Source organism: Pholis gunnellus (genome assembly GCF_910591455.1).
Source record: "Pholis gunnellus genome assembly, chromosome: 15".
Classification (NCBI taxonomy): Eukaryota; Metazoa; Chordata; class Actinopteri; order Perciformes; family Pholidae; genus Pholis; species Pholis gunnellus.
Window position 1 is genome coordinate 5,055,143 of NC_136542.1, and position 228,136 is coordinate 5,283,278.

At 41.3% G+C, this 228,136-nt stretch overlaps 23 protein-coding genes across 32 annotated transcripts in view; 8 read left to right on the forward strand and 15 right to left on the reverse strand.

Moving 5' to 3' along the window:
• Positions 1 to 6,449, reverse strand: part of hivep2b (HIVEP zinc finger 2b) — a 12,635-nt gene extending 6,186 nt beyond the window's left edge. Inside the window, exons 1-2 of the mRNA XM_079174163.1 lie at positions 6,322 to 6,449; positions 3 to 3,973 (exon numbers count right to left, since the gene is read on the reverse strand). Coding sequence (XP_079030289.1) covers positions 3 to 3,869 — 3,867 coding nt within the window. The 5' untranslated portion in view covers positions 3,870 to 3,973; positions 6,322 to 6,449. The remainder of the gene's footprint in view (positions 1 to 2; positions 3,974 to 6,321) is intronic.
• Positions 6,450 to 11,289: 4,840 nt separating this feature from the next.
• On the reverse strand, positions 11,290 to 16,156 carry fuca2 (alpha-L-fucosidase 2). Its single transcript, XM_079175095.1, has 7 exons — positions 15,850 to 16,156; positions 15,014 to 15,201; positions 14,584 to 14,923; positions 14,283 to 14,493; positions 13,310 to 13,500; positions 13,093 to 13,201; positions 11,290 to 12,080 (listed from the first exon to the last, which is right to left on the reverse strand). Exons 1-7 carry the CDS (start codon positions 16,038 to 16,040, stop codon positions 11,943 to 11,945), a joined length of 1,368 nt encoding a protein of 455 aa, XP_079031221.1. The 5' UTR covers positions 16,041 to 16,156; the 3' UTR covers positions 11,290 to 11,942.
• A 211-nt stretch (positions 16,157 to 16,367) lies between these two features.
• On the forward strand, positions 16,368 to 19,374 carry LOC306707550 (putative deoxyribonuclease TATDN3). 2 transcript variants are annotated; one of them, XM_079175055.1, is made up of 10 exons: positions 16,368 to 16,446; positions 16,531 to 16,563; positions 16,644 to 16,717; positions 16,792 to 16,876; positions 17,514 to 17,576; positions 17,678 to 17,787; positions 18,217 to 18,272; positions 18,353 to 18,465; positions 18,760 to 18,840; positions 19,003 to 19,374. In XM_079175055.1, exons 1-10 carry the CDS (start codon positions 16,393 to 16,395, stop codon positions 19,144 to 19,146), a joined length of 813 nt encoding a protein of 270 aa, XP_079031181.1. In that variant the 5' UTR covers positions 16,368 to 16,392; the 3' UTR covers positions 19,147 to 19,374. The 2 variants fall into 2 exon arrangements, with proteins under 2 accessions (XP_079031181.1, XP_079031182.1); XM_079175056.1 differs by having other exon boundaries at positions 18,763 to 18,840.
• Positions 19,375 to 20,680: 1,306 nt separating this feature from the next.
• On the forward strand, positions 20,681 to 29,630 carry coq8ab (coenzyme Q8A-b). 2 transcript variants are annotated; one of them, XM_079175028.1, is made up of 15 exons: positions 20,681 to 20,911; positions 21,320 to 21,471; positions 22,441 to 22,749; positions 22,867 to 22,933; positions 24,041 to 24,118; positions 24,395 to 24,520; positions 26,006 to 26,091; positions 26,177 to 26,317; positions 26,404 to 26,485; positions 26,608 to 26,701; positions 27,400 to 27,541; positions 27,745 to 27,852; positions 27,967 to 28,032; positions 28,507 to 28,593; positions 29,049 to 29,630. In XM_079175028.1, exons 2-15 carry the CDS (start codon positions 21,337 to 21,339, stop codon positions 29,340 to 29,342), a joined length of 1,815 nt encoding a protein of 604 aa, XP_079031154.1. In that variant the 5' UTR covers positions 20,681 to 20,911; positions 21,320 to 21,336; the 3' UTR covers positions 29,343 to 29,630. The 2 variants fall into 2 exon arrangements, with proteins under 2 accessions (XP_079031154.1, XP_079031155.1); XM_079175029.1 differs by lacking the exon at positions 27,745 to 27,852.
• Positions 29,631 to 29,676: 46 nt separating this feature from the next.
• Positions 29,677 to 33,461, reverse strand: LOC306706899 (proton-coupled zinc antiporter SLC30A2-like; the record flags this gene model as incomplete). The annotated part of the gene is made up of 8 exons (XM_079174136.1): positions 29,677 to 30,160; positions 30,969 to 31,103; positions 31,190 to 31,295; positions 31,602 to 31,824; positions 31,937 to 32,090; positions 32,777 to 32,923; positions 33,086 to 33,294; positions 33,406 to 33,461. The coding sequence occupies 8 exons, from the start codon at positions 33,459 to 33,461 to the stop codon at positions 30,066 to 30,068; spliced, it is 1,125 nt and encodes a 374-aa protein (XP_079030262.1). The 3' UTR covers positions 29,677 to 30,065.
• A 199-nt stretch (positions 33,462 to 33,660) lies between these two features.
• On the reverse strand, positions 33,661 to 39,351 carry dnajc5gb (DnaJ (Hsp40) homolog, subfamily C, member 5 gamma b). 3 transcript variants are annotated; one of them, XM_079174986.1, is made up of 6 exons: positions 39,188 to 39,351; positions 38,083 to 38,212; positions 37,762 to 37,975; positions 37,485 to 37,638; positions 36,624 to 36,686; positions 33,661 to 35,858 (listed from the first exon to the last, which is right to left on the reverse strand). In XM_079174986.1, the coding sequence occupies exons 2-6, from the start codon at positions 38,193 to 38,195 to the stop codon at positions 35,806 to 35,808; spliced, it is 597 nt and encodes a 198-aa protein (XP_079031112.1). In that variant the 5' UTR covers positions 38,196 to 38,212; positions 39,188 to 39,351; the 3' UTR covers positions 33,661 to 35,805. The 3 variants fall into 3 exon arrangements, with proteins under 3 accessions (XP_079031112.1, XP_079031111.1, XP_079031113.1); XM_079174985.1 differs by having other exon boundaries at positions 36,624 to 36,689; XM_079174987.1 differs by lacking the exon at positions 36,624 to 36,686.
• Positions 39,352 to 40,061: 710 nt separating this feature from the next.
• On the reverse strand, positions 40,062 to 43,850 carry tp53i3 (tumor protein p53 inducible protein 3). 2 transcript variants are annotated; one of them, XM_079175077.1, is made up of 7 exons: positions 43,734 to 43,842; positions 42,902 to 42,976; positions 42,568 to 42,741; positions 42,209 to 42,476; positions 41,193 to 41,405; positions 40,654 to 40,850; positions 40,062 to 40,504 (listed from the first exon to the last, which is right to left on the reverse strand). In XM_079175077.1, the coding sequence occupies exons 2-7, from the start codon at positions 42,953 to 42,955 to the stop codon at positions 40,286 to 40,288; spliced, it is 1,125 nt and encodes a 374-aa protein (XP_079031203.1). In that variant the 5' UTR covers positions 42,956 to 42,976; positions 43,734 to 43,842; the 3' UTR covers positions 40,062 to 40,285. The 2 variants fall into 2 exon arrangements, with proteins under 2 accessions (XP_079031203.1, XP_079031204.1); XM_079175078.1 differs by having other exon boundaries at positions 40,288 to 40,449; positions 43,734 to 43,850.
• A 1,340-nt stretch (positions 43,851 to 45,190) lies between these two features.
• cenpo (centromere protein O) lies at positions 45,191 to 47,935 on the reverse strand. Its single transcript, XM_079174898.1, has 6 exons — positions 47,829 to 47,935; positions 47,496 to 47,647; positions 47,011 to 47,179; positions 46,624 to 46,895; positions 46,292 to 46,451; positions 45,191 to 46,088 (listed from the first exon to the last, which is right to left on the reverse strand). The coding sequence occupies exons 1-6, from the start codon at positions 47,848 to 47,850 to the stop codon at positions 45,979 to 45,981; spliced, it is 885 nt and encodes a 294-aa protein (XP_079031024.1). The 5' UTR covers positions 47,851 to 47,935; the 3' UTR covers positions 45,191 to 45,978.
• An 89-nt stretch (positions 47,936 to 48,024) lies between these two features.
• Positions 48,025 to 57,277, forward strand: slc5a6b (solute carrier family 5 member 6). Of its 2 annotated transcripts, XM_079174078.1 has the most exons (16): positions 48,025 to 48,241; positions 49,361 to 49,808; positions 49,903 to 49,968; positions 50,819 to 50,870; positions 50,964 to 51,031; positions 51,372 to 51,526; positions 52,149 to 52,289; positions 52,781 to 52,907; positions 53,260 to 53,348; positions 54,210 to 54,322; positions 54,413 to 54,483; positions 54,569 to 54,655; positions 54,842 to 54,996; positions 55,075 to 55,181; positions 55,286 to 55,407; positions 56,631 to 57,277. In XM_079174078.1, the coding sequence occupies exons 2-16, from the start codon at positions 49,461 to 49,463 to the stop codon at positions 56,757 to 56,759; spliced, it is 1,830 nt and encodes a 609-aa protein (XP_079030204.1). In that variant the 5' UTR covers positions 48,025 to 48,241; positions 49,361 to 49,460; the 3' UTR covers positions 56,760 to 57,277. The 2 variants fall into 2 exon arrangements, with proteins under 2 accessions (XP_079030204.1, XP_079030203.1); XM_079174077.1 differs by having other exon boundaries at positions 54,842 to 55,181.
• A 3,241-nt stretch (positions 57,278 to 60,518) lies between these two features.
• adgrf3a (adhesion G protein-coupled receptor F3a) lies at positions 60,519 to 67,586 on the forward strand. The gene is made up of 15 exons (XM_079175111.1): positions 60,519 to 60,643; positions 60,748 to 60,903; positions 60,992 to 61,098; positions 61,221 to 61,279; positions 61,371 to 61,495; positions 61,656 to 61,883; positions 62,970 to 63,197; positions 63,282 to 63,425; positions 63,720 to 63,831; positions 64,091 to 64,172; positions 64,356 to 64,535; positions 65,227 to 66,588; positions 66,673 to 66,714; positions 67,340 to 67,375; positions 67,458 to 67,586. The coding sequence occupies exons 1-15, from the start codon at positions 60,634 to 60,636 to the stop codon at positions 67,512 to 67,514; spliced, it is 2,928 nt and encodes a 975-aa protein (XP_079031237.1). The 5' UTR covers positions 60,519 to 60,633; the 3' UTR covers positions 67,515 to 67,586.
• A 308-nt stretch (positions 67,587 to 67,894) lies between these two features.
• ankrd66 (ankyrin repeat domain 66) lies at positions 67,895 to 69,715 on the reverse strand (the record flags this gene model as incomplete). The annotated part of the gene is made up of 3 exons (XM_079175113.1): positions 67,895 to 68,042; positions 68,234 to 68,462; positions 69,577 to 69,715. 3 exons carry the CDS (start codon positions 69,713 to 69,715, stop codon positions 67,904 to 67,906), a joined length of 507 nt encoding a protein of 168 aa, XP_079031239.1. The 3' UTR covers positions 67,895 to 67,903.
• An 868-nt stretch (positions 69,716 to 70,583) lies between these two features.
• On the reverse strand, positions 70,584 to 75,152 carry tdrd6b (tudor domain containing 6b; the record flags this gene model as incomplete). Its single annotated transcript, XM_079174661.1, has 1 exon — positions 70,584 to 75,152. One exon carries the CDS (start codon positions 75,150 to 75,152, stop codon positions 70,584 to 70,586), a length of 4,569 nt encoding a protein of 1,522 aa, XP_079030787.1.
• Positions 75,153 to 76,740: 1,588 nt separating this feature from the next.
• Positions 76,741 to 89,971, forward strand: smc6 (structural maintenance of chromosomes 6). The gene is made up of 27 exons (XM_079174979.1): positions 76,741 to 76,817; positions 78,420 to 78,550; positions 78,640 to 78,751; positions 79,247 to 79,352; positions 79,456 to 79,592; positions 80,517 to 80,578; positions 80,884 to 80,964; positions 81,085 to 81,186; positions 81,889 to 82,008; positions 82,101 to 82,196; positions 82,416 to 82,562; positions 82,640 to 82,728; positions 82,820 to 82,990; positions 83,093 to 83,271; positions 83,773 to 83,974; positions 84,055 to 84,169; positions 84,249 to 84,409; positions 85,657 to 85,792; positions 85,948 to 86,028; positions 86,122 to 86,292; positions 86,515 to 86,652; positions 86,858 to 87,003; positions 87,424 to 87,549; positions 87,652 to 87,757; positions 88,204 to 88,356; positions 88,450 to 88,547; positions 89,159 to 89,971. The coding sequence occupies exons 2-27, from the start codon at positions 78,434 to 78,436 to the stop codon at positions 89,244 to 89,246; spliced, it is 3,240 nt and encodes a 1,079-aa protein (XP_079031105.1). The 5' UTR covers positions 76,741 to 76,817; positions 78,420 to 78,433; the 3' UTR covers positions 89,247 to 89,971.
• A 1,823-nt stretch (positions 89,972 to 91,794) lies between these two features.
• Positions 91,795 to 93,883, reverse strand: vsnl1b (visinin-like 1b; the record flags this gene model as incomplete). Of its 2 annotated transcripts, XM_079175329.1 has the most annotated exons (3): positions 91,795 to 91,992; positions 93,358 to 93,573; positions 93,722 to 93,883. In XM_079175329.1, 3 exons carry the CDS (start codon positions 93,881 to 93,883, stop codon positions 91,795 to 91,797), a joined length of 576 nt encoding a protein of 191 aa, XP_079031455.1. The 2 variants fall into 2 exon arrangements, with proteins under 2 accessions (XP_079031455.1, XP_079031456.1); XM_079175330.1 differs by lacking the exon at positions 93,358 to 93,573.
• A 5,748-nt stretch (positions 93,884 to 99,631) lies between these two features.
• On the reverse strand, positions 99,632 to 101,943 carry LOC306707634 (sex comb on midleg-like protein 4; the record flags this gene model as incomplete). Its single annotated transcript, XM_079175160.1, has 7 exons — positions 99,632 to 99,757; positions 99,865 to 100,013; positions 100,111 to 100,335; positions 100,423 to 100,584; positions 100,772 to 100,972; positions 101,119 to 101,248; positions 101,713 to 101,943. The coding sequence occupies 7 exons, from the start codon at positions 101,941 to 101,943 to the stop codon at positions 99,632 to 99,634; spliced, it is 1,224 nt and encodes a 407-aa protein (XP_079031286.1).
• Positions 101,944 to 104,326: 2,383 nt separating this feature from the next.
• Positions 104,327 to 111,566, forward strand: afg1la (AFG1 like ATPase a; the record flags this gene model as incomplete). The annotated part of the gene is made up of 13 exons (XM_079174969.1): positions 104,327 to 104,456; positions 104,632 to 104,837; positions 105,370 to 105,421; positions 105,502 to 105,603; positions 106,758 to 106,888; positions 107,005 to 107,104; positions 107,634 to 107,692; positions 107,776 to 107,858; positions 107,955 to 108,025; positions 108,140 to 108,240; positions 109,380 to 109,520; positions 109,596 to 109,706; positions 110,531 to 111,566. 13 exons carry the CDS (start codon positions 104,327 to 104,329, stop codon positions 110,666 to 110,668), a joined length of 1,425 nt encoding a protein of 474 aa, XP_079031095.1. The 3' UTR covers positions 110,669 to 111,566.
• A 1,659-nt stretch (positions 111,567 to 113,225) lies between these two features.
• foxo3a (forkhead box O3A) lies at positions 113,226 to 121,704 on the forward strand (the record flags this gene model as incomplete). The annotated part of the gene is made up of 2 exons (XM_079174967.1): positions 113,226 to 113,786; positions 120,391 to 121,704. 2 exons carry the CDS (start codon positions 113,226 to 113,228, stop codon positions 121,702 to 121,704), a joined length of 1,875 nt encoding a protein of 624 aa, XP_079031093.1.
• Positions 121,705 to 123,671: 1,967 nt separating this feature from the next.
• Positions 123,672 to 130,506, reverse strand: zbtb24 (zinc finger and BTB domain containing 24). Its single transcript, XM_079174238.1, has 7 exons — positions 130,439 to 130,506; positions 127,552 to 128,405; positions 127,207 to 127,374; positions 126,807 to 126,890; positions 126,631 to 126,714; positions 126,461 to 126,542; positions 123,672 to 126,018 (listed from the first exon to the last, which is right to left on the reverse strand). Exons 2-7 carry the CDS (start codon positions 128,375 to 128,377, stop codon positions 125,214 to 125,216), a joined length of 2,049 nt encoding a protein of 682 aa, XP_079030364.1. The 5' UTR covers positions 128,378 to 128,405; positions 130,439 to 130,506; the 3' UTR covers positions 123,672 to 125,213.
• On the forward strand, positions 130,468 to 132,791 carry ddo (D-aspartate oxidase; the record flags this gene model as incomplete). Its single annotated transcript, XM_079174239.1, has 4 exons — positions 130,468 to 130,639; positions 130,849 to 130,957; positions 131,039 to 131,215; positions 131,385 to 132,791. The coding sequence occupies 4 exons, from the start codon at positions 130,468 to 130,470 to the stop codon at positions 131,941 to 131,943; spliced, it is 1,017 nt and encodes a 338-aa protein (XP_079030365.1). The 3' UTR covers positions 131,944 to 132,791.
• A 370-nt stretch (positions 132,792 to 133,161) lies between these two features.
• On the reverse strand, positions 133,162 to 171,796 carry sash1b (SAM and SH3 domain containing 1b; the record flags this gene model as incomplete). Its single annotated transcript, XM_079174662.1, has 18 exons — positions 133,162 to 134,327; positions 135,658 to 135,792; positions 136,186 to 136,345; positions 136,778 to 136,984; positions 137,078 to 137,247; positions 137,557 to 137,689; positions 137,796 to 137,936; positions 138,035 to 138,109; positions 138,608 to 139,008; positions 139,529 to 139,661; positions 140,889 to 140,990; positions 141,298 to 141,410; positions 141,585 to 141,671; positions 142,043 to 142,083; positions 143,823 to 143,872; positions 144,331 to 144,381; positions 144,688 to 144,816; positions 171,320 to 171,796. 18 exons carry the CDS (start codon positions 171,794 to 171,796, stop codon positions 133,474 to 133,476), a joined length of 3,459 nt encoding a protein of 1,152 aa, XP_079030788.1. The 3' UTR covers positions 133,162 to 133,473.
• A 1,416-nt stretch (positions 171,797 to 173,212) lies between these two features.
• stxbp5b (syntaxin binding protein 5b (tomosyn)) lies at positions 173,213 to 201,291 on the reverse strand. Of its 3 annotated transcripts, XM_079175081.1 has the most exons (29): positions 200,821 to 201,291; positions 199,422 to 199,519; positions 195,544 to 195,625; positions 194,540 to 194,640; positions 193,322 to 193,456; positions 191,427 to 191,490; positions 190,778 to 190,861; positions 189,781 to 189,904; positions 189,482 to 189,560; positions 188,090 to 188,244; positions 187,903 to 187,975; positions 187,514 to 187,661; positions 187,288 to 187,355; positions 187,122 to 187,162; positions 185,491 to 185,711; positions 185,057 to 185,241; positions 184,610 to 184,735; positions 184,213 to 184,364; positions 182,931 to 182,993; positions 182,777 to 182,833; positions 182,620 to 182,667; positions 181,056 to 181,106; positions 180,694 to 180,825; positions 179,653 to 179,892; positions 178,479 to 178,836; positions 178,224 to 178,389; positions 177,160 to 177,271; positions 176,722 to 176,942; positions 173,213 to 176,628 (listed from the first exon to the last, which is right to left on the reverse strand). In XM_079175081.1, exons 1-29 carry the CDS (start codon positions 200,962 to 200,964, stop codon positions 176,587 to 176,589), a joined length of 3,570 nt encoding a protein of 1,189 aa, XP_079031207.1. In that variant the 5' UTR covers positions 200,965 to 201,291; the 3' UTR covers positions 173,213 to 176,586. The 3 variants fall into 3 exon arrangements, with proteins under 3 accessions (XP_079031207.1, XP_079031208.1, XP_079031209.1); XM_079175082.1 differs by lacking the exon at positions 180,694 to 180,825; XM_079175083.1 differs by lacking the exon at positions 195,544 to 195,625 and having other exon boundaries at positions 199,176 to 199,519; positions 200,821 to 200,844.
• A 3,934-nt stretch (positions 201,292 to 205,225) lies between these two features.
• rab32b (RAB32b, member RAS oncogene family) lies at positions 205,226 to 208,542 on the reverse strand. The gene is made up of 3 exons (XM_079174753.1): positions 208,303 to 208,542; positions 207,217 to 207,494; positions 205,226 to 206,895 (listed from the first exon to the last, which is right to left on the reverse strand). Exons 1-3 carry the CDS (start codon positions 208,514 to 208,516, stop codon positions 206,731 to 206,733), a joined length of 657 nt encoding a protein of 218 aa, XP_079030879.1. The 5' UTR covers positions 208,517 to 208,542; the 3' UTR covers positions 205,226 to 206,730.
• A 1,773-nt stretch (positions 208,543 to 210,315) lies between these two features.
• On the reverse strand, positions 210,316 to 227,789 carry grm1b (glutamate receptor, metabotropic 1b; the record flags this gene model as incomplete). Its single annotated transcript, XM_079174752.1, has 8 exons — positions 210,316 to 211,159; positions 211,881 to 212,808; positions 214,060 to 214,186; positions 214,740 to 214,908; positions 215,967 to 216,213; positions 219,784 to 220,019; positions 224,948 to 225,197; positions 227,090 to 227,789. 8 exons carry the CDS (start codon positions 227,787 to 227,789, stop codon positions 210,316 to 210,318), a joined length of 3,501 nt encoding a protein of 1,166 aa, XP_079030878.1.
• Between the last annotated feature and the right edge of the window lie 347 nt (positions 227,790 to 228,136).

Below are 228,136 nucleotides of genomic sequence, written 5' to 3' on the forward strand. Positions count from 1 at the left end.
ACCTGTTCCATGGTCTGCCTCCACAGGATGAGGGATGACACCAGCTTCCCCGTGCCAGGCTGACACATGGCTGCCACGGTGTATATAACCTTGCCTCCCCTCTGTTTGGACCGCAGCAGAGCCAGAGCAGCGCTGGTACTCAGCTCAAGAGGGTTCGGGTTGTGGGAACTCACACACCAGGTGGTGTACACGGAGGAGAACGGGGCATTGCTGTGAGAGCAGCTCGGCTTGGTGTAGTTAAGATAACACCAGCTCACTCCTGTCGTCGTGCGAAGACTTGGAAACTGAGATAGAAGTCTTGAATTCTCTGTGTCTGAGATCAGGCCGTCTTGACTGGTGACCAGCTGTGCCACCATGTCCATCTGCACTCGTTTCTCCATGCCAACTTCTTTCACTTCGCTGACTGATATCATGGAGTGGGGAGGCGAGCTGCTTTCTGGGGAGCTACTTTCCATGGCTGACTCAACGCCGTGTTCAGAGGCCTCTGTCACTTTCTGTTGAAGTGTGATAAATTTACTCATACGCGAGTCATCCTGAGCATGAGGTGTGGATGCGCCCTGCATCTCTGACCTGTGCCCCTTCTCTTCGCTCAAATTACATTTTCCCAACTCCACAGCACTCAGCTCCTCTACTATCTGCCCAAACATTCTCTCCTCTTTCACGCGTTTTTGCTGCTTGACCTCCATGAAAAGGTCCAGGCTGCTGGCAGGGGGCAGCATCCGTTTGTTGGTGCCACCACTGGAGGCGTTAGTGGTTGAGATAGTTCTGGAGGTCAGGGAGAGCGGGATGCCTGTCTTGAGCTTGGCCGAAGACAAATCAAGGGCTTCTACGCTGAGGGTGTGCGTCGAAGGTGGTCTGGTATAAGCTAATACGTTATGAGAATCAAGATTTCTTGACAAACGGGAAATCTGATTCTGAGAGGAGGACGTAGTGGAGCTAACGCTGTCATACTGATTGTCAAAAATCTGTGATACTGAAGTGTATGTGATACTGCCGTAGGATGGCACATGAGTCTGTATTCTTACGGGAACTAAAAGGCTCGGATGTGACAGCTGGGGGAACGTATTCCCCGTGGAGAATATTGGCAAAGTCTGCGGCAGAACAGCAACTGCTGTGAATGGAGGGGAGGTGCTGCTGAGGTGCTGCGGAAACACTTGTGTTACCTCAGTGTCCATATTCAGGGACTCCTGCCGCACCAAGTTTCCCCTCCTTCTCTCCCTCACAGCCGAGAGGCTGATGTCCACCGGTCTAACTTTGGATGTTGGAGAAAGGCTGCCATAGTCAAATGATACGCTGCGTACCTCTGGGAACTCCTTGCGCAAGTTACACGGCGCCTGCTCCGAGGAGGAGCGTCTCATTTCATGTTGTTGACGCTGGCTGAGCACAGAGAGGGAGTGCCCACTCCCTGGCACTGCTAGGAGCTCTAGCGGTTTGCCAAATTCATCCTGCCTGGCTGGAGAGACTGACTTCAAACTCTCCTCCCTGTCAAAGGAGAAGGCGGAGCAATAAGATAAGTTGCTGTCTTGGCTCGGGCTGCGGGAGAGACTAGTGCAGGCAGACTCGAAACTAGATTCACCAGAGGAATGCTCGATATCAGCTAAGCGTAGCCTTTTCTTCTTTGGAGGGAGCTTTTCTGGAGGGAATTGTGCTAAAGTTTCACTCCTTTGAGGCCACTGAAACTCCTCCACGTGCTTCTCTGGCTCCTTCACCTGCACCTCAGGAGCCTTTTCTGGACTGTCAGGCTCTACTGTGACCCTGATTTCTGGGACTTGTATGTTGGGCTGCCGCACAAGTTTGGGGCCCAGTTGAAATGATTGCCGTAGCCTGCTATCACTCCTTTCCAACTCGTATGATTCACTCGCCTCCATAGCTTGAAACACAGAAATACTATCCTGTCTCTGCCCATGATACTTGTAGGATTCTGACTGTTCAGTGTGGGGCCTGTTTATCGAGTTTGTGTGCTGGATAACAGAAATTACATTCCCTAAAGTTTTCCTAGCGGACATTTCAGGGCTCACTGATATGTCCATGTCACACCTGTCCATCTGCGTTAGCATACTTAAAGAATGTCCTTTTCCTAATGCCATAAGGCCCACGGCAGCTTGTTTTGAATCATAGTCCTGACTTGAGTCAAACATTTCTTCACACTGTTCCTGAAGGCCCTCATATTGACCTGGCAAGTCTTCCTCCTCCCTCTTCTCTTTCCGACGCTTCCGCGTTGCCAGCTCCATTGCGTGTCTCTGATGGCTCATATTAGATGCCACGGAGGGGTAATTTTCCATCTCCAATCCTGAGGGTGAAATGCCACTCTCGCTCATCTTTCCGTGGCCGTCTGCGTCTGCGTGGCCGTCGTGTGCGGAGTGTTCGAAAGCAGCTTGCCGCCTGAGCCTCCTCATGCCCCCGGTGCTTGTTCTCTCATCAAAAGAGTGGCTGCCCCTGAGGGCTTGAGGCATAGTCAGACACACTGCCGAGGATGTTGGCATTGAGTTGCTTCTTATCAGAGTCCCTACATCAGAGTCGGCGTCCAACTGCGGTTCTTTTACCTCCTCCCTCGAGAATGATTTTGTGTTTATTTTGATTGGCTCAACGGTGTCTTTTTCTTGGGTGAAAACACGGGAAACGCCTTTCTCCGAGCGTCTCCCCGTGTATTCATTTGAGTCGGTGCTACAAGCCACAAAAGCTGCCGTCTGTTTAGGGCTTGGCCTGTAACACTTCCCAAACATGATTTCTTGATAGGACTTAGCGTTAGTGTTGGGAGGACCGGTCTGGTGCTCGGTACTCTCGGAGCGCGAGAAGTAGCCGGAGTCCGTGCTGCCCTTGCTGGACTGACTCGGGAGGGACAGATTGTGGTCCGAGTCGCTGCTTCTTTTTTCAGACAGCCGAAGTGCAAGCCTCTGTTTGATCGTGCAAGATTGAATTGCACGGCTAGCCTCGGCAGCAGCTGGAGGTGCATTGATTTCTTGGGGCTGGGATGAACCATCCTGAGCCGGGATCGACGTGGCTCCCTTCTTCTGAGCAATGAGATTTAGTACTTTTACAGCAGTGTTATCTGATCCGTCCACTGGAGAGTCCAGCAGCAGCAGCGGGTCGTTAAGAGTGTCCTCATCCGTGTCCGTGCTTTGCTCAGCATCAGAGAATAACTCTCCTTCCCCTTCAAAAGACCCCTGGTCTGTGTTGGCATTGTAAGAACCAAGTTCTGAGAGTGGCATTGTTCCAGCTTTGATCGAGTGCGCGTGGGACTTTCTGTGTTTGTATAAATTACTCTTCGTTTTGAAGGAGAATCCGCACGGGACACACGGGTAGGGCCGCTCTCCGGTGTGTGAGCGAATATGTTTCTTAAGCACGCTGGGTTTGGCACATGCCCTTCCGCAGTAATCACAAACATACTTCCCAGGCTTTTGTGGTTTCTGCTCCACCTTAGACGCAGCTTCTGACAGCTGATCCATCCCTGAATGGGAACACTGTTGTTGGACTTCAGGTGAACTGGTGGACTTCCTGTGAGACACGGGTCCAGGGGACTCTGCAGAAACCAAGTGACCTACAGTTTTCTGTCTGCCAATGGGAAACGGTTTCGTGGGCTGTACTGGACACGAAGACACCTCATGGTCCTGATGGCTTGTGGACTGAGTTTGGGAGTGCTGATCTTCTAATTGCAGTGATTTCCCCGAGTCAGACATTTCTTTGAAACCACATGTGTCTCGGCTCTGACCTTCTTGCAGTTGTTGGTGCCACCCTTTGCCTTCCAATTCGACCGATGGACTCCTCCTAGTCTGTGCTGCCTCTGAGGTGCATTCTTTCTGTGCAGCAACATTTCTGTCCTGACCCTCAGTGGAGCTTTTCACCCCTGCAGTAGTTTCAAGCGACTCCATAAATCCAATGTCACTTTCTTTGGGATCGATTTACAAGGACACTACCTGTTATGTAACCGTAGTGATATTAACATACATGTGAACTGATTGCGGGGAAGGGTCACCTGGAAGAAATCAGACAGAAACTACAATTAGACAAATATGTATGACAAACAATCACCTAAACTAGGAAAACATACAGATGCACAAGAGGGTAATCTAGTTATAAAACTTCTCCTTGAGAGGGAGAGCGAAGCTGTTTCCCAAAAGTCCTTCAAATAAAATTGAAGTATAAAATTCATAACGAGCTCCTTCACAGCAGGAATGGAAAAAACCTTATTTTCTCTTTAACAGCCTCTAAAAAGCCAAAGGTACCTCGTGTCAACCGTGACAGAGGCCCATGTGAAAGTGTTGGTATTTAAGGCAAATGCTTTTACTGTAAGTGTGCCATAAATGGTTGTGTATGTTTATTGTGTGCGTGTGCATGTGCGTGTGTGTGTGTGTGTGTGTGTGTGAGAGAGAGTGAGAGCTGAATAGGAATCAAATCCTTCATCACAGCATCCCCTTTCAACAAAAATCAACGTACTTTCCTTTAATGTGAATTGTCACTTTTATTAATATATTTTGCAAAACAACAGGTAAATATCCACAATATATCACCACATACTTTATTCTATATCATAGATTTTTACTTTTCAATTTCACTTGGTGGTAGGCAAATGGTAGGCTTTTGCAAATGCCAAAAAAGTGAAAATGATCTACAAAAGGGAAAATTGTAAAACTCTGCAGAAGATGGGGGAATGTCAGAAAAGAAAGTATGATGGTGTGTGTGTGTCGATGCATGCCAGCACACACAAGTGACAGACAGTCACTGTAGATCATGGTCAATGAGCTGCACCCCTTTCGATGTGATATCTACATAAAATACAATGCTTAAGTCTTTATTCCACTGCCAGAATCACAGAATAACACCTTCAGGGCTCTTGTCTCTGGTGGGATTCAAACCCTTTAACTTGTCTGTCTCTCTAGTGTCATCATAGTTTACACACTGAGCTGCACGGGACGACGTGTCGTCCTGTACATAAACACGCCGGACTCCAAGAAGAAACCTCATCCTCCCCCGCGGTGAAAGTGAATTGCTTTTGTCGCTATACTTTCGCTTCATGCCATGGGGATGGGTCTCTCAGGACACGTCATTTCCATCTTCTCAGTATCAAATGCTGTGTCCTCCCTAACGAGGTTATGTAAGATTATCTGGTTCAAACCCTCCGAGTTCCCCTTAATTAGGACATCCTCCGACTCTCACTCTCTTTCTCTCACTCCCTCTCTTTCTTTGTTAGCGCACCACACTCTCCTCAGGCATTAACCAGAGGATACGAATCCAAGGTGACTCAAGAGATGCTTGAAAACAGCTGTAATCTGTAATAATCTCCCCTTTGTTGTTTTTTTGTTGTTGTGCAAAAGCCCATTGCCTAAGCTCTGCTTTCGGACAGATTTGAGGGTTTCTTCCAGAGCAGGATAGAGGAAGGATAATGAAGGATGGCGAGCGCCGCCTCAGATTGGAACGATCCATGTTTTAACGGGGAGGTTTACGGAGGTGAACTAAGTGGGGTGCCTGGGGGTAAATAAATTCAGAGGCCCGGTAGGGAGCTCCCCTTCAAGGTCGGACTGACCTCATTGCTTAGTTTTCCATCCTCGGTGTGAGCTCCGAGTGGAGGGAAGGGGAATATAGGTGCAGAGTGACAGCGAGATAAGACCCTCAGAAACAATGCATACCTTTAGACTAAGCACGATGGAGAGGGACCAGAGCCGACATATTCAGAGCCGCATTGACAAATCTCTCAACAGATTCATACTTTTCTTATTTGGATATAAATGCTGTACCAGCAGACATTTCACTGCAAATTTCTCTCGCAATCCCAGCAACAAGCACTAACCTATACGAAAATATATGACACAGCAGCAATGACGTGCAACAACAGCAGGCAGGTGGGAGGCAGTAGGTGTGTTTCGGGACGACTGTGGGCTGACTGTGGTACAGTATGCCCGCATGGATGGAGAAATGACTTCATGGTGAGATTTATTTGAACAGCAGACATTCGTAGGGCACATCCCTTACTGCTTTCCACACACGAGAGAGAGGACAATGAGAAAACAAATGCTGGCTATGGAGAGCACCACTATGCCGCTGCATTACATCATAAAGAGGCTAAGTTGGCCATTAAAGGGAACAGGCGTGAAGCCTCACGCTGACAACAAATCCATAAATATCATACGGAGATGACTTCAGAGGCGCTGGATGGTAAAACCCTCTGTGGTGCTCTGACAGCAACGTAGCACATAGCATGCAGAATCAATCAGCAGCTCTCACTGTGATCAGAATGACATAAAGCACACGGTCTGATGGGGGGAAAAAATCCTCGGCTCATACGGCAGCTGACATTCAGATATCAAATATAATCCTCATACAAACCTGACATTTGAATAGTCCCCTGTCCCATATCGACAGTCACATGTGACATTCCTCACGCTGCATAGTCCGTTTCTCCATTCTCCTCATGTCGGGGGGAACAATACTGAAATAAATTAGCAAGGTAAAGTCCCATCAGTCATGAAGCTGCTGGCTGACTGGGTGTACATTAGAAGATCTATTGATGCGAGCTAGTCACCAGAGAAAATACCCAACCGTGACGTGCGGACCCAGGCACAAAAATAGCAAAGGGGCCCTGGGAGGGATTACACAACAGCCCACGTTTAAGGACGCTTTTCCTCTCTCTCGCTCTCTCTCACTCTGTTTCAAAGCACAGCGGGAGCTGCCTCACTCTACACACAAAGTGGGGAGTCAGATATTATGATGCAAAGAGCTAAACATCCCCTTTCTTAGATAGCAGGAGTCCATTCATCCCCAGATTCAGTCGTTTATTTTAGCCCGATATTGTGTGATCTGGATGAAGACAGGTTCATTCAGGTACACACAATATGATCTAAATCAGTTGGACAGAGTATGTGAATATATGCAGAGTAGTAGAGCAAAAGTGACAAGCGCTTTGAAAGACACTAATCACATGGTGCAGCCACTCTGAATGTACATTTCCTACAGCGTGATCCTATTCATGTTGTATATAGAGAGGAACTCAATGAAAAGACGGCGCGTGGCTGGCTGTAAGGATGCTGCAAAAATTCGACATGTTCTCCGAATCCTGAGACACCCACAGTCTGTTCAGAGCCAGTTCTCTCCCATCACGACAGGATTCGCTTTGTGAATGGAGAGAGTCGTGATGAGGGTGTCATTAACACGGCAAAAAAAACAAACTAGGACAATACTGCAGATTATGTGCAGCTGCAAACCTCATCCTGTGAATTAGATGCACGAGTTCAGCGTGACATGGAGCCATTACAGCCTCTGCATTAACTTCTGCTCAGTAAATACTTCCTCTTTACGTGACTTTACCCAAAATTCAATGCAAATGTAAAGATATTACTTTTTATAAGCGCAAAGCTCAAAAAACTATTTTTATTTTTTCTGTATTGTTTGGTCATATTTTATTTGCAACTGAAAACTCTCCACAATTTAATGCATGTTGTTAATGATAATTACATCATTAACATGTCAGTGAAGTTGTTTATTTTGTTTTCTTTTATAGTTTCTTACGTCTACATGTCATTTCTTTTATTACAGTAAAAAGCCTCCGATACTTCCAGATCAACAAGTTATTTCACACATTTCATGTGGACAGCAGTCAAAGGAAAAATGAGCCAGACAGGCAACTAACATATTTAGAATCATTAAAATACACATATTCAAATACTGTGTTTTGGTACAATTTACAAGGTATTTTTACTTTCTTTGAGTCTTTACATTTTGTGGTACTTTGTACGTGTATAAAGGAAAGGAAAGGAATTTCATAGCTAAAGTTCCAGTTACTTTTCAGATATTTTATATACAGTACAAACTGTATAATTAGCTAAATTACTATGTATATTAAAGCAAGACATTGTAATGTTTGGAGTCAAGTTGGTTTAACAATTTTGAAGTAAGAAGCAGGAGTCATCAAAGTCTGTGAACTAGCTCAGTAATGCAGTTATACAACAATGTGTTGGTATTAGAATTAGTACTTTTACTAAAGTCAAGGATGTGAGTACATCTTACACCACTGCTACTGTAGGTACATTTACTTAAATACTACTTTAGTGCAGTTTTGAGGGAATTTGCTTGTGTATTACATTTGCATTTTGTATTTCTTTGTACTTTATCTCCACGACATTTTCAGAGGGAAATATTGTAGTGTTTACTCCACTACAGGTATTTATTTGACTGCTACAGTTATTCTAGAGGTAAAGATTTTAATTACGAAACTTGATGTTAGATTAAACTACTACAGACTGCTATGACTTAAACAGTCTGCCTGAGCACCACCTGCAGCCAGAGGTAGAACACAGGACACACCACTGAATTTGTTTTGATTTTATGTGACGGCTGGAAACATGCCAAAATCTATTCCTATAATAATTTGTTCAGAAACTGCTCTGAATACAACAAACCGAGCCCCTGATTTGAATGGATTCATGATTGCTCCTCCTCAGTCATTTGCGGGAAACTTTATAATTTACACGACTATAAATACTTCACCCGCTTTGACCATCCTCCTCAGTTTCACTCTGTGCCATTGGGTGAGAACAACTGGGTGCTTCTATGAATAGGAGTCCTTGGCTTTGAGCTACGGCTAAGCCATATTTATCAGAGGTCTTTCTCTTAACATGGAGCTTACACTGCAGAACAAAGGCTTTAAACTCACGTAACGACTTATAGTTGAACTTCACCTCTAAGTTCGAAATCCTGCCCAAATGGCAAGCCTTTATTTTACTGCAAAAGTGAAAACTGTAATTTCTCAGTGCATGTCCTTTAGATACTCTCTGTGCGCTGAAAAAGCAGTGAATGCAGAGACTGTCTATTGACGGACACCGTATGGAATTGCAGAAAGCTATTATTAGCCTCTAACAAGCCGAAGATGAAGTTGAAGCTAACTAACTGCACTGCAGCTGAGATCCATTATGCTGTATTCGGTATCTGGAGGAGCGGCACTAAAATGGCTGATACTCAATGTGCAGTGAAGGTCAAGTCGCCCATCTCTATAAATATAATGGTCTGTCCCCCAGGATGTTCCACACTGCTTTGGCATTTCCACCATCTAAAGCTCCACCGCGGCTCTGCTGACCGCCTCAAATCTGCCACAAATTTGCGTGTGATTGAATGCCACACAGGCACCCGACTACTAGCAGGCCTCTAATGATATTAGTGGTGAAACCGATGGGAGGAGGGGTGAGACGGAGGGGACAACACACACACACACACACACACAGAGGGAGAGGGGGGTGTTTATGAATGGAAGGAATGAGGTTTTCCTCTGCTGGCTGTAGTGGCTGTCATGTGGCTGACTGCGATATAATTTACAGGGGACACTGAACACTGCAGGTTGAACAAAGCGCTGATACAAACACCCATAACTATTAGACAAACCCTGAATCCTGCAGGTCTACAATTCTCACTTGAAGCCTCATTAATTCATTCCAAAAGAAGAATGTCACTTTTGATCAGTCGGCCATCGCTTAATTCATCCGCCAGCTCTCTCAAACCAGGCGCACTTTATGCCATTATCACAGCAGTACCTGGAAAAAAAAAATAAAAATTCTTGACATGATTGTGTGTTTCCATGGCAACCATGCCAACGTCTGTAGCACTTTTCCCGGTTCCTGTCTACATATATAATTACCACCACACATTACGGCAGCGAGACTGCAGAGAAAATGAGCACACGGGCTTCAAGCACACAGTGCGTCATTATGTGATCATACAGGTTATAAATTCTTGTGCTGATGGGTATTAAAATAGAGATACTTGCAGTTTTAATTGGAGTAAAATCAAATATAAAGTAAAGGCAAATCTTATCTGGGTCTTTTAATATAAAATGCCTTAATTTAGGTCATATGCATTCATCACAATATGACAAATACTTGCAAAATTGGATGTCACTGTGCACTCTGTTTAACTCCTACAATATGTAGCCTATTATACTAGCTGAAAGGATTAGTCAGTTATTGATTGATTGATTAATCATTTTTAAGCAAAAAAGCCAAAAATCAACTCGTTCCAGGTCTCAAATGGGAATATTCGCTGTTTTATTTTTAGCCTCCTAGAACAGTGAACTCAGTATTTTTGGGGTTTGGACCAATGCTCAGACAAAATGATTTCCATAGACAATTAATCAATTAATCAAACAATTAATAGTTTAAATAACATGCAAATTAATAGATTAGTCTTCTATTGAACTAAAGATATTTGAGTGTGGGGCAGTTTGAATAACTTGTAATGGTGCAATCTAGAAAATAGTCTACAGATTAATATTTAAGGGTAAATAATAATTAGCTGCAGCCCTAAATTAGAAAAAAATATTAATCTTGTTAGTTTTACTTTGTTAGTGTATTTGTATTATTTCACCAAATGCTTTAATTTGGGCAACATAACACAAAACTATGTCATGATGTGATCAAATCCTCACGATACAATTCAACTTTAAGTCCATACATTGTATTGACCTTCACATGGCAGAGCTTCATGTTACATGTCAATGATATTTTAGCTTAAAGCTTAAATTGTCTGCTCATCTTCATTCCACAAACATGAACAAGGGATGCATTTGTGAGCTTAAAAATGAGTGGAGCTCGCCAATTTTCACTAAAATGTGGCAGCTCTACTGCGTGTATACAGTCCGCTGTACATTTGTCCTCACATGATTTGCATCCTCACGTCTTTCTGTTGTTGTTGTTTCGGGGATCAGCTGTCATGCGGGGTCCCAGGCTGGCTGGGGGATAGCCTACCGAAGGGGGGGGGGGAAATGCACGGACGTGAGAACCCCTTACAAACCCCCCATCTGCACGTCATGGAACATTTGCAGAACAGGGACCTCCCACCTCAAAGGCGTGCAACAGAGAGCAGACACAACAGTGAGACCTGCCTGCACCGGACGCACCATCTTAGGTGACCAAATACACCTCTTTGTATCGCGGATCGGCGGCGGCAGGAGGCACATAATTACGGCTTTAAAACCCAGTATGGAAGCAGCTGGGAGCGGAGGCTTACCAGTCACTGTGCAGCGCGCAGATCACCTCATTCCACAGACATTTGTTCTGATGCATGACAGGGAGTCTTGTTTTCCTGGGTCGTCCGTGCACAGCAGGGGAGAAGAGATCCGTTTTGCGCCGTCAGCGTTCTCAAAAATGTCACGCAAGGCCGGGGTGTTATTGCAGATGTGGGCAGCAAGGGGGCGCTAACGGGGAATACGTTGTAGTCATCCAGGAGTGAGACGGTCAAGCTGATACAATCAAAAGATATCTTAAAATATATAAACACATACATGTAAATATTAGATTATTTAAAAAAATGGTGCTTGAAGGCTTCATTTATTTTATCCTCACATGTAAAACAGACTGCATGACAATCACATACAAATATTTAGGCTTAAAATAATCCCAAAGTGCAGAACAATTGTTGAATGATGCATATACTATTGGTCAATGTAAAATTACTTATATGTCCCCAAGCTACTAATACATTTCCCAATAAAAGTAGCAACACCACAGTGTAAAAAAAAAACTGCTACAAGTAAAAGTTTGTAATCAATAAACTGAATCTGCAAAGTAACTAATTAGAATTCATGAATAATGAATCATTTGAAGTACAGAGTACAATATTGGCTTCCAACATGTAGTGGAGTAGAAGCATGAAGTGGCATAAAATTGAAATACTGAAGTAAAGTACCTCAAAATTATACTTAAGTACAGTACTTGAGCAAATGTACTTTATTACATCCCACCATTGGAGCTAGAACAAAATAATTTTATCATAAAAGTTAACCAGATCAAAACCAGTGATCATGTGTTAATGTTAAGTATTTCAAAAAGACCATTTTTATATGTGCGACTCAGTACAGTACATTTTATTTACGGTGTTCAGTGTTTAAACAATACAGTACAACGTTGAGTTCTTCTCTCGGCCTGCAGCTCCGTCAGTTCCTCTTGAGTGGATCTGGTTTCCCTTTAAGTGGCACCTGTCAGCTTCAGTGTCCAGGCCCACTGGCAAGGCATCTGGTTGATGGACAGCTGGGGGAGGAGAACCCGCAGCCCGCTGGGCTTAACAGGCTCCCACTTCAGAGACCCATGGCCGACAAGCACCACCTTTTTTTTTTGGAACAAAAGAAACACATGAACAACGTTGACAGAACGAGAGGAATAGAGAGAGTTGCTCTGTGAACATGTCAACCTCATTTCCCAGGATGCAGTGTGGTTATTGGACATTCCAGCAGCGTTAGACCACTATATTGAGCCTTTAATTAAATACGGGATCCTTTAATATGATGGAGGTTCTTCACTGACCACAGCGACACTACAGTCTGGAAAACCAGCTATACAATTGTTTGTTTCTTTTCCGATTTTGTGTAGCAAGTGCTGCTATTTCTGTATTTTATTTAATAGAAAACTGAACTATTTTGGTTTTTACGCAGACTCAACTGGTAGACAGTTTTCACTAGTACCTGTTATTTCATTACTTATTTTTGAATCAATTAATTGAGAAAATAATAATAGATAAATTGTTAATGGAAATGAGAATTATTTGTAGCCTTATGTGCTACAATAATTCTTTATCTAAACCGGTATACCCGGAGCCTCTGTACCACTGAACAGTACAGTGAGTTATAGTTATAGCATTAAGCGGCTGCTAACTCTGCATAGAGAACGTCGTTATTGTGAGGTAGGCTGGAGAGCTCTACTGTCCTAAACATACATAATATATGGCATTAAAATAGTCACCTCTAACGGATATTATTGACTATCAGCAAAAAGAAGTGTGCTATTGGTGACTCCAGTTTAAAACACACAAGTGGCTGCCTTCAAATACCAATTAAATCAAAGTCTAATCTTAGCTGATACTAAAGAAACAACACAGAACATGAACAAATATTTTTTAATAAGGATCCCTTAAATATGGCTTTTTAAAGAATTAACCAAGTAACACACTGAACCGGGAAATCTTGCAGCTAATAAATAAACTGATTGGTAAACAGTGTATGTAATGGAGGTTAATAGATGACCTCAAACATATCTTTGGCATTTCTGTGCTGCAATTTGTTGTTCCTCAGCAGTCGTGACATTGTAACAATAATTACTCTCGTCAAAGCTCTCGTCTTACCTGAGTCTGTCCTTGAGTAACCACAGGTTCATTCAGAATCACAGATCCATTGTTGGGCCACTCCAGCAAAAGAGCAAAGATGCTCTTTTGCTGTGGTCTGAAGGTGTACCTGTAATTACATACATATAATTATCAATAATAGTACAGGCCTCTGTATGAGCTTAGAAAACATCATCAACAGTATTTCACTAAAGTTATCTAGTCCAGAGAAACCCACCAGACAGTCGGAGTGACGGCGTCCTTCTGAACCCGCCATGCTGTTGTGTTGTAGATCGACTCCCCGTTGACCTTCAGCCACTGACCCATCTGCCTCAGACGCTCCTCAAAGATGGGAGCGATCCTTCCGTCGTGTGTCGGGCCGATGTTCATCAGCAGGTTTCCCCCACAGGACACCGTCTCCACCAATGACTGAAACACCGGGTTGGATTTTTATAAATTAGAATTTTACTGCACAAAGCTTCTTTAAAAGCTAGAGGACGCTGAATCCTCTCAATCCTAATTCCATAGTCAATTTTGAATTAAAATCATTTAGGTTACAGCTTCTTCAATGTAAATATCTGTTCATTTTCTTTGTTGTGTAATATAGTAAACTGAATATCTTTGGATTTTGGACATTCTTGTCATTGATCATAATAAGAAAAATTGTAAAACAAAAACAAAAACAATCAACATACTCATAGTTTTTAAAGGGACAGTGTGTAGGATTTGGTGGCATCTAGTAGTGAGGTTACAGATTGCAAACAACTGAATACCTTTCCGCTCACTCCTCCCTTTCCAAGATTGCGGTAACGTGAGCTGTTGAGTGCAAATCCGTGGCAACACCGTACTGTAATACTTACCACGTCTTTAGGAGCAACAGAAGTCTGATGGCGGCTGGCGGTACTACGGTTTTGCACTCTACGGCTCATATTACCACAGTTTGAAGAGTGTATCAGAACTACGGTGGCCTTCAGGTAACACAAAAAAATGAAAGGTTCTCTCTCGAGCCAGTGTCTGGTTTGTCCATTCTGGACTGCTGTAGAAACGTGGAGTCTTAGTTTCAGGTGATTATACACTAATTCAAAACTTAATTATAAATATTATGTTCCATTTCAACTAATAGAATCCCCAAAATGTTACACACTGGCCCTTTAAGCTAAATCCTCAATAATAATCAATCTTTACGTAATAAAACTGTATTCAACTCTCACCGCTACAAGCTGCTGGGTGGTGAGGTAATCACTGAGAGGAGCGTTGCGTCTGTAACCCCAGGACTTTGTGTCGATGGTCATGCAGTTTTCCCACTTGTGTTTGAGCAGGTGTCCTGGCTGGTAGCGATCCGCGCAGGTGTAATACCCGCCGTGTTTGCAGATGGAGCCATAGCCCCAGCGATCATTCGTCACCACCGTGTCTCGCACGGGACTGTGAAGAACATACAAGTTAATATCCTGCTGGCTGTGTAAAAGATGAAATCTGATAAAACATACACTCACTGTATGAACTCATAACTACCTGTCATTATAGAGCCAGGCTAAGAACCCTGTGCTGTTCCAGTACTTGTCAGGTGCATCTCCGTCCCCATCAGACCACAGCACCTCCGGTTTGTACTTGACAATGAGCTCATAAAGCTCAGGCAGAGTTTTAGTGGTTGGAAAGTAGTTTGTCTTGAAGCCATTGGCAGCGTCCTGTTCAAAGAGCGGATTAAACCACTCAAAGAGAGAGTGATACAGCCCTAAATGCAGGTCACTGTTAGCACGGAGGGCACTCGCCACCTCCTCTACCAGATCTCTCTTCGGTCCAACATCCACTGCGTTCCAGTTCCAGGAGTTCTTTGAGCCCCAGAGTGTGAAACCTGAAAATATAAAGCGCTCTGAAATGATCTGACCATAAAATAACTTAAACTAGAAAAGAATAAAGGCAGGATGTCGATCCCGTCCTGTACCTTCATGGTGTTTTGTTGTCAGGACAATGTACTTGGCCCCCGATGAGGCAAAGATGTCCGTCCACTCTTTGGCATCAAAGAACTCAGCAGTGAACAGCGGCGCAAAGTCCTGATACTTGAAGTCTGGAGGATAATTCTTCTTCATGAAGTCAACATACGGCTTTGCTTTTTGAGCCTGCCAGTAGTTCCTGGAACAGGAAACAGACACAAAACAGACTGAAGGAAGACGAGCCACTTAATGAAGTTGAGCAATGTGTTTTCTTCAATGTAATGCATGTCACGAGGAGGCCCTCTGTGACATTAGTCACCGCAGTGGTCGGGATCATCAGCCCTCAACACCCGGGAGTTTTGTTAAAAAAGTTCTGCAGCCAAATTCACAATTACAAAACATTTATAGATCAAGAGCCAAGTTGATAATCATAGTTTATGATGAATAAGCATCCAGCTATAATAGAGTAAATGATGCTGGTTAATCACCCCGAGGGCATTTGAAGTTGAAACTAATAAACAACTAGGAACTGCTAGCTGGTAACAATAAGTGGTAATAGGAGCTGGTAAATGGTAAGAATAGAAGCTGGTAACTGATGACAATCTGAGAGGGTTGTCAAAAACCTTTAGCTGAAACTGGTCTCGCTGGTTACCAGCTACCAGCTCATGCAGGATTTTCCAGTTAGGATGAATTTTACAGATCAGAAAATGAATTACTATTCCCAAATCTGTGATCGTGTTATATGATTATCTGGATATCAGCAGCAGTTCCCTAAACTTCCCCTTTTCTGTCAAATTGAAACCATAACATGAAAAATGTTAAATGCAAGAAAACCAACAAAGCTCACCAGAACCACTCGCTGCCGAAGCTCGGGACAGAGAAGACCCCCCAGTGTATGAAGATGCCAAACTTGGCCTGGTCGTACCACTCTGGCAGCGGTCTGGAGTCGATAGATTCCCAGTTCGGTTCGTATTTTGTTGTTCCGCCGGTGCCGATAAACAGCATTGATAACAGGAAAGAAACTGTTAAACTTCCCATTTCAGGTAAAAAAAAAATCACAACAATCTCGAGAACCGTGTGTGTGCATGAACAAGCTCAAGGATAATGTTTAAAAAGATCACATGATAAGTCTAAAGTGCATAACAGGAACAAGCTGAACATCAGGTGCTGGTAATGTGGAATACTTCTTGATGACAGTGGGGATGCTTGATTTGTTCACCGACGTCGGTACACCGAGGAGGTTCAACCGTTCAACCAATCAGACGGAATGGAACGCCTCTTCCCCGGGCAGAGCTGCGTTCTACATCGCGCGCTCCTTCGAGTTTGTACGCATGCGCGTTCCGCCTCACTTTGCGGAAGTAGGTTAATGTTTTGAACAAACACGTTACCCATGCATGGCTACGTTGACTGCCACTGTCATATCTCTGCGGGGGATTTTGACAAGGTACGCTCGCACTTTAAAAGGACACGAGAGGATTTTTATATATGACATATCTTCTAAAGTGTTTGTTTCTCTTTTCGTTGTCAGGACATAGAGGAGGTGGTTGAGAATTCAAAAAAGGTGAGCACGTGTCCGCTGAGAAGCATATATTGTCCACAATAGTTATTGTGATTTTAACATTTGCTTCTATTGTTTCCAAGGCTGGGTTGTTGGCTCTGTTAGCCGTGGCCGAGCATGCTGGGGAATTTGACAAGATTATTGAGTTGTCACAAAGGTAGGTATTGGAGTGACATGGTTTTAATTTCACATGTCTCTTTGTGTTCTGACGTTTTCACTTTATTGTTCTAGGTTTCCAGGTTTCATTTTTCCCTGCCTCGGAGTCCATCCTGTTCAAGAGGTTTCCCCGGGGCAGCAGAGGGGGGCTTCTCTCCAGGTGGGCTCGAGTTTAAAGGGTCAGCTCACCCAAATGATTACAAAGAAAACATATTTCCTCACTCACCTAATAGTACGGACACACAATGAAGGTCCTTTTTTTTTTTTTTTTACCCTAACTTAAAAACGACAGTATAGATATGACAGGAAACGAGGGGAAAGACCTGCAACACAGGTCAGATGTGAACAGGTTCTTTATCTGAATAGAGGGTCTATTAGTTTTATTGTAAGCCCCAAATCATGATTTGAGGCTTTATAAATGACAGTGGTTTGAATATAATTGTATTCACAGCATTGAAATACAGCAACACCTCCTTCCAGAATCCTCATTATTCTCTTTCTTTAGGAAGTTATAGTAAGTAGCTCCAATGAAAACTGCTCCAGAGCCACATTGTTCCTGGAAAGACGTGTTGCTGCTGCTGACATTTTGCTAAACGTCATTTTCAATGTGCAGCGCAAACACAAGTCCAATCACACCCACAGTGTTGGGATGGTAGCAGTAATCTCAGTGACAGATATCTAAAAAACCTGAACAATTCCACAAGGGGTCAGTGAGAAAATATGTTTTTTAGTCATTTGGGTGAATTTCAGTAGTTGTCACGTTATAGTGAAGGAATAAAGGATGTTTTTCTCTGCAGGATCTAGATGCAGCTCTACCCATAATAGAGAAATACAAAGACCACCTTGTGGCCATTGGGGAGGTAATAATCAGAATCTCTGGTGTGACTTAATTGAACAGCTGTTTGCTGTCCCGGCTTTCTTTTGTGTTAACCATTAACTCTTTTTCCATCTGTTGCTTTAGGTTGGTTTGGATTTTACACCCAGATATGTCAGCGGTGAGACTGATAAAGACAGCCAGAGGCAGGTCCTCATTCGTCAGGCACAGATAGCCAAGGAACTGGATCTCCCTCTGTGAGTCTTACTGTAGAAGATGTACAATTTTAATTTCAGTTCAACAAGTTAGTGTCTGTCAACATTATATCCGGTGAAAAGGCAAAAGCAATAAAAATAAAAAGGCGCCCGTACACTGATTAGATGCTCTCACAAAAACATTTATGAGTATCATTACGTCTTCATCAGGTACTTCATGTCATAACGTCGTCTAATCAGTGCCGTGTTTCCTGACAATATTTTCATTTAAGAAATCCACTCGCACACAATCCTTGACTTAAAGAATTCATTTAATACATATGAACAAACAACTATTAGTGGCGTTCCCTGAATTTGATCAAATGTGCAGAGGTTTTTCATCAAAAGACTTTTTAAAGACCTATGCAGTAACATAAAATACATAATATGTCCTCTAACAAACATAATATTTGTATGTTTATTTAATTCTAGGAATGTTCATTCACGGTCTGCAGGAAGACCCACCATCCAGCTCCTGAAGGAGCACGGTAAACATTAACGTTTAGACTCTCTTGTGTTTACTTGAGTGGTTTAGAAGTTAACTGCAGTTCCTCTAAAATGTCGCTAGGTGTCGAAAAAGCCCTGCTTCATGCTTTTGATGGGAAGCCATCTGTCGCCATGGAGGGAGTGAAGGCTGGATATTTCTTCTCTATCCCACCATCCATCATACGCAGTGATCAGGTACAACAGAGCACCTGGTCTGGTTACATGTACTCTGTATCACAACCTGTTCCAACAAGCATTCTGTTTACTGACTCATACATATTCTTATTTGTAATTTCTGTGTAAATAAGCACATTTAATGTGAAATTTGACACTGTTGCAAATTGAATGAATGTCTTTGTCGTTTGTGTATATGAGCAGCTAAACTACGTACACGGTCTCATCAGGCGGCACTGACACGTTGGCTTGTTTGACTTTATCACATTGAATGTTAATGATTGATGATGGTTATTTTGTGTGTTTTCCACCAAGAAGCAGAAACTCGTGAAACAGTTGCCGTTAGAGAACATCTGCCTAGAAACAGATTCACCTGCTCTTGGTCCAGAAAAACAGGTCAAATGTTTTTTTTTACTCATTTCAGATATTTGCAATATTAAGCTTTTTATTTTATATACATATTTGCAATCAAACTACATTCTCCTTAATCATTAAAATATAATAAGTTTTATTCACACACATATGTCTTATTGTTCTTGTTCTGTGTCCTGAATGCAGGTGAGAAATGAGCCAAAAAACATCTGTGTCTCTGCCGAGTACATCAGTAAGATCAAAGGAGTGTCGCTGCAGGAGGTGATGGAGGTGACGACACAGAACGCTCTCCGACTTTTCCCAAAGATAAAGTCTGCCATCAGACCCTGACAGAGCCTTAAAAGTTTATTTCATCAGTATTTTAATGTGGTAGTCTGATTGTCCTGATTGTTCACCTTCATGTGAACTATATAACCTTACTTGAGTGCTGAAAGCTATTTATTTATCTCCATTTATTCTCCAATAAAGGAAGATAAGGTAACAATTTAACACACATGTTGGATATTTTTCATGTGTGTGATACATTTGAAACATGCATATTTCATAAACATGTTACAAAAACAACAGCTGACATCCGTCCTCATTTAAACATTCATATCATTGTAAAGTGAATAATCATGATATGCCACTTGTGTTATTTTTTATATTTCCTATCAACAGATGTAAACAGAGCAGTGATATCATTAAGTTAATCATTTCACTGGTCACTTGTGCTATTTACGTGAATGTTGCTGCACATTCTCTATAGTTAAAAGGTGATTCGTCATTGATTTAACATCAGCTGCTGTAGCTAAACTCTAATGAATGGATCAGTGGCAGTTCACAGCTGGATGGGGTATTGTTGCCTTCAAGTGCTCCTCATAAAATCTCACCTTTGAGCTCAGAGTTTCACCCTACTGTTCGGTGCTTAAGATGTGTTTCACTGCTGCTAAAACTCATTTTAATTTGTTTTATGGAAAGTGTTAATCCCATAGAATCTTCTTAGAGCTGAGTTAGGGTAATTTCCAATCTGACAATAGTTAAAAACTGGGTTCTTTTTATATACTTATTTAATTAGCATCACTGGAGGGAGCTTGAGAGCCAATATTTTTGTTGACAACTGTTTTTATAATTGTTGTGCATTTATTATTAAATAACTTGAAACTTTAGAAGTCCATCAAACACATTGACACAGCGCCACGTATCAACTTCTGGCAAGTATTGTCTTAAATATCTGTATCAGCTCTCAAAAGACAAAGTAGAAGCAGTAAGTCGTGCTTAATATAATAATATACTTAATTATTTATTATACGTCTTTAACTCTCGCAATACTTGAATTCTACTGCATTTCCACAATAACATGTATGAGCTAGTTTAACTTTGTTCCCAGATTATATTTATTGCAAAATTAAATTCAAACCATAAACAGTTTCATATTTAAACAATTGAACATAATTATTTAAAATTAAATAAAGTTAACATATTTAAATTCGTTTTAATTAATTTGTATTAGGTTTCACAAAGAACTGCACATGTGTAATTTACTGGCATAAATGCAAGGTACTTAAAGCTATTGCTGTCCATATGACTTGTATTTCTACAATTATAAATCATAAATATTTTTAGCATTAAACTTCTATTATTTTTTAAAGAAATGTATAGTTTTGGTTAATCTACTTCTATTTTCTTCTTTTTTTTCTATTTTTACATAAACGCGGATTATAATTTTAACTAAAGTGAACTGGTATGTGTCCACTGAAAAATAAAAAATAAGGTTATTTGCTCGTGAACGCAGCATGTGTGCAGTTCACGCACTGCCCTTTGCGCAACGTCAGCCAACACACACTTCCTGAGGCGTTAACGACAGTTTGCGGAACCAGTGCGCAGGTCTGTTCATACCCGGATCGAGCGCCTGAACTTTGCCTCATTGGCCAGTTTGTTTGTTGAACTTCGTCTCGAGGGAAACGTGCGTGTCCTTCAGCGTGTCGCGAGCCTTGCTGCGTTGAGTTGAGGTGTTCTCGAGAAGTCGTGACAAGTCAAATCAAGGTGAACGGCGGCTCGTGCTGCAGTGGTACGATGCTCACTGCTTGCTCGTGGAGCTAAGAGGGATCTGTTGGTGAGTTAAGTTCCTTCTTTGTCACTTTTACTCATTTTAAAAGTCTGAGTAAAAGTAAAATTTCCGAATTTATCATTTTTAAAGTTGTTGTGTAAATTAAATGTCTCCTCTTTGTCACTTTTATTCTTTTTTTCAGTGTGGAAATCATTTAAATCATTGTTTAATGTATCCTATTTGTTTCTAAAAACCTTCCAGTGTGCATGTTTTTTGTCTTTCTGCTCTCTTATCACACACAACCAAGTTAATATTGCACTTTTATCAGTGTTTGATTAGGGTGTTTTTTCAAGCATGCTGTGGATTTGGAGTCATTCTACAAGTAACCTGATGATCAGACTCTAATGAACTCCTCAACTCACCTCACAGCCTAGAAGCAACCTGTTGCAGAGACTCTGTTATTCCCGTCTTCAGGTCTGAACATCAGCGCCATGACGGGTGACATGGTGGTCTGGAGGGGTCTGACCTGGATGAAGCAGGCGGCCTGCAGAGCCTCACCAGGGGGCCTGCACGGCACCGGGTACCAGAGGCTGGTAAACTTCCATCATGCTGCCGGATCAGCGAGGGTGAGAAAGTCAGCTGTGATTTGTCCGTCATGCAGCCGCAAAGCCGGATAGAGTTTCACAAACATGCAACCCAGATACCTCCCTGAGTCAGTTCCTGCCATTATCACCTCATCAACACCAACAATAGTGAGCAGGGCTGTGAGGCGGACCGTGCTGGAGTAGAAGACAGTCGAGAGGATTTATAAAGTCCGTTCTATAGCCAAAAAAACATCATACAATTGTGCAGTTTATACTTAGCTTGGCAGTAAAGCTTCCAAAACAACATTGGGACTCGTGGTTCTCCACCTTTTTTGACTTTGACCTCTTAAAATGTAGCGTCTACTTGTGACCCCTCGTCCAACTAGTGCTAGTGATTTTACCATTTAAACTTTTCTCATTAGTTTTATTTGAATGATTAATAAAGGCATGAAGGGGTAAACTGTCCCATATTTCACCAAAGAGTGAAAAGGAGAAAAATGTTGTCATTATTTTTCAGAACAATTCTTTTGTCTTATTTTATTTCCCAATTCAACACCTTGTAACTCCTGAATTTACAATGAAATGCAGCTAAAAATCAGGAAACTGTTACTTCCATATTTTACTGATTGCCGCCCTTTGAATGAATTCCTAACCTTCCTCAAATTTCAATCGTGTCCAAAAATCTGTGTCGTGTTGTCATGGCCGGATTAAACTGGAAGAGTTCAAGTTGTCGGCTACTTTATTTCCTCCAGAATCCAAAAAGTACTCTCGACCTGAGATTAGTGGATCAACACTAACGGATTAATCAGCAACAATTTTTATAATCTAGTGACCTTTTTAAGGAACACTTCAACGTTAACGGCATCATTTTTGTCACTTTTACACTTTTGTTTTTGTACAGAGTATAACCATTTCCTCATCTAACTCTGGGAAAGTGAATAAACCTATTTCCCAAAATGTTGAACTGGTTCCTTTAACACCTACTCGTATGAATCATGTTTTCCCGTCCAGGAGACATTCAACAAACCACGAGAAGTCTGCGTCCTCAGAGCCTCGGCAGCACAGCGGCACAGATATTCCACTGTTGGGGCTTGTTTCAGTGCGTGTTTCACAGGAAGCGTCAACGCCAGACAGGCGACATGCGGTGGACGACCCGGCACTAAGCACATGAGGTACCACGGGTACTGGTCCCGCCAGCTGTTCTCTGGCCATACAAGGTTGTTTAACCAGGACAACTCCACAGTGGGCCATCTGACGCCAGAGGACGGTGATAAAGCAGGAAACGCCAAGAAAACCGACATCAAGCAACATAAGCAAGTGGTATCCACTCTTAACACTTTTATATATCAGTGGTTGAATGATGTTGACATGTAGGCCTTTTTCTGGGTTTTATTTGTCTTTTGTCCTTTTGAGTTTAGTGCTTTTCTTGTATTTCAGCTCAGCGACAGAGCCAGAGAGAGGAAGGTGCCCGTCACACGGATAGGAAGGCTGATGAATTTTGGAGGTATGTGTGTTTTATTGGCATTCTGGTAGATGTTTTTTGAAAGAAAAGTGACATTAATATCATTGTAGTCCTCAGAGAAGAAACTCTAGTGAATGTAAATAAGTAGAACTTCTGCCAATAAACCCTTCAGCAACGCGTAAACGTGCGTGGAAAAAAAAAACATTTGTTGGAGCCCTTCTCTCTCTCTCTTTACTCGTCTCGCTCTGTTTCTTTACTAACTTAATGTTGACCTCACTTTGAAATCAATAGCTTGAGGAAATGTTTCGGGGACGTGCCAGAGTCCTGACTGAGAATCCAGCTGGTGTAAAACGTGTTGTCATCTAAAGAGCGTCACACTTAGTCGTTTAGCTTCCGTTGTTTATTCCTCTTCTGTCACGGACGTAAATGGCCCCTGAACTCTCAAAGGCTCCGAGTGTGGCCCTGAGAAATCTAACCCACCTCCGGTTACTGATTGCTGTTATCAGATGCAGAGGAGGGCGTTGGTAACGGTAACACTGGGCATTTATAACAATCAAAGTTTGTGAATCATGTTGTAGTAGAGCTGAGCCCCAACTAAAAGCGCCCCTAACATTTATAGATGTATTATGTTAAGATAAAAAGAATATTGAATTATGTTACTATTCTAAGTCATTGTACCCCAAAATAAATCTCAAAAGAACCCCGAAGCACTTAAAAATGTATGCAACTCAACTGTATTCTACTTCACTTCTGTGTACTTCAAAGGAAAACATTGTACTGTAGTACTACATATTCCTGGCAGAGGGGGGCCCCCAAATCCCTAAATCCCCCTCTGAAAAACGCACCCAAGTCACCGTTAGTCACTGTCAGACACATCGGTGGAATACGCTTAGTGGAGGTCATTTTCAAATAGCGCGGTTATAAAGAGGAGCATGGATTTAAGTAGCAGACAATACGTTTCATTAGTGTTCTATGTTAGTATCAAGGCTTACTCGCGGAGGGCGTACCCTCGGTCACACTGGTGAAATACACTCTGGTTCGATTGTGCTTAAAGTTGGATTATGCGCTTGTGTTGAATACAGGTCAGTGAACAACAACAGAGTTGGTTTATTAGTCACCTTTTATTTAGATGTTCTTTTCTTTTTGCAGGTCTGGCGGTTGGACTCGGCATTGGGGCGATGGCTGAAGTGGCCAAGAAGAGTTTAAAACCCAAACAAGGAGGGAAAGGTAATGAGAGGACTAGAAAGGCCACCGTGGTCACTCTTCTTGTCGAGGCTGTAGACGTTACTCTAAAGTAACTGTCTACGTTTTATCTTTCATAACATTTTAAAAAAGGGACAGAAGTAACTTCAAATTTGAGATAATGAACAATATATTTTATGTGAAGTTCCTGTGATAATAGATAATGGTGTATATAACCGTTACTATTAGATTGAAGTAGATGAATTTCAAAAATATAAGAAGTAACAATCTTATTTGAAGATTTTTTTTTTTTTTTTTAAGGTGATAAAAAATCCGTTCTGGACACGAGTGCCTTCCTCTCTGAAGCCAACGCTCAAAGAATTGTCCGGACACTTTGCAAAGTCCGAGGTGCTGCTCTCAAAATTGGACAGATGCTCAGCATTCAAGGTGAGGAGTCATCGAAAATGTCTCGTATTCAGAAAGTGATCTTCGCTGACTCGTTCCAAACCGATGTCACACACTGCTACAGTATGTTGTTCACAGTGAATGTGTGTCAGTGTGCCTGTAAAGGTTCAGCTTTCACCAAACACAGACAGCAAACGGGTGCTGCAGCTTCCCCAACAAGACTTCGTCATGTTTCTGACAACAAACCGAATCCCTTTACCGAGAGGGAAATGTCATCACCTAAAATAAGCACCGGGGCGAGCTGGACACAATAAGTACCATTCCAGCCGAGCTATTGTCGGCTTACCGAGGCTCAACTGACACTTTATACAGCTGGATTCATACAGAGTCATCGTGCGCTCTAGTTTGTTCTCTCGTGTATTATCATTACAGTCGAGTCACCTCTGGTGGAAAGAAACTTCAGTTGGTACAGTTTTAGGTACTTGTACTTTACTTCAATATTTCCATTTTCTGCTACTTTTTCCTTGTACTCCACTACATTTCAGAGGCAACTATTGTTCTTCTTACTCTACTAAATGTATTTGTAAAGTTGAAGGTGCACTATGCACAGTGTCTGTTGGCGTTTGTTTACAAACCATTCAAAGTTGGCCCTCCTCCCATAGAGGCAATACCATGACATGTTTTATGACCTACTATATTATGACTTCTATATGACCTATTATCCTATTTATTTTTTTATGACTTTTGTTTAAATACTACACGATAAAATGATATTGCATACTTAGATGTTCATTTATTAGAATTAGAAATAAGACTTTAATGAATGTTTTATGACCTACTAAACTATGACATTTTTACACAACTCGTGATTTTTTTTTTTTTTTTTATGACTTATTCCGGCGAGTCCACTTGGTCTCAAGGATGAACTGATTAGAATTTGGTGATCACTGTGACTTAACTAAATGTATTTTTGGCTATAACTCAAAAAATCATATACCAATTTTCACAAATGTCATAATAGGATAAAGTGATGACTTTTTGGACCGATAAGGCTGTAACCTACCTGAAATAAGTTAGTTTTTTCCCCCAAAAAAATAAGAACCTTTTATCGGTGCGTGCTGCTGCTTTATCTCTTTAGTAATAGGCTGTCAGTCATTTTCAGTATTAAGTAACAATTATTGATTAATCGTTTGAATAGGAAATTGTGACATATTACAGTCAGTTTTATTTCTAGGTGTTCAAATAATTTACACTTTAAGAGCTTCTCGTCCATGTTGATATTGTGCCGATTATGTGATGTAATTGATCAGAACAGCTACCAAACTTTCCATTATTCGAACTAATGCTCTTATATTTTCACTTGCACCGTACAAAATGACCAAGACACTTCCAGCTACAGAACATTTTTCTGTTTTTGAAAGATTTTCAGGGATTTACCTTTTCAGAAAAAACAGATGCTGATCACTGTTGACTGTAATAACACAAGAGCTTGCATAATGGTTAGTTTTCACTCTGTTCGTCTCTCAGATGACGCCTTCATTAACCCTCAGCTGGCCAAAATCTTCGAGCGTGTTCGACAGAGTGCGGACTTCATGCCCCCTAAACAGATGATGGTACAGTTCGGAGAGCCGTAATAAACAACACAAACTCACTAAACTCAAATTCATAGATGAGACGGGTTTTATCTTCTCTCTGCAGAAAGCCATCGGCAGTGACCTCGGCCCCAACTGGAGAGACAAGCTGGAGTACTTTGAGGAGAAGCCGTTTGCGGCGGCGTCCATCGGTCAGGTGCATTTAGCGAGATTGAAGGACGGCCGAGAGGTCGCCATGAAGATTCAGGTGAGAGGAGCGTTAAAACACAGAAGCAAACTATTACAAAATGCAGCAAAAAGAAAGAAATCGCACAATGAAATCTGCTCTCTCAGTACCCTGGAGTCGCCAAGAGTATCAACAGTGACGTGAATAATATCATGACTGCTCTGAGTTTGAGCAACGTGCTGCCTAAAGGTAACATTGTTGGAGAGCTTTTTATCATATTCATGATAACGGCTGCTATTGTCTGGTGTTGCTAACCTCGTCAACATACACTCCCACATCAGGCGCTTTCTAACATTTGCCCTCCTTCACAGGTCTGTTTCCTGAGCACCTCATTGAGGTCATGAGCCGGGAGCTGGCGCTGGAGTGTGATTACATAAGAGAGGCCAAATGTGCCAAAAAATTCCAGTACGTTGTTCACACTTGTTCTTTGTGCACACACTGACTTTGGGAATTCAGTTCATAGTGTATTCGTTTACAACCGTAAACGAGTCCTTAGAACCGTTTTTTGCCTTTGAACCCGTAAATATGAAGCAACGCTTTTCTGTGAGCAGTTCAATCAAAATCGTTTTATCCTCTCGGATTGCTTAAAGAATAACTCTGCATTACTTTACCAAAGTGGGCAATTGGTTTATCTCATGACACCATGTAGGGGTCCTGTGCTGTTTATAGCTGGTGACAGCTGGTCAGTATTTTAATTAAAATGTCCAATCAGGCTCTAATCAAGAAACACTGCATTAAAGGTTTGACGTTCTTGGAAATGTGCTTAATTGCATTATTGTGAAGACTTGGATGAGAACATTGGCTACATTCTGTTGTCTGTCTGAAAGAATATGACACTAGCGTTCAGTTAGCTTAGCATACAGACTTTAAACAGAGCCAGGCTAACTTTTCCCCCCAGTTTCCTGTCTTTATGCTAAGCTAACCAGCTGCTGGCATTTACTTCATATTTCTCCTACAAACATTAGCGTGATATCGTACTTCTCATCTAACATTTGAAGGAGAGAAAGCGAATAAGCGTATTTTCCCCAAATATTCATTTTAAGAGCAGAGTCGATGACGGCGATGTATTTCTTATTGCTGTGTTGCTGCCGTTTGTGTGTCAGAGAGCTGCTGAAGGATCACCCGTACTTCTACGTGCCTGATGTGATTGACGAGCTGAGCGGCCCGCACGTCCTCACCACAACGCTGGTGCCCGGTTTCCCTCTGGACAAGGCCAGCGACCTCTCCCAGGAGCTCAGGAATGAGGTACGAATCCAGACCTGTGCACTAGCCAATACGTCGACCACTTTGGAAGGGTTCAAGGTGATGTGCCGTATGCAGAGACCTTTTTTTTTAAAACCCCGGAGTCATGTCGGCACAATATTTGAGCGTCCTAACACGCGCTGCATGCGTTCATAATAATGCTGTACTGTATACATGGAGCACTATTTTCTTTCTGCTTCTGCTAGATTTGTAAGCAAATCTTGAAGTTGTGCCTGAGAGAGCTTTTTGAGTTCAGATACATGCAGACTGATCCAAACTGGTCCAACTTCTTCTTTGATCCCCAAGCTCACAAGGTCCGTTTTGTCTCAATCCCCTCATTTCATTTGCTCACTGTTAGTCCGTTTGGCGTTTCCCCCCCCCCCCCCCCCTTCTTCACTGAAGTCTGTTTTTCTGTTTCATGTTTCCAGGTTGCACTGTTGGATTTTGGAGCTACACGGGGATTTGATAAGAGTTTCACTGACCCCTACATCGAGGTAAGAAGTTGTAGAAATGTGTAAAGTTTCTTGTTTTATTATGACTCATCACTCATAATGACTACATACCAAATTGGTTTTTTTTTTTAAAGAAGGTTTTCTATTTAGAAATAAGGAGTTTTATTTCATGTTTGTAATAAGATGTGGTGAAAGTATAATTTATCCATCATATAATGTTATGACAAATGTTTCTCATAAAAATAAGATCATTTGATATGTAGTAATGGCAAGAAAATATGACATAACATGAAAAAATATCTTGGTAAAACATGAAAGGGAATTTGTTTTGATTAGAAACTTCTCACCTTATGTCTAAAAACGTATATGAAATATATATCAATATATTTTTGTCATGGTGTCAGCAATACTGTTGGCTTAAAATGACTTAAAGCCGGAATCGAGAGGCATAACATGTTTTATTTTCCTGCAGGCATTAGATTTTAATCAGTTTTTCACTTTAATTTCTCAAATCAGATTATTAATGCAGCTGCTAATAACGACAGAGAAGTCGTCCTCCAGAGATCCAGAGACATGAAGTTCCTCACAGGATACGAGTCAAAGGTAATAAAGACAAACCTCTTCACTATGAACCACAGCGTTGTGTAATCACAACATGCATACAATACTATGACATCCTTAATGGCTTTTTTTGATATACTATAAAATCGTATAGAATATTTAAAGAAATTTGACACACTATGACTTTTTATTACATTTTTCATGAACATACCCTGATCTTGTTTATTTATTTTTTACAACATACTATGTCATTTTTATCATATTTTGTACTATGATATAAAATGTCATGGTATAGTGTATATAATTGACTTTTATACTATTTTTATTGCTAAACTTGCTACACTAACATTCTTCGTCATTTTCTTCAACATACCATACTATTCAAATACATTATTTGACGGAATTACATTTTAGAGATGCTGGCAGGAAGATTTTGTTACCTTAAGTTTGGAAAGTGACTAAGTGTATAATGTAGAACTTTTGCTTCCTAAACTAAGGTGATGGAGAATGCCCACGTGGATGCGGTGATGATCCTCGGAGAGGCTTTCTCTTCCGAGCAGCCCTTTGACTTTGGAGCTCAGAGCACCACAGAGCGTATCCACGGCCTCATCCCTGTGATGCTGAGGGAGCGACTAACGCCGCCCCCCGAGGAGACGTACTCTCTCCACCGGAAGATGGGCGGTTCCTTCCTCATCTGCTCTAAACTCAAAGCTAGAATATCCTGCAAGAACATGTTCCGGGACACCTATGAGAACTACTGGAGAGATGGACGCCCTGCAGCTACAAACTAGCTTGAAGACTGGTTTTCCAAAACCATATTCCATCGCTCATTTGGACCAGAACTCTCATCCAGACTAACATGAACACTGCTTTTCTAAGTAATGTGTGAAGAATGTCTACATTTTGTTTGAATGAATTTGTGTACAAACTAATAATCTTGTCTGTATGGTTAGAAGAACATGATGTTGTAAAAGTTTAAATAAATAAAGTTTATAAAGAAAGCAATGAACGGCAAATGATTGAAATTATGATTTTATTTTACCAAAGGTGTAAGTTATTATCCAAAAATGTAAGACATAAGCAACAATTAATAAACAGAATATTATCAATACTGAATGTGTCTAGTTGAATGAAAATTAAAAAAAATTTTATACACTGCATTTATACAGGTGCAAAACATTAAAACAATCACTCCATGGTAGGTTTTCTGTGTAATAGTCATAAATATATCAGGGAAGGGTACTGTAGATAAAAATCCAACATTCAGCTACTTCATAAATAAACATTTATTGTGAGTGTAATGACTGCAAAAGTAGACTTTTCAAATGAATAAGCAAAACTCAAACCTTGTAAACAGCATTAAGACAAATGCAAAGTTTTATCAAAGATTCACAGCTCCAAGATTTTGAATATATTCAGAAGTGTAGCTGTGCACCTGGTAATTATCAGCCTCTTATTAAAAATTGTTGCAGAAATCAATGTAAACAGTCATGGTGCTGTCAGCAGTCTCCCTTCTAATGCTCCACTTGGATTGTTACGCTGGAGAAGCCAAACTCGGAGCGCAGAAGCTTTGTCGCCTTCATGAGGACGATCTGTGCATCAGCGTCTTCTCCTGAGGACACAAATACAGGAAACATTTTCTTGAAGTGGTTTACAATCTTCTTAAATATGAATCATATTACATTGACAGCTTGACTCATAGTATAACATTCCAGAAAAACACGATTAGTATGCATTAACAATATAAAAAGCTATAGTAGTCACACTACAGTATGCTATAAAAGTATTTGTGTAGTATGCCACAAAACTATCATGATTAAAATGCCATAGAGTAGGTCATACAAATGATAGTATAATAAAGTCATTGTATACAATAACATTCTATAGTGGATAGAAATGTCTAAAATGTCATAGTATAGTAGTATGTTACAAATTTGTATAAAAAATGTCATAGTATATAATGTGATAAAAAAATGCCACTAATTTAGGCCACGAAAAAGTCGTAGTCGTAAAAGATAATATAGTATAATATGCTATAAAAAGGTCATAGTATAGTTTGTTGAAAAATGTTACAATATAGTCTGTTGAAAATGATAAAAGTCATAGTATAGTATGTCAAAAAAAGTAGGAAAAAAAGTCAATGTAAGCCCAAAGACATTCATTAAAAGTGTAGTATGGCACAAAAAGTCAGAAGAAAGTCATAGTATATTATAACAAAAGAGAAGTCATGAAAAAGTCAAAGGATAGTATGTTGAAAATGTCATAGTATAGTATATAAAATGTTAAAAAATATAATAGTAAAGTGTCTTTCCCCCCATTTCTTCCATGTATATATTAGCAGACAATAGTCTATAAAACGTATTAAACTTCAGGAGCATCTACTTCCATCACCTACACTCAGACTGTATTGGTTTTACCTGTGGCCATGTGGACAGAAAGTAAAGAGTGAGTCATGTTGAGGCTCCACATGTGCAGACTGTGAACCGACACGACTCCTCTCACAGACAGCAGCAGCTCTCTCACAGTGCTGAAGTTAACGTGCCGAGGAGCGCCTGCAGAAAACAAAGACGACACCGGTGAAAATAAAATGTAGTCGATGAAACGACAACGTCACCACAGGCACGGAAGATGCGTTTACCCTCCATCAGGATTCTGAAAATGTCCTTTGTGACAGGAAGTGTTGTTCCAAGAACAACAACCGAGAACAGGAACGTGCAAATCGGATCTGCTACTTTATATTGCGGCTGTGGGGATATGTGGGGAATACACAAATGTTATTAAAACAAATAATAAACTATACAACTGAGCTTGAATGTACAAACTGTCTTGTCTGGGCCTCTGAGTTGTCACACATCTTGCACCCAGTTTCAGTAAATTAGAGGATACTGATATATATTTCTTGCCATTTTGTCTTCTTATAACGTACGTGTTTAAAGGATAATGCTAGTGTTATTGGATACATTTCTTCTTTTCAAGATATGTTATTAAAAAACCCCAAAGTGCCAATATGTTAAGTCTATCTGTCAATACTGTTTTGGGCCGACGCTGACCCAGAAGTGGATGATGGTGGCCGCCAGCAGGACTCCGACACTTTGCACCAGATCTCCCACTACGTGGATGAAGGCCGCCTTCACACTGGCGTTGCCGTGGCCGTGGCCGTGGCCGTGATGGTGGCCGCTCCCCGCGCGCCGCTTGTGCGTCTGCGGCCGGCTGGTGGGAAGTGCGTGACTGTGGCCGTGTGAGGCTCCAGACTGATGGAGGATCAGGACCATCCTAAATCAAACAAAGTCAGAACTATTTGTTAAGAAGAAGCGTCTGATCACCGCTGGCCAATGACGGTGGATGACGTGATGGAATGACACGACGGTGAGCCCCTCGTACTCACAGGACGTTGACCCCCACAGCACAACCTGAAGTTATGAGCATGATCTGACTGTCGATGTCGTAGTCTCCGTCAGAGACCCTCTGAATGGCCGATATGACGAGCACCGCTGTCACAGCCCAGATAGACATCACTGACAGCAACATGCCCAGAATCTCTATTTAACACAGAACATGTGTAAATGATATCAGGTTGTAGCACAAACACTGACCTCTGACAGTAAATTACACATTCAAAGAAAACCAGGGTGAAATAATCACATAGAAATACATATATTCATAATAAGTGTAAACAATTTAACAACTCAAACACTATAGATATATGTTTTAGGAAGCAGTTTATAAGATGGCAGACAGCAAAAAACATTCATATCAAACTGAAGGAGAGTATAAAAATATACAGTACTTGAGGATAGATTCAAAATGTTGACAATACATCAACAATTAAGTTTTTTTTTTAAGTTATTAGTATTTTTTAATAGTTCATCTCCCAATCTATATATTTACTGTAAAATAAAAATGTCAGCACTGAGGTTTAAATGCTGTTTCAATTCCTTCTCCACACCCCTGCTGGATATACTGACTGCTACATGTTTTTATGCCTTAAAATATAAAAATGCCGTATCTAAAAATACTTGAATCAGGTTATAAAATACCCTGTAACTGTGGAGTGTAAAGTCCCAGAAACAATTCAGTCGACATGATGTCAGTTTCCCTACCACTTGATGTACGAATATAAGATTCACATCTTTCTAAGAAAGAAAGCAGCTCAGGCAAGTCACCAAACTGTCAAAAACTATTCCTTTAAACGAATGATTCCAACAAAGTGGGTTTGGATCTCAACCTGCTCGATGCCACCCAAAGGTCATGGTGTGTGTTTGAGGCCGGGAGGAGATCCACAGAGAGAAGATGCTGATCACGATGCTGCCAAAGTCAGTCAGAAGATGTGCTGCATCCGTCATGATGGCCAGACTGTGAGCGGCGTATCCACCTGCAGAAAAGACAGAGATACGTATGTGAGTGTGTGTGTGTGAGTGTGTGTGAGTACTGAGAGGTGAGGATTGTGTACCAGGTTAGGAAACCCTAAGATTTTCCATTTGGCAGATTAAAATCAGATATGACGATGCGTATTCTTTTTTTCCTTCCATCTTACCAACCACCTCTCCGGTCATGAAGACGAGGCTGACGGCGCAGGCCACGTAAAGCTTCCTTCTGGCCAAACGTCTCTCGTCCCTCTCAGCCGCCGACATGGAGCCCGCCTCCTGGCACAGCCGGTCGGGCTGCCACAGGCCGTCCACGCTGGAGGCATCCTCACTAGACTCTGATGCAGAGTCTGAATATGTGTCCTCTGGAGAACTCGTCCTGAGAGAAGACAGCACTGTATAAAACATACACTTATAATAGATTCAAGTGATTAAATAAATGAAATCTGTGCCGACGCTGAGCTCATATGAGAATGTAAAAAGAACATACAATCTAAGAGGCTCCAAATGAGTCTCAATCAGATGTTTCTCTGTTGAGATCTCCATATCCTCAGGTGACTACACTTCAGGGTCTCCCCTTTTAGTTTTAATGTTAAAGTGAAGCTGGACAACTCGCCAGCTGCTGTAACACGCGTTATCTCTCAGAGGTGGAGCACAACAGGAGCCAATGGCAGGTGACTGAGCTCAGAGGTGCTGGTCACCAACGGCAAACTGTACAAACTACGAGACAACAGTCTGACACTTCCAGTATCACCAAAGTTTATTTTGATCAGACATTACTTTTACAGAAACAAACATTTCGGAAACATGGAAAAGTTGGAAGATTGGAAAAAAATACCTGGGAATGTTGAGATGATAAAACTAAATATATAATTTCTTTTTTTTTTTAAGTTTGATCAAAATAATTCAAACCTGAAGAAAAAAAAAAATAACTCATACTAAAATATATTCTGGCACTTTTGTGAAGTTTTCTCAAGTATACAAAACTGACTTTACATACATTTCTGGGTTTGCTTAAAATGTATATGAGCACATAGTCTAGTCGGACTGACTGTGAAAGTCACCTGAGAAAAACAAATCAAATTCTAAAAATAATGCACATAAACAATTTAGATTTGTACCAAATGTACAAACCGTACATTCCTACACGAGCAGAAATACAAAATATAATACAAACATGATAAAAGACAATTCAAGGCGTTCTCTTAATATACACTCAATTAGCCCTAAAACCTAGAATGGGTATATCAAAAATACACCTCTGAAATTACACAAACACACGATTCCTGCATTGAGCGTCATTTCACGGCACATACAGGCAATAAATCATCTCACGCACCACAGAGACCATCATTAAAAGTCGGCCTCGACTCCTCTGAAAACATTCATCCGCACGTAATATTTGGCAATGAATCAAATCAGCAAGTGGTTGGTTGGTTCCAGCTTCAAGTGCGGGAAAAGTGTTTTTCAGAAAAGTTTTATAAGAGCTTTCTCAGTACCGTAAGAAGTATTCACCCCGTGTGTTTGTTTCTTTGTACAGCGAACTGACCACCAGTACGACTATTATCTCCTAAAGATTTAGTTCAATATTTTGGGAGATACGCTTATTTTATACCACTCTCGTGTCTGTGCGTTGTGTACGTATGGAGCTGGAGCCAGGAGGCGATTAGCTTAGCTTAGCATAAAGACAGGAAACAGGAAGGAACAGCTAGCCCGACTCTGTGTAACGGTAACAAAGTCTGCCTATGAAAACCTCTGAACAAACAAACACACAAGTGACTGTGGTTTTGTGGAACTAATTCTTCACAAATAATAACGTATCCATCCGCCCAGGACTTCTTTGTCGGGCGTCTCAAACTAGATGAAAGAAAGTTTGCATTGGAGGTAGATTTTCGAACCAGGCTAGTTTCCCCCCCTGCTTCCAGTCTTTATGCTAAGCTAGGCTAATTACGCCCCGTGATGTCACGTTCATGTCATATCTGGGTTATTTGTAACTACCGCATTCTGACTTGTCAATGGTGCTCAAGTCAAACAAAGTCATAATTACTAAATTAAAAACTTCCAATTAGTGTTTAACAACATGAAAGTGCACAACTGATATGGACACTTATATTACAAAAGTATTTTGTTTAAACCCAAATTTAGGAATATGGTGCTATATTCTCAATTAATAGATATTTGAAGGACTCACACAGGGAACTCTGCAATCATACAACTGTCTTGAGTCCAATGATGTGAAGAGTCGCGAGCCGTTTCTCCCAAAATGTTGAATCGTTCCCGTAATGCCTGTCAGCATCACTCCTACAAATATCAATGCTCATGGAGCTATTTACAGGCTGCACAACAGACAAACGCACAACAGTGAACACAAGTGGAAGTCCAAACAAGTTTGGTTTCATCTCAATATACTTTCATCATCTCAATAAGCCCTTTGCCTCTACATTATGTATCTATGTACAGTGTGACTGAACACCGCGTAAGTCTCCGAGTGGTTGGCCTCTTAAAAACTGGGAACCAGCGTTTTATGTGGCTTTAAAAGAAATATTAAAACCCTTCTGACACAAGAGCCAAAATATTCTCAGACCGTCGTGGCAGCGATAGGATTTTAAACACGAACTTAAGATATTAAAGTGCACATTAAAAAAACCAATTATTCCAGAGCTTTGATCTGCGTGGCTTTGTCACTGCAGTCCACATACAACCCACTATTTAAACAATAAAAAGGAAAAATAAATACGAGATTGGATCAAATACAATTGGCACATGTAAAAATAAAATGACACAATCAAATCGCTTTTTTTTTCTCTGCATGTCAGCCACATTCAAACCCATAATTATACTCCTCATGTTTGGCTGATGACGACGTGGTTTCATCAGGACTCCACTCAGCTCACGAGGCGTCGCTGGTCGCATGAGGCTGAATCACGATCGGTGCATTCTCCCCTGGAGGTGTGAAGAAAAGGGAATTCTTTAAAGTGTCTCTACTTTCATTAATTTCCCCCCAAAAAACAGCTAAACAGAGCAGAGTGTATTACATATACATACACATATATATATATATATATATATATATATAACGGTGAAAAGAACCGAAGTTTGTAAAAATATTCTCAGATATCGTACATTAGTTTATAGATTATACAGCGTAGAGGAGAAGGAGAGTGGAGCAAATGTTAAAAAACTAAAATAAACAGCAGAATTGTTTTTCGGAGCTTCCATAAAGTCACTCGAGATCAGTGGTTCAAAGAAAAGACCGTTTGATTAGTTTAATGCTTGAATATTTATAATTATAATTACTCAGAGGCTCATAAACAACTGCCAAGTAGGGATGATAATAGAAATATACATTTCCCTTATCAGATAAATGATTGTGTGGCTACTCTGAAATGATCTTAACTCGCAGATTGAGATCCACTGCTCTTGATATTTAGCATTTTAATCCACAGTTTTCCTCCACTGCACTCAACATCGATAACATCATCAGCAGTGAGAAGTGTAAGCAAGCAAAGATATTAATAAGCAACAAGCGAAAGAAGAATAACAGCATCCTGCAGCACTTGCAGGGAGCAATGTTAGTGTGTTATGATAAACACACGGTCCACGCCCTCGATGGAGCCGAAACTCCCCCGAGAGGAAACTCAAACGCCGACTCATGTTCTGCCAGATTAGTGAAGCGGCACGGAGCAGCTGACGACAGGTGAACTTTACCTGAAGAGGTGCCGGCGCTCTCTGAAGGCTCAGAGCTCGGCTGAATAACTATTACATGGTCTCCTGCTGTGGAACAAAATGTGACACTGAGCAAACTCACCAACAGCTGAACGCAGGTTCTCTCTTATATTCAGTTAAAAAAAAGACCTTCATTGTTCTCTGTGAAGTTTGCCGTCAGTATAAATTTGAGAACAGACTTCGGTGCTAGTTGGTAGTACTAATACCTCTCGTCATTCACAGCGCCAGACTGTTTACATAAGCAACTGTTATTTTAAGACTGCTAATCTCCATTAGGCGTGTGTATGTTCACTATAAAGGCTCAAGCAAACACCCACCCAGAGAAATAAGAAAGTAAGTTTTTCCGGCAGCAATCTTACGATTTAAAACACTTTCTGCAACTTCCGCCTCATGCTTCCGCAAGTCTGTGCGAGTCCGAAGTGTTTTAAAATAGTACGATGTTGGAGGAAATGCATGTGTTTGGGAAGAAGTGAGCATCCACTTAGATAAACTGGAAAGGTTGTGTAACAGTTTGTAAACAGATGATATCGTTTTGAGCTTTTTAAGCCTGGCCTCCATCTATTTAATCGTAGATCTATTTCGTTTTCAGATTCTCTAATCATCGTAGAGTCTTGCGAGAAAAACGACGTGATTGACAAATTAACAAAAAAGTTGAAGTATTCCTTTAAAGGATCAGTTTGCTGGCATTCAGAGTAAACACTATACATGGAATATGTTTAATGTATGATCAGGTCACTGTGATGTTGCGTTCAGATTATTACTGTATCGTGTACCAGCAATGGCAAACCCAGTTTCTTATGTAAGCAGCTGGAAGATATCCATCAGAAGAGCAAAGTCCCTCACCTGCATCCTGCTCTCTGATCTCTGCCTCGAGGTCCTCGGGGTCCATGTAGGCGAAGTTGCCCTCTTCTTCTGAGGATTTGCACTTCCCACAGCAGAAACAGCAGCAGCAGAAACAGCAGCAGCAGGTGAAAAGACTGCAGCACACCACCAGGGCCTGAACACCAAAGAAAAGGGAATGAATACTAAACACACAATTACAAAAAGGAATACATGTTCATTCAGACAGTCGCTCAATTTTCACGCGTTAACACACTTTTCAAACCACGTTGCCTCTCACCTTGAACCAGCACTTGGACATGAGGAAGTAGTATTTGACACTTTCCTCCCCAAACTGCTCGGCCACGTAGAGTCCCATGGATCCATACTCGTCGTAGATCTTCCGTTTGTTCTCGTCACTGAGGATGGAGTTGGCGTTGTTGATCTCCTTGAATTTGTCGGCAGCTTCTGGGTTGTCTGGGTTCTTATCGGGGTGATGCCTCAACGCCAGTTTCCTGGAAACGAGTGAGTGAGGGTCAGAATATGCAGCCGCCTTTGGAGCTAATCCACAACTCAATAATATCATTTTATAAACTAAACTATTCAGTTATTGAACACGCACCTGTATGCCTTCTTTATCTCTTCTGAAGATGATCCTTTCTCCAGTCCCAGGATTTTGTACAGGCTGTCTCCTGCTGTTGACATTTTGCGCTGAAGTCTGTTTGGGTCCTCCATGTTTCAGGATTTGGCAGCTGAGAAATAAACACAAACACAATAGAAAGAGTTAAAATAGCGTATCATACATAATATTTATACATCAATATAGTAAGTATAAAACAGGTATTTCACCAAATGTAAAACTCATACCGGTACGAAACTGCATGGCTTACGGGAATGCAACAAAATACAGTTAATCTGGAGAGCATAATGCACAGACTTCATTACGGCAACATGTGTCAGCAAATCAACTTCTATATCTGCTCGTAAAGTCTTTAAATATACGAGGAAGTGGTTCAATTGCTTATAATGCTGGTGAGGAAACGAGGCCACCGTGGTTATGTGGACCTTCCTTCTACTTCCATGTAGAGATCTCTGATCTCTGAGGAGACTCTGGAAGGAAAGCACCCTGTATCGATGCAAAGACTCTTCTTCTTCTGCAGAAATGGAAGAAACTGTTGGAGTTATATGGACTTAAGTGGATAATAACTTTGGGGGAAATGACTGAATTGGGGACACTGGGCATGGATCAGATCCATGTTTACAACAACTATCAAACTATCATTTATTTTCACCATAGTGTGTCTCTTAATATGTGGAAGGTGTGCCTCATTTCTTCTTCTTTATCTTTTATGGGCCAGTCCTCTAACATTATGGTATGTATGTTTGCTTCTTGAGAAAGAAAATTAATTTTTGGTAAATAAAATAAATAAAGGAAAGCCTGCAATTCACTGTACTCACAGGTGGAAAAAAAACACAAATACTTCCATAGTATGAACAATCAACTAAAGTACCTTTAATGGCTCAAAACGTAAATAAACTACAACAAACGTGAAGCAAAGCGATCATGCTGGGAGACTTAATGATTAATGATATAACTATAGTTAACGTTAGTTACGTAAGGACTTAGTTACAGGACTTTACTTGTTAAACACTGCGGGGTAAAGTCACCACAAACTGCTAACTGACTTAGCTAACTTTAGCACGAGGAGGAAGTGTTTAAATCTCACCTCCAGGACGAATGAATGTCGTTGTTTTTGGTCGAATCATAGAGTCCGAAGTGTGTCCGTTTATTGTCCTGAAGTTTGATCCACGAAGTGAAGCTGGTACTCACGTCTCCTCAGAAAATCCCATTAGGAGAACTTTAGCAGCGAAGCAGGAAGCTCGAGACAGGAAGAAGTCTTATTGGTCCTATGACGTCTGTTTGATGCGCGCGCGGCTGCGTTCCAAATACGCAGGATGTAAATGTATTAATACATCATTTGTAAAAAGTGGTAGATCTATTATCACAATATATAAGTATATGATATTATTAACAGATTTTTGTGTGTGTGCTACTGAATGTATTACATAGGTGTAATTACTTTGCTACCAATGTTTACTCAAGTACTGTACTTTGCATTTTATGCTACTTTATACTTAATTTTGGAAACCATTATTGTACTTTTCACTCCACTATATTAATTTGACAACATTAGTAAAATAAATCATGATATAGAAAAATATCATGGTATAGCTACCCGCTTTAAAATTTAAAGATTCAAAGCTCAAAAGGTTCCTCTACTGGGGATTATTAAAGTAAACACTATTTTATAAAGATGGGAAATTATGACTTATGGGAAATTTGGAAGCGTTAAAATCTGTATGGAATTAAAATCTGTATAGAATATGTAAATTTTACGCATTCATTTTTATCACATGTTGTTTCTTGACATAGTACAACTGCAAATGCTTCAGCGGGCCTTCATTAAATAAGAAGATTTTAATATATTTGACAGAACTCTGCTTTTACCTCAGGTCTCTTTTAATGTTTTTTCTGTAATATTTTGTAAAATATGTTATATTATTATTTTGTATAATATATGTGAAGAGGCGAGTCAGTGTCAGTCTCTTTAATCTCCAGTATGAACACAATACTAATAAACATTTAGCAGTGGTTAGTCGTGACACTACAGAAGAACTATTGATGACTATTGGTGGATAAGGCATATATAAAATCATGATCAACATTTGTGTTAGACAAATTGTTTGCAACCAACACTGTGCTGTGCTGTAACATTTATGGACATAAATCAAATATTATACTTCAGAGCATGTTACATTTCTGTTCAAATTACTGCCGCTGTTAATCGCTGCGTTTCCTGATTCGGTGGAATCACATTAATGATAATCTTCCCCGTGTTCTTGTTGGCCTCCATGTGCCTGTGAGCTTCTGCGATGTCCTCCAGGTTGAATGTGCTGTCAATCACCGGCCTCAGGAAGGCGGGCTGGTCTGAGAAACACGGTAACACTCTGAGTGAGAAAGCCTTCACCAGGTCTGCTTTGTACTGTGAATAGAAAATACAAAGTGAGAATCAGACTCAGTTACACACATGCAAACACTGGAGGTGTGTCAGCACTTTTGACATGAGTCAGCATGTTCACAAGCAGAGAAGAAGAAGCACAGCTGGTGTGTCGTTTCTGCTTGAATTCTCACCTGAAGGCTGCGAGAGCGCAGGAGGCTGCAGAGCAAGTGGCCTCGCTTGGAGAGCAGTTTTCCCAGCAGGTCTCCCTCGACTGCCCGGCCTCCCATGGTGCCGTACAGCACCCACCGGCCGTCGGTGGCTAAAGAGCTCACATTTTGCTCCCAGTTACAGCCGCCGATGCAGTCCAGGATGACGTTTGCTCCCTTGCCTGTGAAATGATAGCAATTAGTGAACTGAATTGTGCAGGATTCAGATATTTAATCTGCAGTTCTGGCTTTGAGTTTAACCTTTGACCCACTTTTTTGGTCTTCTTTATTCTAATATTCTAATCAGTATGATGAACTCTGGCACTGTAGCGCTGCACCAAATATGTATTCATTCATAGTCCCCAACAAATGCATGATTTCTTCCTGTTTGAATAATGTTTATTTGCAACTTTTCTGAAAATAAAAATCCAGTTCAGTCCCCAGAGAGTAGGGAAGTGAGAATGAGATTAACTAACACCTTGTTCTAAATTGGACTGGACCATCTATACAGTGACACAATTCACCTCCTGTAAAGTCACGGACTCCCTGCGCGAAGCTCTCCTCTTTGTAGTTGAACCCCGCTGCAGCTCCCAGGCTCTCAGCCACCTTTAGTTTTTCGGGGCTTCCTGCAGTAACGACGGGCACGGCACCAAACAGACGAACCAGCTGAACAGCAGCTGTTCCCACGCCGCTGGCTCCAGCGTGAGCCAGAACTACTTCACCCTCCTTCACCTGAGCTGTGGCAGAGAAGACAGACGGCAACAACACACAAGAACAGAATGTATTATTTACCTCCTTGTTAATTATCGAGAGAGGGAACAGGTATGGTAAGGTTGTATCACATTAAGTTTAAACTAACAGAAAATAATACTTCACTATCTTCACATTTATTTGTTTGGATAAACATGTAATTTCAGGTATTTTTTGTGTTAGTTTTAACTTGCTGAGAGCAGCACATGATGAGTCTCGTTTCTTTCAGGAATGTCAACTTACAACTTAAATTATTTGAATTATTATGATGCAGTTTTAAACCCCATGAATGTATGTAAGGGGATTTATTAAGAAGATATAACAACATTACTAATATTTATTAATTTTAAGAGCAATTATCAAAACAAAAATAAAAAGTGCTCCATAGATGAAATAATTAAAAAGAAAAACACAAACAGAGACATTTAGACTAAAAAGAATACAAAAACTGAGATGGCATAATCTCCACTCGACTGTAAACTGTAAAACTATTATCCTCCATGTTGGAAGAACTGGTTTCAGGTATGCAACTTGGAATGAACTGCTAACTGCTCACAAACAGAGCTTGCATTTTAAAGAGATTTTAAAGCTTTATTATCTGGTGGTTTTTTTATGATTCTTGTAACATTTTATTCCATTTTATTGTTGTGTTGTTTCTGTTTTGATGATCGTGTTCTTGTGAATGTTTCTTGTTCTCAGGTGTCTCTTGGAAAAGAGATCGTAATCTTGACGAGACAGTCTTGATAAAATAAAAAAACAAAATAGCAAACATGGTTGTGTGTATGTGTACCTATGAAAACCAGCAGCTGGAAAGCAGTGAGCCAGGCCTCCGGGATCGCAGCAGCCTGCCAGAGAGTGAGATTGGGGGGGATGGGCATAAGAAGCTCCTCAGGCACGGAAACATATTCTGCATATCCTCCTCCAGAGAGCAGCGCCATGACCCGGTCATCTGGCTTCCAGCCTCCTTTCACCCCCGGACCCAGAGTATCCACAGTACCAGCGACCTCCAGGCCTATGATGTCACTCTCACCCGGGGGAGGCGGGTACAATCCTCGCCTCTGTGGAAAACAAAAACATTATTGCTGGAAAATAGATACGTTTAGGAGGGAGATTGTAATGCACTTGTGCTTTGTAACGTTTGTATTGTACCTGCAGTAGGTCCGCCCTGTTGAGGGCAGTTGCATGAACTTTAATTAGGACTTCTCCACCTTTAGGCTGAGGTCTAGAGACAGTTCGCAGCAGCAAATTCTCTGGTCCTCCCGGTACGTCAACACACACTGAACGCATCATCTTGGCAAAGCTAGAGCAACTCTTGTGCCAGGCCTGTAAAAGGAAAACAGAAAATACATAGAAAATGTTTAAATGCTACAATGTAGAGATGAAACAAATGCTTGCCCTTCTTGCGTAATGCTGGCTGCCAAATGAACGCAACCTATATCCACTTTATACAAGCTACTTTATTTCTGCTGTTTCGAACACTCACTGTCTGGTAGTTATTTCCACGTAAAACTCTTCCAGTGTGCAGGATGTGATGCATTTGTGGTCCGAGTAGTGGCAACTGTGATGTAATTGAAGAAATAAAAAAAGACATACATCAGCAACCCCATTTAAACAGACCGAGAGCACCAGATCTTACAGAAATTACAGTCTACCTTCATTTATAATGGCCCATAATGCATCAGTGTTTATGTGCTATTTTAATATCCCATGTCATGACTAATATAATGTTTATTCTGTGATTAATTTCAACTGTAAATACATTTCTGTAAAGCAGAGTTTTAAAGAAATATTAGAATGGATGCTATTAACATGACATCATAACATTAAGCATGATTATATATTAAGAAAACGTGCAGATGAATTATGGGCCATTTGGCTTTCCATACAGGTGCAGAGCAAAAACATGTAAACTAGCCCAGGAAGCATAACTGTGCACGTAGGGAACATTGGCGAGAATAAGAACAAAACTATTTAGGAGAAGCTGGAAAACGGAAGAAGAGGGAAGAGGAAGCAGTTTTAAAAGTACTGTAGTTCAGTAGTGATATGACGGAGGGTCAGTGAACGATTCCACTATTACATCATACAGTCATGGCCCGTTACGCAACGCGCCTGCGCTGTAAAATCAAAACTCTCAGCTGTCTTCTTCTTAATCTTAGATTAACGTGTCTACAGATGTACAACAGTGTGATTAGGTTGTATTACAGGTACGATAAGGAGCATATGCAGTAGTTTGTAGTTTAGGATAGTTGCCAATTTGACATGAAACCGATCTGCTACCTTTGAATTATGTTAAAGGATCAAAAACAGCAACTTACCTGACAACGATGTCAACAGTCCATCAACTTTGAGATGACTGGGTGAGTTTGGGGAAGTTTAGTTGTGCCATCATGCAGACTGGGCTTCAGTTTGGCGCGGGAGGGATCAAACCAGCAGAGGGGCAGGCTGTTCTGTCACATGACAGAGCATATTAAAGGGACACTGCACAGGGAAAGCGGGATTTCATATTGCTTTGTGCCACTAATATCCTTAAATGTGAGTGTTAAATACAAGTAAAATGAAGGGATTCATCCTCCATAAGAATAGGGCTGCAAGAACCAATAATTAACATTTCAGACTTCCAGTTATTTTCTCCTTTGGTTCTATTCAATGTCAGCAAATAGTACAACAAATATTATCATTAACAATAATAATAAATTCTATTTATATTGCACTTCAAAACAAATGTTACAAAGTGCTTCACAAGACAAATAAAAGCAATATAAAAGAAGCAAACCAATACAATAACTATTAAAGTAGAGCAGCGCATAAAAAGATCCACAGCAAATATAACAGTGAAATAAAGTGATAAAACAAAATATGTCCAAACATAAATGTATGCAAACACAAAAACATATATGCATACACAGACACATGCAAGTAACACATGTGCACATACAGACACATACTGTATATGGCATCCTACAAATTAATGTTTTATAAAAAGTGGATACAGGTGTTGATGATTGAATTACTACAGAAAGCGTAGAACATTTGAGGGCCCTGAAGGCAAAATGCCCTTTGAAACTTCCCAACTTAAACAAGTTTAAATGTCTTGTTTTGTTCAACCAGCAGTCCTAACCTAATGAGATTAACTTTACCGTCACAGAAGACAAAGAACACCAAGAAATATTCATATTTGAGAAGCTGGAACTAGTATTTACATAAAAACAGTTAAAATCAGTTCAGAGAATAATCATGTAATGAGATCAAATGAACTGAAAATGACAAATAAATTAATTTAAAATAAGAAAATATTTGAAATATGCAGATGTTGTGTATATCTTAACATGTGATATTAGTATTGCTAAAATCCTAAAAATGTCTTATGATTAAAAATATTTCAGCACTATAAAGTATAACTTAGACCCCAAACAATGAAAGATCATTTGAGAGTCGTAGCATTATTCAATAAAGTACTACAGCTGCATACAATTAGAGAAAGCATGTTCTTGAAATACTTTGAACAAAGTGAATCATTGTTATTGACCTGCAAGAAGACCCGTGACTGCACTCGTTCGGCATCTTGAAATTTAATCTCTTTAAGGACAGTACACAATGACCAACAATCCCCATTCACTTTCCTTCAACTATAATAGGCTATTAAATTACATACAATGAGACGGCCATAGCAGCAGACGCACCCGTATAACACGGCGCTCTGAGGATAGAAATCAGGTAAGAAAACGACAAACTCAGCTTTAATTTAAACAGAAAAAATGACTGAGTGGGCTCAAAAACACGTTTCTCCTTCTAGCCGTCTTGTAATGGATCAGTGCTTCAGAAGACCTAATGTGCTGCAGAGACATCTAAAAGTGCTGAACCAAAAGGAGGAAAGGGATCTCCAGCATAAACTGGACATGTTGGACCGACAGTACAGGTACACTCGCAAAATGCTTCAGCAGAGAAGAGACTCCCTGACGAACGAACAGAGACGAGTGGCGATGGTGATGTTGGTTCAGCCCAAAGCGACGGTCGACATCGCTATGAGAGAAATTAGAGAACACACATTTCAAACATCTGATGGCAGAAGATCGTACTCCAGCAAATCCCAGAATCACAACAGAGAACGTGAACTTGTGGAGCCGAGTCGGTCGATATCGGCACCGCCGCCGCCGTCGGTCAAACCCGCCGGCTCAGTGAGACGCAGACGCAACATCCAGAGCAGCGTGTCTCTCATGCAGATGAAAAACATCGCATCTATTGACTCAATATCGGAAAAGGAGCTGGCCAGGCAACAGCAGAAAGCCCGAGAGGAAATGGAGCGGCTGAGGCAGTGTCAGTGGGAGACGTTACACAAGAGGGTGGCAGTGTTTATTGAACAGCTCAGGGACAAAAGCAACATGGAAATACATGTGAAACCTCCATAGAGGAACCTCCACAGTTTGGAGTCTACTGACCTCGACATTTGCAACATCACGAAAGAAAAAAAGAGTTGAACTATCTGTGTTTTATTTAAATAATGAGAATGTAAATATTTTGTTCATTAAAATGTAGAAAAGCTTCATTATATTTCCTAATAAACTACACAATATTCCCCATCTTCCTCATGGTTATCAAAGCTTTGTGCACAGGAGTCTCCATGAGAAGGCTGCGGTGTTTCTTCCACTGTGGAGAATCAGGAAGCTCCTTGTCTGCAAAAAAAAAAACTGGAGATATTAGTTGCAGTCCTTTATTTCAACAGCGAAATCCTGCTTTTTTTCATTAAAACATGTGTAGCTCGAGAGGCCATGGGGCGTTGTTTGGCCCTCTACATGTACTACGGGTTGTATTGGTGCAGATCCACAGCGATCAGTTTGAGTTGGGAAACTTCTGCAGCATATAAAATAAATCCTACCGTCACATTTGAAGTGGACTCGTGTGGGAAGACACCTGGTGCGGTCAGTGTAGTCAAGTGAGCAGAGAACAAGCGTCTTCTCTTTCGGCACCGTGAACATCAGCACCAGTAATGAACACAACACGTTACTCTCCATCACTTCCACAGACTTATGGAGCTCCTGTAACACAAGCAGGAGGACAGGGTCAGCGTGTAGCTACTTTTCCTATGAGAGATTATCAAAGCCTTGAATGTTAAGTAAAGAAAGGCTTTTAGAGGCTGCTTTTTATTTATATATATATATATATATATATATATATATATATATATAAAAAAGAAAAGAAGTCTGGCACCTTAACAAGCTTCAACTGCTGCTTGCGACCAGCAAAGGCGTTGAGATGTTGGCTGAGGGGGTCCAGAAGAGTCCTGATGTCGGTCTGCATGCTGCTCTGCTCAGCCAGGTTGTTTAAAGGAATGAACGGGGGAACGTCGTGACGGCTGATCCTCACAGTCGGCTTCACGTCGATCTCCAGGTTGTAGGTTTCTAAGTAGACGCCCTCATAGGCTGTAGCCAGAGACACACACATCCCTTTACCTTGACGGGTCTTTGTGACGTTGTACCCACCTGAGCGACATCAAGAGATTGGATTAGGACATCGTGATGAATCTGAGACATATAAGAGACATGTATAATAACATCTCACTGTCAAATATTGAATAAATGGGTGAGTGACGAGTACCGATGACGTGATGAGCATGCAGGAGGTCTTTCAGTTGTGTATGTCTGGCCATCAGCCGCAGTAGCTTTGAGTTCTCAGAGTCTTCATCCATTCCCTCCTCTTCTTCTTCTTCTTCTTCTTCTTCATGTGTACACTGTTTGTCCATAGAGGCCCTCAGTTTCTTGAGACTCTGTAGCAGGACGGTGTAACAAAGCACCAACAAATCAGCCAACAAGAAAGCACAAGAAGAGCAGCGTTAATGAAGTTAGTGATGGAAGGGGCAACTTTTTTAAGTATTCCGATACTAAAACCACACAGTGAAAATACTCCACTCAGTCAAAGTCCTGCATTCAAAACCATACTTGAGTAGAAGTATTTACACACTATCAGTATCACTGGTGAGGATAACGTTAGAGCTGTTATAGACTGCATTGTTTTGGCTAGGTGTAACGTCATGTATACTGTTAGTGTAACAGCTGTAAACTCTTCCGTCAACATGGAGTCACCTTATGAGTCTCTATCTCGGCTCTCAGCTGGTCTCTCTGGGTCAGCAGCGCCTCAACTTTAGCCTTCAGCTCCTTCACGCGACTCGGCTGCTGAGGTTGAGTTTTACGGCTTCTTGCCTGAACTTCCAGCAGACTGAGATGACTCAAAACACCTGCGGGAGGAACACATACGCCTGTTGGATTAACTCTCAAAACGACAGATGTGAACGTTGTTGATATTAGCCTCATAGACTGTCGGGACTGTTAGCATTAAGCTAGTGGAGCATCACAACAAACTACTAGCTAACGTTCATTTACCAGATAGCTAGATAACGTTAGCTGTGTCCGGGTTACCTTTCGTAGAAGCTCCCTCCATGTTCCGCGAGTATTTATTTTGTGTCAAACAAAGTACGTTTAGCTGCTTTAGATGAAAACATCGACTCCAAATCGCGGATTTTCTTTTTTGAGTTTGGCGGCGGTCGCGTCATCATCCGTAGCCCTGCCCCTAGTTTCAACCCCGGAAGATAATTCAAAACAACCCTGTGATGACATGTGGCGTGGACTGAGAGAGATTAGCCAGCCGTTATTTTTGATTTACCGCTTTATGAACACCTGCAGAAGAGATTAAAACAAGATGAGATTTAAACGCAGAGCAAACAAGATAGACGGTTTTAACTAAAGTGGCGCTCTTGACGGTGTCAGTAAAAACAGCATGGTGCCGTTGACAGTTAGCCTCACCCGGATTACAACGGTGTTGGTGTGTAAAGGTGAGACTTCCTCATGTTATTTCGTTGGTCCAGTCGGCTGTTGTCAGGGATTTGAGGGTCACTGATTTTTATTTTCCTGCGTAGCACCATTAGTTAACTGATATGGCTAAAGTTACAGTAACAGTGTTTTCAAGTCAAGTAAAAGTCACTTTAGTCAATAGTCCAGCATTATTTTATTCAGGCAGTTCTTAACCGTTACTGTAGTGACCTTATTGTACTATGTGCTGCCTCCTATGGTTGGGTTTGAGTTGAACTGACAACTCAACATCAATTCATCATGAAGTAGTTTGACAGAAAACTATTCAGCAACTACTTGGATTTATCATTATCGTTTAACCTGCTGTTTATTTTCTCGCATTTAAAAATCAAGACCTCCTTGAGTCAGATGAGACGTCTTTAAATAGCTTGTTTTGTGCAACTAACCGTCCAAAACCCACATTTATATTTCTTTTATTATCTAATAATAAGACAAAGAAAGCAGCAAATATTTGGTGTTTTTATTTGAGAAATAACTGATAATAATATGATGTGACTATCACAAATAGTTTGCTCATTCAGTTTTGTATGTCTATTGATTATTCCGCTACTTGTTTCTAGTTATTTGTGTCCTAAAGAAAACATGCTGCACCTGGTTTTTGCGTTTGACCTTTAAAACCCTCAGAGGTCTGTTGCTGCTGTTCGTGTCTGTGGTGCAGTATTCACAAAGGCAGCAGATGGCAGAGTAGCAGTGCACCTCCTCTCTGAACATTCCCAAACCAGCAGGCAGTATTTGTGGAGCAGCACAAGCATGCAGGGGAAAGTTGACACACAGGTTGTGTGCCCTCGGCTTGTGTGTAGACCAGGAGCTTGTCTCATGTAACAATGTTGTTCTGCTACAAACAGTCCACTTTAGGTGACTGCAGTGATTTTCCATTCTGTCTAGCTCTGTGTGAAGGAACAGAAATCTGTAAACAGCTCAGTGGAATCCAGGACTCGAGGAGAGTATGTAGGTTTGCCCGTCAAGCAAAGTGATTTGTTTTAAAGATTATTGGATGCAGAAAGCTTCAACATGCCAGCAAAGATTACTCTCACTCTCACACAAATACATTTTATCAGTGTTTTTGATTTCCTTTCTTCAAGGCCCCTGCGCTCTCCTGACTGATGGGTGTGGACAGAGACTTTTGTCATCCGTCTGAAGGACAACCAAACCGTCTGCAGCCGAGACTCAAAGACAATCAACATGGACCCGTCCGACCAGAAGCACTTCACAGTCGTAGACTACGTGATCTTTGCGGCCTTGCTCGCTGCCTCTGTGGGCATCGGGCTGTACCATGCTCTTTCAGGCGGGCGTCAGCGCACCACACAGGAGTTCTTGATGGCGGACAGAAGCATGAGCTGTCTTCCCATTTCGCTCTCGCTCATTGCCTCATTCCAGTCTGCTGTGGCGATTATCGGCGTACCGGCAGAGGTCTACACTCACGGTACTCAGTACTGGTTCATCGGCTGTGCCTACGTTCTTGGCCTCCTCATTCCTGCCCACGTTTTCATTCCTGTGTTGTACAAACTGAGGCTCTCCAGTGTTTACCAGGTATGACAGAGCCGTTTTGTTGGATTCAAATGAGTGCATATTAATGGTGTGTATCCTTCATGACGTACACTTCTTATGTTGTTTTGTTTCACAGTATCTTGAATTGCGCTTCTGCAAAGCAGTGCGTATCTGTGGAACTTTGGCCTTCATCTTTCAGACGGTGGGTGCAACACTTCTCATAATAAAGTGGGGATGCACCAACGCCACTCTTTCCTCTCCGTTTAACATTACCAATAGTACAGATATACCGATCTGATAGTATCTCACTGCATTTTTCATTTTCATGTGAGGTAACATGTGGCCACAGTGCTAAAAGCTTAAGTTGGCAGCCAGCCGACGTTGACAATGAAACTGTATTTATTGTGCATCAGTCACGTCCAACCAATACCCACTCAGCGTAAAGGAATAGTTTGACATTTTGTCAAAAATATTTGCTTTCTTTACAAGAGTTTAATGAGGAAAATGAAACTCTCACGTTTGTTCTTATATGAAGCTGAAGCCTGCAGCCGGTTAGCGTCACTTAGCATAAAGACTGGAAACGGGCAAACAGCTAGTCTGGCTCTTGTCCAAAGGTAAGAAAATCTACTTACCTACATCTCTAAAGTTCCCTAATTAACACTTTTGTATATTGTTTTGTTTAATCTTTGCAAAAGCCAAAGTGTAAAAAATGACAAGTTGTGGTTTTACTGTGAACATGTGCCAGACTATTTCTTAGACAGGAGCGGTTCCCTTTAAACGAAGCCAGGCTAGCTGTTTCCCGATATTATGCTAAGCTAACTGGCTGCTGGCTTAATTTTTTGCGTACAGACATGAGAGTGTCAATATTCTCATCAAACTGCTGGCACGAAGGTGTATAAGCGTTTTTAGGTTGTTATTGATAAGATTGGTGCATCCCCATCAGAAAGCCTGAAAAATACAAGAGACACGTTTGTTTATCGCCTTGAACATCTTTATTTTTATTCACCTTTATGACGCGGATAGTCTCTGATTTTTCCTTTACTCTGCTACAGGTTATCTATATGGGAGTTTGTGTGTACACTCCTGCCTTTGCACTAAATGCAGGTTAGACAAGTTCATTTATTTTTTCTCTGACTCAGTAAATTTAAATAGATAAGATCTGTGGTTCATATATGTGTTGCGGGGTTTTTTTTTCAGTTACTGGATTTGAATTATGGGCGGCAGTGCTGGCTACTGGACTAGTGTGCACATTGTACACGACAATGGTGAGTTATCAAAGGTCATTGTTATACAGCTTAACTTGACATTTTGACATTTGAATGTTTCCAACTCTTCCTTTTGTGTTTTTGGTATCTTAAGAGGCCCAGTGTGGGGTGTCATGTCTCTTTTGACAGCTTCCCCCCAAAAAAAGAAAAAGCTTGCACAAAATTCTTTAGAATTGCAATTTGCTGTCAAAAATTGTTCGAAAAAAGGCCCATTAATTACTTGTATTCTACATTTTAGAGATATCATGCATTCATATAAAAGATTACGGAGACAATATCTAGCATTTGAATGAGGAATACATCAGATTAATTTCCCATGTGTCTTGTCTGCTCCTGACAGGGTGGTTTGAAGGCTGTCATCTGGACGGACGTCTTTCAGACTGTTGTGATGTTTGCAGGGCAGCTGGCTGTCATTGTGGTGGGCGTGCATCAGACTGGAGGAGTGTCTGAAGTCTGGAGGAAAGTCCAGGAGGGAAACCGCATCTCTGCTCTCGAGTGAGTCCACCCTGTGGTTTGCAGTATATGGGGTCAGATCAGTCTCAATAATTGGAAATGCACTCAGAAAGACTCACAAATGCAAACAGAAAGATTCACAAATGCGCACAGAACAATTCACAAATATATTCGATTTACAATTGCACGCAGAACGATTCACAAATACATTTCAATGTATGTATTTCTGTGTGGATTTGTATGTATTTGTTTGTGGATCGCACTGCATTTATTTGTGGATTGCACAAACCAAAAGTGCAACAAAAATAATTGCACCTCTTTACTGCATAAATAATCTGGCCTTCTCTGTTCTTTAGATGGTGATGTAGCAAATTACAGTCTAATTTTCAGTATTTATTTTTTAAATCATGTAAATTAACTGTAAATACTGAAATCTGAAAGATGGGATCACTGAATGCGTTTTGTGTCAAAGCAGTTTAATCCACACTGACTGCTTTTGTTCTCACTGTAGGAACATTTTTTAAAACCTGAACTGAAGCCTTAAGAAATGTGTGTAACAATGAACAGTAAAAAATAAACAGTTCGATCAATTGAGTTATGCTGGAATGATCTAAAGTATTAAAGTATTGTCTTCATACTGGGGTTTTTTTCCTCATGTGTTTAGCCTAAACCCAGATCCTACAGAGAGACACACCTTCTGGACTCTGGGGGTTGGCGGGGTCTTCCTCATGCTGTCCCTGTACGGAGTCAACCAGGCTCAGGTCCAAAGATATCTCAGCGCCCGCACAGAGAAAGAGGCTGTCAGGTTCGCTATAGCTTTTTCTTTTTTTTTTTACTTTGAGTGAAAATGCATTAAAGTGTGAGAAAAAAAAAAAGAATCTCTTTGAACACAAATCATCGTTAGGTCTCATGGGGTTGGCACTTACAGCTCAGTGCGTTGAACAACAGTACACATTATTAGTGTAAAGCATAGTATCTGATTTCGGACGCAGCCTGACGTTCCCGTCGGCGTGAGCTGCACTTTGTGTGTATACGTTGTATAACGTTGTATTTTAGCATACCAACACGTCCAACCAAGATGGTGAACATGTTAAACGTTTTATAAGCTAAACGTCAGCATTGTCATCGTGAGCGTAATAGCGTGCTTATGTTAGCATTGAGCGCAAAGCACCTCTGAGTCTAATTACAGCCTCATAGAGCCGCTATCTGTAATTTTAAGTGTGTTTAGTGAACAAAAGCAGACCTCAGAAACATCAAAGTTTCACTTGTACTACGTTTGTACCTTCCTGTCTGCAGGTCTTGCTACATGGCGTTTCCCTCCCTGCAGTTGTCTCTGGCTCTAGGCTGTGTGATGGGACTGGTCATGTTTGCACGTTACTGTGGAGAGGATCTCTCTCACAAGCTGCCCACTTCAAGGGATGCGGTGAGTTCCAGCGCGTTGTTTCCGCTTTTTAGTGTCGTTATCGACCAAATCATCTGCTTCGCATTTTGTGACTTTTCTTTTCTAGCTTTTTCTGCTTCATGGATCTGAAGAGATTATATGAGAAAGATGAAGTTCATGCAGAGTTCTGTAAAAACCCTCCAGGGCACATATATTTAACAGCAACATTAGCACAAGTATTTGCATACTGTATTGTAAGTCTTTCTAACACGTTAGGGTTGATTATGTAACTGATGTCATTGAGAACCTACCTTGTCAGATTTGAATTTCGTTAATGGTGACTAACAATGTTATGCAAACCAGGTTTCAAATATATTTTGTGGCTTTTCCACAGATGGTGCTATACTTTGTGATGGATATGCTGCAAGGTCTGCCTGGTCTACCTGGACTGTTTGTTGCCTGTTTGTTCAGTGCAGCTCTCAGGTACGGGACTTTCCACAGCGTCGGTCGATATTTTTTTTTTTTTTTTTTTTGACGCTTCTGAGTGAAATCAGCTGTCACACTTCTTGCGTGTTGTTATGGTCGTACAAGCAACATGTGAGCATCAAAGTCCGGTTATATCCCTTTCACCATAACCGGGGGAAGAGGCTGTGAGAAGTCCAATAACACATGCAAACTATTCAGGTGTCCCAGATGAAGTCATACGGGTCGGTGACACGGTTTGAATCGAGTTAATGTGTCTTGTTGCGCTTCATACATTTTATTTCAGCATCTTCAGTTACACCAAAAACCTCACCGATTTGACCAGTTATTGTTCTGTAATGAGCAATCACATTTGAGAACTTGATTGTTCTAATAAAATGCAATCATTAAGTCTATTTGTGTGTTCACCCATCTAAAACTGATGCAGGTCAATGCAACAGCTTCACAGACTTCATCCTCAAAAATGCTCATACAGTTAAATCGACGCCTCTCTGAAACGGTTTAAATAAAAACTGAACATCATAACTTTCATGAAGGGATGTATTGTTGCATTTTATGAATTATTTCAGCCATATAATAAACTGGCAACTGAGTGTGTAATCCACTCTAAATCTAATGCAGTTATTCACATCAAATGTTTCAGCGCTGGTTATCCTGAAAAATAAACTAAATTTGAATCTTATGAAAAGCTTTTATATAATTCTGTCTGTTCGCCTCCTGGATGTCTGTCACTATGGGTGTAAAAAAACCTTTTTAATGCAATTGCATTTATTAAGAGGGTGAATAATTAACATTACGTTTCTTGATGTATTCTAAAGATGGCAGTAATGGTATGTACGGTACATGTTTTCTCCTGTGCAGCACCATCTCTTCTGCTTTTAACTCTCTGGCCACTGTTACAATGGAAGACCTCGTCAAACCACATGTCCCCGCCATGACCGAGGCAAGAGCGACCCTGCTGTCCAAAGTCTTAGGTTAGCTCTTCGAAGTTCATCAGCGCACGACTCAGAGCTGCGTAATAACGTTTGTTCTAAACATTTTCAACTTGTGTCTCCGCTCTTAAGCGATGTGCTACGGGCTGCTGTGTCTGGCCATGGCCTATCTCACTCACCTGATGGACGATTCTGTTCTACAGGCAAGCTCACAAGTTGTGTGATCAAATAACAGCAATAACGATTCTCGCTGAATGTGCACTGACTGTGATTGTGATTGAACTCCAGGTGGCTTTGAAAATCTTCGGGATGGTTGGCGGTCCTGTTCTGGGTCTGTTTTGTCTCGGGATGTTCTTCCCGTGGGCCAACTCCACTGTAAGTTACAATACACAGTGTAACTGCTCTGCTTATTGTGGTGAAAATGATCGAGAATTAAAGTTGTGTGCAAAAGCTGCTTACCCTCCTAGCAGGATGTTGTGATTGAGACGGTTATTTTGACGATGTAAACTTGGTTAAGTTACTTACTGTATCTTGTGTTAAGTGTTTTGCTGTTGTTACCAGGGAGCGTTGGCAGGTCTGGGAGCCGGTCTGGCTATGTCTTTCTGGGTCGGCATCGGGAGCCTGGTCGCCCGTAGCTCCGGCACGAGGCCGCTGCCGCCCGGCTGCAACATGACGTCTGCCATTCACACTGCTGCACTCGGCAATTTCACTCTGAGGTACACAGACAGCACGGTGTTTTTTGTTGTTTTTACTGTGGTCGTTTCACAAGTTAATCATCTCTCTCTGTCCTTCAGCCAACCGTCTGGACTGAACAGATTTTATTCGATGTCCTACATGTGGTACAGCGCTTTCAGCTGCTTCACAGTCATTCTAACCGGCCTGGTCATCAGCTTCCTCACAGGTGAGCCAATTCTTACTGTACACGCATGCTCTCGATATTTGACAGTAAATTTGAGTTTAGATTGAGTTTAATATTTTAAAATGTATGTATGTTTTTCAATTTAGGCCCTATGAAAGAAGAAGATGTGACACCAGGCACAATCTATCCCTTGTTTGGGAAACTGCTGTGTTTTCTACCTGAACGCCTCAAAAAGAAGCTCTGCTGCTTGACTCCTCTGGGACAGACGGTCAGTAAAATGATGAATACCCGTCAGATGAAATTAAACTAAATACTGACTGCATGTTAGTGGTAATGTTGAGTTATGTTCCTCATCATTAAGAAGTTAGCATCGTCCACTATTGCAACAAAACAGCATAAAGAGAAATCCACTTTGGTCCTTACAAAAATAAATGAATGTTTCTCAGACCATGTTTTTCTAATAACTCTGGTGATCCTCTGACATTTCGTCTTGCACCATCATGAGGTTGACATTTATGGTTTTGAGGGAAATGTCTTTTTAACGTTTGGATGATTTGCTGTAACATTTCCAGCAGATACTCAAAGGATGATTTGTAATAAATTTAGTGATCCATTAATTACAATCTTATGCAGCACACCATAGTGACATTTGACCGCTGCATTTAACGGCAGCATTTTAGAGCAGTGAGCTGCTGTAAACCTCCCTGAGAGCAACTAGGGGTTCAGTGGCCCAAACCAACGTCCCCCTCCCTAATTCTTAAACCCTGAACCCTCAGGGACTTGACTTTCGTCAGTAAATGCTTGAGGGTGCCATAGCTTGAAATGATGACGTACGATGACGGGACAGTGCACATATCACGATACCTTGGCGACGCCAAAACATGTTGTTTACAATTGTGTTTTTTATTTGACGTTTTTTATTTGACGTTTTAAATTTGACGTCTGACTTGAACGTCTTCCAGGCTGTTTCTTTACGAGACGAGATGTAATTTTTAAAGAATCTATTGACTTGTTTTAGTTAAAACCGCTTCAATAAGCACAATTAAAAGAAATGGTTGATGAATAAACCAGGTGTGGAATATAACCTTAGCTTTCATTACTCTGATTTTATTGGGTTTTTTTATGTAGCATCTTAAATCCTCAATGTTACTGTGTAAATTTAATATGCCAGGCTGAACACGTGCTGTCCTCTTTACCCCTCCGCGCTTCCTCTGGTAACTCCGTGTTTAACGTCCTAACGCTATAAATTGTGGATAATTTCAGTCGGGCATAAAGGGCTCAAAATGTCTGCCAGAGCCCTCAAGCAGTATAGGATTTGACAGTGGGACAGCCCTAAACCCTCACGGACTTTGCGGGTCCAAATTGGGATCGGGAAAGTGTCTTATTCAAAGACACTTCAACATAGATCCTTGTCATGAGTAGTTAAGGTCAGCTGATTAATCTGCTCTGCTTTATTTACTGTTTTAGTGATCTTTTTAATTATTCTTTTAGCTGCCTCCACAACACAAAGAAGGCAATGGACTGGCCTTACCACAAGAGGACGGAACGTCACATGAAGAGACGGAGAAATTTCTTCCCGAGGTTCAAACAGCTCTTGTGGAGCACGAAACAACTGTGTGATATCACAGTTTAACGTTCGGCTGGAAAACGGTTCAAAAGTCTTCACACAAAGGTGCATGTATTTTTATTTCTTATTTTTGTTGCCTTTGCTTTGTGATGAAAGACAAAATGTGAATTTGCACTCAAATGCTGCAACAAAGTCAAAGCTAAACATCGTCCAGTCAACACAAGAGAAGACCGTGCGGCTGAGCCTGTCATAACTCTACAGATACAGTTTATATGTATTTTACAGTACACAGTATTTGTCAACATCAGATCATTGGTTCACTATCGGTCTGTTCCTTGTGTGTGTAAAAAAAAAGACCGTTTTATGAGAATGATTTGAAGTCTTGTGAACTTTAGAGCAAAAAAATAACCAAAATGTTTTATACCGGTATTGATTCTATACTTGACAAATGTTTAACACTACTGCAGCTGTATATGAATGATCCTGTGTGAGAAGATGGAGCCTCAATTATTAACAATGTATGATTGAACTTTTGTCTGTATTGCAGCTGAAATACTGAAAATGATTAAAGATTTTGTAGTTATCCCTTTGCATTGTTTTGCCCTTTTTATTTAGAATTTCTGCAAGTTTCAGTCCTAAATATTCAGCCATGACATTGGAATTTTTTAAGATACCACTCAACTACGCTTTCTGTGCACAACAAACTCTGGTGTCTGACAACACCGGCACTCCTCTCTCCAACTCACTCACATTTCCTACGTTGTCTTTCAGCTTGTATATATATATATATATATATTATAAAACAAATTCATTCTTTGTAATTTTTAGACTTTACCTGTCTCACATATTGAATACATAGAGCTGTTCCTCATAAATAAACATTTGAATTAGTGTATTTAAAACAAATATCTCTTTTGTGAGCTCCGAGTCCTGCCTCACAAAGCTTCTCTATACTCTGCTTATATCAGAGTTGTAAACACAAGGGTTGTATAATAATTCTAGCAGGTCTGTAACCCAATATAAGTTCTATAAATGGCTGTAATTGCATGCCATTGTACATCTTTGTGTTTGTTTTTCCCTCTGCTGCATGAGGTTTTGCATGTGCCATCATTTTCTGTTAGATGTCAGCTGCACCTACAAACATACAGTTTATGAAACATTTAGAAATATCACAACAATGGATTCCAATAAATAAAAAAGAGAATATAAAAATTATCTTTATAGCTGTTTTTGGATAAACTCAATTTGCAGCATACTGCAAACATGCAGGACCCAGACCTTCATCCCTTCTACAACAGAGCCTCGTTGCCGGTTTGATGATGTTTGAGTGTATGAAGAGAAACGCTGGCTGCAAGTTCTACTCGACGTCTACAATGAGTAGAATTACCGCCTTACGGTTGTATGCCTCCGCCAACCAGTCAAGTTACAGTTTACACCCATGTCTGTCCATACTATCATCACTTCATCATGAGACATTTGTGTGAAATTGTCAAACTTGGCAAATTCATTCTTGAGCGTGCTGTGAGGTCACAGTGACTGTTGACCACCAAACTCATCCTTGAGTGCAAGCGGACGTTCGTGCCAAATTTGAAGAAATTGAGCAAAAGGTATGCATTTACCAACAGACATGGTCGCACTGTGGTAAAGCAACGGCCGGGCCGGTTTCAAGGCTCCCAGCCTCGGCTACGTCAGCAGCAAATATCCAAACAGGCATTTTTATGGAAGAAAATTCACATATTGAGAATCTTAACGGTTACTTTCTTGCATTAAAACATATGAAAACTTGATATGAAGTAGCAGCTTTAAGCCTTGCTCAAAACATCTCACAAGACCGACAGCCAGTCTCAGGCACCCAGAAGCAATGCATTGTGGGGAAGTTGAGAATGTGCAGTTAAACTAACGTCTCATACATTCTTGAATTTCTTGCGTACACAAAATCCCCATACGATGCTGTGTGAACGTGCTGCATACTCAATAGTCATACTTAGTATGAATAGTATGTAAGTATGTGATACCGAACGCAGCCAATGCCTCTGAACATTATTATCGCCGACGCGGAGGCATTAAAACAAGTTTACAGCCATGCTAGCAGCTCCGAGGCTGTACAGCGGTGCTCTGAGCTAACATGCTCACAATGATAATGCGTACGTGCTGATGTTTATAATAATAATGCTGACAATGTTCATTAAAGTTTAGTGTGTTAGGATGCCAATATTTTACTGAAAAACAAAAAAGTCAACGTCATGGCGACAACAGAGGTTTTTGATATCTCGTGAGGGGAGCCACCCTTTTTGAAAGTCAAATTAGATTCACAGAACACCTTTTTTTTTTACTTTGCATCTCTGATCACAGTAGATTCTACAGTTAACTGTAAAAGGAATAAGCTTTCTCACTTCCTTGTACGCTGCATCAGCAACAGCTCCATCGGTGTGCTGCTGTCATTTGTGGGAACAGACGGGTTCAACAGACATCGTGAGACGCTGCTGTGATGGTTCACTGATACAAACTGAGGAAAACAGGTGAGCTAATCTTTCTATATTGATTATCTATCGTTAATATATACATCATATATTTCTACAAAGCACATGTACGAGCTGTTACAGTGAAACATACAACGCAGATACTGTTTCACTGTGTTTTTGTAACTTTTGATAATGTATTCTAAAAAAAGTTTGAAAGTGCCATGATTCCGTTTTTATTTATGTCAATTTCAGGTATTCAGTACAATTATTTCATTATTATCTGACAGGCCATTTAGTCTGATAGGATTATAACAGAATAGCAGAATAGCTGTTAATAAGAGTCGAGTAAACAACAAAAAATACTTATAAACCAGTTAATCCACTTTAAGAAATCCTTAATACAATCATTAAGGTGCACAAGGTGCACAGATTTATGTGAACATGTTCACAGTCAAAATCAATAGAACACATGTAGAAATAGAATAGAAACACTTAATTTGTTTCTAAATCCAAAGGATGGAGTGTGTCTGGAGTGTAAAGACCTTTAAGGCAGCTTTGTGATTTCGGGTTACATACGTAACACTTGTCTTTATTTAATTGTTGGGATTATTCCTCTGCAGAGACTTTGCAACAAAATTAAACACTGAGATACAGTCTCCATAGGCCTCCAATATTTTTGTTTTTGGAGAAGGATCTTAACTACAAACTAGAGTGACTTTAGAGAGAGAGAGCCAGTGTCCTGTAAGTCCAAGAAAATGTGTGCGATAAAATGGTGAAGAGTTTAATCTTCTCCTTCCGTCTAAAATAAATAGATGTGAAATGTTTAGCTGCAACTGTTTTAACTGTTTCCAGACACACTGATCTTCATGAGACAGAACAGGGAATAGAGATTCAATTTACAGGTATTTATTTAAAGAAAAGTAGAGAAGTGTGATACAAAGTGAACATACAGTACAGTAGGCCTATTGTACCATCAGTCATTCACCAGGCTTCTGTTTACAAAAGGCCAATACAAAAGACTTCTCCTGTTATTGATTATTTGCAGGAGCAGGATGTGGACCTTATTTGTCCTTTGTATCCTGGGACTAGACATCTGTCGGGTAAATCAGTAACATAAGAATACACATTAGATCTTAAAATTCAAAATTGCAACAATAAATTTCATTAAATATAATGATTTTCTTTTGACTTTTACAGACTAATGGAGAAGGTAAAATAATTTTTATTTGTATTTATTTAGTTTCATCCATGAGCTTTTTATTTTGGCATACCGTTGTTCTTAAACAGATAAGGTGCATAACAACTATTGCATTTATGTTGATGTCTGTCCGTTTTGCTTGTTTCAGACAATTCAACACAAATTTATTATTTCAAACTGATAGTCGAGGAAAGTGCAATCGCAAACGTAAGTCAGAAACTGACACCTTTTGTGAAGAGCACCAACCTGAAAGTGGATGACCTTAAGATGACAACAAGTAAACATTTTTCTATTTCGTAAAAATACGACATATTCTATATATAATTAGAAAAAAACAAATGAATCCCCAAGTTAAACTTTAATGCTTTTTTCCCTAATCAGTCTGTAAGAGCGTCCAGAAAGACACCGAGTGCCGCTGCCAGACAAACTTCAGATGGAGCGATAGAATTTGTCAGGGATCTAGTGTTGAGAAATGTTGCGGGGACAAGAAATGCACCTTCACCAAGAAGCCTGCTATGTGTGTTTCAAACAAAGCAGGTATTTGAATATATTCTCCTGTGTTTGCATGCGCATATGTGTGTGTATTTATTGTGTATCAAGCATGCATCTTTTTTTTTTGTCACAGTTGCTATAAATGGATCCATTACTTTAAATGGACAGGAGCATTACAAATGTCTGAAAGAAAAAGAATCTGAGGAATTTAAGCAGTGTAATAACAACATGTTACGAGAGGTAATGACTTATGAATGACCAGCACATTACTTAATGAAATACCTTTATCAGATCAGGAATAGTGTAAGTAATTGTGGTATTGTCATCTGTAAAAAGTATACTGATGAGTTGTTGCCTTACAGATGAAAAGAGTGTACAGCACTTTGGAAGGATTTGACATGTTAATAATTACCAAATACAGGTAGTTCCTCTTTTTTTCCAAATGAAAATAATTTCTGCTATTTTTCTGTTTTCAATATGTGACTGAGATCTATACTTTGTCTTCACCGAAGGGTTGGAAGCGTCATCGTATATTTTGAAATGACCTTGGCTGACAAAGTCGCACAACAACTTTTGATTGAAAAGTCAAAAAACCTGAGCAGCACTCTGTCAGGACCAATTAGTTTGGAGACTACAGGTAATAAATATCTAATGGAAGGTGGGATGCACTGTTAGGATTCTTTCTAAACCTGGATTGAATTCATTAATTTACTAGAAGGGCACTCAGAGAGACACACATCGTACCTTCCGGATGTAGCTTATCCTTGGATTCTATACTGACTCTTATTTTCCCGCAGGTGTTGTCCGTTTAACTATGCCGCCCAAAAGCCCTGTGTGTCACTACGAGAAGCCCAACCTCACATGCACAGTACAGGAGAACCTAAACACCCTTCCAGTGTGGCAGCTGAGGACAGCGGGGAGAGCGAGCGAAGTATTTGTTATATATAGTGGCACAGAGTCAGAGGTGACAACAACAACAATGGAGACCAGAGTCACACTAAAAAACATATCCGAGCTCTGGGAAGGTATATTACTGTATTACATGTTACATGTTCAGCCTGCCAGCTGACTTACAGTGAATATTTAAATGAGTAATCAGAGGTGGGAATTCACTCAATACATGTACTCAATACTTGAGCATGATTTTGAAGTACTTGTACTCAGTGTTGGGAACGTTGCTTTTGAAATGCAATAGGTTACAGATTACTAGTCATGTATATTGATTACTTCATCAAAGGGATGTAACTCATTACATTTAATAAACTTTCTAACAAATGTTTCAAACTGGCCAATAAAGTCCTAAAAACATAAGCCTAAACCAAGTATGGTATACCTCACAACAAAACTCATCACTGATTACTGAACAACTTTTAAGTTCTTCAATATAACTTGAATTAAGATTAGTACAGAGCAAAAATAATGAATGTTATATTCTACATATAAGCAACAATATTTTATTGAGATGCAACCCTTTTGTATTCACCAACATTTTGATAAGCAACTGTTATTTAATTCCATATTTGTTATAATAACTGATCACAAATAAAAGAATCATTACATGTAACTATCCGTAACACACACTTTATGTTTCAACTCCACTATATTTTGGAGGGATGTACAGTCAGCGGGTGAGTTGCATTGTGGGTAATATAGGCCCTACGTTTTGACAATGAAGAAGAACATGTGGGATAAAAAAGACGATATCTTTAGGTCTGCTGCCTTATTTGTTCAACAATGTTACAGATGTGCAATACTTTGATATTACATACAAACATATGATCAGCAAATATATAATGATGCATTTTCATAGATTAAACTACCCATCAGACTATAAAGTAGGTAAAATTAGCTCCACGTGGACCAGCATTAAATACTGCGTACACGTTACTGCATCAATAATAATAATAATTCAATATATAAATAACTTGAGTAACAGAGTATTTTTACATTGTGTTATTACTACTTTCACTCTCTTCATTCTTCCTTTCATTAGCTCTGTAATTAGCTAATTTTGCTCATTATCTGATGGATGTGTAAAATAATTTACTAACAAGTTTACCATATCAACAGATAACAAAGCGTGTTTGTCTTTTCTTTTTTTCTTTTCTTAGGAGAGTACACATGTGTCTATCATCAAGAGTCAGCCTCAATCAACATAACTCACAAAGCCAGCGCTGTACTGGACATAACGCTCCTGCCAAAAATTGACATCGCCATATCACCGCCATTTCCGCGCTGCACAAAAGCTTCTGATTTACTGAAAATAAGAGTAAAATGTGAGATAGAGAGCAACAATGAAAAGTATGATGTGACATGGGACGGTCAAAACGTCTATGCTGGTGAGTACGTTTTCTTTGACCATTCGTTTTAATGAATCCTTGTGCAAACTGAAAATACACGACATGCATTTGTGATCCTTGCAGGTCCTTTTGCAGCTGATGATGATAATACAGCCGACGTCATCGTTGGCTGTAACCTAACCTCGAATATACCACAACTAACGTGCACTTTTAAGAACAGGTGCAAGGATGAGAGAAATGCTTCAGCTTTGGTCAATATCATATATGGTATGTTTCAGTGTTTAAGTAAAATATTGTCAAAAAAACTATGGCTTTGTCCGACATCGCATCCATATTCCGATATATTCATATTTTGACATTTTGAATTGTATGCACTGTGTATTTCTTGTGTTTGTTACGTATCTTACTTGTTGTGAACGGTTCAACCAAAAAAGTGATCTGTGATCAAATATTCAGAATGTCCAGCTTTTTGCAGCGCTCCAACAGAACATCAGATTCACTTTGTTCTATGTATATGTAATACATGATAAAGCAAGCCTTAACTGTTCTTCTTCAAAACAGAAAATGAGCCATTCTGTGAAGCTGACGATGTTTGGACAGAGACCAAAGCTGGATTCTCTGCAGTGTTAAAATGCCAGAAAGCGACTGGACAAAGAGAAAAGAAATGCACAAAGTAAGGCTGCAACTCATTATTTTTTTTACTAGCAAATAATCTGCTGATTATTCTTTCTAAATAATACATTAATTGTTTGTGTACATAATGTGTGAAAAATGCCCATCACAATTGCTTGTTCTGTCCATAGCCAAAGATCCAGTTTACCATCACAGAAGACTGAGGAAATTAGCTAATATTCAATTTGAGGAGCTGAAACCAATGAATGTTTGTTGATGATTCATTTTATGTCGATTCACTAATAAATTGATCATTTCAGCTCTACAAAGCCAATGTTCGAGCCGACAGAGGTTTCAACGTGTGTGAAACAGGAAGTGAACGATGTGCTGCAAAAAGCAAATGTAAGCTTTCATAACAAAGATTTAAAAGCGATCTGATAGAAAAGGGACTCACACCAAACGTATTAGCAGAATATAAAGCAGCAAAGTAAAATAAGCTTATTGGAGATGAAATCTTTGCCGGTGGTTAATGTTTAAGTTTTGACACAAATATTCATCACACATAAATCATCGCTGTTGTTACAGATTGTTGACATTGGACTTGGCTTACTAGATGAAAATGCTGCAAAGGTGTTTCACCTCCTTAAGAATGTCACTGATAACTCCGAGACTATCAACACTTTCGCCGACATGAGTGCATCTATTGAAGTGCTCCACACTTTGAGTAAAAGGATAGACAGCATAAATGATGAATCCACAGCGGATGTAAGTATAACACAATCTTTGATTATCTTTATTGAATGTTATCATTGGGTTTCCGATACGGAGGCAAAAAAGAGAATTACTTAAATTTTTTTATTTAAAAAGTTGTCACCCTTAGAGATTTCATGAACCCCGTTTTTGGTGTTATTTATGGCTGGAATTCTTTCCAATGTTAGTGGCGATTTAATTGTGAGGAAGCCATCGGAAATGTTTCTGCATTTTGTTTTGTTCAAGTTCCTTCGTTAATTAAGCTGCACGCCCTTAATAACAAAGTGAAATGAAAAATGCATTTTCTAATCCTGCGTTTATTGAATTTCAGCTTTCAAAAACTTTATATTTCCAAAGAATGTAGTAGAATTTTGGGGGTGACATTTAACCTCTCAGTTTCGAATGACATGATGGGAAAAGGCAGATGATTGAAAGACTTCTTTGTTAGAACAACGTGAGAACAGTTTTCACCTGTTGCTCTTGAGCTGTTAAAGAAGTATTTGCTGTAGTTATTATTAAAGCTCACTGGCTTCTACCACCAACCAAATGTGTCATCAAATCAATCATTTCAAGGCAATATTCAGTATGAATTTAGCCCGACTTATTCTTTTTCATGATTAATACCACTAGGAGAAAGTGCTTTTTCTAACTTTGAGCAGACATGTTTTACTTCAACTGCCATTAAAACAAGCTCTTTTGTTTTCAGGACTTTCTGGGGTCATCCAGCAATATGCTGGAGAAGTCTCTTAACGAATCATGGACAACAAAGGCGAACGAAGGCAAAAGTTCATTGGCTGAGACATATCTGGATTCCATTGAGAACCTGATTAAGAAGACCAATTTAACCCATGGCTCTAAAAAAAATAATATAGAGGTAGCCGAATCCAATTGCCCACAGAGGTCAAAATGTCTCAGCAAGGTGTTCAATAACATCGTCGAACTTGTTAGCTCGGACCCTGGCAGTGTAAAGACAGCTGGGTTTAAAGAACTGGAGAACTATTTGCCTAACAACGATACAAAATTTGAGCCTAACAGCCCCATTGTGTCAGTAACTACAGTACCTACACACGACAACAAACGATTGGATAAGGTTAAGGTTAAGATTAAGGTTAAAATCCACTTCGAATTGATCAAGCCGAGGCCTCGCAACGTTGAGTTAAAGTGTGTCTCGTGGGACAACAGCACCAGGAGTTGGTCATCAGAAGGATGCGAATGGCAGCTCGCTTCCAATGAGGGTGTTTGCATTTGCACACATTTGTCTTCATTTGCCGTTCTAATGTCCAAATATCCAGTGATCATCAAAGGGCTCGATGAGGTGACTTTAGTCGGACTGTCTGTATCAGTCGTGTCACTCATTCTCACCCTCGCGATAGAACTGATCGTCTGGAGTGCGGTAGTTAAGACAAATACTTTATATGTACGCCATACTGCCCACGTAAACATTTGTCTGTGTTTGCTCATTGCGGATTGCTGTTTTTTGGCATCTTTTAAGCCAAGTGATGCCAACAGAGAAATGTGGTGTAGGATCTTCGTGTTGTTGAAGCATTTCTGTTACCTGTCCATGTTCTTTTGGATGTTGTGTCTGAGCAGCATGCTTCTTCATCAAGCAATTTTCCTGTTCCATAACATGAGCAAGAAAAAATACCTGAGGTTCTCATTAGTCCTGGGCTATGTGTGTCCTTTGCTGATTACTGTCATCACGTTTCTTTCCTATAATAACGGTGCTGAAGGCGTGTACTACTCCAGTGAAACCTGTTGGCTGCGTTACGCTGGACTTATGAAAGGGTCCATCCACACATTTGTGGTACCAGTCGGTGCAATCGCCTTCTTCAACGTGTTCTCCATGGTGGTGGTCATCATTAAGCTTTTGGATCACCCTAAGAATAAAGAAAAATGTGATGAAAATGAAAGAAAGGCTGCCGTAACTGTCATGAGGTCGGTTATTCTTCTGACTCCAATCTTCGGTGTGACTTGGATTTTTGGGTTTGCTGTAATGCTTCTTGACCTCACATCTGGACCCATCGCCACCATCGTTCACTACACCTTTACCCTGCTGAACACATTCCAGGTATGGTCAGAATGATCCTTAAGTAAACATCTGGACCCTTAAAAGTATTTCTTGCTCAGTAACCTTTTGTCATTTCATCTGCAGGGTTTGTTCATTTTGTTAACCACATGCCTGGCGGACAAACTGGTAAGGCAGTTTTACTTCTCAAAGGAAAACGCCAACCTAAATCAGACTGTTTCTTGCATTTCTGGATCAGCTCTGATGTTTGGTACTGTACCGTGTTACTTTGTTAGAAGGCCGGCAGCAAATATTTTGAATGTATAAATCTGTCGTTTACTGATCTAAAAATGTGATGAGAGTAAATTTAGCTCAGAAAGGCATTTAAAATGCTAGTAATCAAATACATTTGATTTATCGTTCAGTCCTACCTCTGGGTACGCACAGCATCACTGATGGTCTTTACGCTAAGCTCGGCTAATAGCTGGCTTCAGTTTCATATTTAACGGTCTTCTCATCTAATGCCTGTTGAGCAAGCAAATAAGCATATTTCCCTATATGTCAAACTGTTCCTTTGAAGATACATACTCCATGATTCTGTGACAAGGTTAAAAAGGTGTAAATTCCTTGGAAATTGTGGTGCGTCGACAAATATGTGGGAATAAATGTTAGCATAGTGGCTCTACACCGAAATCAGGGAGTGTATCCAAATTACCACACACTTCAGAGATTACACTTAATACGTTAAATGAGAAATGTTACAAACCACAGACAAGGTAGCACCATTAATAATGTTTTAATTCCACTTTGACAGACCCGTGATGCACTGCTGAAACGTCTAAAGAAAAAGGTAAGTGTTCTACAACTGGGTTCACTCTTATGTAAAATACCACAATGACTCATTTGACACATCCTTCTCCTCTGCTCTCCAGGCGCCGGCATCGACTACTGACAGCGTCACAAAGTTGGACTCAACTTGGACGAAGTGAGAATCGTCTCAAATATGTGCACTCTTACATCGAAACAAACTGCATTCATAAAACCACAGATGATAGCTTTGCATCTGCATTATCTCTACCGATGTGACTACTTTATTGTTGTTTACTTTGATTTATTACCTGTGATACAAGTTAAAGTCCACTGTACAATGTTGTAATGTTTAAGTAGATATTCGTGTTTTAAACAGGAAATATTTCCAGCCTGTATTCTTTGTTTTTTTGCTTTAAATTAATGTACATATTATTGCTCATGTGGTTTGAGCAATACTGTGTATTAGGTGTTTTTAATTAGTATGGAAGCCCTTAAAAGCCACAGTAACACTGTCAACTAAAAGGCTACCACTTTTGTACATACTTTATGGACTAAAGGTGAGTTAAGCCTACGTCTGAATGTTGCTCTTACAGATCGCTTTATCTTCATTTTTCTTTCCGTGTTCTGCCCACTCCTCATCTGTGTCATCCACTGAAATCCCTTTCTGGGCTGCCGTTTTGCGGTAGGCCTGGCATTCAATGTCTGCTCTGCAACATACAAAAACAGGGCAATTTACTGATTTAACTGTTAAAGTTACTGTTATTGGGTTGTAAGTTTGAAAGAAAAGCTTTGTATTTAGAAGAAAGATGTAATTAATTCATGACACATGTAAGAAAATCAGGAATGTATGATTTAGAGAATTAAATAAGAATTGGAAAACATGGGCTTCATTGTATACTTTTTAAGGAATAGAACACAGTCATGGTGTCCATATATTTCGGCGATCCGTGCTGGTTTGTCTCCACAGCAGTCCTCCTGGTCTATAGGGGCATGGAAGGAGTGCAGCAGCTGCAGCACAGCCAGCCGGCCGGACTCTGCAGCACTGTGGGCAGGAGTCCATCCGTGCTCCGTCCTCAGACACGGCCTGGCTCCATGCTCAATGAGGATCCTGACCGTTTCTGTATGTCCTGTAGAAAAGGCATCACAGTGATTTTAAGACCTGATGATGTTTTTAAATAATTTAAAAAATATATTATTTATTGTGGTAAAAGAAAGGAAATTCAATAAATAAGATGGAAGAAATAGGAGCAACAGAAGACAATAAATTCAGTGACGCAACAAAAAGGGCACTTCACATTAAGGCCGCAATCCATTAACTGCTAGTAAACAGAAGGGTATAAGGGTGAAACAATTTATCAATTAGTCGACAGAGAGAAATTTTCTTGGCAACAAATGTGATAACTAATGATAAGCCATTTATCAAGCAGAAATAACAAACATTCCCTGTTTCAAGTTTCTTCAGTGTGACTAATTGCTTCTTTTCTTTGTTTTACGTCATCGCAAATTGAATATAAAGACATTTGAGGATGAAATGTTGGACTTTTAACAAGATTTTCTGACATATTACAAAATGAACAGTAAATAATTGCTAAAGAAAATAATGTTAATGGTTAAAGCCCTTACATCCAAAACACAAATCCTGCTTATATTGATTGACGTGTTTTTAATATGACATAACTTTTATTAGAAAGAAAAATGTCAAAATAGAGGACTAATACCTAATAAATAGAAGCAAATATAAAACCACAAAATACACAATAAACTAAGATAAATCCAACAGCATTAACATTACATTTTCATCAAATTTAATTGACAGGTATCTAAAAAAACAGACTGATACCTAATAGCTACTCTATCAGTCTGGTCTCATCCAGCATGAATTATTTGTGTTTTCTGGTGCGTACTGTTACAAAAGGTTTCGTTCATTTAAACCTCGAGACACAAGAGTCAAACCTAACAAAAATATACTGATATATTGACTTTGCTTTAAAAATAAATACATTTGATGGAGAAACAGCCAACATTGCAATAAATGTAAGATAAAGTCCCCAAAGAAAGAAAAGAGGGAAATACAGTATAAGAGACTGTCCACTTTAAGAGCATCTTGGACATCCACTTCCGTTATCTTAAAAACAACAAAGCAGTATATGAATAGCGACAAGTGTAAAACTATGATATTTGACCTGCAGGTGTATCAGGGGAATTAAGGACACTGTCTATTTCCACTGATCCACTAACTACCTTGAGCTGCTGCCCAGTGAAGAGGTGTCTTGTAGCTCCAGTCAATGTCCCTCTCATTTGGATTGCATTCATTTCGCCTTAGAATCTCCTCAACTCGATCAAAATCCCCCGCTGCTGCTGCTTGGTGCAACTCTGTCATTTAGCTACTGTGGGTGCCTGGCAACAGTTGGAAACACAAAAGATGGCACCCGGTGCTAATCAGAGTCTGTAGACGGTAAATGCTGCCACCTGCTGTAGATGAAACCAAGGTCTGTATATTTTAGATATATGACACACTGAATAGATTGATGTGCAGTCGCTCCCCCAGAAATGTTTCATGGTGGTGAATATCAGGGATTATTTTATGCTGTTGTAGTGTCTTGTCTCCATTTGGGCTGGGGAGGGGCTCCAGTATCATAATAGATGCCCAAATTGGATCACTTTCATCAACACAAATAGAAATTGTGTGACTATAAGACTCAATATATGCTGAAGAGCTGAAGTCTGTTAATCCTTGGCCTTTTGAAAAGCTTTGCAGTGCCAATCCAACCTACTAAACAGCCTGATTCAAATGTGTATAATCAATTTTAAAAAAAGAAATCACTCATTTATATATTCATAGAAGCACTGTGTTTATTGGAAAATGCATCACAGGACAAGCTTCATTTCATATAGTTAGTAAAATAGCATTTCTAACAAGACAAATATGAACTTTCAGTGGACGAAAGTAAAGGCTGTTCTCTCGCAACTGGGTTTCCCCATGGGCATTCATCTTGGTCCAGAGCTGAAAAATATACACCAAGATAAGATCACATATTGATAACATAAAATCTACTTTCATGTCTTAATATCAATAATTCACCTTCATGACTTCACTTTCCCTTGCAGAGGTTGACACTCATCATCTTGGGTCATTAAAGATGAAAAGGCATGAAATAAATTAGTGAATATAACATTTAAAAACATAAGATATCTCAATCATCAACAAGAACTTTCTAAGGTTGAAAAGTGACACCAAGTTTAGTCTGCTAACCTGATCCCAAGCGTTCTTCCAAGGCATGGTCTGCGTCCAGTCCTTTCCAGTATTTCTCCATCAGTGTATTTACAACCGCTCCCTCGCACTCAATTTCCACTGCATATTGAGGAGCCGCAGCCTCTGAATGGCCATCCATGTTGAACACCGTCAGTTTTAGTGGTTTATCGACCAGAAGATTGTAGAAGTCGTCGTAAACGTCGTCATTCCAGGAGCCCTTGGACTCATCAAATCCATTCAAAGAGCACAAAAAGGCCTGAGGAGCCTTCTCCAGCAGACTCTGAGTCAGTGATCTCACATTCTCGACGTCAACATCAGCCTCGTTTCCAAAGTCGATAAACAAGACAGAGAAGGCATTGTCAACTCTGCGAATTACTTGAGCTCGATACCACTGTTTGTCACTGGAAAACTGAGCAAGGCATGGACTGCCAGGACCAAGAGTCTCAGTGAACATCATGTCCTGTTGCGTCTGTCCTGCTTCCTGAGCAAGACTTGACACTTTGCTGAGCTCCTCCGGGTTGGCGTACTGACACCAGAAGAAATGGGGATGCACAATACAAGAAGCATATACTTCCTCCTTTTTGTTTTTGGAGAAGTTTGGCTTCTTGTACGTACATGTATTCACGTTTCCTTTGGAAACATTAGGATGTGTCATGTTGGTCTCAGTTTGAATATCTTGGAGGAAGGTTTCCCCTTCAGGGGATTCTATGGAAACACGCTCGTTGGCAACTGCTTTCCAGTATTTCTGCATTGTCGCATTAACATTTGCTCCGTCACACTCAATTTCCACTGAATACTGGGGAACTGCAGCCTCTGAATGGTCATCCGTGTTGAACACTGTCAGTTTAAGTGGTTTATCAACAAGAAGATTATAGAAGTCATCGTAAACTTTGTCATTCCAGGAGCCCTTGGACTTATCAAATCCACTCAAAGAGCACAAAAAGGCCTGAGGAGCCTTCTCCAGCAGACCTTGAGGCAGTGATCTCACATTTTTCATGTCAATGTCAGACTCATTTCCATAGTCGATAAACAAGACGCTGAATGCATCACCAACTCTGGAAATTACTTGAGCTCGATACCACTGTTTGTCACTGGAAAACTGAGCAAGGCATGGACTGCCAGGACCAAGAGTCTCAGGGAACATCATGTCCTGTTGCGTCTGTCCTGCTTCCTGAGCAAGCGTTGACACTTTGCTGAGCTCCGCCGGGTTGGCGTACTGACACCAGAAGAAATGGGGTTGCACAATACAAGAAGCATATACCTCCTCCTTTTGGTTTTTGGATAACTTTGGCTTCCTGTACATACAAGTATTCACATTTCCTTTGCAAACATTAGGATGTGTCATGTCGGACTCAGTTTGAATATCTTGGAGGAAAGCTTTTTTTTCAGGGTGTTCTATTGAAACACGCTCGTTGGCAACTGGTTTCCAGTATTTCTGCATTGCTGCATTAACAATTGCTCCGTCACACTCAATTTCCACTGCATACTGGGGAACTGCAGCCTCTGAATGGTCATCCATTTTGAACATTGTCAGTTTTAGTGGTTTATCAACCAGAAGATTGTAGAAGTCATCGTAAACTTCGTCATTCCAGGAGCCCTTGGACTCATCAAATCCATTCAAAGAGCACAAAAAGGCCTGAGGAGCCTTCTCCAGCAGACTCTGTGGCAGTGATCTCACATTCTTGAAGTTAACGTCGCACTCATTTCCAAAGTCGATAAACAAGACACGGAAGGCATCGTCAACTCTGCGAATCACTTGAGCTCGATACCATTTATTGTCACTGGAGAATTGAGCAAGGCATGGACTGCCAGGAGCAAGAGTCTCAGGGAACATCATGTCCTGTTGGGTCTGTCCTGCTTCCTGAGCAAGACTCGACACCATGTTCAGGTCTTCAGTGTTGGCGTACTGACACCAGCAGTAATGTGGTCCAGCAATGCAGGATGCATATACCTCCTTGATCCCGTTATGAGAAATGTTTGGCCACTTGTACATGCAGATGTTCACATTTCCCTCTGGACAGGAAGAAGGGGAAAGTTGTGTTACTGAGTCACCTTGGCCACCTTCAATGTCTTTGTCCATAAGATCCGAAGTTGGTTCCCTTTCTTCATCTAAAGTCTTCTTTTCAAACTCTTGTGCAGAGGCATTAGTTATGGATTGTGAACTCCGCTCATCTCTCACGCATTGTCCATTGTTGTGCACTTTGTTGGGATCTGTCATCGTTGTCAATACGGATACATTCATGAGCTCATTTGGCGCACTGTCATGTTCTGAGCCGTTTGAGAGCTGCTGGTCAGTCTGCTGAATGAGACCAGTTGTCTCTTGTTGTGCCATCTTTGATATCATCTCTCTGACTTTCACATTTAAATTCAGAGCTCCAGCAAACAGTTCAACAATGAGCTTCCCTTTTTCCCCCTTTGCTACCACTGAAATGGTGAACATTTGGCCAACAGCACTCTCTGAAAACCACTCGTTGACTTCCTGTGGCACTTCTGTAGAGACTTCAAACAATCCAAGTGGAACAGCCTGCACAGGAACAGACCTGGCCACAATTGCTTCCGTGGGAAAGGGACAAATATCAGATTCATTTACTGACAGGGTATGACCATAGTCCACAAAGTGCACTTTAAGTTTTGGAGACATTTCTACCACTTGACCTCTGTACCACTCATTATCAGTGAACCTAGCAAAGCAAATGCTATCAAGTCCAAGTGGGTAATCTGTGCACGGTGGCTGGCTGATTAGTTGTTTAACAGTTTTCATCATTTTGTAAAACAAGTGTAAATTCCTGTCCAGTTGGCAGTAGAATCGATTGACATTCTCTGAATAGGTTATCCACACATCTTCTTTTCCATCAACCTCAATATTGTATGTGGAGTAATTGTATACATCTGATGGGACCTGTGGAGGAATTTGAAGGAGCGCTTTAGCCTGTGCACATTCCTGAGTCGGAAGATTGCATGCACCGTCAGATGGTGGTTCAATATGGACCACATTGAGCAGCAGACCTTCTTCATCAGATGTTACAGCCTTCACAGTGCATTTCAACCCAATGTTTGACGAAGCGCATAAATCCACATACTGCTGAAACTCTGCGTTATCAGTCCGAGTGATGGAAGTGGGATTAGTGGAATCAGAAGTGGGTAAACCATCGGTCCTACCATTGACTGCTTGGTTCTTTGTGCATGGCAAAGTTCCTTCTTGAAAACCATCAACATTTACAGTGACTTTGTTCTGTAAATCTATGCAACGTTGGTTTCCAAGTGAACTGAGAAATGACGAGGGAATGGGTTCATTCTGGACATTTGTATCTCGTTCTGTCTCGGAGATTGAAAAAGGTCCGACCTTCTCTGTAAAACAATTGTTTATGCATGCATCATCATCATCTGCATAGAGAATGACATGATAGACATCTTGAGGTATATTGTGGTGGTTAAACTTTGCCACAAACCTCTGGTTCAGGAGCAGTGATTTTAAGTAATCATTCTGGCCTGTACTCCAACCTGTGCCGTTATCTTTTACGCCTTCGAGAGAACAGGGATATGTGACAACTGGCATTCTCAGAAATTTTCCATGCAGAGGTCTGATGTCTCCAACTGGGACAAATTCAATTTTTCCTTCATCCACATGCAAGACTTCTATAGCACCATCGCTAGTCATCGTTTCTCTTAATAACGAGCGATGCCATCTGCCGTTTATCCCTCGAGCAGCACATGGATCCCCGCAGGTCAAAGGTTGTGTCTCTCCTAAATCAGAGTTCTCTTCATAGTGCTGCTGGATCTGTTCTGATAAAATCTTCAATGCCTTGGAAAAAATATAGAGTTTGCAAAAAATGTTACATGGATTAGTTACCTCTGTCACGTTGACAATTTCCAAAGTATCAGTTAACAGTTCTGGGCAAAAGTATCGGTCATGCTTCTCAAGTTTGCAATTAACATTCTGTTCCTGCGTTAGGCGTACGTCCTCAAGACATCTCTGCACAAGGCTTTTAAACTCATCTACTGGCATCTTCTTTGTAACTCCAATCTTACAGATGTGCTTGGAAACAATTGGTATGTCGAGGAGGATAGTCCTGTCTGGCATCAGCACGTGCTGAACCAGTCCCTTAAACTTCTTTCCAGGCAGCGACACCAAAAACTTTGTGGCTAATTCAGGCCAGTTATTCTCATTGGAGAGGACATTTGCAAGTATGCATGATTCAGTTTCAGGAGGAAGGAGAAAACAGTCACTCTGGCCCCATGCTAAAGCTTCACGTGTGGTGATATGGGGCTGTCCCTGGTCAATTAGAAAAACATTGCAAGTTTCACCTTGAATCGATCCAATCCGAGCTCTGTGCCATGTGTCACTGATGCAAACCAGACAGAGATCCCCTGGTTTTCCTTCTGATCCATACAACTTCATTTTAGGAATCTGAATTTCCTCTCTCATCTGCTCATAAACAGGCTTCCTTCCATCATCCATGTTAACCCATAATTCCACAAGACCACAATTGGGGTTTAAGTTTACCCTTGTGATGACAACAGGTACTTCTGACCCGGGCGTTGGAAGCCCGGGAATTGAACACATTGTGAAGTTCAGAGGTCAAATACACCTGCAAAACAGAAATAAATTAAATGTTTCAATGAGATTGATGATGCATCACATACAAACTACAAATGCATCCTGTAGAAAACACTTCATGAATCATGTGGACATAAGTCAAACACAGGAAACCTGCATCTGCAAAGAGGGACAGTGATCTCAAGCAGAGCCTCATCAACACTGACAGATTATGTGCAAACTGAACACTACAAGCGAAGGCTGGATCAACAGGTCTGAACCAAACAGTATGAGATTCACTAAATTAGCATTTGGTGCCATCCACTGTCCGTCTGCTGAACATGCCAACATTTTCTACAGGTAGCCAAAAATAATAATTAATCTAGGTGCAAGACGTCTCGTAAAACTCGCATGATTGAGCTTCCGATCAGATCCAAGTAGTCGCCTCATGTACAGCATCATCGCTTTGAAAGGTTAGTTTTCATGACCACATTATTAGTAAGAGTTGTAGACTGCATTTTCACCAGCAATTGCTGTATTAACAATTCAAGACATAAAATATTTAGATACATCAATATATTATTTTAAATGTAATTTAATATGCATTTTAATAATACCAGTTTGACAGCAGGTGGTGAAGTAATTAGCAATTGTGCTTATGTCGGTCACCATGATGATGGTAAATATCCTTGCTGGTTGATTCAGTGTAGTATCCCTTGACATTTTGTGCCAGTATAAAGTGGCTGTATTGTGATGAGTGAGCAAATAATTTAGTAGTTTGTTAAATATTTAGTTTTTAAATTCGAGAACGATTTCAACCAGTTTGACTCTTAACACTTAAGGGTTTTTTTTGCCAAAATTAAACTGTTGTGAAAGTAGAACAAATTATAACTTTAATTACTTTAATTTAAGTACTTTGATTAAAATCAGGAACTCTAATTGTCAGTGTTTAAAATCCGCTCTAATCATAAGAATCTATCGGTTCACTTAAATAATCCTAACAATAAGGCAGCACGTGTCTGTGAATCAACATTGGCTCTAATCGTTCAGTGCAGTTGCAAATCCAGCTCTTCGCGCAAAATCGCGAGTAATGAATGAAACACAATATCCCACAATCCACGCACACGAATCACGTCACGTTTTAAGGTGCGTTACAGGCCTTCATCTCCATCACAATAATGCGGCTCGGGTGAACCCACAGTTACTCATGCCAATTTGTTACATTATTAAACATGAGTCGATTGTCTCACCATGTTTGTTGCAGGTGACTCATCATCGATGGGATTCAGTGTCAAAAGGAGGTGGGGGCGGGAAAGCATGTGTTTTTAAAGGCTTCACATTTACATGGGAGATATTATAATGCCTCGAAATATACATGCAAGATATAAAGTAGACCGTGTTTAATAGTTAAAATGTGTTTATATGGGTTAAACGCCAACTCCTGCAAACCTATAGTCCAGGAACTATTTATTAGTAATTTAAAAAAAGATGTGAGATTGTAATTCTCGATGTAAACACAGGTAGCTCCGGACAGCCAATCACGCGGCTCGCCGTCGGTTCCGTGTTTGGAAGTGAAGCGACACCCTCAAGTGTCACTGCTGCAGTTCAGTTTAGAAACACACCGACCAGGAAGTATTAAAACACGATGTAACGTCTTCTCATGTTATTTCTGCAGGCTGCACGCACACAATGGTAGGCGACGTTTTGTGTTTTTTTTTAGAAAGCTTAAGTTTACATGAAGTATTTTAAATCAACCTGTTGCTGTCCCGTGGCTGTACTTTGGTGTGTAGGCTATTGTAAAAACGTGAATGCTGCTGAGTGGTGCGAAAACACAGCACACTAGATCACTTTATATACTAGATATATCTCTTAACTTAACGGACTAAGAATAGTGATTTGCAGCTATATTTTATCCATATACTACAGCCTTTGAATAAGGTTAATTACGGCCTAACAAGTCTTCATGTCAGTATGAATCAGTTAGAAAACATTTAAGAAACACAACACTTGCAGTAAATGTTTATCTGCAGAGCTGTGTTGCTCAATAACACCTGTTGCTGTTGAAACTGCTGGTTTCAGGCCGTTGCTTCCTGGCTTACAGACAAAAGGCTCACATCTCTTTTTTTCTGTTCGTCACTCTCTTTGAAACCAGTTTTATAAGCTATTCCGTATATCTTCAAATATTTCCCTGCAGTCGGTCTAATGTCACATTTTTACAATACTTAAAATAGTTTCAAAAGTACAACTTGCTTTCACAAAAGGAGGAACCTGAATAGCTTGTTCAGGGCATTGAGTGATGGATGTATAATTAATGCCCGATGGCACCAAATCTGTCATACGTAAGTAAGTAGAGTATTTGAAGTCTGCATCCTCAGGATATCCATTGCCAAACATGGAAACTTCAGGGCTTTTGTTGTCATTTTCCTTAGTTGAACACAAAACACATAAGACAGCACAAGCTTTAAACAAATGGTGGAAGAAGAAATTAGATTTTTTTGCTAGCAACACCACAGTGTACAAATCAAACGGCATTCAAAATCGTACTCAATTAAGAGGGTAATAAATATTAGCATCAAGTACTTATGATGCAAAATTGCTCATTCGGGCTGCACAATAAATCAAAATGTTATCAAAATCGCATTACTGCCTACTGCAATTTTCATCAGGAGGCACACTATTTGTTAAAGGTGATGTGCGTCAAAATACTGTTTTTATTAAATATTATCATGCTGCAGAGTTGTCCTGGCCTACACGTCATATTTTAGACTTTAGAAAACATCTTTGTTTGGTACAGATCCCCGCAAACAAATCACACCATAGTCATTCTAATATGTTTTTCAAACGAGGACAATGATTCCCTCTAATATCGCAAATCACATTAATGTGTAAGTGTTACTAATGTTTCAGCTAATTTCAGCTTCTTTATATCGGCCTACTGTTTGGATAGCTTAATCTCTTAACAATACACTACAATGTATTAGTTTATTAATATTTTCTGTAACGCTATAGCTGTCAAATACATGTAGGCAGTAAAAAGTACAATACTGTATTTCCATCTAAAATGTAGCGGAGTAAGTAACATGAAATGAAAATACTCAAGTAAACTACAAGTAACTTAAGATTGAATTTAAGTAAATGTACAACGCCACATAACTCAATCGTAGGGGGCAAAGATGTGTAATCAATCACAACTGGATCAATAAACTGAACTAACGTAATGCCAAAGTGAAACCTGTCTTTATCGTACAGAAATAATATCCGACATTGTTGTCTTCCTGTCAACTCTATTTCCAGTGACTTGTTTCAAAATGAGTAAGAGGAAAGGTAAAGGGATCAGTGACGTGACAGCTGTCAAGAGGCGCAGCGTGACGGCTGATCTGAAGCATCAGAGACCTTCCTCCAGCAGAGGCACCCCCTCCTCCACAGTGAGTGCCCCCCCCCCCCCCCCCCTCTCTGTGTTTACTATCACCAGCTCTGTAACGGGTTAAATGGTGTTTTCTGCATGTATCTCCAGGGAGATATCGGCCTCATTGAGAGCATCACTCTGAAGAACTTCATGTGTCACCATTGGCTCGGTCCGTTCCAGTTTGGGCCCAATGTGAATTTCATCGTCGGCAACAATGGAAGTAAGAACCGGATTTCTAAAAGTGGTGTCATCTGCTTGTTGTCTTTTGACTTGTGTGGTTAACACATCCCAACCCACCCGGGTGACGGATCCACAGTATGTACTCCCTTTAACACAAGGCAACTTCAAATATTGGTCAGATAAAACAGGACTGAATTTCATTTGAACAAAGAGGAGTGTTCTGAATCTGTAACTGTTGTGTATTCAGATGAGCATAAATATATAAAATATATATATATATATATATATATATATATATATATATATATATATATATATATATATATATATATATATATATATATATATATAAAACATGAATCCAGGTTGAAAAATACCAAAGTTACCCGTCGACATTTAGGGGAATATATCATTTAACCTAATTTGTTTGTTCAAAGCCGACCTCACTGAGGATATCTGTGGACAAGTGATTCCATTTATAGTATTATGCAGTGATTCAATCCCTTGTCTTTGTTGTTTCCAATCTAAATCTCAGGTGGAAAAAGTGCAATCCTGACTGCTCTGATTGTGGGCCTCGGGGGAAAGGCCACTGTCACAAACAGAGGGATGTCTCTGAAGGATTTTGTGAAAACCAGTGAGAAGTAAGTCAGACAGCAGAATGTTATTCCAGAGCACCCTTAACATGTTGATGTAAATACTGTAAATTGCTCCCAGAATACCACCACAGCATAATCTGCTCTCTAGCACTGCAGATATCACAGTAAAGCTGAGAAACAGAGGACTAGATGCTTTTAAACGGGACGTCTACGGCGACTGCATCTCCATCGAGCACCGGATCTCCAGCGATGGATGCCGCACCTGCAGACTGAAGAACAAGTCAGGTGACTTTTTCTGAGTTACAGATGAGGTCCAAGTCTTATTTAACCTTCGCTAAATGTCAGATAATCCCAGACGCACATGGGAGTGACTACAAAGCACTTCAAACAGGCCTTCACCCCTCCAACCTGTATACATTCGTTACTCTCCGTCAGGAATTCTCCTCTTTAAACTTGCATGCGTCGTGTGTTTTATAAGCATGACACTGTTTCACTGTTTTATGCCATCTGTCCAAGACGTATTTACATTCACACTTGGACTGATGTTTTCCATGAGTTGTAAATGTCACTGAGTTATTTTGTCAGTAAAAGGAAGTTGAACTGCGCTCGCCGCCGAACCATTTAGGAGAAGTTTTCATCCCGAGAAGTGTGTTTAACCAACCACATGATCTCTGTCGGGCAGATGCTGGTTGTATCGGGTGTGATCATGCGTCACACTTCCTTTTTGTTAAGAGTATATGTGCACAGCTGAAACTAACGATAATTTACCTTCTCGAATGATCTGCAGATTATTTTCTTGATAAATAGTTTTGTTTGTGAAATATCCAAAAACAGTAAAAAATGTCTGTTCAAGCTTCAGCTCAGCCGATGAACAGATTCAGTTTACTTTTATAAAATGACTGAGAAACACATTAAATCATCGCATTTAAGAAGCTGGAACCACTCATTGAAAAATTACTGAAACAATTATTTTTGTACGATTAATAGTAACAATGTTGTGCCACTGATTGTCGTGCGACTTACATTCAATTCAATTCCATTAACTTTATGGCATTAAGGTTACAAAAAAGCAATGTTGGCAAAGCATCAAAATACAAAGTAAACAATTATATTGATAAAAATACGAACACAACATGATTGTACATTCTCATCTCCTTCAGGACAACAGAGGTTTGAACCTCATTGATTGTCTTTTATCTTGTATTTCAGGACAACTTATCTCAAACAAGAAGGAGGAGCTGACCGCCATTTTGGACCACTTTAACATCCAGGTACTAACCCTGTGCAGCTCTTTGCGTTTTAAAACAGATATCGTTTTCTATTGTGAATTTCTATTTCTTATTTTCGAGTCTTGACATTTGCAGTGCTTGTTTTTAATTTATATTTTAAGTTAATATGTTTATTGTGACCATACTACAGAATCCATTGAATCTGAAAACCCACAAATATGCAAACAAATTTCAGATTTATTTTTTTTTATCTTCCATCAAATGCCCTCATTTTATCTTTATTTTATTTAACTGCCAAATAATGACCCTTGAAGGCTTCAGCAGCACATCTGTCTTGTGTGTTCCAGTTGGATAACCCCGTGTCCATTCTCAACCAAGAAATGAGTAAACAGTTCCTGCATTCAAAAAGTGAATCCGACAAGTATAAGGTGCAGGACCGCCATCGTTAATTATGAGCTTCTCATTTTAAGATCACATCTGTAACGATAGTTAACATGATCGTATAAAGTTTGAGATGAATGTTTTGGACCTTTTTTTTCCGTTTGTAGTTCTTCATGAAAGCAACTCTGCTGGAACAGATGAAGAGAGATTACATCCACATCAAGCACACCAAAACAGTCACGCGACAGCAGGTTGAGAGACAAGAGGAGGTACTGTATTTATGATTATTTAATATTTACTTGTATTGTATTTATTTTTATAGCTTAACACAGGGGAGCTTCATGTGCTACTCTCCGGATACTGATACCATATAGGTGCACCTGTTTAAAAAGCATTAGATTAGATAGATTTATTTTGAATATGTACCAAATAATAAGAATACAAAACAAGAATAACCAATATGATCAGCAGTAAACAATTCTACATAAACTAAATACATATTTGATGTTCAAAAAGTAGGCAGAACACTTAAGTTACATATACACATAAGTAATCATCTTAATATATAAAATAAAAAATAACATCAACAGTTAGCATTACAGTCCTGAGAGAGAGAAAGGCTCCTTCCTAATACATGTTTCAAAAGTATTTTTTTACTTTGTTTACTTTCTTCATCTAAACCGTTCCATAAATTCCACAACTTGATATACTCTTCCTAGTGGTGCGAAAACAATGTTTTCATCTTTTCTTTTCTCTTGGTTTTGACAATTTTATGTTGTGGGTCGATATTAATTCTCTTGTTCTTCTTCCCATAAAGCACTTTGTAACTTCTGTTTTGAAACGTGTTGTATAGGGGAAGTTTGCTTGCCTGCCGATAAGTTTGTCTATGAATAATTTAACGTGTACGGTGTATTCTTTTTTTCCCAAAGAAAACCTAATCATTTAAGATCTCGCACAATTGTTGTGTTCAGTCTCTCAAGGACCTGAAGCAAGAGTTTCTCCAGAAGAAGGAGAGGTATGAGAAGTGGCCGTCCTTTAGTGAGATGAAGGTGGTTTTGGAGAATCTGAAGAAAGCAATGGCATGGTGTTTGGTAAGAGTTTATCACTGTGTGATACAAATTAATTTGCGTTACATCTTTCTTTTATTATATATATATATTTCTCTTTTTCTTATCACTCTCAGGTCAGAGAGAAGGAGCAGCTTGTACAGCAGTTACAAGAGGACGTTGAAAAGGAAGCGAACAATCACAAACATCAGGAGAACCTTCAGCTCTGTCAGGTGAGTCATAAGTGTTCCCATTCTGTTGAATAAATACAAGTCTATTTAAAAACCCTATCTTCAAACTGTCACCACCATATAAACCAGCTGTCCTCACCCGCTGACGTGTTTACAGATGTCCTCCACTGGAAGAAAACCAACTTCCAACTTGGACATAATTGATTTTTAAATGTCATCTTTAAAGATATACGTCTGCTCTTTTTCTTATCTTTCACACAGTCTAAGGTCACACAAGTAGAGGAGATGCTTCAGTGCATCAAAAGCAGGGATGACAGCATGAGACAGGAACAGGAGTCTCTATCTGAAGACATCCTGAGGTTGAAAGAGCAAGTGAAGGTTGTCAGCAAAGCTCACAAGGAACAGGAGGTACGGATTGGGAAACACAATATATCAAATGTACAACATATATATTGGTTCAAGTGATATAATTTTTTTCCTCATAGCTTGTTTATTTCCGAGCTCTGAACAAACTCAAACAGTCAGAGAAGGAGCAAAACCTTCTTCAGGAAAGAATTAATAAGGCAAACACAAGGTAGGGGAGTAGAACGGTGAAAATGACATCTTTACTTTAATACAAATACATGCATTTAATTGAAATGTTATCCCTTCTCACTTTATTTTAGTGTAAGCTTTGACAATGATGGAGACACGGAATATACTAAACAGCAGAAGAAAATATCCAGCCTGAAGGAGCAGCTTGCAGAGCTTGAAACAAAGTGCTCAAAGCTGAATGAGGAGATCAAGAACAAACATCAGGCACTCTTCACAGGAAGGGAAGAGCGGGACAAGCTGAGGTACGAGACGTGATATTTTTTGCTCTGTGGTACAATTTGAGTGAGAGCCCAGTTGATTTTGCAGTCCAGTGAAATATTCCCCGGTCTGTTCACGTCGATTAGATTGGAGGAAAGAAACATCCAGGTTGTGTACGAGTCCAAACTGAGGAGGAGAAATCAGATCCTCGCCAGTCGATCGAACAAACTGAAGCGGTTTGGAGATCAGGTACCCGACCTGCTGGGTTCCATCGCTGAGGCGTACGCCACAGGGCGCTTTCTCAAGACGCCCGTTGGTCCAATAGGTGACTCTTTTTTTCTCCCTGTGTTCTGTTGGCTTGACTTATTTGGATAGTATTTATTTCGGAAGACACGCTTATTTCCTTTCTTGCTGAGAGTTGAAAAATAAATCAATACCACTCGCATATCTGTCTGTTAAATATGATGCAGGAACCAGTGGGCCGTTAGCTTAGCTTAGCATAAAGACTAGAAACGGGGGGGAAACAGCTAGCATGGCTCTCTGTTAACAAAATCCGCCTACCAGCACCTCTAAAAGTATTTATATTTATATATATATAATCATATTTACTTAACAGTCGATCTCCTCATCTAACTTCTGTCAAGTCAGCTAATAAAATATATATTTTATTAATTTGCTTTATTATCTGTAAAAGTATCATTCTGTCCTGCTGTCTCTTTAAGAGTTGGCATACAGAGGACTTACTCTCAGTTTCTACATTTCAAGTGAAGCAGTAAATTCAGTTAAATTGTACGTACTGTGGTTGACAGTCTGTGTTTGCTCTCAGGGGCGTGCATCAGTCTGAAGGATCCCATGTTGGCCGTTGCCGTGGAGTGCTGTCTGCGGAGCTTCATGAAAGCTTTCTGCTGTGACAACTACAAGGACGAGGCGGTCCTCCAGGAGCTGATGTGTCGCCACTATCCAAAGGGCAACAGGCCGCAGATCATCGTCAGCCCTTTCTCTGAAAAAGTTTACAACATTCATGGACGGTCAGCAGCAGCATTTCAGATTTGTTGAGTTTCATCTGGACACATTTTACATTTTGTTTTCCTTCTGTGCTGTTTTGTAGGAATGCACATCATCTAGAATATCTGTCTGTGCTGGACATAATCACAGCAACGAGCCCGGTCATCATCAACTGCCTGATTGATATGAGGGGGATAGAGTCGATTCTCATTATCAAAGTTAGTGTGTGCACTCATGCCTGTTAATGCCGATTGTTGCACAAAGTACCTGACCTGTGACCTTTGTGTTGGATCAAAGGAAAAAGACAAAGCGAGGAGGGTCATGCAGCAAGGCCGGCCTCCGAAAAACTGCCGTGAAGCCTTCACTGCTGAGGGAGATCAGGTGTTTTCAAACCGTTATTACACCTCCGACTTCAGCATGGCCAAGTATCTCGGCGGGGATCTCGAGACTGAAATAAGGTAAAAAAAGTGAAAGAAATGACAATAATATTTAATGCTAGTTTGAGGGAAGGAAAAGTCCAACCTGAAACACCAGTTGAAACCAGCTGCTGGCAGTGAACTGGATTTTAAGAACAGATTCTGGTAAACAGTCGTTCTTCATCCTGTCAAAACTAATACAGTGACGTCATTTACCCAAGGACTGCACTTGTACTACTTTGCTTGAGTTTTCATGCAACTTTACACTTCTATTGCACCACATCTCAGTGGCAAATGTTTAGCTTTTACTTTTGACTCCTTTACATTTGTCAGGTTGAGTTACTTTTCAGTCTTTCATCCCCTTCCTGTCCAATGAAAACCATGTACTGTATCTCCAGATGTTTCATTGAAGTATTTCTGATGAACTAAAGCATGAAGTGTTCCTTTATGTGTTTAGATTAAAATCAAATTCCCTACTTCTTAAACTAAATGAACTATTCATAAACCATCTTGGATCAGCTGGAAATACATCGTCACAAAGCTGAAAACAGGATTGTTTTTCTGAGCTGATGAAAGGGTGATTTTATTTTTAGAGATACGTGGTTCTCACAGGGCAGCGACGCTACAAATCTATGATGATCTTAAAGAATGTGATGCATTGCTGCAGATAAAAATGCCCAAAAGTATCTTAAACATCTTCAGCAGTGAAATGCAACAAACACATTAATGCAGCAGTAATAATAAACCCAAAATATCACATATAACAGTAAAACACTGACAGGGTACATTTTACTGTACCATTAGTGAGCTATTGAACTTTCCCTTTAATTTTGATTTAAGTTTTGTTTAAAGACCAGTTTGACATTTGAGGACATTTGAGGAATGTCAAAGTGGATGTCAAGGTCTTTCTTTTTTTTCCTGTGTTTTGTTGAGAGACAGCGAGATCCTCCTTGTGGCACTAGCACCCCAGTGGCAGGTCTGTGGCAGGTGTCACAACTGTGGCAGGCGAGCGGCACTGTTCGGCACCTGAGCGGCACTAGTTCGGCAGCTGCCGAGCTGAGTGGGCGGAGCCACATTTCCTGAGAACACCCATTGTTGTTACGAGAGCTCAGCTGCCATAAATCACTTTTATGATTTTAGTTGAGTCAAGGAGCCACCCGTTCTCTGTAAACATCCTCTGTTTTCAAACGTTCTCTGTTTTCATTCTGCCTCTTGTTTTCTCCAATGTGGTAAATTTACGACTGTGCGGAGTTGTGATGTGAGATAAAAATCAATGCTTCCTGTCACAGTATGTTGGCGTCAGACCTGGAGAATCACCAGGCTCAGCTGTCCAGGTTTCAGCTCCACGAGACCTCTGTGACCGAGGAGATCATCAGCATGGAGAACAATCTGAACCACACCATCATGACCCTGAAGAAGACTCTGGTCAGTGATGAGCACCAGAACCTGGTTTAATGTTCTCGTGGCTTGTTTTTGTTCTCTTCGTGAGAGAAAGATTGACTGTGGAGATGCTGTGCATGATTGATTTATGAATGTTAAATTAGAAGTAATTTCAGTTTTATTTTACATTTTCAATGCAGGTCTCTGTGAATCAAGTCAAGGCATCAATAACTGAGCTGGAGACTGCTGGCGAGGAGCACGTCGATGACATCAGCTCCTTGGTGATCATTTTGGTTTTATTTGCACCAACCCCTCTCAAAACAGACATACATCTTTCCACATGTAAATCTAATGTCTTAACATACATCTTGCAGGAAGAAGTCGCCCAAGAGAACCGACAGAAGATCGAGGCAGAACAGCAGACTGTTTACGAGGCGAAGACGGAGCTCGACAAGCATCAGAGAACAGCAGAGGACACCGAGTCCAAGTACTCTGCTGTTAGAGAACGGATTGATCAGCTTTCTGAGGACACGGAGGCGTTAAAGGTGCAGTAGGTCTTTGTTGTTTAGAGGCTAAAAATAGTTCGAGAAATCAAAAGATGCTGCAGACTCGTTCTCTGTAGTTTTGATGTTACTTCTGTCCTCTGATTTTAAATACATTTGAATTGTGGAGGCTCTTTATTTTTCTTCTTGAGGATCTAAGTGTGTCAAACTGTCCTCAAGAAGAGGTGATAGTGTAGTTGACTATTATTGTTTGTTGACCCAAAGGAGGAGCAGCTGAAGTTGGATGCTGAGTGTGCAAAACATGAACGAACCCTTAAGATTTTGGAAACCAAACTGAAGGCTCACGATGACAACATCCAAGCTATGAACATGGACCTCGCTGAAAGAGAAGAAGAGTTACAGGTAACAAGAGCTGCACTAAATTTGTTCAACACATTACATTTAGCTGTTTTCTTTACCTCATGCATGTATTGGAGGCTTTTTAGCTACAGTACGTTCTACAGATTAAGCCCAGTCTTAAGCTACACAGACAGCTAGCAGTTAGTAAACGGAAACCAAAGAGAGGATTTACTGCCTCCCAGAGTAATTCAGAGTCATCTGATGACAGGAATATGTGGCCAAAGCCACCGAGATCAGCCCCGAGCGGCAGCAGGTGACCGGCAGCACCAGGAGCATCGACACCGAAATCACTCGTCTGAAGAAGAAAATCAAGGTGTTCGAGAGCAACCATGGCGAGCAGGAGCAGGTGGTCAGGTGAGAACCCACAGGCTTTTTTATAAACAGTGGTGTTGCATCAAAGAGGTTTTAGCTTTAGACAAAAAGATATACTGGTGCATCAATGTGTGAGCAGTATTTTACTGTTGGTCAATGTTTAATTTCATATACTGTTCGTCACATTTTGAGTTCATCATATGATAAATATTAATTTGTAAAGTAACGAGCTAGAAATCGTTAGATAATTTACTATTTGTAGACTTTTTAGTTATTTTTAGTTGGATAAAGAGTTAGAGGAGCCTTCTAGCTTCCCAGAGATGTCTTCTACCACTGACACTTTTTTCTAATTTCTACTTCAATCCAATCTGCCCGTTGGCCATCACTAACTGGCCTCGTTTAACGCACACTGAAGTCTGGAATCAGACAAAATTAGGCTATGTCGTTTTCTGCCCTCATTAGGGAGTACGCTGAGGCCCTCGCTCTCTACAGAGAGAAAACCAACCAAGTGAGAGATCTGCGGAGGTTCATCGATCAACTGGATAACATCATGTCAGACAGGCAGAACAGATACAAGACAATGCGTAGGTAAATAACGATCTACTGAGTTTGAAAAACAATCCAGAAATACATGATTACGGTGTTTAACTGGCACTGGAAAGTCCTGATTATTTCTTCTTCTTCCTAAAGGTCACTCTCTGTCAGATGTAAGTTATACTTCAATAACTTTCTGATAAAGATGAACTGCTGTGGCTCTATGGTTTTTGATCACAACAATGAGACACTCTCAATCTTGGTACGTCAATTTTTATGTGTTTTTCTTGTTTTTCTTGTTATAAAAGGTTGTTCCTGTGTTTGTTTTACGGTCAATTTGTTTTTTTCAATAATGGAAATAGAATTAAATGGGCTCTTTAATCGCAGTAGAGTTATATAAAATCACATCATATGGAAGAAAAAAGTGTGTTCATCACTAAAGACTGGCGAAAAAACACTTGAAGGTAATGATTTAAAGTAAGATGGGGAATCCTGGTGACCATGCAGTGGAGACATCCCTGGTTCAGAGTGCACATATCATCCCTCGTCTCTCTTGCGTTATTTCCTGTCTCTACTCATAAGCGCCCCCTCAATGTCTTCAGCAAAAAGCTGGAACCTATAACATGCACGACTTCTTTTTTGTAACTTATGGGAAAAAATGTACACTCAATACAAGTACTACACAAACCTGTTCTGGCACACGTAAAGGTGAAGCCTCCGGGCAGAGAGGACGATGGTGTGAGCGACATGAGGTCGCTGTCTGGGGGTGAACGCTCCTTCTCCACCGTTTGCTTCATGCTGTCTCTGTGGGAGATCACCGAGTCGCCCTTCAGATGCCTCGATGAGTTCGACGTCTACATGGTGAGCGCACAGAATCATCAGAAACGCACACGTTTTGTATAAGACTATGCACCGACGTTTGGCTTTCACTCACTTTGATTAACTCTTTCGTAGGATATGCACAATCGCAGAATCTCTCTGGATCTCCTCCTGGAGCTGTCAGAGCGGCAGCACCTTCGACAGTTCATCTTCATCACTCCCCTCGCCACCAGGTGGCGCTCTTCTTAATAATTGCCTCGTGTTTACATGCTGTCCTTTCCATTAACTGAACCTTTTTCATTTTGCATAACTTTCACTTTGTTTCCCATATGGAGGCTTAAGTGTGCCATCAGATCAATTATAGATTTTTTTTTTATTGTGGCTCTTTGGAATAAATTGTAATATATAATTGGGATTATTTTTTCAGCATTTAAATAGAAATTGGAAAATATAAAAGTAATAAGGTAATTATGAACGTAGCAAGTTTTCAGGCCAATTTTCTGCCTTTAAATTGTTTATTTTCTTAATGCATTTTTAACTGATTTGCTACCTTTCTATCATTGTAAATTATTATTACATTTTTATATATATATATATATATTTATTTATTTTTTTGTATTAGTTTTTTCCCAATTGATTCAGTTGCATCATTTAAATAGAAAATGATTTAATGATTTAAATAATAATGTTTTAATCACATTGTGCCACCAGGCAGCTGCCATATTCTTCTGTGAACTTGGGCATTTCCTGTTGTACCTCTACGCTTTAACGAAGACTTTATTCACTGTGTGTCAATGATGTTTGATGACTAATGAAATGATAACCGTGGTTTGTTATCTTTCAGCAATCTGCCCAAAACCAGTCTCATCAAAATCCACCAGCTTCAGGATCCTGAAAGAGTTCGCAGTGAAACGATGGATGAAGATGTTTGAACTGAGCTCCAGTGACAGAAACATTCAAAGACATCGATGTATATTTCAGTATTGCTTTATGTGTTCAGCAGTTGTAAATGTAATTGGTTTGTTTGCTGTGATAAATTCTTGAATGTGTCGTGTCATTCCTGTTATGCAGCCTATAAAATCATTCACGAACGTTTGAGTATTTTATATTTTTATGGATTATAGCCCAAAAAAATGACATATACCGTAATCTTTAATGTTATAAATATTAGACACATTCTGAAGAAAACATGAAGTGATTCATGGGGACAGAAGTGTTGCTGCATAACAGGAATGACCCTTTTATGAAATCTAGTAATTGTGTTATTACAATATGTGTTGCCAATTATGTGTTATTGATTTGATATTTATTGTTTGTTCACTCTGAAGGCTCTGCTGCCACCAACTCTGACTGTGTTTGGGTGTAAAGACCAGTACTGCCTCTAGGGGCCGCTAGCAAGATTCTCACTCTTTCTGTTACTATTCTTAGTATTTATCATCCATTATATCCTTTTGGGCATCTCAATAACCTATGCATTTCATTTATGAGTGGAAGTTTACCTCAGGAGTCAGTGTTAATATTTATAATAAATTTGCTCCCGGAGTCGATCATATTTGGGCTCTGTGACATAAACGTGCACTCTCCAGTTCTCTGAAAACCACTCATGTAGCAGTTGTTTACTGTAAATCGTAGCCATTGTTCCAATAAAATGTTGAATTATCCAAACATCGGTCATACTTTTCATCCATATACCATTCACGCCTTCCATCCACATCGACACAGACATTGAACGCAGCGTGGTCCTTATTTTCCCATGAATTACACCTGCTAGACCTCGTCTTTTGAAAAAGCCTGGTGACGGTTTATTCATTTTAATCACTACAGAATTAATTTTGGGTGCAACACATGCCACATGTATAAAAGAAATACAGTCACTTGTATTATGATTGTTCCATATTTGATGTAAACATTTACCAGACAAAATAATCTTGACATAGTGACCGGACTGAAATGTATAAATAATATAGACTTTAATAATGTGAGGGTTGGTTTCCGTTATGTTAGAGATAGAACAGTGAACAGCTTCTGCAACCTCCACTGCTGTAAGTGGACTACAAGTCTAGAAATGTTGACGTAAAACTGTTGAAAGAGAATTCCTGCAATAACTTGAACTCACATCGTCATCCGGTTGCCGTCTCACACTGAAACACTCTTTCAAAAGCTTTATCAAGCGCCTCTCTCTTGAGGGTCCTGCATCTTTAATGATTGTTGCAAACGGAATAGAAGATGAGACCTTTCAATAAAAACTTTCAACTTACAAAAAAGTTGTATAAGTAGGAATGCAGTGTGTCCAGTAAACATATAAGAGGCTTTTTTTTTTCCTCCCCTTTTCTATTTTTTGCTGCATTGGAAGTGGAGCCCCTCTCACAGGGTCCCCGGCCCAGAGAGAGAGAGAGAGCTCCGAGCAACAAGGTCAAAAGCTGAGACTGTACTCGTTTTGCAGTGCTCTTCCTTTCTGTAAACATGTTGATATGTACTGAGTTAAGTTGTTTTAGTCTAAATCAAATAAGCAGCCTGAAAGAGAAGCCGATTTTGAATCTTTGTCGGGAATAATGCATGAGTACTGTGCCTAATGATGGCCTTAATTTTGGCCTTTCCTCTAAATTCAGCGACAGCAGTACAATAAAATAATAAAAAAGAAAGCTGCTCCATAAATGTAGTTCTGCTCATCCCAGAAGTCCCTGAAGCAAAACATAATACAATGTTAATGTGAAAGCTCTTCCTCAGAGATTAGCCCACAACTGCAATCCAAATATCTTTAAAAAAAAAAAAACTCATGTGTCACACATACACGTGTATCAACTGGAGGGAATCATGCTCCCACATTACTGGAGGTGAACTAATGGTCTGATGAGTCACACACTGTACATCCCATGCAACAATACTAAATGAAGTCCATAGGGTTTCTCTTTTATAACCACCTAAAGATGCAAAAGGTAAGAGATTATATTTTTCTGACAAGTAATATATGCATGCAAAGAACCTACTCTTCTTGGTTCCATCGTGTGAAAACGGACAGGAGCCTCTATTCTTCAAGAGCTCAACAAGTCTGGATAGTAGAGACAGTTACAATTATCATAGGAGTTATTGTTTTGTTACTATTATGTAAAGCGTACAGTCGTAGCAGCAGTGAACACTGGGGATCCTAAATACTGCAGGAACATAATTGAATGCAGTGCTCCACTGATTTACAAGCTAAGGTTGAATGAGAATGTATAGGGTTACTGTGCACAAATCACATTGGCATGTTTTGAAATAGAAATGTATATCTTATAGCTATATTCAAAATTATTCAGCATTTGACATTCTCATGCATACAACCACAAGAAGCGAGTCCATTGAAAAATCGTCCAAGCATTGTTGTTTGTTTGTTTTTGTTTTTCCTGTGGAAATGGCAGAGAACCTAATGAGACATTAAAACATGTGCTGCTGTCCAGAGTGTGTGGGTTACTGACGGGGAGAGGCGCGAGCAGGGAGGGCTCACTTCTGCATGTCACACTGCAGCAGGAGCACGATGGACGGGTCGCTCTTCGCAGCCTCTTTGAACTCGTCCAACGAGATCTGGTCGTCGTTGTTCTTATCCATTTTGCCGAAGATCTTGTCCACCCTCTGCTGTGGTGTCAAACCGTCCTCGTTCATCTTCATCATGATCACAGTGCCCACCATTTTGTAGATGGCCTGTGAGTGAGGGAGGCGCAGTGAGAAATTAGAGTGTAGAGTGTTGCTTATTATGTAATCCAGTGAAGCCTACATTTGTTCATCAGTGATTCCAAAACAAGGCCCACTTGTACCCTGGGGTGTACTTTTGCACTTCAAGCTCAACTAAATAACTAAAACTAACACATCGAATTTCTGATTTATTAAGAAAATATATTTTGATATATTTCACATATTTGTATTGGGAAAAATAGGATTACAAATTGTTAATAAATAAATATCTATTTATTACACTAGTAATAATAGCTTTAGCTGCCAACCTGAATCAGTTGTAACACATCAACACTGCGTGTTGCAACAGGTGCATGAACATTTGCAAATAAGAAGAAAAGTTGAAATAGTGAGCTAAAAGTAAACAGTTGAAATTGCTAAATGTAAAGGATAAATGGTTTAAATGTCCAGCTTTTGCCACTTAAAGTGGTGGTAGTATGACTGAGAACTGGACCAAACCATTTAAAGGTGCTAGATTCAAAATACAAAGCATTAATATGGCAGCAAACACCTATCTGCTATGCAGATTTGGATGATTAATGGCGTCCCGAGCAGAGAACAAAGTCACTCTACCTCTGTGTGTGTTGTAAGCAGAGCTTCTCTGGCCACGCGTGCTTTTCGTGCATGTTCATATTTGCGTGCCTGCCCCACTGGCTAGCTAATTGCCGCCTCTCCGCACTGCGCACAGACGGCGGTTACAGCTGAGAACGCTGAGACGACAAACGGCGTCATTGCTCAAGCGTACCGCCCACCACCCAGTCCTCCCTCAAGTAAACACCGTTAGATCTGTCAGCACTGTTGCTGTTGTTTGCACTGTTAGCTTCTAGCCGCCAGCTCAGCCGTCGCCATGTTGAAAGCCGCGTGGAGACAATAGCTGTGCTCTGTATTTTGAATTCAGCACCTTTAACATTGACAATTCAATTGTATAAAAAAACAATTGTGACATTAAACACTTGAATACAATTAATAGTGTTGAGTAACATCTAATCCACTCATAAAAACATATTTTGAACATGACGGATGGGGCCAATAAAGTGTATCTTTTGTATCTTGTTGAGTTTATCTAATAGGGTTGAAAAACACTGATGTAGAAGAGCACACCGCATTTATTACAGGAATTGTCAATATACTCCAATATCACTGCGACATATCAGTTTTACTATACTGATTGTGCTTCCAGACATAGTGCGGTGTAATTCAATACAACTGCATTTCTGTCGTTATGAAACTGCCTCTGCACTCAAAGCGTTGCAGGTGTGCAGGAGACAACAACAACAAAATAAACAGGGCCTGTCCCCTGATGAGCGAGGGCTTAATGACTCGATAATCCCTTACCTCGATTATCTCCAGCATCTCCACTCTGGTGATTTTGCCGTCGCCATCCAGGTCATACATGTTGAAGGCCCAGTTGAGTTTCTGCTCAAAGCTGCCACGGGATGTGATGGACAGAGCGCAGATGAACTCTCGGAAATCAATGGTCCCGTCTCCGTTTTTATCAAAGGTTCTGAAGGCGTGCTGTGCAAACTTTGATGCGTCGCCATAAGGGAAGAACTGCAAATGTGGGAGAGACGTGTGTTGAATAATTCAAGCAGGGCTTTAAAAAGACTTACTCGCAGTAGTTTGATGATGGGGAAACAGCCATGACATGATTACATGTTCAGACAGATGATAAAGGAGAGCAGCAGTGGTTCACACATACCTTGACATAGAGCTGCTGGAACTCATCCAGATTCAGCCTGCCAGTGGGGCAGTCTTTCAGGAAGCCTTTGTACCACTGCTTCAGCTCGTGTTCATTAAACTCTGTGTTCTTCACCAGATCCTCCATCACCTCGGGAGTCAGCTTGCTGTTCTGCTTTCCCATGGTTCCTGCGGTGCAAGAACACGTGAATAATGCATTTATTTATGCCTGAGCGATGACAGTAGAAACATCTCGAGCGCACATAGAAAACTACCTTTTTTTATTTCCACTTCAAACACAGGCACAGAGAGTAAATGTGTGTTTGTGTTTTGGGGGGTTTGGAGAAGGCAGCAAATATTTCCCTGGTGCTCTTGTTCTATTTCTGTCCCCCCCCCCCCCCCCCCCCCCCCCTCCAGCCTGCTTGTGCCGGTCTGTGTGGCCCGTGTAGCACTGACCTGGATCATCACTGTCAGAGCTGATCCAGTTCATTAAATGTTCGATCGCTCTGCTATCAAGTTTCCACTGCAAACGCTGTCCGATAACCCGACAATGACAACAAAGCCTGCGCTTGGTTGTAAGAGGGGCACTGTTGCAGCAAATCCAGAGACCTGAGGGAGGACAGCGTGCAGGAGAACTATAGGCCTGCTGTAATCTGGATCAGTGGGGAATGTATTGTATAATCCAGTGGTCTGTATATAATATAGTGTTTAAGCCAGCTGTGGGCAATCTGCAGACCAATCAGCCGGGATTATCCACACTGAAGGGCCTCATGACAACTTGAGCAACCACTCCAGAGCAGACCGTCAGAAGCCCCAGGTTCATTAAATATTGACTCATGATGTAAATGACATAAAGTGGCCAAGAATGCGTCAATTCCTAATACATAATTCACGAAATGAAACAGCAGAATTATATTTGCACATCGGAGGGCAGGCCTTTCGTGGGAGCCTCCACCACTTGAGACCAACATATGGTCCACATATCTCTGCAGCAGCAGCAGGCTGGACGGCCCCTCCACCAGACAGCACTGCATTGGCTGGGGCCTTCCACAACAAACAGCAGAAATGTGCGCTGAAGCCAAAATCAGTGCAAACCACAGCCTTTAATGCGCACCCGCTGCGTGTCACATAACCAACCCTGACGAGCACGATTGGTATTTATAGGAACCGATCTTGGGTTTAGCGTGTGTAATGGGCTACAGTGAATGACCTTGAGGACAAAGATTTTTTGTGGGAAGATGACAAAACGAAAATGTTTTACGGAGCGCAGAAAACCATCGAGTAACTGCGGCGTTGTAGGGAAACATGCGCCCCATATCGCACAGGCCACAGGTATGAATGACTTGTTCTGCCCAAACAGAGGCCAAACAGATGCTGTTTTATTTCACGCTTTGGGAAATTACATCTGAGTTAATGCTATTAAAGCTAACAGCATCCTGTGAGGGCAGAGAGGGAGACGCTGCTGCTGCATTCCGATAGAAACGACGCAGTGAGAGTATTTTCAGATTAGATCCCACCGTACTGCTCCTAATGACATATGTGCACGCGCATCGGGGCGAAAAACATGTGAACATGTCATAACCAAACAGACCTATTTTTAACACGCAAGATAGCTCCCTCGGTGCCACCGCAGAGCCGCATTAGAGACGCATAAAAGCCAATTAATTGCGCAAATCTTGATGTCCTTTTTTCCATAATTCGTCAAATGATCCCTCCCTATTTTATGTCTGATTGTTTCCAGGCAGTTCGCAGTGGCTTATATTTTAAGGGATGCGCAGGTGCCCGTGTTCCAGCCGCCTGTGCTCGATTCCATTCAACCAAACACAAGGAAAATATGAAACGCAATGCGTGAGACATTAACACAAATCATTCACCGTTTGCCGCATCTATAATCTGAACATCTAACACAAGACATGTACATCTGCAAGCAATCACTTCTTACCTTATTACAGCCTTGATTCTCTATAAGAATAAATCTGCTCTGGCTTCTGCAAAGTACAGAAACCCCCTTTCCGATGAAAACGTTTGCCCAAAAGGGAATTATGTTCAACACCGCTCGCCTCCTTAAATGACAAACACCCGCTAATGAAATGTCTTGATTTTCCCGACGTTATTCCAGATGAGGCGCAGCAGGGACCGATCCCACGCCAGTCTGTGGTTATGCGACTACAGGAGCGCGGCGTCACCCGTGTGCATCACAGCCTGATCATAAGTTCACTGTTGCTCTGCTGCTCGCTTTGGCTTCAGCTGGATCCTGTCACGTTATAACCGGATCCTTCATCGTGATGAGGATGAGCAGCCTGAAATTTCATCATCAGGAAATACATTTTTTTTTGGGGGGGGGGGGGGGTTTGGCCCCTGATCAAATAATCCATTGTAACGAATCAGAAATTGAACTCATTAAATTAGAGATTAATTAAACCTAAGGGTGAAATATTTTAGTCATATTGTCATTAATCGTGTATAATAATAATGATAGTGATGGAATTTAATTACTAAAAAAACAAAGCTGGATAACCAACCAGGGGCCCCTCCATGTTCCCATGTGTGCAGGGCCATGAGTCCAAGTCACCTACTGCTCATCCCTTAGATGATTTTGACATCACATCAAACGTCCAATTTGTCAATTTATCAATTTAAATTATTCATACCGGTAACAGCAGGCCTACAATGATCTGTACATTTAGGCTAATTTCCCAGCGTGAAGGTCTAAAAAGTCTAAAAAAGATGTATCCTAAATCAAATAGGTTTATTGCGTAGCCTGCTACTCACAGAGCTTCACATAAACTGGACTATCTCTTGGATGGAAGCAGTTGTCAGGCAACCAGCGGAAACTCCAGGAAGTCACTGCTCCAGGCTAAGAAATAGTCCAGTATACATAAACCCCCGGTAGAACAACAACTTGTCGTTTTTACATTTCAGTTTTACAGATTAAACAAACTAAATATAATATGTTTATTAGAGCTTTATAGAGGTGCTCCCAGAGCCAGGCTAGCAGTTTCCCCCTGTTTTCAGTCTGTATGCTAAGCTAACCTGCAGGTTTCTAACTCTAAACAAGGACATAGATAAGCTTTTTTTCTCAAAATATGGAACTATTACCATAACAGATTTATTATCTCTGTTGATGTTATATGTTGCATATTCCTAAACTATTTTTTAAATGTTAAACAGGAAACCTGGGGCCATGTAATATACAGAGATGGTCAATCATAGCAGCTAATGTTTGCCCTGTGGCTCCACATGAATAAAATCACACCATATTTTACTAGTAATTTAACTCCAAACCAGACGCCCCAAATATTTTCATGCAAAGGGCCTCTAATTAGATCTGCATTGGTCCACAGGCCTCTAAAGGTTTACTGTTAGCTGAGACTTTGACCAGAATTCTATATGATATAATGGGTGCTAATGATGCTAATATACAGTAAGTAAAACAGTACAGAAGTGAATCTGTTCCTGATTTATGAGGACCCTTTCAGAGGCTACTAAGGTCCCCTGGAGGACACCAGTTTGGGAGCCACAGATTTAGGTCACCTTTGTTAAACCGTGTCTGTTGAAGCGCAGATGAGGCTCCCAGCCAACATAATTCTCAGACGTGTGGACCCACATCCAAATTCCATTTGAATTTAGGTAAAAACAAGAGATAACCTCCATCACAGCTGCATCCTGTCGGGTCAGAATAGTGAGAGGAGAGCGGGGGAGGAAAAAAAAGTCTCACGCAAATCTCTGATTATATGATTTCTTAATTTAATGGTCACAGTACAGTATACACATATGATTTCCTTTACATCTCACAAACACAAAAGCAAACAGTTAAATACATAGATAACTTTAGCACCAGCATAGAGCACTGATCCGCTCAGCGTTCTCTAAACCTTTTATTCATAGTGATTTTCAAAATAAAACACCTCAGCTTGATCTCACTAGGCATGGCTTACATGTAATATCTTTACAGCAGCATTCACTTAAAAAGGTTAATTGATTAAAAAAGGATGCATACTGTACACCAAAAGTGGCATACATAAGCAATACTATATTATATACCCATTTACATGGCCGTTTAGGTTTAATCAGTGTAACATTTAAGTTTTTGTTGTGTTTTGACAGCTTCCTTATCAACACTGATGATTGATCAACATAGAAACATGTGCATTAAAAAAAGCGTTCTTATGAGTATACACGAAGAGCCTATGGAGATAATTGGCATGTAACAATCTTGCATATTGAAACATAAATATATCACATTCACAATGCTCTCATTTTTCTTTATATATACTACTAAGAGAGCTACTGTCTTTCTACTGTTTGTAGGCTATGCTTTGTTTAAGTTAAAGTGTTTTTTTTAATATTAAAATGATAATAAAAAAGAATCCAATGGGAACATTACTCTTTTGTTACACAGTAATGTGAAAAAGTTGTATCAAAATGATTTTCTCTCAATCAAAAAGCAAAGTAGTATTTAATGCACTGTTTCTCACAGTTATAGATATGTTGTCAGTGTGGTAAAAATGAGATCCTATTGTGTATATATATATGTATATAATATATATATATATATATACATATATATATATGTGTGTGTGTGTGTGTGAAGACAAACACTTTCTTACACTGGCCTTCTTTTACTGATTACAGTATGTTAACGTGTATGAAGGATCCGTTCCACAATGTCTTCTGAATCTGTTTTTAGTTTAAAATCTGTGCCAAAAGTAGAGTGAGTAAGTAAGAGAAGAGAGGGGTGAATATGTCATTATCACTAACATGACATCATGGAATTCTTCAGCAAAATGTACCAAGAGGGTCCGGCCGTGGACGTCACGTCTGGAGAACCCAGGTCTGCGAGTCAATGGGAAGAGAGGAGGGTCTCCGGTATTTCGTTTAGTGGTATATGTCCCTCCTTTATCCAACCAGATTTGAACATTCAGAGTTTCTCTGCTCAAGACTTTAAAGCAGCTCAATTATTATTGTTATTTAATAATAATAATGCATCAGTGAATGTAAAAAAGAGAATTAACCCCTGAATCTGCAGCTCCTCTCGGCTTTACAGAGCTCTACAGCGGGTCATTTCTTGGCTGTCTGGTCACACTTTTATTATTTTGGGTGATTCCCACTAATCTCATGGCATCATTTTCCAGAACAGAAGGCAGCTGTTTTTTGAGAACGCTCTAAAGACCAGTACAGTACCTGCTCAGCACCAAACAGCAGATACAAACAATACGACTGGCTGGTGAACATCGTGGAGCATTTAGCAGCTAACTAGCCAGATGTTTCCCTCTGGAGTTGGTGGAGACCAAAACAGAGTTGCTGCATAACTGTTGGTATGTATACGAGCACCTGTTGGCTAAAAGTTAGCCATATCAACTTAAAGGTGATGAAGAAATAAAGCTCAGTTATTGCAAGGTTAAGGAGTACTAAATCAAGGTGATAAACTAACTAATTGTCTTTTTTTTATAGTGTGTTAGCTCGGAAAGAAATACTAAATTACCTACAACAACAACCCGGTTGATGTTACATAAACTGCAGGTTGGAGAAGCTAATATTTACTCTACTTATACTCTACAATATTCCTACATGTATCACACCCTGCTAATGTTAAAATGCTTATGTTGGTTACAAACGTCTTCATAAAAGACTGAAGATGAAGTTGTATCCGCACAGTATTACCTGAATGTGACACTCTTCGTGTTGCTTTCTTGGATTTATAGCATATTTTTCACGCATAACTTACTGTTGCCCTCTCATTCTGAGCAAAAAGAAGTTCAATTATCTGTACAAGTAGCAACCCATTTCCTTTTATCCTTTTACAGCATAAAAAGAAATGATGCATCTCACTCCTGGGGACTCTACTCTCCTCCCATTCTCTCACAGACCTGGAGACTGTTCTCAAATGTATTGTTGGATTCAAGGGAGGGAAATATATAGTAGAAGGTTTTCAGAACTTAGTCTGCTTTAGTTTGTCGATGTGGTAGCAAAGCTTCAAGGCCGGCCCCAGCTTCAGTCCGAGGTACTTCATGATCATGTCGCTCTTTAGGAGTAACAAAGCGTTTCCATCGATCTCCTGCAGGAAGCAGAAACAAGAGGTTGGTGTGGTGACCAGACAAGGTGATTTCCACCGGACGTTCATTAAATCAGCAGTGAAAAAAGTCAAATGGAAAACAAACTTACATGTTTCCTAAAGACGTCTGAATGGGGGCCGAGAGCCTGGGGGTCCGCATCCCTGATGAACCAGGCAACATCTTCTACAGACCAGGTAGTTGGGTCCTTATTGGGTGGAGGTTTGGAGTCCTGGGACTCTGAAGCTGCATTATAACCTCCTGGAAAAACAAAGGAAAGAAATGAAGCTCTACCTCCTTACCTCAGAGAAATAAACACCGAAGGAATCTTGGTTTTTTTCTTTCCATGACTTCTCACCTGTCCTGTTGCTCTCTGGGAACGTGCTCGGGCTGGTGGACGACTGCCTGCACATGCTCATGGAGGCCGAGCCGTTGGAGAACTGCTGCAACGAACGAAACCCGTAGGAAGACTTTGGCGAGTAGGACGAGCTTATGGAGCTGAAAGCAGAATCGCCCGGGTCCACGGAGTAGCGTTTGCCGTCGGACTGGTCTAAATGGTATTCCTCGGCCATAGACGTTTCAGCTACAGACAAGATAAGAGTCAGAATGAAATCAAAGAATTTGTTTTTTTATCAGCGTAGCAGCTTCTTTTAGACATATTTAGAAGTACCATCTGACTGGTAGGAGCCGCCGCAGTGTTGGGTAATGGGCTGGTCGCTGAAGAGGTTTTCACAGTGCAAGCTGCGGCAGAGCTTCTTCAGAAAACGGAGCACATAGTCGATGCTGTTGACCACGGGGAGGCTGAGAAGGTGCTGCTTCCCATCGAATGTGGCTGGAGGGGCAAAACAGGGGGGAACCACTTGAAACAACATCCCAGTTTAGACGCACAAAGTAGGTGATTAAACTACTTTACTAATGCATGTTTTCATACTCAGGTGCAACATCAGGTAAAGTAGTGGGGGGAAAAAAGTTATTAAACAAATAGAAAGCAACACCTGAGGGAGGTCTTTGTACAACACCTGATATTTTTTCTCCCCCGTAGCCCTGTGTGAGGAGAGTGAACACTGTTTTCTGCAGGAAGGCGCTGTCGATGCAGCCTTGCACGGCCTGCTGCAGCACCACAGAGGGCCTGTCGGGTCCGAAGTGGTCGGGAAGCTGCTGGATCTTCTTCCTGTCCAGGTTGGGGCCCGTGTTGGCCTGCTTGTTGATGTAGATACAGACTGATGCAGGGGGAACACAGGTGGAGGCAGTTTTGGGTGGAGAAGGGATGGAGAAGAGATACCTAATTTATGACGTGTCTTTTATGCAAATCAGGACTGGATCTTAAAGACAAAAATGATGTTACATGATGTTTAGAGTGTTTTACCTGTAAGCACCTGGGGCGTGGCAGAGTGCGGGATGGTGGCGGCATCCTGAGGAATGGAGCTCATATCGGGCTCAGGGGTGCTGCTGGGTGGAGAGATAGCCAACGGTGTCATCACCATCCTGGGTTTGAGCTGCAGAAGAAGAAGTTATTGCATTGCTTATTTCAGGCATATAATTTATTTACTAAATCTTGCAAGGAGGGGGGGGGGGCTGATGGAATAATCAGGCCACCAAATCTACATGAAACTGTAGATTTTATGCTACAGATGATTAATTTTTTGCATGTTTTTACAATAACAACATCCCCTTTGGTCATAAAAATATTTCCATATCATTTGACTACAGTAGAATAAAGCCTCACAGATGTTAAGTCTCTCTCTCTCTGTTTCACTGGGGTCCAACAAAATGTGAAGAGCATGGAGCCGGTGTGTCTGTGTCTTTCTGTGTACACATGCATTTTTAAACACAGTGCATCCGCACACACACACACACACACACACACACACACACACACACACACACACACACACACACACACACACACACTCATACACCACAGCTCATCCCCCCCTAGTTCCCCCCTCATGTGACTGACCTTGAAGCCCGGTTTTCTCCCCCTCTTCTTTGGCACTTTGAGTGGAGAGAGCGACTCGGGGTAACGATTTGGAAAATCCATCTTGGCGACATTGCGGAGCGGGGGTCTCCCTCTCTTCCTGCCCGGTATCTTCCCCGACTGGCTGGGGAGGAAGGAGGGAGCCACTGCAGCTGATTGCATTTCACTGTTGTTGCCGTCTGATTTCTGTGCCGTTGCTGCAGGTACACTCATTTGGAGCTGGAGACAAAGGAAACAATCATTGAGCTCAAGCTATATAGAAATGCAAAGAAACATGCACCACCCTTGCACAGCAATCCTCCTCCTCAGCAGCTATACATTAGAGAGCAGCATTAGCATCATTTTAGAGCAGGCACAGAGGGAGCAGAATGGCTTGTGAACAACAGCAACATCTAAATACTAAGAGACTGCAGAATACTCAGCTGTGCACTGCGGTTAGAGGAGCAGCATTCAGCAGAGCACCATAATAAGGAAACAACACAAAAGGCAGCCATGCATGCGCTGTGGAGGAAACAGCACCTCCATCCTGCTCTGATAACACACTAATAAATCCAAGAGAGGAGGGGGGTGTCTATTACCTGCTGTCTTCTATTGTGAAAGCCCAAGAGCCAAGCCCTTTTTGTCTTAAATCCCAGGAGCCTAAAGGTGACTTTAAAGCTAAATCCCTAACAATGAAGGGAAAGCCATCCTGCTCTTTTTCCTCGTCTCCCTTTTGGTTAACACACTGCTGCTGCTGCTGCTGCTGCTGCTGCCGCCGCTGCTGCTGCTCGGCACACAGGCTGCAGACATCTCATTAGACTAATGCATTCAGCAGTGGCAGAGGGAGGGGGAAATTGACTTCACCATGGCTACCCAGCCATGAATTACCATTACGATGACAGCTTCCACCCTAATCTTTAAAAAAAAAAAAAAAAAAAAGAAAGAAGAAGAAGAAGAAGAAGCAGCGAGGAAATAAACATGTGGCACATCTCCCATGCAGCAAGAATGCACGAACGGCAGGTTCATACCTCCCAAAATGTCTATTATTTCAAGCAGATTGTTCAAAAGGATACAGCATGTAAACAAACAATAACCGGTCGGCACTCACCATCCAAAGACAGATGTGGAGTGATGTCCTGAGCACAGATCTCAGAGCAACGTAGAGTCCACTGTAATACTGTATGTATAGTATGTGTGTGTGTGTGTGAGTGTGTACAACAGAGACAGACAGAGAGTGACAGTGGGTGTGCATGTGTGTGTGTGTGTGTGTGTGTGTGCATTACAGAGAGACAGAGAGAGAGAGAGAGAGAGAGAAGGGCTCCTCTGTTGTCATGGCAACAAGCCTGTAAGCCCCTGTAACACCCTGCCGGTTGTCTGCCATGTTTTTTTTGTCTTCTCAGTGCTGTGGAGGTAAAATTAGACTGAGGACAGAGTTTCTGCTGTTTTCTTGTTATTTGATTGAGAATATTTGAATGATATTTTTCTGCAGCGGGTTTCATTCTGTCAGATATTAGTGCAGCAATATATTTAGAGCTTCAACTGTTAGCAATTAATCGATCAAGACAAAATAATCTGCAACTGTTTTGATAATTTAATGATTATTTTTGTACTTTTTTTAAGCATAAATGCCAAATATTTGACTCCTAAATGTAAAGAGTTGATGCTCTGATGCTTTGTCTTTGGTGATAGGTTACTAAATATATATATTATATATATATATATATATACAAGACATTTGAGGACATGAACCTTGAACTAAAACATCAAGGAAATAATCTGCATAATTATTAAGGAAAATATATATAGTTAGTTGTGTCCTCTAGATATATTAGTCAAACTGGAGATAAAAACATTAGAGCTGAAACTATTTTTAGATTCATTAATTATTCAAATTGACCAACAATGTTAAAGTAATGATGCAGACGCTTTTTAAAGCATAAATTAAACAAATATGTGCTTCTCAGATGTGAGATAATCATAGTACACAATAATAAACTGAATATATTTGGGTTTTGTGCTGTTAGGTAGAACAAAACACGACATTTTAAAGCATAAATCTTGAGCTGTGGGAAATTGTAACAGGCATTAATCACTATTTTAATTGTTTTAACGAAACGATTAATAAAGTGATTTTAATATGTGCAGTTGCTCTGCAATCCCTATTACTGCCACCCGGAACACAATAGGTCATTTTAGGTGTTTCATGACATTTAGCCTAAATTAACACCATGGGAGATTAATTTTCCTCTTCATACTGGGGTATTTCAGTAGATGCTACCACACTAGTGGGTATAGTCATATATATATATATATTATGCTAGATCAGGTGTAGTGTGTGTGTGTTGTGTTTGGAATTAAGCAACAGCAACTAATGATTATTTTTATAGATTATTTTGTCTATTTTTTTGTATAAAGAAATAGTAAAAAAAATATATATGCCTGTAACAATTCCCAAAGCTCGAAGTTTATGTGTTAATATCATAAATATCCTCAGAAAATCTAGGATCTTAGTCTTTGGACTGAATGAAATGTCGCCCCCTGGTGGCCGACGAGGATACGCGCTTCTGTTTGTTATGTGTTTGTTAATAAAGTTACGTTGAAGAAATTTGAATCCAAGATGGCGGTGTGTTACATACCGCTGTCTGTAAAGATGTCACCCTCAGCTTTGCTGGGCTTTAGTTCTGTTTTAACAAAACATTATTCCTCCAGACAGCTGCTACAATCTTTGACAGACGTCTGCAGACGAGGTGAGACGAGTTGTTGGTGAGTTGTGTTGATAGTGATAGAGTTGGAAGAGTTAGCCGGTGGTCGAGTTTCGACCTAGCTCTAGTGTACTTTTAATAAACATTTTCTATGACACCTTCTCTTAAAGTTAACCTGGTAGCTGTCTAGCTAATGTTTGTTGTTGTGGTTTTAATAAAGGTTACTCGGTGGAAGCTCAACAGACAGCGGAGGAGAGCGGCGCGAGACCCGCCGGGTTCCGTGGCCCCCTGGATCACTACAACGGGCTGATCAGAGACGGGTCACTGCGGGAGGATGAGCACCAGAAAGCGGTGATGCAGACCCTGGACCAGCTCCACAAAACACTCCGAGGATACAGCAACACACAGATGTCTTTCTTCTCCAAGGTAGAGGAAAGGGGGAGAAAGGGGGTCTTTGAAAGTTCAACCTCAGTATCTCTTGTTTTCGTTTATCTTAACACTACTTTTTATCTTTATATTATATATCTTAGTCTTTATTTTACTACCTGTTGATACGCTTATATAACCCTTCACAGTAGCACATATGTTTAAGTGTATTACCTGTCTACATCCTGTTCTTACCTGTCTATAAGCGGTTGTCATTAGACATACACATTTATTGTGTATTAATTAATTATTACTGCCAAACCTTCTACGTTACAGAAACAGTACCAGTCTATCACAGTACTACATTTGACATGTTATTGTATTTTATTATATTCTATTTCATTCCTATAATGTGACAAATTAAGAACTTTAAACTTGTTGGTTTACTAAACTCACTTACTTGGATCTGAATCCTGCACGTTTCTTTAATTTGCTTTATTGTTGAAGATAATGAGTTGTCTGCTTTAGACGTTTGTTTATTTGGGTTTCTATCTGTAACACCAGAACCTGCTTATTGTTTATTTTCTTTCAGTTTTTCCCAAAACCGAAGGCTCCAAAAGGTTACTATATCTACGGTGATGTTGGTAAGAGAGAGTTACAAATATATGAAAAGTGTTAAATGTTTTTTTTCCCTTTAAGTCACATGCTCTATGTTTTGTTTCAGGCACGGGGAAAACTATGGTGATGGACATGTTCTATTCATACGTTGAGACTGAAAAGAAAAAGAGGGTTCATTTCCACGGTTTCATGTTGGACGTGCATAAAAGTGAGTACTCTTAATAATAATATTCATCATTGTAATGTTTGACTTGATCTACTCCTAGCAGCCACAAGGGGGCAAATGATTCTTCGAGCTTTTGAGTGAAGACACAAACGAACGTGTGAATGAAAAGGTTCAAGATGGATGAGGTGTCTGCCAGGCTGTACCTTTTCTCCACACTGTCAGTGAACCAGAGTTCCATAAACGCATGTCTTGTATCTTTGTAATCATTTGGTGTCGATGGCTTGTGTTGTTATGAGGAGAGAACATATCAACCCGCACACCTTGTTGCATTTCTTTATTCCTGTCATCCAGCTTTTCAAACAAGACATTTAGCATAAATAGAAGTTTATTTGAATCCAGCTGACATCCTGCTTTATAAATGGCTGCCACCAAAGGGTGATGCTGATCTATGGACTGCTTGTCTCCATTAATCATGAATTTATTAATTAAATCAGCTGTCAGCGGTTGCAGACAACCGACTGAATCGGCAGCTCAGTGCAGCTTGATGTGACGCTGTGACGCTGTGCTTCCTTGTTAAAATGTTTGTGTTTGATGCCAAACGTTGAAAATGATTTTGGTGTATTTTACATATATATTACCATCAGCTTTAACTTCATATGTAACCTGTGTTACCAGTAAGAAAACCAGGCCTCCACAATGTGCTGTGCACTGTCAGCATTCTATCCTCAGAGGTTCAGGTGACATTTCTTTGCTGCTGTGAGATGAATTCTTCTCAACTCGCTGCATTCAAAGTCTGCAGAGCAAGTCAGCGCTGTGGTTGCTGAACTTTGCTTATATTTCCTGTTGTTGCCGCCTCATGTTGGTTTTGTTACATTTATAGCACTGCTTGTGTATATATATATATATGCATGCTGCTGACAAAGCACTTTAAATGGGTCCAGTAAAAGTCTTGAGTGTTGTTCTTTTATAAAGTAAAAAGTAACTTTAAAAATATACAACTAACTCTCACTCTAGATTGCTATTGTATTAAAAATATATAAATTCATTACACCACTTTAACAACTTGTTGCTCTCCAAACTAAAAAGTACAGATGTTACATTTTCTTCAAAAGTGGTGGTTTGCGTTTTCCAGTTCCTGTTTTTTTTTAGCTCAGCAGTTTCTCATTTTTGCTCTCTTATTTAAATTTTTTTTTTAGGGATCCATCGACTGAAGCAGAGCATGCCAAAGAGGAAAGCAGGTAAAATGGCCAAATCCTATGACCCCATTGCTCCAGTTGCAGAGGAGATCAGCGAGGAAGCTTGTCTCCTGTGCTTTGATGAGTTTCAGGTAATTTCTACAGGACGGAGACATTTAAAGGAGTCCCACAGTATTTGTTTGTTTACCTCAACAGTGTATTTCCATTGCTTTACCCAAAGTTCATTTATTTGTAACACACATCTCAGGTGACTGATATTGCTGATGCCATGATTCTCAAGCAGCTCTTTGAGAATCTCTTTCTGAACGGCGTTGTTGTTGTGGCCACTTCTAATCGTCCCCCTAAAGGTGAGTAACAACACATCCTGAATATGTTTTCTGTCCGGCCAAATACCGTCAGATAACTCTTCTTGCTACTTGACTTTAGCCCGTTTCCCACCGGACAAAAACAACTCGCGTACACCCACGAACATCTGGCTTTTGTCTTCAGTGGGAACGGTTACATTCAGCCTTCCTTCTTGGAACAAATGACTCTGCAGTAGTCAGAAGTATTTACCGGCTCCAGCAGCGAACTACAACTCATTAAATCCGTGTTGTATTGTGAGTCAGTATGTCAATACACCACTTGTGTCCTTGTTACCTCAGACTGACTTAGTGTGCATCCAGATTCCTTCGGATGTCCTTAGCATGTTTACACAACTTTGACTGGGTACAGTTAACTCCTTATGATTTCAAATCTAACATGGTGCACTCCTACACACCATTTTCAATGCATATGTTAACTTAATAACTTAATAAATTAAACGGTCCCAGATTGTTGACATTATTTTCTTTTTAATGAGCCAACTACACAATTTCTCCCACTCTTTCCCCTCAGACTTGTATAAAAACGGGCTGCAGAGAGTCAACTTCGTGCCGTTTATTGCCGTGTTGCAGGTAAGAAAGCAGACATGAATCACATTCTTTCCCTTTTCGTTTATAAAAGCACCCGTTGTTAATTGTTCGTCTCTCACATGCAGAATTATTGCCAAACTCTCCGCCTGGATTCTGGGATAGATTACCGCAGAAGGAACAAACCATCTGCTGGAAAACTCTACTTCCTGTGAGAAATCCATCAAGTAAAACAGTCAGTCGTTGCGAGCTATGGTTTGATCTGTTGTATGCATGGTTTGTGTTTTTAATGTTGCTTTTACTGCAGCTCCAGTGAGCCTGATGGAGAAGCAACGCTGGACAAGATGTTTGATGAGCTGGCTTTTAAGCAGAATGACAGTAAGTGGACGTATGACTGAAGTCTACAGCTGAAGTGTAATGTGGCTATCACTGTATTTGTACTACCGCAGAAAGTACACTCTTGATGTACTTATATACTGTTTCTCTCCACAGTAACACGACCAAGAATTCTGAATGTTAACAACAGGAAAGTCCGTCTGAACAAAGCATGCGGGACCATTGCAGACTGCACGTTTGAGGAGCTGTGTGATAGAGTAAGTCTCTCAGACGTTGTTTTAAATATACATATTATGCGATGGATACGATGACACAATTGTGGCATAAATGTGCATCAGTCTTGACTTCTTTTGAAGTCTTTCAGTGGATAAACGCTACAATGATGTCAGTTTATCACAATTTGTTTCTTGCTTTTGCATTTTTTTTATCCGACCAATCAAGTTTTTGCTCACATTAGTGAACAATTGCACTTAATTGTTTGCATGTTATTGTTGTTTTGAATGTCCATCATTAAATATTGAGTTGCATGCTGGGCGACCTGCTAGCTGAGTGGTTAGGAGGCCAACCACAGAGGAGCACATGCCTTGAGCAGTGAATGTCTGTTTGAATTCCCTGCTGGCTGCATGTCATTCCTCTTCGCTCTTCCCCCACATTTCCTGTCTCTCTCTCCACTATCACGACCAGTTAAATGCATGAAAAGCCCTTCTTCTTCTTCTTCTTCTTCTTCTTCTTCTTCTTCTTCTTCTTCTTCTTCTTCTTCTTCTTCTTCTTCTTCTTCGCATGTGAACATGAGAATCAAAGCTGCGTTCATAATGGACAAACCATTAAGGTTTTGCCAGGAATTTCAGATCGATAGTGAAAACTTACAAATGTCTTTTTTGCATCAGAACTGGATTGTTACTACATTGTGTGTAATCCATCTTTATGCCTTTTTAAGGAGCCGTTTAAAAAGCTTTATCTCTGTCTGCTTCAGAGTCAAAACTCCACACAATATGGTAGTGTCGATATATCATGATAGCACTGTATGAGATTTAATAACGGAAACAATTTAACTGAGGCACTGTTGTATAAAATAGAAAAATCTAGATTTATGGTTTGTGACTTTCTACGCCTTTCCTTGTATTTCAGCCTATTCGGTGTCTTTTGAAACCTGAATTTTAAACAAAGTTAAACAGCTTTGAACAGTTCCTGTTTTTAAATGATTGAGTCACAAGTGGACAAATAAACACAGATGTAAAGCTACAAGTTTCTAGTAAACAAGCATCTTCAGACAAAGTGTGGCTTTATTAAAACATAGGAAATACAAAAATCATTCAGCAACTTAAACCACCGTAGCCTGCTTTTTTCAGGATTAATATCATTGCGACGTCTAAGAGTTTGAATGTAAATGTTTCAGCCTTTAGGGGCCAGTGACTACCTGGAGATATCCAGGCTGTTCGACACCGTCTTCATCCGACACATTCCTCTGCTGACGCTGAACAAGAAAACTCAAGCCAGGCGGCTCATAACGCTCGTGGACGCCCTCTACGACCACAAGGTACACCGCTTACTTACCTTCACTGAAACACCAAACCGTAGCTATTTGTTTTATAACAAGTGCGTCTCCTTTCAGGTGCGGGTGGTGATTCTTGCCAATCATCCACTGGATGATATTTTTGTGCACAATGGTGACCACGGCCATGACGAGAGCCACATTCTGATGGACGATCTGGGGCTGACAAGGGTGAGAGCTAAACCCGTTTTTCATGTTGGGCGTGGACCTTTAGTTATAAAGTAGATGATTAAGCCGGCTGAGGCTGTCGGCCGTCAGTGAACGGAGATTAAAACACAAAGCTGAAGTTAGTCAGTCACTGAAAAACCGTCTTAAGCACTACTTACTTTACTTATTCTATCTTAAATCAAGTAAGTCCTCTGAATGTACTACTTTAATAATGGAAATCAGACATTTTTATACTGCTTCTAGTTTTGTTTTGGCATTAGAGTTTATGTAGTGATGAACAATAGTGGGTCCGATTATTTAAAGAGAATGTATTGAAAAAGAGAAATGTTCCAAAATGTCATCTGTCAACGTTACGTAAACCATGAATCCACAGATTTTCCTTTACACACAATTTCATTGAAATCTCTTACGTTTTTGGGATATTTACCAATTTTCTAGCATCTATACGTTTCTTAAGTTTTCTAATTTTTAATTTCAGCTGTAAATAATAGTTCAAATTAAATGTTGAGGGTCCACCTGCCGACCTTTGTTGCATATCTCTCTCCCTCATTTCCTGCTAACACTCTATTAAAGGAATACAATGGATCAGAATCAGTCTGAAAAAACATGAAAAGCATCAAAACAAATAAAACCTATCAAGGGAAGATTAAATTAAATTAAATTAAATGTAAAGATAAAGAATTACTATTTGTGTAACGACTGCATTCCAAGTGATTTTTCTGCCCTGTGTTAGCTAATAAAAAGCCATTTGATTGACTTGAGGAAGTGCACATTACCACAAGAACTCAGCATCTGGAGTTCCACTAAACTATTGAGTTGTTCAACAGGATGAAGCCAGCGGTCTGTCCATCTTCAGTGGAGAGGAGGAGATGTTTGCCTTCCAGAGGACCGTGTCTCGCCTCACAGAGATGCAGACGGAAGAATATTGGTTGGAAGGAGACCGAAGCGCTAAATCACAGGTGTAGCGGTTTGAAAAGTGGACCGCGTTACGCAACCTCCATAAACTGTACTCCTCTCTGCCAAAAGCGGAGAACACTACTCCTACTCATCTTCTCCAGCACAAACCCAGCGGGACTGCTCAACTGTGCAAATGTTGGTACAGGGAATATTTATTGTAATCTTAAGGCCTTTTATGACTTTATTGCGCAATTGCACTTTCCGGATCAGTTTTATTATAAACTTTAGGGTGTCATATTGCTTTTAACTCCGTATTATATTGAGGTCCAATTGTATTTACTTTTCTAAATCTGTGGGAAAGAGCTGGACGGCTTTTTGAAATGGATTCCAAAAGGACTTTTATGAAGATTTAAGGGACATATTAATCCCGTCTCTTTTGAGAATATAAAGCATCTCGATGAGTTGTTTATGATTCTTGTGCGAGCCTGAATCCAGCGGCAGCAGATTGATTCAGAGATTAAAAGCCGTGTTTATTTCTGATGATTTATGTGGACGGTGCTCGTGAAGTGTTTCTCTCAGAACATTTCATGATAATCTGAACAATGACATTTGACATTTTCATTTGGTGCATATAAAGGAAACGTGTGTCACAGGAAGTGTTTTAGTGCATACATGATGTCCAGGGCTCTATATTATGTTTCCATCTTCATAAATGAAGCAAACAACGGTTTAAGTGTGGGAGTTGGTTGATGTTTAACTGCCTTCTTTCATGAATTTGTTTTATTTAGTCATTAATACACACGTCTTACAGAAACAAAGAAGCAGTGTGGGACGGGAAAGTGTATCCGCTGTACAAACAAACAAAGTGTTATTGAAACCGTCAGACAGTAGGTGGTATTTCATTCAGTGGAATCTGTGTTAGTTTGTGCAGAAACAAAATCTTTTTAAAGCGGTTTGTGTTGGACGATATAACTGCCTTCAACTGTGAATTATATTCATTCAAATAATGTTTTTATTTTAACTTGCAAACAACAAAACACTCCACTGTGTCCATGAGGTTAACTGCTCCTCAAAGTACTCCGGTTTATTAATTTAGCCCAAATACTATTAACAACAAATCAGATAGTCAAATATAAATAGAATTTGCAGTTCACAACAATTGCCATTTATGACATTTGTATTTTTTAATTCATATTTTAAAAGTTACCGTATTATTTATGTTGCAACCAGGGCAGTAGGTATTGTATTTGTGTGGGTTTAGCAGCCTGGTGTACAGCATACATCCCACAGCAAAACATAATACATAACTCAAGGCGGATCATTTTAAAGGAAGATTTCATTATGTTTAGATTATTCTTTAAATGTAACAGATTAATACATACATACAGTATATATAAGGTGCAGTATTTATCCACTATAGTTTTACTCCTAGTAATATGGGAGGTCCTTTTGAAACGAGCTGTGTGAGATGCATTTTATTTAAAAAAAATATAATTAAAAAGTTAATTATTGGAAATTATTTGAAACATTTTTTAGAACCTTTATTGTATAAACTGAATGTTTTTTTAAACGTACTGGTTATGGTCATCTTGCAGCAGCAATACTATTCCAGACTAATGTTTTCTTCTACTTCATTAATGTATTATTTAAGTCAAATAACAGGAGACTACCTCAGCTTTACTGTCGTCTTAAAAAGAATCCTCTGGTCACATAAACGCGTGCGCGCACTGACACGCGCGTGAGTGAGTGAGTGAGTGAGTGATGTCACTGGCCTGCGGACGTCTGCATACTGTCACTTTAACTCCAGTGCCGTCCAGGAGGGGGGGGGGGGAGGCTCGTGAGGCTTTCCTTCTATCGGACTCGTGTGCAGCAGCTGCAGCAGATTGAATGAACGTTTGCAGGCTGCTGGCCACACGGAGGACACCGTGCAGGTCTGTTCAACATGCCACAGATGTACAGCGACGATGCATCGTTATGTTTTTGTAGCTAGGGCGGATTTGAGCCACGACACATTTCTCCAGTAGCCCCCACTGCCCCCTCCCTTTTTTTTCTTTTTAAAGAAAGCTGCAGGGCCTCGAGAAAGCAATCACCGCCTCGATGGTCTCTGGACAGCAGCGCACTGAACAGGCGGACTGGCAGCTCTCTGCGTGGATGATAAATAACTTGGGAAGGGAAACGGTCAAGATGGCAGCGGTGTGCGGACCGATAACGCTGGTGTGGTGGCATTAGGTTAAGTCATTTTCCATTTTCTCTGGCATGCACGTTTGCAGTATCGCGGCGCAGGACGCGGGCGCGTGTGAAGGGAAGTCTTCCGCCGACTCTTCCCATCGTTAACCTCGCATTTCGCGAAATTGCAATGCATGCTGGCCAGGGTGTGGGCTGTGCGCGAGAAAAGGCGATGTTCTGTTAACGGTGGTCAGCCCGATCAGCTCCTGTGTGCTGCGGATAGACGCCTTGCGGGAGGACAGAGAGACGGACACGTGCTGGGACTGGGCTGCGGGCTGGACATTTGCATACCGTGCATAAGTAAATAAACGGTCTCTGAAGCCTGCACGCAACATTGATGGAATGCGACCCGAGTGATTTTATAACCCTTTGTGCAGCGACCGAGATATTGCGATTAACATGGCTGAGGCGCCGCGCCACGGCGACGAGTCCCCCTCCAACGTTGAGATAGATCCGGATTTCGAGCCCCAGAAGCGGCCACGGTCCTGCACTTGGCCCCTGCCCCGTCCGGAGTCTGGCGCGGACAAGCCCGGGACAAATGACACTGACGTAATCCCCGAAGAAGAGGATGATGAGCACGAGGGTGGCGGCGCGGAGAACGGCGATGCTCGGAAAGCCGGCGGCGGCGGTGGTGTTAAGTCTCGCTTGTCTCCCAGCAGCTCCGTCTCCCACCCTGTGGAGGACCAGCGCGGCCCCTGCAAGGAGGAGGCCGCCGATGGTTCGCCTTGCTCGGCGCAGACCCCCGCCGCGGCTCAGGGCGGCTCTGCCTCCCAGCAGCTGAGGAAGTCCTCCGCCCGCAGGAACGCCTGGGGCAACTACTCCTATGCAGACCTCATTACGCAAGCCATCGAGAGCTCCCCAGAGAAAAGGCTGACCTTGTCCCAAATCTATGACTGGATGGTGAGGTCTGTGCCATATTTCAAGGACAAAGGCGACACCAATAGCTCTGCTGGCTGGAAGGTGAGCAGTGACATGCTGGTGCTGACATCATAACAAAGACCACTCTGTGGTCATGTAAAGACACAGAGCACACAGCCATGGTTAACGTAGAGAGGGAGGAGGAGGGTGCAAACACAGGTTATGTGCAGACACCATGTATGATTTTAGGTTTATTATAAGGCATATAAATAAGCAGCAGGAAAATGTGTGACTGCCAGACAAGCACATGGTGTAAAATGACCCGAGTTGCAGTCAAAAATGTAAAGGTACAGTTGTAATAGTGTGTGCATCAAACGACACACACACTATTAGTTATGCGCCTAAAACCAAATCAGTGGGTATGAAAGTCGAGACTCAAAACAGGCAATGCAAAGTTGATTTCACTTTCAGACACACTGCAGCACAGGGGGCTTCTTACAGGCTCCAGCGGGGCCCAGCTTCTGTTTGATTTCAAGGATTAGTTCGGCCTGGAAAACCAATTCATCTGTCATGGAATCAAGTCTGATGAAAGCTTTGAGCTTTGCAGGATTTAGATGGGGTGGAGGGGGGGGGGGTGCAAAACTCTGGAAATAGGTCTGTAATCCTGCACAACTGTAGGATGTGGGATGCAGGCCGATTTCCTGTGAGTTTCTTAGTGGATAAATCGCAGCTACGGTCAAGATTGTGCTTTAAAGCGCAACGTGATGATGTGACATGTTGATGGGAACAACACAATATAAGCCGTGCATTGATGCTAATAACTGATTAATCCGCACAGCATCAGCTGGTTAGTTAATACGCGAGATTAGTGGAGGTCAGTTTTCATTCATGTTTTGCATGCTTGTTACATTTGACTCTGGTAATCAGCGTATTCATTTGGCGGATAGAAAACGTGTATCACTGGAAGCGTTTGAGTGAATACACGACCTCCAGGTCTCTACATCATGCGTGCATCTGCATAAACAAAGCAAGTGTTGGAGGTGGTTGATGGTTAACTGTTTGCCTTTTTAACATAATCTTTTCTTTATTTAAAGTTTCAGTAATACACACCGTTTTACAAAAACAAAGAAGCAGTGTGAGACGTGACCGTGAGAGAAATCTTAAGTTTATCAGCTGTACAAACACAAAAAACGTGTCATTGGAACCATTGGTGGTATTTAATTTAGTGGGCTCTTCGTTATTTTGTGCAGAAACTAAATCTTAACACCTTGTGTGTTTGTGTTCTATTCGTGTTTTGCCACCAGATGTGTTCAGGGGCAGAAATCGTTCTCGCAGAGGAAAGGGTTAATGTTAGGGTTTCAGAAGAAGCGCTGACATCAGCATTTCCTGGGAGATGCTTTGTAGCTGTGACATTCAGCAATCAGCCTAAAAGGGTGGTCATCTGCATGAGAGGCTGTGTGCAAAAAGCACAAAAAAAAGTCCTCCAGTGGTGTTGATGGTGTTGATGGTTGGGACTGAGAGGTCATAAATTCATGACCTGTCACACTTCTCCACGCCAGACGCAATGACAACCTTTGTGTGCAGCTCCAACACGAGGTTAAATCTCCTCGCTGTAGTGAATCCAAACAACACACACACACACACACACACACACACACGAGCAGCCGGAGGCTCGCCCCCCCCCCAATGTGTGCCACACTGTCTTTTTTTTTTTTCCACGTGGCCGCGCACAAGAATCAATCAGCTGACTATAAATGATGTAGGTCAATGTGTAGCAGTGTGAGAGAAGCTCAGTGTTTCTCTTCGGATCTGGCTCCGGCTAAACTGGCATCGCTCCAGTCTCTGCTCAAAGGGTGCTGCAGAGCTGCTGTGACTGCGTGGGGGAGGGGCAGGCAGGAGTTGCACTTTGATTTATCTTTATTTTTTTTTTAAACGCCGCATGGCTCCTACTGTATCTACCTGTGCAGCATTCGGAAAACATAGCACGTCGCTGGAGCTTTAAAGATACAATAACATCCACTGGATCTTTCTGTTCAGAGGCAGGAGCTTTAGCTTTTTTACATCAAACACAGACTGGTGTGTGTGTGTGTGTGTGTGTGTGTGTGTGTGTGTGTGTGTGTGTGTGTGTGTGTGTGTGTGTGTGTGTGTGTGTGTGTGTGTGTGTGTGTGTGTGTGTGTGTGTGTGTGTGTGTGTGTGTGTGTGTGTGTGTGTGTGTGTGTGTGTGTGTGTGTGTGTGTGTGTGTGTGTGTGTGTGTGTGTGTGTGTGTGTGTGTCCACAGCAAACATTAACTACCTGTATACAGGAGGGGTGGACACAAGAATAGCATCCCCTGTGTAGCGTAACCACATTCAGCATTCCTGTAATAGATAACAGCCTTTGTGCCGCTTATAACATTTTGCATCAGAGTCGATTGAGTTCTATGGACATTTTTGAGGTTGTAGATTGTGTTTTATTGTTCTGTACGGTGTTGTATTGCAAAGTGTAACTGCTATTTCATCCACCGGCTGTAACATAATACTATCTAACAGCAACACTACAAGTTGTGGCCTATAATGAAAGACCACAGAGTTGAATGAAAAGCCTCTGGACAAGCTCAACCAGAATCAAAGTGTCACAAAGGTTTGTTTGTTTATTGCAGGGCTGTTGTATTGGATTTCATGAGACTGAACAGGACAGGTGGTGCTTTAATGGTGTCGACTGTGTTCCTAATGACTTATTTCAGAAAGATAAAGTCTGTCAACGTGAGCATTTACAGGCTAAAGCTGTTCAGGCTCAGTTGACTCGTGTGATATTGGGTGTGATGCGAGGCGGTTCTTAAAGAAAACATCCATGAGCATGATTACTCGTTCTCATTTTGATTAGTTAGAACTTGTCGCCACTCAAATCCTGCTGAAAATAGGGACGCATCCCTCCGTTGTGCTGGATCGATTATTTTCACTCTTAATAAATCATCACAACGGTTTCATTTAAGCAATTGATTGTTTAGTCTGTTAAATGTCGGAAAATAGTCGATCACAGTTGTCAAAGGTGACCAACCGTTCAAAACCCAAAGATATGAAAAAAGCTAAATGTAAACAACCAGTTATGAAGATATTTTTCTGTCATACAACGAATTGATTAATCAGCTATTTGTTTTGGCTATTTGTTTCTGACTCTGTATTGGTAAAGACATCTGTGACATACCGAACTGAAAATAGGATTCATAGTTTCAATCTAAATATGTTCTCCGACAAACCATATTTGTCTCTGATTGTCTCTTCATTGGTGGAGTTTTTATTTATTTAAACAGATCTTGGCCAAAGTGCTTTACAGAGACGCTGAAAATAATATTAGAAAGTTAAACTGGCTGACGTACTTAACTCGGTGCAACTCTTCTTACTTAATCAAAGAACAATTCCGGTTTACTTCTTCACCTGTCGCATTAGGAAATTTGCCAGGTTGAGATAAAGGTCTTAAAAGAGCAATGTTGCTTTAAATGCCAAATCTAGGACTTGACGATCGGCAAAGTGGTATTAAAAGCTGTTCTGAGGGACGACTGTTGTTCAACCGTAATTATAGAAGTGAACTCATCATAACAAAGACCATAGGGTGGTCATGTAAAGACACACAGCTATCGTTAATATACAAATGGAGGATGAGGATGCAAACGCATGCTCTTCGTCTTCCCTGTATAGAATGATTTAAAGTTTTATTATGAGAAATATTTTGGTGTTAGTCATCGGCAGGAAAACGGGAAGTGTTTGGCTGCCTCACAAGCACATCGTGAAAAGTGACCCAATGTGTTTCAAAATACTTTGTGCATCAAATTACACACACTTGGTATATATTTAGAATAGTGAAATTATGACCTTATGTTGCCTTTAATCACAACAACACTGGTGTTCCTGGAATCGGTCCATGTGCTCTCAGTGTGTCCTCAGCATTCCAATGGGTCAACAGTCGTCTCCTTGCAGCAGCAGTTTGGGTTTTCTTAAATTGTTCATATAATCTTGTTCTTTTATGGGCATTAAAGCAGATTTTCAGCCAACATAAAAAAGGAAAACCACCCGAGAAAGATTCTTCCATGAGGGTAATTTATTCATCCGCCTTTGGAGAAAAGTAAAAATCTCTAAAAACATCCATATTTTATTTAGTCACAGATGAATATAACATGAAGGAAATAAAACAAAGTCTGCACACTCTTGAGTTGCTCCCTCAGTGTGTTTTAACTTCATCTTCTTTGCACTCGTTATCAAACAATCAAAGATTCATCATCTTTTAATCTAAACCAGCCTTCAGGTTATAAACGTATGACATTTGTTTAGAGTTTATCTCAAATACACCATCCTGCTGCTGTAAATACTCAGCAGCACGTAATCTTTCATGGTTGAAAACGATCCCCACAGCGGTGTTCGGAGGGAAAACTACCAATAGCTGGTTTGTTTAGCCTAGCTAGTTAAACAACCTAAAGGGGGGGGGGGGGGGGGGCAACTATCTTTGTTCTGTTCTCGTGACTTTTTTACTCTTTGTTTTTGTGCAGATTAAATACAAAAGATGCAACATGTTGATTTAGTGAGCATTTCTAGCCTTTGTGCTAAGCTAACCGGCTGCTGGCTGTAGCTTCATATCTACCGTAGAGTCAAGAGAGTGGTGTCGATCTACTCGTAGAACTATCCACACAAAGTATTTACCAAAATGTCCTTTAAAGAAGTACGTCTTCAGTAGGAACAAATGTTCTTGCGGCTCAGTGCCGCTGTGTCAGGAAGTCGGAAAGTACCAAAAAAATTGACCGGCGTAAAAATACAGAAACACGCTGCCTTATTCTCTTCGGTCAGCACTTTAAGCTGATTAGGAGATCTTTGGTTAATTCTGAGTGGTCAGCAAAAAGTCACCAGCCCTGTCCAGCTAACTTATGGAGGGTGGAAATAAGACAGAAGATCAATGTAGTACCTGAAGTTTTATTTCTGTGTCACACGTGCTGAGTTGTTGTGAGTGATGAAAGTGTTTGCCCGCGGACTTGATCCTTTAATTGGCTTGAGAGCGAGCTTTGCTGGACGTTTTGATGTCAGTGGGTCAGTGACTCACTGCATTGAGAGGAGAACTGATTCTCTCAGTAGTCACAAAGCTGGAGAGAAACCTCCCTCACAGCTGCTGTCATAGGATCCATATGGTAAACGTTATGGTCGGCCTTGTGTAGCTGCAGTTTGTATACGTTGAGGTTCTTTAGTGTTTGATTAGTTTAATCTTCTGAGAGATGGTTTTAAATAGGACCTCGGTTTAATTCAAGCTTAAGAGAATTATGCTGGACCCTCTCCCAGTGAACCTGGCCTTTGAACTGCAGAGATTTCTTCTTCTGCTACCGCAGTGTGACTTGGTGCGGCCGTCAGCAGGCTCCAGCTGTTTAATTTTGTACGTAGTCGGGAACATCTCCGGGGAAATCCTGTGGACCTTTTAGAGCCAGAAATGGGTCACAGTGTGAGGTGCAAAGAAGAAGCGTTCCTTAGAAGTCACTGCAGTATTGTTCACAGTACTTGGTTGTAATAGTTTGTATCGAAAACCTTGAGTTCTCCGTTGTGGGACGCCGACAGTGTTGGATTTTGAAAGTCTTCATTTTCTTCCTCCGGGGTAAAAGTTGCCAACTTCTTTGCTTTGTGACCCCTCAAAATGAAGTAGTGTCGGTTGTAAGCAATTCAACCAAAGAGGGTTTGTCCTTCGCTGACTGTTTAATTTGAAGGATTTTTAGAGGCCTGAAGAGTATTTCACAAGATGCAAAAAAAAAAATTTCAATTTCTTTCTTAGGACCCCAAATAATTTCTTATCATCTTTTATCACAAACCTCATAGACCTACAGACGGACAGCCCCACAGAGAGGCCGGTTATCTCTTGAAGGATAATTCCGGTTTATTACACCTTTTAGTCTCATCGTTGTAGTTTTCTTCATCTTGTCTATATTATTAATATAATTGTACTCACACAGTTATTTGTTGAATTCTGGGAACATGTTGGTATTGACACAAAAAAGTCTGTTATTCTGTAGCAAAAACAAAGGCGATTATGTAAAATGACTACAGTCTAAACACCACAAGGTCCGTTCAGTAGCTGTTCTGGAGCTTTCAAGTGTGTCTCATGATCTTCTTCAGCAGATGTAACATTTTCTGAACTTCTTGTTCATGTTTGCTTAAAGATGGGATTGAAAGTTAAATTGACTTCAAAATGTATTCAAACTCAAACATCCACAAAGCCATGACCACCGTGCAAAATCCATCTGCTGAGGAAGCTTGTGTGGTTCCACAACAACTACATCAACTTTGTGATCAGATTGTTTTGACAGCGACTGTTTCCAAAAGTCATGAAATCACAGACCAACTTCCTCTTTCAACTTTGACTTACTTTACTTTCCATAGTTGTGAGCACAAGACATTATCCTGAACGAGGATCATTATTCAGGTTCCCCCCCCCTCTCTGTTTTACCTCATCATCATAATAATAATAATAATAATAATAATAAAATGTGGCTAAACTGTTGACTTGTTTACAAAACTCTGATTGTTCTGCCCCCCCTTGGTTTTGTATTGTCGGGATGTATAATTTGAATGCTATCAGATTCCGCTTTATGTTTAGGCACACATGGAATTTGACTCTAGTTTCCATTAGCTCTGACTGGCTCTACAGGAAGAACGTGCACGAAACATGCATTTCATTGTTTTTATTTGTTTTTATTGCAGAATTCCATCCGACACAATCTGTCCCTCCATAGTCGTTTTGTGAAAGTCCAGAATGAAGGAACGGGGAAGAGCTCCTGGTGGATGGTCAACCCGGAAGGTGGGAAAGGAGGCAAAGCTCCCCGACGGCGGGCCGTATCGATGGATAACAGCAAGTACATCAAAGGAGCCCGAGGACGGGCCACCAAGAAGAAAGCCTCGCTGCAGGCAGCTCAAGAGGGCAGCTCGGAGAGCTCCTCCAGCCTCTCCAAATGGACGGGGAGTCCCACCTCCCGCAGCAGCGACGAGCTGGACGCCTGGACAGACTTCCGCTCCCGGACCAATTCCAACGCCAGCACACTCAGCGGCCGTCTGTCCCCGATCCTGGCCAACCTGGAGCTGGACGAGGTGCCCGACGACGACTCGCCCCTCTCCCCGATGCTGTACTCCAGCCCCAGCAGCATGTCCCCGTCCACGGGGCCCACGGGGCTCTCTGACCTGGCAGGTACCATGAACCTCAACGACGGGCTCTCTGACAACCTCATGGACGACCTTTTAGACAATATCAGCCTGACGGCATCCCAGCAGCCTCCTCCTGGAGAGGAAGAGAACGGCGACAACGGGCAGGGCAGCTCAGTGTTTACCTTCAGCTGCTCGGGGAGCAGTCTGGGTAGCCCCGCTGGCAGCTACGTGCCGAACCCTCTTTTTAGCCCGCCGTCCATCACGAGCCTGCGACAGTCGCCCATGCAGACCATCCAGGAGAACAAGCAGACCACCTTCTCCTGCATCTCGCACTTCAGCGACCACCAGACCCTGCAGGACCTGCTCAACCTGGACACCCACAGCCACAGCAACGTCATGCTCACCCAGTCTGACCCGCTGATGTCGCAGGCCAGCACCGCCATCGCCCTGCAGAACTCCCGCCGAAACGCCATGCTGCTCCGCAAAGACCACACGTCGGTGAACCACACCAGCGCGGGTGAGGCCCAAAGCTCCTCAGTGCCTGGTTGGCAAGCTGGCTTGTCAACCTCTGACAAAGACGCCGGCCCCGCCGACGCCAAGCAGCCGCTCCTGAGGTCTCCCAGCAAGAACGACTCTATGCAGCTCGGCTCTGGTTTGTCCGGCCAGGATCGCTTTTCCGCCGACCTGGACCTCGACGTGTTCAACGGCAGTCTTGAGTGCGACATGGACTCCATCATCCGCAATGAACTGATGGACGCAGACTGCCTGGACCTCAGCTTCGACTCTCGCCTCACCGCCGCCCAGAACGCCAACAGAAATTCAGGAAGCCTCTCCAGCTCGAAGAACACCTCCCCTCACAGCTGGGTCCCAAGCTGAGGAGCTCAGTTAGAGCTTAGCATGGGGTTTAAAAAGAAGTCGGGGAAAATGTAAATTAGGGTTCATTGTCCTGCGTCAGGCAACTAGAGGGAAGACAGTATGTAAAAGTGTATTCATGTAGTATATTTTTCCCCCATTATTTTTAATGTGAGGCATTCAGTTTGGTACTGTATTATAAGTGTCCGAGACACACAATGGTGTCTTCACAGTGGAGGGAAAAAAAAAAAATCTTTTAAAAAGATCAATGCCTGGGCGCTGTGAACAACAGCATTGACTGGAAGTACAGGACATTTTGTTAAAACTATATGAAAAGCATCAACTCGTGTTAGTCTCAGGGAATCACTCATGCAGTATCACAAAGTGGTACATGAAACTGAAGATGAATTATGTTTTCACCCTGCTTTCTCTCATCTCTCACACCCTTTCATACCTAAACCTGAAACATTTTTGCCAAACCAGCTGTCAGCCTGTTGTGAGTGACGGCCTGTTTACAGAAAAAGCTGCAGCGAATGTTACATTATTACGTTCCAGTGGAGGATACTTGACTAGCTTTTTTTAATTTTAATTTTAATGTTTCTTTGAGAGGCTAAATGTTAATGACCCCCCCCCCCCCCCCCCCCCCCCCCCAAACCACCCATGCACAGAGTCACCAAATATCAATCTGTAGAGGTTAATATGTTTTCAAGATGTGAACTGATCTACATTGTGTGGTTTTTGTACGTAAAGTTTATTTTACCGCGTGATTTTAGTGACATAACTGTGAATTCTGTTCCTTCTGAAGAGGTGCATTACTGAAGTCTTGATAATATGGTGTTTCTGCTGCAGATCCCTTTTCACCATCTTCCCTCCCTCCCCTCCTCCTCCTCCTCCTCCTCTTCCTCTTCCTCTTACTGCAATATTAGAAGCACTGCTCAGTACACAGAGTTTAGGACAGAATTTAAGGACCGTGTTTAGTAGGAAACATGATGTAGCGCTAGTTGACACCATTTACATTAGTGAACACAGTACGACTATTTGGATTGAAAATAAACACCGTTGGAGACTCGACAGCACTCAACTAGGATATTTTGGTGTTTGTTAATTTGAAGGAGTTGTTGGTGCTATAAATAAGAAGATAGCGGGGAGCGGCTGCAGATGGAGCAGCATCGGTAGCCTCCCCTTTGTTATCAGCACTATAGCAGGTGCTGGGTCCAATAGTGTTTCCACCTCTATAAGAGGAGGCTGCGTAGTATCTTAGAACCATTTTGCCATTTGAGAAAGAAACAACCACATTATTTATATATTGCCAAAATATTTCTGCATTTAATGAAGTGGAAATAAGAAGATATACAGTGTATAGATATTAGGAACCAGTGCTATAAGGGCAACAAAAAAATCATCAGCACAGTTTTGTAGGAACAGCAGGATGAACTTTTTTTTTTTGTTTACATCTATATCAGCTGGAAACTCACTGAATTTATTTATTTTATTTTCCATATGTACATATTTTGTGCTTTTTTTTTTTTTCCTCCACACGAGGTGTGGTAGAGCTGTGTAACAGCACTTTTGTTTTTATGGTTTAGTCAACATTTTGACCACCACAAACGGCAATTTGTGCCTAAAATGGTGTCGTCGTCGTCTTGAGTTGAGAAAATCCAAATGTCACAGAAATATAGAATCCCCCCCCCCCCTTTTTTTTTACACAAATTCTGCACAAGGGTGCTTCCAAATATCATTTTTCTAGCTTCACATGGGTGATTTTATACCAACTTGAAGCTCCTTTTTTTTTTTTTTTTTTTTTTTTACATTTACCTTGAGTAACTCTCACTGCCAATATTCAAACTCCTTTTATTCCTATTGCTCCTACAAAAACAAAAGCGACACCAAGTTGACATTGCCAGTTGTAATTCCACTTCCTATCTTGGCTGTATCAGAGATGGTGCGTGTAAATAAAGCTTAAAGAACCACTGAAAATCTGGAGTTGGGTTTGATCTGCCTTTGTTTTATTTCTGTCTCTAGAGGAATTGCACAGCTGCAGATTTGACTCTGCAGGCACCAAGGAGGCGATTTGCTATTGGGTAATCGCATCATGAGCTAAGAGCCAATCACACACTGTATCCAAGAGGAATGGACCCGCTGAGATTAAGACAAGGTGTTTGAATGCATGATTGTTGAGGTAGGTGCTGCTCAACAACTGGTGCATAATCAAATATTTGCAGTATGTGTTGTATATTAAAAGAATTCTGTTGAAGTGGTAAGTATCAACAAAGCCAAACATCATTGACATCATAGTCTTAACAAACAGGACTCCAGTGTAACGATGGAGCCCTCTACAGATCAAATGCAGCCACTGAGTCCAGATGAAGGACAGGAAAACGTCTGTGTCCATGGATACACCACGACAAGTCAGCATGAGGAGGCAGAGATTTGGCAGGATTTAGGGAAGTGTATTATTATTTTTGGATTCCCCAGTTCCTAGGCGTGTTGATCCTGAGCCATGTGTGACGTGCACAGAGTGGTGTCCTCTGTCAAAGTGGGGCAGATGGAGGCAGATCTGTCGAGTCAACTCTCAGCACTCCGGGTGGAAATTGAGGAGAATGGATTTGCTCAAGAAGCAGTGCCGTCCAGATGTTACAGGTGTGGAAGCTCTGATGATGGTTGTGTGTCAGATGTGTTACTGGTGTTTGTTTTGCTGTCTGGGTTTGAGCTTCACTGTGTAGAGTTTTTTTAATTAATCTGCTGAAAGAACGTTTCTCTGTGCTAACCTTAAATCAAGAGTTTCAGGCGTTCAGGATTATTTTATGACGTCTCAACTAGTTTGGAAGCCAATTGTGGTCCAGCAGGCAACTTACACTGATGCTCTTGTTTTTTGTGGGAAAACCATCAGGCAAATTATTATTTTGATAAAATCTGGAAATATGTCTAGATTGCCAGGTAGTTGGAACTTTTTTAGATTTATTCTCAGTGAAAACGTGATTATAAAAAATAATAATTACAATTAAATGTGTAAAACTGAAGTGATTATCTGAATTGTTGACGCAGCGTTTATTAGCAGCTTCCAAATCCTCACTCACTCTCTGGAAGGAGATGTTTGTGGGTTAGTCCACCAGTTTGGTTCAGGCTGAAATATCTTAACTACTTATTGGATTGTCATGTCATTAGGGCCCGAGCAACCGACAACGTCGGGCCAGCGAAGGCCCTATTGAAATTCGAACACACATAGTACATCGGGCGCATATTTGGGGGACTTGCCATACTCGAAAACTCACCAAATTTTGCACACTTGTCAAAATATGTTTTGATGTGTGTATGTAAAACAGCAATATTAGCCAATTTAATATTATTGGATTTTTTTTAATTTGTCACCTTCAACTAGTAAAACAACATCTGTGTGTGCTGACAAGAAGTGATGGTATGCTTTGGGAAATGGTTGACAGAAAATGTAAATAAATGGAATTTGCATTTATTTCCTCCATTACGCCATTAATAATGTAAGGCAGCAGCATTATCCGTCTGGCTTTGGCCCACACTCAGCTCTCCTGCGGCAGCCCGGTGGTGTACAGGTAGGAGACGGTCCCAGCCTGGATCTGAAACGTCTGTCCCTGGATGTGGTGGCTGGAGATCTGCTCATTGGTCTGGCTGATGGAGATGGGCTGGCTGCTCTGGCTGCTGATGTGAATGGCCTGGCCGTGCTGCTCCCTGCTCACCGGCCCCAGCGGGGCGTCCTGAGCGACAGCCAGGTGCTGGATCGGCTGGTGCACCAACTGCAGCTGCTGGACGGGTCGCTGCGCCATCTGAAGGGGCTGCGGGGGACCGTGATGGGCCTGCAGGTGCTCCATTGCCTCTTTACTCAGGGTGATGACGTGCATCTGCTCAGGCTGGCCCACGTTCTGGTGCGACGACTGGGCGAGGAGGGTGAGTCTGGGGTGGGCCGAGTCTGCCGCGTCCCCCTCTGTGGCGATGATGCTGATCTCCTGGTTCTGACCCGGCACAAAGTTAATGTTGTCCACGTCTCCCGTCACCACCAGCTGGATCTCCTGTTCAGAGCTGGAGGGCAGCTGGTACTGCTGCAGCTGCAGGATGCTACGCACTTCCTCTGGCGGCGGCGCTGCGGCGTCCGCTACCGCTGCATCTGGTGACGCTTCGGGTGTCGCGGCTCTTTCCTTGTTGTGTGATTTGGTGTGTGTTTTCAGATTGTCCAGGCGCGTAAAGGAGAGGCTGCAGAAGGAGCAAGTGAAGGGCTTCTTCCCCGAGTGAGAGGCGACGTGCCGTCGTCTCGCGCTGGGGTCTGAGAACGACTTGTTGCAGATGTCACAGTCGTACGGCTTCTCTCCTCTGAAAAAGGACATTTGGATTTTAATCAAGTTTGTTCACAATGTTAAAGCTGCTTTATTCAAAACATTTTATATTAACAATGATCATATATATATATATATATATATTTTATGCTTTATAAAATATTGTACTTTTTACTCCACTACATTGACAGCTTTGGTTTGAAGTTACTTTTAAGTTGAAGGCAGATTACAATTATTTTTACTTTGATACTTTAATAACGTTTTGCTGATAATACATATGTCATTTACTTAAATAGGAATTTGAACACCATATAGTTCACTTGTAATGGAGTATTTTTACCCTGTTGTACTGGTGATGTTGCTTAAATAAAGGATCTGAATACTTCTTCCTCCGTGATTGAGTGAATGTCACACTATGAATAAATTAAAGCTCGTTAATGAAATGTTTTGAGTCCTCTGGTTTAAAATATGCTTCTCACCTGTGTATTCTGATATGAGTCTGCAGAGTGCTCTTGGCTGTGAAACACTTCCCGCAAATCTCACAGGTGAAAGGCTTCTCACCTGTGAGGATATCATTGATGTCATCAAGTGCTTCCACATATTATAGTTTCACAGAACTGTACAGTTTCAATAGCTCGTCTGACTTTACCTGTATGAGTTCTCAGGTGCTTTTTCAGCTGAGCCGTGTCCATGAACTTGTGATGACACTGAGCACATTCTGGTAAAGATTTGCCTTTAATCAAAAACAAGAACAAAGAACACAGTACTCTGCTGTTAGAGGGACTATTTTTAAAATGAACCTGCTGCTGTTGAAGCGATTCTCACCTGTATGAACTCGGTAATGGCTTTTAAGTTGCCTCTTCTGAGTGAAGGTCTTCCCACATTTATCACAGCTAAAGGATTTTCCTCCTGTGGATGCAGGCAAAGAGGAATCATTTATAGCAACAAAGCACTGACAGACTATTGTATTTGGTGTTTAATAGGAATAAATTAAACAATTTCAAAAGAGTATACACAATATTAAACAGGATTTCTGAAAATGTTGACCAAATATATTTCACTAAATCACAAACTTACTGTAATTTTCTAGCTTGAAACAGGATTTTTATGTACATTTATGATAAATTGAATATGATGAAAGGATACTCATGAGAGAACAATACACAGTACATACGGTGAAATCCAAAGAATAGCAAATGAAGCACTAACTTTATACTTTCATTACCTTCATGCAGGTTCATGTGCTCCTGTAGGGCGTGTTTGGTGGACAGCGCTTTGGAGCAGACGGTACAGACGAACGGCTTTTCTCCCGTGTGCATGCGCTGGTGAACCAGCAGAGTGTGCTTCTGGGTGAAACCCTTTCCACAAACCAGGCACCGAAAAGGCTTCTCTCCTGGGGAAACAATCATGAAGTACAGTGAAGGAGTAGCAGCACTGAGGTTCATTTGATCAGCTGTGTTTGAGCACGGATCTATAACACAGAAGTCCACAGAAATGTTTGCAGTTGAAAGCTTGTTTCATAAAAGTCTTCAGTCCTGTGCCATGAATCATAACTCTCGAGGCGGATTACCTGTATGAGTCCTCTGATGAATCTTTAAAAAGAGGTGGTTTTTGAACACTTTGCCGCAGTCCTCGCACCGGGGCTCCGTGTTGGGGTATTTCCTTTTCCTGCCTCTCTTCCCAGGCTCTTCCCCTCTTGCTGTGTCGCTGCTCACCTTGTAGCTCTTGTATTTCACCGGTGGCCTGATTTTGCGTTTGCTCTTGCGGCTCTGTTCGGCTGCCGCGTTGCAATCTGCATCGTTTTTAGTACAAGACTCTGTAACTACATCACCACGGTCCATATTTCCAGCCAGTCTCTCCTCTGAGCGCTCACATGTCAAACTTCCCTCCTCCAACTCTGTCACAAGCACATTTTTCTTTGGCCGTCCTCTTTTGCATTTCGACAGATCTGGAACCACGGCAACGTCAACCTTTACCTGCTCACTTCTACTGGCTGCAGTAGAGCGTGAGAGCTGAGTGAGCACCTTGACGAGGTCGTGGACCTCCATGAGACGAGCCGTGGCCAGAAGCTGCTCCGTGGCGCTCTCCTCCACGGACACCCGGGCGCTGTAGATGAAATCCAGCACCGCTGCAAACATCTTGGCCGCCATACCATCCAGCTGGTAGGTCGACTGACTGATCTGATCTTCTGCCGTGAACATGAGGGAAAAGTACTCGCTGCTTGCTGCCAGCAGGGCTTTGTGCGCCTTGTAGTGCACGTCTTCCACGACCAGAGTGATGTCGCACAGTAGGTCCCTTTTCCTGAGCTTGTCAAATTTGCTCAGGATGCTCTGCTTGTGTGAATCTGAATGCAGGGCCATGGGTGAGGAGGTCCTGTCTGCTGCTTTCTGGGACATCTTCTCCTCGAAACGATCACTTCTGTTCCTGCAGGCAATGACAGGAAAGTCTCTATTAAAACAGGGTAACAGTGCATATGACTGAGAGAAAGAAACAGCAACAATACACTATTACTCTACTATATATATATATATATCGGCCACTTATCGATCTCGGCGCTACTGAATCAATGAACTGTCTTTTAAAAGAAAGGTTGTGGAAACATTAAGTAAATAATATTGCTTGGTTGGTTGATCAACAGAAAATTAATCAACAACAAATCCAATAATTTATCATTTTAATTAATTTAAATGAAGGATTATCTCTGTTTTTGTGTTTCGTATCATTGTAAACTGAATATATTTGGGTTTTGGACTTTTGGTTCTAAAATACCAGAGATGGGAAATTGTGATGGATTTTACAATTTTAAAAATAACCAACAGATGAATTAATAATGAAAACACTAGTCTATGAACGTCATAGTTAAAAATGCCTTTTATGAACCAAATGATAATTCATATTGCTTATCTGAACTGTCCAAAAGACAAATTAATAAAGTAAGTTAGAAAAGGAAAAAAGCTGGAAACAGTGAATTGTTTTTACTCATAAATGACATAAACGATTCATTGATTACCAAAATGATAAAATGCTGACCGATCAATTAGGCTCACAAACATAACCCATGTATAACATTTACATGACTACACGTTTCACAACGTAATGCATGGTAGGCTACTCTACACGTATTGTGTACTAACGTTATCACATCCACCGAGTTTACTAGTGTTTGGTCTCATAACTGCAGATAAACCCTGCAGGGACGTGAACTACTTCATGGTTAGCACGCGAGCTAACTTGCATCGTCCCAAACAATGCATCCGCTGCTAGCCAGAAAACAGGCCAAAGCCTGCAGGAATGACAAAGTTTGAGCCTGAAATAGTGTTACACTAAAGGACGTTTGTGTTTGTGACGTGATAAAACAGCTTAAGCACACGAAACGCGGCGTAACTCCACATAGTAGTGAGCTTTTAGGACCTTACCTTCTACTTCGGCCGGAGAGGGTGAATGTGACTGACTTATCGCGAGAGTTGCGTTTCTGACGAGACTGACGCACAGCTAGTCGGATGAAATCATCTGAATAAACGGGCAATTTTAACTCAGTGGACTTTTTTACTTCATGTAGATAATCGTTGTCGTCGCTTAGGATCTGCACGTCCTTTAAAGACAGAAGAAACAAACATGTACTGACATGCATTTGGAAGCTTGAGATCGTGATCACCATTACAAGTGACAGCAGTAACAACGCACAGCAGGTGGAGTTTTACATGGACTGTTTTTCGTCAGTACAAGACACTTTGTCAGCCGCAACATTGTCAAAAACGGTTATAAAAGGTGCAAATACGATATAATATATACAATCACAAAATCAGATTGGAACATAAAGCGTGGGAGGGATCAGTCTTGGTCGGGATATAGGTCAGATATTGTAGGTACATGGCTAATACAGAATGTCCATGTTATTATACAATATCAATATTGCATATCATGTCCCATGAGTCAGGTGTAAGGAGTTGTGTTGGGATGATAAAAAGTCCGGTGTAGTTCATCACTTTCTGCTAAAGTACAACATATTTGTACATTATGAATATTTCCATTTTTCTGGAAAAATTGAGCATAAGTAATGATATAAATATAGTACTTTTCACTCCACTATATTTATTTGACAGCTAAAGTTATTAATGCAGATTACACATTATGAATGATCACTATATAAAATATGTACATGTATACATATCGAACTGTTCAGCAGAATATGAAAACAACTGCTCCAGCTATAAGATTAAGATGTTTATGTATCAGTAAGAGGAATTTAATAATATAATAAAACAATGGCCATTCTGCTGTAAAAATGAGGGCAGTTTACAATGTCTGTTATGTGATGCATTATTACAATACATGAAGTGATCCTTGGACTGTGCAGTCAGTTAAGGTTAGAGTAGGTGTTGATTAACCCCTTCATTACAAAGGTTGTGTTGCAGCAAACTGGCACCATGTGACACAATTCTCTACCCGCAGTTTACCTCCAGTTTGAGACGCAGGCCTGTCCAGGATGAAAAGTGTCCGGGTTGTAGTGGTGGGAGCAGGTGTGATTGGCTTTTCCACAGCCGTCTGCATCGCTGAGGCTCTTCCTTTCTGCTCCGTGACTCTGCTGGCTGAGAAGTTCAGTCCAGACACCACCAGTGATGGCGCTGCTGGGATCCTGTTTGCTGCAAAGTTTCCAGGTACGCAACAATCTCCCTCTTAGAAAATGCATTACACCAACTGTGTCATATTTTACAATGTTCCTCAGTCTGTACAAATTGACCAGGATGATAATTATTTGTAATGTTCATAATAAATTCATATTCTACCCCCACCCCTTTACATGTACGAACATAGCACACAGGTTTGCTGGTTGAAAATGACTGATTTGACTCCATTTCTCCATCAGATATTCCCTTGGAAAGACAAAGAAGCTGGTTCAAGAACAGCTTTGATCACCTGTTGGATATTGCTCAATCCCAACACTCACCGGAAGCTGGAGTAATGCTGAGCTCTGGGTAGCGATTGTTATACAGGTCTATACAAAAGGGATGAGTACTCATAAAGTAGAGTAATAGATCGTTTTGATTCTCTTCCAGCTGGCAAATCTTCAAGGACGTTCCGGCCGATAAGAAACCCTTCTGGTCAGAGTCTGTGATTGGCTTTCGATTCATGACCGACAGTGAATTGAAAAGGTTTCCAGAACACAAGTTTGGACAGGCGTTCACCACCATTAAATGTGAATGTTCCAGCTACCTGCCGTGGCTCGAGAAAAGGTTAGTCTTCTATGTTAAACTCGCGTGGTCACGTCAAAAGGTCATTATTATTTTTCCAACAAACTCAAATAATTTACAGATAATTGCAGTTTAATTTACATTTTGATTCCCCTGAGATGAATAGTTTAAGACACTCTTTATAACAACATACATTCTTGTTTTGTAAAAGGTTCAGAAAGGCTGGAGGTCTAGTGGAACAGAGGAAGGTCAACAGTCTTCAGGAATTAAGCAGCAGCTATGATGTCATTGTCAACTGCTCTGGTCTGGGCTCCAAACTGCTGGTGGATGACAACGAGGTGTACCCCGTCAGAGGTCAGGTCCTCAAGGTGGAGGCCCCCTGGCTGCAGCACTTCATCAGAGATGGAGATGGAAAGACCTACATTTTCCCCGGCATGCACTGCGTCACTATAGGCGGCACGAGGCAGGAGGGGGACCGGCGGCTACAAGTGGACGAGGGCGACACCAAGAGCATCCTGGAGCGCTGCAGCGGGCTGGAGCCGTCCATCAGCAAAGCCAAAGTTCTCGGCGAGTGGGTCGGTCTGAGGCCGAGCAGGAGGAACCCCAGGGTGGAGAGGGAGGTGGTGCAGCTGCAGGGCCGCAGGGTCCCTGTGGTCCACAACTACGGCCACGGAGGCTGGGGAGTCACCCTCGCCTGGGGAACCGCCCTGGACGCACTGGGGCTGGTAAGGCAGTGCCTTCATGAAATGCCCCTACAGGCTAAACTGTGAACCAGGTCTGCCACTAAATTCTGCTTTAATCTCATCTTTAAATAATAAGCAGTAAGCTAGGCAACTAATCAAAACTTAAATCTTAAGAATTTGCTGTAGGTTTTACATTTTATAGTGTGATGATGTGAAAATAATACATTTTGGTGAACAATTGTATTGGAACTGGTTATGAGAGAGTGTAATATATACAGATTTTAAAATGTTTAAATACAGTTGCCTTTGGGTACAGAGACCTACTATACTGAACTTAATTGAAATATACCAACATTTATTGATGTGAAAGTAGAACAGGGTTTAACAGACTTGTTAGCAGTTTTACAAAGAATATAAGAAAGAAACCTTTATTACTTAAATGAATGAACAGGAAAACACTGTGCGTAATTTACTCATGTGAAATAAACAGCGCTTGTTAACATCTAAAATGCTTTGAGTGGAATGCAATTGTTCAACCATTTGAATTGCTAAACTTTGTTTCAACACTGGAAATTATATTTCTGTGCCATAAAACTGCTGATAGTTTACTGCATCGACTACATTGTGATATATAGTATTTTCCAGTGTTTCATTAGTTGCCATCAGTACTTGCATTTAGATCAAGCAATGACTCATTTATTAATAAAGGCTTTGTTTGATGAACCATAAATGGCCACTCACTGCCGCGGGGTGATGTTCCTGTAACTGCTGACTCAGTTGCAGTCTCCTCTACAAACTGGATTCAGCTGAATGGAGAACATCTGAAATCGAGACAGGGGTGTTCCAAGTCGACCATACTGTAACCAGACTAAAGGTGTAGAAAGGTTAGTAATATGAACATAACACTGTCTACTCTTTAGGTACGTTACCCGAGGCAGGAATAATTCTACTAGACTGAAAACATGATTTTGAAAGAAACTAAAAGGAAATTTGTGTTGGGTTTAATCCACTTCAACCTATAAAAAAGTGACAACGCTTTATATCTATTGTATTATACGGTTATTGTGCAAAAATGTACCTAAGATACGGTTCTCCGCTTGCATTCTCACCTCAGATGAACATGCATCATGGCACACTACAAATACATGGTTGCATTTTCAGAAATAATTGCATTATTTGGAAAAATAACATGTATTTAAAAAGGACCAGTGTGCTGGATTTTGGGGCCATCTATTGGCAGAAATGTAATGTAATATTAATTATTATGTTTTATATAGTGTACAATCACCTGAAAATAGAAATCATGTTTTTTGGGGGGTTTATTTACCTTAGAATGAGCCCTTCATATCTACATGCAGCGGGTCGTCTTTATGTTTCTACGCTGGCTTTAGAGAGGGCCTTTCGTATTTTTAAGTTACCTCAAGGCCACCGTAGTTCTCCGAAACGCTTGCAATATGAGGGGAGAGCGGAGGGGTATTCAGTTGGTTGCAATCTGCCAGTTCAGCTAGAGGCCACTAAATCCTACACACTGCTCCTTTAGAACATTCTGACATAATGAACATGGTTTTAAGATGGTCAGCATCCAACAGCTGCAGTTAACGTCTGTAAAGTAACAGTTCACTGTGCTTTTGAGGCCAATACTTTCAGATCAATACTGTGGACCTGGAGCCTTTCTTCTTTCGGGGAACCCAGATTTACTGAGTTAATGGACGTCGTCTTATTTCTTTTCATTTTCAGCCGGCGGGCTTCAGCATTCGCCGAAAATGAACGACTCCCCTTGTCCTCTGACGAAATGTGATTTGGGTAGTTGAACATGCAGGCGGTCTCTGTGAGTACAGGTTCTGGGTGTGGGTTTGTTAAGGACGGTGTAGTTAAAGGACGATTGGACCCTTCTGCTGGAGTTGTGGGTGGCAGCTGGAAGTGTGTGCTCTGTGTCGTTTCTGCTTGTTTAGGGGGAAACACATTTGCTGTATCTGTGCTCAAAGTGCTGGGCACAGCATCATATAATGTGGTTGAAGATTGGGAGGACGGAAACACGACCTCGCAATGGTTTTGAGAATTTACTTGCTGCCACCTGCTCTCCTCAGTCTTGACGCAGGGGGTCAGGTTCCAGTTTTTAGGGTGGATGAGTTTTCTCTCCTGCGCTCTGTGGAGGACGGTCAGAGAGACACTCCGCCTCAGCAGATCTGGTGCTGGGTTTCTTCTTAGCTCCGTGCAGCTCAGACTCCTAGCTGCGGCTCCACTGGGAAGATGACCCTTTGCCGGGCTTAGGAGACTTAAGCTGATCTTCGAGGGTCTTTGTGGTGATGAGATACAGAGCAGGTGTTCTGGTTTACTTTGGAGTGAAGTCTTACTAGCGCTGGTGGAGGTCAGGGTCTGGAGGGGAGCAGGGTACTCTGGGGACGGGAGGTGGCTTGACTCAAAACCGGAGGAGGACCTGCTCATGGATGAAGACGTCTTTTTGTCCCTTCCTGAAATAAACAAGTGAAGTGTGTGCAGATCATGCAGGTGCCGGTCAGTGGTGACATGTATTTGACTTAATGAGGAAAAACAGCGGAGCTGAATGAATGACGAAGGAAAGAAAAGAAGCAAGCAGTCAAGACTGGTAAAGCATGGAGCAATTTATTCCTCACGCGCAACGCTGACAGGAGCACACTTCAGAAAATGCTGAGACTTCAGTTAGAATAAGTGTTAGAATAAGTTTAACTTTGACCTTAAACTGTGTTAAACCAAATTAAAGGTTGCTTTAAGTCCACATTTTAGTGCATTTACAATTATACAAAATGCCATAATTATACTATTTAGTAAATATTTTAATTCTTCTGCATTATGCAGTTTTCAGGCACATGATAAAATATTGCGCAACATTATATTTTACTGGGCTAAAAAAATATACACAAACAGCAAAATCTTGAGAGAAATACACTGTACACGTGTGGCTGATCCGACACACACACACACACACACACACACACACACACACACACACACACACACACACACACACACACACACACACACACACACACACACACACACCTTTTGACATTCACAAGAACCCTCATATTTACAATAAGCACAACTCTTCCCATTTTGACATTTTTAAAACTTAAGCCAAACCAAATACCCACAATAAGAATGATATACTGTAGCTATGAATAAAGTAAGTATTCACAGTAAATATGTACTGCAATTACTGATAAAGTTGTTATTTTTAGCACTATGTAAATCTTCTCACACGTCGGTTCAACAGTCACCATTTTCAGCAAATGCAAAAACCACCACACAACTAACTCACCACTCGACTGCAGATCTATTTGTGAGTAGACCTACAAGCTGCTCCACATATAGTTTGTTCAAGGGTGTTAAAAATGTCTGCAGGTCACTGCTCAGTTCAACATGAAGTGAACTTTCTCGTCCCATAATAACAGAGAACCTCGTGTTATCCCCTTTTAAATATTGTATTGAGAAAGTGATGTTTGTAAAGAAAGGCAAGATATGTCAGTTCTCAAAAGCACTTAACAGACAAAAAAGGTGATCGCAAAACAGTTGGATTCAATGATGCAGGAACAGAAGAGAGTATGACTTGAAGAAGAAGAAAGAAAAAAAAAACAAGAGCACCAGAAGTAAATGCGACGATAGAGTCTTTCCAGAAGAGCATGAAAGCTGAATTTGGCGGCTTTGAATGCTCGAGCATCAAGGAGGACTGAAGACGGCACGGGTCTTTCTAGTGAAGGATGAGGCCGCAGAGGGCAGAGGAGGAGGTGGGCAGTGTTCACAGGCGACTCAGGCTGTCATTACCGTTCTCCAGGTTCTCGTTGCTCTCGTAGCAGCCGGAGTCCCGCGGGGAGTCTCCCGTGAGCCCACGCCTGTCCAGCAGCAGCAGCTTCTCCTGTGAGCCTCCAGACTGACTGCCTCGCTCCGGGTCGCTGCTTCCTGCAATGCACAACATCACCAACGGGGGGCAGACAGTCACGTCTTATGATCTCAAGTGATAACTGCTGGGGAACAGCCTGTGCTTTTGAAGGTAGCAAGGACAGACGAGAGAGATTCCTTAAAATTGTGGACTGTAAACTGTGAGGTGAAGGACTCTCAAAATAAGTGACAAAACAAGTAGAAACTAATCTTCACGGCCATATATAGTATATATATTAATCTAATGTGACTGTGCAGGGTTTTCTGTAATCTATCCTTTCACTATTAAGTGATTGCTATTTTGTTATAAGGAAGAATTAAACATTTTGTACTAACATTTCAATCTTGAATGAATATTATTCAATTTGGCAAATGTGTCTCTACATGTGTGAGATATAACACCCTGTTGGTTACCTGACCCACCATCATACTCTTGCAGCAGCTCCACAGCGGTGAGCAGCACTGCTCTGTGCTGGGGGTCTCTGATGTTCAGCTCATCCAGGTCCTCCTCCTCCAACAACTTGAATGTGTCCAGATCCTCATAGCCGTTAAAAAGGAATGTGGGGAGATACTCCTGTGGAGAGGGGAGGGGGGGGGGATTATGAGCAAGCAGGTAAATTAAAAGAAATCTATAGAAGGTATTCATTTGACCATTCACAATTTTAGAACTGCTAAACAAATATTTTCTCATGTAGATGAGAAATAAACTTTGTAACTCAAAGATTCAGCAATCAGTATTTTTCTGCAATTTTACAAATTGCAAATGTTTTTTGCTGAGCAAGGCTAGCTTTTCCTCCTCGTTTCCAGTCTTCATGCTACTGTAAGCTAAGCTAACCGTCGCCTGGTTTTAGGTTTATATAAAGCACAGAGACATGAGAGTGGTATCAATCTTCTCATCCAACTCTCGGCAAAAGAAAATGATTTCTTTAAATAACAGCTAGAACCAATTTATTTCATGTCTGACAATGTCTTCGGTACTTGTTTTGATTAAAACATGTATTATTACTTTGAGGTTGATGCGATCAAGGAGCTCCTCTACAGAGGTGGGTTTGGGTTGCCGGGCCTTCCTCCTCCTGCGTGTCTTTTTGGGCTTCACCTCCTCTTCATTCAGGACATCCACATAAATGAACTTGAAGGTGCCGACTTTACCGTTGAGCATTCCCATCCATGTACCCATCGGAGGCTTACTAATGACATCGATGACGTCTCCACTCTGCAAGACGAGAACAGTGGAGCTTGAGTTTCTTATACGATGTCGTCTCTACATGACGTGTAATTCACTGGCTAAATCATAACGTGGTCACACCTTAAGTTTGAGCGAGTCTGTGTCGTAGGGACTGGGGGTGAAGTCGGTATGAACAAGAGCGCGTCCACAGAAGGGTCCGCGGTAAGGCAGCTCATCCTCTTCCCCGTCCTCAGACTTCACACTCTCTCTGTTGCTGTTGGAGGAGTCAGTGGTACCCACAGTCTGACCGCCTACACAAACCGCAAAAAAGACAAATGAACCACTTCAAGGACATGAGACAGCACGGCTCTGTTAGTATTTGAAAAATATTTTTCATGTCTTGGAATCTTGACTGAGGCACCAGATGTTACACAGTTATCCACACAGACAAATACAATAAGACAAGGAAGTTTAGACTATCTGAAATACACTGAGCGAATAATGACCATGAAACACTTTCCTGATAAACACCACACATCTGGTGTTCCAAGGTCATCTTAAAACAAACAGAGAATTATTTGCACTACACCCAGACCCGGCACACACACACACAGACTTACTCATGGAACTTTGTCCGCTGAGGGAACTCCTCAGGCTTTCCACCGAGCCTCCCGGCTTCAGTTTGGGTTTCTCTAAAGAGTCCGAGTCCGTCTGAGGCGAGTGAGGGCAGCTGCATAAGCGGTCTGGGCTTGACTAGGACACACAGAAGAAGAAAAAAATATTACCAATGCTTCAAAATCATCACAACATTAACTAGTAACGCTGACGGATGCTGCTGTACTATACCGACTGTACGTACCTGTTCAGAGAGAGAACAGTGATATCTCTTCGATATGTGTTTCCTCATAGTTTCTCTCACAGACTTGACTTTTTTGCCGAGGGAAATACGAGATGTTGTTGGAGACTTAATGGGATCCCTCACACCATCTCCGTCTTTATTCTAATGTAGACACACAAAATAGAAGAAAATAGGCAAATAAACAAACTATTTATTTTGATCCAGTGTATGAAAATTCAGGAAGACAGACAGCCACGTACGATGTTGTCGTTGTTGGAGATGACCGCATGCAGTGAGCGGTTCGTCAGGTCAAAACCTCCGAAGCTACAAGCTCTCTGTATCAAACAAACAACAAAACCAGGACACTCATAAGTAGAGATGCAAGTGAAGTACAATGACTTTTTAAGAGCATGCATCCAGCCACCTGTTGCATATAAGTTCCTGCAGCAGGTCAGGTCACCACAGATCCCACGAGGGGAAAATACAAACATTTTCTCAGAACTACTGACCGATTTGTGAAACTCACCAATTAGAAAGAAAACAGTTGACAGTATTATACAAAAACTACAGGATGGCCTCCATTATTTCCTGAAGCAGTCACCTACCACTGACTCTAAAACTGGTTTGGACTATATTAACATTTAACGAGCATCAGCTCAGAAGCAGGAACGGTGCATGCAGGGTTGCATAATGTTGATGGATATCAGTTTAGTTTGGCGTTGATGTGACGATTGCAGGATATATTAATTCAGTACAGCAGCTTTAAACATGTACCACTTGCCAAATAATCTCAACGATCTCTTAACAAAGGCTGCTATGAACTCACTACTCACCCCATGTTGGCTGAGCGGGCTGAGGATCCGGTGACGGAGCTCTCCATCGGTCACAGAGCGAGCGATTTTGGCTTCCTCATTATTGCAACCCTCCATTTCAGAAACGGAAGAGCCACTGCCTTCCCCTGCCTCCCTCACCTCCCCTGCTACACGCGTCTCCTGATGAACAGGGCTTCCACTTGACTTTCTGAAGGCCTGGAAGATCTTCTGGCTGCTGCAGGTGTCCAGGCTGCTGGAGGAGGGGGAGGTGGTCAGGCTGTCGGAGTCCCGGTCATAGGAGAGCTGGTCCCGCAGAGCTGAAGCCAGGGAGTCCACGGGGCAAACGGAAAGCTTCTTCTGCACCCCCGAGTACAGTGAGGCGCTGGCATCTCCGAAAGCAAGACCATCCATCATTAAGCTCTCTGGAGGGTAAACACAGGAGAATGGAGGAAGGTAAAAATACAATACAATGTCAACATATGAAAGTAAAATGTAAAGAAAAGCTCAAGTTCTACAAGCTGTTTCAGAGGCTTTTCCAGAAGGCCAATTTCAAAATGCTGGAAAAAGCACATTCTTCAGAACATACATTCACACAGACTACACAACTGGAGAAAACACACAGTAAATACTGTTATTGCAGCACAGATCCTCAGTCAAACAGTAATTAGATTGGGCACAATTACTGATGTTGTCTCTAGACTCTGCATCACATTTAGAATTGTGGTGTTCCTCTTTATAAACATAGAACGTTTTTACTGTGAACACCTGGTAGTTTTTACATCTTGGCTGCACTTCTAGAAACACAATTTCACTTGCACTTTTGATCAAGTAGCATCACATAGTAGGACAGTGAGAAGGTGGACGATTCAGAAGTTCAGAAACACTACAATGGCTGCCAAATCGATTTGGGCTTTATGAGATAAAGTCAGGTGGTTTCAGTACCCTCTGCTCCAGGCCTCTTGGACTCATCAATTCTGATCAGCTTCTTCTTCACCTTCCGGGTTGAGTTGACCAGTTTGTGGAGTCTCCTGAACGTCACAGATTCCTCTTGTTCATTGTCTGACAGGTCACAAGGCTGATAGGAGAGACCACAGAGAATCTTAAGCACAGAAAACATTTACCAGAGAGTCACGGTAAAATAACACAACGGGTCTGTACATAGTGGACTTTTACCAGTTGAAAGGCCAATTATTTTGGATATGAAAGGAGACAGCTTTACTGTTTTTATACTTAGATGTAGTACACGAGCTCACACATTACAAGATATATTGAAATTGTTCTCTGCTTTTAGTAGCTTGTATTCAACAATAAGGTTTATAAGCTGTGTGCATGTAGATGCTACCCGCTGAGCATTCTGTAGAAGCGACATGCAGCTTAATATAAACATGTGGTTGGAAACCACAGTGATGACACTGAAGCCTGCGTTAACAGCTGCCCCATGTGCTCTGCGTCACAATGCACCAGAAAAGCCTTTCTATTCGTGGGAAAACGAAAAGCTAGCTTCTTGGAAATCACCTTCACTTTCAAATGAAATGATGGTTAGTGAAAAAGTCGGTGGTACGTTTGAAGACTCGGCTCACAGATGTTGAGGGTTTTTAAGTCTGCTGACCAAAACATGAGCGGTATGTACATCCCAGAATAGACGTCAAAAGACTAAATGAAAGCAGATTTTAAATACACGGCAACAACTCAATGCAAGTAGAGATGCTCTGTAATTAACAAAGAACAACAGGGGACGGGGTAACAGACGTGCAACCATGACACAGAAAGAGAAAGTAAGAGGACAACACACACACACACACACACACACACACACACACACACACACACACACACACACACACACACACACACACACACACACACACACACACACACACACACACACACACACACGAGAAATAGTCAGGCCATCCAGACCAATCTGAAAAATGTGCCCTGAACCTGAGCCCCTAATCACCTCACCCATGCATAAAAGAGCTGTGGCCTGCATAACCGGGCACTGTGCGGAATCCAGCCGCTCACTGCAGCACAATAGGGGGTTAGCGCTTTGACAGTGATGAATAGAAGTCTGCCCAGTGCCCTGCAGTTGGGAGAGGGCCCTGAGCTGAAGGGCTTTAGAGGGGGCCCCCGGTTCATCGCCAGGACAGGGACAGAGGGAAAGAGAGAGGCACTGTCAACAGCTCAGCAGCCTTGGCACTGGTCGATCAGAGGCCCTCACGCACAACACACTGCCTGAAGTTGCGATTCAACGTTAAAAAGCGGCTAAGATGCCCTCAGACTGGGAGCGTAAGAGACTTACGTTGCAGTTGAATGACTCGTTTGTGGTGAGGCTGGAGGGGTCGGTCCAGTCTGTGGGATCGGACCGGCACGTCTGTTTGTTTTGCACTTCAAACTCCTTCAGCTGCAGAAAAAGAGAACAAACAATGTTTTTACCATATGCCTACATTAAAACGTTATTTATTTCACAAAGCTAAACATGCTGTTAACTTTTCCAGTCAACAAACTATTTCCTGGATAGATCATGTCCAGTTTTCTTTAATGCAGATTTGCTCTTTTTTACATTTTTGCTTCAAAAGGTCAGACGTGAAAGAGTCGACTTATTTCATCTGCAACATTTTGTTTTCCACAGCAGACTGTCAAAGTTGATTAAAAGAAGAAAACACAGCATCTGTGAGGTGAGGAGAGTTTTGGGATGCATGACATCATACCCGTGCCAAGGCTTCCTCTATAGAGATCATATTCTCCTTCACCATCATCATCAGCTGGATACGCTCTTCATCACTCATGGTGATTTCACTGGCCACAAAACCAACGTCATCGCCTGCCAAGTAAAAGTAGAGACCTCAGCCGACAGGACGAAACACAACTGACTGCTTTAATTAGACATTTTTATCAAAACTAATCATGAATGTCACATGACAAAAAGACGCACATATGTTGATGAGCAATCCTACATAATATCATTCCCTTCTTCTGTGTTATTGACTCAACATACCTTTGGAAATCTGACGCAACACTCCTTTCTGTGACTTTCGAAAACTCTGCCAAAAAGACTTGCTCTTTCTCTTTCCATCCCATTTTCCTGTCAGTTCAACAGTTCAGGTTAATTTAGTGCAGAGAAAAAAATATAAACAACATCACCACAAAAATACACCGTAATATCCAAATTATAGGTAAACAATTAACTCCAGTACCTGCACTGAATTAACAAACTAAGTATTAGGTTATGCCCTGGGTTACAATATACTCATGATACAAACATAAAGGTGTTTGTGTAAATAGAGTCACACTATGCTGGATTAAAATCCCCTACAACCACAACCACAAATAAAACCATTTTTCAAAAGTAGTTTTTCTGGAGGCTTAGTTGCGTTTAAAAATTCAACATCATTCTGAATGTATTTACAATGAAGAATTAAGTATACAATGCATGTAATAAAAATTCATTCTTACCTCCTGATCCGTCATCAGAGCTAGATTTGTGCACAGGTAACCTGAAAACCAAACACAATGTTTACTTCATGTGAAGAGTTCAAACAGGGAGTGAAAGCCCTGAACAGAGCAGTACCTGTTTGTCACAGTTATTTTCTTCATTATTCCCGCTATCCCACCATCGCCCTGAACTTGTCTTTTTTATCCTCTCCACTTGAGTCAGATTCAAAACAAAAAAAAATTAAAAAAAATTCACAAAAGCGCACTATTCCTCATGACACTAGCATCTTAGTGAAGGGAAATCAAAGTAGTCAAAACAGATGAAAAAGAGTGGCTGCTCTTGGCTGATGAACAGAGGTCAGTGCTCTACGGCCATCGCAGGAACAATGGATCCTTTTTCATGTCCAGTCAGGGTTTTGCAGCAGCAGCGCTAACGTGGCCTCTGCATTCCCTGCACACTTCCCCCTTTCTGCCTGTCTGCCTGCCTGCCTCTCACTCTTCATCTCTCTGGGCTGTCTGTTGCCTAGAACTGTCTCTCTCTCAGTTGACACTTGTTGCTGGTGTTGGATCAGAGTACACGTTTGCAGATCAGACCTGTACTTTATATTCAGTAGATGAGATATCAGTGGTCGTATTGTTCTCTGCTGAAGTATTAAAGGTTCATCTCTGAACACAGTTACACAAAATATGAAATTTACATTTTTTTGTTCATGTTTGGTTAAAGTACTGTATCATATCCTAATTATTAAATATTCATTTAGCGAACACTGAAAATATGTAGTTTGTCACCTTGTCTTAAGCAGCTGTTTATTCACCTAGAAACTGTTATTACTCTGGTTTTCAGTAAAGACAGTCAGTGTCTCTATAGTATTCACTAAATATATGTTTGCATGATTAAATCTTGAACATAGCCAAAGGAAACCATCTCTACAAGTGTCAAAAACCCAGATCAATTTCATTTTCTTCAAAGGACCATGAAACTGCTCAAAGAACAATTCATTTCTATAACAATCCACAAAAGCAAAACACCATAATATTCAAAAAATAGAAAACAAAAATAGAGAGTTGTAGCACAACACATCAGCACACGTTTCCCTCTTTCAAATTCTTCAGTCAAAAGTATGTAGGAGACGATAAATAGTTGAAATATTTCGGCATGAAGCAAATTGATCACTTGAAATTAAAGTTGAATGACTTTAGAGTAAATATAATACTGTTAAGTTATTAAAATGTGTTTCCTCCAGCATTATCATGCACTTGTCCCACTAGGGGGCAGTGTACGTTTCCAATGAATGCGTTCAGGATATTGCTCAATTTCAACAAGCTTAATCAAATCAAAATGTTGCTTTATCTTCAGTCATCACCGTTTATTCATGATAAAATATGACTAAGCGTTGAAATCCCTCAAAAGAAACAATGGAGAGAAGGAAGGAAGTTCATAGGCGACACAGGAATGCTTCATAAATGTGACGGGAGGAAGCAGAGGGAAGATTTGTCTCCTCAGGGTGACGCAGGGTTATTCAGGAGGAGTCATCGCAGTTCAGCTTCCAAAAGCGATATGATTTATATTAAATGATTGTAGTGTTTACAGTGTCTGTAAAGCCACAACAATACACACTATCTGGACAAAATAATAGTCACAGCCATGAGACCACTATCTATTACAAAATGTTCTGGTCTGTTCCTGTTCTCACTGATGCTTCACCCCAGACAGTCAAGGATGCCGAGCCTTTCTGGTGCCTAAACAAACATTAAAATACTGACATTGTGGATTTCCAGTCATATTCGGGATTTTTCTTACCTTCTTTCAGTCTCTGGTGTGGACGTGGTGCTGCTGAGTCCAAGAGATTCCTTATGGAGATGAAAAAAAAACTCAATTTAAATACAGTACAGCAGTAATGCTTTAATTAACAATTGGTTTTAAAAGTCAAACTTGTAGTTATAGTTTTCTTCTTTAAGCAACAAGTAATTTAAAATGATGACAAAGTAGCTTATACGGACTGAATCAACTGCAATCGAGGGTTAACAAAAGAGGAATTTCAGGTATTCATTTATTTGTTGCACTTTTGAAATATAAACCTTGTAATTTGGTGGTAACAAAACCCACATATACCACTAGTCAAATTTTTTAGGAACATTAGAAGACCGTCTCAAGGCCGTCTCTCTGCATCCCAGTCAGTCAAAGTAGTTTTTTTTTGCTGAGGATAATAATGACAAGGCCGTTCCTTTGCCTCTTTATCAGCCTGTCTGCTGACACACGCAGGCAGCAGGAAGTTGCCTTCTCCTGGGGTCTGACACTGGACACTCACCTGGATCTGGGAGCGGAGCTGCAACGATGTGGCCGCTGAGTCAACTGTTCCCTGAAACACACACAGGCAGGGGGGAAGCGGAAGAGTAAATTATAGTGTCATCATAACACAGAAATAGAAATTATATTCATCTGACTGCATCGGCTTACCCACATTACGGATAAACACCGGTAAACAGTTATGTGTCACAGGCCTTCGCAATTACTGCACTACCAACAAGTGTGTGAACGAATCTGAATCTCATAATATTCAATTACAATGTTTTGATCTGCACTCTAACAGCTGATAAAAATGATTAAATGCTGATACGTTACTTTTTTTAAATGACCTAAGGTTTAAACTGGTACACTTGTTTACCATCTCTGCATCTTGCACTACTTTGCGTTTCCGTAGCTCCTCCATCCTTTCACACACGTCACCGAGGGAGGTGCCGTAATACTGAGAGTACTCGTGAACCAGGTCGTCAAGGTTCCCCACCGAGCCATCCTGAAGGAGATAAAGGAGGCATTTAAAACACTCAGATACGACCACAGACCAGAACAGGAAAAAGACAACCAGCAGAGGTTGATGCCAGACGGCTGGCAAACACTGTAAACAATTACCACTGTGACGGTTCAATCCATTGTTTCAAGGTTTAGCACGGTCACCAGCAAAACAAACACAGAGATAAAGCACCAGGAGTGTTAATCTATCAGAGACATCCAGCTGTGATATTGCCCCCCGTCTTCAGTTGGTTGTCTTCCTGCCCAGCGACCCCCCCCCCCCCCCAGCCAGAGGAAGCACCGTGTGACGCAGCTACGACTCTCACTCAGCTCTCCAACAGTCGTCGAGAGTCGACTCAAGAGGCCACGGTGCAGTCGACCATAAATCACAAGAAGTAGAGTCACTCAGTCAGAGGGCCCTTTGTCCTCCTGGATGTAACCCTTTTTAGTTTCCTACAATTGTGTTACCTGGAATTATATGCCACGTGGGAGGAATAAATCATTTCAGAGACATTCTGCTGAGTTGTATGACCTTGTGACCTTTTCATGGGGCTGGTTTCCTAGTTTTGAACCAGATAACTCTAAAACACACGGGAGTATTTGGTCTATTTCAGTGACGTGCAGGAGCAACCCTCAATAGCACTACCTTTGTTGATCAAACTGTCATATTCAAATTTTAATTTGCAATATTTTGGATGAAACAAAATGCAGTTTGACATCAGCATTGCAAACAAAGTGATTCATATCCAAACAGTTTTTAGCTGATGTTTTATGTTCAGAACAAATATCTTCTTCTTGATAAATAAATCAACATCTGTAATGATTAGAGTAAGCTTGAAACTATTTTATTACTATTTTCTCCCACTGTGTAAATGAATAAAACTTCTATCATACAGTTAGTGCAGAGCAGTGAGATCATTCACTTAAAATAACTAAAGATAATTCAACAATTACAATATTAAAAGACAACATGTGAGTAGTCACCAGTTAAGACTAGACAGATGAATAAAAGCCGTGTCTGATAATAGTCATCCACTATATCCATAAACTGTTTCACACATGATTACTACAATTATTATTACGCTTCACCCTGAGGGTATGCAAATGTACCCGCTGAAAAACAGCCCTCTGCAGTGAAAAGTAATACTGTGGGCTCACTTGTCTCGTGGCATGATGGACTGTGACTGGCTCAACTGTCAAGAAAAGAGGGCCATTCATTTGGTGACATGCCCCCCGGGTCGAAAAACGGCCTGAAGATCTGGCTGCTTTTCATACAGTCGAGAGACGAGGCCGGGGCCAACTGAGAAGCTCTGAGCTGTGCCTGGCTGCAGTCGCTCCTTCGCCTCAGACTGCCACGGATCCACATAAACAGACTATTGTGACCCAGCCACATGATATAGCATTGCCCCCCCCCCCCCAGAGTGCTTATTAGACACGCTGCATGTATATACATCGCCGTTACACGTGAACGTTTTTAACTAATAAACAATATGAAGTCCATTCTCCTGCCGACAATTCTTACAATATGGGTTTTTGGGGGGGAAATATTGCTTTGTGTTTCCGTGCTTCCTAATTAATGGGTCTCCAAGCCAAAACTGCAGCATGAGACATCAACCACAGAGGCTTGAAAAGGAGAGTGTGTGTGGTGTCACATTTCTCAGGCGCTGAGCATCTCATAGGCAGACAAAAGATCCACGTGCCCCCAGGGCCCAGAGTGTCTAATGAGTGTTTTTACAGTTCCTCTTGTCTTACCATTTTAGGAAACCAGACCTGGGTCATCCGTAAATGAGTCGCATCACTGAGAAAAGTCAATAATAAAAGAGGATCAGATCATTCAAATAAACACCATGACGGACAACTGCTCCGATGATAAATGTCCTGAGAGTAAAGTTAAGTAAACTCCATTTCGAACCGACATCAGGTTTGTCAGAAACCTCTGACTGTAACGCAGTAACATTGTGCTAAAAAGGGCTAAAACCAAATTAACTGAAAAGTTTGTATGTTTACATCTTATTTCATAAAGATTTTTCCCACGTTGAATAAATAACCGTAGACAACCTTAAACACACGTGCTTGTTATTCATCTGTTCAATCAAACAACTTCTTTCTTATTTAATGTCACAGTGAGATTTTAGTTCAGCAGAGGTTGTCATGTTCTAAACGTCACCGACTATGATAGACTATTGTATTATATCTGTGTCTATTGAGGGACGTTTCAAAAGATCACGAGAACAAGCACCGACTTGTTTATGCTTTTCTATTAAATGAAAGTCTTCATTAACCGCAAACAACCGAACAGGGAAAGACACACACACACACACATATACACACTAAGTTGTCTTTTGAAACAAGATATAAATTAAATTGTCCTCCCTATGAATCTACAGTAAGCTACCAGCTCTAACCATAGGACCACATTCCAGTGCAAACATAAAAATACACTCACCACAGACGGGCATCTGGCTGCCAACAGTAGCTACCCGGCACTAGTTGCTCTTCAGTTCCACCACACTGCTGTGAGTGAAAGGCACCGTTTTGAAAGTTAACTCAGCTCAGTGAGTGGAGGACAATACATCCTGAGGAGAAGGGGAGGGGTGTCCGGCACGCATAAAGCAGAGGGAGCTTGGTTGAGGGGGAGGTTGGGGGGGAGAGAGTTGCAACCACACATGACGTCGGTGCTGCTGGGTGGGGCGCTCTGCTCTCTCCAGCTGCGGCCCACAGGGACTGGCTGACTCACATGTTCAAATAAACCACCACCTCTTAGTGTGTGAGACTTTGCCTGCATGTTTATGTCTGCAGCTGCTTCAGACCAATGTGTCTGGTTCTTATAATGAAATGTGGAATATTGGACAGATATGTCTCCCTCTGCTGATATGGAGGCTCTCTGACCACCACAGACTGTCTGTAGACCTGTGATGAGACGTTTATGTCGTCACACAACTCATTTCATTATACATTATTAAATTGTTGTTTTCAAGAGTTATTTATTTACACAGTGGAGTTTTCTTGGAAACGACCAAAAGTTACATTACATGTAAATGCTTTTCCTTCCTTCCTTCCTTCAGAGCTGTTTCATCATGCGTCATGCGTCATGCGGCACACAAAAGAGCATGCTGGTAGAAGTACGCTAAAGTACATATCTAACACTGGCAACAAGCTAAATTACACTTTAACATGAAAGGCTTACTTGCTTTCATCTTTCTTGTCTCCATCTTTTATAAAAATGTTAATATCAAGTCGAATATAATATAACAAACAAGCAGGTCTATTCTATGTCATAGAAACAAACATGTCTAAGTGTTAATCAGGCTTTTGGTACCTTACGATCTTTTAACACTAGCAGTCTGTCCACCAGCAGGTGGCAGCAAATATCTACTCTACATCACTAACCTAGAGAGCTGAGGGAATGATAGAGTTGGAATTGGACCTATTAAAGCGAAAACTCAATATTTCCTCTCAACCTAAAAAGGAAAAGTCAAAGTTGACTGAAGATGGAAATGGAGTGCAAAGAGTTGACAATTCTGTCCGATATCAGGCAATAAAGAAAGTGCAGTGATGCCCAAACTATCTCCGTGCCCTAATAAACTACTGAATATTAAAGTCAACTTGTAACAGATTGCTGTAGAAGTGGAAGCAGATCCAGAAGAAGCATGATGCCATTTTCCTCCTCTGCGTCTACAAATCAATAAGGGCATCCCTCACACATCCGGAAGGCTTTAAGCATCAGGGTGGTGACCTCGTTTTGAGTGTTAGTCATTGAGATTATGTGTGGAGAAATAACGCTCAGCATCTTTGTCCAATCGTGACCTTACCGCCTCTAATCTTCATCTTCAGCAACCGACCACTGACTCCAGAGCAGTGAGCAGCAGCAGGAGGTTATAATACCAGTGTCAGATCCACGGCAGGAGGGTGCAAGATTATGCTGCGCTGCAGATGGATGGTGGAGACGGTGGAGATGGTGGAGGGCTACGTTCTGCGTGCGGTGCCAAAGGGCCAAGGCGACTCACGCCAGAAAGGGGAATTTTCCGCCTGGCTGCACAGCGGCGGCGGGCTGCTCGTCACCTCAGAGCACACGGGGAGCCGGAGACGGACGACAGCCAGCTTCTTTCCCATCAACGTCAAGTCTCCGGATTTAGTCGGTGCCGACCCGGAACGCCCCGAGCACTCATCTGAGCATTGGTCCCCGGGGAGACCAGTCTGTGCTCAATAGAGTGACAATCACAATGTGTGCGTCTGTGGAAAGACTGGCGCATATGATCAGGACCGTGGCCTCAGTATCATATCGCATGGAACATTTGTGATGGCGATAACACAAACTCTGGCTTAAAGTCCTAAAACCCAAAGCAAAACATATCATAACACCATTCTCTGTTTAGTGACTGCCTGTTACAGATTATCCAGTGAGGTTTTAGATGAGTTACTGTCGGTCATTTCTTTAGCCATGAAATCATTCAACTGAAGTCTAAACATTTAAATAACTGAAACCACAAGTTTTTCACATGCTCTGCCCCTGGGACTAGAATCAAACAAGCCTAAACTTATTTTTAAGTGGGAAAAATAAATGGGTTGAGTGTTAAATGTTATAAATATTTTAGAACATTTAAAAGTAGCAGCCTATTTTTAAGCCCGTTTCTGAAATGTTTTTATAAGATGAAGTGCTCCAGAAATAAACCCACGTAGTAACGTAATCCTTCAATCTAAGTGAAAACACAAAAATCAGCTCACTAGAGTTCCGTGTGCCAGCTGTGATATGCAACAGATCTCTGAAATGTGTGAGAATTACTGCTGTTCCAGAACACCCAAGGGCCCCGTCGAGACCGACAGCCCCTGGACCCCCTTAAGAGAGGGGGAAAAAAAAGAAAAGAGGATCAGTGAAAGAGCTTAACCATTCATGTCTGAGTGGTAAGTGGATTCTGACAAGTCTCAAATGAAGGGGTGATAGGAAGGGTTCCACTGTGACACGCACGCCGTCAGTCACGGATACACACTTTGCATACAAAGCACCTCGTCTTGTTTGAACTGCATTAGCAAAGTCTGCAGTACACCGCTCTGCTCTCACCCCGTCAAGTCACTGAGCAAATATCTCACACTGTTGACACAGACAAAAGACCGCAGAGGAGATTTCTCACGGCCTCGTTCTGGAGGGCAGGTAGACGGAACAGAAATGGCCACAAAACCGGGTTTGAAAATATGAAAATGGAGAAAAAAAGTGAATTAATAACTGCATCGTTGTTTTCTGGTGTGTAGCAATAAATACAGATTTAAGGGAAAACCAGCCAGAGGTGCAGATTAAAAGAGGACGCATGTGAAACTCCAAAAAGAAGATTAGAAGGGCAGACGGCGGGCCCAGAACAAACCTTTTGTCTATACCGCACTAAATCTTGCAAATCTGACTTGGGATTTGAAACATTAGCTGAAAACCCATATTAAGATGGAGTCAACTACAGGCTCTAAAAATCCCTTAGCTATAAAAAAAAAAAATATGTAGAATACATTACTGCAAAAGCATTATGCAGATTGCATTTAGCTTGTTTTGAAGTAGCTGTGCTCCAAGGAGCATGTTTAAAACAGCAGTGAAGAGATGACATAGAGAGCCATCCCATTTCAATTTCAGTTAAATGACTTTGTGTGTATTAAATCCCCTCTGCATGGCAGTGGGTTTTGTAGTGGGTCAGCCTGTAGATTGTTCCCATTATTCCTTAGAGCATGTTTAATTTAGTCATGCAGAAAACATATACGGACCTCCCTTTAAAATTCAACACAATTGACACCAAGATAGACCATCTGTTTACCTCAGCTGTAAAAGGCTCTTTGAATGGTTCTGGGTCTGCAGTGAAGCAGCCTGTGGATTGTTAGTATTCCTTGGAGCATGTTTAATTCAGGAGGTGCTGAAATCGTTTCTGCCCTTCACCCCTGTGCTTTGGGTAATTATCCTCGTGTGACTGTGCCGCGATACCGTCTCCGGCTACATGATCGGTGCGGCGGCTCACCCCTCACGAGGCCACTACATCCCCCTGATCCTCCTGTGAGACACAACACAGGATTCAATGGCAGCTGTCAATCAGCGGAAGATCATGGGGCCCCAGAACGACGCGATTCCACATGGTGTGAAAAACAAGTGAATTGGTCCAATGAGGAAAGAAAATACCCTCCGGACATTTCTCCTCTTGAAACTTACCATAAGAAAGAACATGCAGAGGAGTCATTGACTTGAAAAACACACAACACAACACAATGCACAGCATTAAGTTAGTTGGAAAAAAAAGAAGAGAAAAAAGTGGACCTCTGACCTGAGACGGTGTCACATTCAATAGATTTAAAGCAGAGCGGGCTGTTGTCAGTATTTAAACTTTCCGGTGCATCTCAACGCTAACACATGTTGCTCCACAGACACCAACAGACATCTGAACTACACACAATGCACAACCACAACGGTTATCTTTACTCTGGGAATTACTGAGATCTTACTAATATGCGTCTGACACCGTTGTGTAGTCGGGAGTCATTATATCTGCCAAACTTGCCGGTTGGCTCTCCCCTCGGGGATCTCGTTCTCAGTGAACGGCATCTTAACACTTCAAACATTCAGGAGACCATGCTTCACCGTTTGTCCATTTTGACAACCGCAGACATCCCAACAGGGCCGGTGACAACACCTTCTGTTCAGATGTTCCCTCACCTCCTCCGTCGTTCCAAGGACACCCACCTTACAGCGGCTACATCCATTAATGGAGGCTAACCGCAGCTAGCCAAGCATGCTCTGACATCATAAGAATTGCATGAGGATCTATACTGAACCTGAATTTCCGTTTGAAAATAGCTCAACATTCAAGAGGGGTCTCGCTTTCAGGGATCTCTCTTCTATGACTGATGAGATTCTTGATCTGCTTATTGTAGTGCAGCTATTAAACCTCGACTTCGTGAGGCTCAGTTGTCCTCCCTGTACAACATACACTGGCGAACAGTACTAAAATGCTGATATGTAATTAATTCTGCTGAAATTACAGATATTTTTCACACTTATGTTTCGCTCAAAGAATGTGTTTCATTGACATAGTGATTATGATCACTGGAATCGATCTCTTGCTCAATATCTGGCCTTTTGCCTTCATGTTTATTGTGGTATCTCTTCTTTCGTCATCACTGCACAAAATGCCTTTTAATGGCATAAGATGACTGTGAAACAGCTGAGCTAATACATTTTCCAGAGGTGCATTTAGAAGATTCCGAGTGGCCATGTTGTAAAAATATCATCCAAACTTTAATAATGCAGAATGCTTAAATTGAATGAAGTCAAGCGTAAGCACTCCGGAATAAAAAATTAAATGATTAAATTCATGCATTATAAAGCATGTCCCTGTAGTAGCATCCTATACAATTCCCACAATACACACCGTGGCTCCAAAAGCAATTGCAATTTAATTGATGCAAGGAATGAGTCCTGCCCCGTGACTAATTAACAAACGAGTGAAAAGTAATCGCATTTTCAGGATCAATATCTTGGAAAGAAAAGGACTAAAAGAACAAATAAAGAAAGGCACCGTGGTGTCGCAGTGGCTTAGTTGTGCTACTAACTAAACACTGATCATCAGGAGAACTTTATCAAATAACTAAGCGACCTTTAGACACTGCTGGGATTTGTTAATTCATTTAGATCCATTTCATCATCACGTCACCGTGGAGCTCTGGTCGAAAGCTCATTCAAATCTGGCCCTCGTCCCTCTCAGAGGAATGTCAAGCTTCGATGAGACATAGATCGTTTTCTTAATTGAAAATCTCTCCGTCCAGGCCCTTAATTCACAGCCTCCTCACCGTCCGTGTGCTTTGCTCTCCTTTTTTAAATCTAATTTGTCCTGCATGCCTCATCTTTCTTCGTCTCTCTCCCTTTAGGCTTAATGTCTTTTCTCCATCATTTCTTCAGTATTGTCACACAGTCCACCTTGGACTAAAAGTCATTTTACTGTATTATGTCATAAAGCCCAGCCATGGTTTTAAATGACGACTATGCATTTGGATATTGGCTGTGGATGATTAGAATAGATGATTCATGTACAGGCACACTGGTTTAGTACCAGCATTTCTACTCTAGAGGGGAACTAAAGGTCCACGGCAAGATGAGGAAGAAGACCATAATTCAGCAAACACGGAGATCATGTGACGATATTAGACAGTAGAGTACACCAGTCCCGTGCGAATAGGGCTTTAGTAGTTAATTATTTCCCTTACGGATAAGTTCAGCAGATCAGGAAATACCTCTATGTGTCAAAGAACAAAAAAGAAAATGTGTGGCGTCTAGGTGACACATTTTTCTAAACCTTAACCAACTGAATTACAGAACAAGACTATTACATGTTGTGGTAAAATGTCCCTTAACACAAGGATCTATTTATTAAAGCAGCGGTGCAGACCCAAAGATGCTTCCCTGTACTTTCATATACGACAAAGAAAACCTTCACATTTGAAAAGAATTCACAAATCGACTAAAATGATCAATTTATTCCCGCAGTCGTTGGGCTTAATTCTGCTTCAGTGTAATTATGTGCAGAGAGATCTAAATGACCCCGGTGGTTGAGTCACTTTGTTTACTTCTGAAATTGGCCATGCATTGCTCTGCTCATACTGCCGTCAAACGCCACACATGAATAGAACCAGCCCACATGTGACCATATGTTTTCTGACATATTCAGTATTGACATACAGCTATGGTATGGCATGTCATATTCTGGAATACACTATAGCCATGTCAATACATTCATTGGATGGAAATTAGTGGGGATTGAGTATTAATATATTTATAAGAAACCTTTTATTTATTGGACTGTGTAAACATTAAACTCATAAAACCCTAAAGGGAAGGTCCCCTGCCATTTATACAGCAAAGGTCACGCTCAGTCCGTCCTGCAGGCCGAGCAGATACAATACCCGTCAGAGTGCTTCCTGTCATTCCTCACACATTCGAACATTTGCATTTCTCTGCAGCTTCCCCAACAGCCACGACCAGAACACTGACATCCTCCTTTTTAATGTTCTCTCTGTATAAACAGTTGATATAAAACTACAGCCAGCAGGTCTGCAGAGCTCGTTAATCAGACACAAAACTTTTTCCATGAGCAGAGTGAGAAACACTTTGTGGTTAAAACAGAACGGTCGTGGTTATCTATCGGTATTCTAAAGTCTGGGTTTCTTATTAACTTGGGAGCCCAGCTGGGCTCATTTTATTTCCTTTTCTTCCAGTCGTCCAACCATTTTATTTTACTTAAGCAGCGGAAGGTATGAAAGGCATGAAAGGCCGGCTTATTATTGATTTGACTCGAGCCAAAAAAACAGGCAAAAAAATGACTCTGCAGCTCCAGCTAGCACCGACACAACTGACTGGAGCCGTCACTGCTATGAGTGAGCAGCTGTTTATATGGCACACCGTCACTGCTGCAGTAAATTATGTTCTCAGATCAAAACAAAACAGAGTCACTCTCGACGGGCTCCATTTGTCTATTTGCAATGCACAGTTGTTATCGTTGTAAAGATGATATATGGGTCAGAAAACAAAGGCAAGTTTAAAATAAACTCCAATGCACTCTGCTGTTTCCAGAGAGACGATACAGGGGGAAAAAACATGCATCCAGGTCCCAAAAAAAGACATCAAAGATATGGCAAACGGTCAAAAACAACTCAGAATGAATTTCTACGGTTGTTTGAAATCTGGCAACCGTGTACGACACAGATGCCAGATTAGCCAGCGAAGCGGAAAATAACACTATCTCACAGTGCATGCTGTCCACTGGGAATCATTAGCTCATACACTGAAGGTGAGTCCCATTTGCAGTCGTTCAGATGTTAATATCAAGGTTATATAGACGGTAACTGATTTTATCATTTGAGCCAAAAGTGATCTTCTCAGACGGAGCCCAGATTCTGAGTCACCGTGCTGCATCGGAGATGGTTTCAGATGGAAGCCAAGCTGCTGCTGCTGCTGCTGCTGCTCCTAGAACAGCAGTTTGAGTGTAATTACAGATTGATGGACACAATGAAAGTCAAACCTAATCTCAATCACAGAGCTGTATGAAAAGTGTAAGAGGACATCCACTGGAACAGTTTTCATTCGTAGCAATGGTCAAAACACTGACCTTTGGAGGAATCTAGGGGAGAAATTAGGATCCAGTCTGATGATCACAGAACAACAACTGGGATTGCTACATTATTTCTGCTTGAGAGTTTTGAGGCATAAAAAGGGTAAAAAGGTAAATAAATGCCTGAACATAAGCACTACAAACACTGTACGGACCGACTATACTGTTAGTCTAGTAATACAGTTTTAAAATATAGTTTTATTGAAGCAAATTAAATCAATTTCTTATCGCTACAAAATACACTGATGAAAGTTCATGAAGGCTAAAATGTTAGATATACGTCAAACATAAGATTTTCACATGTAAATAAAGCCAATATTCTTGTTAAAAGTATTGTTGTTAATGTACTTTACATTTTTATATATTTTTTTCTCATCAATAACATTGTGGTGTCTCCTCGTTATTTACATGATGTGATAATAAACTACATAACGGATGTAACACACAGCATTAGATCGGGTGTTATCCACAATGAGCTGCTGCATTAAAAATACCTACATACATACATGAGGGTATCATTACGTGCAGGAGGGATACTCTGTCTTCCTCAAAGAACAAAGAGAGCCGATTAAAGAATAAAACATTCATGGTCAGAGTAAAAATGTATTACGTGATATCCAGTATGTAAAACTTATATGGGGACAAGCCATAAATATGTCATTTCAGAGAGCTAATGAGATAATAGATGAACACGGTCACGTTTCTCATGTAGACTTTATTGGCCACCCTGGAGGCAATTAAGTTAGAACGTCTAATAGGGCTCAGTAGACACCGAGTGAATAATAGATACAGTGCTTCAGATCTGGACCTAACCTTGAGAATGATATCAAGACAAGGCGATATGTATATAGTACACACTTCTGATACTCCCTAAAAGACACAAATAAATCCCCACAACGTCTGTGTAACTCAAAGAAAATGTGTATTTTTGGACACCTGAGGCTTTAAATACCAATTTGCTCTCAACAATGGTCACAAACACCTAATAAAAGAATAATAATACTCTAATTGACATGTTGCACAATACCTCTTACCAGTAAACACTTTAAATAACTTATTTATTATCTGTATAATAAAAAAATAAATGAAAAAGACAATCTTTCTACTCTTGCTACTATAAAGACGAGCAATAAAGAGCCAAAATTAATAAAGTCAAAATCCCCAAAACAGCTATCATTTACGCCACTGATTTACATCCATGGATGCACCTGTGTGGGTCTGTGCATCATGTCATCCATGCAAAACAAATGACTCTAGAGAGAAACTTTAAAAAGCTGAGAGCTAAATGTCAGCAGCTCTGACCTCTCCGTTGTTCACTGCACCGTTTCATTATGACGTTGAAGACCAACATTTTAAAGTTCAAGTCATCCATGTTTTAACTACAGGTGATAAGGATCCACGGTCAGCCGGGTGATATATTCAAGACACGTAACCACATTACAGTGAAACAGAAAAGTACATCCGAGTGATAAATATTCAACAAAGTGGATTGGAGCCACAAATAGATGCAGCCTGCACGCAGTCAGACACCGGCTCCTGCCAGACTTCTTCCAGGAATCATTCACGTCACGCAATGCATCCGAGGAAACAAACAATGTAGCAATGACAACTGCACGGCATATACAGTATATATGCTGCACACTGCGCTTATATGCTGCACACTGCACTTATTGTAGATGCGTGCTGTCAAAATCCAGCACACTTTTTTTTATACCTGATAGTTCACGTGTGAAGTCTTACTTCTAGCTTTCCCCAATTAAAATGATGACTACAAACATTTTGTTTCTAATGATTAAAAAAATATTATAACTAGTGTCACATTCTGTCTACATGAATTGCATGTGGATGATGTTTACATGTGCTGTAATGTACGTAATTACAGATGAATTATTTGACAGCTTTCAGTTCTAAAGCCTAATAAACTGGTTGGCATTAGGAAGAGACACAAATTCAATCATTTCAAAGAAGTATTTTGAGTCTGTCACCTGGTCAAGTGGCTTGATTTGTTTCATGTATTTTGACAACTAATGCAATCATCTCCAGCCCTGTAGACCATCTGAAACGCCCTGTGGATAAACCCCATCCATCTGCCACACCAATGTGATTCAAACAAATGCTAACAATTTGCCAACAATACTTGACCCAGGTTCAACCGCCACAAGCTGATGTTATTCCCACATTGTTTAATCAAATTATGTTATTTACTTCTCTGCATGTTGCAGCGATCCTCACTCAGCTATTGTTGACTGTTGTACAGCATGTTCTCCAAATCAAAGTGACATTTTACCGACATGGACGGGACAATGTGTTCACCTCCAAACCACGCCACCATCCATAACCTTTTCACTGAACTTAAAATGTAAATGCCAACAAAAGCTTGGCATGGTTCACAACAGCAACAAAATAACTATGTGACATTTAAGAAACTGTCTGCAAGATGTAAACTGTCTACTTGGATCCTAGTCAAGAAGAGGTACGCAGCAAGCAGAAACTCAAGACCGTAATGAGTCAGATCCCCCAATTATTTCTAAATGTATTATCTTATTATTCATTAGATGCGTGACTGGAGGCACAACCACTCTCACTAGTGACTCCCCCGGACTAGAACCCACCAGACATTGGACCAGAGATTGGTTTTTTTAAGCTCGTCTGCACTAATCCCAGTGAAAGCCAAACGTACGCCAGCGGACACGCCAACTTGTGAGACCTGCGAGTGCAAAGGTGAACCCCGGGCTTCAGTATCTCCCACAGCTGTCATGTCTGGCTGGATGACCATGGGAGCCTGCAGCAGAGTGAGCAGCGAGACAGGCCAAGGTTAGTCATGAATGCAATTGGTAATGGGCTTCATGTCAGTTCTCAACCAACACTCACCAAGTACACCCACAGGGTGTCATTGAGCTGATGACTACCCCAAATGCACTGCTCAAAAAGCGGGTAAACAGTAGTAGTGGTAGCTCTGAGAAATGCAATTAAACATTTTGAACAAAAAAAAACAGTATTCTTAATAGTCGATTGTGTATTTTTGGCATTATAGAGCAACTGTGTCGACGATATCGAGCACTACTGACCTAAATAGCTGCAGGATACCTAATTACTTTTCACAGAGCTTATTTAAATCCCTGTGCCTATGCATAAATAAGAGGTTGGGAAGAGGTTAGTGTGGATTTAAAGTGCTTTGGTAGTATTGCTTTTGGTTTTCCATTCTTTCTAATCTCAGATGAAAGTGTTTTCACAATGAAAACAGTTCATAGCGAGGTCTGTGGATTATCCTGTGTAACCTGCACACTGTTGTTGGAAACGACAACGCTGTAAGTTTTTCCAATACCACAAATAAAGTTCCACACTTTCGATGTATCGTGATAGCAGCAAGAGCCTCACAAACTCACCAGAGATCTGACATCCTTGGCAAATGAACTGCCACTTTTTCAAAAATGAATGGCACTTCAATATCTATTGATGATATCATGATTTAAACACAGTAAGACACACACTGCGCATTGTTTCCTGATGCACCTTGTGCCATGAGCATTAAAGCATAAAAGAAGCCAGACACCTTCTCTCAATTGTGTATTCTCTGTGACATATGACTGCACACACATTTACTAATGGACACAATATTTCAGACCAAAATAGGCACATAATTGTGCACTGAGCAGAGTGCAGATCTCTGCTAGGTGTGTCTGGGCGCATGTGGGTGGGAAAGCTGTGCAAGTGCCTCAGCAGAGTGAGAGTATCTGGTTACTTGCATCTCTGACAGTATGGTAAGTAGTAGTACCCATTGAAGTACTTATGTACATTTATTTACTGTAAACTTGTGTGGTCACATTAAACTGCAGTTCACTGTTAAATGCTCCACGTTCCTCTGCACACAAACGCTCAGTCCTGCTGAGTGTTTAGCTCAGTTACCTGTAAGCTGAGTGAAGAAGACATAAAGTTCACAATTTGCCACAACTGCAAGTCAAATATAAGCCGTGGAGGAACAACCTTAAAGCAGTTGGAACAACTAACTTCATCATACACTTGTATTGTTATTCCTTCCCAAGCATGTGGCTCAGAGCAATTGTAGTGACCGGCTCTTCTGCCGATAGCACGGAGCTAAGCATTAACAGCCCTGCTCAGTAAAAATTAGTATTTTTATTGTCTTTCAGGAAATATTTATGGACCGTGAAATATACCGATATATATATAGATGAGCCAAGTTAGAGCCCTCGCTGCCATTTGCTTTGTGCGAGCATTGTCTGATGCAACCCATATGGGGGGCTCGGGCCTCCGCAGGCTGCATTACGTACGGACTTGCAGCAAGGCATTGCCGAAGAGATGGTGCGTAATGTGCAGAGACAGCAGCTTTAAAACACCAGCGTTAAGGGGGAGACTCTGCGCATGTGCACTGTCAACAAGAGGCATAAAAAAGCATTCGTGGACTCATCATGACACATTTTCATCGTAAAACCATGTTTGGGGGAAGCCTCTCAATGTGTGACAGAGGAATCCTGCTGCTTTAATGATGCATGTCTGTGCTGCAAATTAACCGAGAGGTTAAAGCGCTCGTCCGCTACAGAAAATGTAAGCTCCAATTTCTGTCCTTCCTTTTCTGTAAAAAAATATAATATAACAAAAGACTTCCAGCAGATAACCAGAAAACTGGGCTAAAATAAGACAATCCAACTGGGATTGGTAAAACTATTCCACAGGAAAATCTCTAATCAAATTGTAGTTGACTGAATCGAGCCAATTAATTCCACCCTTGCTTGAACTTTGCTGCAGTTTCAAAATGGATAACACATTTTCACACAGAAGGGTTTAAGTCTGTAGAACCTTCTCTCGGTGCCGTCTACACCAACTGCCTCCCATTTTTCAAAATATGTTAACAAACATGAATTAATGGGAACACAAGGCCACCCTCACAAAATGAAGAAGCAACACAGACTTCTGGAAGCCATCGACTCCTCTGCTAGCGTAAAGAGCATGCTATGTAGACATAAGCTGTATAATATCACCGTGTTGGCAGGGGGGGAATAGGGATTTACTCAAGTCAAGTCATGTTTGATCCCACTTGTGAGTGCAAAGCAGTATGGGTTGATTCTATGATTATACACGTCACTTAACATTTCACTAAGCCACTTGGCTTATGTTTGTAACATCCATAGCCTGTCTGGCTTTTTGGGCTTGCTGCCTGGTGAGGGATTTTAATAATTAACCGTCAACCGACAAACTTTGACCGATTAATGCTAGACAGTTAAAAGAAATATTACAAATAAAAATAAAGCTGAGCAAAACTAGCGGCTTGTCACTTAAATTACAATAGCTGATCCACCTTAAAGTGAGCCTGAGTTGTTGCTAATTTAAGCGCAAAGGCACCTAAAATTTAAGTTCAAGTTAGTCTGCAGGTGCCAAGAAACACAGGGGAACTTCGCTTGGGTCTTGAGAAGTGGGAGCATTTATTCACCGACAAATAAACTGTAGTGTACACATACTGCGCGGCTACATTCATAGCCATACTTATTTATTTCCTCGCCATATTTATTAATTGATGAATTTAATAATATTGAATGAAATTCCATATATTTTGACGGGTTATGGTTATTCAACATTTATGTGGGTGTTCAAGGTTAGAGTGTGTACAGGTCATGCAGACAGCTTTTAAAACTCTGTTAAACCTCCTGAATCACAGGTTTTGCGTTTGGGAATGTATGTATACTGTTCATTGGCTATTTGGTCTTAGGCTGCAATACGGTGAGATATGCTTTGATCCATCTTGGCTTGGCCCGAGACCTGCTTTGGGCTCAACTCCAACACAATTAGGCATGGTCTGGTAGTGAACTATGGTGGTCTGGAATACAACCATGTATATGGGTCAAAAATGTGTTTTAACATGTACAAATGCATATTTTGCCAATCTAGGATAAGGGGACCTTACTCAAATGAGTTCTTGGGAAGAACTTTCATGTCAAAGCTTCAGTTTTGTAAACATGCTCACTCTGATGTCATGTCTATGGTAGGCCTGTAGCCCAATGCTGTCATACCTGTAGGGCTGAAGGATCTGTCCTTGTAACGATTTATACGAATAACAAAAACAGCTAGTTGTTATTGCAATCTATTCCAATCAAAGTCACTGATGTCTGCTCACATTTATGTCTGAACTCAACCATGCAAGTGACCTTTTTAGCCTTCGATATTTTAATCTTTTACATAGCATTGACAGTTGGTAAGCCCTAACACACTGTACCGTGTCCCACTGCAAGATTAAAGTCTAAGCATACCAACAGCAACAGCCCTTTCACTAAGCCGTCCTATAGAAAGACTCTACAATAAACAGCCAACATGAGAATGTTGGCAAAAGAGATGGACAAAACCAATCAAAGCCTTCAGACCCAAACTGTACAGATATAGGGACGATCAATATTTCACAACAGGCATTACTACTTCATATGCGTAGCCTCACAGAGTGCAACAATTTAGTTTGCCCTGATTCTCTCAGTTGATAACAAAAACAAACCACCTAATGGTTTTAGAAAACACTCTCACATATCTATGACTTTCCACTGACTTCCCAGTGTTGACCTCAGGGATACGTTTTAGTAGTACAGTACACATCAACTACTGCACCAAAAGGTCTCTGTTTACTGCCATCTACTTTCCCAGGAGGCACAGTCTGCTCCTCAGAAGCTTTTTTTTTTTTTTTTTTTAGAGGAACAGGCATCCTCGCTGTTACTGAGGCAGGAAAAACATATCCATTATTGAAAGAGATGCCACATGCATTCAGAGAAGATGTAAAAGATATGCAGCATGGAAGCACTTGATGACACTGATGAGAAGCAAGAAAAAGACCATTCAAAGCTGGCCCCAAACCTTGAATGGTGGTCCATTATGGTCAAAGGGTGAGAAGCACATATCAATGCACTTCTGAACGCAGACTGGCCAATCATAGCTAGTCATAGTTAAACTTGACCTGTGCTACGTGTAATAGTAATACTCGTTACCCAGAGAGGTCGGAAGGAGAAATACGTTTCTAAATTGTTATGCATCTACACACCTGCACAGCTAATATTAGCAGAGTACGTTAGCACATCATTAACTAGGATTAGCACTTCTTGCAATGCAAGCTACTGATGGTATACTAAATGTATAGAGTTGCTGCTTTTCCTTTTTAATGATTGTAACAGTACGTTAAGACTTTACAAGAACAGTAGCTTCATTGTCTTCTGCCTCGAACACCAGGCGATGTGGTTGTTAACTGTGATCTGTAGGCTTTAGCTTCTATCTTTAGCTTTTTATTTCGCTGCTTAATCAGTTTGACATTTTCAAAATATCCCTCAAAACCCTTTTTTTTTTTTTTAGACCCTTCTGTCTGCTTCTCTCTGAAATAGCTTTTTTCCAAAAAATGAGATCATATTTATGCAGAGTGTGCAGTTAGTGACAGGGTGGGCTCCGTGGTTGCACTGACAGTTTGAAGGCAGCAGCAGTGGAGGACGGAGTTTAACAAAGGGTCAAGTCATAATGTGAAGTGCAGCGGTTCCTTGCAGCGAGTGACGGGGGAGTACACAGCTTATGTTATCATTTCACAGGTTTGAAATGTGGACTAACTGAAAACTGAGTTGGTCTGAGTGGTCCGTTTGACTTATTTAATGGCGGTGTGATCAGGTGTTCCTTGTGAAAGCCGCGACTAACACAGTCAGTGATTTCTGACGCATTAATGCAATCAGTCTAGTAGATATCACTTACATTTCCTACTTTCAGAATATTACTGGGTTGTTCAGGAATTTAGTAGGCTCAGGTTTCCACCATATGTCTATACAGAGAAGTGGGTTGAATAAGTGTAGTACAAAGTGAGCATTGCTCTACTCACATTTACAACATTTAAGGAGAAAAATACAATCTTCAGGATCAGGATTTAGCACAAAATGTATCAATACACAATAATGGCTGCAAAAAACAGCCATTATCTTAAGATTGTGAACACTTATTACAGTTGCAGATGTCTTCTTTTTTTCACGTTAAACTTTTCATTTCATTGACTTGCCAGTGACAATTATCTAGCAGCCAAAACATTTACTATATACGAGTAAAAAACTGTTTGCATAAACTTAAAATAATCCAGAGAGACTGAAAAAAGGAGGCTGATGTGAACCAGAGGCAAAACAAACAAAGGCACTGTAGCTGCTTCATTTAACTTGGTTTTCTTGGAGTGAATACATAATGTACACAGACAGGGTGACATCAAGCACATTAAATATTCTCGGGAAATAAAATGCAGGATAATGGGGATGGATTTAAAAATTGCATCCTCTTAATTTCACGTGGCATTGAAGACATATTCTATGCAAATTGTTCACCAGGGATGCTTCTCACCTTACCGTTTGCTGTGGTTGACTCTATGCAATAGTGTCAGTTGACTTGTCATATGAAATTTATAAGGGGGGAGGGTCTAGGCTGCTGCGGAGAGAGAAAAAGAGGAGTGGGTGGAAAGTGGGTCACAATATCAAGACACAGTATTCACTGCAGGAGTGTGACCCTTGGCTTTTCCTCCCATATCAAAGCCCCCATGAAAGGTCAGGCACAATGCCGTTTTTACCATATGAAAGCTCACTTGCAGTGGGCAAACCCAGGTTGCACTGATCCAACCGATACTACACAGCTGGATGGAGACCCCTGTACTGCAGACTACCAGCGAATGGAAGCAGCAGCAGACTCTGTGGGGAAGCTGACAAACACGCAAACTCACACTGTGTACAAGGTATATTCACATATATTGTATATATTCCCACTGTCCTCTGCACAGTAGGATTTACTACACAGGAAGACCCAGCAATCCCCCACCTCTACATTACTGCTCAACAGTTATACATTTAGCAAAGGCATCACCAGGGGACACCCGACAACATTTAGTCTTTTTCTTCCTCTCGATGGCCTTTTATAATTTTTTAAAATATATTTCATTCATTCATCACTGAATACCTATATAGCCCAGCGTACAAAGGCACATGCAGAGAACACAAAAGAAAAGCTCAACCCTGACTTCCTGACTTGGATGGATAGATGTCATGTCATGGCACATTGCACAAGATGTATCAGTGGCATACATGCAAGGCTAATCCCACGGCCCTCCAGGGCCAAATCGCTAATGGGCTAAAACGTCAAACAGATGGATTGGAAGCCAGAGATTTACTCTCAGCCACGAAAGTCAAAACACGGAAGTGTCCTATTGACCGTATCGGAAATACTCGCACAACATGTTCAGTGGCATGGGTATAAAGAAGCTCAACGCTTCATAATAAACTTAATGGGTCCACTGAAAACGCATTCAGTTCAATACACTTTATTTGTCCCCGGGTAGCAATTTGCAGAGGCACGTACTGTAGTACGCTGCACATAATATAACATCAATATTGAACGGAAAGTAGAGTTGTGATAGAAAATGTTGGCGCTTCTTTCCATGTTTTGGCTCAATCTTCTTCAAAGCAAATCTGAAGTCTAGGGAGTGTTGTCTCACAGCTAATCTCAAAGGATGCTACAGTAGCTAACACAACAAAAAGCTACTTCTACTGTTTCTGAATTCAACCAGGGAATAGTTCAAGCACTAGTGCCAGACAACCGGAGGTATGAAGTGGGCTTACAGCAGCCTGACAGACATGATTCTTTGAATGTTCAACTTCTAATGTTATGTGTGGCGGACATGGAAAAAGAGAAATTCTAGATGAAGGAAAAGAACCATGAAGTGACTAGATTTCAACAGTGGATTAGTGTCCTTCCTGGAATTTGTTCATCCATACATCACATGACCCGTCTCTGTCAGCGGTAGCCTATTCTTCTGACTGTTAAAACTTGGTAGGACTGCTATAGTTCTGAGTTTAGACACCTCTGATCAGCTCGGGATTACCAGGCAAAATCAATACCGTGTTCAAAACTGATGCTCTCTTTGAGGACAATCTGGGGCAGTATGGCGTTGAGTCAAGTATAAAATCCAATAGCTCCACAGCTGCACGCTGTATTAAAAGACAGCACTGCACTGGAGATGAACATAATGACACCAACATATAATAATAATGTACCAGTTTCAGAGAACAAAGTCAACTTAAGCTGCATGATCCTGCAAAGAATGTCCTTCTCCTTCTTCCTGTGGTGTTGGTCATGCGGAATGGACCAACACCACATCCTCTCCATAATGCCTTTGCTTAATGCACTGAAATACAGCGAGTCACATTATTAAAACGTGCCATGTGAAAGCACTAATGTAAACAAACGACAGGCTGCAATCCATACATGACCTATATAAAAGAAATACAGGACTAATAGATTAGATCTCTATGATGGAGTTAAACAAAATCCACTTTTATTGTCACATAAATGTGTTTTAATGTTTCAGTTCAAGTCATGATGGATTACTGTAGTTATCCTGAGGGCATCTAGACAGTTTAGTTAGGCCTCTGTGTTGGTTTTATTAATCTTTACAAAACCTTTAGTAAGTAGAAGCATTTGCTAACAGAGTCTCTTTAGCCTGATCGTTTTACTATACAGAAATGATGCTATTATAGTCCTCTCAGCAATATATATACATTTACCAACAAACTGAATCCCAAAAGAAATTAGTCACATTTTAATTTGAACTTTGTACAATAAAAGAAAATAATGTAGATAAATCCTTTACAATGTACCAATATATTGTATCCAATCATGCATAAATAAATAACAAAAGACTCATAACTGCATTAGAGTAATGGTGCCTCTCTTTGAAAGATAATCTACCTCTAGTCACTGAAGTTAGTCTGCTTGACTGAATGAAAATACTTGCTAGACCCGCTGAAATGGCCCATCTTGAACATGCAGTAAAAATAGCCCAGGGAGCATGTTAGACCCTCATAATGGAATGTGATCAAGGTCAAAGACCTCCGAGAGCCTGGCGGTGACACAACACTCAGAGGGAGAATGGTGAGGGCCAACGAGGTGCTCAAAAACCTCTTTAGAACACAAATCCATGCCAGGTTACAGGCAAAGCTTTAAGAGCATCATATGATGTTAAATCTGATAGGTGGGTCCACAAATGTCCTTTGTTGCTCTAGTACAGATTCAAACTTCCTCACTCAATTCAGCTGCCTCCAGCGTGCGTCTGCCACAAAACAAAACGCTACCGCACAGTGATTTATATTCAGAGAGCGCCACATAGTTTCAAAGACCTACTTAGCATTGTAATACAATAGCTGAAGCAACAGAGAGGTAAAGGCCGTTTCAGTAGCTGGGGGGTGCTTAAGGGAAATGTTTCCACCAAATACTTTACAATCAAAGAAAACGGAAAAAGAAAACGTATTGTTATGTCCAAACTCAGCATGGAAATGGTGTGTTGCTGGACATAAGTGGGTGATGCACTTCTGAAGAAGTTCTACTTAAAGGCAACACAGGGAGAGAGAGAGAGGGCCATTTGAAATAAAAATGAACTGGATAGAAGAATAAACACAGAACAATGAGCTACTAGCGACATCTGTCTTGAACCTCCGGTCCACTTAGACCGAACACATCTAATCTTAAATTCACAAATTTAGGTCAGTGATTTATGCTCTGTTTAACATAGTGGCCTACATTATACATAGCAAAGTATTCCCTTTGTGAACTACATATACATCTATGATATCACTCAGCAGTGGTGTAAAGCGCAGTGGCTCAATACGTGCCGGTACAATGACAACTGTCCTTGTCCTGCTGTGTTGAGGAGAGGAACAGACCACCGCATGAGCAACAACCCGGACAGGAATTAATCGAATGTCAAACTGTAAGTGACAAGCATGTTCATGGCATGTTGAGCTTCTGAGTGCTCTGTGCAATACTCTTCAACCCCCTCTCAGCACCATCAGTGCTATAATCCAACCATATTCCTGCAATGGTCCAGTGGTTTGCCTTAATGTATACTGGCATGACATGAATAGAGTCCGTGAGTAGGCATTCCCTACAGCAGAACGCGACATGATATGAAAGAGGACAGTGGCAAAGGATAGATCACACACAACCAAATATGAATATATATGATATTATGATTTATGCACTTAGACTAGACTCCAGTACTGTGTGTTAGGCTGTTCGTATAAAACCAGTGTTCCTTCTAGATCATAAAGTTACAGCGCATGATATCAGAGTTTAATGGGAATCCCAGAACTTGGGTGATAACCTGAAAATGTAGCAACACCAACATAAGGAGTCACCAACTGACCTAATTTTCCTCAAGTTGGTATCTTTTTACAAAGTGCTTTTGACAGCAACCGCTTACACATCCAGAACATTTGTCCTGGCTTTTGTTCAACAATCATGTTCAAAAGAAAATAATATGTGACTGTGGTCAATACCAGAAGGGTATACGGTCTAACAGCACCGACATCAGTGGATCGGATCAGCGAAACCCCGGTGATGATGCTTACGAGTGAAAGGTTTTGTCCTTGGATTGTGGGAAGAAACTGAAGCACCCAGAGAGAGACTGATGTAGGGAAAACAACTCCACCCAGAAAAGTCCCAGCTGACCTCAAACCCAGGGGCTTGTTGAGGCAACAATGCTAACTACATGTGAAGCGCTGAAGGAAACAGAAGAAAAAACTGATTTTATCAACCATTAAACAACAAAACTACATGTCATGTATTGACAGATCCTCCATAATGTTGCAGAAGTCCTTAAAGTAAAAGCATTGCTGGTGTTTTAAAACCTTTGTTCTGTTCAGTCTCCATGTTTTAGTGACTAAGGCAGAGACAGCTGTCAGCTGCTGCAGAGCTTGTATTTTGCCCGGATCTATTCAGAGCGGCTTTTCTCTCGTCAAAAGCGGCCTGCTGGTTTTGCTTGTCCTCCGATCCTCTAGCAGAGGGACACAGGGAAACCTTCTGAACAACTAAGATTTGTTCTCCATTCTGAGGACGTTTTTTCAGGCCCGGCACTGCAATGAGGCCTTCTGGGGGATTTGGAGCTCATTGTTGAGACGGCTATAAAAGGAATCCTTTCCTACAGCGTCTGTGTGTGATGGACAATCAAATGGATGCTTTGCTGTCAAATGAAAAGGCTAATCTGTTGATGCATGTCTAGAAAGCTTGTTAATCATGTTGATGCGCTCTTGCTGAAGTTAACAACTGAATTCTAAATTTACATAAGGATATATATATATATATATATATATATATACACAAAACATCCTTTGGTATTGAATATATAAATGAGGTTTGTGAACATGAGCATCTGCTGTGCATTTTATAATATTACATTATTTGTGTTCATACAAGCTCCAACTTAATGGTTCATAATGTCTTGAATTTTGCTTTTCCATATTACCCTTGTGTAACGTCTATTTTGTGGAAATAAACACTTTCAGTGAAACATGTGTAGTGGTGCCATTGTTCAGGTCATTTACAGCTCAACCAGCTTTAATCAAATTACTTTTTTTCTCTCTCAAAGTCACTAATAGGTCCTGCGGGCCTGTGTGAACTTCTCATGCATGCAGAATAGTCAGAAAAGCACATTTCTCATTGATTGCACGACCAAACCCACACTGAGGCATTGTGGGATTACAGATCCAAACCACTGCGATTCCTGAACTGCAGACAGAATAGAGCCTGTGGACACAACACACTGTGGTCTGATATCGCCTCGTTTAAACACAAACAAGGCTACACAAGTTTAAAAAAAAAAAGAGTGAAGGAATGGCAACTGGCCCTATAGGGTAACATACAGGAGAGTGTATAGTGTTGTGGAGTATTACAAGTTCCTCATTCTTCTGGCAGAGACCATTGCCAGTGTTTGCCATTATTTCTGTGTGGTATGAAAACCAGCCTTGTGGAGAGCTGTGTGTGCCAACACAACTTTCATATTATGGTATTCCTGCCAATTGAAACAGTAAAAAAATACAACAATGAATTGTGAATTATAATACAATAACCAAATCTCAACATTGATGATATATTCTTATCTTACCGTACTGATATTTAGCCTAGCTCGGCACAAATTTAAGCAAAGAAGTATGGCTGGCAGAGCCAGACTTCGCCTGAAGCTGCTGTACGCTATTTCTGGGGAGAAAGTGGGCCGTACTGGCCTACATACCTGCAGTCTGCAACTGTTCAATGGACTAAATCTGATGAACCTGACAGGCCAAACTGCTCCAAACTGCTGTTATCACACAGAGCCAACCAGTTTCACCTGAGTGTCTGAAATCCACCCTGCGCTGATGAGCTGCTCCAAATCAAACTGATAGTCGCACAGTTAACAAATTGAATAATCACGCGTGTCTCCATGATCTGTACGGAGGAGGATCCACTGGGCACAGTTTAATGAGCCACAAAAGTTTGGCCTATTTCCTGCTGAAATGCAGCAGGATGACATAATACTCGAAATGTTAACCACAAAGGGCTGGAGAACCAAAGTTAAACATAAATGATTGCTACATTGCTACAATCTCAATAAGTAACAGATTTCGTAGGTTTTGCCCTGTGAATGAACCTAAAACCTCAGCATGACTCCAGAGCTTGGGATGCGTTTAAGTCAAAAGAACTTGACAATCTTTTTCAGATGAATCTAAACTGTGCCAGTATTAGCTGTAACACACATAAAGGTTGGAAGTGAATCACGAAGTGCCTTTGCACTTAGTAGTTTACAGCCTCTGAATCTTTCATGAAGTAGCTGTGAAACTGGCCAGAAGCACAGAATACTGTTGGTACAGTGGAACTATTTTAAAACTAATGGCACCACAGAGAGGTTAAATACATGTTTCCAATTAGACTGCCTTTATTAGAATGCATCAAACACTAAAGAATGTTCCATATGGGTACAAAAGACTGAACAACAGGAAGGCATATGTAAAGGCACTCCAGTAAAGCAGATTCAATATCCTCTATGATGGGTTATGGGAGAAAGATCAGCTCAAACTAAGCGGCACCTCAGACCACATTCTTTCATTGTTGATGTGCAGAAGACAAAACCCAAGAGGAGTAGAAATGTGCATTAAAAGAAGTTCCCTCTTGGCTCAGCACCATTGCTAAGAATAAAAACGGTGTGCCTCAGGTCTGAAAGTGTAAAGATATTCTGAGGAAAGTGTCTCAACAGCGCTGCTAAGCAGGGATTCATGCTGACAGACATTTCACCAGTGTGCCTCGTACTGTCTGGTCCAGTATTGTCAAATCCAGAATCCATCCATCACCGCCTTCTGCTGATGGTGACAGATTGTTGAAAATATGCCGCTCAGCTTTTCATCTGGCTGGTCTCAGACGAGTCGCTGAGTGTTTCATGGACTGAGTGGATTTGGTCGAGGCAGAAGGAGGATAAATATCCTCTGCAATTACACTAACCAACAAGCCAGTGCCGTCCACACAGATCCCCAGAAATAAAATGGCATGCCGTCAGTAAAAGTGACATCTGTCATCAAGGTCCTACTAACCTCCTCTTAGAGAGGCTATTGTTGTTAACTGTAAAGCATAAGGCTTATGTTTTGCACGACCATGTCACAACCACTCAGTCTCACGAACACGCTAATCCAACGAGATGGGTTTGATTGCAAGAGCGACGGCTTCTTTCTTGACTCACTCTAGCATCAATCAAACAGTACGAGGAGTAATCGAGCAGTCCATGAGTAGAAAGGCTACTGTACTAATTACTCAATGGACAGTGGCCTCAATAGACCAGAATGCAGAGCAGCCTCACAGGTAGTGTATATCTATCTCTCTTACTCTATCACTACCATGCTCACCATGTAAACATCCAGAACCAGGGGTCTCCTACAAATTCCTGAGAATGATGATGTTCTTTATATGCTTAATTTCTACACCACTGTGGATTCAACACCCTATTTTGGAAGTTGTGACTAGTGCTATAGTACAGGACGATGGCGGCGACATGCTGTCTTTAAGCAGAGGTCTGAACCCAAAGTTGAATGCAACAAGTTCATGTCCATTCTCTGCAAGTTGAATGGCATTCTGGGAATTATATGTAGGCCCAACACTTCGATACAACGGTTGGAATGCAGTGAGTGTCATAAAATGTTATTAAAAGATGTGTGTACATAAAAAAGATAGTGAATGCTTTAATCCAAATCACCTTACTTTTGCTATAACTTTGAATGAGCAGTGAAGATCGGAATAAACTGTCAATCGCTGGGTCCCAGTGTGACAATGCTTTGCTTATTTAAGAGGAAGTGAAATTTAACAACACTACACTGACAAAGTAAATCTTTGCCACGGAAACCAACGCATCCTTGGAGCAATACGAAAGAACCCTTGGACGTCAGCACCATCAAAGACATTTGTCACGCTCTTCATCACGAAGACAACAGAGTAACTGTATTAAATTCCACAAGACAGCGCGTGAAGATCCAGCATTTTAAGATCATCATATTGATTAAAACATATTTTATAAGGAGGTAAATTGCCTACCTTATGGGTGTACGGTGCTTCTCCCAGGTTGATTCCATCTTTTGCAAGTTTATCCCTTAACAGCACCTTGAGCTTCAGTTTGGGATAAGTCACAAAATCATTACAATCTGTGAATCTCGGGTTGTGGTTTCCAGGACAGGAGGCCGCGTGTATTCCTGCGGTCTGTGAGCTCAAAGTCCTGAAGTCATCTTCTCTGTTGGAGTGTGAAGCGTGGTTGCAAGTAGAGGCATCCAGGGGCTCTAAGGTGAAATAGTAGCCAGGAGCTTTGCTTTCATCCTCATATTTGAGCTTGTGCACTGCTGTGAGCAGCCGGTGTCTGTGGTACTGAATTTGGACACCTATGGCGTCGAGGTCTGGCTCCCCAATCTGTTTACAAACTTCCAAATCATCATAGCCATTGTCAATGAAGGACTCCACGTACTGGCCCAGGTGGAGCTTGGACAGCCACTCGTGGACGAGGTTTGGACCCAGGCTCATCTTAAAACTGGTTTCAAGGAGGCCTGCCTTAGGTGCACATCATCCTCTCCATTCACACCACTACAGCACAGGGAGGCAATCCACAACTCTGGTCCATAGAACATCCAAAAGCTTCAATTCTCCAAATTAAGCGCATCTACTAGTTGTGACCACACTGTGAATGCATAGCTGGAGACTGCAACGAGGCTGCATGTTAGAAACTCCTTTAACAATTCCAACCCTGATGAAGTTCTCTTGAGCAAAAAAAAAACAAACAGCCGAAGACAGGTTCAGAATCTCTTGTTGACTCTAACGCGAACTTACTTTCTGTCGTCGACGGGTGTCGTAAAGTTATCCGGTGAGAAAAGACTTACTATCGAGTTGACCACACTTCTGTGAAGCCCAGTCGGCGTCTCCTCGGGCTGCATGCATCCTCTTTGTCTCGTTCATCGCACCGGCTGCACGGCAAAGACGCTCACAGGTTCCGTCAAACATTCATCCGGTGCAACACATTAAAAAAGGTTGACGCTGACGCCAGAGCGATACATGACTACTATGAGGAAAATAAAAAACGTGCAAAATGCTCTATAGCTGTTCAGAGGGCACTAGTTGCGGCTTACTTTGCGCCCGTAGCAGCGTATAGAACTTCTCTGCTCCATCCGCCGGTCCGGGCTGTGTGTGAAGATGCTCAGCCTCGGCTTCAGTTCCCATGCTGTAGTTTTTACCCCGCTGCACGACGGGAGATCGAGGAGCATCACCGCCACCTGCCGGGGCTTCTGGGAAATGTAGGACTCATGAGTAAAATCTAATTAAAATTAAAAGATGCATAAAATCAATAATTAAACCACATAAAAAATAGTTTTTTCTTTAAAACACAGTATCCAGCAACTCAAGGGTGAATAAATTGCAAGAGATACTCAAACCCAAGATGACATATTTGTTCTAGCAATATGTTTAAATCAAATAGTAAATCATTGTACCCCTAAATTCAGCTTGAAATGTAAAAAAGTTTGGATCTGTACTATAATTTAAGATTAGGTTCTGTGGCTTTTAACCATTCTTACCAGTAGTTGCAAAACATAACTGTGAAATATCGTAGTATATATAAAATTAACAATGGACTGACACCAGTATTGCTTTTTAAGCTTATGATCCAATAATGTATAGGTGCACCTTTAATGAAAAACAGGTAAAAAGAAAACACTAGAAAAATACCATAACATTACAACACATGAATAATTTGAGTTTTGTCTGAAATTGTCTGAATGTTGGAATGTGAAAAATGAAGAATTTGTGGTATAAATCCAAGAAACACATCCGACCTACGGAGGGACAAATAGTTTCCATATAAGAATAAGTAAAGCATTTATTTTTTTCAATGAATTCGTTGAATAAACAGTACAACAGAAAACACAAGACAAAACATGTTATGATTGGTTTTACATTTATTTTCCATTGCACAATAATATCTATATATACTGTATCTACAGTCTAAATTGTTTGTGGCAGCAGATTAAGTCAGACATCCATGTGAAATTTATTTTAATAAAACTGTACAAAAATTGCCTACTATGAGAAAATACTGCAACTCCACAGATATTCATCCCAGAAGACAGACAGATGGAAGGAAGTATGGCGACTGAGAAACCCTTGAGCTCTCCTGCACGCTGCTGTGAGCCGAGCTCCGATTTCTACAGTGCAGGGAAAGCAAGAGTTTTCATGAAGCAAACAAGAACATAAACGGATGTACCAATAAAATAAATATAATCTCTCACACTTACACAATTGGCATGATCAAATGAAAATGAGACACCTTCAGACGTGTGATGAGAACTTCAGCTTTGTTCAACATGGTGGTAAATACAAATGCCAGACAGACAGACAGACAGACAGACAGACAGACAGACAATCTCCAAGAGGGATAATACATGGTTGCTTCAAGTTTGTAAACACTTAATATCATGCATCCTTCAATGTGCAATAAGAGACCATTTAGACCATATATGTTGCAAACTGAAGCACTTTTAAAGTCGAGGCCACACTTTGTAGAAAGACTCAGCGGCCCACCGAGAGGAGGTGACCCTCCTGCAGGAGCACAGTTTGAATTTGGGATGAGCATGTTCACTACAGAACCAGAAAATGTTTATTGTCATGTATGTGTGATGGATAATTATGCACAACCATTGTTTGGACATTAATGCGAGTTATTCTATCCAAAAAAAATGTACATTAAAGGTATTCATTTTTAATAGATTATGGAAATTAAAAGTATATATATATATATTTGTTTTCAAATATATAAATATATCATAGTATCATTAACCTGACATTGAAAACAAATCTGAGAGTGAAGCAATCAGCATAGTTGGCAAATGACATAGATAAGCATAGATACTGTCATGTTTTGGTCCTTTCAAAAATAACAAAATGGGACAGAGAAAAACAAACACATTGAAAACAAAACTAAATTATTTTAAGTACAAAAAAATAGTGCAAAACCCACATAACTGCTCTTTCAGATGAGTTTCTCTCAGCACAGTTGAGCAGATTCAAATCAGCCGGCTAAAAGTGAACCGTTTTATTCCGAAAAGTATTCATCCATCTTGGATAAAACATTTTTTGTTGTAATTGATAACTCAAGACCTCCTAAGTCTACAAGATTTAATACAAAACGGATGAAAACGTCTAACGTCATGTCTGCAGCCATTTCCCATGAGTCAGTGTTAGTCAGATGATCTCATTTTGGAATAAAACTCTTCAAATACACGTCTTCTGAACACATGTACAGCAGTTTGGGTAATGAGTGTGTCATGCCCGCAACAAAAAACTAAAGCCAATCTGCCCTACACCCAGTAGACTTCTTCACTTAAGAGCGTCGTCCATACTATCCAGACCGACTCTTACCATTTGGGAAAAATCAAGACAACTCTGTGAAATTAAGCAACTCTTTGGTGTCGGAAAAGAACATGGCCGCAAGCGTACAGTATGTCACGTTGCCTGAACCCGCACTGTCAGATTTGTGTCCAGCTGTCCCGTTATATACACAACATTTGGCAGCAATCTGGACGGACAAAGAATTGTCTCCGTTTTTCAAAACAAAAAGACCCAACAGATAATGCTCCTACATTGACACAAATAGCAGCATATCCCGGCACCTCATGAAGAAGAAATCTAAGTACAATAGAATTCTAGTTAACCACATTGAAAAACACTGTCAAGCAAAAGCAAAAAACCTCAAAAGACCTATTGTAATACACTGTATCTATGTAGTATTATAAATATTGGTGCCCATACACATATTCCTGAATATATGCATGTTCACACACACACACAGACATACAGATAGGTAGAGGTTAGGTTATATGCATCATGAGGCAAAGGCAGAAGAGAAACCGTTTTGACGTGAATGGTTCAGAGAGAGATGACCGGTGGAACACTCTGGTGCTTGGTCATTTCTACTGGCAGCTCTGAATACCAAGACAGCATCACCACTTCCATGGTGCTGTAAGAGACACACACTTGTTTCCCCCTACACATCGAGAAACGAGAACAAAATCAACTGCGACAGAATGCCTAAAAAGAAAATGTGAATAATCGTGTATAGATAGAATCTTTATCACAAAAAACAAGAATTGTAACCAAAATATACATTTATGCTGATCATGATAAAAGGACAATCTTTGTATTGCCCTTCAACACATCTTTTCTTCTTCGACATGACTCAGCTACAGCCCCTTGAAAGAGACGAATAGAAGACCTTCAGGGGTTTTCCAGTGTATCAACTCTTCATTTCTCTGATAGATCAGCGTAAACTCTTCATCAGGAGTAAACATTTTCAGCACTTTTTTTACGCATTTAATTCACCAAAAAAGGAAAAAAAAACAAAAAAATGCAATGCCCAATATACAAACTTCTTTGACTTCTTATATATATTATACTATTCCAATAAATAAACTAATTTAAAAACAAAGGGATTGTTCAGAAAACAAGACATTTGTCTTTCTCACGTAAAACAACTCGGTTGGAAAATGCTGTAAAAAGGAATGGTCGGCGATGAACTAGTGTACTACCAGCCCTTATTCGGTGAGAGGCAATAGATTTATCATCTCCCGGTCTAGTTTTTACAGTTCTAAGTGCTAGAAAGGCCCTTTCTGGACAGACTGGCAAAAGGACAAAACTCTAAAAATAAATTAAACCGGGGAAAAAACAAACAGACGCGAGTCCTTCATTGATCCAATCATTCCTATAGAAACGGACATCTTCATTGACTTCACTAGACATGAAGGACAGGGGGTCATCAGACTTTTCTCCTCATTTAAGTCCACTGTGTTTGACAGACATCAGAATTAAAGGGCAGAGAAAGCAAAAAAGAACAATTGCAATCAGGCCACCAAAGTACATGTTTTGCAGAATTGTTTTTCCTCTTTCAGAACAAAACAGCAGGGTGTGTGTATGTGTGTATATCTATATGACCTATATATGAGTGCATGACTGATGGATATGAAAGGTCACCTCTCTCCTGTTCTGCGAAAACATGTTACATGAACATCATCGCTCTCAGGCGAAATGGAAAGAGAGATTCCTAACAGCTTCTCTTCTTCCATTTCTTTCCATTCTCATTACGTCGGGTCGGCCGGTGTCTCCTCCGCGGCGGTCCTCCGGTGGCTGAGGTAATGCAGAGTGTATGATATTGTGCTGAGAATAAAAGCGTGAGTCTGTTGAGCAGAGCCCCCCCGTGGAGAGAAATAGAGTAGAGAAGAAGAGATACTGGTGTGCGTGATTACAGAGTCTAATGCTCCCACACGCTGCCATCAGAGCTGGTACCACTTCTTATCTTTGTACTTCAGCATCATCTGGAGGGCGAAAGAAAAGAGCAAAAATGAGAGTCAAATTAAAAGGAAGTTAACCTGAAAAAACAATCTTTAAGTGTCCAAAGAAGTGCGTACGTCATGAGCATGTTTGGAAAATGAATCTGCGCTGGACATCATGGCAGCCGTTCTGTCCTCCAGCTCCCCCAGTTTCTGGCCTCTCTCGTCCAGAGCTATCCGTGCGCGGGCCAGATCTCCCACGACCCCAGACGCTGCACCCTTCATGCCCTCCATGCCCCCCGGGCCAGGGATGTGCTGGGCCAGGCTACGGGAGGCCTTACCAGCACCTGTTTCCCCAACTAAAGACAAAAAGAGAAATTCATTTAAGTGTTAATAAAATCTGACATCCATGATCAAAGTGAGATCAAATGACACATTAACTGTCCTGTGACTGAAAAGCCTCCCAAACTGGTGTCTTTGGTTAACCAGCGACAACAGAAATAAACAGAATCATACAGAATATATATATATTGAAAAAAGAAATCCTGATTTGACACTCGGCCATTCTCTACTCACAGAGGTCCTCCCTGTCCAGAGACTGAGCTCCTCCCCCAAACAGGCCTTTGAAGAAACCTCTGTTCGGAGCCTCTGGTGTCTCCACGGGGGTAAATAACTCACTGAGCATCTCCTGAGGAAGACATAAACATCCACACATGTCTATTTCAATCAATATGTTCCCTATAGAAGTACAGACTGACCTATAAAGTATATACCATACCATATCAGGTGCTAATAGGGGGCATGAAATTAAGCATATTTTCCCAAGTGACTAATAGGGACAACTAGTTCTTTTTAAATTGATCCAGTATTATTCATTTTTCTTTTCCTCTGCTTGATCCAGTCTGTTTGTTATTGTGTCTAACCGAGTCTTGCTCGGAGGAGTCTCGTTCTGAAATCTCGCATCGCATCCACATTGTTGAGATCTGCTAAACATTCAGCCATGACATTGAAATTCTTTTAGTTAACACTAAGCTATGCTTTCTGTACTCCAACACAACAAACTCTGACAACCCCCGGCACTCCTGTCTCCAACCGGCACTCATGCTTCCACCAATGTCTTCTACAATAAGTCACATGACAACAACCAACAGACTGGATCAAGTGAATAATGACAAAGAAAAACGATATATTCCTCTGTACGGTCCTGTCCATAACAATCGGAGCCTGTCAGTGGCAAAAACAAGCACTTTTAGTGAACGTACATCGTAAGAATTCCCATTAGTTTAAAAAATAACAACGTTATCCTTTAATAAGTGCATTAAATAGCAATTCTTGAATGCCCCTGTTTCCTCCGTAATTCGTTTGATGTTAAATCTGAACAACAGATCCCAGAATTGTCCTCCGAGGACGCTTGGTGAAGAGATAATTGGTGTTGTGTCGGGAAGCCCAAAGATTCATTAGAGGTTTGATGAATAATCCTAAAATTAAACATTACGCCCGCCACAAACTGTTAAAGAAGTTCTCCATACTCACTATTGTTTCCTCAAAGCATAAATAGAAAGCCTTTTTTTCTCCACACTATTGGATCTAATGATGAAAGATGAATCCAAACTTTTCACAGTGCGACTCATTTATCTGACCTGCCGATTGTCGCAGGTCTCCTGGCTGTAGGTGATCCTCTGGATCTCAGTGGGGGAGGTGAGGTACAGGGCCTGACCCAGGTTGGAGAAGCAGAACGTTCTGGCTATCCGCATATCAGTCAGCGGCAGGTAGTTCACGTCCAGGAGAGGCCGTAGACTGGGTAAACTGGGACGATACAAAGAATTATTTGAGACCCCCGTTGTAACTTTAAGAATTCTGCTACACAAATGCACTGAAGCTACCAGAAGTCGTACCTCAGAGTCATGATATGCCCGTTGGCACAGAAACAGGCGATGCAGTTAGCTCCGGCCATCTGCACGACATCAGCCCTCAGCACGAAGGAGGTCTCCGTGATGTTGTGTTTGTAGATGCGGGTTTGGGAGGGCATGGCCAGCACCTTGGCCTGCTTCTCCGAACACAGCACAGCGAACTGGGAATCCTGACCCTCTTGAGACGAGGGAGGGGAGGCCGGCCTGCGCCTCCGGCTCTTCTCCTTCTCCTCATCTGAGGCGTTTGGGTCATACCACGGCTCGTAGGAAGGGGGCAGCAGAGCTCCAGTGGCGTCCAACAGGGCCATAGTCAAAATGTCTCCTTTGAGTTCGACCATACTGCCTGAAGAACGAGTATTACAAAAAGGTATTGTTTTCATTTGTATCAGACATTACCTTTGGATTACTACTTAATACCGAGCAAATATTAACTCAGTGCTGCAATCCTTAATATAAGGTCAACCAGGACAACCGAGGGAAGTTGGATTTCATTATTTTGAACATTTATTATAAAAGAGGTACAATACATGATGAGCATACAATGCATTTGAAGCCCAAACTTTAAGGTTTTAGTTGAAATGCCCCGTAATGTGACTCACTGATATTGCACTGAACTTGAAAAGTGATATATATATTGCTCTACAGCACGAAACGCTGTCTGTGGGGATTTGATACTGTTGATACCAACTTCATAAAGATTTGTGGAATTGAATCTTTTGACTGAATCTGATCTAATCTTTCGGCTCACACAGTGTAGAAAGAAAACTCCTTACACACAGTTTTCAAGTGATCACAATGTCCCTCTGTCTCCACCACTTCCTTCCTAAATCTTAACTCATGACAGTGCAAGAGAGCATGGAGACATGCCAACAACAAAGGCCAAAAGGGTCATTCTGAGCTAAAAATATCAATACTACTTTACTTAATACTGTATTATATCTTCATCCAAAATGTTGAATCCCTGTTGTATATAGTTAGCGTTCTCATGTGTGTCAGTAAAGTGTGATTTTAAGTGGCTTGGAGCGACGACTCTGCAGTAGAGATAAGTCCTAGTACTGATGTTTCGTCATTATTGAGGTAATTACATTTTCTGTTTCCCCACTCACATGCCGATCCCTACACGGTGGTGAATTACTTCAAGAACAGCTCAACTTCTTACCACAAGAGGAGACGCCAACTGGTTGCTGCAGCCTCTGGTCCCCACCGGGCGGCAGGCTGAGGGCCACCATTATCACAGCGCCCTGGGTGGTTCCCACCAGCAGACAGGGGCCCACCACGCTGTCCGTCTTCCTGGGGTAACTCTCACAGAAGTGAAAGGAGGAGATGGCCTCTCGAGATTCTCTGTCTATGCTGGTTACACTTGAACTACGCGAGCGGGTGAATGAGTTATCCTTGGTATCTGGACAGCAGGAGTGAGCACAAAAAAACAGGGAATTAGGATTCGTGTGAAAGGAAAGAGGTAAAAAAAAGTTTAATTAAGACTTAAGAGATGTTCTGGCATGACATCCATTGGGTCAAAACTCAGTTAAAATGTTAGTTGAACTCTGCTAGTACATGTTTAGTGAAGCACATCAATCATATTCACGTCTTTATAGAAGTAAACCAGTACCGACTAGTCATCACCCAAAAGCTTTTTGACATTGAGATGCTCTTGCACGGTTTACATCCGAGGATACATTTTCTTTTAATGCTTCCCACAATGTACGTTTTTTTTTGCAATTAAATTGACGACAACAACATTCTCAATGTGAAAAAAAAATGCGCAAGATATGCATGTCGTACTACAGGGACTCCCAAGGAAGAACTGGTATTTAAGGAGCAAGCATTATTCATGCCTCATTACTGTGCTGACGGCAGCTGAAACACAAGCTTTTACCCTCGTTAAAAAGCTAATGAGGGATCCCAACAGAAACACAAAAAGATCCGTGACACAGAAGGGAAGGCTAAACACACCGCTCGTCATGTGTGTTCTTCACAAGGAGAAACTGTAAACAAGAAAAATCAATTTTTTTTTTTTTTTTCTTTTTTAACACTGAGCGCAGTCAAGTCAGCGGAGCTTCCTCGGGAAGAACGAAACAATCATGGTGAGAGAGATTAGTGTCATGTTAACCAATTCAGAGCGAAAGTCCCAGCAGTGGTGGGGGGTTAGTACCAGTTATCCCACTTCAGCCCAAGTCAGACCATGAGCTGGTCCACTCACAGAAGTTGGGGGCTGATTCAGATCTACAGACGGCCCCCATCTGGGTCATCCTGGCTGCCGCCTTGCCTTCTTTCAAACAACAAACGCGCTTCTTAAACGTGACAGAGCGCCATTGTTTGGACCTCTCCATTGCTTGTGGTGCAAACAAAGAGAGTGTTCGTCTCAACTTACAGTATAACATCCCAAGACAACAGGAGTCTCACATTCACACCAAAATGCTATGAGACAATCTAAAAGTACTCTCACATAAGTATTTTACAGCTGTGAACTTAATACAAAGAAAGAAGATTCAAGTGACAAAAGAACGCCTGCAGAGAAATGTAAAAGTTCTTGGAAGCTAAAGTTCAGATGTTTTGGCTTACCCAGGTCAGTCTTTTGCTCGCTAGACGAGCTAATTTTCCGTGACATCTTGGCTGTAACAGAAACAAATACTCATATTGTATGAGGAAAGAGTGATGGCTAAAAATGGAAATATTTTTTTTTGTGAAAAATCAAAAAGGTATTTGAAATAAATTACAAATCAAAGATTCCGTTACAATCATTTCAGCAATCTGTGACATTGTTGCTACTGTGCAAATCAGTGCGCAATCAAACATGAGGACGTTGAGTCATAAGAGTGGTTATACACTGACGGACAACTGTTGTACATAAAGTGCATTCATACGTAGTCCTGTCAAGATAACTACGTTATCAACTTATCGTACGATATATGGATATGATCTCGGTCATTTTTCTGACCTCAATATTGCCCGTTGCGTTTACATGTGTGTTTGTTTACATAAGAATGTTACATTTTAGCAAACATGTCAGAATAAACAGCAGGGTTATACCTGCTGTTATAGGAATGGTTTGATAAGAGAGCCCTTGAATTCATTGTATTTATTGATTTGGTTGCGTGGTTTTATTTTATTGATGTTTTATTCATCTACAATATTAAAATTCTTCAAATTTCAATTCCAAAGTCAGAATGTTCAATGCTCTTTGAAAAGGGTGTACTTGCATTTTCATGCTATCATATTATCATTATATCAATGGCATAAAATAGTCTTAAAATGACAAAGATATTGTTTTTGCAATTACTATCTGGAACAATAAATTGTCCAAGAAGTTGACCGTGACAGGCCTTTACATACAGTACATTATGCCTTACATGCACAACAACACTGCATTTCTTTCAGAGAAATATTCTCATTTCAATTGACTTGAGGTCGTATTTTTAACTTTGTTGCTTGCAACCAGGAGTGTTGCCAATATAAAGTATAAAAGTTGTCCGTTGCAGTCTATAACCACACTTAGAGAAACTCTGAGAATACAAATGAGGCTGAGAGGCGTCGCAGACAACCAGAGGGCCTGCAATATCAAACAAAGCAAGAGGCAGTCAAGAAGTAAGGTAATTGCAATTCAGTGAACATAGTTATGCAAAGACAGCAGGAGGAGCGTTGAACTGAGGCCCTGGAATCAGAAACACACGTAGCAAATGTCGACAAACAGGGTACATAATTCACTTCAACATTTAAGTGACAAGGTTAGACATTAGTAATGTAAAGAATAAGGCATGAAGCAGATTTTCTATGCTTTTGAGTTGAGTGAAAAAGCAACATTTGCCAATTGGGCATAATATTTACAAGCCAGAGTAGCAAAAGCCTGCAGCATTTTGTCAAAAGTCTGCATAGAAAATCTGAGGCCTGAAATTCAAAAGACGTCCTGTCATGCATTTAATAAAGAATCCCGATTAATTTCGTAAATCAACTCAGAAATCCCCAAACCGTATGATTAGTTCAAATACATTTCCTGAATTCACGTCTGTCTTTCATTGGCACAAGATGCACAGATTGACGCAGGGTTGAGGCACAGTGAGGTTAGAACGCTGTCATTCAGAGAGAAAGAGTGAGTAATCAGAAAGAATACATCCGGATGATACAGTACCAAAGTCATTGGCAACCGTCTTGGAAAAGCGTCTGCTTTTGCACTTCACTGGAAATAAGGTTCAAAAAGACAAATCAGATATCTGCAGCCATTTCTTTTTTTTTTTTTTAAATGCTTACATTTAAAAAGGGACATGCGGCGTTTAACAATACAGTACCCTTCTCTATGAACTTCTGTTTTCGTTCATCATCAGAATTGCAAGGTGAGGTAGATCCTACACGACAAAGGTCAGCCTTTGACAAAGATGTACTTCATAATAATAAAAGGATCTCTTTTTATGCATGAAGCACTCGGGCTTCAGGGAGGCTTACCTGAAGTAGGTGATTTGCAGCGGTCCTCTGAGGTGTTGGACCCGTCGTTTGAATCACAGGTTGCTGTGGGAGCCACAAAGGTTTTAATTAAACATTGCAGAATTAGTCCCCTTGGGCTACTCTCAGACAGGCTTACTACAGCTATGCCAATTCCTACAGTCCAAAGACTGAAAACAATAAAGGGTAATATTTGAACAAAAGGCAGGGACATCTACCCGTACAGTGTAAGCCACAAGCCTAGCACAAATCTGTTGACTCAGGGTGTAGCTGTTGTTTGTCTGGTAAAATACGTGGCGTGGTTTAAAAAAAATACACTACCAGATTTTTGTCCCCTTGAGTCTCAAAATTCCCTCCCGGCTCACTGCTGATGTTTTTGAAAAGTGAGCTTTGTTGGTGCTAAATCAAAGTCTGTATCTTTATGAGGAAGAGGGAAGGCTTGGAGGAGAAAAATAATACTGTAGGGGGGGGGGGGGAATGGGGGAATTCAGACACAACATGACTTACTGAATTGGGATGAACGTAGTTTTTTCACAGACTCAGAATACAAGTTAGAAAGTCGGGACATGCAAGACGTGCCAGTTGGAATGTCTTTACCAAATCACAGAAAGAGACCAACAGTAAAAACAGTGAAACAGAAAAATGACAGGACATCGTAAGCGTTAAAGAAAAGAAAAGAGTCTCAGAGGCTTGCTGCTCGATTTCTACTTGAAATGAAACTGTAAAACTATTAATATCAGATAATATTCTTGCCGTCTGCATGCATTCAAATTTGTTTTTCATGGTAGAAAACCCAAAGAAAAAAAAGAGTGCTGAATCTATCACCAGGCCACTGAGACTGAAAAGAATGACTTCAAACAGTGAATGACAAAAACACAGTAAAAAGGTCAAGACAGAAACAAGCAAATAAACATGAACTATGTATCGTTTCATCATATAAAACGCTACTGCAGCATTCACCGTCTGTGGTCTGTCCAACTGAACAGATGGAGAATCTGTCAGTGATGCCCCCTGTTGAGGGACAGGAGCTACTGCAGGGGGCATGGTGCTCATGGTGCTCGAGTCAAGGCTGCTGCCAAGAGTCAGCCCCGCCTCACTAACCCGCCTCTAACAGCCTGAGCAAGAGCCGTTCAGCTGAATGTTAAGACTGCTTCAGCAAAAGAAATGCAGGGCGAGTAACAAATAGACACGGCATGTATTCCAGGGTTAATCACGTTAGTCAGGGCTGCCTTATCTACGAAGAGCGACCAACAGGAAAAAACAAGACGTTGGGAGTGCAGCTCACCTCCAGAGGGCTGTCGCACTTTGCGCGGGGAGCGAGGCTGCCTCTGGTAGGGGTCAGACGGGCTGTACAGCTCCGACGTGCCCATGTTGAGGAGCAGAGTTTTCTGGAGGTAGTCGACCACAGCCAGACCGTTACTGTTTCCAAACACCACGCTGAAGCACAGGAGGGACGAGGGACACGGTGGAATTAGGATTCAGATGCAGTTTTGGCCCTGACCTCCTAGCTATGATACAGGCCATCTTTATTTACAGTTGCACTATATAAAATGGTCACTGCCGTGTGTGACAGGATGAACAAATACAGGAGATGGATAACCACCCACTATCAGGACAAATGTAGGCATAGAATGACGTGATCTCGTGTCAAAATAACAAGTGTCCTGGCGGCGTAGACTTACAGGCCGTAGGAGGAGTTGATAGCCAGGCTGGTGATCGGCTGAGGAGGCTCCCCGCTCACCCACACCAGCTGGATCACCAGCTCCACCTGGTAGCCCGGAGACTGCTTCAGCGGGGAGCTCCGCACCCTGCATCAAACACACAGCAGGCTGCACTTTACACCGGAATGAATTATCACCCTTCAGGTAAGCCGCACTGACAATATCATCATTTTTTATTATTGTTATTCCCCCTTCCGCCGTTTTACTGTCAAAACATGTTCCTCATTTTTTAACATTTTTATAAAAGAGGATTATTTCCCCCCTGGTGTACTGATTGAGCAGCTGGCTGGAAGGAGTGAATGGATGGACTACATCACTCACTTAAATTGGTCTGTTCAGTGACAACCTGCTTCAACCCAGTTCAACCTTTTTTTGCAAAACAGAACAAGAAAGCGTAATTGTGCGTACTGCAGGCATGGTATATTGTCCCTGGGCCCGTCGGAGGAGTTGCTGCCTGTGGAGGGCTGAGTGGGAGGCTCACTCTCCTGAGGGCTGGAGGAAGATCCCGGGGTGGGCAGGGTGGGGGTCTGCTCCCCTCCTGGATCAGGGGAGTCCCCGTCGGTAAACTCACACTGCATCCGCACCTCCAAAAGCTAAACACGAGAGAGAATAGGTCACAAAAAGGCTCGTTTTTTGGAAGTTTTTGACGTTCATCTTTTAAAAATACACGCATTTCTTCTGGCCTTGGATGAAATTATGCCAGAACCATCTTTTCCCAAACCTGTCATGCCCTGAACATAAATCAAACTATAACAAATTGAGAACAGTTTTAAGATCTAAACAATGATTCATACTTGTGCAAAACTACAATCCTGCACATTTCTGGCTGATTGTTTACCCACCTGCACAACTTCAGTGGTGACTTCTTGTTTGCTGAAGCGATAGATGATAACGTGGGCAGACACCCCGGCCACGCAGAGCATCCTGCTCTCGGGGCACCAGGACAAGGTCTGGATGGCAAACGGGTCCTCCTCGACTATCTCTGTATTGGCCTTCTCCTCCTTACTGCGAGCCTTCTCAAAAACCTTGGCAGTCTTCAGCTTGTACAGCACTTGAAGCATCACTTTGAGAAGAGTGCAAAAAGGGCGTTAAGACAGGTACGGTGATGTACACGAGTACATGAGCTCAATAGCACACACTGGCAGAGCCACCTGGATTCGTTCTTGTGAATTGTGCATAAAAAGATTTTAAAAACAGTGTCATGGAGAGAACTTGTTTATTTATGCAGAGGACACTGTTGTGTTTACACATGCTCAATGAGCATAGCGAGCTGCTCCAGAGCTCGCTATGGCGGTGGCAATAGTAAGCTTGATCTATTGTGTCTCAACCTGAATGTCAGCACAACTCTGTCACTGTGTCCCTCTAAATGTTGATGACCACGTAAAGCTAGTATTCATATCTACGAGGGAGGAATGACTTAAGTCACAGAAGCAGGTTAACGATATCAAATACAACAGCAACAATAGACACGTTCTCTCCTAAAATTGCTGCCAAAATATTGCTGCATAACATGATACTTTCCTTTTTTACTAACTTTGAATGGAGGTGCATAAAAGGGCCATTTTACCTGCAAATCCAACATTTCCACAAGTCTAGATAGGAGGCCTGATTATTACTGCGATATACTATAACTGTGTATTGTATTCAAAATAGTACCATAACTTAATAACAATTAAATAATTTCCCACAGCATGAATTTGTCACCTTGCAAGATAAGAGCGTTTAGAGATAAGAAATCTGATCTGCATACAATACCTAACGAGGAATCTAGATGTATATTGCACTGGCTAGTAAAGGTTTCATCTATGCAAACATCAGCGGCAAGTGTTTTGTAAAAATTGTTTATTTGACTTGATGATATGGATATGTGTTATTGTGTTGATTGTACAAATGTACGTTTTTAACTGTAGACTTCGACGGCACCAAACCTGCGTCAAAAAGGATTATACATCGGAGGTGTGGACTCGACTCACATGACTTGGACTCGAGTCACAGATTTGATGACTTGACACTTTAACTCCAATGACTTATGACTTCACGTTGACCCTTTTGACTTTTGACCTAAAAATACTTGATACCTTGCCCCAAGGCCAAAGATTAAAAAGTATTTTATTTATTTAACACCATTCGTTCCCAGCAATTCTCCCAATTTGCTCTTTTATGTTTAAGCTCTCAGTCGCACTTGTTTTAACAAATGAATACAAATTCTTGAAAGCATCAGGATTTTGGGAAATTGAATACATTAATTATATATTATAATTATTGTATGTTGCTAAAATGGCATTACATTTGGTGAAGAGCACAACGTGACTTGTTTAGGAGTCAAAACTCAAAGTTTACGACTTGGCACTTGACTTGGAAAATGAGTGCAAAGACTTGAGACTTACAAAACAATGAGTCGGTATTGTTCACATTACAGAGGCAGCTCTGTTATACACAACTGAATGGAATAAAACAAATAAAAACTACTCACATGCAGAAGCATCCCAAAATTTGATCGACCCATCAGCATGTCTGAAAACATAAAAGAAAAACAGAAAAATAATATTATACAATTTGTCCACTGTAACAATGGCACGTTTGCATGTGAATCAAAACAACAAATCAATTAATGCTTTCATTCATAATTAGTTACTAACCCAGTGATTATAATCTCTGGGTAACTCTGAGTGCCTTGGCCCCAGTTTCCTCCACTAATGGGCCATTCCTGTAAAATGAAAATAAAGAAATAAACAAAAACATGCTGCATTTAGTTTGCAGGCTTCTTCTAGTTGTGTTACGAGGTTGAGAGCATATATACACACGCGTCTCCAAAATCAATTCCAATGCATTTAAAAACACAGATTACACGGAGGAGTAATTCACCTTCTTGCTGTAACCTTGTCTCTTCTGCCGGCTGCCGACAGAGTAAAGTGCAGGAATAAGTTCGGCAGGGCAGTCAACAAAGTATTCACAGCAGGTCACTGGTGACTCGTGGATAGTCAGAGGATATGGATTCTCAAATATCGGGTACCTGTCAAGACAACGTGTCATTAAGTTAGATTTGAAAACTAAACTCCATCTTCTTAATAACTGCGCTCGTCTATCAACTTGAGACGCAAATGACAACTAGCTTGCTGCCGATCAATGCTGTTGAATACTCCGACCAGTTTAAATGTCCCATGAAAGGACTATTTTTTTTTTTATATATAATGTGGTTGATCTACAATACCCAATACTTTAACTAAACTATATATAGAAAGCTGAATAATTACCCGATCTGTCCGAGGTCTATTAAAACTAAATCCTTCTCGAGGAGGACCAGCACAGCATAAGGCTCCTGAAAGTCTGGCAAAAGAACCCAAAACAGCACAAAATTAACAACAACGTCATTTCAGGGAGCTACTCCAGATTCTGAGAGGGAAGAACAGAACCCGGGCAGAGTGCAGTGCCGCAGCTCACCATTAGGATATGGAGTTTCACACAGCGTTAGAAAATCTACGATGGGGTAGTCCATCTCCAGGACGGTAGTGCTCTTTCCATGCATCACAGTCAGACAGGCTCTCCTCCCCACTGTATCGTAAGACAGACCTCCAGACAGCACCATGAACGGGTCCCTGAGTTCAGGAAAAACACACACACACACACACACACACACACACACACACACACACACACACACACACACACACACACACACACACACACACACACACACTTTAATTGTTTATTCAATAACATTTTTGTTTGTTGGTCCAATCTGTCTGGGACACTTTACTGTTGTGCTTTCACTGTAGGGATTAGTACTGAAGCCCGGTGTTAAACGGGCCCCGGGGCGAAATTATTAACGACCCCAGTGTTGATGAGCTCCGACATTACCGGTTCTTTTTTAACGTTTCGGTGTAATTTACTATCACGCTGCAGAATCTCCTCTGCTCAATGTGTGTCGGGGCTCCTCCGACAACATACGTCACTGAAAGCGCAATAAGACAATCGGAGGTAAAAAGCCAATAACCTATCGATACACCTCTTCAACAAAGCATTAACATGTAAACATGTAGAAAAGTGATATTTCAATCTTCCCCCGTCTGCAGTCTCTCGTACACCCACGACTGTGTTAAACAAGCACAGTGCACGAGCTGCTGAAACAAAAGCTGTCCGTAGGCAGTCTGTGTAGCTTAGTGACTTTGCTGTTGCTGCTCTAGAACGTAGTTATATTTAAAATATTAATTAATTCTAATTATGTTCTCAATTAATTATTTTTAAATAATATATTAAAAAGCAATCATGTGGGAATGAAAAAGAACCGATAAGAGTATCGATAAGATCCTAACGATACTCGTCCCTATTTCTCTTGAGATGCTTTGCCCCCATTTCAAGAGCATCAACGATGGGAGGAGCCGACTTTAACATTTTAATGACAACTATATTAATCCCTGTCCTTAAAAAAAAGAAAAGAAAAAAAAAGGTAGGGGATAATTAGATTAGCTTCAGTGAATGAGGTAATGTTTCAGGACATGTTTTACAGAAAAGTTTTGTCTTTGTACTTGGTGACCTTCACATAATGATGATAATCACAACACAATTAACATGTGACCTGAATGGAACAAGCTCATCATTTGTCATGATTTATTTAATGATCACAACAACACAAAAGCCGGTGAGAACATGAAAATAATTAGACAGAGCCTTCCCAGCTTTCCACCCAGTTTCCAGCAGCAGTAGGATACGGTCAACATGACCGGCCTGTTGTGATAGAATAACAGGAAAGGCCACTTTCAGTGCAGGATATGGATTCAAACTCCGGCCGGTTAAGACACAGGATGGGTGTGGATTTGCTACCGTCACACTTACCCAGCCCTTGTTGTTTTGTACTCCACCTTCAGGATAGGCTTGCATGGTTCTGGCTTTTTTCCATCCTTAGGCTGCTTTCCTAGTGGGGGTCGAAGTGTATTTTGCAGAATTACAACACACATAATGCACATGATGCTCCTGCACACACACACACACACACGGACATCATTCCTCATCCATCTGCTTCTCGTGCAAGTCACACGCTACAATATGCATTAAAGACATAGGTGGCTTCTATTAAATACGTCTGTGGGTAACATATAAACAACACAAGTGTGTATATACACAACAGCTCTTACCATGTGGTGTGATGATCTGTGCAGACTTGGCTGGGATTCGTATATTCCATGTGGTCAGCGTGCCATCAGAGTGGCTGCAGACGAACTGTTTGCCCTCATGGTGCCAGGCTACTGAGTGGATCGCCTGAAAAGACACGCAGCGGCACGTCGGGATAAGTAAAGTTCAGGCACCTTTTATCCGTAGAGGCGCTGTGTGCAACCTATTCAAAGCATAAGGCGGCTTTTCTTATTATGAACTAATCCCACGACAAGATCAAAACAAACAGTACGCTAGTCGGTGTCTCAACTCCACGCCCGTCCGGATTATGCATTTGTACTTTCAACTTTTAAAAAAAAGAAAATAGTAAAGTGTGTGTCTTTTCATGGGTTTTGATTCACGGGATGACAATTGGAAAAAAACGTCAAAAATGACCAGATGTATCCTTTAATAGGTAGAGTTTTCACCCCCAAAATGTAAAGACTCATACAAAAGTATTCCCTCTCAGTTATCCCTTAGGACCCACTAAAAGTGTTCTGTATCTGTATATTTTCCTTATTATTTTACAGTGCTCGGGACGTTGGCAGCATGCCAAGCGGACAAACGGCTTTCTAAAACGAGAGTGAATCCGGGGGTTGGCTTTCACGTTCACTGCCACATGTGATGCCACACTTTGGCTGTATTCCGGCAACCACGGTCAGTGGGCGTGCGATCCTGGTGTCGCTAAGCCGGAGGGAGGAGGGGTCAACTTTGGATGTTGTTTTAACAAACGGTAAGCAACAATACCTGCAAAGTAAGCCTTTAAAGTGCTAAAGCACGTTTGATGCTTTGAGGTAATGCTTCTTGAAAACACAAAAGGAACTTGAGACAACATCTCAAAAGGGCTCAATGAGCAGCTATTTCAGGTTTCATGAGAAAATACTTGAGATAGAAATGATAGATTATGGAAAACATAACAAGACCAGACATGTTGCAGGGACAACAGTGAGAAAAAGAGGAAACATTTAAAAAATGCCTTACCTCATCATAACTGTAGCGGCAGTCAGCTTTTTTGGACTTCAAATCCCACAACACCACTATCCCACACTCGAATCCAATCAGGAGCTGCGAGAAGAGAGAGAAGTGAAGCAGAGCTCAGCTGATTTCTGTGAAACCACATTCTGCACATGCAACTCAGCCTGGAGGTCACACGGCTGCACCATCACTGTGTGTGAGATGATCAAAGCATGCGTCATCTTTAACAATACTTCATTACACCGATCATTTCTAACACACAGATAGTATGCAGTAGTTGATATGCATATGGTAACGGCCACAATCTACAATGACTGTTGAGATCACAGCATCTCTCCTGCCAGGATTTAGTCTGTGCAACATTATGGAAAGTTTCTGTGAAGGATTAGTCTCGAAAGAAACCCTTTCTCCCCGATTTTGACACCAAAACCTGAGGTTTAGCATTGACATTTTAATTAGCTGAAAATGTTCCGCTATCATTCCCCATTGTAGCTATACAAGCCGTATTGACATTGTGTCGTCTGCACTGGAGCAGATATCCACGGGGGGGGGGGGGGGGGGGGGAACAAACAATAAATGGTGCAGTTTAGCTTTAAGTCTCAGGGTAGAGATGTATCTCTGTTCCACAGGCGATGTGGTGGTCAACGATCAGTACCTTTCCTTCATCCATGGGGTTATCACTGATGTGCACGACAGGCCCCGGGTGCGTCTTGGTGGATCTGTGCAAGTTTTAGGGACAGAAGAGAAACAATAAAGACACAGAGAGAGCGAGCACGGTCAAGAATATCAATCAATCAAGAACTAAATCGTAATTATGAAAGCACAACGGAACCGCAGCTGCGTCAGCTTCAAATGAGATAAAAAACAAAAAGTACAGAATCTCAGCAACAAAACTATAAGAAATACATTTAAGTGTGCGAAACATCAACAGCAGCAGCAACGGAGCAGTACGACAGATGTGGAGTGATGTGTATTGGGTGTTTAATGACATATACGAGTATCATTCATCACCCAATATATATATATATATAATATTCAGAGTGACATAATACACTTAATATACATAATACAGCTTTTAGAGGGAGAGACATATAGGGAGGCAATTAGAGAAGAAATGCAAAAGGGAACAAAAGAATAAAAGCCAGAATCTTTGAAATAAGCGAGAATATACGATGAAAATGTGCATCAGTGGACCAGAGAGGGAGAGACGTGACATACGAGGGAGAGAGAGAGAGAGAGAGAGGAGGGTCACATGAGGGTCTCAGAGATTATAGTGTGTGGAGACAGCATCACCATGGCAACAGAGCAGGGGGGGGGGGGGGGGGGGGGCACTGAGGGAGTGGAGGCCTAAAGAAAGTGTCGCTGCCTCTGAATGTGGTCTGGCTCCAGCGGCTAATGATCTCATTGCTGCTGCTGATGATGAGTCGATATAGTCAAGAGATGTGGCGGTGAATAAAACGGAAGGGTCTGTAATCACCGTATGATACACTAAAGGACTGTTTTAAGATATGATGAGCAGAATATATGTGTGTGTACAGCACGTTTCACAGTCTTAAAAAGGCTAATTTCTCCACTACAGGACTAAATATGAGGATTAAGAAGACAGGCCGTCTATGGTGCGTTGAAAAGACATGAATACCAGAGATCGGACAACTTTTCTACAAGGAAATGATTAAATATTATGTTTTGACTTTCACACTACAGCCAACAGATGTTTTCACAAAATCATTTTCACAGTCACACAGACACAAATCATTTCCCGTCTCCGCTGTCCGTATCGGAGACTTTTCTCTGAGCTGATGGCACACTTTGCCGTTTTAGATCTGGCAGTTGAAAGTATCAGAGCACCAATTTATCAGATTTTACAAAAAAGCTTAACACACACACACACACACACACCTTTATACTCTACTTCCAATTTTAGCTGCCAGTCACTGTCTCAAATTCATTTTCTTAGCTCACTGGTGGGTGAGCTACAAAAATTACCTAGAAAGAGAAACTTTCTTTTCGTTTTCAGCGCTATTTCATGCACAGAATCGGGCACTAAAACGAGTAAGCCTCACTGTGTGTTGGGGTGACGCAGGTTTTATCCACCGAAATCAAATTCTACCTCCTGCCAAGTTATATCTGGACCACGCAGGAAATGCGGCACAACATTTACCGACGCACAGGATGTGATGTAGGGTTCCTTGTGATCCTCAAAGTGGGTGTTTACACGGGGGAGTGGGTGACACACAGTATAGGCCACTTGGGGTTATCAAGTGGGCACGTCCTATCACAGATGTTTCGTTAAGTCGGGCAGCAAACACCTCCAGAAGTCTAGTCAAAGTTCTGGCATGGCACAATCACCACCCCCGGTCCGCCCTCACACTGATCGGAGCTGCGGCTTTCTCCGCCAACAGGACACACTGTATCTGCGAGCACATTCCTTTTGCATTTCAGAGTTTCCTGGTCGAGTGTCAACTCACATCAGTGCACCGAGAAGATATGCAAACGGTCAGAAAGCGAGGGAGGGGGGAAAAACAAGACAGTTGTGCAATACAGACTCACAGTTCGATGGCTTTGTTCCACATGATGACGTAGCCTGAGAGAGTGAAGGACTCCACGTTGACGATGTGGATGTTTCCTCTTTCTGTGCCGATGTAAAGCCATTTGCTCTGGAAGGGCAGGTGGCAGTATGTGATTCTGCAAAGGAGATCAGGATCCATCACAACCAGGCTTTTGATTATCTCATGACTCTAGTCCCTAATCACGCTGCTGCCAGTGGAAGGAGTAGCGAGTGACTAAGATTTAATTACAAAGGCCTTGCTCTGTGTCACACTAATGAAGCCGGACTATATATAGATCGGTGAGGAGGAATAGCAGAGTACACAATGCCGTCTTTTCTCAACCGCTAGGAAGAGAAACATTCAGTCACGCACCACATTTACAGTGTCAAAGGAACCCGGCTGACGTTAACCGATCAGTGTGTTTGACTGTTTGTATCGATAGTGTGATCTCTCAGGAGGTATTTCATAGGATTTGTTTTCTACTAAACGGGGATGACAAATGTGTTCTTAAATAGTCAAATTAAGCTACATTAGTTGATTTTGTCAACCACACGGTGGCAATAAAAAACAAACATATTACATCAGCTTACAAAGTTGTTACGGCAAATGACACGAGCAACGTAATTATTCAATTAAGGCCATATTTAGAGACTCCTGGTGAGTTTAAGTCATTTTAACTCTCTTTCAGTCTCTACCAACTCCTGAAAAAGCGGCAGCTAGATGCTAACTTTGTGTGCAGTGGGATGCTGGACGCATACAGTAGTTTTATATTCATTTATATTGCTATTTATTGGTCTGTATACTGGCATTTATATACCCTTTTTTGTTCATGATTTCTTCTTATTCTTTTTTTTTTTATCATAAACCTTAGAAAGAAAATGGCCTGAAAATGATGGTCGATGGATAGACGAGTAGAACATTTTCCCCATGCATAGATCAAATTCCCAGTAGTGTATTCTACATTCTCGTTGGCTAGAAGGCGCCATTATTGGAGCTCGACCTCGTGAACTCACTTTGCCCGTTTCGTTAAAGATTTTACGGAACCAAAAGACGACAACTGATGCAATATTTTTCAAAACATTGATGGCAACGGACACTGCGAATAATATGCACAGAGAAGCATGTGGCCAACTGTGTGAAGACTGTTTCCAAATTGTGGTCACGCCTCACAGAGTGACAGCGTCACTGCAAACGGAGGAGCAGAGAGAAGTTACTGTACCTCTCCCTGCTGAACTTGAGGGAATGCAGGATTGCAGGGACTTTTTGCCTCAGGTTCCACAGGTGGATGCTGTCATCAGCTAAGGCACTCACCAGCGCCCCCTGTGTGCAGGGTCACAAACAAGGGGGGGGGGGGGGGTTGTCAGAAGTAAGTAAGTAAGTAAGAAAAGTATATTTATATTTTATTTATTCGTCCTAGTGAGTAATCTGGCGGCAGGATTCTGGATTGGCTGCAAACGGTTAAGAGCAGATACACCGAGTGAGGAGAAAAGTGCGTTACAATAATCAATGTGATAAGAGATAAATGCATGTATGAGCATCTCTAGTTCAGCTGTTGATACTATAGTTCTCCATTTATTAATATTTATTGGGTGGAAAAAACAAGAACTGCTTAACATGAAGGGTCAAACGACAAGGCTTGGTCAAATATTACCCCTGGATTACGCAGGTTGAAGTGGGCAGCGGAGGAGAGCGGACCAACACTCTAACCAGAACCTCCGTCTTATTAGCATTGAGCTGGAAACAACTGTCTGCCATCCAGTCCCTAATGGCATTGAGACAGTCTAGGAGCCGAGATAACCTGAAAGCCTCACTGGGTTTGAAGGAGAGACGGAGTAGAATATCATCCCCATATGAATGATACGCAAAACTATAACTTTTTATGACCTGTCCCAAAGGTACAAAACATCTTGTGGTTGAGTGCTTGCTGTTTTATGTGGTTGCATCATGAGCACACAACTATGCCGGCATTATATGGGCACGCAGGTCACAAAACTAACATTCCTGTGTAATCAAGTGTTCATTGGAAGCACAGTTCACACCGCAGGTCATTAATGGCCTGCAAACATTGGATAAGCACCAGTGTCTATGGAGCCTGCCACTAAGAACAAGGATAGACAGATACGTGACAGCAGACAGACTTGTAGTGGAGGAGCGAGGAGGAGAAGGTGGAGAGAAACGCAAACAAGGAAACAAGGGAACAGGGAACAGGGAATGACAACAGACCTCGTTGATCAGGAACTGGAGCTGGATGACAGCCGCACCGCTCTCATGCTGACAGTAGCACTCCACACCCGCCCGGCCAAAGCTAAAAGTCAGCTCAGTCAAGGAAAACATGACAGTTGAAGCAGAAATGTGAGGAGGGAAAAACCCTGTAAAACTGAGCAATGTGTGTTTGAATTTACAGATCATTTACAAAATCATTTCCAGCCTACTGGAGGTGTTTTTAGTATAAAAAAGGTTCCCAAGCTCTTCGTTCTCATAACTAAATGTAAGTTGACATTTTCATTCACCACGAAACCTCAAAATAGCGAGTTATAAATACAAATCCGTGGGCCCCGTCTGCCTTATTTATGCACATGCGTCAGCCATCATGACCACAGCATTGATAAACTTAACTCCCACCGCTCTCTATAGGACTGTTACGTTCATGTCGGAGAATCCCTGCCTGCTAAATCTGTCCATTCAAAAACAGCTGGGTCAGCAATCCAGGCAACAGTAGATGTCGGGACTTCAATTTAAACTGTGTGCGTGTGTGAGCTAAAAGAGGAAACCCCCCCCCCACCAATGATTGCATGCGTGGCAAAAAGGGAGAGTGTAGCCACAGAGGAGCAACGGCAGGTAGCCACAGGACGGTAATGTATCCTGCAAAGAAAACCCTCAGAGTACTTTCACCACACAGCCCCAGCAATGAGGAGAAGCTTGTCTATTTCCACCAGCCTGTAATCACTTTCTCAGGCACGCAGTATCTGCACCAGTCATGCACACGAGCACAAAAGGAGGAGGAAGCAGCGCGAGATCTAATCACAGAGAGAATCTCTCGACGCACGCGAAATGGCCTACAATAAGACAAAAGGGTGCACTGTCTCTCTCGCACTCCTAATGCGATCATGCCGGAGAGACGCTCTCCGAAGACGGACCCGTTTGTGCTCACTATCTGAGTCCATTTCCAGCTGACACAGCATAATGTGTGTGAACAGGATTAACCGAGCTGCGATCAAACAATCCCTCGGTGCCTTAAACAAACTAAGGCGGGGTTTGCAGGAGGCCGTTTCGGGACATGGCTCTCAACAGTGGGCATCGCTTTCTGCAGAAGCAACGGAGGCAAACACAGACGTTCAGACTGTAAGCCGGCGCCAGTCGCAGGCTGTTGGCAACTGAACTCACATTCACCCGTGACCTTTCCGTCCAGTTTTAGCTCCTGGCCCCGCAAGTTCTGTACAACATTTGTCAGAATTATTAATGGACATCACGGCTCCACAGGTTCAACAACGGAGGAGTCATTAAGTCAGTTTCATAGCCTCTGGTCATGCATAAATGAGAACAGAGCAACAGTCTGAAGAGGAGAAATGTTAATATGTAACGCTGTAGTGTATTCATACTGCTGGCATCGAGTAGAATCACTTCCACAGCATTATAACTGGAGCTGTGTGCGTGAACTCATCGGTGGATGTGAATGTACAGGTGACTACAGTGTGACCTGATTCTGATGTAGGATGTAGGTTAATGGTGCTGCTGAGCCAAGCGACTTTCTTGGCTAGCAGGAAATGACTAAGATGTTATCACTGTGGTGGGCAAGAAGAGCATTCTGTTGGTACTTCCTTTTTACGCTCCACGATCAAAACCTTTACCAGGATCATGTGGCCACAAATACAAACTGTCAGCTGAGGCGGTTTCAGACTACAGTTCTACTTATGACTTGATGTCATGAGTAGAACATGTGCTTCTAGGATTGTGCAAGCACAAGAAGCTGAGTCACACTAGTCAACTGGGGCTCCGCGTGTCACTAAATATCTCGCTGTGAGCAACACATGGTCAAATAGTAGTTCCTGTCATCATCGTTTGGTCATGTGATGAGATTCAACTAATTTGCAATTTTATAAATTATTCCTTTAGAGCTGAAACTGATAGTTAACTCCATATCTTTGGGTTTCGGATTGTTGGTTGGACGAAACAAGCAACATCAACTGGTCTACTTGTGAACTTGTGGAAATTGGATTGGGCATTTTTCTTTTTTGAATATATCAGATCAAACGATTAATCTAGAAAATAATTTGCAGGATAATCAAACTGCAATACATTGTGTCACATGCATTATTTATTGTCCATTTGTATTACTATTTACTGGCAATTAAGTTCTTTGTATTAGAGAAATAGATATTGAACATGTTGCTCTCTCAACCGTGTAGCTGTGAGTTTAAGACATCACACACTAAAGCCCCCCCCCCCCCCTCTATTTCAACATCAATACTTCCCCCGTGTGGTAAGCCAACATGGTTAACCCCAGCGTTTCAGCATCAGCAGGTTTTCTTCTTTAGTCTACCGATAGTCATCGCGACAGGAAGTTATCTTACATCATGAAAAGAAGAGACGCTGCTCTCTGCAGCCGTTCTTGAAGTTAAAGCCTCGCTGAAGCCAAAGGAAGAGGAAGCTACAGGCCAGTGGTGTGTTTCTGCGATGGAAAACAAACTTCTGACTTTTCACATGACCCGTCAGCTGCAAGAGCTTAATGAACTCAAATGCAACGTGATCCATTTTGCACAACCTTAAACTTTCCCCTTTTCATTTCTAAAAGTTCAAACACATTTACTGCCACCACTGGACTCCCATGTAGGTCAAATAACTACTAATTGCTGTTTTGCTTTGGCTCCCACAACAGACACGGAGCAGGGGCCAAAATTTAAGAGCACATATATTAGAGGGAGCAGAGGACTGACTACAGTAGCACACTGATTAAAACACTGTAGTAGAGACAGATCTTGTAAAAGCAGACATTTATTGCTTGTCGACACCTCATTGAGCTTATGTCTACTGAGCTGTGGCAGCGTTTCCAAACTCCGGGGGCAATGAGGCGGATCAATACAGCCTGTCTTTTGATAAATGGACCTATTGCCTGAATGACAGTAATCCCATCAGCTCCACCTTGCACATTAGGACAACATGGAAGCAGTGTGTGTTCTCCGGGAGTTACCCTGCAAACACGACGCTCTCTTAATCTGGAGAGCGGATAAAAGACGAGGACGGAGCCACTTCTAATGAAAATAAAGCAGATGGGCCTCCCATGCAAGATACCAGCGCGCAGGGAAACCCTGTGTTTACACACAAGTAGGCCAACCCTGAAGACATGGTGTAAGCAGCGTAACATGGATATGGCCAGACTTTCCACATGCAGTTTTGACTAGTCTGTAATCCTGGAGAGTTATTTTGGGTTGCTGTGACTCATGGAAGTTGCTCGGTTAGCTATAAAAAACATATTTTTATCCTTGAATACAAACACAAAACGGACTCCCAACTGCCCGAGGGGTCATACGGCACTGTAGCAGCTTGATTGTGTGTGTGTGTAAGTGTGTGTGTGTGAGTCCAGTGATGTTTACAGCACATATGAAGTGGCATTCTGGCACAGACTGGGCAGCACAGTTGATGAGGTTGGCTCCTCGGCATATGGCGGAGGAGCTGCTCATGCTACTGCAGAGATACCACTAATGAGCCCGGGTGCTCCAGGAGAAGGAGGCTGCTGGCTGCACAGAAACACATCCGAGCTAATGTCTACCTCCGAGGCCCCTGCTGCTCCTCTTTGTGCTGCTCGGATTTTTATTTTTGTTGTGTTGGATGACAGGAGGCAAAGACAGGTCACTTACAGTTTTGAACTCCCCAGACTTTGTGGAATGTTGAAAGGCGACTTGATCGTATGACATTTGCTGAAAGGATGACAGGAAGTTAAGACATGGCTCTGGTGTGTGTGTGTGTGCGTGTTATGTTTGTACGAGTGTGTGTGGGCACGAGGGACTGAAGAATGTTGAAAAATCGCTGAAATCATCCAAGCTTTACTTTCCTTGTCTCGTCATTTTCATTTTCCCGTGATGAAAAAGAATAAGAAAGGATACAGCCTCAAAGCTCCGGTCTGGGTCCCGACGGCCAAGATTTTCTGCACGGGGTCAAAAGCCATCGAGGATGGTTGATATGGGAAGCCATGACGCACAGTCTGCAGGAAAGAGCAGAATTTATATTAGACCTCCAGTCAGCTAATCAATCATCTGCTACACAGTCAAGCTGGCTTCACTGAGAGAGCAAGAAAAAAAAAAAAAAACATTATCATAATCTCCTAGAGATGTAATCCATCAATGTGGAAAATGAGTCTCATTATCAAAATAAATTAGATAAAAAGCATAAACATTAGTGCAAATGGGGAGTGGAATTTTTTTTTTCCTGATATCTGCTTGACATGTGTGCAAACTCAATCCACTAAAACATCAGTAATAAATTCATTTTATCCGTCCCACGGCTCACATTTTCAGCCTCGGAGTGCACTTCATTGCCAGGATGTTGCAGTCCCCCCAGCCACCAAAATGATATCATCATCAGGCATCTATAACTCAATTGTTTCAGCTTGGAAAAAGCCTTGCCCGTGTCCATCCATAAGCTCTGTGCGGCTTGCAGCAGTGTTATGTAACAGGTTAACCTGGGGACCTGACCTGTTCTGCTCCCAGCTGAGGCAGGGGCTGGTGGGCCAGCGCTCCAAAGCTGTTCAGACACATTTATCTAACGCAGGTACAAACCTTTCCAACCACACCTACCGGGCTTCGATTAGTAAACCAGTTGTATTTCTAAAATGGTGTGTGTTGACCAGTGAGGCTGGGATTTAAAGCATAGGTTTCCTATTTTTAAAAAGTCAGCCCTGTGCAGACTTTAGCTGAACGAACAGGCAGGTCAAGGTATCTACCAAAGTTACTGTCTTTTTAGCTCCACTGTCCGAGAAAACACAAAGAGGAAATGTTGCAAAAAAGACTCAAATCGAATGCATTTAACTTGACACACTCGGACTGAGCTCCTATTAGCTTGAGCTGAACTAAATGCATTGTACACAGGACAGTGTGTATTGTGTCCTCCATCTCTTAATCATCTTAGGAGGGAGGCTCTCTCTGCACAGCCAGAGGGGACAGCAGTTATTACTGCAGAGAGCACACCAGGGCACGAGAGTGGTGGTATTAAAATCACATTTAAAAGAAATGTGCACCTATCCTTTTAACTCAAAATGCTCTTCCCTTCTTGGACAAACTGCAGAGAGCTAATCGGGTTAGCTATAGCTAACTTAAAACCAGTGACTTGAGGCGACGATTCAGTGCAACGCAAACAGCCATGGTGCTGTGAGAGACATCCTGGGTACATGCAACCGTGGGACACGGCCGAGCAAGGCAGGCAATGTTTAAGATGAATTCCCTGTTAACGACCCCCTCGGTCGGGTTTTTTTCACTTGTACTTTAGTATCTTAAGAGAGAAACCCACCTTGCAAAGCTGGAAATGGTCCGACTGGAGAGTCTCCTGGATAGCGTCGTTTTCCCTAAGAGTGCCCGACTGGGCAGTTGCGGAGGAGGAAGAAGAAGCCGCTGTCAAGCCGTCCAGCACCTTCCTAATGTTAAACTTCTTCATTTTACTCCGGTACCGACGCGAGACGGTTGAGAAAACAGATCAAGCTCGCTACCATAAATTGGATAGAGAAGTGTGTTGGGGGGGGGGGGGGGGGGGGGGTGAGGAGCTGCTAGCTAGTTAGCCGATATTACGCACAGTCAATATCTTTCTGTATACATCTCACATGTTACGGAGGGTGTTTGCTGCCAGCGCAGATCTCCCAAAAGCACCCGAGTCACGAGCATTGATTCAGCGAGTCCTTTCCGACATCAGTGTCAATCCGCCATTTATGTCGCCAGCTTTTTTCCGCGTTATTCGATCGGGATCAATCGTTTCCGTGAGCTGTTTCCCCGGTCAGGGCTCACAAACTACGGCTACGGAAACGCAGTGAGCTGCAGCGGGGATTGAGTCTGCGCTCTGCTGTCACCCGGATGCTGGAGCCGGTGTTACACTGTTTTCTGTGACCTGTCACATTCTGTGACCTCGATAGGAAACCTTTTTAAAACGCTGTTTTTATTGTTTGTTATTGGTGCATTTGATACACATTAGTAAAAACATTGCTGTAAATGCGCCAGAGTTAAAGCCAAGAGGCTATTTTGTCATCTGTAGTACCAAAGGCAGATGTTACAAAGTAAATCTAAAAACAGATTATGAGATTACATTTACAAAGTTATGCAATATTGACCCTTAACAATGCATGCACAAGAAATAATGTTCATTATGTCATGTAGGGAAAAGTTTATTTTTACAGTTGCATTTGTTTATTTTGATGTATTGGCCTAATTCATCCTGCTCACATCTAACAAAAACAAAAGTGTGGCTGTAGCCTACTAATAAATTAATAAATAAATATAATTAATAATGGACATTGTGTAATTTTCGTAGTAATATAACCATGTCATATTATAAGTGATTTTGTTTTAGCAACCAAATTTCCTCAAATCTTTTACTACAAACAACACAATGTTGTTACTATGAATACTGTAGTAAAATCCATTTGATAAACATTTGAATTATGGAAGCTAAAGTTCATATTTTCAGTGAGTTTTGTGGCCCCCTGCTGGCTGATGGGTCCGAAGCAACATGAATGCCTTTGGGCTGAGAAAGAAAGAGAAGCTGAACCTCGTGACAGCTATCTGAGCCTTAAAGTCTAAACACTATCACATCATAATGTAGGGGCAGTTATAAAAACATGCCGAAGTTGGTGTTTGGAAGCACTAAAATTCTGCATTTACGTGTTCTTGTGCATAATCCTCTTCTTCAATGAAGATCTTTCCCACGGACATTTGATATCCTTTTGTAAGCGGTAAAGGTCCCAATTAACGATCCTATCTATTGTGTGTGCATGGAAAATAGGCTACTTCCTCTTGTTCCCCAAGGAGGAAAAACCAGGTTAGTTTACCTCCTCAGAGAATTAGAAAACTAGAAAATCTCGTTTGATGAACACCAGAAAACCTGGTTAAATGATCACCATCATGATCTGTCGTTTAAGAGCCACGTCTTTTTTATTGGCTGAGATTTATTTCCTGATTTTATTTTTTACTGAATTTAGATGGCACATTGTCAGGAAGCACTCTTTGAATAAAAACATCTGAAACAGACATGTGGACGAGATGTAAGATAGTCCGCTACGTGCTTATTCCCCAAAGTGTTTCATAATGAAGTAAACAACATGTCATTTACATTAAATCAAATGAGAGTTTTTGCGCCACATAGATTGAAGATTATAAGAAAAAAATAAACAAACAAAATCCTTAGACTCTTCCCTCTTTATAAACCGATCACTGTATCCTGCTTCAGTTAACATGTTGCTGTCGGCCTAAACGGTATAAAGAAGTGTTTATAGTCATGAAACTGACTGATCTATAGCAAAACTGTTTTTTTTACATACATCTTGTAGTTACTTTTAAGTTCCAAAGCCTCAGCTTCCAGTACACCAAGCTCATGTCCTTAATATTGTTTAAGGGAATTGGAGGAATTTAACATCCTGCAATTTGTATATAATATACAATTTGATGTAAATTTCACATGGTACATTTTTAAAATCTTGTTCAGATATTGGACTGTTCTCGGGCCAGATACAAACCGAAAAGTCGAAAGTGGTCTGTGTGCTCTTCTTCCACCACTGCTAATAAACATATTGGAGGATTTCCTGTTATAAATGTCTTCAAACAGTTGCACCATAAAGCTTTTCTGAAGCACTTTAACACGTGTCTTGCACATACATGTTTTGTACACTAGATGGCGGAGTCTACCAGCATTCTTATTAAGCAAATTATTTTTTTGCTTTGGTGGAGGGCTCTTCTTATACTGAACATTCAGCACCATGGACAGCAACATATGGATTTCTGCCCCTGATTGGTCGCCTTGGTGCTACAGGATTTGATCTGGTTTCAACAGATAGTTTCGTTCACATTCTGGCATTTTTGCACACACTAAGAATTTGACATTATCCTGCAAGAGGTGCGTTTAACGTACAGAATATCTGTGCATTGAAATAGCAGTCTGCTTTCCACAGACAGTTCATCTTAATTAATAACATAGGCCATCATAAAATAGGCCAGTCAAGACACAATAAGAGTCTGACGGAGGCACAGCAGGGATACATACACTTTATCAACCTATTCACAAGTTTGACTAAAGTGAAATTTTCATGCAATCATGAATATATGAAGGAAGCTGCCAGCGAAAATGCTCACTGGAGGGCAAGATAAAATAGGGCAATATCAATAATGCACACGTGATGGGATCTGACGCAGTGAGTGTGACTCCCATTCATATTCATAAACAACAAGTTAAGAGGTCGAGCTTTTGTGTCCGATGTGAAACAGTATTGGGGCCATCATCCCTGTTTGACTCCTGAATTTAGGTCTCCGGTATCTGGGACATAACTCCATAATTAGCAGTTTTGTCTAACTTCTTCCCTCCTCGAGCACAATTGCCACACAAGGTAAACTTCCTTCCTGGCTTCTATGCTGTATCACACTTGATCAGCAAATAAATGCTGCTGTAACACAGCATAAAGGGTTTTTTAAACATAGACTATTGCAAGGTTAAATAAAAACATGCAATTGACGACGTACCTGGACAGCCTGGATTTGGACAAAAGCTACTGTGTTTGGGTACCCAGCAGCAGGATGTGGAACAGATCCCTAGATGCACAGCAAGGACACTGAAAAGTAAAGCTACAGGACAGCAAAGAACAGATTGGTGTGCAAAAATAACCCCGGTGAGCACAAAGGTTCCACTCTCCCCAAATATCTGCAAGACAATGCCCTTAATCATATCACTGACTTATAATATATCAACTGAAATAAATGCATTAAAAGCATCCGATTATTTCAGAATGAAGATTTGGTGAACACTGACTCACAAAGAGGGAATTAATTCCCTTTGCAATCGATCCACTTAAACATTCAGGCGATGTTGCTTCATTCAAAGTACAACAAGTTCAAAAGCCTCTGCTGGGAAACAGGATTAAAGACAAGACGAATGAACTGGTGGGAAGAAAAACTGACCGCACTCCACTCTTCAGGGTCAAGTCACTGTGCTGTGGAGAATAGTTCACTGCCTTACCAAATGTATGTGGACAGAGACATTGTGCAACTGCAAGATTACTGATTTGCTCATCTGTTTGTCGTCATGTGTCCGTGTGTGTGTGTGTGTGTGTGTGTGTGAGAGAGTTTGGGTCGTGACGTGATGTGATGTGGATGATGATGTGAAATGAAATGAAACAACTTGAGGAAACCTGACAGGCAGCTGAATCCATGCAACGCGTGATTCAGATACTAGTTTTATGGACTACTTGTAGGTCAACGTCCTTCATCTCCAGACAAACATCACCTGACCAATAGCTTCTGTGTGGTTGCGCAACATTAAACAGCTTTCACTTTCACCCTTATTTAGCCTTCATGTGTTTACGTACTTCACCGAGACAGACAATAAATGAAACGCCTGAAGCTCAGCTTTCGGGGAAAGAAGGAATAGGGGACAAGATGAGGAGACTGAGAGGAAAAGAAAGAGAGAAGGTGATGGAGATGAGCGAGGAAGAGCAAGTACTGCTCACTGTGTCTGGATACCAGCAGCATTATGTCCCCGTGCTATTTAACACAAATGAAAACTCACCTGATCCAATTCAAACTATGGCATTACCACAGAAAGGTACAGTGGAACCTATCAGCTCAATTCAACAACAAACACCAAGCATGATTGTAGCGTAATAATATAGCATTGTTGTATAAATATATCACTGCAAAACACACATTTAGTTACATTTCTGTCGTTCAAGACAGAACATGTATCTATATTATGTAAACTCCAATACAACATGAAATAAAGAAGGTTACATCACTTCAGTAAATTATTATTAATACAGGATGATTGGAGAGAGCAGTGAGGAGGCACAGGGAAAGGGACAGGCAGTGAATACAGAGGATTAGAGAGAACAGTAGGGTGACTCTGCATTTAACACTTAAATCAAACACTGACAGCATTCATTAGCGTATTTTGGGTGATCATTTTAGTCTCCTCTGTATTTTCACGTTGTAGTTTAATGTGACATTCAACCTGATTCTTATGTTTTACTGCTTGACAGATCATTTATGCTACTGCCCACTGATATGGTTTTAAAACTATTGTTCAGACAATTTTTGCGCCCCAAACCTCTTGAAATGCAAATATTTACATCAAGTAAATCAAAACAATGTTGGGGGAGCATGAAGCCCCCTAACAAGCTCATTATTCCGAAAACCCTGCGTGCCGCTATGCACGTAAGAACTTAAAATATATTATACATTGTTAGTGATTAAACTACCCATAATGAGAACACCTCGTGTGCAATACTGCAGTTTTATGTAAGTCAAATAGTTGTGTATGTGTTTATATTGCTGTTCTGATACTTTTATTTTAATAAAGGATGCAAACACTTAAGTGCCTGATGCTCCATCTGAGAATGTCTTATGTTTGCTGTTTCTCTCTGCCTCAACAAATCTATAACTTACAAATAAATCAATCTGAAAATGTGGTCATGTCATGCTTGGCTTCCTATTATAGAAAAAAAAAATGACAATTTGTTGTCGATTTACGATTAGAAAGAGCATAAGTGCTCTGCTCCCTCCAGCTCTCTGGGCGGTATGTAGCATATTTCCTTCCCTCCACCAAAATCAGGTCACGCTGATGGCTCTTCTCTGCTACTGGCCATATCAAGCCCGGGCTGCGATGCTTATGCATGGGTCTTAGCTCATCTCACTGTGAAGTGATTAACAGATAATTACATGCCTGGGTTGCATAACAGACAAGTAACACTCGGAGCAGAGATTGAATAAGGTTTACATTTAACGAGGAATGTGTAACAGCTTCAAAAACATGTTTTCAGACATTTTCTCTCCCTCTCTTGTTGTGTTTTGTCCTTTGGGAAAATGGCAGTTGTGACCGTTTCACAGTTTCTGGCCACTCATTAAAGTAGGTCAATCATCATCAAGTCTGGGCTGCTCGATGAGTGTCACAGACTTCTCCCAGCAGGATTGTGTGTCATGCTGATCTCTTTATTAGCCTGACGGTATCAGTGGATTATCAGAGAAATGAGCTCAAGTGTCCCCACAGAGGTGTTTATGAGGCAGCCCACACACTGCACACAGAAACCTGGCAGGGCACAAATATGCATTTAAAGTTACTGACTATATGGACACAGGTCGGAAGTAGCTCCTATGTGGATTCATGACATGGTATCAAAAACAGGTTCCCGTTAGAGCGTTTAATCCAGTAGCTGCCGTTGTTTGGCTCGCTGCCTCAGAGCGGTGGTCTCCAGCAGCACAATGACTGGCTCTGACTCTCCCCGGGAGCCTGACTCACTTTGATCCCGTCCCAGCGGTGCTCTTCACTGAACAGGTCGGTGTCGCAGAGCATCATTTGTTTGACAAGGAAGGCACCTGCCTCATCAATATTTATATTGTCCTATAAACGGTGAGGGGGAATATGATTTAGAACATTGTGTATGCATCCGTTGAGTTAAGTGTTTGGCTCGCTGTTCAAACCATGGCTGCAAGTTGTTCCTGCGTGTTAATATTTGAACGTGTTTTATGAGCAGGCTATAGAGCTGCAGTGTTAAAGTTCATTTCACACATACAGTGTAGTGTAACTTCATGCAATTCTAATTGGGAGGCAAAGTAGGCTTTACTCGAATGCCAATAATGGCTTTTGAGAAATGGCTCATATCCCTTATTGCCAATTTAGGCGAATTATCTTCTCCCATAATAACTGAAATACAGCACACACCTTTGCAGAGCTCTCAAACCAGCCCATGAAGCAGTTGTCTTTACAGAAGCTCTCCAGAGAGGAGACCAGGTCTCTGTCCCTTCCCGTCATGTCACATTTGTTGGCCAGCAGGACGGCAGGGACTGGACGTCCGCTGTCGAGACAGACTTTGCTATCCAGGTCCCGCTTCCACTCTGAGGCGGCCTCCAAGGTGGAGCTGTTTGTAATGTCAAAGACCACTAGTGCTCCCATTGCCCCTTTGTAGTACACTCTGGACATCTTCCTAAACCTCTCCTGGCCTTGAGGGAAGAGGGAATAAATCAGTGTGATTTATGCTTCAGCACAGCTTGTGCTCAATTCTGACTCCAACAGCAAAGATGAATTCATTTTTCTTATTTGGCAAAAGACTTGATGTTGTTGTTATTTTTAGTTGGCCCAGGTACACGGTGGGTAATCCTACTGCTTATTTATCATGTGTGATTTGAATTATCATATACAATTGGACTGTAGCCTAAACCTTAAAAATAAAAAGTAAGCGACTAACGACAATCATTTTAGATTTGAGAAAACATTGCGTAAAAAACGTAATTTTGCAGATTGGAACTATACTGGATTTTTGTGAAGGTCATTTAGACAATAATATAGACTGGCTGGCAGTTGTTTACCTAAAAATGCCTTTATTGGGTATTATTTACCAAAATAATGTGTTCATATGATTTATTTTTTTGTGATTATTTACAGTAGAATTTAGGGATTGAATATCTCTCTCAGCTGTCACTCTACAACCAATATTCTTGAAATCGATACAAAACATTAATTTACAAATCAATAGCTTAAAATATGTGATTTAAAGTAACCACCAATTCACATGTATTCCAACAGTCGAAAGCTGTGACGGTAGTTGCTTCTGCCCTGATTAGCTAGTTAGCATTAGCCTGAGTGCAAGTATCTTTGTTTTTAGCTTTAGTTACTGCAGATTTAAAAATAGTTTTCACAGAAATTGCACATTTTAGGGCTCCGTCATTGTCATCAGGTCTATTATTATGCTACATTTTAGCTTTACAGGTCAAACAACTGTAACATACTTTAGAATATTGACACACTCACCTCCAATATCCCAAAACTGCAGTCTCACCACAGTCTTGGCATCCCATTCAACAGTCTTCAGAGCAAAGTCAACTCCAATGGATGCTTTGTATGTTTCATGAAAGCGTTTGTTAACATAACGCAAGATAATGCTGCTCTTCCCAACGCCTACATCCCCAATGACTAAAACTTTAAACAGCTTGTCCGTACAAAATGCTACTGAACTTCCTGCCATGTTGTGGTCGACCTGCACGGAGACAGTTAAAGTAGTCCGTTTCCTAAACCATCGTAAAACTTGATCTGCTTCACGTTCAACTTCACAAGCCCATAAGTACAAAGGTTTTAAACAATCTGCATTTAGTGCAGATGTCTCAACCCGTTCCTCATACGATTACTTATTGAAATTCTTTCTTCAAACCAAAGCCCTATATCTTTGACCTTTGATCAAAAAAGTTATTGCAGTAGGCAAGGCCAAGACCACAGCGCCAGCTGATGTTTCACCATGAAAAACAGGAGACAAAAGCATAAAAAATATTTAATTCACCCCAATCAAACAAGTGTCCTTTTAAATGCTCTACAATATTTGTTTCAAAGGGCAGACTTAATTTATACTGTGTACATATCAGGCTGCAGAAAGCTTATTCCGAATATTACTAATGGTTACAGTAGCACTTCACCACATTACACAGATTTAATAGGGTCTTAATATTTAGGGAATTGATTGGTGTACACAACCAATCACACAAGAGAATCATACACAGCTAATAAAGTATTTCTAATATTGACATTGATATAGATATCACCTGAATATCAAAATATGATCCACAATTCATACATTCACAAAACATACGATAACGTCATTTATCTTATGCATAAGTCTATACAATTATGAAATCAGATGTCTAATTATAAAAGATACAAATTTGAAACTAACTTGCATTTGAAGACCATATAAATGAGATAAATGTACAAAAGAAAGACAAATTCTGACTGAAAATGAACTTGTCCTCTGCTACATTCGTGACACAGTCAGTGCACTTGCCTGGCAGTACTGTGTCAATCAAAAATCCACAGATAATTGCTTTTTTTCCAACAAGAAATCACGTTAACATGTCGACTGTTCTGCTATCCTACCTCAAAACAAAAGTTTAATATTTTGGGAAATGCACTTAGTTGCTTTCTTGCCACAAAAGTTAGAAAAGAGGATCTATACCCGTCACACGTCTGCACACTTGATATGAAGCTTCCGCTAGAAGTTAGTTAGCATAGCTTAGCATAAAGACTAGAAAGAAGGGGAAAAACAAACCTCGCTCTGTTTAAAGGTCACAAAATCTGCCTACAAGCACAAAGCTCTTTAATTAATATCATGTTTCTGGAATCTGTACGAAAAGTGTAAAAACTATTAGGACAGAGCTAAGCTAGCCGTTTCCCCATTTTCAGTCTTTATGCAAAACTAAGCTAATGGCTGCTAGCTGTAGCTTTATTTTCATCAGATTTAGTGGAACTCTCTTCAACAAAGCTAATAAGTGCATTTTACAAAATGTCAAACTACTCCTTTAAACCTCTCCATTTTCATTCCTGATGAAGCACAAAACACTCAATGTGTTACACAAAACATATTCCAATTTTTTTTTGTTGACAATTAAGATTGTTTTGCATTACATACAACGTATATTCACCTGCTTGTTATGTCACCTACATTTCTCAAATAAATCTATTTATATTAAAAGTGTTACATACATAGAGAATCTTGGTTGTTTTTCTCATAAGCACACAATCTATATTATCCAAGAAGCTTACGTTAGCCCATAAATATATGCTTGTAATAAGCTAATTCTTCCGCTATTGTAGACAACATCTAAAATTATTTTAAAATGTGGCGTCTTGTTGTTCACCTTTATCATGTAACAGCTATTAATTAGAGTGAAAAATGACTTGTCAGACCACAGAATGACTTTTCTCTCATATATCATCGTATACAGCACATTAGAAACTTGAAAATATAGTACAACTGGTAATACTAAGCGTGCAACCTCACAGAGTTGAGGAGCTTTGCTTGTAGTCTCTGAGGATGACAGAGGCATATGTCACATTTGTGGGGCTGCACAAAATCGACTCGGAAACCGGCGAACTGGGAAAGGGGCTCGCTGGAGGAGCAGCGCAATCTCGGAAAGGGGACGGAGGCATCAGTGCCAGAGAACCGTCCAATGCTAATTTGACCTCAACCAAGTCCTCCTCGTTGTGAATCTGGGCGTTGTTGTACATGTAGCCGTGGAGAAGGCCAAACTGCTCACGTTCCATCTCATCCTCCTCTAAAGGAGAAGTGGGCTCTTCGTCATACGGGTCCAGGTGCAGAGGCAGGACCGGGTCCTGCTGGATGAGGTGGGCCTGGTGGTACACAGGCATGCCGCCGCTCACGGCCTCAGGCATGCTAATCATATCATCAAGCTCAGGGATGTCACTGTTGAATTTACCAACCAGCACCTCCTCCTGCAGGTGGTCCATGATGACACGTCGGGGGATGATGCAATTTGGCTGCAGATGCTGAGGCGTATAGAGCTCCACCTCCTCCACGGCTTTCATCAGTCCACAGGCAGGAATTTGCCCGTGGGGCATCATGGGGGGAGTGATGGGGGGATTGTATCCGATAAGGTCACTCTCGTCCTCCTCGGCCACATTGTACAGGGTCTTAGTGCTGAGGTCTGAGAAGTCCAGGGCTCTGCTTTGGTACGAATTAGTTAAGGGTTTGATGACAGCCATCTGATTGGAACCTGCTTCCTGTCTCTTCACATGCACTGACAGTCTGTGCCACGTGTGATCCCCTTTTGGAGGATGTCTTGCACCTGGTTCAGACCATGACACAGACTTTCCATTAGAACTATGAACAAAATAAAGATGGCTGTTACTTCACCGGAACCCACGAAGGTGGAGACACAAAAAGTAATTTCGGTTCATGTCAGAAAGAATGATCTAGTTGTTTAAAATGTGAAAAATATGAATCATGTTGTGCGCAATATTCCAGGGTATCTGCAGGTTTTTGGAAGTGTTCATTTTAGCAACGATTTTAATTAACTTAAATGAATTAATAATATTTCATCTAATTCATCCATTCTATCCCGCTCATGTGGGACCAGGTTGCATCATTAAATAATTATGTCATTTGAAAAATATTTCTATATATTGCTGGAAAGTACATAAAACAGTGTTTACATACATAATTCTATGCTATATTGTTTTCTTTCATGCTTTGGCTGTCATGAGTGTAAAAAACGGCCTTTAAATTGAATTCTATGCGATATCAAAAAAGTCCTACTTTTAATTTGGTGAACGCTGCAGAAACCCTGTAATCTATATTAGTGATCCCACTTGTGATCCCTGAGCACACAGAGATGCTTGTTTTAATTTTACCATCAGTTCAAAGGTTAAAATGGCTGTGTGAATTGAGCACTGACCTATATCCGTCACACTTTACAACAGGTGTCCCTATGAAAGTAAATACAGTAAGACATCAGGTTCCCTTCGAGAGGGAATTACAGTAAAACCAGCATCCCTGAGGTGCCTCAGGAGCAGGACTCACAGACTCAATTAATGAACCTTACCTGCCGTTTCCAGTGTTCTTCTTCCTCTTGAACATGTTGAGCAGGCTGCTGCTTCGGCAGGCAATTTTGCCGTCGCCGACGTGCATGCGCACAGCGTCAGAGGTGGTGAACGCGCTGCGCACGTTCCGCTCAGGTTTGGCAATGATGATGTATATCTTTGGGGTGAACATGCAGCCCAAAGCTACAGTCACACTGAGGCTTACAGAGAAAGATGTGGTGATGATCTTGTAGTTGCTGCCAAAGTAGATTGGCACGAACGCCAGCCATATTATACATGTGGTGTACATGGTGAAGGCGATGTATTTGGCCTCGTTGAAATTTGCCGGGACGTTGCGGGTCTTGAAGGCATAATAAGTGCAGCTCATGATCAGCAAGCCGTTGTAGCCCAGAGGAGCCACAACACCCACGTTGCTGGTGTTGCAGATGAGGAAGACCTCTTTGATGCTGGGGTAGGATTTGATGGGTTCAGGAGGCTCCATGACGATGAGGGTGACCTCCAAAGTGAGCTGGGCACCGATCAGAATGGAGGCAATGACCAATTGAGCCCAAGCACTCATAAACCTCGGTTTCCGGGTGCAAATCTTCTTCTTGCTGCCTGCCAGGATACGAGCGATGCGGTTGGTTTTGGTTACCAGGGCGGAGTAGCACATGGCGGCTGAGAGTCCGACAAGCAGCCTCTGGAGGTAGCAGGAGGCCACGGTGGGACGGGCGATGAGGGTGAAAGGACACATGTAGCCCAGGAAGATCCCTGCGAGGATGATGTAGCAGAGCTCCCGGCTGGAGGATTTGACCACAGGCGTGTCACGGTATAAGACAAAGATGAAGGCAACAAATGACGTGACCAGGATGCCCATGCAGGAGAAAACCACCTGGATAATAGACTCTGGATTGCTCCACTCCAGGTAGCGCACGGGAATTGGCTCACAGCCTGAAAAGGATAAAAACATGACGATATAAACACAGCCAAAATACACTAAGAGCAGCTCATAAAACTTTCAACGTTTCAGCATCAGCTTGGTGGTTAGATTTCTGATTATCTAGAGAAAAATGCCTAAATAAAAGGTAATTTTGAGAAGAATGAAATGTAAAGTTTGTTAGGCTTTATTTTGACACATTCAAAATGAATAAAATACATTTTAGGCTGAGAAAATATACTAAGTCTCAAAGTAGGTTTTTAGCTCAACTATAAATAAACCCTTTTCTACTCAGCCATGGCCGGGCTGGGCTGCAGCCAGCAGAGGAGGGGGCCAATGCAGCAGGACAAAGTAAATCACTGCGTTTTTCATGGATCCAAATATGATCTCCTTTCTGCTTCATGTTGAGGGCACACTTTCAATATCTAATTTATGTTTGTTTATTTATTTATTGTAGGACGGCAGGAGGGTTGGGGTTGGAAACCTGCACAAGAATCATTTTTATGTCAGCCCTGTGCGCCACATTTTCTTGTTTATGTGTGTACTTAAAGGTCATGCAGTAAAAAATATATATATATATATATGAAACAGCATGGAGGCAGGATGATCCTATTAAGAAAGTGTCTTGTCTTTGAACAGCACAGAAGGCCTTTGAAAGTGGGCCAGAAGAAGAGTGGTAAGTGAAGTAGGGCTGCTGTCGGATAAAATGGTGAGGATGATGAATGGCTCTCAGGTGTCATGGGAAAGCAATGAAAATAGGACAGAACAGGTTTGTGAAATAGTGCTGCAAAAAATCTTAGCGGGACAAACTGTATGGAATACAGGTGGGGGGGAGGAGGGAGGGGGGGGGGGGGGGGGAGTAAAAGCTTGGAGGAACTTAACTTTCTAGAGCCTCTAATAAGAATAAGAATGTTTTTGTCTCTAAAAACATTAATCATGCAACAGGAACTCAGCCTGTGGCCACTGAAGTAACCTAAATTAATTTAAATATACATGTAAAAAATGCAGAACAGCAACATTGTCTGTTCTAATCAGATGGGGCTTATCTTTTCTGCGTTTCTTTATGCTAAGCTATGCTAACTGGCTGCTTGCTGTCAGGTGGTATCAACCTTCTCATCTTACTCTTGATGAAAAAACAACACATATGCATATTTTCCAAAATGTCGAACTCCTTCTCTGAAAGAAAACCAGCTACAGTTCCAGCGTTCCAAGCAGGTGAGAGTTTACAGCAGAAGGTAAATGGAGAGTGAGGAGTACGAGCATACCTTCCAGTTCTTCATCTGGCCACCAGCCCAGCTCACAGGCCTTGCATGTGAACTCGTCCTGGACGACCTCGTTGTCCTTACAGGCGGTGCAGATCCAGCAGCAGCTCACTTCTCCCTTCCTGATCACCTGGTCGACAAAGGAAGTAGAAACCTTTTAAAATACTTTCCTACAACCCATCTCTACCCGTAGTTTGTTTCAGTGTAGGGAGTCCCACTGATTGAAATATTTAAATAATTGTTTTTAACACAAAACTAAAGATGGATCAGAAGCATTTATAATAACTGTTGAGTTGCCAGGTTGCGAAACCTCATTTGACCATTTCTATTTCTAGGAAAGGGCTGCAAATGATCCAGACAAAAAAACATTAATTAACATCTCATTAATACTTACAGCTGTAGACTTAATGATTAAAACCCTTTATTAATGACCAGTGAATGTGTTTAATTATTAGTAATGAATGGAACATTTATAACATTTATCAGCCAATGTGTTTGTTCACAACCTGGCAACCCAGCATTTGTTATTATTCATGACTTAATGCTGATCTATAAAGCATTAAATGAGTAAATTATGGATTACCTACCAATAAATCCATAAGTTGAAAAAAGACATTTGTAGTCCTATGTGTAGTGACACTTTGTCCTAAGCAGGAGGGTATCTAAAGGATTTGAACCCTCACCTTGATCTCTCCTTTGGAGCAGGGCTCACTGCAGACGGAGAGGACCATGTCACTGCGGTTCATCTGCATCATTTCATCATCCAGACTGAGTGCGCCCTCATGCCAGGAGCCGATGTTGATGTAGTCATAAACACCCGGCTCCACATGCTGGAAGTTCATAATCTCGTACCTGATGGTGGACAGAAAGCCATGAGTTAGAGGAGGACACGAGTTAACAAGGTTTCACCGACGCTGAATCAATTCTTGAAAGGGGAAATAACAGTTTTACTGCCACTTAGCACAAAAACAGCATATTCTATCAGCAGGGGGCCAGTCAGGCTCTTGATCAATACTTGTGACTAAGGGATTAGTTTGCCAGGTGCTGAGATGTCTTTCATATATTCCTCTCTGGATTGCAATAAAAACTCCCCACTGGAATTTCAAAACACTCCCAGACTCACTTGACGATGCAATTTCAGTCACTCACTGATAAAAGTAGCTGGAAACTAGCGACTGTGTTCAAAACAAGCAGGATTATTAGTGAGAGGTTTCAGTGTATGTATCATTGAGGAGGCCAGACAATTTATTTTCTCATTACAATATGGACATTACTCTGTATATAAATATGTAAATGTTCCCCGATATGACTAACTGAGAGCAACTTGACGATCACAAAATTATTTAATGAACATTTTTCTCTAAACTTTGTGCACATCATATTTGTACTGGCAGGAGTCATTTCAACATCGTCTGCCCTTGAAAGGTTGTTTGGGATGCTGTATAATACATTTGGGGTGCTGTATATTCATAATTGGCTTATTTATTGTGAGTCATTTTAGAAAAGAAAATATCGGTTTTAGTGTTCCAATTTGCCAACGAATTAATCCGTTTCCTGCAACAAGAAAACTCTGCTAATTAAATTTACACCAAAGAATTAAGACACAGAATGTACTTAATAAAACACTTCATTTAGAGCGCACAATATGATGTTTATTACGCTTCATGTCAGCCAAGTTTTTGAAGATATAAATGGCTCAGTAGGTAACGAACACGATTCGTACTTTCAGGTGATTAAACATGAAAACATACTTAATATTATATTCCATTTCTGCCAATAGATCCCCCTAAATACTACACACTGTTCCTTTAAATGCATGACTTTTACTTAGTCGTGTATTCCTACTTTTACTCAGGTAAACAATCGCTACATCTTTCTAAACCAAGGTATGTAAAGGAAGTGCGTTTTACCTCCCAGGTGAGTCGCCGTTCTCGTCAAACCATATGTCCTTTCCAGAAACACCCGTGAAGGACGTCTTGAGGAGAAAGTCCAGCAAGTGGCTGCCATCAACGGGCTTCATGTTCTCACAGAGCCCCACGTGACCGGGGCAGAGCACAGTGTGCATGTCATGCAGCCCGTGGGCCATGGCGTAGATGGCATTGATGACGAAGCCCATCTTGCTGTCCTGAACGTAGTTGTCCTCCAGACTTTCGTAACCTGCCCACACATTAAGAAACGGTAAGGACTCATGTCCGGGACAGTTCTTTCAAAGGGAGAGCCTTACAGGAGGTGCTTCATTGCTGCAAGCGGTGGCATTCTTATGCTGTCAGAATAGTCTCTAAATTTCGGGTGTGTCTGGCGTGATGTAACAATATTACAAAGGAGTGATAGGGTGCTCACAGACACATTCTTCTTATTATTCTCTGAATGCAGGCAGTGAGCTATACACGACTCTTTGCCTCAGTGGGAGACTGCACTGAAAGAACTGGAAGCCTCAGAAAATGGCTTCAAAGAAACCTTGTTACCATGGCAAGACTTCTCATTTCTGCATTCATGAGTCAGGCTTCAATTAGAGTTGGTCTGAAATACCGTGCAACCGACGTCGTGTCTCGTCAAGCAGGAAAAACAAACCGAGCTTTCTCACGTTTGTGATCTGTTGTTCTCTGTTCGTATTGTTTCCCCTCAAACAAACATGATGAGATAAAATGAGACAGTGAAGTTCAAACACACCCTATCAGTTCAGTGTAATGCAAGCTCGAAGCAGAGTAAGCAGGGTTTTTTTTTAGTTGCTTTGTGTTAAAACATTAACATGTCAACTTAGTGTTATTTCAAAAGAGCTGCATCATGCATTCAATATGTTTTAGTGAAACAGAGAAACAGGTAGGTGTGTTTTGCAGCTCCTGGAGCTGGACATGCTCTTTATTTCTTTCCTTTGTTTGGTGTGAAAAGCATCTTTTGTCAGAGCACAAACAAGTCAACAAAAATCAGCACACAACATCTACTTAAATCTGTCTTTCTACTAAATAATTGCCGTCGAACCTTTGTATAATTTAGTATAATCCACACCAGTTTCTGTCGCCTAAATTCCAAACTCCCTCTTTCATAATTTATGAAGAGGGAGCAGAGTATGATGTAACGACTGATAATGTAATATCTAAACCCTTTGTATCAACTAAAAAGACACCTTTAGGATTTTAGAGGAGATCTTCATAGACCAAACTGACATCTATAAACCTGTTGTGAAATGATTATAACAATGCACCATTTCCTCTAAAATCTAATCTGAAATTAGACAAATTGTCTCATGAATGTGATTTGAAGTTAGCTCATGAATGAGATTTTGAAGGGCTTTAATTTTGAAATGCTACATCAGAATGTCCTGGTTCTGTCTGCTATTAACCTGTTGTGAAATGATTTTATAAGCGAGTGACTTTTTGTGACTGAATTTTCCCTTACAAGGGAATATATGAGATAAGGCGTTCATTCTGACTGTGATTTAATTTTATTGATGATACAAACCCAAATTGATTCAAGTGACTGAAACTCAATGAGCAGGATTGTTAGCTGATTAGCAGGATACACTGTCAGCAGTCTTCATAGCTGGTATATTCAAAAGGTCACGGTCATTATCAACACAGCTCTTTATGTTATTCAGCAATCAGATTACCTTTTGAACCGTTTGAATTACCTTTTGTTAGCCCTTCTGGAATTTATTAGGGGATATTCATTTGAAATAATAGGAGACAATAAATTGTTGCTAGATTATTTGTTTGTTTGCAGAATTTCTTAAAACCTATTTTAAAAAATAATTTTTTAAGGATTTGTTCATCCTTAATTTCTCTTTATGTATTTAATTTCTTTATGAGTTGATATGTATCTTAATGTTTCTTTCTTAAATTGTACGTAGTATTTTATTTTCAAGTAATAAAAGTAAACAAAAGTAAATTTTCCTCCTCTGTGGACAATAAGGCTGTAATGTTTGTCTACCACGACGTTTTAGTTGATGCAAATCCAGAGTAAAAATATTTTCTATTACATATTAAAATAACGTTAAAGGATAGCTCAGGCTTGGCAGAGATATTCTCATTTCTAATTCCATAATTTGTCATTTGTCCTTTTCTCCCTTTTTCTGTGTAAGCATTCACACACCGCACAAATCAACATTTAACTGTGTGATACACGAGGCCGACAGGCTTTATGAGCTTCCTCCATTGCCGGTGACTTTCTCCTCAAATGTTTTAAATCAAGTGAAGATCGTTAAAAAACGGACTTCTGGGAAAACGACTGCCTGTGCAGACAACACACATAAACAGTAAATTCAGTTGGGTAGCAGCTGGGTGAGCGTCCGATGGGAACTGCCGGTGATGACCTAGTTTAACAGCTCCTTGGCTTTGACGCTCGCCTCACTCACTGAGCTGCGTGAGCTTCAGTCATGATGCAATGATGTCACGATGTCAGCATGCAAGCAATTCTGGTCTGCTTCTGAAGTTCAGTCGGCTACAAGACAACCAGACCTTCTCTGTCAAAATGTGAATACAAACTGCGATACAATGGCTCTACAATACGTGTTATCTGTTACAGTGGGCCTTCACTAGTTCTGTGGCTACATGCAACTCAAGCCGGATCAGCCAGTTACCATCTCACTCAAATGTTATTGGGCTGTTTTGTACGACTTGAAAGGGAGAGCGGATCAATTGTTGGGCTCTCACTGCAGAAGCAAAGAAAGTAAAACATCCCAATAGCTTCATATATTAGAGGTTTACTGAGATTAATAGCATGTTTAGGGAGAAATAAGAATATAAACTGACCACCAAAATGATCACCTCATGTGATCAAACCTTAATATCAGTCAACCTCTACGTATATTGCCAAAGTGAGGAGCATTATGATTCCATTCAGAGGGATTCACTCACCGTCTTGGAGTTCTACACCAAAAAAATGAATAAATATATCAATAATACAATAAAAACAATAGAAGTAACAAACAATAACTCTATCTATCTCCACTTATGAGGCAAAAATAAGTATTTTAATAACTGTTATCAAAATATGATGCTTTGTAGGAATGAATACAAGCTTGAGGAATGTGCATAATAAAGAAGAGAGGCTCTATTCTCGTAAATAATGTGCAAACGCTGCAAAGGAATAAATGATTAAAACAAGTGCAGAAAGTGAAGTGCAATGGCAAAAACAAATTCACTTGAAGAACCCTTGAGCGCTGTCAACTGAAAAGGAATAAAATGTTTTATGTTTTTTTGCTGCATGCATCATTTTATATTTACGTTTATCAATATGATACATTTTAAAGAATTTTAAAGAAGGATTTTAGAAATACTGAATTAAACAGCAACAACCTGGTACATTAAGATTGAAAACGTAAATATATCTATAGATATATTTGTAAAGAGCAGTATGCAAAAATATGTTTTGGAAACATGCTTGTTGAGCATTGTACTTAAGCTAATGCATTAATTGAGTTCCTTTTGTAAAAGAAAAGGATTTAATTTACCTAGTTCATCATCCTCTGTAAAGCCAAGTGTCACAGAAATGAACAATGTGAAAGAAATATGTGTTATTGGTTTGACTTCGAGAGAATCCTGCCCTCTGGCAGTCTAATTCATAATTTAAGAATGTGTTCCAGTTTATGGGGCCTTTTGGCTTCGTCCTCTGGGCACTGCACACATCGGAACAGTTCAAAAAGACAAGCTGATGTGCACGCTGGCGTACAAATGTAAACCAGAAAAACTGCAGGAAACATCACAATTGCACGACAAATTGTTTAGCTACCTGAGCAGTTTCGCGCATAATTCAGGTTCTCAAGCGGGTGGCCGGGAAGGCGGCACTGGAAGCGGTACTGCCAGAACTCGGGGAACCACGGGTTGCGGGTGTTGGTGCTGAGCTTGAGCTTCAGGAAGTAGTCGTCGAAGGAGGAGACCTCGTCAGACTGCAGCTTCACAGTGATGCCGCCCACGGCCTCCTGTTCGTATCCCTCCACCACCTCGACCCGGTCCGCCCAGCCGTCGCTGCGGGGAGAGCAACACACTGCACATAGTACCACTGGCAGAGCACCAGTTTGTGCCTCTCAAGCATTAACATTACCATTTGAGTCACAGGGCTAAACTTCTGACCTAGAGGAAACCAGAAGGTCCTTCACAGAACTCTAAAAGATGTTTTAAACCATCATAGTTGGAAATGATGTAGTGTATGTCCTTGCTTGCGTTATATGATGTGGAACCACATTCACGAATTCCAAGTGTTATTATTGTTACATTTTATATTATGGTGTTACTTTCTATAATTTTATATTTTTATATATTTAAAAAGAAAGCTTTTATATTGTTCTTGTACAAAATGTAGTTTGTTGTTTCCACCTTCCTGGAATCAATCGACAGTCTTATTTATCAACCAGGGAACTAAATATATTCTAAATATCTGTTTATTGATGTTAATATTTCCGTACTTTGTGCGCCAACTGCTGCACAACAATTACCCTCAAGATAAAGAAAGTTACAGCTATCTTATTTGAGGTCAAATAATATGAATTCTTGGGCAGCAAACAAATTCTAAAATATTGTATAACAAGTAACAAACAGTAGTCTGCATCAGACAAAAGGAAAACAGTTGTTTTATGACGCTGGTGAAGCTCCAGAAGTCTCTTGACAGTGTTGTGTTTGAAGCCGCATGCAGCCTCACTAACAAGCCTCACACTGAACGCTGCAGAAACCTCTGACTTTGTTTTCCTTCCAGCCTCCCCGCTCAGGGGCGTGGAGTGCTCACTGTACTTACTGCCGAACCAAGAAAAAAGAAAAAAAAGTCTCCCCGTTCCACAGACACAATCACAAGTCCGGTGAGAATTCGCAGCTCAGTACTGTGGCGGCACAATCTGCTCTAGAGTGAAACGAGTTTCCACCCTCCACACAGACACTCCAGTGTGATTCTTTCCTCTCCGATATTCATAGTTTGTATTTATAGTTCACATGCTCGTCTATTTGAAAATCAATTCTGCATTTGAATCCTCGCACAAAAGATCAGGCTGATGAGACACACGCTCCCTTCATTTGAGTATTTCTCGGCAGAGTGGGATGAAATCCGTGATGCAAATGTTTGAAAACTCTACTTGCATGAGTGAGAAAGGAAGGAGGAGAACAGGAGACATGAATAGCATCGTTTCAAGGATGACTTGGCCCGAAAACAACTCCCTAGAATGCGGCAACACACTGATTATAAAACAATATACACCATTTTTTCTGGCTACAAAGTATATATTTATACAATAGATATCTTTCTTGATCCCCTGACATACTCTAAGGTGGTGAATAGTACATCTACTTATCATTGTCTATGTATTTATTTAGAATACTGACAATGTTAACATTACACAGCATTAAAGGCATCTCAAATGCTGCCTCACATGCTTTTTCACCCTGCAAAGACACTAACACATTTGAGGCAGAACAACAAATCTTTGTATTCAAAACAGAATCACTCTAAGATACTAAACGCTGCACAAAATGCACTTCATGCACAGAGCAAAAATATCAGTTACCAGCCTTCAAAAAACCCACATTTGGCACAAAAAAAAGCCGAAAGCCAATAGCACGTTTGGCTTGGCTGGCACTTCAAGAATAAACTGACAATGGCCGTACAGTGTGACAGTATCAACAGTACCTGGCCATCTGCTTCCCAGCATCACACTCCCTCCACTGCCAACAACCCTACATCCCTGACGTCAACACACACACATACTGTACATATCATATTCATGAATCATTTAGTTCGAGGGAAGGAGACATTGTCACAAGACATTAGTAAAAGTACTAGCAGAGTATTTATGGCATCTGAAATGCGTTTTTATGAAATTAACAAAGAAGAAGATATGTTCAAAGCAAAAACAGATCAGGAGTCAACCGTTTGTCAAGCACAGGATCATAAAACTGATATATTCTTTAGTCTTTTCACTCGAGGGTCGATCAAATGAGTTGTCTGTTGTTTGAGATGTGTGGGATCTGTTGGTGTGAGAACAGACATTTCTTTCATCCTGCACACAGCAGAAGACGAATGGCTGAAGACCAGCACCGCGGGCATTCGACTGGCCCACTGCACAGAGCTGCATGTGTTCACTTACTGCATCGTTCTAAAAAACATTTTCCTTTTTCAGTAGTCTCCTTGACCCAGAAAGAAACACACACACACACACACACACACACCCCTCTGCCAAACTCGCGCCCTCCTTATCTTCCGTGGAGACTTGAGCAGCAGTGCAAATTCAAGTGGAAGGGGTGAGAGAAAGTTTAAACTCCCCTTTTTTTCAGAAGTGCATTTCATCATTTGGGTGGAGAAGAAGGGTTTGTTTGACTCACTCTCATCAGCCCTTGTGAATAAAGTAGCCACAAATTAATGAACCGCTCCCAGTAAATGAACCACAGCTTTTATCGTAGGCTATTTCAGGTGCAGCAGCTACTCCTAACAGGACTTGAGGTGAGCTGAGACTCCGCAAAGAGGGAATGTCTGGTATAAGTGCTGATATGAGCTTTGATGTTCACTGCTCCTCATTCCCCAGCTTATGCTGGAGGTGCTGTCCCATATTAGCCCATCCTGCCTGTGATCTGACAGGGAGAGGGAGAGCTCGCTGCGTGGATGCATTATTCATTACTGAGCCTGACTCAAAGCATCTTCTGCTTTCAGAGGAACTCTACTCCCAGAAGGAAAAATGAATATTTCGGTTCCATATGAACTTTGTGTATACCTTCCATCCTGAGCGGCAGAAAATATGACATCTGTATTTTCCTCACAGGATTATGGCGTAGTTTTACTGGAAAATAGTACTATGTACTAATACTATGTATTAGGGTCATTATTAATATTATTATTATTATCTATCACCTCATATGAAATGGACAAACGCTCCATAACAACTAAATGGAGCTTGAAGTAAGAATGTTTTTTTGTTTTTGTTTCCAAAGACAAAAATGTACCTTCAATGTCAACTTCAAAGCAATTCTTGAGGGAAAGTCCTTTAAGTGCTCAGAAATATAGAAATCCCAACTCCATCTGCTGGGGAAGATCATGTGAAACTACTGAAAGCTCCGAAACAGCTAAAAGGATCCTGTGGTAAGATGGTCTGGTCACTACATTTATCTTCAATATCTCCCCAAATATCATGTCAAAAAAAATGAGGGAGAAATAGCTGAAGTTATGATGATTTTGAGTTACGGGGATACAATAATTATTCCCTCATACAGTACGAATGAAAGCTCAAGAACAGCTACTTAATGGACCTTCCCATGTCAAAAATGACAGACTCTTGTTGGCTGAGAGGTCTCACAGCTATTAGCAACTTGAGATATGAGCAACTTATGATGCTTACCGTTACCCTTGTTTATACTTTTGGTATGTGTATCTGTTTATTGATATTTCAATTTACGCTCTTTATATTTGCACTCGTTCCTACTTTGCACTGCAACTGCTGCACAACAATTTCCCTCAAAATAAATAGACCTCATTTGAGGTCAAATAATATGAAGTCCTTGGGCTGCAAACAAATTCCAAAAATTGTATAACAAGTAACAAACAGTAGTCTGCATCTGACAAAAGGAAAACAGTCATTTTATGACGCTGGTGAAGCTCCAGAAGTCTCTGACAGTGTTGTGTTTGAAGCCGCATGCAGCCTCACTAACAAGCCTCACACTGAACGCTGCAGAAACCTCTGACTCTGTTTCCTTTCAGCCTCCCCGCTGAGGAGCGTGGCGTGCTCACTGTACTTACAAAACAAGAAAGAAAAGGAAAGTCCGCAGACACATTCAAGTCCCGTGAGAGTTTCTTAATCAAACTTTCAATTTGCCCGTTCATTATTGTGTTGACTGAGTTTAAATTCCCTTAAAACCTCTTGAACCCGAGTGCCCCAGTTGCGCACATCTCAACAAACACCAGATAGAACATGCAGTTAAACATATTCATCCTGCATACCCTAAAACGGAACTCAATTCCAACACCAAGCAAATAAATGAGCACACAGCAAAAACAGGCTAACACGCATAACGATTTTGCCACTTCATGCTCCCTGCACAAACACAGTTAGATGGAATTAATGCCTATAGCGACATTTAAATTAAATGAGTTTTATATTTACTTGAGAAAATTCAAATGGCGCACACGGTACCCAAATGGCCGGTCTGGAGATTCTCCCTGTAATAAGAATCTCTCCAACTTTATTGGCATCAGTTTGTGTACATGTGGTCAGATGTTGGGATTTGGTTCGCAAGAGGTGTTGTGCTGCAACTGCATCATTCTAAAGGGATATTCACTGTAAACATGTACAGTTTTGTTAGCAGAGTTCTATCTTCATTTACATATATCCAGTAACATATATACTAATGCACAAGTGGTACCTTTATTATGATACCAAGATTATTCAAATAGACACTAGGCAGTGTTCAGTTTGGGCATGTCATTTTGAAACAGGAGCCTGAGCCAGAGGCCGAGGGTTCAAGAGGTCAAGAATGAACTTTCAATGTCAGAAATAGATGAAACGTCATTAAAGTGCTCAGAAAAAACAACAACGAAGCAACCTCCGTCTCCCCAGATACATGATAAGATCAAAAGCTCTCGAAACAGCCACTAAATGGACCTAGATTGTTGAGATTGAGACTGTCAACTATAATTATCTTCATTATTGACACAAATGTTATTAATCAATGTGGCACTAATAGCTGTTTCTGTTTTTTTTTATTGTATTTCTACTTTTAGTTTAGTTCTCCTGATGATTATAGTGTCGGATGAGTTTCATGGCCATTCAAATCTTCTTAAAAGACACTGTAGACTTAAGAAAAGAGAGAATTCTTTTCATCATTCTTGTTTGAAAACTTCTCATTCCAAGAAAAAAAACAGCAACAACAACAACCTGACGGACAAAACAGAAAACTCCCGTGGGGGGAAAGAATCGCGAACAAACCTGCCAATTAGGAGGAACTCTCCGGCTACTCCGAGCCGTCTCATGGCCATGAGCAGCCCTCGGACCGTCATGCCTTCACAGAAGCAGACAACCACTCTGGCCTTAGGCAGACGCTCACGCAGCTTCCTCAGCAGCCTGTCAAAGTGCTTCTCCCCGGCGTTGCTGTAGATCTTGTCAGAGTGGGCGAGGCAGAGGCCGTCCTGTGAGGCGAGCTCTTTGAACACCTCCATCCCACTCTCACCGTAGTTACCTGAGAAAGAGGAAGAGAAGCCGTTTGGTGGGTTTCATTTAGGAAAGAATTAAAATTAATTAATTTTTATTCACAGGTTCAGTCTGTATTCAGCATCCAAATGGTTTAAACGTCGAACATGGTTTGAACTTAATTTATTCAAGGACGGCTTACTGAGACAAAACATCTCTTTGTGTCCTCAGACTTCTTTCAATGGAATCAAGAGCAGTACAACAAGAACAAACCTCAACAACAATATGTAAGAATGAAGGGAGCACTCTTCACTTATAAGTTACACCATCAATAATAAACCTCAAGGAGTGTTAAAAGGCATCAGTATTTAGCCTAAAATTCTGTCTGATATGTATATCATGTATCAATTGAATTGCCAAAAGCACACAGAGATCTTTATCACAGTAAACAAAGAAGGCTTGCCAGGTTTTGCTTGGATTTATATCAGCTGTTAAGCATCTCACATTGTGCTCCTGCTCCATACTGTGGGTGGAATCTTAATTTTGTATCATTTATATGCTTTTACATGCTTTTGAAATGTATTTCTCAGTATATATCAAATGTTTGTAATGGTTGTATAGTAAGCAAAAGTGGGATTTTTCAAACGAGAAATAACAATAGGTGGAATTTTTATAAGTCAGCCTGAACCGATAATTAAATACAAAGTAGCATATTTGTATGCAAATCAAATGCAGGTTGCAACAAGGGCTGGAACCAGTAATTATTTTCTTTATCTTTTTAATTTATTCATTGTTTTTGTCTTTACAATGTCACAAAATCCCGAAAGATGTCCATCACATGGTCCCCAAAGGTAAAAGCTTCAAATTGTTGCTTTTGAGCGACCAACAACAGCAGGAGATACCTGCAGGAGCAACGAAAGTAAAACTCTGCCGGGAAAACTGATGATGAAGAGAAAAGAAGAGAAAAAGTATTTTGTGTCTTCAATTGGCCTTCGTGGACTTTGATGCTTAAAAAGGAAGGACCTCTACGGTCGAGACAAAAGAGCTCAGAGAACACCGTTTTCTCTTTCATCCTCTCAAATGTAACCTCTATTTATGTGAGTGTCATGTAGATGAGCCTCACAAAGGAGTACACGACTGTCTGCAGCCACCTGCTGTGAACACATCAGTCTACAAATGGCATTGGCACAACAAAACATTGATTAAATCCATGCTGAGCTATAGCAGAGGCGGTTATGAGCTCCTGCCTCTGTGCTGCCATGAGTTTCTAAGATGGACCGTCTTGTCTTTAATTTCCTGCTTGCAGGAAATAAGGCCACAAAGACGTGACTGTTGATTCATTGAAGAAGATCCAAGATTGGGAGCATTTCGATTGTCTCTCAACGGCTCTCAACATGTCGACAGCGAGCCGGGGGGCTAACAGCTAACGGTGCTAACAGTGCTAACAGTGCAAAGCCGTGAGTGGATACGCCATTATCAGCTCGCTCACAAGCACTAAAAGCACGAGCAGTCGGCCCGGCGGCTATGTAACCAAAGCCAGGAGAAGCCCGAATAGCAACACACACAGAGGGAGAGTGACTTACTTCTCTGCTCAGGTAGACTTTACTCCACTATATCTTTACATCACGAAAAAGTTCTCTGCTATATTAATTATCAAAATGTTAAATCAGCTCCTTTAGAAAGAGGCAGTGCTTTTGATTTTACACCTGAAGTTTAGTTTAGTTCAGTTTAAACTATAGATGTGGGTGGCAGCGAGGGGTCAAAGAAGGGGGCTATAGAGTTGCATCATGGGAGATGTAAGAGCTAGTGTTTTTGGAGCTTAGCCCAGACTTAAAGTTAGGGTACTTTTGCTGCTTCAATTTCGGCAATTCTCTTTTTAATCTGTCCCTTGTGAGTCCCCCAACTTTATGTAAGAGCAATACCAAATCAAATGTGTCTTACCCTCTGTGTGCACTGCAGACACATAGGTCCAGTTGTACCGTTTGACGATATCCAGGAGGGCCCTGGCCTGAAGAGTGTCTGAGGGCACCACCCTGAGGAAGTACTTAAATAATGTCTTATCACTGAGGTCGATGCTGGTTGCAGAGTAGGCAATCTGCGGGATGTTGAACAGCTGCAGGAGGTTTTGAACTTGAATTGCGACTGAGCTGGAGCCGGGCCCGATGACCCCCGCGATGGGCTTCTTGGTTGATGGCGGCTGACTGGAGGGAACCCCCTCGATGCACCACCTGGAGCCGTCCTTGTCGTCCCGGATGGAGATGAGAGAGTCTCGTATGAACTCGATGCTCTGCTCCAGAGCCACCGAAGAATGCCAGCAGGAGTCCCGGATCTCACAGCCCAGGGTGATGTTGGGCAACAGGTTCGGGTCCGAGTTAATCCGATCCAAGGCGTGGAACATGGCCTCCACTCTTTGGATGCCGTACTGCTCACGGACCTCTCCACATTTCCTCTCTGCCACCTTCTCGGCTGATGGTTGGTGGTGAACAGAGAAGAGGGCACCGATTATAATATCCCCGTCCATCCTCGCCACCAGGCGAGAGGCAGAGCTCGGCACCGCCGACCTCTCATACTTGCCGTTAGACAACACGAATGCCTCAAACAGCAAAATGCTTATGGCAGTCAGGTAAATCATATTCGACATTGTGCCACAGCTGCTGAATGTAGAATCATGTCCACTTTGCCATAATGGAGGTCCATCAATCCATGTTTGGATAAAATGGAAATGAACTGCTTCTGCTTCAGATTTCCAACCTGCATTAGAGACGTGGAGCATTAATTCCTGTTTTCACACACGTAACTATAAGTCTAGACTTCATACAAACCTTGTCTGGTTCCAGTTTCTCAAATTTCAACTAGATTTAATTATTTTCTTTGTTATCTATGATAGTAAACTGACTATCTTTGTGTTTTAGACTGTTGGTCGGACAAAACAAGTCATTTGAATACATCACATTCAGCTTTTTCTTTTTTAGTCCATTTGCAACAAGA

Coding starts and splice junctions, on each gene's coding strand:
- fuca2 (XM_079175095.1), bottom strand. CDS start 16,040: ATGGGAAGTTTAACAGTTTCTTTCCTGTTATCAATGCTGTTTATCGGC. Junction 13,202..13,309: donor GCCGTCACTCCGACTGTCTG/GTGGGTTTCTCT, acceptor ATGTAATTACAG/GTACACCTTCAGACCACAGC. Junction 12,081..13,092: donor TTACTCAAGGACAGACTCAG/GTAAGACGAGAG, acceptor CAAAAAAAAAAG/GTGGTGCTTGTCGGCCATGG.
- LOC306707550 (XM_079175055.1), top strand. CDS start 16,393: ATGCATGGCTACGTTGACTGCCACTGTCATATCTCTGCGGGGGATTTT. Junction 17,788..18,216: donor AAGGAACTGGATCTCCCTCT/GTGAGTCTTACT, acceptor ATTTAATTCTAG/GAATGTTCATTCACGGTCTG. Junction 18,273..18,352: donor CCAGCTCCTGAAGGAGCACG/GTAAACATTAAC, acceptor AAATGTCGCTAG/GTGTCGAAAAAGCCCTGCTT.
- coq8ab (XM_079175028.1), top strand. CDS start 21,337: ATGACGGGTGACATGGTGGTCTGGAGGGGTCTGACCTGGATGAAGCAG. Junction 21,472..22,440: donor ATGCTGCCGGATCAGCGAGG/GTGAGAAAGTCA, acceptor TTTCCCGTCCAG/GAGACATTCAACAAACCACG. Junction 28,033..28,506: donor TCACTGACCCCTACATCGAG/GTAAGAAGTTGT, acceptor TTCTCAAATCAG/ATTATTAATGCAGCTGCTAA.
- dnajc5gb (XM_079174985.1), bottom strand. CDS start 38,195: ATGGAGGACCCAAACAGACTTCAGCGCAAAATGTCAACAGCAGGAGAC. Junction 37,639..37,761: donor TGTCCAAGTGCTGGTTCAAG/GTGAGAGGCAAC, acceptor TTTGGTGTTCAG/GCCCTGGTGGTGTGCTGCAG. Junction 35,859..36,623: donor GAGCGCCGGCACCTCTTCAG/GTAAAGTTCACC, acceptor TCACACCTCCAG/GGGAGAATGCACCGATCGTG.
- tp53i3 (XM_079175077.1), bottom strand. CDS start 42,955: ATGCATCACATCCTGCACACTGGAAGAGTTTTACGTGGAAATAACTAC. Junction 42,742..42,901: donor GTGGAAATAACTACCAGACA/GTGAGTGTTCGA, acceptor TTCCTTTTACAG/GCCTGGCACAAGAGTTGCTC. Junction 42,477..42,567: donor ACAGGGCGGACCTACTGCAG/GTACAATACAAA, acceptor TGTTTTCCACAG/AGGCGAGGATTGTACCCGCC.
- cenpo (XM_079174898.1), bottom strand. CDS start 47,850: ATGGAGGGAGCTTCTACGAAAG. Junction 47,180..47,495: donor CCGAGATAGAGACTCATAAG/GTGACTCCATGT, acceptor GTCCTGCTACAG/AGTCTCAAGAAACTGAGGGC. Junction 46,896..47,010: donor GCATGCTCATCACGTCATCG/GTACTCGTCACT, acceptor GATGTCGCTCAG/GTGGGTACAACGTCACAAAG.
- slc5a6b (XM_079174077.1), top strand. CDS start 49,461: ATGGACCCGTCCGACCAGAAGCACTTCACAGTCGTAGACTACGTGATC. Junction 49,969..50,818: donor TGGCCTTCATCTTTCAGACG/GTGGGTGCAACA, acceptor ACTCTGCTACAG/GTTATCTATATGGGAGTTTG. Junction 55,408..56,630: donor TGACTCCTCTGGGACAGACG/GTCAGTAAAATG, acceptor TTATTCTTTTAG/CTGCCTCCACAACACAAAGA.
- adgrf3a (XM_079175111.1), top strand. Junction 61,280..61,370: donor TTAATAATTACCAAATACAG/GTAGTTCCTCTT, acceptor TCTTCACCGAAG/GGTTGGAAGCGTCATCGTAT. Junction 66,715..67,339: donor CATGCCTGGCGGACAAACTG/GTAAGGCAGTTT, acceptor CCACTTTGACAG/ACCCGTGATGCACTGCTGAA.
- smc6 (XM_079174979.1), top strand. CDS start 78,434: ATGAGTAAGAGGAAAGGTAAAGGGATCAGTGACGTGACAGCTGTCAAG. Junction 79,353..79,455: donor TTTGTGAAAACCAGTGAGAA/GTAAGTCAGACA, acceptor TCTGCTCTCTAG/CACTGCAGATATCACAGTAA. Junction 85,793..85,947: donor TGACCCTGAAGAAGACTCTG/GTCAGTGATGAG, acceptor TTTTCAATGCAG/GTCTCTGTGAATCAAGTCAA.
- zbtb24 (XM_079174238.1), bottom strand. CDS start 128,377: ATGTCCCAGAAAGCAGCAGACAGGACCTCCTCACCCATGGCCCTGCAT. Junction 127,375..127,551: donor TCATCAGAGGACTCATACAG/GTAATCCGCCTC, acceptor TTGTTTCCCCAG/GAGAGAAGCCTTTTCGGTGC. Junction 126,891..127,206: donor GCACATGAACCTGCATGAAG/GTAATGAAAGTA, acceptor CTGCATCCACAG/GAGGAAAATCCTTTAGCTGT.
- stxbp5b (XM_079175081.1), bottom strand. CDS start 200,964: ATGAAGAAGTTTAACATTAGGAAGGTGCTGGACGGCTTGACAGCGGCT. Junction 182,994..184,212: donor AGTGCGACAGCCCTCTGGAG/GTGAGCTGCACT, acceptor TGGCTCCCACAG/CAACCTGTGATTCAAACGAC. Junction 182,834..182,930: donor CTGCAAATCACCTACTTCAG/GTAAGCCTCCCT, acceptor TTTGTCGTGTAG/GATCTACCTCACCTTGCAAT.
- rab32b (XM_079174753.1), bottom strand. CDS start 208,516: ATGGCAGGAAGTTCAGTAGCATTTTGTACGGACAAGCTGTTTAAAGTT. Junction 207,495..208,302: donor GCAGTTTTGGGATATTGGAG/GTGAGTGTGTCA, acceptor TCTTCCCTCAAG/GCCAGGAGAGGTTTAGGAAG. Junction 206,896..207,216: donor GGTTTGAGAGCTCTGCAAAG/GTGTGTGCTGTA, acceptor CACCGTTTATAG/GACAATATAAATATTGATGA.